Source organism: Mustela erminea, chromosome 15 (genome assembly GCF_009829155.1).
Source record: "Mustela erminea isolate mMusErm1 chromosome 15, mMusErm1.Pri, whole genome shotgun sequence".
NCBI lineage: Eukaryota > Metazoa > Chordata > Mammalia > Carnivora > Mustelidae > Mustela > Mustela erminea.
This window is the reverse complement of record NC_045628.1, coordinates 56319154-56596102: the sequence shown is the minus strand read 5'-3', so window position 1 is coordinate 56596102 and position 276949 is coordinate 56319154. Positions and strand designations below refer to the sequence as shown.

General features: G+C 40.9%; 4 protein-coding genes and 3 non-coding genes across 11 annotated transcripts; 4 read left to right on the top strand and 3 right to left on the bottom strand.

Annotated features, from left to right (window-relative positions):
• The first annotated feature begins 50503 nt into the window (after nt 1-50503).
• On the top strand, nt 50504-54352 carry TPT1 (tumor protein, translationally-controlled 1). Of its 2 annotated transcripts, XR_004279144.1 has the most exons (7): nt 50504-50672; nt 50939-51012; nt 51572-51762; nt 52185-52290; nt 53063-53179; nt 53862-53926; nt 54139-54352. XR_004279144.1 is itself a non-coding variant. In XM_032314798.1 (6 exons), the coding sequence occupies exons 1-6, from the start codon at nt 50645-50647 to the stop codon at nt 54139-54141; spliced, it is 519 nt and encodes a 172-aa protein (XP_032170689.1). In that variant the 5' UTR covers nt 50507-50644; the 3' UTR covers nt 54142-54352. The 2 variants fall into 2 exon arrangements, 1 of the variants encoding a protein (XP_032170689.1); XM_032314798.1 differs by lacking the exon at nt 53862-53926 and having other exon boundaries at nt 50507-50672.
• Nucleotides 53939-54069, top strand: LOC116574654. Its single transcript, XR_004279424.1, has one exon. It is a non-coding gene; the product is annotated as a small nucleolar RNA SNORA31 (small nucleolar RNA).
• An 879-nt stretch (nt 54353-55231) lies between the features above and the next one.
• On the top strand, nt 55232-55362 carry LOC116574655. Its single transcript, XR_004279425.1, has one exon. It is a non-coding gene; the product is annotated as a small nucleolar RNA SNORA31 (small nucleolar RNA).
• A 16612-nt stretch (nt 55363-71974) lies between these two features.
• On the bottom strand, nt 71975-72964 carry LOC116574007. Of its 2 annotated transcripts, none has more exons than XM_032314487.1 (2): nt 72249-72964; nt 71975-72059 (listed from the first exon to the last, which is right to left on the bottom strand). In XM_032314487.1, exon 1 carries the CDS (start codon nt 72956-72958, stop codon nt 72344-72346), a length of 615 nt encoding a protein of 204 aa, XP_032170378.1. In that variant the 5' UTR covers nt 72959-72964; the 3' UTR covers nt 71975-72059; nt 72249-72343. The 2 variants fall into 2 exon arrangements, with proteins under 2 accessions (XP_032170378.1, XP_032170379.1); XM_032314488.1 differs by having other exon boundaries at nt 71976-72059; nt 72344-72964.
• A 20567-nt stretch (nt 72965-93531) lies between these two features.
• Nucleotides 93532-249528, bottom strand: GTF2F2 (general transcription factor IIF subunit 2). The gene is made up of 8 exons (XM_032314486.1): nt 249308-249528; nt 236416-236489; nt 223188-223206; nt 221307-221451; nt 161956-162037; nt 126697-126796; nt 112395-112538; nt 93532-96366 (listed from the first exon to the last, which is right to left on the bottom strand). Exons 1-8 carry the CDS (start codon nt 249371-249373, stop codon nt 96247-96249), a joined length of 750 nt encoding a protein of 249 aa, XP_032170377.1. The 5' UTR covers nt 249374-249528; the 3' UTR covers nt 93532-96246.
• On the top strand, nt 140763-178452 carry KCTD4 (potassium channel tetramerization domain containing 4). Of its 3 annotated transcripts, none has more exons than XM_032314483.1 (3): nt 140763-141061; nt 167098-167167; nt 176842-178452. In XM_032314483.1, the coding sequence occupies exon 3, from the start codon at nt 177027-177029 to the stop codon at nt 177804-177806; it is 780 nt and encodes a 259-aa protein (XP_032170374.1). In that variant the 5' UTR covers nt 140763-141061; nt 167098-167167; nt 176842-177026; the 3' UTR covers nt 177807-178452. The 3 variants fall into 3 exon arrangements, with proteins under 3 accessions (XP_032170374.1, XP_032170376.1, XP_032170375.1); XM_032314484.1 differs by lacking the exon at nt 140763-141061 and adding an exon at nt 172210-172373 and having other exon boundaries at nt 166985-167167; XM_032314485.1 differs by lacking the exon at nt 167098-167167.
• Nucleotides 218673-218810, bottom strand: LOC116574688. Its single transcript, XR_004279441.1, has one exon. It is a non-coding gene; the product is annotated as a U4 spliceosomal RNA (small nuclear RNA).
• Nucleotides 249529-276949: the final 27421 nt, after the last annotated feature.

Here is a 276949-nt window from a genome sequence, read left to right as displayed (position 1 = left end):
GAGTTTGAAGGTGACAGAGGTGTGTGGCAAAAAATGGAGGTTGCCTGGAGGAGCGGAGAGTGGCCCCCCGCTGACACCAACAAGGAAGTGGGATCCTCAGTCCTGCCGCCACCAGAAGCACCTTGATTTTGCCCCGTGATACCCTGAGGAGAGAACTTAGCCACCATGTCAGGCTTCTGATGGACACGGTTATGAGCTAATAAGTAGGTGTTGCTTTCAGTTAAATGTCTAGAAATATATCAGGCAGCCACAGAAAACGAATAGATATGACATGCAGGTGTAGTGAATAAACTTTTGCATGTATTGTGTTAACTGGAGGAGACAGAGCTCCAAGGTAAACTTCTGAGAGAATCGCTGGGTCAAAGAGTAAACACGTATGTACAGAACCTGCATTTATTGTTTCAAAGAGCCCCAGCAGCGATCTTGACATTCATGGGTTTATTCGGGCCAAAGAGGCATCAATTCCATTTACAAATGAGGGAATGAGACTCCCAGAGGTAACTGGCCTATGCCAGGGCCCAGAGCTACCAGCCTTTCTTTCCCTTTTCCTGTTTCTCCAGCAGCCCCAGGCTTGGGCTCACACAGTCTTTTTTTAACTCTCCAACTTGAACTCTACATGAATCCTTGGAGTTTTGTTCACACACGGTTTTGTTATTGATACAATTGGGACATGCTTCGGGTATCACCCGAATCCTGACTTAAAATCAAATGCAGTCCCCAGCCTGTGGGGGAAAGTCATTGAAATGCTTCTGTTCCTAGGGCAGAGAAAGAAGTGCATGACTTTTGCTACACACACGTGCATCTCACCATGTCTAGTACCTCCAGATTCACAACTGTATGGCATCTGAATACAAAGTTACCAGACTTCTCCCTTCCTAGTGATCTCTATAGCTGAAACTCCACTGTTACCCTACGCCCCATCAGCCTCTATTGATACACATCTAATCCTTAGAAACACACACAAAGCATCTGGTAATTTATATTTAATATTTAGTGGTACACAATTCCCAACCTTCCAAGAATTCTATTGTCAAGTAAACTAAATTTTTTAAAACTTTGGAGTCCCTGTCAAATAGATGGTAGTATTTTCAGCTTCCATCAAGAAAATGCACACTGGGGGCGCCTGGGTGGCTCAGTGGTTTGGGCTGCTGCCTTCGGCTGGGGTCATGATCTCAGGGTCCTGGGATCGAGCCCCGCATCGGGCTCTCTGCTCCGCAGGAAGCCTGCTTCCCTCTTTCTCTCTCTCTCTCTCTGCCTGCCTCTCTGCCTACTTGTGATCTCTGTCTGTCAAATAAATAAATAAAATCTTTAAAAAAAAAAAAAAAGAAAGAAAATGCACACTGAATCTGAGGACCCTCCAAATAATCATGGGTCCCCCAAAGTGTCTTGATCCACAGGTTGGAAATCACTACTGGATTACTGGAGAGCAGTAACTTGGTTACATCATTATGATTAGTTTAAAAACAAGTATACGGTGTTGACAATACTGACTCCATCTTTGGCCCTCCATCTTGTTCATGTCCGTGTGATGACCTCCCTTGGGGCTTCATGTTCTAGATCCACTGGAGGTTAATGTATGCCCTGACTAGAATGTGGAAAGACTTCTTCTGGTCTTCCCTAGAGTTGTTTAGATAACTAATAGAGATGATATAACTCACCCCCCCCATCCCCACATCATGCACAAATAGTACCACGAGGTCTGTTTAATGCTAATTATCAGTTTAGGTGTATGCAGACCCCCTGACTTCATCACAATGCCCTCTGTACATTCCCTTGCTCTACACAATCTGTAGATAACGGTCTGGACTTGGTGGAGAACATCTGCACAGTGTCTGGATTGTCATCCCCCTGATGTCCCCATCAGTAAGTTACCCTGAATAAAACTCTTATGTAAATTGTATGGAGTTGCTTGCTTTGTTATTCAATCGCAAAATGCCTTCTCAGTTCTGAGGCTACTTTATTGCCCCTCCTCCACCCTCTAAAAACAAGAATAGCAAAAACAGAAGTGGTAAGCCTCAAAAAAAATCTACTGACTACTCAGTGCACAACTAACTTTTCTTCTGCTCTTTGCCTTCACTTCCCCTTACCAGCTCTTCGTGGACAGTGTTTTTCTCTCTACAGTAAACACACCCACAGGGCAGTGTGGAAACGGAGACCTAGGTTCTACTCAGTCCCGGCCACAACTTTATTAGCTCTCTGCCGTTGATTAATCAGTAACATCTCTAAGTCTTTATTTGCCAAATGGAAACAATCCCTACCTGCAGACCATTAAATGAGGTGAAGGGTGCCCAGATGCACTTTGTAAAATGTTAAGTGCTCTAGAAATATATTCTAAATGCATCTAGCTATGTCACTTACCAGCTTACAACTCTTCTCGGCTCCCCAGAGTCTTCAGGATTAAGGACAAAACCCTCAGCCTGGCACAGAGGCCCCTCACTGTGTGACCCTCACGGCTCCGCAGTCCAGGAATCTGGTTCCTCCTTCTCCTCACCTGTTTGCCTGCCTCCCAACCAGTCATCTTAAGTAGCTGGACTTTTATCCTTATTTCCAATTAGGACTTTTATTAGCACACTGGGTTTGTCGCTGTTCAGAGCAGTAAAGTGCTCGGGAGCCAGCAGGGCACTCCATGAGGGGACTGTCCCAGTCCCCATGAAGAGCCGGGCAGGAGGGTCCATCCCCCACCCACATCGTGTTTCTCTTCATCTTGGCAATTGTGTTTGCATTGTGCCCTAATGAGAACCAAATGCTGTAGAATCATCTGGAATTTAACAAATGTGTGTGCAACGACACTGAATAATAAGAATGGCACTGAGACATTGTTCTGTGGCCCTAGATCTTGTCAGGAAAGAGTCTCCTGGTTTCTTCTGCATGCTTGGCACCAAACCAAACCACTTTTAGGGAGAGCCTTCGGTGGTTGGCGGCAGGGGGGTGTTGTGGGGGAGGCGGAGAGGAGGAGGAGAAGGAAGAGGGGGAGGTTGTATCTGAGACTCTTATTACCTCCCCACCCGTCTTTGCAAAGAGAAGCAGTAATGCTCCTCCCAACAAGAACACCAGGACCGGCAAACATTACCAGCTGGGACACTGGGAATGAGCCAGTACAACTCTTTATCATTTTATCTTTTTTTTTAAGATTTTATTCATTTATTTGACAGAGATCTCAAGTAAGCAGAGAGGCAGGCAGAGAGATAGGGGGAAGCAGGCTCCCCGGCTGAGCAGAGAGCCCGATGCGGGGCTCGATCCCAGGACCCTGGGATCACGATCTGAGCCAAAGGCAGAGGCTTGAACCCACTAAGCCACCCAGGCTCCCCTTTTATCGTTATATCTTATGCCAGTGGTTCTCATCCAGATTCTGTCACCTCGGGGGACACTCGGCAATGTCTGGAGACATTTCCGGTTGTTACAACTGCACAGTTGTGACTGGCATCTATTGGGTAGGGACCAAGGATGCTGCCAAACTTCCTACAATGCCCAGGCAACTTTTTGTTGCCCTCCAGCAACAAAAAGTCATCAAAATGCAATAGCGCTGAGGTTTAAGAAATTCCGTTTTGTAGGACTGTGCTTTGGCATAGGTTTTTCTTGGTCACAGGAGCTTTTCTGAGAACACATTTGTGGGGTTCGTTTACATGGGGGGTATTTGTATGAGACCCTTGCTGCTCCCCAAACACACCAGGGCTCCCTTTCACTGCTGGGAACTCGTATGAGCTAAACTCTTCCCCTTGCTTATTCCCTCTTCTCCTTCCTGCCTCAGCTTGGGGGTCATCTCCTCCAGGAAATCTCTCCTAATCCCTCCTTTCTCTAAGAGGCCGCTGTGATGGGCAAAACAATGACCCCCAAAAAAGGTCTATGTCCTAATCCCTGGAATCTGTGAACACGTTAAGTTACACAGTAGAGGAGAATTAGATTACAGGTAGAATTAATGTTACTAACCAGCTGACTCTTAGATGAGGGCTTCTTGGATTATTCAGAAGGCCCAGTGTAATCACTGGAGTCCTTATTCGTGGAAAAAGGAGGCAGAAAAGTCAGAGAAGGAGATAGACTGTGAAGACAGTTTGGAGGGATTTGATATAAGAACTCAACCTTCCATTGTTGGCTTTGAGATGAAAGGAGCTGGGAAAGTCACAGAAACGGATCCTCTCCCAGAGCCTCCAGAAAGGAGCGCCACCCTGCCCAACATCTTATTTTGGCACAGTGAGTCCCATCTCAGACTTCCGACCTCTAGAGCTACAAGCTAATAAATGTGTGCTGCTTTAGGTCCCCGAGTCTGTGGTCCTTTGTTCTAGAAGCTAGAGGACACTATTGCACCTTCCTGACTCCCTGGCTGCCCCATCTCCGTGCTATCCTAACTGGGTCTACACCGAATTTCTCTCACACAAGCCCCTAGTTCTCCGCTGGCAGCCCCACATCTCAGGCAAGCCCTTGCCTGGGTCTCCCTGGGGCATGCTCCTAGGAACCTGACCTTCACTTCCTGCGGTCTCCCTATAAACATTCAGGAATAGGTTGAGTTTTCACCACCCCCTTCTGTTAATTTGCGCCTGTTGAGCTGATGGGCAGCGTGGTCACACAGGAGGGGGAAAAGTAAAGGTACACCTGCTCCCTCCCGCCACCAGCAATATGGCTGACAGGGCTCCTCCTGGCTAACTCCTCGCCCTCCACAGAGAGTGCCTGAAGATCTGGCATCTTATTAGTGAGAACTGAAAGAGTTACGTATCTTCTTTATCATTCTCAGTGCCCTTAAAAGTAAAATCAATGCCATGCTTTCCTCAGAGCATTTTTGGAGTAATAAGGAAATAAATGAAATAATGAATATGGTGCCAGTGTATGGTTCAGCATATACTGAGCATTGCTATCGCCACTGTCCTTAGTGTCATCACAATCGCCATTGGTCTGAACATTCTCTTGCAGCTTATACACACAAAAGGCTCCCTGCCTTTAGGTAAAACCAGTATTGCTGGATAGTTAAGAGTCTAAAAGTGCAGGGCGCCTGGGTGGCTCAGTGGGTTAAGCCGCTGCCTTCGGCTCAGGTCATGATCTCAGGGTCCTGCGATCGAGTCCCGCATTGGGCTCTCTGCTCAGCAGGGAGCCTGCTTCCTCCTCTCTCTCTCTGCCTACCTCTGCCTACTTGTAATCTCTCTCTGTCAAATAAATAAATAAAATCTTTAAAAAAAAAAAAAGAGTCTAAAAGTGCAGACTTTTAACATTTCCTAGTGGCTTTGTCCTGAGGCTTCTACTCAGTACTTTCAACGAACTTTTATTGAGTAATACAGTTTCAAAACTACAGTAGGAACATGGGATGATTGGCTGGCTCAATCAGGAGAGCAGGCGACTCTTAATCTCAGGATTGTCGGTTCAAGCCCCAGGTTGGGTGTAGAGATTACCTTTTTTAAAAAAATTAAAAATACAATAGGAACAGAAACCAAAATAACAACTCACTTGCTATGATGGCTAGTTATATCTATGCGACACTAAGAAAATTAACCCAATTCGACATGTTAAAAAAAAAAAATCAAGCTGAGCTTTGATTGGAATTGTCTGTATTTTTTTATAGTCATTCATTTGACCAAATACTTTACCTCTAATTTTCTGGGTTGCCTTCATGTAGACCTTGCCTAAGAAAATGACCAGATTTAAGTTTATCTGAAACAAAATTTAAAAAGGTAAATTACAATTCCAACAAATGGAGGGGCACCTGGGTGGCACAGTCATTTAAGGGTCTGACTCTTGGTTTTGGCTCAGGTTGTGACCTCAGAGTCCTGAGATTGAGTCCCACCTCAGGCTTGGCACTGAGCGTTGAGTTCCCTCTTCCTCTCCCTCTGCCCCTCCCCCCTTAAAATAAATAAATCAATCTTTAAAACAAAACAAAACAAAACAAACTCCACCAGATGGAATAGTGGCTTTTTCCATGAAAAAGAATTTGGGACAAGTGATCTGGGACACCTAATGCTGAGAGGCACAAGTATAAAAGGAACTAAACAGGTGGCTTCTGCGGGATAATTTTAGCCAGAGCACTTTGCAGCCTGCTTCTTAGGAGTGTAAGGGAGGTCAGCACCGTGGCCTGTGGCTCCAGAAATGCCCTAGAATGTTCAAGTACATTCTCAAAGTAACTGGGGAGAGCAAAGCCAGGGCCAATCCTGTTCCTACAGTTGAAAAGTTATACAGCCCTCTCTGAGGGCTGTGTTCTCAGTTCTTACAACTTGCGCTCAGGGCAGACTGTCAGGCTCCAGTTTTGCCTCCGATAGAGTGCCCATGAACTTGGCACAAGGACTCTAAACACCCCCATTATCATCCCGGTATTTGAAGGGTCAGGGCAGCAGGCGAGGCCTGAGGCTGCCCATGCCTAGTTCTGACAGGACCATAGTCATTTATGTCCGTAGCTTTCAAACTTGTTAAACTATAACCTACATGAGGAAACACATTTTACCTCACGACCCAGTACACACACACACACACACACACACACACACACACACACACACACAACTAAAGCAAACATTCCAGGAGAAAATGCTTCCTACGAGCACCGTGTACTCTGATATTTATTCCTCTGTTCTCTCTCATTTGTTGTTGTCATAGGCCCCCAAATTGAAACACATCAGTTTAAAAAACACTGGTGTTAAAAGTCAAATCTGAGCTATCCTGTAATTGGAGGGACCTGTGCAGCTCTCCCCTTTATCCTTGTACAGTTAGAGGGGGTAGGAGGTCAGGAGAGAGGCAGGCAATGCCCTCAGAGTCTCTGGTCTCGTAGAATGGCCATACCTGCCCGCCTCCTTGATGGGCCTGTTGTGAAGATCCAGCAAGCTGATTCTGTGTCTGTGCCAAGGAGGGGGAAAGGGCTCTGCTGTAAAACTTGTTGTTAAGGTTGAATAGTGGCCTGACCCGCTGATAATTCATCCTGAGGCCTTAATTAGGAAAATTCCTCTCCCAGTGAGTGAATGGGAGGAGAGGCTCTATTTTCATGTAGGAACCAAGCCACCCACGGCCTTGTACCCGACTCAGTTTGGTCATCATTTGTTTGCTTTTGTGTGAACTTAAGTGCTATCTAAACCACCATAAAATGATTAAACAATAAATCCTCAGCCAACAAGCTTCTCACTGTGTCTTCTGCAGCTGAGGGACATTTGAGAGAGGGCAGGCAGCTTTCTGAGAACTGGGAGAGCTGTCTCATAACACTAGTCAGGAGGGTGTCTTCTTATGTGAACTCTATAGCTCCTGGGGTCAGTCTTTCTTTTCACCACAGAGGACCGGCTCATCCTGACACTCACACACACTTGTTCAAAAACAGGTCATTTGGGTCTGGACAGAGGCGACAGTTACACAGTCACACAGCATTACAATGGTCGGTAAACTCATGAGCTGAAGACAACCTCAAATGAGTCCATCTGAGGTGAATTTTACCTCAGTTTCTAAAAAACAGAAACAAAACCAAAAAAAAAAAGAAAAAAAAAAAAGAACAATATATAGGAACACATACCACCCAAATAATGAAAATGTAGGGGTTTGGGGTTTTTTATTCTACTTTTCTGGCATTCTGGACCAGCAAAGCAAAAAATCTTCAGGGCTTTAACTTTGAGTAAATGAGAGAATTCTTGATAAAGAGCAAAACAGCTCACACCACCCCCTCCCCCAAATAGGCAGTTTGACACCGCGCAGCAGATGGCCTAGAAAGAGGGATCCAGGAGTGGACCCTGTTTCATGACTTCATCTGTTGCCTCAGGGAGCCTACCTCACCCATTCTCCCGGCCCTTCTGAATGTATTCAGGTGTGACCAAGAGTCGCAGTCCATGACCCATCACCCTGCTCACACTTATAGGCCAAGGAAGCCATTGCTAGGCCAGCCAGAGGCCTGAGGTGGCTGTTGGCTAGCACCCTGACCCACAGCGGCACCTCCAGCGGACAGGGAAGGCCATCCAACAGATGTCCCCTCAGAACATTTGTTATAAGATACAAAGAGAAAGTCTGCCAGTTAAGGCAGGAGCCACAGGTTTAGAGACAAAAGATCTGAGTCGCAGAATCCACAAGTGTCCAATTCTGAAGAGCCACCTACTGGGTACCGTTGTGACAGTGTCCCCAGAGCTGGAGCACTGATCACAGTCCAGACTGTCCCACATGGCCTGACCACAAAGGTCAGAGCACGTGGCCTCAGACAACCTCCTGTCTCCTTTCTTTCTTTCTGCAGCCTTATAATTAGCCCTCCTAATTGTGGGAGAACCAGAGCAGGTGTCTGTGTCATGAAACCGAGAAGAATCTAATTCATATGCAAGTGTCACAAGGGGAGCCATCAAATGGATTCTGACTACTCCTTGCTTCCCTAAAGGAGGACTGGTAACTCCTCTTCCACTATTGGTAGGGTGGCTTATGCCTAAACCTCTTCTGCTTTGCTGGCCTCCACTACCCAGATGAGAAAGCCAGATACTTCTTGCCCAGTCCCTCTGCAGCAAAGCATGACCACATGACCAGTTCTGGTCAATGAGACAAAGGGGGAACTCGTGGGGGCCAGGAGAGTTACCTCTGGGTAGCTTTTATTTCTATGTAAAAGGGCCAGGGCCAGGAGTAGTGGCCACTGGCCCTGCCCCTTCCCATCCTCATACCTATAGTACAGAGAGGGGTGCCCAGAGCTGTGACAGTCATCTTACCATCACAAACCAGCCAGTGTAACAAAAGCCCCCCATGCTAAGAAGGACGGAACCAAAAGACAAAGACAGAAAGAGTCCTTAAGGCATTGTCAGGCAGCTAAACCAAGGCCAGCAGCTTCCTGCCTCTAGACCTCCTTTTTCTTCTTTTCAAGATTGTATGTGTTTATGGAGAGAGAGAAAGCGTGCACCTGGGAAGTGGGAGGAGGGAGGGGCAGAGGGAGAAGCAGACTCCCACGGAGCAGCGAGCCCAATGTGGACTTGATCCCAGGACCCTGGGATGCTGACCTGAGCTGAAGGCAGACCCTTAACCGACTGAGCCACCCAGGTGCCCCCAGACTTCTTGTTCTATGAAAAAAATACCACTTCGAGTATTGTTACTTGAGGTTTTCCTAATCAACAACATTGTCCACGTAAAACAGACAACAAACTAAGGCTTACAGATCTATCATTTCCTTAAGTCGACTTTCCAGGAGGCCTCACAGTAGTCATTCCACAGTAGAATCCGGTCATTCCACCTACTTCTCATAAAATCTCCAATTTAAAAAATCACTTTGGGTTTTGTTAAGAAGAGAAACTCAAGGGCCCCAGCTCCACACGGTTCAGCGCCTGTCCTTTGCCACAGCACCTAAAAGAGAAGGGTCGGTATTGGGCCGTGCCACCTCTTACACAGACGCCGTTGCTGAACAGTTTCATGCACTAAGAATGTGAAAAACTGAGTTACATCCCCAATTAAGTGTACTACATCCCTGCTCTGTGAAGCAGTTATCGTAGAACAGAGGCAGCCCTACATAAAGTGGTTGGTTCTTGGAGAAATACACAGCCATACAGATATTAAACCTTTTCCCCCAGCGCTCAATAAATTCATGAGCTTAGGAGCCCATGCTTAGCTTACTCAACGTAACACCAGCTCCAAATCAGACACTCAGCAAATACGCGTTAACTAATGAATTCCTTGGCAGAAGGGAGAACAAGTAGCAGCCATATTTCAACCCCGTGCTTGTGTGGGGACTGATAACAATGTCCTGTTTGGGTTTCTTTTATCGCCACTGTCCTTCTCCACAGGTCAAGGCCAGTTCTCCCTTGATGGCTTGAGTCACGTGAACATGCATTCCTCTTAGAGGGGAGAAATGCCAAGAAACAACAAGCATGTTGTACTGACACCATGGAAGGGTTTTGAATTGACAGAGGTCTCTATATGACCAGGAGCCCTGTCCTTAATCTGGATTTTCCAGCAGCCTGGGGAAAATGCCACAGCCAGAGCTGTAAGGACCCACATTACCATCAACACCCTTTCACCTGCTTCCCAAAAAAGAGAAAACTAGACTTTGGCTGGGGCATATTGATCTATTCAAGAGGATGCCCTCCACACTTTGGCATGGTATCTCTCGCAAGCTGAGAAGAAAAAGTCCTACGTAAACAAACAGAATGACCCTTTCCCCAGATACGTTTCCCTTAATCAGAGTTCAAAGAAAAATTAAGGCTTAGGATGATTTGGCAAATTGGTTTGCATGTGGTATTTGTGGTCTTCTTTCCATTTAGGCTATAAAGATAAAGACCTTGATGGGATGGCCAGATGTTTTTCCAGTTGTAAATATATCCTACACAAATGCCGTGGGTGCTGAATAAGTGTTGGGTAATGTTTTTTAACTGAATTGCAATTGACATGCAATGTATTAGTTTCAGGCTTAGAGCATAATGATGTTACACTTATATACATAGTGAAATGATCACCACAGTAAGTCTAGTTACCATCCATCACTCTACAAAGTTACAATTTTTTTTCAATGTTAGGTAAATTGTAATCTGGGATTTTACAACCTGAGAATTTATAAGATTAGGCTGAGAATGATTCCTTGTCCTTCATTTCCTTCTGAGAATGCCATGATGAATGTCTCCAAGTTTGTATTTCATTACTTGCGCTCACCCACTAACAACACTTTACCTTAAAATGAACCACAGCAGCTGACTCTCCCGCAAGGACAGGAGGGAGATAAGGTGTCTGACTGCGGTGTTTCCACAGCTAACCCATGGGGATGGGGGCAGGGGTTGTAAGATGACCCTGCTAGGCAGGACAATGGAATCTCCTATGGCTAATTTTGTCCGCTGTAGTTTACAAATTTAACTTCCTTTGAAGATGCTTTTTCACTTACTTTCCTGGTGCAGGAAACTAGATTGAATTTCCAGCCGCTGGTGTGTATCCTGAGTCTTGAGTCTCGTTTCCTTTTGTGTTTAGTAGAGAATGAAACAGAACAAGAGAAAATATGCCCAGGGAAAAAACCTGATAAAATCTGTGGAGCATGGTAGTTGTAATAGAAATAACCATATTTGACTGAGTCCCACATGTGGAAAATAAATACTGTTACCTCACTTCATTCATTTGTATATTTCTGCATTCATGCAACTAACCGTCAATGATTAAGTGCCATGCTGGGTACAAGGTAGGGGAGTCTTTGCCTTTAGAGATTTATGGTCTGATGGAAGAGGGAAAAAAAAAAAAAATAACCCATCAATTACATAACAGTCTGAACAGACTTTTGGAAGGCTTGCTGGGGGAGATGACACTTGAGCTGAACAAGTTTTGAAGCAGGAGTATAGGTTCTCAGTAGAAGAGCTGAATTAAGATGGCGATAGAAGGAATGAGGAGAGTAGAGTCCAGAGAGATGAAGGAGGTAGAATCCAGAGAACCTGACTCGTCTGCCGCAGGGCTGGAGGTGACGTGGGTGAGGCAGACACCCGGCTTATACCAAAACATATCTGGTGGTGCCACTCACAGCACAGAGACTGCTGGAAAGGAGCTGGGTTAGACATTAAGGTGGTGATTCTGAGACATACCCGTTTAAAGTGTCTGAGAGCCTTCACATGGGAGTGTCTAAGAGTCAGTTTGCTCTAGGGTCTAGAGCCCCGGAAATAGGTAGGAGCTGGAAATGAACGCAGGATCACTGAAGTTCCATGAGCAGAAGGGGAGTCTGAAGATCTGGCTGTGTCTCTAGGGTCAGAGAGGGAAGCAGTGGCTAAGGACCCAACACATGGGATGCCGGCTGGGAGGCAGGACTGTAGAAGGGGTGGTGGCCGACATGTCACTTGCCAAAGGGACGAATGAGATAAACTCAGGGGTAGGGGATACTACCTCTTCTTCTGTGAAAAAAGTGAAGGACCAAAGGAGGCATGATTTGAAGAGGAAGAAAAAGACAAATTATCATGTCAGCAACATGTGGAAATTGAGATCACCTAGAATGTGGCACACGTTAGCTTAGGAGTTCAACAACATCACATTTCCACAAAGGCAAAAAGTGTGGTAGAAATCTGGGCTGGCTCTGTTACTAACAAGCCAGGTGATCTTGTGCATTCCACCATCTTGTAACAAAGAGGTAAACCTGGGTAAAGGAAGCCTAAGTTTCCTTCTTCCTTGATGAGGGGCTCCTTTAACTCAAATGGTGCTGGGCCCTCTCTCCGGTCCATTCTCAAAGGCCCCTCCTGCATCCCAGGCAGTGCAGTCATACCAGGTGTGCTAGAGGGTGCAATGAGTCTATCACAGGGGTCTCCCACCCCTAAGGAGAGCCGGAGGTCCTGGCATTCTGGTTAGAACAGGAAGTGCCGGGGCACCTGGTTGGTTCAGTCGGTTAGGTGTCTGCCTTCAGCTCAGGTCACACGTGATCCCAGGGTCCTGGGATCGAGTCCCACATTGGGCTCCTTGCTTAGCAGGATTCCTGCTTCTTCCTCTACATGCTGCTCCCTTGCTTGTACTCTCTCTCTGACAAATAAATAAATGAAATCTTAAAAAAAAAAAAAGATTTAAAAAAAAGAAAATCTCATCAGAAAAATCTTATCAGGGCCACCGCCACTCCAGAGGGTGACCGGTTGCTGGCACAAGTCCCGTGCCTGTGGGTCTGCAACACTGCAGAGGGGTCTAGCTCATGCAAAAGCACATCCATTCCCACAGTCCTTTCAGCTTTTCGTAACTGTGCCCCAAGCTCGTCCCGGACCTTTATCCCCTATGTCATGCCAGGTTCCAGCGCAACAGGGGCCTTTCCAACCAGAAAGTGAAAGTGACAGATCTCATTTTGGAGAGCTCAGAGCAGCTCTACCAAAAACTAAGCCCAGGGCGCCTGGGTGACCCAGTCAGTTAAGTGGATGACTCATTTCCACTCATGGTCATGATCTCAGGGTTGTGGGATCGAGCCTCAAGCGGGGCTCCATGCTCAGTGGGGGGTCTGCTTGAGATTCTCTCCCTCTCTCTGTCCCTCTGCCTCTCCCCCCCTCAAATAAATAAATAAATCTTTAAAAAAGATTAAGCCTCTTAACAATTTCCTTTTATGTCAGCTGTCGAAGGGAACCACATCCAGCTGATAGCTTTGGAAGAAATAATTCCGATGATTTAGTCACAGCCCCATAAATCTCTCCTGGATTTTGGTGTCTCTGTTTACACCATCATTTTGTCTTTCCTCTCTTGAGTTAGAATTGAAACCCAGGTCCTCTAAGAAGCCTGACTAAGTGACTTGTTCACTGCCACACCCCAGTTGCCTGGATGTCGCACCTTAGAAATAAATGACTCTGACCTCATAAAAGGTTCTTTTGATGTTATTACTTCACTAATTAATAGCATTAACAATCAACCTATCTTGGTATTTGTCTTGTATTATGCAACTTTTCACAAGTATATACCTTATCTTCCAAATCTAGTATTAATATTGTGTCTTTATGCTTCTCGTTAGCATCAGTGCACACAATATTGTGTACATAATGGCTGCTTGGTAGGCGTTTGAGTGAGAATCCAGAGTTTCGCCAAAGGGCTTCCTTCCCCTCGATTCCCTCTGGGCTCATCCTTATTCTGTACCTGTTTACCCTCTGACTCTACACACTGCATTCTAGTACAATTTCTCCTCTCCAGAAAAACCCAGAACGGTCAAGAGAAAACAGCAAGATTCATGGAGGGCAATTAAATGGAGTTAAGTTCCCTGGGAAAACATTCCAAATGACTGAAGAAAACATGCTGAGAATAATTCTTCTAAGCCAAAAAAGTCCTGAGGCCAAATAACTACTTTGTACTGTGAACTGAATCATGAGGCACTATTAACTGGGAAGTGACCTTGACAGAGGACATAGTTAAGAGCTGAAAATGGCAGTAAAATGCAAAAGCTACAGTGGGACTCATCTAATCAAGCTATTCTTTTTTTTTTTTTTTTAAGATTTTATTGATTGACTGATGAGAGACAGAGAGAGAGAGAGAGGCAGAGGGAGACAGGGCTGGATTCCAGGACCCTGAGAACATGACCTGAGCTGAAGGCAGACATTTAACCGACTGAGCCATCCAGATGTCCCAGAGCATACATTTTTTAAAAGATTTTTATTTATTTATTTGACAAAGAGAGACAGAGATCACACGAAGGCAGGAAGGCAGGCAGAGAGCTGGGGGGGAAACAGGCTCCCCATTGAGCAGAGAGCCGGACGTGGGGCTCGATCCCAGAACCCTGAGACCATGACCTGAACGGGAGGCAGAGGCCTAACCCACAGAGTCACCCAGGCACTCCCCAGAGCATATACTTTTAAAGGCAGGAGATCAAGAATACAAACACTATAGCGAGGGAAAATATTACTCGGAGGAGGGTTTTACAGGACAGCTCGGATTCACAGCATTCACCATCCTCTCTTTTACGTGTGGTCTTTGTGAGCTACTTTAGAATCAAGTTGGGTAAAAGTCTTGGTCAGTGTGGGCTGCTATCACAAAACACCACAGACTGGGTGGCTTACAACAGAAATTCATTTCTCCCAGTTCTGGAGGCTAGAAGAAGTCCAAGGTCAGGGGACTGGCAAAGCCATCTTCCGGCTGAGTCCTCACATGGCAGAAAGAGGGCAAGACAGCTCTGTGGGGCCCCATTTATAAGGGCACTCATCTTATTCACGAGGCCTCCATCGTCACGCCCCGATCACCTCCCAAATGCCTGCCCAGATGACCTCATCTATACTCTGTATCCCAGTGAGTAGGGCTTTCAAAACAGAAAGCCTGCCCATCTCCCTCTCCTTCATGGTTCCCTGCTGCCTTCAGAACAAAGTCCAAATGCCTGGGTATGACACCCAAAGCCTTTGTTCATCCAGCTCTTTGCTTCAGCCCCTCATTTCCATGCCAAGGCGTACTGAGCTTTGGCTCTGGTAAAGGTGAAGAAGTTTGCCCTTGTGCAGTTCCTATGCCTCTCCGTCTTGGTGCTCAGTGCTTCTGCTTTGTTTTGCTAACAACCTGTGGTAGATTATTTGCAAAAACTGCCCCAGTCATTCCCCTCTCAACATGTATTTCCCCTGTGAAATACCCTTGCAGTGTCTCTTATCAAGCATTGGCATCTATTTCCATAACCACTGAAGCTGAGCTGGCCTGTGATTTGCTTTGACCATTAGAATGTTCTGGAAGTACACTGTGTGGTTTCTGAGCCTAAAACTCAAGAGACCTCCAGCTTACGTTCACCCTCTTGGATACTTACCCAGCCACTGTGTGAACCTAAACTTCACTTCTGGTTGTAAATGAAACACCACAACGCTGAGTCTTTGGGGTATGATTTCCTAAGCTGTCTTTGGGGAACTAGGCAGAATAAACTAGAAGTTCAGGGCATTACACCCCCACCCTGGATGAACCTCAACCAGTTGGAAAGGAGAAACAAGAGGGAGCCAGACAGGTAAGCCCTCCCTCCTTTCTGTTTCCGGGACTACTCTGAGGTACGGCCCCTCTCTGGAACCTTCTACATGAGCCAATATGCCATTGAAGAGTGTCTTTACTGCTCACTGCAATAGCCTATCTCAGAGCAAATCTGGGCATCTTTCCTTGCTTCCTGTCCCTTTTCTTTCACCCTCCTTGCCCAGGCTTGCACACCTGAAGAAGGAGTGAGCATCCTAACCTTTCTCTCAGGTTCTGGTTTCTAGAAGATAAGGCTATGGCAGCAGCCAAGGTGCACAGATCACAGCTAGGAAGCTCATTCCTCATTCAGATGCTCTGGGCAAGAAGCCAAGACTTCCCAGCAAGCACAGGTCCTCATTTCCTGTTGCTTCTGTAACAAGTCATCGCCAACTTAGTGACTTAGAGCAACACAAAAGTCTATGAATGTTCATTAGGTCTTAAGTTTGAAATCAGTTTCACTGAGCCAGAACCGAGTTGTTTGCAAGGCTGGTGCCTCTTACAGGCTCTGAGAGCTGACTTTGTTTGCCTGCCTTTCTCAGCTTCTAGTGGTAGCCTCTGCTCTCTGGCCTACGGCCCCTCCTACCTCTTCAAAGCCTGTTACTCTCATCTCTGCTTCCATGTCACATCACCTTCAAATCTCCTTGGCCTCCCTCTTACAAGGACCCTGTGGGCATGCCCAGATAATCCAGGATAACTGTCCATCTCAGGACCTTTAATCACAACGGAAAAATCTCTTTTGCCATATAAGTTACCATCCCAAGTTCTGGGAATTCAGACCTGGATATCTGTGGGGGCCATGACTCAGCCTAGTGCAGCACGAGTCCCTCTGCCCCCATAAATTCACCCCAGAGTGTGACAAAACAGTTACCTCGCAGAGTCCTCAGGACTTAATTTCTACCAAAGTTTCAGGCCCTCATTTCATTTTTAAATGATAGGCCAAGTGTATAACATAATTCATCATTAATTTGGACAGATATTCTAGCTCATTTTCTCACTGCTTAAATAAAGGATGCCTTTGAGAGTTTAACTGCATTTGGTTGTCACAGCATTAAATAGACACTTGGCAATTACCTGAATAATTTGGCCAGTTTGGATGTCAGATGCCCCTAATTTCATCTGGATAGGTGTTCAATCTCTCCTTCCCTTTGTGCTGGCTAGACCCAACTGGGTTCTGAGGCAATAACTTCCCATGGTTCCTAAGGAGAAACTGGAGCTTAATGCATCAACTGATACCATACTTTATCTCCCTCGTTGCCTGTTTCTTTTTTTTTTTTTTAAGATTTTTTATTTATTTATTTGACAGAGAGAGATCACAAGTAGATGGAGAGGCAGGCAGAGAGAGAGAGAGAGAGGGAAGCAGGCTCCCTGCTGAGCAGAGAGCCAGATGCGGGACTCGATCCCAGGACCCTAAGATCATGACCCAAGCTAAAGGCAGCAGCTTAACCCACTGAGACACCCAGGCGCCCCATCTTGTTTCTATGACTTACAGGAAACTGACTAGGCCCCAAGACAAGAAATGGGTGCAGGTGAGCAGATCACCCAATTGTTCATGTCTCATTTTCTTAATGCTTTATTTCTTAACGCTTTATTCCCATAAAATCTTATTCTTGGTGTAAACCAATTTAAATATGTAGAATGGGGACAAGTTGTGATGACAGCCTAGTTTTAAGACTGTGTTTTAAAAAAGTACATTCTTTCAGATAGATGATGTGTTTGTCCATTCTGCCAATAAATACTAATTTCATTGATATGCCAGAAACTCTACTGGGCACAGTGCTAGAAGCAAGGAGCAAATCCGAGTCTCCACCGTCTTAGACCTTCCACTGTGCTTAGAGGGGGCAGACAATAAACACACACACAAGTACACAATGTCAGGTGAGACATCTTATAAAGAAAAATGAAACAGGGCCAAGAGAAAGAGAGTATCGGGCACCATGTCAGATGGGGAGGTCATGTCTGAGAAGAGACTTGATGAAACGAGACGACAAACTCTACACACCTGACGTAAATGCAGAGGGAACAATCCACGTAAGAACCTGAGACACGGGAGCAGGAAAGGCAGTGGTCTTGAGGCCAGTGTTACTGGCTTGCGGAACAGCATGGGCTCCCGGGTGGCTGGAAATGGAGTCATGGCAGATGTTTGAATGTTTGTGTCCCTAAATTTATATGTTGAAATCACATTCCCCAGCATGATGGTATTAGGAGATAGGGCCTTTGGAAGGCTTTAGGAATGGGACATGAAAAGAAAAGAAACTCCAAACAAATGCAACATTGTGTGTCAAACATACTCAAATTAAAAAAAAAAAAAAAATTTTTTTTAATGGAAAAAAAAAAGAAAAAAGAAAGAAGTTAAAAGAACACCAGAAATTTTCCTTGCCCCTTCTGCTATGTTAAGACACAGTGAGAAGACATTTTTGAACCAGTATGTGGTCTCTCCACAGACCCTGAACCTGCTGGGACCTTGTCTCATACTCCCCAGCCTCTAGAACTGTAAGCAATAAGTTTCTCAGTAAAGAAGTTTGCCCTCACCAACGCAGATGGGCATGATCTAAACCACTGAGGGCCCGAAGAGAGCAAAAAGGCAGAGGGAGGGTGAATTTGTCCTCTTGCTTGAGCTCAGACATCCACTCTCTCCTGCTCTCAGACATTAATGTTTCTGGTTTCTGGCCTTTAGACAGGGACTGAATTATAGTGGCCTTCCTGGGTCTCCAGCTTATAGAAGACAGACTGTAGATCTCCTCACCCTCCATAATGGCGTGAGCCAATTCCAATAATCAATGTCCTTTTATGTATATCTACATATACACCCTATTGGTTCTGCTTCTCCGGAGAACCCTGACTCATGCATCCATATATGACTAACACTACTTCGATCTTCTAGACGCCTTTCCATCTGACTGCCTCTGATCTAATAGTAGGCTTCGAGGTTCCTCTCTGCCCTTTTGGTCTCTGGATGGGAAATTATATCATTGATCCTAAACTACCACTTTCAGAATTAAGTGTCACGCACATGTCTGGCTACAGAAAAATAACATAGAACTCACTTTGGATCCTACAGTTTAAGGCCTGAAATTGAGGTGGGTTTTTACATTTTTAGAATGCCATGACTGAATATGGTAACTTTTGTATGTTCACGTTGAACAGGGAGAAAAGAAATTAGAACTGAATTTCTGAGCCTCATTTATCACTTTTAAATTTACCTCACATTGCACATTGAGTGAATCAAGAGGAGCATTCTAGCCAATATATTTGCCATGACTATTTCAGAGATACCCCGATATCCAACAGTGAGTCTCCAAACATGAGAAGACACAACCCAAGTTTACCTCTGAGAGAAGGGAAAGGGAGTTCCCACACAATGAGCATCATACCCATCTCTTCCCTCTTGGGCACATTTGGCTTGGTCGGTCCAATCTCCCTGAGCTGGTAGGTACCAGAGCTGTCTTTGGGCCACTGTTTCTCTGTGACAGTCTCTGCTGGCCTGCAGTCTTCTTTTCAGATTTATTCCTGACCTTGCTGGCGGGGGGCAATCTGGGCCCAGCGCAAGCACCCTTGGGCGTAGGATCCCTCAAGGCCAGAGAAGCAGAAGGAGAGCTTCAAGCACAAGGGTTGGGTTTCCTCAGCAGCCACAAGTTAAAAGCATCACTTCTATTTTTGTTTGGTATGTCTGTGAAACTGGATTTGTGACAAGAGCTGATAAAAACAAAATAACGGAACAATTAATCATCCATACCGATTGTTATATATAGACTCCCAGACTGCCAAATATGCATTAAGAGAACAAGTACAGCCAACGTAAGAGCAAATTATAAAATGTAGTATGTCCCTGGGAGATGGCCTGCTGTCCTGTGATGGACTGAATGTTTGTGTCTCCCCACAATTCATATGTTGAAGCTCTAATCCACAGTGTGATGGTATTTGGGGCTGGGGCCTTTGGAAGGTAACTAGGTCATGAAAGTAGTGCCCTCTTTCAAATTTTTTAAGAGGGCCCAGACAGCCTGTGCTTTCCAGTCAATACGGAAGCAGTTTTTGTTGTTCTCATTGGGGATGAATAAAATGACAATTTTTCACCTCCTTGTCTAACTTCCACCCCAGGCCTTGGCACAAGTTTCCCGGAAGTGGGCTGGGGGCTCAGGGTCCAGAGTTCAACATATGAACAACATAGCTACGTCACACTCAAAATGGCATCTTCCAGGTGACATCCACCCAGGGTCTGGTCTGTACCAGTGCACCCAGGCCTCTACCCTTTGTGTGAGCTTCCCACCCATGCAGCAGACTACCGAAGATGCTTTCCTTAGCCCCACATTTGCCTGAAGAACTTCCACTGGCACCTCTTGGAGTGCAGGCCCGCTGGAGAGAGATACTCTTCATTTTCTTTTCTCTGAAAATGTCTTCATTTCACTTTTATTCTGGAATGTTAGTTTGTCTGGATATAAAATTCTGGGTTGACAGGGATTTTTTTTCTTTTTTTTTCCTCAGCACTTTAAAGATATTGTTCTACCATTTCCTGGTCTCTGTGGTTTCAATGAGAAGTCAGAGAACTTTGGAATTATTGTTTTCCTGTGTGTAAAGTGACATTTTGCTCTGGGTGCTTTCAGAATTTTTGTGTTTGTTTCTTCACAGTTTGACTCTCATGGCATGGTTTACTCTGTATTTATTCTGTTTCACTGATCTTCTGGTATCTACAAATGGCTTTCACCAAATGTGGGAAATTTTCAACCATTATTTCAAATATTTTTTTCTGTTCCATTTTCTCCTCTTTTTTGGGATTTCTATCACCGTATATAGCCATATGTCCTCAAGATAGGAGTCCTAGAACAGGAAACTCCCCTTAATGCCAAACCCCCCTTCTGAGTATTGACTCCTACAGAGCCTTCCTGCTTTTGACCATACTCAGCACCTCCAGGTGGTTTTCCTGGCCCCCAGGGTTTGGAGTTGTAGTCTGTGGGAGGAATCCTTGGCTATTCCCAGAAGTGGACCCTGTTCAGGATGTTTAGAGGAAGTCACTTAATAGCCCTTGTTTACTACCCCCGGTGCCCATCTGACCTCCCAGGAAGTTTAGCCAATCAGTGGGAAAACAGAATTTCTCAACCTAAAAAGTCCAATCCCAGCAATGGTCATTCAGAAAAGGATTCCTTCTGTTATTCTCATATAAACATGATTTTAAAAATTAATGAAGCAGGGTACTTGGGTGGCTCAGTGGGTTAAGCCTCTGCCTTTGGCTCAGGTCATGATCTCAGGTCCTGGGATCAAGCCCCACATCGGGATCTCTGCTCAGCAGGGAGCCTGCTTCCTCCTCTCTCTCTGCCTGCCTCTCTGCCTACTTGTGATCTCTCTCTGTCAAATAAATAAATAAAAGTTTTTTAAAAATTAATGAAATGGTTTTTAAAATAGTCCAGTCCTGACTTCATCCATTCTAAATCAAAAGGATTATGATCCCAGAGGAATCATAAAAGACCTGGGTGAGGCCTAGTTCTTCCACACCCCAGCTGTGTGACCTTGACAGGTAACATACCATCTCTAAGCCAGCTGCATACCAGGAGACCATAGTGCCCATTCCACCCTATCTCAGAGGCTGATTCTGAAGATCAAATGAGGTAACACATGGGAACATTATTATAGACTATGTCTGACATGATTATTCTATTGTGATTCCCTGAATTTCCAAGACTGACTTCTAATCCCTGGGCAATGGCTCATAGAGGGGCTTGTGTAAATGTGTGAACAAATGGTGTAGATCTGATCACATTCTTCTGTAGGCAGTGCCTAAAGAGCAAGGTGAGGGAAATGACCCCTCAGGCAAGTCCCAAAGAGAACAGGGCCAGCTTTTTCCTTTTTGGAAACATAAAGCTGAGGTCATTTATTTGTAAACTCCAGATAAAATACAATCCTTTTGGCAAGTATTACTAGCTATGCTGCTGAGCATACCCCTGCCCCTCCAGCAGCCCCTTGGGAAGCCTTGGAGGGGAAGCAGGAGCCCAGAGACCACTGACCAGGAAACTGGATGGTGCCCTTAATAAACATGGAGGAGAAAGGAACTCTGCTTACACTATGAGAGCCATTCACACAAAAGGAAACTGGCTTTAATTTTGATCAGAGTAAGGACCTGAGAATTAGGGAGAATATGAGAGCCCCACTGAGCCCAGCTGAGCTAGGAGAGGCTGATGGGAGAGATGGTGGGGTGGGTGACACCCAGGGAAGGCAGACGTGGGCTGGCAGGGAGGTAAGCCACAGGTACAAACAAAAGCAGGAAAACTAGAGGCAAGGTCTGGAAGGAAATGAGACCAAACCCACCATTCAATTGGTCTAGTGCCTTATCTATGCAATGAATGAAATACACCCACCTCTTAAAGTTGTGCAACTATTTTCCAAATGTTCCCCCTTTCTTCTCCCCCAAAGTCCTCCCTGCCTCCATGACATTTTGCCTAAGAGAAGGGAAAAGTGGCTATTGGTTTTAAGGTAAGTCACAGGGTAGGAGCTGGATGGGCAGGCTGGCTAAGCCTGGAAATGCCTTCTTCCCCTTCTCCAGATGTGTCCCTCCAGCGGTTGCCATGATTTGTCCCTCCTTCCACATCTTTGAACACCTCCTGGGAGAGGCCTTTCTGGACCCCAGGCCTCAGGTCCCCTGTGGGCCAGTCACTTACTATCACGGTGCCCTGTTTTTCTCAAAGCCCTGGATGTGATCTGAAGTTATCTTGTTGACTTGTGTGTTGTTGGTCTGCCATTCTCAGCAGAACACAGGCTGCATGGGAGCCTGTTTGCTCCCATGGCCTGTTTGCCCATTGCAGCATCCATGGGATCTGGAATCCTTTGAAGTTTTGACAAATAATTTGATGAATGAATGAACAGGATAAACAGGATTACAGGTGATGGTGTGCCTAAGCACTTGAAGCACGCCCACCAGCTTCATGACAGTAGTTACTGGTAACAATATTGTCATCTTTTTCTGCTTTTGTTGCAAGTCTGTTTTGTTGGATAAGGCAGTAATAATGACCACGAAATGGTAGTGGAGGAAGCACTGAGTTTTCAAGAAAAGCACCCTTCTTTTTTCTAGAGGACAAGGGCAAGACCCAAATAGATTCACTACTAACCTTCCAGAGAGCACTGAGTGCTGGAGAGAGCACAGGCCCATGGCTTTGTGCTCATCAGCTGTACGACCTTGGGAAGCCTCGACCTCTCTGAACCTGTTTTCCCACCTGAGAAATAAAGGGGATTGACCAGTTGCTGTCTACAAACCCTTTCTAACTAGAACCCTCCCTCATCTCCTTATACTGTTCTTTTTAGTGCCTGCTGGAAGAAAAGTGAATGAACTAAAGACAGGCAGAAGCAGAGAGTCCAGAACTAAATGTTGTTGATTTTCAAACGGTTGGATTGGACAGTCTCCTTTCTAGGGAGAGAGGAGGAGACCCAGAAGTCTCAGAACACCTATGCCTTTGATTCAGCTTAGAGACTACCTTGTTTTGAACACTTACTAGTAGCTGCTTTACACCAGATGTCTTTTCATCTCTAAAACAACCTTACAGGGCGCCTGGGTGGCTCAGTGGGTTGAGGCCTCTGCCTTCCACTCGGGTCATGATCTCAGGGTCTTGGGATCAAGTCCCGTATGGGGCTTTCTGCTCAGCGGGGAGCCTGCTTCCTCCTCTCTCTCTGCCTGCCTCTCTGTCCACTTGTGATCTCTCTCTGTCAAAAAAAAAAAAAAAAAAAAAAAGAAAGAAAGAAAAGAAGAAAAAAGAAAAAAATCTTAACAAACAAAAACCAATCTTACAAGGTAGGCATTGCCGGTCCATCCTACGAGGGGAGCGGGATGCTCCCAGAGGTCACACAGCTAAAAACAACAAGCTTGGGAGGGAGAACCAGGTTTCTCTTCTCACTCGTTCAGCTTCCCGAGTTGGTGGGTGTTCCACCAACGGGTCCCAAATCGCTTGATCATGAAAATCAGCGAGAACAGCCTCAAGGGGGGGGGGGGGGGTCGTACTAAACCAGAATTTTCAGGGGTACTGCCGAGAAATCTGTGTTTTTCAAAAGCTCTCCATGTGCCACTGATACAGCCAGGCTAGGAAACCACTGCGCTCTAATGGGCCATGAAGCCACGGAGCTGTTGGAAATTGTCCCAGGAACGAGCCAACACTTCCCAGGGCTCTCATTTAGAACGCCATTCCACGCTCCCCGCGCCCCTCCCCGCCGGGCTGCGCCTGCGCCCGCGGCAGCTGTGGCTCCGCAGCGCCCTCTGCTGGACACGTGGCCAAACCTTAACTGCAAAGAACTTTCTCCGAGGGGAGGTATAGGGGTGTCAAGCGGCGCTCCCCAACCCTTTTGTAATATCAAAAAAAATGTGATTCAACAGCCTACTGTACTGTACTAATAATACCCGCTGACTGAGAAAATACATACTGATCATATGCTATTAATGGACAGATGGATTAAGAATTTGCTGTTAATTAGAATAGAACTGGGGCGGGAGGAACATAGGGTTTATTCAGTTTGGGGCACGAATAGGTCAAGAGTTGCTTCCCTAGGAGTTACCCAGACTTTCTTTATTCACGTACTCGGGCATTTCTTTCCAACAAGTATTCATTGAGTAATAAATACTACTAAACACCAAGCATTCTTCTAGCACAGAACAAGACAAAAAGCCCTCTCTTCAGGGAGTTTCGAGTCTAGTGATGGAGACAAGAATTAAATAAATAGATAAATACCTACTTACACTTGGCGATGAATCCTATGAAGGAAAAGAACAAGGTCTGGGTGCCTGGCTGGCTCAGTCCCGCCCAGTCTGCGACTCTTGATCTGGGGGGTTGAGTTCAGGCTCCAGGCTGGGTATTAAGATTACTTCAAATAAAATCTTTTAAAAAAGAGAGAAAGAAAGAAAGAACAGAACAGAACAGAACTAGGTTTTGAGAGCCCTATTTTGGGAAGGAAGGTCAAGGAAGGCCTCTCTCTGGAGCTGACTTGAAGCTGAGATCTGACATTTGAGCTATAATGAGCCGAGCTGTGCAGGGAGGGGTTTCCAGGTAGTGTGCGGAGGTCTTATTTAAGGTGCTCAAAGGAAGCAGGAGCACGTGAATAAGGGTCTTGTGAAGTGAAATAAGGCTGAAGGTGGGGCCCAATGGACACAGGGGAGAAGAGGACAGATTTAATACAGAAGGGACAGGACGGGGGACCGATCAGGTGCAGGGTTTGTGAGAGGAAGCTGTGTGAAAGATGGCACCTGAACTCAGGAAACTGGCTATGGGCCACTGACTGGGACGGAGGTGGGAGCAAATGTAGGAGAGTGAGTATGGTTGGGTTTTGCATACGTTCAGTTTGGGATGCTGGTGATGCATCTAAGTGAAAAATCAAGCGGACTGTTGGAGGCTCCCAGGCATCTCAAACAGTGTGTGTGTGACAGCAAACTGCTGGTTTACCTATTTCTGAAATTCAGAGGAGACACCTAGGTTAGAAATGGAAATGTGTTGTTTTTAGCATAATAGGCCCTAGAAATAGAGGGCGCTGCCTAGGGAGGGAAGGGTTCCAAGGACCAAGCTGTCTGGAACTTGGGCATTTGGAGATTGGATCTGGAAAGAGAGGAAGCTGGAAGGAGGGAGCCAGTCAGTGATTGAGAAGAGCCAAAAAGGAAGGAAGAAACGACAAAACAAAACCAGCCTAGGACTGCCCTCACAGTGTCCTCTGAAAAAGGAAGGGACACCTCCTTCCTGTTTCCTTACATGTGGGGTCGATTTGGCCCAGACCCAGAGGCAGCCAGCAGCTGAGTGTAGGGAGCCCATAGGCTTGGGTAAGTCCACGCATCAGTCTACATTAGGTCACAGTAGGTACACCCTGAAACAGTACCAGTGTCACTTTCCCTGTAACTCCTCAGTCTCCTGTTGGGCTCACAGAGCGACACAGAGCCCGGGACAGGGTGTCACGTCAGGAGCAGATGCCTACAGACCACTGGAAGACGGATCTCACCTTGAGGCTGGGCAGGGCTCAGGCATTACTAGTCAAATTCCCGTTGTCATTTCCTGTGGGGTTTTTTTTTTTTTTCCATCTTTCTCTGCCGCTGCCCATGATTTCAGCCACTTCTCTTTCTACTTTATTATCTTCACCCAGAAAGCATTATGATCTTAGCAATCATTTTGTCCCCATAATCTCATAATCATAGTCTAATCCTTAATTAATATGGTGATAAAATTGTCTCTTTTCCATCCCTTTTGGGTGCTGAGAATGGCTGTATACATGCTGAAGAGGTTCTTGTCTCTAGCAGGAAGAAAGGCCAAATCAGTCTTCACCCTGAGCTCTCAGCCTGTACAGGAAACACAATTATGCACTGAGTGCTCTCCAGCTTCTAGCCTGTCTGCCCGGAAATAGGGGTAACTAAGAGTCATTGGGGAAGCTCTATGATTTTTCTTTTAATTTGTCATTTTCTTAATCACGGAAGTGTATTTTACTGTAGAGTTGGGCTTCTCAAATTTTAATGAGCCCATGAATCACCTGGGGACTTTGCTAAATAAACTGCAGCTTCTGATTTGGGAAGTCTGGTGGGGAGGGAGATGCTGCCTTTCTAACAAGCTCCCACGTGATGCTGAGTGCTGGCAAATGGACCACATTTGAGTCTCAAGGATCTGCCAAGTAAACAACTAAAAAATAGGAAAACACAAATGAACTGGGAATGTGTCTCCTTGGATGAGACCTTCTGCTTCCCCTTCATGCCCCCCCACAGCCACCCCCTCTCCTCCCCCCACCCCCCCACCCTTGGTGCTGAAATAGCGCAGGGCCCCCAGCTCCCTCCTCAACATTCCTCAGAGAACCTAGAGAGGCCAGGAGCCCCTGGGGAGGCAGGAGGCTGTTTGGAAGGTGGCTACAGGGTGGGGAGAGGGTGGCCAGGGAAGGCATCTGGTCCTGCCATTGACCCTCCCCTGACACTGCCTGAGAGGTCAGAAGTTTGGCCTCTTCACCAACTGAGGGGACTCCGGGATCCTCAGGGTCAAGAGGAAAGTCAGTGAAGAGCAAGAAGGGGCATAAACAAGCAGGACTGACCAGACCCAGCGACTCAAGTCCCCCCACTTCCTTTCCCAGGCCCAAAGCAAGGCTTGAGGACTAGATTCCAAGGGATGCCTCCTCCTAAGACTGCCAGCACTCGGTGTGGGTGGGGGTGTTAGGGAGAGCCTTGACCTTGACTCAGGAGTGAGAAACCCTGGTTCTCAGAGCCTGGGGAACCCCCCCCAATCCCGCCACAGCAGGGCATGTGTGCCATCATTTATCTCCTCATCCTCACCCTGCTGGAATCCCCGAACAAAAATGAGAAACCACACCAAAGATTCAAGTGGAGAGCTTAGAATGAAACACAGTGGGCCAGAAAGAGATCCCCATGGGATCGGGGGGAAACTGACATGGCCGAGGACAGAATGGGTGAAAATGAAAGACCAACTTGTGAACACGCTGCAGAAGGAAAAAGGAAAGGATGAAGGTCTTGAAAATAGAGAAGAACAGTTAGGTACAACAGAGGACAGAAACAGAAGTCTCAGGAAACAGGAGGCCTACCAAGAAAATAACTGGAGGGGATTTTTTGTTTGTTTGTTTGAAGAAACCACTGAGATGATTTTCGCACAGAGATGTGGAATCTCAGACTGAGACCCATAGAGGCCAAAAGGGAGAGAAGGAACACCTGACACCTGCATATTCCACTGAATTCTAGAATATCAAACACAAGGAGAAATTCCTAAAAGTTTTCAGAGAAAGCAGACCATTAACAAAAGAGCTGCTTTCAAAGCAAGCATGACGGAGTATCCTTACACACGTATGTGTGTGTGCTCACACACATTCTCCAGAAGCCGACAGACCCTAGATTATGGCAGAAGAAGGGCCACATCCTTACACACTAAAAACTCTTTTTCTTAATCACTCTTAAGGTTAGCCTCCTGAGAGGGGTTGGCCCTCATCTCCTTGAACTTGGAGAGCATCAGTCTACAGATGTCAGATGTCTGACGCTCAGACAAGGGTCCCAGTGATGGATTCCCACAGCTGGGAGCTGGGTCTCAGCTGTTCGGGTCAGTGCCCCAAGAGAGGAGTTGCCTCTGGCAACTGGAACCCATAGGGAGGGCTTAGGACTGAATCTCTTGGGAGAGCCCCAGCTGCTGGTGGCCAGGGGCCACATTTGTCCCTCCCCTGACTCCCAGCCACTGCTAACTGTGGTGGGGGTGGGAAGGATGGAAAACAGAGTAAGTAAGGCCGCTCCCCTCCTGAACATGGGAAGGTTAAGCTAGCTGACTGCTTTGAGCTCAGCTCACAGTTCTATGGAGATGGGACAAGCTGAGAGCACACCGACAGCTGAGAGTGAACCATGGGACAGGGAGAGCACATGGGTGGTGGGAAGAGCAGCAAGGGTAGAGTTGCTACAGTCTGCAGGGGTGGGCAGCAGGAGCACCCCAGCTTCTGACTCTGCTTCATTCATTCATTCATTCATCAGGAGGGAGGTTTCCCTATCACACCTTTCAGTTGGGGACCACTCTAGGTTCTGGAAATGCAGTGCAAAACCAACGAGTCAGGGACTTTCCCTCTTGAAGCTCCGCTTCCAGGGGGAGCCAAAGAAGGGGTGAAAACACATGCAAACGGGTGCGGGTGCGGGTGCGGTCACGGTCACGACAGGCTGTCTGAACAGAGCAGGGAGCAGGCTCAGTGGAGGGGGTGGTCTGGCAGGCCTCTCGGAATGGGGAGCATGTGCACTGTGACCCGGGGGTGAGAAGCAGCCCCGGGAAGGACTGCAGACAGAAGGGCCAGCAGAAGCCATGGTTTGTGGGGGGAATAAGAACGTGGTGTGTTTGGCAAAGAGAGAGGAAGCAATGAGGCAGCGGGAGGACCAGGCGGAGGAGAGATGAGGAAAAACACCCACTTGTCTAAGTGATGGTGAATTCAAGAAGATCCAATACCAAGAGCGGTTTGGAGAGAAAGAGCAGATCACTGACACAGAGGTAAGATTGGAGAGGTTGGCCAGAGCCCCATCAGAAGGGATTCATGAGGCCACCGGAGGAAGCTGGCTTTTATTCTAAATGAGGTGTGAACCATTCGAAGGATTTTTTTTTAAAGATTTTATTTATTTATTTGGCAGAGAGACAGCAAGAATGGGAAAATAAGCAGGGGGAGCAGGAGAGGGAGAAGCTAGCTTCCCACTGAGCTTGGAGCCCTACGCGGGGCTCAATTCCAGGACCTCTAGATCATGACCTGAGTTGAAGGCGGACACTTAAATGACTGAGCCACCCAGGCCACCCAAAGGAATTTATTTTTTTGAGTTTACATTCAACTCTCAATTCAGTGGGGAGTCACTTGGAAAGCTGTGAGTAGAGACGTGACTTGGTCACACTCTGATCTATTAATGAGCAGCAGCTACCACAGAGTGCCTGACACTGGCCAGCAGCAGTGATGGACGTGATAGACGGCGGAGGAGGAGCGGCCGCGGAACCGGACGTGCTCCGTGACTGCTGGGCCTGCAGGGAGCACTGGGGACCTCGCCCCTGGCAGCCCAGGCAGTGCGCACACAGAAGAGGATGGCTTTGAGATATGCGTCCCAGGCATAAGCAGCAGGACATGCTGAAGCTCCAATATGGAGGCAAGAGAGAGAGGCCATCCAAGGATGACTCGTCATTGAGGGGGGACTGAGATAGGGAAGTTGGGGGGGGTGCCCGTTTTAGACCATCCTGTGCTGCTTATTTGTGGTATCATTTCTCATCAAGGGGCAATTATCTTCTGGAGGGCTGGCTGGGCCACTTGCTATCCCATTAAGCCTCCAGCCACACTCTTTGGTGAATCCATAAAGAAAAACTTGGCTGACAAAAAAGATTGTTTGTAGATGCCTCGGTGGCTCAGTGGGTTAAGCACCTGCCCTTGGCTCAGGTCACAATCCCAGGGTCCTGGGCTCGAGCCCTGCATCGGGCTCCCTGCTCAGTGGGGAGTCTAGTTTTCCCTCTGCCTGTTGCTTTCTCACTCTTTTTCTCTTTCTCTCTCTGACAAATAAGTAAATGAAATCTTAAAAAAAAAAAAAAAGGATTGTTTGCTGTTGTAATTGTAGAATTATTCATCCCTTTGGTCTTTTTTTTTTAATTACTAGTCTTATAATAAGAAAACCTCAAAAAACATAAAGTGGGGCAAATTTATTTCAGCAGCTAACATTTTACCATGCCTCCTTCTGATGTGCCTGTGGGATGACTTAGTTGTTTATTAATCAGGAGACTCGGGGCACGTGGGTGGCTCAGTGGGTTAAGCCTCTGCCTTCGGTTCAGGTCGTGATCTCAGGGTCCTGGGATCACGCCCCGCATGGGGCTCTCTGCTGGCCAGGGAGCCTGCTTCCCCCTCTCTGCCTCTCTGCCTACTTGTGATCTCTCTCTCAAATAAATAAACAAAATCTTTATTAATCAGGAGACTCACAGCAGAGATGAGCAGGGAATCTTCTAGGCCACAGCTTCCAGCTTGGCCATCACACCAGCTGATGGCCACCCAGCCTGCCAAGTTACACCTTTCCTGACCTACAGTGAGCCTTTGTGTGCCCATTTCCACCTCCATGGGACGTACCCATGGAAATACCAAGACTGCACAGAGGATGAAGAGGACTTTGGTTCATTTTTAACAACCAAATCTGAAAAGTGCCAGGCAGGGAAAGCCAGAGGCTTTCCATCCATCTGTCAGCAGCTAGAACTGTGGGGCTCTTTAGTGTTGCTAATGAGCAGAGCCTTCTACTCCCACCATGGCCCAGAGCCTGGCTGGAAGTCAGGCCTGTGTACCGCAGTTGTCAGCTTGGCCTTCCATGGGAGCCAACACAACTTCCAAGCGGCGTGATTCAGAGCTCCACATTTAGTGAGACTCCGGTAGACTCGGTAACAGTCCGAGAGAGGGCACCTTGCTCTCTTTCGTGAGCATCCCACCGATCACAGGAAGACACGGGCTTCTGGCAAATGTATCGGCACAGGAATTCTAAACATAGGAGTGAGTCATGGTTAAGATAGTCCGTAAACATTTAATGTTGTGTGCAGAATGTGTGGGTATGTGCACTTTTCTGGGGAAAAAGATCTATATCTTGAATCAGATTCTCACAGCGGGCCAGGATCTAAAATACCATGAACCATGAAAGGAATATGTCCTAGTCTACTTGGCTGTTCTAACAAAACTCCTGTAGACCAGAAGGCTTATATAACATTTCTTTCTCACAGTTCTAGTGGCTGGGAAGTCTAAGATCAAGGCACTGGCAGGTTTGGTGTCTGGTGATGGTCAACTTTGTGGTTCAGAAATGGTCTTCTTCTGGCTGGGTCCTCTCCTGGAAAAAGGGGAAATGTCTCTTTTGAAGATCTCCTTCATGAGGACACTAATCTCATTCACCCTTATGACCTAATCATTTCCCAAAGACCCCACCACACTGAGGGTTAGGACTTCAACATGAGAAGTTTCAACACAAACATGGAGTGTACAACAGAATCAATTCCCAAGTAGTATGACATGGGGCTCATTTAACGGAACACCAGGCATTTCCTGAGTGAGTCGATTCTCTTCTACCTGCCCCTTAATTGAGTATCTGTTCCCCCAAAGGAGCACATCATTTTGGGGATACACTTGGCCACTAATTCAGGAGTCAAGGACATATATCACATGTTTACAGTTTGCACATTAAGCCCCTTTCACCAGCCCTGAGAAGCCTAACACTCACATGGCACACCAAGACAGAGGTCCTCTCCAGAATGTCCCCGGTCATCTGGCCGAGGGCCCTGGAGCATTAAGTCAGACATTTTGATAATAAGACATGTCACAGATAACACTGGTAGAGAAAACCAAATGAGATACTGTGAGAAATTAAAACCTGTACCTTAGATTCAACCGAGTAAACCCCATAAACGCATGAACTGAAAAGCTTTTCGATATACCCTTCAACAAACAGCCAAACTATGTGTGAATGTGTGTGAGAATGTGTGTGTATCCCCTTCATTCAAGTCAATAAGGAGGATTCTGGGAAAATGGCCACGGGGGTAAGGTAGTTTTTAAATGTCTCTGAATTCCCAATTGAAAAAATAAAGCAACTACAACAAAGTCAAAGTCTTATGGATGACACTTACGACAAAATTAGGAGTCAGAAATCTCCATGATGATCAAAATAGAGGCAGATAGGAGCAAACCTTGGCCAGCTCTCAGACTGTAAGGTTTTGACGTCTGTGCAGGAGAAGGCAGAGGGTGCTGGTGGGTTGACAGACCTGAGAACAGTGACCAACAGGTACTCACAGGGAAGCATGGCAATGGGGAGAGGCTCTGCCGTGCCAAGGGTGAGGGAATGCCAGGAGTCTGCAGTAAGCTTGAAGAAGCTGGATAGCCTAGCTCCTGTGAACTCTAGGAATGAGGAACAAAAGAAATAGAAAGGCCACATAGAGGTAGGGGAGGAGAGGGGTGCCTGGGTGGCTGTGTGGCTTAAGCATCTGCCTTTGGCTCAGATCTTGAATCCAGGGTCTCGGGATCTAGCCCCTTATCAGACAGGGAGCCTGCTTCTTCCTCTCCTGCTGCTTGAGCTCTCTCTCTCTGTTAAATAAATTTTCTTTTAAAGTGGGGGAGGGGAGCAGAGCCAGGAAACCCCAGAGAGGAAGTTGCCTACATATTTGAATCCTATCCAAAAACACCAGAAGAGGGAACTCTGTGAGGACAGCCAAGCCACTCTAGAGCACACCTCGTTCCAAAGGCTCAGGGAAACTAATGTTCACACAATAACAGACAACAGCAAAGCACCGAGGTAAGATTCAATACACTATTTGATGATACCAAACTTAGAAAAATTTTATGGGGCGCCAGGGTGGCTCAGTGGGTTAAAGCCTCTGCCTTCAGCTCAGGTCATGAACCCAGGGTCTTGGGATTGAGTCCCGCATCGGGCTCTCTGCTCAGTGGGGAGCCTGCTTCCTCCTCTCTCTCTCTCTCTGCCTGCCTCTTGTGACCTCTCTCTCTGTATCAAATAAATAAAATCTTAAAAATATATATGTATATAAATTTTAAAAAGAGCAACAGCCAGACCATATGGACCCCCATATGGAATGAGAGCATTTAACCCCATGATGGTCTTACCGAAGGGATTGAGTCTTCTTAAGCCCCTGAATTTAGGAAGACAACTTTGTGGGAAATACAGAGGCCAGAGGAACATGAACCACACAAAATCCAGACCATGAGAAGCAGGACAAATGATGTGAATTCTCCAACAGATGAACCTGAGGGGAAGAACTGAAAGGAACCACATGGACCAGAAATAAACTTAGAAGACCAATCAGATTTTTCAAAAAGCCAACACTAAATTCTTATATCTATGGATGCTATTTGGCTTAAAACCTGTAAAAAGGAGGAAGTGATCAGTATAGAATCAGGAGAGTATTTACTTTAGGGAAAGGGTAGACTTGAGATGGGATAGCACTCATTTGAGGGCTACAGAATGGCGATCCTGAATATGTAGTATACCATATATATAGAATACCGTATACGGTACGTATATGTACAACACCATATATGTAAAATACCATAATTCTACTATATGTGTAGATAAAATTAACCATTTTAGACATTTTTAAGCACATAATTCAGTAGCATTAAGCGCATTCACAACATTGTACAACCATCACCACTATCTATTTCCAGAATTTTTGTAACATCCCAAGCAGAAACCCTGGTATCTACCATTTCTTTTTTTTTTTTTTAAGATTTATTTATTTATTTATTTATTTGTCAGAGAGAGAGAGAGAATGAGCACAAGTAGGCAGAGTGGCAGGCAGAGGGATAGAGAGAAGCAGACTCCCCACTGAGCAAGGAGCCTGATGCAAGACTCGATCCCAGGACCCTGGGATCATGACCTGAGGTGAAGGCAGTGGCTTAACCGGCTGAGCCACCCAGTGTCCCATCTACCATTTCTTTTTAAAAATGTAAAAATTTCTAAAAAGACACTTTCTTGCATCCATGGTTTGGTTACCCGGGGTAGGGTTCATATGCAAAGGCCAGATAAAGGCTTGATGGGGATGGGGCATGAGGGGCAGCTTTTGGGGTGGCCCCAGCCTGTTTTGTTTCTTGTCCTGGGAAGCGATGACAAGCGCGTTTGCAGGGCTCTGAGATCACTATGAAAGTCAAGGGAGAAAGAGTAGGAGATGGGAGGGCCAGGCAAAAGAAGGAAGGAAATCTGCTACCACAAAAAAGTACATACAATATGATGACCTTTATGCATTTCCTCAAATGAATTACATGTGGTTCTCTACACCTAGAAATAAATAAAAAGGGAGCATGTCCCTCTGTTAGGTGGATTTAGGCATAGGCCTACTTATGGGCAGATGGGTATATAAAATAACTTCTTAGAAGTCCTTCTGGGAGCAAGACAGGCTTCTGGGGTGCTGGTCATGATCTGATTATAGATCTGGGTATGGTTGCATGCGTGTGACCAGTTTGTGAAAAATTATTGGGCTGTACGCTCACAATATGTGCATTTTTCAGTATGTATGTTTTCCTAGAATCTTTTCTAAAAGACAAAAAAAAAGAAACGGAACTTTTTCTTATAGTCCTAAGATCCTACTTTAGGGAAATACCCAATCCTCATTCAGGTTGTTAGAAGAATGCATTCCAACATGTAGAACTAGATTTGTAGTCCTAGCTACTTATTGATTCCCCACAAAAATGAAGTTAGACCTGACTCATCCCCCTGCTTGTTCTTGACTGAAAGAGGGAAGCCTATACCTCTGGTCACTGGGCCTAGGAATGGCTTAGTGGCACCCACATCTTGGTCCACCCCTACAGGACCCAAGCAAAGCTGGGGCAGCTGATGGCCGAGTCTGACACCAGTGAATGGGTCCAAGATGGAAGTTGAAATATATCTCACCACTGGCAGACTCTAAGAAATGGAGGGAGGATGAGGAGGGGAGAAGGAAGAGAATCTAAATAAAAGTGTTTCTACCTCATGCCCACTGTAATACCGATCTTAGAGCTATAGGCTACAATATTGCTACAAAGCATAGATCACCCTGTGTTTTATAACAGAGGGACATGAAAACTAGCCCTTGAATGGGATTTCCCCTAAAATTCTCTGGTCCCATTAGCTCTGAGATTCTAGATTCTCTTGAAGAAATAATTACCTAATGGAATTTGCTGTAACTACCGTCCTTGATTCCTATAGACTAGGAAGTGTGCCTGGAAGGAAGTGGTAATTCTTGTTCCCTGAAAACATTGATGAGTAGTCATTTGAGCTCGTTGGCCAGAAAATTCTTTGGAAATACCAAGTCCCTGAAAATTCATTCCTTAAACAAATGACTTGTAAGAAGATGATGTCCCCTTACTGTGAAAAACTGACTGCTGTTTTTCCACAACTATGAAGAATTATTCTACCACAAAGTTCTAGACTCAATGTTCTGGGAAATCATTCTACTGAAGGAGAGGACGGTACTGGCAATTGAAGGGAGAAAGACATAAAAATATATAGGACTCAAGGTACCTCAGAGCTTGTCACTTTACAAATGAGTTTCCCAGAATTTCTTTTTGGATGACTTGCGCTTTTCTATATGTATATTAGTCAATAAAGCAAAAACAGTGGGTGATCCCAGATGCAAATTCACTCACAAAAGCAGGGAGGGAGCCAGCATTTGATGAATGCATAGAGTAAGTCAGGCAGTGTGGTAGTCACTGGGTTTTTTCGTTTGTTTTATTTTGGTAAAGTATACATAACAGAAAATTTGCCACCCTCCACCATCCATCTCCAGAACTTTGAGTCATCCTAAATGGAAATTCCATACCCACTACACAAGAATGAGGCAGAAGGGCACCTTTACCGTGCACTTCAGAGACCCTAGCAGGGTCACGTCGATAAGTGTTAGCAATTCTAGGTCACTGCTTAAAGACAGTTATTAAAAGTAGTCTACAAGTTATAAAACTTACCTTGGGGGGGGTGCCCGGGTGGCTCTGTGGTTAGTTAAAGCCTCTGCCTTCAGCTCAGGTCATGATCTCAGGGTCCTGGGATGGAGCCCCACATGTTGGGGGGGGGGGTCTCTGCTCAGCAGGGAGCCCACTTTCCCCCACCTGCCTCTCTGCCTACTTGTGATTTCTCTCTCTGTCAAGTAAATAAATAAAATCTTTTAAAAAAAGAAAAAAAAACTTGCTTTGGGTATTATCTTCAGAAACTTTTGTTATCCTTTAAGGAAATGACTTGATATTTTGATTGACTTATCTGAGATGCCACCTGCAACGTTCCCATCTTCCCCTGGGCAAGGTTTATTGCTCTATTGCAATTTGCATATTTAATTACACACCTGGACCACTTTCCTTCCGGGGGAAGGACTCTGCCCCTTTCATGTTGTATGTCTAGCAGCTGCTAGTCAGCCTGGCACATATTAATTGTTCCACACGCATGTGCTGAATGAATGAATACAAAATTAATACTACTCAATTCTTACCAAAAGCTCAGGCGCAAATAAACTTTTTTTCCCTTTTGGGAAAGAACTGCCTCTCGGAAAATAATGCATGGCCATGTCATAGAAGTGAGAGACCTTGAAGGCAAGAAAGAGAGATGGTTATGCTGCCTCGGTATGACAAAACAAGTAATTTGGTTTTTTTTTTTTCTCCTGAAGAGGGTGGGGAGCAGATCCAGTAAGGGAGAAAAGAGAACAGCCAGTGAGGGGCGCTTGGGTGGCTCAGTGGGTTCAAGCCTTTGCCTTTGGCTCAGGACACGATATCAGGGTCTAGGGGCACCTGCGTGGCTCAGTGTGTTAAAGCCTCTGCCCTCAGCTCAGGTCATGATCTCAGGGTCCTGGGATCGAGCCCCATAGAGCCCCCGCAGAGCCCCGCATCAGGCTCTCTGCTCAGCGGGGAACTTCCTCCCTTTAAAAAAAAAAGAGAGAGAGAGAGAAAGCGAGCAGCCAGTGAGCAGGTGGGAGATGGGGGATCGTACAAAGTCGTGGCTGGTAGTTAAGTGTACTTTAAGAACAGGGACACCCAGACATCACCCCGTGATGTAATATGCTCTCTTCCTTCCCATGTATTGTCTGTGACTTATATAAACACCAACAGAAATCTTGGAGAGGGTTTTGATTTTCTCAGAAGGTATGTACCAACCTCTTCTAGATTTCATGGGGACAGGAGAGCCCAGCTGACATCAGTGTTGCAGAAACCTACTTGTGCTAGATCGCTTGAGCAGTGTTCTAGCCATTCCAGATCATAATAAAATAATTTTATCTTTGGATGGGTCCTGACCTTGGAAAACTGTAAGGCAGGATCTCTTCGTTCTGCCTGCCACTAGAATTATTTTTACTTTTATTATTTTTTTAAGATTTTATTTATTTATTTGACAGAGATCACAAGTAGGCAGAGAGGCAGGCAGAGAGAGGGGGGGTGAAGCAGGCTCCCTGCTGAGCAGAGAGCCTGGATGTGGGGCTAGATCCCAGGACCCTGGGATCATGACCTGAGCTGAAGGCAGAGGCTTTAACCCACTGAGCCACCCAGGCGCCCCTAGAATTATTTTTATTGAGTTGAATTTGAAGATGAGGCCTACACTGAAGGAGATCATAAAAAATAAGGCACAGGGAGCCCATTGCTGGATTTACTGTAGGGCTACTTACTGATGAGGGCTTGTGTGTCTCATCACCAGACACTAATTAAAGTTTTCTCTCGGAAAAAAAAACACAGAAATGATGGCGAATCTTAGAACTAATTCTATTCTTTCTTCTCTTCAGTTGTGAAAATCTCCTGACTAAATTACGGTCCCACCTCTAAGGACTGTGCAGGACCAGACATACCCAGGTCGATACCATCCCGACCCCTGGCTTCATACTCTCATTCTCATTTTCAGTTTTTACCTATGGCCTCATTGATTTTTGAAGGTGCTACAGAGACCTCCATAAGTTGCTACCAGTAATTTTTGAAGCAAGGCAAAGTGGAAAGAAAAGAAATTCACATACTCTCCAAATTATGTTCTGTCTAGTTCCCACCCCGTCTTGCATCTGCACTTGAATGAGTGGAAAGCAGAAGATAAGCCATCTTCCTCCTACAGCCGGACGGCTGGCTTGGCCCATCCCTCTCGATTCCTCCCTTGAAAGTACTGGCTGCCATTTCTAGCAAAGTTATTTATAGGTCAGTTTTTTGAATCAAAATCAAGCTCGCTCTTTCTCTCTCTTTCTCTCTCACACACACACATATGCTCTGTACCTATTAAGTGATCAGAAAACTCACTGCCTCCCAGCCACACAATCTAAAGACAGAACTCCCTTAGCTCTTCTCAGGTATAACATGCTTCTTATTTCTTTAGGGCATTTCCTTATAAATTGTCTATATATGACAGAAATATTTCCCCCATTCTCTACTCGAGTCACTATAATACCATGTTAGGTATCTGCGAGAAAAAGAGCTCTAGAAACTAAACGTGAACTTGCACGTGAAACATCATTGGGGTAGGTTACAAGGCAAGCGATAATGGCACTAATGTTCCCCTTGACCACACTTTCCCTTTGCGCCCCTGCCGTCCAGAGTTAGCCGCTGTTACCAGGCTGATGCAATCCTTCTAGATTGTTGTCTATGCTTTTGCAAATATACACATGTATCCATAACAGTATACTGCTTTTAGTATGTGTGTCTGTGTTAAATGGATGGTATGTTTTATGTGTTACACTGTTCTACAACTAGCTTTTTTTCACTTAAGGATATGTCTTAGAGCCCATTTCCTACTCTGAGGGAAGAGCTTTTGTCTATGTTAACTTACGTCAACAGACTGTTCTAGTCACTAGTGGCTGGTCTTCCATCTTTACTTTTCAGTCACCAGCACTGCCAAAGACCTAAGTTGAAGGCCTTTATGGATATTCAGAAAATCTGAATATACAAGGAGAACTATCTCATAGGCTGCTAGGCTGAGATACGGTGCTAAACTCACCATTTACCTCAGTAGCAAGTTCATTCCTTTACTTTTTGACTGGCTGTCCACCACCACTGTTCCAGGCACTGGGGATTCAGCTGTGATTCATCTCTACTTCTCTGGTGCTTACAGAAGATATAATAATAAGGAAAATAAATAGTATTTTTGGACGCCTGGCTGGTGCAGTCGGTTAAGCGTCTGACTCTTGTTTCAGCTCAGGTCTGATCTCCAGGTTGTGAGATCGAGCTCCGCCTCAGGCTCTGACCTCAGTGAGGAGTCAGCTTTGTGTTCTTCCTCCCTCTGCCCTGCCCCCACCACTCTCTCTCAAATAAATAAATCTTTTATTTATTTATTTATTTTTTTGTCAGAGAGAGAGAGAGTACAAGCAGGAGGAGCAGCCGGCAGAAGGAAGCAGGCTCTCCGCTGAGCAAGGAGCCTGATATGGGACTCCATCCCAGGACCCCAGGATTATGACCTGAGCTGAAGGCAGTTGCTTAACTGACTGTGTCACCCAGGTGTTTTAATGAATACATTTTTAAAAAAGAAAAGAAAAAGAAGAAATAATATGTTGGTTGCCAACAAGTGCCACAGAGAAAAATTTAGGGAGAAAAGAATAGGAATTTCCAAGAGGAGACCAGTGACCGCGATTTTAAACATGGTGGCTGTAGAGAAGGTAACCATCTGAGCCAAATTACACCTTTAATTTGTTCGGACAGGAGCTTCTTTTTCAGAGAGAGAGAAAAGGCTCAAATGAGGGATTTTTAGCAGCACTTTTCCCATCATTTAGCCCTCCCCTTGCTGGCTCACCTTCTAAAACTTGACTGTTAAGCAATGTTCTTGAAAGAGGGGTCTGGAAGATCTCACTTCTGCCGGCCTGCAGACAGCACACCAGAAAACAATTTGGCTGTTTTCTCTTTCCAGCTTCCTTTAACAGGCACCTGCGCTTCTAAAAGGTATCAAATTGCAGGGTACCTGGCTGGCGCAGTCCTTGGAGTATGCGTGCAACTGACTCTTGATCTCAGGGTCATGAGTTTGGGCCCCAGCCGAATGGAGAGATTGCTTAAAATAAGTAACAGCATCCAATGGCTTCTCTTGCCTTCTATTTTGAAAAATCCTCTTCTTGTTAATCCCTTAAAACAGAGATTCTCGGGGAGCCTGGTGGCTCAGTCAGTTGAGCATCCCACTCTTGGTTTCAGCTCAGGTCATGGTCTCAGGGTGGTGGGATTGAGCCCCACAATGGGCTCTGTGCTCAGCAGGGAGTCTGCTTGAGATTCTCTCCCTCTACCCCTCCCCACCCCACATGCACACTCTCTCTCTCTCAAATAAATAAATAAATGTTAAAAAAAAAAAAAAAAAAGCCAGATTCTCAATCTTGGCTGCATATTGGCATGGTCTGGAAAGTTTTAACAGTTTCTGCTGCCTATGTCCCACCCAAGGGGTCCTAGTTTCTTTGATCAGGAGTATGCCGGAGCATTAGGATTTTTAAAAAGTTTTCCAAGTGATTCTAATGCACTGCCAGAGATAAGAACCACTGTCTTACACGCCACTGGCCCTAGTGATAACGTGTTCAACAAATGACCACAGGTTTCCAACTGAAGGCTAGCTCAGCCAGAACTAAGACTGCTGGGGGGATCCTGTAACTAGCCAGATGTTGCTACTGCTAATTTCTCCTTACTTCCTTACACATAACTTCACACTTTGCCAGGCTTTTTGAATATATTATCTTTTTGGAAATCTGTGTTGTCATCCTTATCTCCTAAGGTCTTTATAATTTCTTGAGTGATAGAATCATCTGGCATAGAGCTTCGAAGTCCCTTAGAATTGCCTGGGTGGGGGCGCCTGGGTGGGTCAGTGGGTGAAGCAACAAACTCTTGGTTTCAGCTTAGGTCATGATCTTGAGGTCCTGGGTTTGAGCTACAAGTTAGGCTCCCAGCTCCATGCAGAGTCTGTTTCAGATTCTCTCTCCCTCCTCCTCCCCTCTCCCAGCTCATTCACCCACACACTCTCTAAAATAAATAAGTAAAAATAAAATATTAAAAAAAAAAAATGAGGGATGTCTGGGTGGCTCAGTCGGTTAAGTATCTGCCTTTGGCTCAGGTCTTGATCCCAGGGTCCTGGAATTGAGTCCTACATCGGGCTCCCTGCTCAGTGGGGAGCCTGCTTCTCCCTCTGCCTGCCACTCCCTCTGCTTGTGCGTGTGCGCTCTCTCTTTGACAAATAAATAAATAAAATCTTAAAAAAAAAAAAAAAGAAAAAATAATTTCCTGGGTGATTAGGAATGTCTTCTGAGCTAATGAGGCAACTCTTGGTGGGCTCCTGGAGAGCTTCAGCATGGAAGCTGGTCATCAGAAAGACCAAGTTGTGATTAACCATGGAATTTTCAGCCCCACACCTCATCATCCAGGGAAGAAAAGTGGGAGAGACTGAGTTAATAATTGATCATGTCTACATTATGAAGCCTCCATAAAAATCCCACAAGTACAAGGGTTTGAGAGCTTCTGAGTAAGTGAAGGCATTTATGATGTGCTGGGAGAGTGACATAACCCCAAATCCATACGGACAGAAGGGTCTGCATGTGGGGCCCTCCAGATCTTACTTCTATGGATCTCTTCAACTCACTGTTCATTTGAATCCTTTAAAAATATCCTTCATCCAGTCAGAATGGCTAAAATCAACAAGTCAGGAAATGACAGATGCTGGCGGGGATGCAGAGAAATGGGAACCCTCCTACACTGTTGGTGGAAATGCAAGCTGGTGCAACCACTCTGGAAAACAGCATGGAGATTCCTCAAAATGTTGAAAATAGAACTGCCCTATGACCCAGCAATTGCACTACTGGGTATTTACCCTAAAGATACAAACGTAGTGATCCGAAGGGGCACGTGCACCCGAATGTTTATAGCAGCAATGTCCACAATAGCCAAACTATGGAAAGAACCTAGAAGTCCATCCACAGATGAATGGATAAAGAAGATGTGGTATATATACACAATGGAATACTATGCAGCCATCAAAAGAAATGAAATCTTGCCATTTGTGACAACATGGATGGAACTAGAGCGTATCATGCTTAGCGAAATAAGTCAAGCAGAGAAAGACAACTATCATATGATCGCCCTGATATGAGGAAGTGGTGATACAATATGGGGGCTTAAGGGGGTAGGAGAAGAATAAATGAAACAAGATGGGATTGGGAGGGAGACAAACCATAAGTGACTCTTAATCTCACAAAACAAACCGAGGGTTGCTGGGGGGAGGGGGGTTGGGAGAAGGGGGTGGGGTTATGGACATTGGGGAGGGTATGTGCTTTGGTGAGTGCTGTGAAGTGTGTAAACCTGGCGATTCACAGACCTGTACCTCTGGGGATAAAAATATATGTTTATAAAAAATTAAAAATTAAAAAAATATATATCATTCATAATAAATCAGTAATAGTAAGTGAACTGTTTCCCTGGGTTCTGTGAGCTGTTCCAGCAAATGTTTAAACCTAAGAAGGGGGTGCTGTGAGAACCTCCAATTTATAGCCATGTCAGACAGAAGTGGGGGGTAACCTGCAGACCTACTACTTGTGATTGGTGTCTAAAGGGTTGGGGCGTAGTGTTGTGGGACAGAGCCCTCAGCCTGCGGGCTCTGAGCAGTTAGTGTCAGAATTGAACTGAATTGTAGGCCCTGTGGTTGGTGTTGGAGAATTGCCTTGCTGTGTGGGGAATCTGGTGGCAGAAGTATTGTGTGTGATAGTCCGTTTTTCCCTAGGCACTGTCACAGAGCAAGGTTAGTTGGAAGTATATTTCCCTATCAACATAGAAATATTTGTTTCAAATCTAATTCTCATCATATTGGGACAGTTTTTGAAAATGGCAGCAAGCTCTGCACCTACACTAAAGATCTACAAGGGGCGCCTGGAGAGTTCAGTTGGTTAAGTGTCTGTCTTCAAATCAGGTCATGATCTCAGGGTCCTGGGCTGGAGCCACGCAGCCTGTGCCCTGCTCAGTGGGGGGAGGGGGGGTTTGCTTCTCCCTCTCCCTCTCTCTCTCTCTCTCCCTGCTCTCTCCCTCTCTTAATAAATAAATAAATAAAATCTTTGAAAAATAAAAAAAATAAAAGATATGCAATACAGGGTAGGACAAAAGTGGGTCAAAAATTATTTTTTATGTTCACATACATATTTATATTCCTATAGATATATTTATATTATTTATATGATGTGTATAGGGATATATGTGATCTATTTATATTTTATTTTTAGAATTATGTATATATTTCAGATATTTTAAATATATATTTTATATTTATATTTACCTCATATATATTCCTATGCCCCTTTCTATAAAGATTTATTTATTTTAGAGAGAGAGAGCAAGAGAGCAGGAGCAGGAGGAGGGGCAGAGAAAGAGGGAGAGGAGAGAGAATCTCAGGCGGGCACCCTCCCTCCACCACCCCTGCCCCACCCCCACGGAGCTCAGAGCCCAGCTTAGGTTTGATGCCAGGACTATGAGAACACGACCTGAGCCGAAATCCCTAGTGCGTTGTTCAACCCACTGAACAGCTCAGGCGCCCCTCCATTTCTATAATTTTGGTTCTTGCACTCCTGAACAAATGTTTACATAACTGATGTTTTAAATAGAATGAAAACTTTGCTCTAAAAGCAGTAATAAGTTACTGTGAACTAGTGTGCCCTATGAGATCTGAAAAGAAATTCCTTCCTTTTCCATAGTTAACATTCCAGTGACCCCTGCTAAGGGTAGCACAATAACTGTTGCCATACCAACAGCTTAATGAAGAAGTCTGCCATTGTTTTCTTCCCTGTTTGTCCTCAACTATGTGATAAATTTCAAAGATGAATTAGAGCAATTAAATTCAGCCTCCAAAGAGTACCACTGGTTATAAAACTAAAACTAAAAATCTTTCTAATTCCTATATTCACTTTAACCCCAAAACTATGCCCACTATAATCACTATGAATAATTTATGAAACTTTGGAAAAATTTTTATACAGACATAAAGAGATGTACATTCTTTTCCTAAAAGGAATACTGATTCTATCCACAGGACTCTATTCGCTCCATTCTCATAACAAAATTCAATTAACTTTAGGCTTTATATTTCAAATTCTAAATTTTCTTTGATATTCTGAAATTGCATTCAGTTCCTACTATAAGCTAATTTCCATGACTGTTATGGGGAATGGTAGGAAGCTGGGCAAGATGCACCAGCAAAGGTGAAGTCACTTAGAAAAGAAGAATAAGCCGCCAATAGATCAGCGATCTGGAAGGGAGAAAAAACATGTATGGAGGGGCGCCCGGGTGGCTCAGTGGGTTAAAGCCTCTGCCTTTGGCTCAGATCATGATCTCAGGGTCCTGGGATTGAGCCCAGCATTGGGCTCTCTGCTTGGCGGAGGGTCTGCTTCCCCCTCTCTCTGCCTGTCTCTCTGCCTACTTGTGATCTCTATCTGTCAAATAAATAAATAGAATCTTTAAAAAAAGAAAAAAAGGGTATACTTCCCAGCCACTCTGGGAGCTAAAGGCACTGTGATTAGGTTCTGCCAATAAGATAAAAGAAGTAACAGGCATGACTGCTAGTGCCTGTCCTCTGATTTCTGCTTATCCCTTCCTTACTGGGATGTGAACATGGATGGTGTGGTTACTGGAGTGGGTGTTAGTGGGGAGGGTGGATGGAACTCTGGATGTCCACAAATAGACCTCAATGTGATCAGTTGTATTTTTTCATTCATTAAAAAAAAAAGAAAACTCTAAGTAAATATGAAAAATGTTAGCAGTTATTTATTGTGATTGGTGGGTATCTAAATATTTTAAAAATGTTTATTTTGCAATGTTTTTTCCAATGTTTTAGATCTATGATTTAAAAATAAATTCCAACATTCATCAGTTGGAATATTTATAATATATGTATTTTTAAAGTAGGTTCCATGCCGAATGGGGGACTTGCACTTATGACCCTGAGATCAAGAGATTCATGCTCTGGCTGAGCCAGCCAGACATCCTGGAATATTTATAAGAATTTTTATTTTTTATTATTTATTTATTTCTTTGTCAGATTGAGAGAGAGAGAGAGAGAGAGCGCACAAGCAGAGGGAATAGTGGGCAGAAGGAGAAGCAAGCTCCCTGCTGAGCAAGGAGCCCAATGTGGGACTCAATCCCAGGATGCCAGGATCATGACAGACACTTATCTGACTGAGCCACCCAGGCGTTCCTATTTATAATAATTTTTCTATTTATAATAATTTTAAATAACATTCATCTAAATGTCATTTAATGATATAGGAAAATAATCATGATAAAGGAAAAAAATACTTGAACAGTTTTCCAGTACTAAGAACTGGAGAGCTGGAGTTGCCCACCAAGTCTAAGAATGATTAAAAGTAGTTCCAATCAAGAAATCTTCAAATTGGCTTATTTATAGATCTTTCAGAGCAGGCTTAAAATAAAACAGTAACTTATGCTTAAACTTATGCATCTGATGGAGAAGTCACTTAAACATTAGGATTCTTTCCACCCCATTTTTTGCTTTTTAACATAGGCAATACATTTATTTATTTATTTATTTATTTTTAAGTTAGCTCTGTGTTAGGCTTGAACTCATAATCCCAGAGATCAAGAGCTGTATGCTCTACTGACTGAGCAGACAGGTGCTCCTCCCTCTACCTTGCTTGTTAAAAAATTTACGAACATTGATGAGAAAATGGACGTCAAGACTAGTTATCTGTGGTTTTCTCTATGGTTTATAAGAGCTCTATTATGTGTATTACAATTTTTTAAATCAGAAAAGAAGCCCTAGGTTTCAAAGTTAAAAGAAATATTCAAATATCTAAAAATATCTTAAATTCTAATGTTATTTTTACATTCATCAAGGACATTCCTAGAAGTTATATTGGTTATGTTGCTTGGTTGCACTTAAGAGAAAGGGAACTCTCGCTCTCAGCTAGACTAGATAGTGCCAGCCCCTGGTCTGGGACCCCCTAGCCAGGCCTTGGTATTTTGTTGCCCATAAGCAAACTCATAGAACATTAACATCAGATAAAGATACTTTGTGACAAAAACATGAACCTTGTCCAAAAGGGCTACAGAGTCAAAAGTAGATACTGACCAAATCTTGGGGCACATTATCCATTGCAATCGACCAGTTCATGCTGCCAAGAAATATATTTAAAGAGAAAATTTGCCTAAGTCAATGACTTTCAAACCTTTTTGAACTAGATCCACATGAAGAAATATATCTTATGTTGGGATCTGGTACATACATACATGTGTAAATCTAAAACATAAGTTTCATGAAACAATATTTACCTTTACTACATGTGATTCCATTTTTTTATTGTTTCATTTTTAATTATTTACTTAGTTGTTTTTCAGTTCTCAGTTTGAAAAGCACTCTTGTACCAGGTCTTGTATATATGTTGAAACCTATTAACTGAGATGGGATTTGGCTTAATTTAATGAAGAGAAATGAGAACTTTTTCCATCCATTCATTTATCAACAATTACTGAGTCCGGCCCTGTTCTGACTCCTGAGGTACAGCAATTAACAAAGTCCCCCTCTCATAGGGCACTGAATAGTCAAATTTAAACGAATTAAAATGAAATAGAAGTATATACTCAGTTCCATTGCCATACTAGCCACATTTCAGGTACGCCATAGCCACTTGTGGCCTAGTGGCTACGGTATTAGAGCAGATACAGAACATTACCATGATCAAAGTAAGCTCTTTTGAACAGCTCTGCTCTAAAGGAAGAATTTGCCCTGTAACTTGACTATAGTAATTGTTAGCAGAGTGTGAAAAGTCTGGGTAAAAGGAGCAAGGGAATTCACTAACAGACAATGAAGGGATACAGACCACACACCAGGAATATCCAGCTGGACTGGTTCATTCCTAAATCACCTTCTGTCACCACTGTCACCATCATAAACCTCATTCTAACCTCCCAGCCCAATTCCCTCTTAAGTAAACTACATTTTCTGCAACCTGTCTACACTATATATAAGCAACTAGGAATTCTCATTCTGCATTAATGGTATTCTTGTTTTACAAATCAGTCTCATATGAGTTTGGAAAATACTAATCAGTTTCCCTGAACCTGACCCCCAGTGAGTAAAAGTAAAAAATGTCTAAGCTGAGAACCAGACCCTTGGCACTATGAGTACAGCAAGGACTACTAGCTGCCTGTATTCTTCCTAAAGAAAATCCTGATTTTACTTAGGGTGGCAATGAACCATGACCTGGAAGACAATTTTGCGGCCTTTACTGTAACTAGATGCATCCATGTAATTGTTCAGTGGGATTGTAGCCAGAGCTACAAGAGCACCTGGCTCTGGGGGTTCCAAACAGTCCAGATTCCGCCATTCACCGCAGACAAAATCCAAAGGCAGAGAGACGTGTGGTGGGGAGACAAGGAATTTCAGTGAGGCTGGTACCGGGAAGACAGAAGACTATGGTCTCAGAGGTGTCCAAAGTGCTGCACATACTTCCAGGTATATATAAGCAAAATGTGGGGCAAAGGTGGGTGGGTAAGGGCACGTGGGCAGTGAAGGTCAAATCTATTACTGTGTTGGAGTCAGTCAAGGGTGGTGTCTTGCTGGCTCAGGGCAGTCCTTATTGCTTGAGGGGGTAGTTTTGATTGCTCTCTTGGGATGCTTTGCCTTCAGGCTCTTCTGCCTGAGCCGAGACAAGCTGGGAAGGAGAACGCAACTAGAAAAGTCTGAGGTCAAATGAAGTGTACCAAGTCCTCTTTTAGGACTTCTAGAATTTCTGGAACATTCCTCTTCTGTCCTTCCCCTTTTCTTGCAGCCTGCGAGTTGGATGTGATGGTTAGAGTTCCAGCCTCTATTGCAGACCATGTAAGTGGTGAAGAAAGGAAAATCCTAGGTCCCTGATGCCCATGAAGCTACCATGAGTGTGGACTGCATATCCCTGAATTTCATTTATATGAGAGAACAAAAGAAACTGTATGTGTTTAAGCTATTGCAGTCAATCCCAAAGTGATAAAAGGGGGAATCTTCTGAGGTGCTTTTCTCATGTGAGGACTTGTGTGCAGAGGCCAAAAGACATCGTTTTTGAGACCTCTTTAATTGCAAGAGATACCAAGTAATATTCAGCTGTGAAATTTAGGACAATCTTAGATTTTGTTAGAAATCACAGAATAAAATCATTTAAATAAATAAAATGTTATAAAAATTTCAGGGGTGCCTCGGTGACTCAGTTAAGCATCCAACTTTTGATCTCAGTTGTCTTCATCTCAAGATTATGAGTTCAATTCCTGTGTTGGGTTCCACCCTGGGTGTCGAGACTTCAAGTGATGCCAAAGTAAAAGCAAATTAGCTAGGTAAAGCCCAAATCCTTCCAATTTCAGTGGCTTGCAATTAGGCAATAATTTTCCTTATTTGCATTGCTGGTGTTCTAAGTAGGTATTAAGATACAGCACATACTTTTAAAAAATATATTTATTTATTTGTGTATTTAATTAGTTTTTGAGCAAGTAAATGATAGAAGTTTATTAAGGGAAGATACAGAAAAAGCTCTCAAGAGTGAGATGGGTCCCAACAGGATTTCCCTGGCACAGTTTTATTTATTTTAAAATTTCTTTAAGATTTTATTCATCTGGGGCGCCTGGGTGGCTCAGTGGGTTAAGCCGCTGCCTTCGGCTCAGGTCATGATCTCAGGATCCTGGGATCGAGCCCCGCATCGGGCTCTCTGCTCAGCGGGGAGCTTGCTTCCTTTCCTCTCTCTCTCTGCCTGCCTCTCTGCCTACTTGTGATCTCCGTCTGTCAAATAAATAAATAAATAAATAAAAGATTTTATTCATCTATTTGAGAGAGAGAGACAAAAAGCAAAAGCAGGGGGAAACAGTGGGGGGGGGGGGTGGGTGGGAAGCAGAATCCCTGCTGAGCAGGGAGCCCAGGATTTCAGCACCCTGGGATCATGACCTGTGCCAAAGGCAGACACTTAACCAACTGAGCCACCCAGACGCGTCCCCCAACCCCCACACAAATTTTTTAGATGACAGGTGGAGCTTACAAAATATCCTTAAGCTCAAATCAGCTTTTCCTTAGTTTTTTTTTTTTTTTAGGATTTCTAGTTTCTGAATTACTGTAAGCTATCAAAGAAACCCAAGATAGGAATCTCATGGCAAGTTAAATTTTTTCAATGAACAATCAGTGTTGTGATTAAACAGAAAGTCTTTAATACAACACATATCCACTAAATCCCTGAATATTTCCAAATAATATAATTAGAAGACCAATGAAATAGTTTCAGGAATTTTTGCAAATTAATAAAATTTTGGGAAAAAAGTAGTAAGATTTGGAAAGAATTACACATCCAAATTCAACCAATATTTATTATCAACCTACTGAGGACAACAAGCATTTTTTTCATTGTCTTATTTAATAACCCCCAAACCTTTTAACTCACAGAAGCTCCATGTTATGCTTAGGCTCAGAGAGGCTGGCTTTCCCAAGGTTGCAGGACCAGTAACAGAGAAAGCCAAGATTTCAACCTAAGCTCCTTTGACTCTAACTCAGTACTTGTTTTTTTCACTGTAGCTTTTATAAAACCTGAAAAATGTTTTTTTTTTTTTAAGGTTTTATTTATTTATTTGACAGACAGAGATCTCAAATAGGCAGAGAGGCAGGCAGAGAGAGAAGGGGAAGCAGGATCCCCGCTGAGCAGAGAGCCCGATGCAGGGCTCAATCCCAGGACCCCAGGACCCCAAGACCCCGAGATCGTGACCAGAGCAGAAGGCAGAGACTTAACCCACTGAACCACCCAGGCACCCTTGAAAAAAAATGTTTTTAATTGAACATAAAACTGGAGAAGAGTGGAGGGAGCAGTTTAGGGATATGGTATCAGTAAATGGAAATCTTTCTAAAAAATTTGAAAATGTTAAAGCTAAGGAAGAGAATTGAAGATCTGCCTGGGATAACCTGTCCCACTCATATATTCCAGAAATAACCAAGAGGTTTGAGAGATCCTTCACAGACATTCTGTCAGAAGATGTCCATTTGTTTTCAAATTCCCTTCATGCCATTTTTTAGCTTACTCCCAGTCACGGGGAGGGGGGTGGTCCTCTGGGGTGTACAGTGCAGCCCCCGAACACATCTTATTCCCTGGCTCTTTTCCATTTTGACTTCTCCATCATCTCAATGCAGTTTTGTGCTCTCCTCTTTCGTGAGTTGCTCTTACTGTGCAGAATGCTTCATTATTGGACTGGAAGGGGGGAATGCTGGATGTATTATAATTGCCTGATTCTTTGATTTCCTAGAACAAAACTGTGTGAGGATAGGACTGCATTTAACTTGTTTACGATTGCGAGATCCGTGCAAAACCCGGTGCTAGGGACCCCGCAGAGCATAAAAATACTCGTACAATGTAACAAGCTCTCCGGTTTCACACAAAAAGGCAAACTGTTTGTTTCCTTGAGTGTTTGTTTTGGACCCAGTAACTGGGTCTGAAGTCCACATAACATTTGAGCAGGTAGGAAGCTCCCTATTGTTGTTTAACTCTCTAGCACTTAGGATATAATTTCAATGTCATCTTAAAGTGACAGTATCTTTTTTTTTTTTGGTCAAACAGAGGCCATAATTCAAGTGCAAAACAGAAAAGGAAGTTCTTAGGATGTCTGCCTGAGGAATCGCCAAGCTCTATACGGAACCCAACAGGAGATGGAAAAGCTGTGCAAACTCTAGGGACACCTTACCTCCTCCCCACAGACCTTGCGCCCCCCACGACTAGTCCCAGAGGGCGGCGCGACAACCGTCCCGGGACTCTGCTCTGCCCCACGAACGCGTCCGAAAACTACAGCTGCGGCAGCGCCTGGGCCAAACGCCGCCAAGTTCTCCGAGGCCTCCTGAGAACCCAGAGCGAGGCCAAAAGCACAGTCCCCTACCCTCATCCTGGTGGACAGCCTCGACGTCTCCCCAGGCCCCGACCCTCCGTAAACGCGGAGTCCTCTACAGCAGTTGACATTTTTGTTCCCAGAAAGGGGTGGGAGCTGCGCGAGGCGAGGCGCACGGCGGAAGCCTGAAGAGATTTCATCGGAGCCCCACCCAGGCCCAGCACCTCCCAAGGCAGCCCGGCAGGGTGCGGAGGGACGGGAAGTCAGCCCCGCTTCCCCCACCCTCCGCACTAGGGCCCAGAGAACCCCTTTCTCTCCGTCTCCCAGCTGCCACCCCACCGCGAGCACCGCGGAACACAGCGTTGTGCCCCCGGGCCAAGTCCCCGGATGCTCGCCTCCCCTCACCAGCCCGCGCCGTGGCTCCACCTCCCGCGGCTCTGCGTGCCACGTCACCGCTTGCGGCGCTTCCGGAGGCGCAGCGGGCGATGACGTAGGGGGACGTGCCCTCTATATGAGGTTGGGGAGCGGCTGAGTCGGCCTTTTCCGCCCGCTCCCCCCTCCCCCCGAGTGCCGCTCCGGCTGCACCGCGCTCGCTCAGAGCTCCCGGCTCTTGCTAAGGTAGTGCCGCCGTCGTCTCTCTTCAGCCGTCGTCATGATCATCTACCGGGACCTCATCAGCCGTGAGTCGTGACTGCACTACCCCTACTGCCGCGCGCAGGGGACGCGGGTGGGGGCGGGGAAGAAGGACGCCGCCGCTGTCGTGGGCCTAGGGGACGCTGGCGGCCCTTCCGGGAGCGAGGAGGGGTCGGTGCCTGGGGCGCGCCTCAGGGTCTCGAGCGCCCGGGGAGGAGCGGGGGCCGCGTGCGCCCGGCCCGCGCGGGAAATGGCGGCGCCGGTTCCAGACCTCCGGGCGCACCGTGACGGGCGGGTCTGTGTCCCCGAGCAGATGATGAGATGTTCTCCGACATCTACAAGATCCGGGAGATCGCGGACGGGCTGTGTCTGGAGGTGGAGGGGAAGGTGAGTCGGTCGGGCCGCGCGGCGCGGGGGAGGCAAGGCCGGGCAGGCTCGGGTTTCCGCCGCTCCCCCGCCCGAAGTTGTGCAATCCTCTCCGCTGCCTCCTGGCGGAGGAGACGCTCTTTCCGGGCTCGGGTTTTTCTAAAAAAGTGGAGGCGGAGCTGAGCCTGGAAATAGGTCCGCCGCCTTGGCGCCCATCCTCCTCCCGGGCCGCCCAGGACAGGTAGCCTCGGGTTAGGGAGCCCCAAGCCTCTCAGCGTTTGCTCTGCACGTACTTGTGCATCAGCCCAAAAGCCCACACAGAACTTCTGCTTGGGGTATATGATCCCGTTTTCTTTTTGGTCAAAAAAGAATTCTTACTGAGTTACGTACGAGGTACCAGGACTTTCAGACGGCTTCAGTCTTTTTCTCCATGGCAATGTTTTAGTGCTTCTTGGCAAAAGTCAAAAGTTTTTGGTGGGAGGATGATGGATATGTGAACTGCTGGTAACAGATTTGGGGATTCTTTAAGCTAAGGTCAAAACGTCTGAAGCCGAACTTTTTTTTCTTCTTCTTCATGCAGATGGTCAGTAGGACAGAGGGTAACATTGATGATTCGCTCATTGGTGGAAATGCCTCCGCTGAAGGCCCGGAGGGCGAAGGTACCGAAAGCACAGTCATCACTGGTGTTGATATTGTCATGAACCATCACTTGCAGGAAACCAGCTTCACAAAAGAAGCCTACAAGAAGTACATCAAAGATTATATGAAATCGTAAGTGCTACTTGGCGCAGCCCACCTACTGCCTGGAGTCCTGTGGGATTCAGGGATAAGCTCACTTGGAGGAAACTTAGCAGGTGTACTTGTGAAAAGCCTTAATCTTTTCTGTTGTGAGCTCACAAGGATAGTTGGTTTTCTACAAATTAATGTGAACATATTGTGACATGAAGTGTGGTGTTAGTATTTTGGATGTGTGCTTTGGGAGTAACATGAAATCCAAAATTGTAAACAGTCTTGAAACTTGGATCCTGTGAGCTCTTAGTTTCTGGATTGTGGCATATTAATCTGGCCCAGTGACTGCTAGTTGCCCTTTTCAGAGCTTGTTTGTTTTAGTTTGGATTTTTTTTACTGGGGGAAAAAAAAGATCATTCTGCTGAGAACTGAGTACTTAACCTATTAATAAAATACTGTTTTAGCATCAAAGGCAAACTTGAAGAACAGAGGCCAGAAAGAGTAAAGCCTTTTATGACAGGGGCTGCAGAACAAATCAAGCACATCCTTGCTAATTTCAAAAACTACCAGGTAAATACCATAAATGTTTGTCTCAAAGAACTGTGCATCTTTAGCTGCCAGAGCAACAAATTACTTGACTTAGTGATGTAACCTGGCTGTCTTCTGGATCTCTTGAGCAGTTTAAATACTTCATAGATTCAATTCCAGTAGTCTAGGCTGTGGAAAGTAGCCTTCCCTGCCCCCAGGTGTGTTTCTAGATCTTGTATGCTTGATTCCAGAGTCCCATCCATACTCCCTTCCCAGAGGACATTTTTCATTTCTCCCTGTCTAGAAATGCTTGTTGATCACTTCTGGGGTCTTCCAGTCTTCTTTTTATTTCCAACTCCAGTGTCTCATTGGCACTAAGCTTTCTACACTTCTCTGTTGGGAAGCTCAGTGACTTTCCCTTAACCTCTATAGGAGTAAAGAAAAAACTCATTACAGCCTGGCTCTTTGCTTTTTCAGCTTTCACACGTCCTCTGGCCATATAACTTTATCCCTGTAATGTGTTGTCTCGTATGTTCCCTATGCTTGATGATGTAAGCAGAGTTTGGAATGGCATATATGTGGGGTTGTGTTTCCAGAAAGTCTAAAAGTGTTCTGAAATGCCCTGTGCTTTGGTCAGTTGTTAAGTGTTATCATTTGGTGAACAGAAGTTTGATTAGGATTTTTTTTTCCACCCGGTGAAAATTTCTTAAATTACGGTGTTTTGAATCCTCCTTTGATTGTTTTACTGTAGTTTGTTTTGATACAATTTGTATATAATGGTCTAATTCTGGGTATTTGTTGTTTGCTTCCTAAGTTCTTTATTGGTGAAAACATGAATCCAGATGGCATGGTTGCTCTGCTGGACTACCGTGAGGATGGTGTGACCCCATATATGATTTTCTTTAAGGATGGTTTAGAGATGGAGAAATGTGTAAGTATAAGGACGTGGGTTGAAAGCAGTGATGTAAAAATGGAGACCTTTTTGGTGTGAGCCCTTGTTCCCTGCCCCTGGGATAGTTAGAATGGGTTTTCTAGCAGTCTTTGTAAAATGTAGGTCTAGCTCTTGCTCTTGTTCCTTTTGGGAGTCTAATAGGGTTGTGTTTCACATGTAAAAGGTTTTTACAACACAGAAAAGGACTTAGAATTTTTATTTACAGAAAGCTTTTCTTGTAGCTGGCTCAAATCCGTAAGCTGGAGATCAGAAACAACACCGTTTGATCTCCCCCCGTAGAAATGGCCCTTCTCTTCATATTCTGCCATGCATGCATGAGTGGCATATGTGTGCATGAAATCTTTTTCATTTTGGTCATTGAAAGCCTTGATGTTACCAGCTTTTAGTAAATAAAGTTAGAGCTGGCTGCTTACCCAATATGCCCAATCCTTCAGTAAAATTAAATGAATGTCTACTATGCAAGGAATTATTGGGAGGCAATACAGGAATGAAAGCATTCATTATCCCAGCATTCAGAGGCTTCCATATAAATTAGCAATAAGATCAACTTTAGGCTACACTAAGTAAGATTAGGGACAACGGTGGTCAGAAATGTCTTAGGATGGTACAGATCATTTGTTACGGCAGTTATTCCAGGAATATCTGTGGTTTTTCTTGGTAGAACAAAAAGTGAGTGGGACTTGATGCAGAATGAGATTTCTAGAAAACCGTGCTACCCCTGTGTTGGTAAGGATGGTTGTGCATCCACTGATAGACCTTGAACAATTGGCTGTTGTTCTTTTGGTTTGCACTAGGATGCGAGAGAAAAAAATCCCTGCGCTTTCTGTCTGTCTCCTGTGGCAGCCCAGATTGAATAGGGGAAAACATCTGCACCGTAGAAATGTTAAATATATTCATACTGGATAAATGTGTTAATACAGCCTTTCTTGTTTTTATAGTAATGCATCTGGCCATTACTTTGGATGTATCACCTGTTGTCGTAACTGGCTGCTGCTCTTCATCCACACAACACCAGGACTTAGACAAATGGGACTGATGTCATCTTGAGCTCTTCATTTATTTTGACCCTGATTTATTTGGAGCGGAGGCATTGTTTTTAAGAGAAAAACATGTCATGTAGGTTGTCTAAAAATAAAATTGCATTTAAACTCATTTGGGAGAATGCCTCTTAGTTTAACTCCTATTTAAATCCATCCTGTGTAGTGTCCTGGAGAAGCTAGAGCCTGGTTGTAGACTACTGCTAGAAAGCATAAGACTGCCTGCAGATAACTTCTACAGTGAGAACTACTTCTGGGACTGGAATATAAAAAACAAGAACCCAAAGTCTTAATTCTGAGTTCCAGTAAAGGGAAAGACCATGCTCATAGCTGGGCCAACATTCTGAAGTGGATTCCTTACACATTTCATCACCTACAAACGGAAGTAGTTAACTCTGGAGGAGATCACCAAAAGAATAAAAAGAGACTAATAACAGTTTGGAAGCAAAGTGTGTGATCTTATTTATCATAAGTCAAGTAGAGCCAAGTTCTAGAGAAACCTAGAAGTCTACTGGAGTGCTTATGTCAAACTCCCTGGAATGGGGTTGGCACACTGGTTGGTCCTGCCACCTATTTTTGTGACTCTAAGTTGGTACTTAGATTTTTAAATGGTTGGAAGGAAATAGGTGGTGGGATGTGAAAAAGATGAAACCTAAATTTGTGTCCAGGTTTATTGAACACTGCCATGCTCATGTGTTTTGTGTATTGACTGGCTCTTAACTGTTAAGAGCAGAGTGTGACAGATCCTAAGACCTAACAAATCTAAAACAACCATGTGACCCCTCACAAGAAAGGTTTGCCAGCCCCTGCTTTAAAAGGTGAAGCTCTGGTTGGAATGTGAGCTAGCCCGTGGGCTGAGGAAAATGCTGTTGTGTCCTATTGTATGGAAAGGGTTGTGGGTATCGAAGAATAAGGAAAATGCATCCATTTGACAGACCTGGAGCAGTTTTGTCTGCTGCTAAGGTTTCCACTAGAGATGCAAGAAAAAAGGAAAATGCATCCATTTGACAGACCTGGAGCAGTTTTGTCTGCTGCTAAGGTTTCCACTAGAGATGCAAGAAAAAAATCCTCGCGCTTTCTGTCTGTCTCATTGTGGCAGTCAAGGTTGAATGGGGGAGTACAGGCTAAAAGGAGGGAAATTTCTGCAACTCAAGTAAACCTTGTCAACAATGAGGATCTGGTTTACTCCAAAGTCTAAAATTGGAGTTCATGGAAAGTGTTGGAAAAGAATTTCCCAGACCTTTGCCTTTTGATTAATTTCACTTTGAAAAACGTAAGGGTTAAAAGTAAATGCAAGCCAGTGACTCAGCTGGTCCTTTGACGCTTGAACCCAGGGCGAATCCAGTGACTTAGCCATCTGGAATTTGCCCCGGGGGTTTCAGAGTTCACAATGTGATTCAGAACCTGAGACACATTAAGGTTGATAGTGCCCCCTGGTGATGATTGGAAGCAAACCCAAATACTGGAAACCAGTCCTAAAGCTGGTGGCGGTTTTAAGCATCCTGACCTGACACTACAATAGAAAAGCTCCAGTTAATGATCTAGGCCACTTGGCCCTCCAAAACATTAGTGGGGAAAGAGGTTTTGGGCAGTGGTCAGTGCTATGAACTTGACCACCTGATTGTGTGCGAGGTCTTGTACCATCTAGGCTGAAATCAGGACACTGATTTCAGTGAGCTAGCTGTGGAAAAGACGAAAAAGGCGCAGAGGCTTTGTAGGAAGTGAAGAGTCCAGGTCAGTCCAGCCTAGGAATGCTTATTTTCAGTCTTCATAGTTATTCCCAGTTAAGAGTCTGGTTAAGATACTTTGTGCAAGAGTAACAGGTGATGTGAACTTTGTGGGCATGTCATTTTATGTCCTTGTGAGTGCTGAGCTTGAGAAAAGTTTTCTTGGTGCCCTTAAAGCCCTAGGCTTTGTTAAACGAGTTTGGAGAAAATTGTAAAAGGACTTTGATGGGGTTGTCTGGGAAGGCCTTTAAAATGTGATTTGAGTAGGAAAGCAAATAAATAGGCTGTGCGGGTTATCTGGGGGCAGAACAGTTCAGGCAAAGAAGAGCAAATGCAGAGTCTGAAGTGGAGTGTGTTCGCACGTTCTGGTGACAAGGTGGCTGGTTTGCTGAACCCTAAATGACAAAGGGTTAAGGCATAGAAGAGAAAATCCAGGAAAAGCAGAAACCAAGGCCTGCAGGAAGGTCATAAAAGGGTTTTGAGCTGAAGGGTGACATGATCTGACCTAATGAACTAGGTGAGCACTTGACCATTTTACTTGGGAGGAGAGGTCTAAAGATTTTAAAGACTACTGGGAAAATCTCAGTGCATGACATTGAAGTCAAAACACTGGGTGAGATCACCTAGAAAGGACAGACTTAGCCCTGTGATCTAAAACTTGGGATGCTCAGCATAATGAACTGGCAAAGTGATTCAGAGGAGCTGTCCCTGTAGTAGCAAGATCGCAGGAGTGGTCTGAAAGTCAAGTGGACAGTGTTTCAGGGCTACCTGTTGCAAACTAGCCAAGATGAGGACCAAGAAGGTGAACTTGACAAGTGTGTGTGTGAATAGTAAGGGAAGAAAGCCTGACTGAGATGGGCTCAAAGGAAGAGCTACAGGCAGCATACTGCCTGTGAAATGTCAGTCCAGTTGACCCCTGAACAACGTGGCTTTGAACTAAACTTTAAACATGGATTTTTTTTTTACAGTACTCTAAGTATTTTACAGTATTTCTTTAGCTTTATTGTAAGACTACAGTATACAACATACAAAGTATGTGTTAATATGCTGTCCGAGAGGCTTCTGGTCAACAGTGGCTATTAAAGTGGGGAGTAGAAAGTTACATACAGATTTTTCTACTGTGGGGAGTTTGCAGATAAAGTTAAAAATCATAACGATGGTAGTTTCTGTTTATCCCACTGAATTCCTCCGAGTTCACCCCTTAGTGCAGCAATGGTGTGTCTGATCATAATGTTGTTGGCAGTCCAAAGCAGCGTTTTTTGTTTTGTTTTGTTTTTTGGTTTTTGTGGGGCATATTTTTCTACTGGAACATTCTAATACACATTCTGAGAGCGTGTAGATTGTGGATTTGTAGTATTACACATGGTTTCCTCTAACAGCCTGGTAACTGGCATACAAGATTCCTCCCCACACTGGACCATGAGAATTTCTGAGTGGATGTGGTTTGAACAGGAGTCCATACAATTAAGTAGGAAAATGTCAGCTATGTGCCTAGGGGAAGAGTCTTCAAAGTAATGACTTGTTCAGTGAGGTTTCCTTCAATTACTGATGCCTCTCCTCCACCTCCAGGATACATCTGACATCTCTTGTTCATATACACTCAGTACCAGCTAGCGGTGAAGCAGGAAGCATGGGGATGGGGCAATACCTTCCAGAGTGCTCTTGCATGAATGTGTCACAGTTTGAGGTGAAGAAATGAGACTTCAGGCATCAGGTGACTCATGAGAGGGGTCCTCTTTGGGGGGAGGACACAGACCACAGTTGGTTAGCCAAGAGTGCAAGAGCACTGTTGTACTGAAGGGTTACTAGACATCCAGTCCCGAGTTTCCAACAGTTTGATGCCGGAAGTCTAGTTTCATACTTGTTGATTTTCTTATGTAAACACAGCAGGTAGGTTCTAGTTTCTTTTGCTACTTGCACATGACCTCACCTAGAGCATAGGACAGTAAAATCGCTCTACCGAGTGGTAGAGAGCTGGTAAATAGAGAAAGGTGTTTTGAGGACAAGTATTCAAAACAGCTATGTATGTGCCCCCCTCCCTTAAGGTTTATTTACTTGACAGTGATGAGGGAACACAGCAGGGAGAGTGGGAGAGGGAGAAACAGGCTTCCTACAGAATAGGGTGCCCTCTGTCGGGCTCCATCCCAGGGATCATGACTTGAGCCGAAGGCGGATGCTTAACGACTGAGCCACCCAAGGGCCCTTTTCCTTTTTCTTAAGGACTAATTTAGATGTTTTCCCTCAAGAACTGCTAATTTCTCCTTGAGGTCAAATAGCCAAACTGATCGTCAGCCTTGGGGGTGGGGGATCGGCAAGTGAAAGGAGGAAGATTGCTACGCACGGACACCTCTTCTGACCACCTTGAGGTGGGATAATGCGTGTCAACAGATGGCAAGTAAAACACTGGAAGCTGGGGCGCCTGGGTGGCTCAGTGGGTTAAGCCTCTGCCTTCCGCTCAGGGCATGATCTCGGGGTCCTGGGATCGAGCCCTACATCGGGCTCTCTACTCAGCGGGGGGCCTGCCCCCCCTTTCTCTCTGCCTGCTTGTGATCTCTGTCAAATAAATAAATAAAATTAAAAAAAAAAACTGGAAGCTAAGTAAACGCCCGTTGGGGGGCTGCAGTCCGTGTTTCTCCCCATCACTTTCCTAGCATTCCATCCTTCCGAAGTGTCCCCTGTCGAGTCAGCAATTCACATGGATGGGTTTTGTCAGGTGGAACACAGGCTGGGTGTCGCTACCCTTGGTGACTGCCATCATACCAGCAGGATGGTAAATACCAACTGCCGGCATCTATTAAAAGCAAAAGTGACTAAGCTTTTGAAAACTGGTTAAGTAATGTGCAAACTGTTCCACTCTGCGCTACAGAAGAGGAAGGCTGGGTGTGAATGTGAGAGCAGCTGATTTTAGCATCCCAAGAGCAATGTGGAGGCTTCGTTTTCTAAGGCAGTTACTAAACCCTCTGGTTTATGGGGTTGTGAGAGTTGTGCAAGACTGCCGACTACTGCATAGCTTTCCCTATCCCTAACCTGTGGTTTTGCGGAGTAGTTTCTAGCCCTGGGGGTTGCCTGTATCGAAGTCCCTTCCTACACCTGCATTTAATCTGGAAGCCCTAACCAGCCCCAGTGCTTTCCCTGGATAGCCTGTGGCTCGCTCTGACAACCAGGTCTGCTCAAAGCCATCTGGTCCAAATCAGCAGCCTTTTCTAGCCATGCCATCGAAACCCACACCCCCACCACCCAACCCCCTTTGCTTCTGTTCTCCATGGTGCTTCCCACCATCTAACGTGATAAGATTTTACTAGCTTACTGGTTTATCATCTGTGTCTGTGCCACCCAAGCTCCTAAAGGGCTTACCTCTGACGCTCAGTGATGTATCCTGAATGTTCAGAACGGGGCCTGGCCCTTAGCACGTAGGTGCTCGAGGTGTACGGGTCACAGGCTTAAAGGAATGGCGGGATTCCTAAACACACTACTCAGTTTACCCTGGATATACTTTTTTGAAAACATTTCATATCCTAGTCTAAAGCACTGAATTTAGGGATTAGGGTGAGAACATTGGCCCCTTGCCCTACCTCATTCCTGCCAGGCTATTTTTACTCTCCCAAGACACATTCTGGATATTTGCTGTTTTCCTATTTTTTTAAATCCTTATTTCTAAATAACTTGCCCCAAATATTCTTGTTTTTTTCAGTTTCAGAGTTTAGAAATTACCATCTGACTTTCTCTATGGAGATGATTATGCTATCTTGGTGCTGGTAACTCCCATCTCCTCTCCCCTGAGCCCTGTCACTTCTCTTTCGGTAACGTCCCATATAGTTACCTTCCAGTTTAAGCTAATCACTATGGTATGGCTTTGTATTTTTTCCAAATTGAACTGTACAGTTTACAATTTCTATTTTTGATTGTTTTACATTTTTTGCTGGAGTTCACTCATTCCCTACTGCTTAGTTTTCTAGGTGCTCATTAATTCATCCCCTAAACTCTGTAGAAGATACAACAATTCTCCTAATTCCAACGTGGGGAAGTTCCCCCACACCAAGCAGCTGGTTCTACAATTTAACTCAGATCTGACACTATCTCCCCGGAGACAGCATCAGAGTCCATAGCTGAAGGAATCTGTCCTACTGGACTGCCCCCCTCAGATAGCAACCACATGTCCACGTTACCTGTTCTTTCAGAAATCGGAGATTCCCATGCCCCCTCCTCAGGTTGGATTAATTTGCTAGTGTGGCTCATGGACCTCAGGAAAACATTTTACTCGCTAGATGACCAGTTTTCCATGAAAGGAGAGGACTCAGGGACAGCCAGATGGAAGAGATGCACAGGGCAAGGTATGGGGAGGGGGTACAGAGCTCCTGTACCCTCTCCAAGCTTGTCACCCTCCCAGCATGTAGATGTATTCCCAACCTAGAAGCTCTCTGAACCCTGTCCTTTTGAGTTTTTATAGAGGCTACAATTCCTAGGCATGCTTGATTCAATCATTGGCCATTGGTGATTGGCCAGACTCAATCTCCAGTCCCTCTGCTCCAGGAAGGAGTAGGGTAAGACTGAAAGTTCTAACCCTTTAATCACACCTTTGGCTCCACTGGCAATCGGCCTTTACCCTTTGCGGCTTTCCAAGAGTCACCTCAAAACGCAAGACACCTTTTATTGCTGTCATCACAGGAAATCCCAGAGATTTTAGGAGCCCTGCCAGAAACAGGGAAAAAGACCAAATATATGTGTCTTACAAATCACAACATTGCAAAATGTAAATTTTCTTTCAAAACTTCAAGTGTGGGACGCCTGGGTGGCTCAGTTGGTTAAGCAGCTGCCTTCGGCTCGGGTCATGATCCCGGCGTCCTGGGATCGAGTCCCACATCGGGCTCCTTGCTCGGCAGGGAGCCTGCTTCTCCCTCTGCCTCTGCCTGTCATTCTGTCTGCCTGTGCTCTCTCTCTCTCTCTCTCTCTGATAAATAAATAAAATCTTTAAAAAAAAAAAAAAAAAACTTCAAGTGTTCCAGGAATCTATTGGACAGACTTTCAATTTTCTTGAAGCGCTTCCTCACAGACGCCTTCGCCATCTTGTGGCCCTCTGGTCACATGGAGCTTCTCTCCTCAGTCTGGAATTCCCTTCACCACTTAACTAAATCCCAAATTTCTGTCTTGGTAGAGCAGCTCTCTAATAGCTTACTGAGAAGATAAATTTTTTTTTTGAGACTTTGCTTGCATGAAATATCCTTATTTTCCTTTTGCACATGTTTGATAATTTGGCTAAGTATGGACTTCTAGATTAAGAATAATTACCCGTCAAATTTAGACATCCAAAAATCCATTCTCTCCTAGCTTCCACTTGATTTTTTTTTTTTTCCCACTTGCTATTGGGAAGTTTGTCAGTTCTTTGCATGGTGACGTTTTTGTTTTTGTTTTTGTTTTTTCCCTTTCTGTAAGTTTTTAGAATCTTCTTTGTTTCTGATGTTCTGAGTTCATAATGCTGTTCTTTGCTATTGTGTCTTTAAACATTTCCTGTGAGACACTTGGTGAGTCATTTCAACTTGGAAACGTGGTTTTCATTTCTTGGAAATTTTCTTGAAATGTCTGTATACACATATACACACTTATGTGTTTTCCTTCCATCTTCTCAGTTCTGACTTTCTGGATTTCCCGTTAATCAGATGTTGGGTCTTGGGGGCTTGCTTCTCAGGGGTGATCTTCAGTGTAATCTGGGCACCACGTAGCTGTTGCTGCCACCAGGGAGGCCTGTTCACACACAAGAGGTCAGGAGGCCAAAGCACACCTGCAGCTCCTGTCAGCTCCCCTCTGTTCCTGTTTCATGGCTGGAAGGTGAACAGCCCACCTTGCTAGCCTATGGCCGTGTGTTGAGGCCCTGCCAGTAACCCTGGGGAGAGCCGTCATGGAAAAATAGTGCACACAGAAACTTCTGGGGTTAGGAAAATCCGAATACTTTCCTTCTGTTTGTACCCCCATTTTATAGGTGGAAACATTTTTATATAATTTGTTTCATTTAATGTGCTCCCAATCCTGGGAGTTTCCTTGGCTGCCCCCCTGGGCTCTGTCCAGGTGGAGACCTGCAGAGTCATCATGAGCCCCCAAGTAGGTACTGTGCTCCTTCCATTTAAAAGACAATTTTTGGTATGTTTCTATCCCTATTTCTTGATGTGTCTCCCTCGTCACAGCAGGCTGTGTACGGCTGGGTCAGGCAAGGAGGCCCAGAAGGAGCTTGTATGTTATTCTGTAACAGCATGGTGCGTTGTTAGGTTCGAAGCCCAACTCTGTCACCCACCCCATATGGGAGTTATTACACAGGGACATTTCCCTCTAGTGTCTTGTAATATTAGACTTTTACTTTTCTTTTTTAGACGTCTTTACAACATTTCCCTTATGTGTAAATAACTTCTTTTAAAAATGTGAAAGTAGGGGCACCTGGGTGGCTCACCGGGTTAAGCCTCTGCCTTCGGCTGAGGTCATGATCTCAGGGTCCTGGGATCAAGCCCTGCATCGGGCTTTCTGCTCAAGGAGGAGCCTGCTTCCCCCCGCTCTCTGCCTGCCTCTCTGCCTACTTGTGATCTCTGTCAAATAAATAAATAAAATATTTAAAAAAAAAAAAAGATAGTAATTTGTTCTTTAGAGATCACCCCTCACCCGCCGCTACCTCCACCACCGGTCAGGATTTGGGTGATGGCATCACCCTAATGGAGTTTAATACATCCTGTCCCTGGAGTGGTGGTACTTCGATCATTGCTCTTTGACTAGATTCAGGTTTGATTTTTTTCACAAGACCATTTTGTAGGTGCTATTGTGTTCTTCCATCAGGAGGTACTTAACACCTGATTGTCTCTTTTTTTTTGTGATCTTACCAATTGTTGATACTCAATTCCTAGACAGAAGTGAATATTTCGTGATGGAATTTCAGATATGCAAACGGGTCAATTGGAGGAGGGCTATTTTGGGGTTCAGAGAACCAGGATATCTTATCATCCTTTGAATAACACCTCACATCACCTAAAGTGAGTTCTTAGTCTGTTTTCAAATAAAGCTGTTGCAAAGGAGCTACTGTAACCACCATTAGCTTTCTTCTCTCCAAGTAATTTACCTATTCCCTTTTCTCAAACACATATACTCTGGCCTTTCCCTGCTTTACAAATTATGTTCCTTAATTCAACAGACATTTACTGAGTGCCTACCCAATGCAAAGAACTGAACAGGCCCTGAGGAGGGGGGGGAGCCTCCAAACTGAACCCTGCCATCAAGGACACTTAGGATCTAGTAGAGGAGACAAGCTCTAAGATGAAAAGAAGGGTGTAGCTCTGTGAGCTTTCCAGGCAGGTGTAGTCACTTCTAATAGAGAGGAAGAAAGAGGCCTTTGTGAAGTTAGTGCTTGAACCCAGCTAAGGTAGATGGAATGATCTCGAAAGGGCTGTTCCAAGCTATAGGATTAACCTGAAGAAAGGTGCCAAAGCAGATCTTGGAACACGTCTGAGAAAAAGAAAGTGATTCTGTTTGGCTCCAAGGTGGGTAGGAGGAATGGTAGGAAACTGAAATAGTGAGAAAAATGGGTGTGGAGTTCAACACTGACCTATTGTACAGCCCAGTCATTCCACGCCTAGGTATCTACCCAAGAGAAATGAAACTTATGTCCATTCACAGGCCAACACACAAATGTTCACAGTAGCCTTATCCACAGTGACCCCAAACTAGAAACAACAGTAGGGTCCAAGTCGAGCACCACACTGCAGTTATAAAGGAAAAAAATTCCAGATATGTCCACAGCGTGGACGAATTTCAGAATCGTTACAATGAATGAGAGGAAAATGCAAAACGAATCTCTAGTGGCAGAAGCAGTGTGAATTTGGTGGTGGAACTGGGGCCAAACGGACTACAAAGGGACACAAGGCATCTCTTTGAAGTAACAGAGACGCTTTGTATCCTGGTTGTGGTTTCAAGGGTATACACATCCATCAACCTTCATCAAATTGTACACCCTAAAAGGATTCCGTTCCTTGTGTATAAATTATATCTCAGTAAAATTTGGTGTTTTAAAAGTACATTTGGGGCACACCGTGAAGGTTTTTGAAAGACAGGCTAAGGCATGTTGTAGGATTTTGAAAAGAAGGGGTGAACCGCTTGGATCACAGTGTTCAGTATTCAAAACTAGGTCACATTCAGGCCAGTACTGCCTGGAGCGCAGTTACTCAACCTCTGGTCCACAGCCTGGGGGAGCAACTGCGAGTTAATAAAAGATAAACCAAAGCATAGAAAGAGACATTTTGGAGTCTATTTGAGCAAGAAATGACTTGACTTGGGCACTGCCAAACTGGAAGTGGTTGGGAGCATTCCACCATCGGGAGCTCAGGGAAAGACGTTTCTATGGCAAGGTGGAAGCGAAGCAAGGAAATTATTTGATTGGCTGTAGCTTCGGAGTTTTCAGGGAAAGCCTCGGCGGTTGTTCGTGATTGGTTAGCTTTAGGTTTTGGTTTCCTAGCCTGGAGGCCTGGACAGGTGGTGGGTTTCACTTCGCTCACATCGGCTGCTAAGGTATTAGAGCCTACTTGGTCTACGGGCCACATTGTTTAGCTAACTTAAAAGGATTTAAAAACCTTTAAAGGCAGTTTAACAGTAATTTTGTTTGTTGTGTATACAAATATAATTTAAAATCCAATAAACAAGAGTTTAGAACTGTAGTATGTATATTTTGGGGTTTCTTTTCTGTGATATGTGGTTTGTAATAGGAAACAGATGTTTTTAAAAAGCGGGGAAGTAGTGGGGGCGCGTGGCACCTGGCTGGCTTGGTCGGAAGAGTATGTGACTCTTGATCTCTTGACTCTGTTCGATCCCCATGTTGGGTGTAGAGATTACTTAAATAAAACATAAAAAAAAGAGGGGCGCCTGGGTGGCTCAGTGGGTTAAAGCCTCTGCCTTCCGCTCAGGTCATGATCCCAGGGTCTTGGGATTGATCCCCGCATCCGGCTCTCTGCTCAGCAGGAAGCCTGCTTCCTCCTCTCTGCCTGCCTCTCTGCCTACTTGTGATCTCTGTCAAATGAATAAATACAATCTTAAAAAAAAAAAACTTAAAAAAAGAATAGATATTTTTGTCTTTATCCTGGGTTCCCAGCACGTAACACTTTAAACCTTTATAATTTCCTAACCGATAAGAATTATAAGGGCCTCTTTTGTTCCCAGCTCTTGAACTAGCTCTAGAAGATAAAATGAAATGTGTTTTTTGTATTTAACTAGTCCCTTTCAACCATATCTGATTTATGTTAACAGAGTGACTTTTGGAAAGTCCCACAGTATAGGGGCGGGTTGCCAAGGGACTCAATCACATGATTAAAGGTTTGGAAGGTTCAGTCCCATAACCCTCTGGGAGGGGCAAGGGGCTGGAGGTTGAGTTCAGTTACCAATGGTCAGTGATTTAGTTAATGAGGCTTATGTAATGAAGCTTCTAGGTTCAGAGAGCTTCCGGGTTGGGAACACATCTATGTGCTGGGAGGGTGACAAGCTGGGAGAGGGCGCGGGAGCTCTGTAAACCCTCCCCATACCTTGCCCTGTGCATCTCTTCCATCTGGCTGTTCCTGAGTCCTCTCCTTTCATGGCAAACTGGTCATCTAGTAAGTAAAATGTTTTCCTGAGGTCCATGAGCTGCTCTAGCAAATTAATCAAACCGGAGGAGGGGGCGTGGGAATCTCCAAAGTCTAGAAGCACAGGTAGCCCGGACAGTGATCGGCGTCTGAAGTAGGAGGGAGGGGGCAGTCCTGTAGGACTATTCCTTCAACTGTGGTCTCTGATGTCTCCACGGAGATCGTGTCAGAATTGGGTTAAATTGTAGGACACGCAGCTGGCGTCACAGACTTGCTTGGCGATTAGAAAAACCTACCCACATTTGGTGACTTTAAGGGTCAGAAGTGAAGAGTATATGAAATGAAACATGGGAGTGTTTTTCCTTTAGATTTCCTAGTTCCCTTCTCTAGTAATTCATGTTTATTGTAGTTTACAAAAGTTGCCAGTCCACAACAGATTGAAATTAAAAGAAAATCATCCCTTTACTATAGATAGTTAGGGCAGAACTGCACCAGAGTCAGAACAATACGAGGCAAGATTTTCCTCTGATAGTTTTGGTGAGATTATTGGGAAAAAGAGCAGACACATGCACTAATTAAAAGTTGGCTATTACCCACGTCAGGCTCCCCCTGCTCTTTGGGGAGACTGCTCCTCCCTCTGCCTGCCACTCCACCTGTTTGTGCTCTCTGTCAAATAAATAAATAAATAAATAAATCATTAAAAAAAAAAAGTTGGCTATTAAGAAACTCGTGGTTGCCCAGGCACAGAGGTATGAAAGGAGCGTGAGCAACCATGGTAAGCAGGATTTAGAGTGGCAGTTTGATGACAGTACTATTGGTTTCAGACTTCTAGAGTGCTCCCAGAACCTTGTACTGTATTCTGATTTAAGTTCAGGCTGCTATTAAATAAAAAAAAAAAACAAAATAATGGGGGGGGTGCAGTGCAGGGGGAAATGGAAGCTTTCTTCTTAGGCTAACCTGTAATCTGGGAGCTGATAGCTACTTCCACATTTTTTTTTTAAAGGATTTTATTTATTTGACAAACAGAGATCACAAGTATGCAGAGTACTACTTATATTATAATAATTATAATAAAATATATAATTATATTATAATAGTACTATTATATTAGTATTTAGGTACCTCAAATAACTGTCTTTTTAAAACAAACTGAAAGAAAAAAGAAAGAGGTGAACTATAGATGAAGAGATGAAAAAGATCAGCTCATTGCAATTTATGGACCTTATTTAGGTCCTGATTGAAAGTAATTGTAAGAAAAAATGATGACATAGATGATATAATGGAATTTTTCTTTTTTGAGTCCTAATCTTTCAGAGAACATTACAGAGCAGGGGAGAAATGGATGGTGATAATGATAAACCCAGATCGGCAATGAGCTGGTAGGTAATTCCTGAGGCTGGGGATGGGTGCCATAAAGTTTCATCGTATTATTGAATTTTCCATAATCAAAAATTAAAAAAATAAAAAGGACTCCTTTTGTGTCAAATTTTGGGGCTTCAAAAGGCCTTTTTAAAAAGGTAAGCCTTCCCAGTAGGTTGCCACATTAACAAATGATACATCATTAACATTTTACCCTTGATGGTTTCTGGTAGCTGACATGAAATGTTCACCTTCCTCAACCCAGCCTTCCCTGGCTTGTCCCACACTGAACCGCATACACTGAGCCCTCAACATACCTTCCACTTTCCTGCATCCATCCCCTTGTGTTTGTCTCCTGGAATGCTTCCTCTTCCATCCTCTACTTGGCCAAACCCCCATCTTGAAAGATCTAGATCAATGTCATTTTCCCAGAGTGCCCACTTATCTTCCTTAGTCAGAACACATCATTGCACCCCTAGATACACACCGGAGTGCTGTGATGAAACCGCTGTTTCCAAGCACTCAGCACATTGTGTTTAATTGTAATGGAGAATTCTGGGTTCATCTCCAATTTGAATCAAGATGGACGTTTTTGGTGGATTAACTATTTTGGCTCATCTATTCTACCAATTCTAATCCCAGTCAGGGTGGGACAACCTTCATGGAGAGGCCCCTGTAAGCCAGAGGTAGTAAGCCGGTTGGACTCAGGTGTGATGTTTGGCACAGCAGCGAATTCAGATAGCTACAGATACTGATGGGTCACAGGTCTGAGGGGAGCAGGCTGCAGAGAGACTCTGGCAAAATGGAGAGCAGGTGTCCTGTAGACTTCCAGTAGACCGTGGTCCCTAGGGAATGTGGGTCCAATATTGTCAGGTCTTCTGGTTTATCAAGAACATTTAGGAATCTTCTTTTGCATATAGGCTCCTTCCAAGTCCCACATTTAAAAAAAAATTTTATTTCAAAGTAATCTCTGTACCCAATATGGGGCTCGAACTTACAACCCTGAAATCAAGAGTTATACGCTCTACGGACTGAGCCAGCCATGTGCTCCCCAAAGTACAACTGTTACCCTGAAATCAAGAGTTATACGCTCTACGGACTGAGCCAGCCATGTGCTCCCCAAAGTACAACTGTTTTTATAAAATTTGCAAAAATAAGATATTGTATCTTATCAGTTCAGACTGCTGTCTCTTTCCACTTTGATTTCCTTTCTGTCACTCATCTTCTAAAATTGGGTGGCACTGGAGTGACTATAGACATTTGTAGAATCCAAGCACCATAGAAAGAAGCCGACTCCGCGGTACATACAGTGTGTGTTTAGTGGGATGCTGGCATAAGAATAACTTCCAGAAGTTCTTCTACCACCCACTGCATGATTCATCTGGAATGGTGATGTGTGATTTAAAGATGAAAAGTCAGAGGTGATATGCTAGAACCTTTGAGTGCCCAACATTAGAATATGTAGGTGGTGGAAAAGAAACAAGGTATAAAATTAATGGAGCCAGAATCTAGTCTGTGGAAAAGTTATCCACTTCTTAGATGAATAAAACTCTTTATAAAATTATGTTACAAAGCCATTTTGTGCCAATCCTGGCATGAGAGTCCAGCACTGACAGATCTTTTGCTTTTTTAAGAGTTATCAGATGGCCCATATATTTTTGTAAATATCTGCAGATGAAGAGGTGGCCAATAAAAAAATATATATATATATGTGTGTATATATACATATATATATATGTATACACACACACACACACACATATAGCAACAAAATATACTGGGAAAATACTGAAATTGGTAGGCAATTAGTAAAAATATGTTATTTTTCTGACTGTTAGCTTTTAAATTTTTTTATTGTTTAAAAGATGTTATTTATTTAGAGAGAGAGAGAGCGTTCATGAAAGTGGGGAGAGGACACAGGGAGAGGGAGAGAGAATCTCAAGCAGACTCTGCTGAGACCAGAGCCCACATGGAGCCTGAGGCAGAAGTGGATCCCATGACCCTGATATCATGACCTGAGCCAAAATCAAGAGTCAGATATTTAACCAACTGTACCACCCAGGTGCCTCTGTCAGCTCTTAAAAATGAGAATATTTTAAATTTATTTTTTCATTCTAAATCATGGGTTTTTAGCTTTTTTTCCCCCTATGGCTCTCTGTGGCAGTCTGGTGAAGCCTATGAACCTCTTCCCAAAATAATGTTTTTAACACCCAAAGAACAAATAATCCAATCAAGAAATGCGCAGAAGACATGAACAGACATTTCTGCAAAGAAGACATCCAGATGGCCAACAGACACATGAAAAAGTGCTCACCATCACTTGCCATCAGGGAAATACAAATCAAAACCACAATGAGATACCACCTCACACCTGTCAGAATGGCTAAAATTAACAAGTCAGGAAATGACAGATGCTGGCAAGGATGAGGCTACTGTTGGTGGGAATGCTAGCTGGTGCAACCACTCTGGAAAGCAGCATGGAGGTTCCTCAAAAAGTTGAAAATAGAGCTACCCTATGACCCAGCAATTGCTCTACTAGGTATTTATCCTAAAGATCCAAATGTAGTAGTCTAAAGGGGCACATGCATCCCAATGTTTATAGGAGCAATGTCCACAATAGCCAGACTATGGAAAGCCCCTAGATGTCCATTGACAGATGAATGGATAAAGAAAGATGTGAGAGATTTTATATATATATATAAAATATTTATATTATGTATTTATTTATAAATTTATTAAATTTATATTTAATATTACAATATTAATATATAATATATAATTTATATAACATATAACATAGTATATATGTTATATAATATATAATATATAAATTTATATTATAAATTTATTTATAAATTTATAGATTTATATTATATATTTATATAAATATAAATATTTATATATACATATATATTTATATATATATACACACCAAGCCATCAAAAATGAAATTTTGCCATTTGCAATGACATGGATGGAACTAGAGGGTATTAGGTTAAGTGAAATAAGTCAATCAGAGAAAGATGATTATCATATGATCTCACTGATACGTGAAATTTAAGAAACAAGACGGGATCATAGGGATAGAGAGGAAAAAATGAAACAAGATGAAACCAGAGAGGGAGACAAACCGTAAGAGACTTTTTTTTTTAATCTTTTTTTTTTTTAAAGATTTTATTTATTTATTTGACAGACATCACAAGTAGGCAGAGAGGCAGGCAGAGAGAGAGGAAGGGAAGCAGGCTCCCCGCTAAGCAGAGAGCCCGATGTGGGGCTCGATGCGGGGCTCGATGCGGGGCTCGATGCGGGGCTCGATCCTAGGACCATGAGATCATGACCTTAGCTGAAGGTAGAGGCTTTAACCCACTGAACCACCCAGGCGCCCCAATAAGAGACTCTTAATCTCAGGAAACAAACTGAGGGTGGCTGGAGGGGAGGGAGTGGGGGGGAATACGGTGGCTGGTTGATGGACAGTGGGAGGGTAAGTGCTATGGTGAGTGCTGTGAATTGTCTAAGACTGATGAATCACAGACCTGTACCCTGAAACAAATAATATGTTAATGATAAAAAATAAAAAATAATGTTCTTAAGTGTATAAAGTAGGTATGGTTACAAAGGACCACTGAAATATAGTTTCCACAATATTAAAGAAACAAATTTATAATATAGTCATATTTGTTTTAGTGCATTAAATAAGAGTATTCACTGGCAGGCCTAATAACTGCTGAAATATTAAAGTAATGATGAGTGTGAAGGATATTCTCAGCTGCCTGTACAACATTATCGTATGGGCCTCCTCAGTGACAAAGTCATAGGTATTGTTCTTACCATTGTGGTGCATTGCCTGTGTTTATAATTGAAAAAAAAAAAAACTAATTTTCAGTTAGAGGTTAATGAAAATAAAGATGTATTTTTTTTCTACCCAAGTGCATACCTCCTGGATTTTACCCATAGGAGGTAGGAAGGGGTGTTCATGAACCCCACGGTAAGAACTCCTTAAAATATTCACTATAGTAACTTTGGAGTCATAATTTCCTTAAATAGGGCCTCTGCAATTGTATCAGCTTTAGGCCCTATAAAATAAAAAAATAAAAATTGTTGATTTCCTTAAATAGGGTCTCTGCAATTGTGTCAGATTTAGGCCCTATAAAACCTGGATCTTTCTTCAAAATACACTCAGGCAATGATCACTAGGCCCATCTTCACAATGAGCAGGGGCTGGGTGGGGAGAATGGCGGGGGGGTGGGCGGGTAAGCTGCTGTCATCTTCCACAGGTCACTTTCCACCCATGGGCAGAGGGCTCGGCCCTGGGCCTGGTCCGTTGGGTACTCAGCCCTCCCGCCTTCACCACCTTGGACCCTGCATGTCACTGGTCTGTCACCCCTCCCACAGCTTCCCCTCTCCCCAGGTGGTCCCCTCCCCCTGTGATGTCATCTCTACCACCCCTCTCCCTCACGCATCCCACACACACTCCTGGTTTCCTGCCTGCTCTTCCCCTGGATCCCCACATGGCTTACACTCATTTCTCTACGTCTCCACTGCCCTGTCAGAAAGGAAGGTCTTTCCTAACCAGCCATTTAACTGCATAACTGAGGAACCCTGCTGGAAGCATTATCCCCTCCTGACGGGTTAGGGTTACACATTTACCTGCTGCTACACCCCCTCAGCGAGCCCATTAGAGTGGCAGTTCCATGAAAACAGGGACATGTTTTTCCCCCCCAGTTTTAGTGTCTAGAATGCTCTCCAGTGGGCACTTCATAAATACTTGCTGAATAAATTAGAAAACAAGAACTCGATCAGAAAGGACGATGGGCTTAAAATCTAACAAGAGTGTGGACATGAAGCGAAATTTTGTCTGGAAAGATGAAAAGCCAGGAAAAGGCCTGACATTCACATTTCTGCAAAGTGGATGTTCTTCCCCAGTCTCTGACTTTTGAAATAAGAGTAAAAGGCCCCAAGGACCCTTTGCTGGCCCATGGGTGCTTGCCCCTAGGAGGGGCACATTTCGAGACCTTTATGCGGAAAGAACCATCATAATGCTGATATGTAAAGGTGTTTACCTGTCTGCTTTTGGTGCAGCGCCACGTCTTCTGGAAACATTCAGTGGCCATGGACACTCCTTTGGAGTGACTAGTGGTTTGGACCCCCGCAGCTCATCCTAGGGAAACAATCAGAGAGCGCTGCTGAGAAGCACACCCGCGGCCCCAGAGAGGAGGACAGACGTGAGTGCCGCAGCGCCCCAGCCGGACACCCAGGACCCGCGCCCGCGCCCCCGCCCCCGGCCTCTGTCGCGGCCCGGTGCGTCGCGCGGCCGCCCTCGCCGTCCCGGGACCCCGGCCCGTGCCACCTCTGCCCGCCGTGGAGAGCGCAGGGACCGGCTGCGGGAGCAGGTGCCCGGCGGGATCGGGCTTTTCCCGGGAGCTGAGACGGCGCCAGGCTCGCCTAGTCTTGGAAGGTCAGGAGCGCGAGGCCGCCGGCGACGGGGACGGGGACGGGGACGCGGCAGGAGTCCCGGGGGATCGCCGCACGCTCCGCGCGGTTGCTTTTAACCAGAGGCGCCTCCATCTCTCCAGCCTCTCCCCATCTGCCTTCTCCTTGCAGAATGCACTCGAACTGCCCGAATACAACAACAAACCCCAGCAACTCAGCGGCACGACCCATCTCCTCCTCCCCCCGAGTCCCGTATTCTGGGCACTGTGACGAGAGCCGCATTTCCTGATGACACAGCGCCGGGCATGGCGGTTGCAGCGACTGGGGGAGCCGGGCGGCGGCTCGCCTTAGCTCGGGGGAGTGAGGGCGAAGCCCAGCACTCAGCGGGCTCGCAGGACCCTTGAAGGGCCTGGCCTCTGGCCTCTCGGGGCCACCGCGGGTGGGCGGTGTCGCCTGGAGGGGGCGCCGGCTGCGCGGCTGGGACTGCGCGCGGTGAAGTGTCCGCGTGCCCGCCTGGGGAGCGGTCCAGGGAAGGAAACAGCGGGTCAGAACCCAGGAGGAGTATCTTTTTGCTCTGGTGACCTTTCCCTCGGAACCAGGACTAAGCAGACATCCGTTGAGGCTCATTGCTTAGCAACATCAAGGGTTAATAAAAATGCAGAATAAAAGGCAGGTGGTACAAAAGTACGTGGATTCTGCTGCATCTCATTACTGAAATGCTTGATGGCTAAGTGCGGGGGAGCGGGGAGAGGTAGCTTTGCTTCTAATAGGTTTCTGCAGAAAGACACCAAACATTCCCTTGGGAGTGAATGGAAATGATGCCGCAGGTACATTAAGTTCAGCCTAATTCTGTTATTAATTCATGCGGCAAGCATTCTAAGGTGGCCAAAATGGTTAGCATGAGTTTTTTTTTTTTTTAAGGTTTTATTTATTTATTTGACAGAGATAACAAGTAGGCAGAGAGGCAGGCAGAGGTGCGGGGGCGGGGGCGTAGAGGGGGTGGCGGAACCAGGCTCCCCACCAAGCCAGAGAGCCCAAGATCCTGGGATCATGACCTGAGCCGAAGGCAGAGGCCTTAACCCACTGAGCCACCCAGGCGGCCCAGCATGAGGTTTTATGAGTTTATTCTTTCTGAAGAGAGTAAGTACCATTGTGCAAAGTTCATGTGCATCACCATGGAATTCGGTTTATAGAAAGCTCTTCATACTCACATCTACTATCACCCTTTCATTTCTTTGTGACTATTTTGCCTCCTCTATTCCTGCCTTTTCCTGCCTAACCCAAAGAAAGGCAAAGGCAGGTGAAATGATGGCATGGTGGGGGTGCAGAGTGGGAAGGTAAGCAAACCGATAGTATCTGAAATCTTGCCCCAGGGTCTTCTGGAACCCACACAAATTAAAATACAAGAGCCGCTGAGTCAGTCATTGTTGTTCTAGCTCTCCAGAAAAATTGAACAAACTTTGCAAGCGCTTCTCCAAGACTTGTCAGGAGAATTAGACTGGGTGGGGAGACAGTTATGATTTTATCAAAATTTGTACAACCAATAACCATCACCCATTAGTTGCACCACTAAGGTACATATACATGAGGGAAAGAATGAAAAATATCGGAGACAGGTTTAAAAAAGGTAAGTAGGTAAAATTTTTATTTTTGGAAATCACACTGCCCAGCTGCTGCAACCAAAGTATATGTACAGAAAAGGGACTTCACTACATTAAACTCCTATATAGCCAATGTACTTAAAGGGCCCAGTAATGTTTGTGTGGTGTAATTCCTGAGAAAGACACCAGAGGGCGCCCAAGTTTTGCTTCCTACAAAACTCCAAGTTGTTCAAGACTCAGTAAGAGCCCAACTGTTTCAACATCGCCTTCGTGGAAAGTGATGTGGGATGCAGGGCTGGTAACTCTAGGCCCACTGTGTGAACTGGAAAATGTGTGGGCTAAGGCCCTCTACTGGATTAGAAAGTCTTGGACCTTGTTTTCTGTTGTGGTTTGCTGCTGAGGGAGAGGAAGTCGCTTCCCTCTCTCTCAACCTGTCTGCCTCCAAGGGGTCTTAAGTGATGGTGATCAACAGTAGTCCCTGGAAAAGTGTAATTACAGGCTAATGAATAGGTAGGTATGAATGGCAGGAGACTGTACGTCCGCAAAAGAGTGACCTCAGCTCTGTATAATCAAAAGAACTTTGTCATATGTTCTCAAAGTTGAAAGTTCTGAGTAAGTACTGGGATTCCTTTTATTTTCAAATACCTCTCTGAATCTCCTTAGTCTTGTTTACTGTGACTCACTGTATTAAATATTTATTGCTGTGTTACAAATAACACCCAAACGTAGTGCTTTAAAACAACAATACACACTTATTACCTTGCAGCTTCTATAGGTTAAGAATTGGGGTGTGACTCAGCTAGGTAGTTTAAGCTTGGGGCCTCTTTCATGAAGTTGTCCAATGTTGGGTTGCTGGGTCTGCAATCATCTGAGTCTGGCTGGGCTGGAGGAGCCACTTCTAAGAAGCTCATTCGTGGTAGGAAGCCCCAATTCCTCATCCTATGGCTCATCATAGGGCTGTTTGGGTATCCCCATGACAGGGGGCTGGTTTTCCCCAGAGTCAGAGATCCAACAGACAAAATTTAGAAACTACAATATCTTTTATGACCTAGCTTTGGAATTCATACTCCATCGTTCCCTCAACATCCTAATGGTTACATAGGTTACACAGGCCAACCATATTGAATGTGGGAGGGGACAGACTACCTAAGGGTGGGAATATCAGGAGGTACCGAATCAGGGTCTCTGCTCAGCTGGGAGCCTGCCTCCCACCCCTCTGCCCGCCTCTCTGCCTACTTATGATCTCTCTCTGTCAAATAAATAAATAAAATCTTAAAAAAAAAAAAAAAAGGAGGTACAGATCATCCAAGATTCCCTTGGAGGGTGTCTATCACTTGACTTGTTTTCAGGATGCACATTTGAGGGGAACGTGGGTGGCTGTGTCAGTTAAGCATTTGCTTTCAGCTCAGGTCATGATCTTAGGGTCCTGGGATAGAGTCCCTGCTCCTCCTCCTTTTTTTTTTTTTTTTTTTTTTTTTTTTTTTTGTGATTTCTATGAGTTCTTAACATTTTTTTTCTTTTTTTTATTATTTATTTTCAGCATAACAGTATTCATTATTTTTGCACCACACCCAGTGCTCCATGCAATCATGCCCTCTATAATACCCACCACCTGGTACCCTGACCTCCGACCCCCCGCCCCTTCAAAACCCTCAGATTGTTTTTCAGAGTCCATAGTCTCTCATGGTTCACCTCCCCTTCCAGTTTCCCTCAACTCCCTTCTCCTCTCTAACTCCCCATGACCTCCATGCTATGTGTTATGCTCCACTTGCTCTGCCCCCTGCTCATGCTCTCTTTCTCAAATAAATAAGAATCTTAAAAAAAAAAAGCACATTTAAATATCATTTCAAATGTATATTTTACCTTGTTTAATGTTACTGAAAATGTATACTTGAACCACTTTTTAATTGTATACCAGAAAATTTATTTTCCTGTGAGTACAAAGGCCTCCCTCTTCCACAGGTCAGAAAATAGTTTCTGAAGAGGTGTGTGCTGGGGATGTGTGTTTCCTGTCTTTAACAATATATGCACGATGCCTCACAATTATAAAAACTAGGGCACCTGGGTGGCTCAGTGGGTTAAAGCCTCTGCCTCCGGCTCAGGTCATGATCCCAGGGTCCTGGGATGGAGGCCTGCATCTGGCTCTCTGCTCAGCCGGGAGCCTGCTTCCCTTCCTCTCTCTCTGCCTGCCTCTCTGCCTACTTGTGATCTCTGTCAAATAAATTAAAAAAAAAAATTATAAAAACTGATGTGTTAGGGAGAAGTTTTGCACTTTCTGGCTGGCACGTTCTCATTTCTTTCTGCATTCAGACTTTCTAGCAAATGAGACATTATACTAATATAATTCAAGTCATTCAGGGAGTTATTGGATCACTTTGCTTCATGATTAACAATCCCAAGACTTTTTTTGGTATGACCTGACACTAGCCATTCCTGAATGGTACCTGGAATCATTCTTTTTTTTTTTTAAAGATTTTATTTATTTATTTGTCAGAGAGAGAGAGAGTGAGAGCAAGCACAGGCAGACAGAGTGGAAGGCAGAGGCAGAGGGAGAAGCAGGCTCCCCGCGGAGCAAGGAGCCCGATGTGGGACTCGATCCCAGGACGCCGGGATCATGACCTGAGCCGAAGGCAGCTGCTTAACCAACTGAGCCACCCAGGCGTCCCTGGAATCATTCTTATGTTCTTTCCCCCACCCCCAAATAAGGGCTCTAAAGCAGAGAGGTTGTAAGCAACCTCAGAGTTGGAGAATGGCTGAGGACTTACAGTTTCAACTCACAGTGACCCTGGATGCCATTAAAAAGTTAAGAGGAGAATGACTCATGCAGCAGAGAGCTACCATTTCTGTCAAAAGCAGAGACTGAGCCCGGGCATCAGGTAGCTGTGGCACTGATCGTCACATGATACAGATGCTGCGACAGTTCCTACAGAGGGTCTCTTGGCTTCAGAAACATAGTTGTGTGCAATGCCTTTTGCAATGACCTGTAGGGGGAAAGAGCCTGAAAAGGTCATCTAAGAGCTTTTATTTGTGTCAAGAAAGTCAAGCTTTTAACAAAGCTCCAGGGAATCCAGTTGCTTCTTCTGCGGACGAAGAATAGGGCTGAGTGGGGTGTTTGGGTGGCTCAGTTGGTTAAGCAACTGCCTTCGACTCAGATCATGATCCCAGAGTCCTGGGATCAAGCCCCACATCAAGTGGAAAACCTACGTCTCCTTGTCCATCTGCCTGCCACTCCTCCTATTTGTGCTCTCTCTCTGTCAAATAAATAAATAAAATCTTAAAAAAAAAAAAGAAGAATAGGGTTGAATAAAAGCTAAAAGCAAAGGACCTTTTCAATACTAAGTCCCTACAGTTTCTATATAGAGCCCTGCTGGCTCAGTCCGTAGAGCATGTGACTCTTCATCTCCTGGCTGTGGGTTCAAGCCCCCATGCTGGGTGTTGAGTTTACTTAAAAAAAGAAAAAAAAGACTAGTAACAAAGGTCCTTCTGTGGGGGTTGGGAGGAAGCCTTTGTACCCATTTTACTGGATCTTCTAGGACAGTTTATCATAATGGTTTGGAGCATATGGCTTTTGGAGTTAGAGAGACCTGAGTTTAAATCCTCCTGTCACTTTTCATGCCTGTGTGACCTGGGGCACTTTATTTAATCTCTTTAATGAATTGTTTCAATTCATTCCTCTGGAATACAGGGATAATTGTATTTTATTTACATTCCTGGGTACTTGTGAGATGACCGATCGATTGGTCAATTGATCTAAAACATAACATGACATTACATAGGATTTTTCTCTTTAAAAAAACTGAATAAACTCTGGGGAAAAATTAGGGCAGTGACAATATGTGATGTCCCAAATTTAGGTCCTCCACATGGTGGCATTTCAGGATCCTAGAACCGTGGCCAGGTTCCCACCTGCTCACCACAAAGCAAAGTCTGTTGGTTGACAAGCGCTGGCCACACATAGAGCTCCTAATCAAACGTGCAATTCCCTTATTTAAAAAATTCTAACAAACAGACACGAATCATCGAGAAAGCCTTCAGCACAAAAGAGAGATAATTCACAATAAACAGAAACCAGGAAAAATTTAGGGGACAAGAGAACAAACAGTACCCCCTAATCAATATCCTCAGAGAAGAGAAATTCAAAGGTAGAGCATCCATAAATGATGCCATGAAATAAAAAAAAAGATCAAAGACCGGAGCTTTTGGAGATGGAATCATTTTAATTAAAAATCTTCTTAATTGGGGGTGCCTGGCTGGCTCAGTTGGTAGAGCATGTGACTCTTGATCTCGGGGTTTTGAATTCAAGCCCTGTCTTGGACCTAGAGCTTATTTAAAAAGAAAATTTTTAAATGTTCTTAATTGAAGGATTGGAAAATAAATATGGGGCAATTTTCCAGAATAAAGTTTATTATAAGGCAAAATGAAAAATTGGAAGAAAAGATAAGACACTTAAAGAATCAATCTAGGAACCAATCTCTGATCGATAGTAGCTCAAAAAGAACAGAGAAAAAGGAGGAGAGGAAATCTTGAAAGAAATATAACAAATAATTTCCCTGGGATGAAGGGATATCTTCAGACTGAATGTAATATGGAGTGTTAAGCCCTGGAAATGTAAAAAGCTAGGACACTTCCGGTATTTTCACAATTACATATCAGATATGATGACGTGTCCTAGCATGGGTCACACTTAGAAGAATGTCAGAACACTGAAGAAAAATGAAAAGCTCCAATAAAGAAAAATATTAATATTAGTCCCAGGAAGTATATACCAGGAATTCTTCAAAGCACTGTTCTCGTAAATCATTGAATCATTAACAACAGCCCTGGTGAGTAGGTGTTATCATCATTCCTACTTCACAGACAAGGAAACTGAAGTCACAGAACCAGCAAATGGCAACAGAGCCGGGTTGGAAACTCAGGCAGTCTGTGACGAGAGCTTATACACAGTGCCTTCAAACACTTCACCCACAAGGAAGGGGGTGCAGAATTCTCCAGCAATACTGGATGTTAAAATAAAATGGCTCAATGCCTCAGTATCTCTGGAGAAGATTATTTTGCCCTGGAATTCTATCCCCAGCCAAATTATCAATGAATTATGAGGGAGAAAAAAAGATCTTTTCAGGCATTTCAGATGGAGAACACTATTTCCTATATAACTTTTCTTAGGAAGTTATTTGAGGGTGCCTGGGTGGCTCAGTTGGTTAAGTGTATGCCTTGGGCTCAGGTCATGGTCTTAGGGTCCTGGGATCGAGTCCTACATCAGGCTCCCTGCTTAGCTGGGAGTCTGCTTCTCCCTCTCCCTCTGCCCTTCCCCCCTGCTCATGCTCTCTTTCTCTCAAATAAACACATAAAATCTTTAAAAAAAAAAAAAAAGGATGTTATTTGAGGAAGTAATCCTCAAAAAGAAAGGAGAAAACAAAAACAAAACAGAGTAGTAAGAGAACTCCCAGAATGACAGACTTGTAATCCAGTTTAAAACAAGATGACTGAAGTTTCCAGAGGGGAAAGAGGAACTCTTATAGAATTGCTAGCATTATTGAGAACTTGAGTGTATGTATAGAGAGCTATGAGCAGCTGTCAAATGTAGGTATGCCTAGATAAATATATAAATTAAGGTATGGCTAGGTAAAGAAACAGAGAGGAAGAAAAAAGGTATATTTAAACAGGAGGGACACCTGGCTGGCTTAGTCAGTAGAGTGTGTGACTCTTTTTTTTTTTTTTTTTAAGATTTTATATATTTATTTGACACAGAGAGAGATAGGGAGAGAGGGAACACAAGCATGGGGAGTGGGACAGGGAAAAGCAAGCTCCCTATTGAGCAAGAAGCCTGGATCCTGGGACCCAAGGGCTCGATCCCAGGACCCTGGGATCATGACCTGAGCCAAAGGTAGATGCTTAATGACTGAGCCACCCAGGCACCGAGTGTGGGGTTCTTGATCTTGGGGTTGTGAATCTGAGCCCCATGTTGGGTGTGGAGACTACTTTAAGATTTTTAAAAATCTTTAAAAACAAACTCACTCCAGGAAAACAAAAGGCTCTCGAAGAAAGTCATAGTCTAGATGAAAAGAGACTGGAAAGGAGGAGGTAGACATGGCACAGGCACTGGTTTTGTTTTTCATCCTAAGTCCTCTGTGCTGTTTGATATGTTAGCCACAGACCTGGGGCTTTGATGTCAATATTTATCTCTATATGTAGGTATAATCTTTGTAAGGAGTTCAGCGTTCATAGTTGAATGGGCTGAAATAGGGAGAGGCCTATTTCTTCATGTAGGAGTTGATTCTACAGCAAGATTCTGAAGCAAAACAGAAATACGTCACCAAGACTAGGAAGACTTTGAGCACATTTACACTCTGAGAAGAAAACTTACAAAGTGGAAATCTGAGCTTCAATCATTAGAAATAAACCTGTTCAGGTATCAGGAAAAAAAAAATCTTTAAAGGCAGAGAAAGTTCTCTGCATGTGTATTTGAAACAAAGGTGGGCGCACAGGGGGTTGAAGGGCTGGAGATCCCTCTTGTTTATGGAAACCTGGCTCTTGATGAGTTTTCATGGATTTGCACACTGCATACACACCACCTCCCGAAGTGGGAATGGGACCAGGGTGGACTTCAGGTCTGGACACACCGAGACTGCCACGGCCTGGCCCTCATAGAGAGGCCGGCCGCTCCCTCAAGGCTGGGGCCCCCTAACCAGATGGGGTCGCACAGAGCACAGGGATCTGTGGGCAAGGATGCTCAGGGCAGCTCTGTGTATAAAGTAAAGCAGAAGAACACAAAACCCAAGCCCGGAACACCCTGCATGTATGTTAGTAGTGGAACATTTCTGTAAAATTATGGTACATCCATATCCTAAGTCCTATGAAGCTGTTAAAGGGAGGAGCCTGGGCTGGATCCATTGATGCCCTTAACAAGCATGCACCGAGTGTCTCTTGTGTGCCAAGCACTGTGCTAGATGGAGAGTCAGACACTAATTCCAAATCCAACTGGGCAGCAGGAGCAGCAGACACATGACCACCACACAGGGCACACCACTCCCCATCAGCTCCCCACCTCCTGCACCCCCACTGACAAGTCAGGCCAGGCCGTCTGAGCTTCCGGAGCAGTTCCCACCACACACTCCCTCCCAAGGGTCCGGGGGCCTTACCAGCGCCCCCGCATCCCTGCGTGGTTGCTGTAGCACCTTTCTCGAAAGAAGAAACTCAAAATTATCAGCAAGAAGGATTCTCACAAGTCCCCTTAAAGCCCGCTTGCTGCAGAGCAACACCGCTGGGCACGGGGCTCCTAAAGCTTGGAGACTGGAGAAAGACGACAAAAGGGACACGATAATCATCAACGAGGTCTGCAGGTGTTGTAAAGTCAGTAGTCGGATGGAGTCAGTCTCAGAATGTGGAGTTCTCTGGGGCAGGAGCTTAGTTCCTGATTGAAAAGCCTTCAATAAATTAGAACATCGCGGAATGAGAGCTCGAGAAATGGGCCTCCAGGCCACAGCGTCACACCGGTGCACTCTTAGTCCTTATATTTGGGTCCACCAGGCAGATCCATTCCTTTTTTTTTGGCTTCAGCCAGGTTGAGTTTCTGTCATTTGCAAGGTCCTTTCTCCGAGGACCCTCAGGCACCAAATAACATTTGCGTCTTATTTTACAGATTATAGTGTTTTACATTGACGATAAACAATGCGAGGCAGGCGTTTTGGTCTCACCCTCTGTCAGGAAGAAGAAATGAAAATGCAAAGAAACAGAGGTTGTCCCCAGACAAGCTGACGCCTGAGCCCACGTTCCTGCCGCAGAGCCTCTGCCCCTTCCAATCAGACTCCCTTCCTCCGCCGGGGGAGCTTCAAGTCACCCCGAAGTCTGAGAATGGGTGTGGTTCACGTTGTTGAGACACGATATGTGGAAGAAGTGTGATTAGTAGGAGGTAGTTTTTGGCAATCATTCATTTGAATACTTCCCTTGTCTGATTTCTTTAGGTCCTAATTTCTTTCAAATTCTAGACAATGGGGCCTGAAGAAATTTTGCCAGACCTCGGACTTCCCTTCATGCAAGTCGTCCAAAGCCTTCACATTGGCTTTGGACCACGTGCATGGTCCGTGGTGGCTAACTTCTCAGCTCAGTGCATCCCTCCCTTCCTCCTCTCCTTTCTCCTTCCCTGCTCTGAGGAAGGGACAGGCTCTTCAACCACTATCAAGTAAGTCTCTCTGCAGCCAAGCGAGGGGACAGGGCCAGGAGAACTGGCTCACATCGCTGCAGGTTTGCCAGAGCTTCCAAATCTCCTTTGTTGGGTCCTCGACAAATACGCTTAAAAGGACAGTCCCCCAGGCGGACCCCACCACTCACTCTCAACTGTTTAATGCTACTTCTCAGCCGCGCGAGCTCGGAGGTCAGCCCCAGTGTGTCTAGCCAGAATGCTAGAATTGCTATTCAGCCCAATTTCAATTAACTTGGCAAGGGAGCCTTCATGAGCTGTGGCACCCCACCCTCTCGAAGCCCAAAAGGAGAGCGTATGTGGGTGTCGTCTCCACTCCGGTAGATGACAGAGTTGTGAGCTCATGTTATCTGAGGATGCAAGGCCACAAATAGTTGTTTTCAAAATAAGGTTTATTCATTGAAGAAATCTAGGACAAGTTCTCCTATCAAGATGGCTCAAGGTCCAATAAACTAACTGTTGTACCGAAAGAAAAATGTGGCCAGACTCCTGTTCCCTGACAAGGTAAGGGTCTTGAACTGGTTCAGAGAGGTCTACGTCTTGTGGGTCAGGAAAGCTAATTAAGGCACAAACCCGGTCGGAACTCTGAGGTTCCCACACCTTCTACTTTACACCACTCTGTACCCCAAAGGACGCAGGACTCAAGGGTGCAACTGAGTGTCTGTCTTCCGGGGAGCGGCCATGGAGAGGCATTTTCTCCAACAGTTCTGAGCGCTCTTACCTCCTTGGCTGTAGGAGGCAGACCTCTCAGGGCAAGGAGATCAGCAGTAGACACTGGAAGAGAAGAAACTGAGGGACTTAAAATCCAAAGGGACTGGGCTGATGTTGTGCAGGGCAAGTTTATGCACACTGGGGTGACAAGTGCTTGCTTCCTCCTCTCATTGTTTACACCAGGACATGCACCCCAAGGATTGGAACCTCATCAGGAAAACCAGCAGGAGGTGGGGGATCTAGAGCTGGCTGGCTGGGCAAGGGGAGGACAGCACTGCTTGCCTGCTCTGGGACCCTGGGGGGGTGAGAGACCTGGTCTTGGGTCTGATCCTACAGTCCTAAAACAGTTCAAGGGCTCTAGGGCCAACCAATATTTACCTTTGTTTTTGCCCAAACTGGAGTTACTATTTGGTCTGTTTGATAAAAACAACTGCCATTATTCAATACTGGTTTTCCTCTGTCCTCAGCTTTTCATCCCTGTTAACAGCTTTTGGCCCTCTCCCGTGAAAGAGTTAGCGAGGAAAGACGAGAAATGCAGGCTGCTTTTCTCGTTCAGTGACCGCAGCTCTGGAAACACCATCAACAAGAAACGTTTATTGAACATGCACTATGTGGTAGACGCTGAGCCACTTCACGAACGCTTCTCACCTAACCTTTCAGTGCCTGTTGGGAAACCATATCCTCATCTTTCAGGCTTCGGGGGATGGCAGGGAGGCCTCACGAGGTGTCTGGTCCCACTGTCAGCGTGGACTCCTTCTCGGGTTCTGAGGGTGGGCTGTGGGGCGTGATGCGTGATGGGTAGATACCACTGTGTGCCAGGAAAAGCTTGGAACCTTCCTACACGCTGTTCCCAGCCAGGGAAACACCACCACCCTCTTTCACTATTTTTGCGGGTAAAAATTTTGACAAGTGCCATTGTTTCCAGACCTGGTTGGTCGTCAGAAATACCTTGGAGCTTCAGAGGTGCCTGGATGGCTCGGTGGGTTAAGCAGTTGACTCTTGATTTCAGCTCAGATCATGGTCCTGAGATCGAGCCCTGCATCAGTCTCCCTGCTAAGCAAGCCTGCTTCTCCCTCTCCCTGCCGCTCCCCCTGCTTATACTCTCTCTCACATAAATAGTATCTTAAAAAAAAAAGAACTTGGAGCTTTATAAAAATATAGAGCTAGGTCTCCCTCCCAAGGGATATGTTGCAGTTCTCCCAGGTAGCTTCCAGCAATCTGTATTTTACCACGCTCCCCACCCACACAATCTCCTTGACTCTGATGACTAGGTAGGTTTGAGAATCCTGGGGCTGAAGAGAGGTTGGGGCACTGGGAGTGAGTGAATGCTGGCCCCAGCTCAGCCACTATTAGGCTGTGGAGTGTGAATGTTTACTTTTCTTTTTTTTAAAAAAAGATTTTATTTATTTATTTGACACAGAGAGATCACAGGTGGGCAGAGAGGCAGGCCGAGAGAGAGGAGGAAGCAGGCTCCCTGCAGAACAGAGAGCCCGATGCTGGGATCCATCCCAGGAACCTGGGATCATGGGACCTGAGCCGAAGGCAGAGGGTTTAACCCACTGAGCCACGCAGGCACCCCGAACGTCTACTTTTCTGTGCCTTGATTTCTGTCTGTAGAATGGGGATGGCATTGAGATGCTTTTTCCAGTGCTCACTAGCAACGTGGACATACGAGCATCACCTCAACCTTCTCAGAACTAGAGATCAAACCTTCCTAAATTGTGGCTGATAGCATGTGTAAAATGGTAAATTCATGTTGTTCTCGCTGCAGTGTGGATCCTTTCCCCTTATTACACACCCAGTAGAGGAGACCTTGGCATAGCAGGGTTTGGGTATAAGGATGCTGTTTTTTTCCTTCTATAGGTTCAGTATTCTATCTTTCCATAGGAATCCTAGGAATTTTAGAACTGGAAGGGATTTTTCCTCCTGATTTTCACCATTACCTTGAACTCCCTTGGTGGGGCTTTTCCCCGGTGCTCTATTTCAGTTGTGGAACTCAAGGCACAGAATCTTACAAAAATAAAATGAGGGGCGCCTGGGTGGCTCGGTCAGTGAAGCATCTGCCTTCAGCTCAGGTCGTGATCCGGGGGTCCTGGCACCAAGCCCCATGTTGGGCTCCCTGCTCAGTGGGGAGTCTGCTTCTCCCTCTCACTCTGCCCTTTCCCCTCTTCCCCAGTTCATGCTTGCTGTCTCTTGTGCTCTAATAAATAAAATCTTAAAAAAAAGTAACAATGAAATGATGACCGCTGGGTTCTTAGAGTCTCAAATGTGCATTGGTAAGGAACTGACCCCGTGGAGGATGCTATGGCTGCTTTCTGGAGTGCTCAGCTAAACATCAGCCCTTCCATTGGAACCCTCTGTCCCTGCAACAATGGCTGATGGCTGCCATTCGTGCTTCTCCCCATTGATCAGATTAGGGATGGATGCCTGACCAAAAGGCAGCCATCAGGTTTTTCTGGGATATCTGGAGACAGGACCCAGAATTAGAGTCAGTCAGCTGTGAGAGAAGCTGAGGTGGAAAGTCATGTCAAACTGATGCCAGAGGTGGCACTGTGTTAAGACAGACCAAACCCATGCTGAAGGGGACCGTGACCTTGAGAAGCCAGGGAAGCCAACCTGCAGACAACAGGAGGGAGTAGATGCACAGAGGCAGGCCATCAGCAAGGACCATGTGGCCTCTGAGAGAGGAAGGGAAGAAGGGCCAGTCCCTGGGAGGGCTGTCCTTTCTGCCTTTGAGCAGATGTAAGTGGCCTTCACCTTGTTATCACCAAAAGAGCCTTTAGTAGGAGGTAGCTGGGTAAGAACCAGGTGACAGACTAGGATTTCCGGGGGCAGGCAAGAGCGTGTGTAGAAGCAGGTGGGCCTGCAGCAGGGGGCAGGTGATGCTGGGGAGCCACCGAGTGAATGGTCTTCCCCCAGAACACACACGCCTGTCTAGTGCCTGTTAGCCTCTCCACAGCGGGATGCTTACAAGTACAACTCAGCGTGTGTGTTGTAGCTGAGTCTGTGCCAGGTACAGAAGCTGCAAGTGATGAGAGATAAGAGTAAAGCAAACCCCTCTCCAGTCTTGAGATATGGGGAGAACAGACAGTCATGACCGGCCAGGCCCATGACTTAGAGTCATAGAATCTTAAAACCAGAAAGGATATTACGGTTCATCCTTGCCAACCTCTCATCTAGTACAGACACTCTCTTGTCTGCTGACCAGCCTCTCTGCAGCCACCAACAAATTTCTCCACCCCAAATTACTGGTGACAGCAACTGCCTACAGAGACCTGGCAAAAGGAAGTACTAGGTGTGATGGAGAATGTGGAACCAAGTTGTCACATGCTGACTCGGACCTTTCTAACATACATGATGCCCTTGCCAGTTGACATACTCCATTTTTTTATGAGGAAATCAACCAACCTGGCCCAACTGAGGGCTTATTTATTTATTAAGTAATCTCTACCCCCAACATGGGGCTTGAAATCACCCCGAGATCAAGAGCAGCCGGGCACCCCAACTGATGGTGTTCTGTTTTTAAAAAATTTATTTATTTATTTGACACAGAGAGACAGCGAGACAGGGAACACAAGCAGGGGGAGTAGGAGAGGGAGAAGCAGTCTTCCTGCACCCCTGTTTTGTTTTAATGTGATCTGAAATAATCCCGTTTTCCTTTTTTGTCTTTTCTCGGTTGACTACTTGGTATCCATCTGCAACTGCACGCAACTTGACATCCAGAGGCTAATGTCCTTTCATTTCAGCACACTGAGCCTGCAGAGTAGGGTTTGTGGGCTTACAGGTGAGTCTCTGTGTAGGTGGTTAGCAGAACGTGGTCTCAGCAATGACTGGTGCGTTGTTTCATTTGACAATGCTGTCTGAAGGTGATTAAGAATTTTATTTTCGAATAGGATATAAAGGCTTGGTGAATAATGACTCCCTAACTCCAGAAGCTACCACTGAAGGTCCATCTGCCCGAGTTCAGTGCAAGGCTGGCCTGCGCCCAGCACAGCACACAGCAGGGGAAGGGCATACTCACTCTCCTCTCCAAGACTCTTCATCCAAGGGCAGGAGACTTGACACAAGCAATGTTGTGGGGCCAAGAACATTAGCAAAAGTGGACTTGAGTTCTAGCCACAGGTCCACTCTGACACAGTGAAGAACTCACCTTGGTTTTATCGGCTTTGAAATATACATCTCTTACTTCCCTATTTACGGTAGGAAATTACCGTTCAAGCTTGCTTTCTCAAACATTTAGCAAATGTTCTTCCCCGCTGGCAGGACTGAAGGTGTTTTCTAACACTAGTACCCAGGGGGTCGAACTGGAGCATTTTGTATCCTTGGAGTGGCCTTGAGTTAACTTCTAAAAGGCATGCTCTCCCTCTGGGCCTGATTTTCACACATACCTATTATATATGATCTATATTTCACATATATATTATAAACATTCGAATCATTAACACTGTCCTTATAAAAATATACACTTAAAGAGAAATCCCCCCTTGTCCCGCGCCTGTCCCTAGGCTCCTCCCCGGAGGCAGTGCTTTTAAAAGACTGGTGTGTTTCTTGATGTTTTCCTGTGTTTATCCTTGTATGTGCTCATGTGGAAATATATATTTTGCGGGGCGCCCAGCAAGGACTCCTGATTGCAAGGTTGTGAGTCAAGCCCCATATTGGGTATGGAGCCTTTCCAAAAAATGAATCTTATTTTTATTAATATAAATAGGACCTTACTATTAACACTTTTGGAAGCTGCTTTTTATACTTAATGAAACCTTTCCAGTCAACATATTCATCTAATTTTTAACTGTTGCAGACATTGTATAATACAGACAAGTCATAGTTTATTTATTTTTTCCCTGTTGGACATTTGTTTCCAGTGTTCTATTTATTTTTTAAGCTAGGCTTATCGATGTATATTTTATATGAAGTTACCCTTTTTTTTCTTTAAAGATTTTATTTATTTGAGATAGAGAGCAAGTGAGCACCAACTGGAAAGAGGGAGAAAATCTTCAAGCAGACTCCCTGCTGAGTATGAAGCCTGACTCGGGGCTTGATCTTATGACTGTGAAATCATGACCTAAAATCAAGTTGGCTGCTTAACCATCTGAGTCACCGAGGTGCCCCAAAGTCACCTTTTTAAATGTGCAAGTTTCAAAACACACACACACACACACACACACACTCACTCCTGTAACCACCAGGAGTCAGGACTGCCATCATCCAAAACGTTGCCTTGTGTCTGTGGTCAATCCCTCCACATACTCTCAACCCCAGGCAAACACTGACCGTGTTTTTATCCCTCTAGTTCTGCCATTTCTGTAATGTCCCGTGGATGGAAGCACACAGATGCAGCCCTAGGAGTCTGGCTTCTGTCACTTGGCACAGGGCAGAGGCGATTCATCCAAATGACCGAGGTGGCAGGTCCTCCATGTTCGTGGCCGAGGAGTGTTCCTGTGCCGAGCTGCACCGCCGTTTATCTGCTCACAAGCCGGTGGACATTGCAGGGTGGGGGTGGGGGCGGGCGGTGGTGGTTTCAGTTTTAGGTTATTAGGATGAAAGCTAATATAGACATCTGTGTACAGGTTTTTGTGTGCACATAGGATTTCCATTTCTCTGGGGGGAAATGCCCATGAGTGATATTGCTGGGTTGTACGGTGGTTATGTTTAAATTTACAAAAAACTGCCCAACTGGTTTTCAAGGTGCCTGTATGATTCTGCATTCCCGTGGGCAATGTGAGAACATTCTGGTGGTTGTGTGTGCTCATCAGCACTTAGCGCTGTCAGGTCCCAGAAACCGTGGCCGTTCTGATAGGTATACAACATTGTCTTATGGTTTTGTTTGCATTTTTCTCAGTCAGTGATGTTGAGTAGCTTTTCATGTGCTTATGTGACCATGCATATCTTCTTGATGAGATGTACATGTACAATTACTGCCTATTTTTTAATTGGCTTATTGTTGTTATTGAACTTTGAGAGATCTTTACACCATCTAGATGCAAGACCTTAGTGCCTTGTATTTTCTCTTCTGTAGGATTTTTAAAGGCTCCATTTCAACATCACTGATGAGAGATCACTATTTCTGAAGTGCTTTCAATAGTTTCATGGTGCCCTGGTATCTCTTTGGAGAGCCACACTTTGACAAATAATTTTATTATTTAAACTGCAATATATTTGATATCTAACATCCTCTTAGGTATACAACATGTTGATTCGATGTGTTAATAAATTGTGAGATGACTGTCATTGTAGCAACAGTTAGCCCCTCTCACATCACAGAATTATTTTATTTTCTGTGGAGATTTAGTTTCTTAGCAAATGTGATGACTATAATACTGTCTGCATTCACTACACTATGCATTAACTCTAGGACTTATTACTACTTGCAAGTTTGTACCCTTAAACATTTCTTCTACTCCACCCCAACCCAGGGACCACCATTTTACTCTCTGCTTTTATGAATTTGACTTGATTCCACGTAAAAGTGAATGCCATGTTTGAGACTATTTGTCTTTGGAGCGCCTGGGTGACTCAGTGGGTTAGAGCCTCTGCCTTCGGCTCAGGTCATGGTCCCAGGGTCCTGGGATTGAGCCCTGCGTCGGGCTCTCTGCTCAGTGGGGAGCCTGCTTCCCTTCCTCTCTCTGCCTGCCTCTCTGTCTACTTGTGATCTCTGTCTGTCAAATAAATAAGTATTTAAAAAAAGAAAGAAAAGAAAGACTATTCATCTTTCTCTGACTTATCTCAGCATACACCTTAAAGGTCAATATGTGGCAAGATTTTCTTCTTTTTCATGGTTGCATAATATTCCTTAAGAGTTTTGTCTCTCCCTCCCTCCCTCTCACACACACACACACACACCTCACATCTTCTTTATCCATTTATCTATTGATGGGTACTTGGGTCGTTCCATTATCTTAGCTATTGTAAATAATACTGCAAGAAAATGGGCACACATACACCTCTTTGATAGTCTGTTTTCATTTCCTTTGGGTACCCATAAGTGGAATAAGTAGTGGAATAAGTAGATCTACTTTTTAATTTTTTGAGAAACCTCCATATTGTTTTCCGTAGTGACTGAAACAATTATGTTCCACCAATTACGTATGAGGGTTCCCTTTTCTCCACAGCCTTGCCAATGCCTGTTATCTCTTGTCTTCTTGAGTTTAGCCATTCTAACAGGTGTGAGGTGGTATGTCATTGCCGATTTGATTTGCATTTCCCTGATGATTCATGATATTCCGTATCTTTTAAGTACCTGCTGGCCATTTGGAGGTGGTCTTCCAGCTGTTCCAGATTTTTCACCTGCAAATGGTACTGCCGACCAGTGGCCAGTTAGTCATCACCAACTGAGGAGAAAGATACTGAATGCCCTCTTCAGCCTCAGCTCCCAGCTAGGTCTTCTAGTCTAGCTAGGAGTTACTGGGCCTCTATTAGTAAAGTGCATCTGACCTCATTTAGCTCCTGCTCCGTATTTATCTTTATTTGTTAAGAGTCTGCAGTGGTGGAAGGATAAAGGATTGGGACTTCAAACCTCTAACATGTAATTCACTAAGGTTGGTTTCCACTGTCACTTCAATTGGATTATATTAAAGAAATGTGTTCAGGGATGAATCAAAGTGGAAAAGCATGCTGCAAAGAAGGGAGCAACTAGGTTATTCGCATCATTTTGAACTTGTGCGTATGACTGAAGGAGGCTGGTCCTGCCTAGCTGTTCATCTGTTCCACCTGGTCCCAGGCAGCAATGACCTGCCCTCCACATTCTTCTATCAGACCAAACTAGATGTGACCTGTCAAGCCACACTCTGGTACTACACCAAGCTGTGTCTGGGAGGACACTGCAGGTGTGTGTGGGATCTTACTCCAACCACCCTGCTAAGTGATACCCATGCACTTGTTCTCCCTGTACTTCCTGCCCTCTGAATCATGAACTCCTAGACCCCTGTTCGAAATCCACTGCAGGGGCAGCTTGAGGAATGCTTTCCTGACTCCCCGAAGATGTAGTTAATCACTTCGTTCTCTGTGCCACTTCCGTATTTTATGCATTTAGTATATGATAAAGTACTTTCTACATGGCACACAGTGTTCTAAGTGCTTTACGTATATTGACTTTTTTTTTTTTTTTTTTTTTTGGAACTACTTATGTTCCCTATGCCCTGACAGCAGCAGCAGGATGGCAGTCAGCTGTGCAACAGAGAGGGCTGGCAATTCTCCCGCACCACAGCACCACCAAGAGTCCCACCCAAGCATCAAAAGACAGCGCTGATAGAGGGACTCGCTCAGCTTTCACCAGTTCTGTGAGGTAGATACTTTCAATGCATCTGCTTCACAGAGGAAACAAAGAGACACACAAAGCAAACAACCTGTTCTGAGTGAGCTGCTTTGAATCCAAGTAGCTCTTAAAACATTCTGTGTTTCTATTGCTGCACTTGATACACTATGTTGGCTGGTTGTTGGCTTCCAAGTCCTCTTCAACCCTAGGAGTTTCTGGAAGCAAGGGCCTGGTCGTACTGAGCTCTGTATTCCACGACTTAGCAGTTCCAAACCGATGGGACTTCCTTTGCGCTTATGAGGCCACAGCAGAGGCCCTCAGCTGTGACCAGCCAAATCACCAACTTTCTCATATGCCTGGCTGGCTAGAATCTAAGTAAATCAAGTACACTGGCCATCTGCAGTCATTCCTGGGCAATATCTCCTCTGAATCTAGAGCCATGAAAAAGGAACACCATTCCATAAAAACTCCAGAACCTCAACAAAAATTGGAAACTAATCTCCAAAGGCAAAAAAAACCTCAGGCAGAACCCAGAATTAATTCTTTTTGGAATCAAGAAAAGACATTAGTGAGAAGTCAAACACAAAAGAGTTATAGGTCAATCACACCTCAATAATATTAATAACAATAATATTCAAACAACAAAAAACCAAATGGAGACTCTGGGCAGGTGAATTACAGCTAAGGGCATTCAGCAGCACTGGACCCAGAAAAATACACTTAATACAGGTAATAGTAACAAGAGCCGGCACTGCCAAGTGCTTTTCTGGGATTTGAATCTGGCTCTGCCCACGACCACCCTGGTTATGACCTTGGTTAGGTTCTTCAGCCTTTTAGTACCTGATGTTCCACATCTATAAAAGGCAAAAAGAGACCCATGTTTTAGTATTGTGAGGATTAGATGAGTAACAGGAGTCAAATGCTTTTAGCACAGTGCCTGATACACAGCAAGGATCCAATGAACAAAAGCTATTTTTCTTCCTGCATATTTAGTAACACAGGCAGAGAACTGCTGGCATGTAAGGCACACTATTACAAATACCCATCACACTTTGCTCCTGGTGCCTGGCACCCAGGGGCCATTTGGTGGGTTTTCACAGAATGAATGAATGAATGGCCCAAGTGCTTCCCAGGCTTTTGTTCAAGGAGAGAAAACCAGAATGGCAATCAGAAATAAGGCTAACAAGTCACAAGGACTAGGCCAGTGAACACTTCAATTTAGCATTCTATTAACGAGATCAATGTGTTACAGACATCCACTGTACGTGTTCGTAATAATGATCCTTAGGCATTGTATAAAGCCTCTTGTGTTTTAGGAATTTTTCAGTGGTTAAATTAGATTCAAAGAAGTTAAAATTAAGTATACATTACTGCATTCAAATGCTTTAGAATTGGAAATCCATGCAAAGCATGAACGGCAACAATGAATTAACTGGTATATTCTGATTGATTGCAACACTCAGTTCACACTTCACTACCCACACAGTGTTGTATCCGTCTACATTGTCTATTTCCCACTAGACTGTGAACGCCTCTTATGTCTAGCACTTTAGTACCCACAGTGCCTGGGACAGAACTGTGGTCAGTAAATACCTGACAATAACCTGCCGCTGGCACCATGACCACACCACATTATGGCGTTCAGTCCAGCAACATGTTCTTTCGGTGTACTTCCATTTCCACAAGACAACAGAAACCTCCTATCTTAAGATTTTTAAATATAAACTGCAACATTTAAAAATATGGTACACTTTAAGAAAATTATTCTTTAAAACCCTAAGATTTAAGACTAACTGATCTGACAGAAGATAGTTTAAACTGGAAGCTAAAGCATCTGAAATGTCCCTTTTTAATTCAGATGATTTCTAACAAAGTCAGATAAAAGCTGCTGATTTTCTTGTAAGAATCCATTAAAGGCTTATACTGCTGTCAGATTTACACAGTACTATTGTACTATGGATGGTGGTAGTTGCTCAAAGACTAAGAAGTGGGAAGAAGAAAAGATAGAAGTAGGTGAAGGAAAGGAAGATTAAGAAGCAATCTCTGACTGATCCTCCTAATAAAAATATTAGACTCAGGAACCTACTCTGGACTCATGTCAGAAAGAAAACTGAGCTGAAAAGAAAACCAGCTTATCGCCTCCTGGACTCTGACACAAACACTAGGGAAAATGGCCAATGTACTGGGACGAAAGGTGGGTGCCCAGCCCAGCAAGTAAAGGCCGACTATAAGGCAGCGCCCCTTTAGCCCAGTGCCCCAGCCTCCTACCACATTCCAAAGGCTCCTTAACTCTTACGGAGGTCGAAGTAAGGCCACTCTAAAGCTGTGCACCCTTCCTGGGTATCTGAAGAAGAGCAGAGATGAAAACTGTAGGAAGGGGATCTTGACTTTAAAGTAGGAAGCTGAGTTTTCATCTGTCATGGGGAGGTTTGGGTGTTTGTATTAGAGATGCCAGAGACAAACTCCCTCGCTCTCACGTCTTCTGGGGTCTGCACCATTTTCCTGGAGGGAGGATTTGTTGGGGGTGGGGGGGATGGGGCGTCAGGGGAAGGTTTCTGGAAAAGTACACTCTGGTATTCACTTGGCCCACAGGTAGAATTTCCCCCAAAGGCGATCAGGTCTCATGACAGTGTGTTGGGCAGGAAATGGTTCTATAAAATGGTCATTATCTACCTCTCACAGCTATTTTTGAAGATTAAATGCAATACTTTAGAGCATTTAACACACTGCCAGGCACATAAGGGCCTGATAAGTGTTAACTCTTATTTCACAGATAAGTACCAACAAGGATGAAAATAAGCTCCAAAGAAAATTTGTTCACAGACCATTAGGAATAACTCCAACTCTGCTGAACTCCTTAAGGGCTGCTTATGATACAACAGAGCAAAAACGGTTTTCTTTTTTAAGATCTATCATTTTAGAAGTTACTGTGGCAACATGTAATTTCAAATCTTTCCAATGCCCAGCAACCGTAATATATTTATTACCATTTGTTGGTTAAAACATCCCTTAAGTGAGTGTAACTAGCAGAGTTTAACTAAATCACCTATGAAACATGGCCCTCCTGTGTGCTTAGGATGTGACATCTTACCAGATGTGCATCTCTCTTACTAGCTTTCCTCTCTCAATCTCACAGTGGTTATAAGGGCTGAGGACTCCTACTTCCTGATAGTTGGCTGTCGAAAGCGTGTTTATAGAGCAAGCGAGTTCTGAAATAAAAAAATAAAAGAAGCCAGAGAGAGTCTCCTTCATTACCAGTAGCCGTATTTTAGTATTAAATAAGAAAGCAATTTCAAAAAATCTAATCAGGAGTGGTACCAGTCTACAGCCTAGATTAGCTATGCCACTGAACAAGTAACAAGTGTTTAAATGACTCAAGCAGATACTGTCAGGTGTGATGAGGTAAAAGATACCTAAAATAAGCTGAAGAAACCAGACCTGGCAGAAATAGCAGAGCAGAGCTTCTGAGGAGACACAGCCCTGCCCGGAAGCTCTGCCAGCAGCTACACAGTTCAATCTGGCAGGCACGGTCACCTTAAAAACTAAAGACAGAAGGAGAGGACACAGAGGTCTGTTGCAGGGCAGGGCCAAACGTCAAAAAAAGACAAGGTCTGCGGGGGGAGATATATGCTATGAACCAAGCACATGACAGGTTTCCAGAATTCTCAGTTCTATACTGATTGGTCACACCATTATCCATCTGCTCCCTGACACTAAGTCTCTGTCAGAAACAAAGGTAAGGGGGATACATTTGGTTCCTGCACCAGAACAACATTGAATACCACTCTCCCTCATCAGAATTACAGTTTACAGTGGGAATGCAAAGGCAGACATTTTCTCAAAGCAGTTGTACTCAGCCTCTGCATGATGGTGTTCCCTGCTGAAAATCGAGTAATACAGAAAAATATTTATCTCAAAGGATAGGTTCCTCTTTGACTGGCTTTAGTTATGTAACAGTTTCTTAAATTTCTGGCATTCGTTCCTTATTGGTTGGGCGCATACAGAAGCAGCTGACAAAATGAACAAAAGAAAAGCAACTTTTCCTTGTGTTTAATTTGTTACACTTGATCTTAGCCAAAAGGCCAAGAAGCAATTAACTTGTTAAAAGCTTCCTTTGTTTGCTCTCATGGTCTTGTTTGTGGGTAGGTTTGTTTTTGTGCCTGCCTAATACATATCGGCCTCACCCCTACAAGCCTCCCTTAGTTTGTCAACATCATTCTTCAGGCGACAATCAGTATCTGCCAGCTGAGTATGAAGCAAAATTCTGGAACAAAATCAGTTTCTGAGAAGCTTATAATCTGGATGGGAGAGACAGATCTTGAATTACTGGGAAAATATTTAATTTCTGATTCTTTTAAAAACAAAATAAAAGAGGGGCGCCAGGTTGGTTTAGTTGGTAGACCACGTGACTCTTGATTGTGGGGTAATGAGTCCAAGTCCCTTGCTGGATGTAGAGATTACTTAAACAAATCAATCTTTTAAAAAATATATAAAAGCAAATAAAAGATATATTCATTGGCCAAGATTTTCCCCATTTCTCATGTCACTAACAGGAGGGTTAAATATGCAAGCTAATAATGAAAACTGCTATCTTAGGTACAAACATAAATGCCCTCTTCTTTATTAATGGGTGTGAATATGAAACATGATCTCCTGTAAAAATAAATAAATAAAGAGAGCTTTGTTCTTTGACAATTTCAGAATAAGGAACTTTGGTTTTTTATTCCCTTTAAGTCTTTCTGTATTTGACCGCTTTTTTCAGGTTTTGCCATTCACTTCCGCTTTGTATCACCTCAGATCCTCAGAGAAAACAAGGACAGAGTCCTCATCTAGAAAACATTTCCTAGTTTGACATTTTAAAAGTCAATATTTAAAACGAAAAACCTTCTTAACCCCCCCAGCCCCTCACCCCCTTCTGAATAATCTAGGTTTAATACAAGCCTATAAATAAATTTTTTTCCTCAAAAAAAAAGAAAAAAAAAAAACCACCTTGAGTAACTTTACAAGAATTACTGTTTAAAAAATTTACCTAGGGAAATTAAAGTTCCAGTCATTTCACCCCTACAACAGACGGTACTCAAGTATCTGAGTCTTGGCAGTGCTTCCTCAGCGCACCACCCTTTAGTTGTTCTGCCGGCATGCTGGCAAAGTCTTCTTAATCACTCTTCTCTTCTCCTTGATAATGTCTATACTCTGGCTTCAGCTCCCATGTGTTTTTGTGGGTCCCTTTTACATTCTGAACGCCAATTTCTTTCAAGATTTCCTTTAGGTACCCCTAAAAACAAAGACAATCCAAGATGAGACTTTGAAGGTGAAACAAAATTTAAAATAAAACCATACACCAAACCCCACTCACAAGTAATACAAATTATGATCTTGAAAGCTCAACAAGATTTCTCTATAAAGATGTTCAACAAACTGTCTCTTGGTTCTACACATGTAGTACATACTGTGTTAAAGATACATTCACTTGCATTAAAGGGATTGGATGTGTGGAATGCCAATGACCTGAGAGCTTGAAAAAACAAACAAACCCAAAAACGTTCCGATGAAAATACACTAGAAAGTTACTGGTGCTCACTGTTTACTAAGATGACATAGTATATACCACGTGTAATCTTCCCTTGTGTTCAGTGGCTTCATTCAGTTCACAGTTGGACAGGGTTATTCTTGGACTGGAACCAGTCATTTCAGAAGAAGGAGCACATATACAAAAATAACAAATATTTTGGGGATGATAATATTCTAGAAAGCAAGCACATGACAGGCATTCAGAATTCTCAATTCTTTTTTTTTTTTTTTAAATATTTTATTTATTTATTTGACAGAGATCACAAGTAGGCAGAGAGGCAGGCAGAGAGAGAGAGGAGGAAGCAGGCTCCCTGCTGAGCAGAGAGCCCAATGTGGGACTCGATCCTAGGACCCTGAGATCATGACCTGAGCCGAAGGCAGCAGCTTAACCCACTGAGCCACCCAGGTGCCCCAGAATTCTCAATTCTAAGGTGACTTTTCAAATTTGCTATCAGGCCACTTGTTTTTCCTGTGTAAGAAAGAAGATTATCCTTCATCTTTAGTATTGTTTTGATCTTAGCCAAGCTTGCCAAGACAGGGTAAGGAACAAGAAGTGATAATAAGCCATGGTAAAAGCCATGGGGTGTGCGGTTTTCTCATGCTTGGCTCCTCCAGAGGAAAGAGGTAAGCTCTGTTTTATGAACTCTGTTTTATGTAATTTTAGGTCCTCAAAATCAATACACATTAACCAAATGATTACTATATTCAGGGAAATGATGGCCATGATAAATATAGTAGCAAACCCTACCTTTACTTGGCAATGTCCAAGGCCAAAAAGCATTCCACTGCAAATTGACCAATTAAATAATAGTAATGCTTTCTTGGCAATAGAGATAAAAGTTAATTATTTTTAAGTGTTTTTTGGGGCTCCTGGGTGGCTTAGTCAGTTAAGTGTCTGTCTTCAGCTCAGGTCATGATCTTGGGGTCTTGGGGTCTTGGGATCAAGCCCCACATCCTCGTGGTTGGGCTCCCTGCTCAGTGGGGAGTCCGGTTCTCGCTCTACCTTTGCCCCTCCCCTCTGCTTGTGCTTGCATGCATGCATGCACGCTCTCTCTCTCTCTCTGGCACTCTTTTTCAAATGAATAAATAAAATCTTTAAAAAGTGTTTTTTCCCCGGGGGTGCCTGGGTGGCTCAGTGGGTTAAAGCCTCTGCCTTCGGCTCAGGTCATGGTCCCAGGGTCCTGGGATCGAGCCCTGCATCGGGCTCTCAGCTTGGCGGGGAGTCTGCTTCCTTCTCACTCTCTGCCTGCCTCTCTGCCTACTTGCAATCTCTGTCAAACAAATAAATAAAATCTTTAAAAATAAAAAAAGTGTTTTTTCCCCATGCAGAACCAATCCAGTAATGTTTTGTGTATATGCTTCACAGAACCAGTTACAGTACTAGTGACTCACCCTGCTGACAGAGGAGGTAATATTTTTTACTTACTGAAATGAGGTACTGACTAGAAAAATGGCTGAGAAGCTCTTACAGAGATAATGTTTAAGGCAGTGCCCTTCTTGGGGCTGACTACTTGTCCCAGATCCTCATGGGAGACTTGTTAAATAAACCTCTCATCTTAGGCCTAGTGAATCAAAATCTCTGGGGCCAGGCCTGGGAATCTGCATTTTCACAAGCCTCTAGGAGACTTTGATTTAACTACACTAAAGTTCCACGGCATCTGCTTTAATGGCTCACCCAGACCTAATACTCTAGGATCTAGAGTCCTCGAAGTTTAAGTGCTGGGGATTCTGTATTAACAAACCCAATCACATACCACCTTACACTGACTGGCACTGTAATGCTCTACTGTTTGGATCCTTTCATTTAGGGGCCGGATGTCACCTGGAAACAAGAGCTGATTAACACTGGAACCACATGGCCCTGGATGGCTTAGTGGGAATACAGGTGTGGCCTCCCCATTCCAGCAGCCAGGGCCCAGCAGGTGGCAGCAATGAATCAAATGAGGCCTGGGTTTCCCAGAAAGAAGCCTGCTTGTCTCCCACACTTTCTGCAGTTGCCTTCACTAAGGGATCGGTGCCAATGAGTAAGCATAAAGGCTCGAGCCAGCCAGGTGATATGCACAGCTGCTTTCTGCTGCTTCAAATGACATTTTTAAAACGGGACACTGTTCATAAGCTACTTTCTCATTAAGCAGTATTCATAAAGGGAAAATGATGTGCTGGACACAAAGGATTTTCAGTTTAGATGCCAAGAATGACATCTTTGTAAAATTCCAAAGGACGATTTATTGGGAGGCAGGCTACAAACCTGGACACAAACAATCAAACAATTGGCCGCACTGCTCTCGGTCAAAACTGAAAAGAGCAATCGCTGGGAGCACTATGGCCGGGAGCCAGCAGCTCTCTGGACTACAAGTGTAGTGTGAACATTCAGAAGCCAGACACAGACGTGAAAAGCCTCAAAAGGGTTAAACACAAAATAGTAAAGTTTCAAGTGTACAAATACAGTTGCTTTCATGTGTAGTCCACACTCATTTTGTTAAATTAGTATAAAGTTACGGGGTATTTTGTTTTCTTAATGAAAAGTCACGCCCTATTTCCTTTTCAACAGTAAGAACAGAATGAGATAGTCTGTCAGGTAACGAGTTGGGATTAGGGTCACAGTATCTACCCATGTACAGAATTCTTTTTCTGGTGGAAGGTGGGGGAAGAGGACATTTCTGGGGTTTGAGAATGTTCCAAATTGCAACCTAAAGTCATTTTACTCTAACCAAATGAATCAATTTGGCACAACCCATTAGTAAAGAAAGTAACAGTAACAAGCCAGTTACTGTAACAGGCCACAAAAGTCCCTGAAGGAAAGACACAGGTAGGGAACAGTGAGATCATGTCATTCCACTGTTGAGAGAAATTTTTTTAGATTTAATTTATTTATTTGAGAGAGAGAGCGCGCACATGCACAAGTGGCAGTAAGGGCAGAGGGAGAAGGAGAGGGAGAAGGAGACTCCCTGCTGAGCAGGGAGCCTGACAGAGGGTTCGTGGTTCCCAAGACCCTGGGATCGTGACCTGAGCCAAAGGCAGATGCTTAATCTGTTGAAAACTTTTTAATAACTTCCCCTTTGGTCTAGAGGTTAACTTTCATACTTCTTCACGGGCATCCATTCAGGCCTGCTTTTTCCCTTTGGCCTCTTCTAAGAATTCCCTGAAGACATGCTTGTCATTTCTGTGTCTACATGCTTCCTATTTTCTCCATATGCCATTCCCCTTCCCTGTCATGCTTATCCCCTTTCGTCAGATCTGAACTCATCCTTGAAGACTGCATGAATGTCCCTTTCTCAGACCAACTTTCCCTAACAGTAACACATCTTAGATTTACATTTCACACTGGATGTTCTTCAGTGATAGCCCTCATACTACACTGTACCCCTTGACCCACATGCCTCTCTCCCATCAAGCCATGCGCTTCTACGGCAGTGGATGCCTGCACATCACAGAGTCTCAGTGCATTTACACTGAACAAACAAGGTATGCTTAAGAGCAAACAAGGGAACTAAGAGGATTTAGTGGGGGAGTTGTTTGAGGTAAGATCACTTAGAAGGTCCACAGGACGAAACTATGCTAAATCTAGTTCTGCTCATTTTTAGAACTCAGGCTCTAATTAACTTATAGGGCAATGAGAAATACGAGTTGACTGATTAAATTGTATTACCTGATTCGGGATGACATTTGTGACTAAAAATCTGTATTATAGTGGTAAAATATTGCTGGGAACAAAGTCATCTGAGAGGGAAATTTTAAAGATTCTAACAGGATTGAAGATCAACTGACAATCTAACTTTCCTTTAATAAAAAATTCATACATTTACACAAATATTTATTTTAGAACCTACTATGGGCCAGCTGGAGTGGTAACACAGTCAGTCTTCAACATCAAGAATTTACAGTTTAAAAGTACAGTGCGTGAGTGGGGAGGCAAAGGCACAGAAGCAGGCAGTCACAAACTAAAGTGCAGAAATAAGGACACATATGCAGGATATCCTGGAGCACTGAGACAGGGCACTTAACCCAGCCGGAGCCATGATCTTTGGTTTTGAGGATGTATATTTGATCCTTTGAATTGAATGGCAATTCCGTGCAGATATCAGGAGATACTAGCTCTTCTTCTCTCATACTAAACAACGATTTTCCAGTTTCATCTTTTGCCTGACCACCTGCATTTTAAACAAAGGATTCTAGAACTTGGCAGATCACCTTTATGTGACACATGACCGGAGAGATTTCTCATTACTGCTCTGTGCTGTGCTGCAGAACAATATCAGAAATAATAAACTGGCTCAGGTCCAGCAACCCTTTGTCAAAGGTATGTGTGGGAGAGTATTTACAGCAAGTCTGAATTGCAGAGAAAAAAGGGATAGAACATTAAAGCTTCTTTGGAAGGAAAAGACAAAGCAAACACTGGACCAAAGAGGTCAAGTGATCAGGATGTGATTTGCGTACTTGTGGGTCAAGATGACACTGTGGTGGCCCAAAAGCCAGAAACGCACAAATTCCTATTTTTCCCCCCAAATCACGACAATCCTATGTAGGGTCACAAGGGACAGTAGCCTACTATCTGCAGTCTTTCTCATTTCCCTCCCTCCCTCCTTCCCTCCACCCCCACCATTTCTTGTATCATCTTTTCCTCTACTGCTCTGCCAACCAATCCCCAAACCAGGAATTTCAGTTAAGTGTTACATATATAATAACAAGGTAACTATATCTAAATTCCTAGAAATTGGCCCAAAACATGTATCTTTAACAAAGAGCTGATCACCAACTATTAATGCTTTAAGTGAATAAATAATATAACCCAGGGCACCTGGGTGGCTCAGTGGGTTAAGCCTCTGCCTTCGGCTCAGGTCATGATCTCGGGGTCCTGGGATCAAGCTCCGCATCGGGCTCTCTGCTCAGTGGGGAGCCTGTTTACCGCCCGCCCCCTACCCTGCCTGCCTCTCTGCCTACTTATGTTCTCCCTCTGTCAAATAAATAAACTCTTTTTAAAAAATAAATAAATAATATGACCCTATTAGACGTCTAGTCACAAAATCGCATCAGAAAGGCTGGACTGAATAGACAATATGCAAACTATAACAAAGATGGCACTGGTTAATGCCAGTCACTAAAGGGAAGTCATCATATGCTTTTTATAAAATGATCCAACAAGGCAAGAGGGGCATTATCAGTTCTGTGTAAATCCAAAGTACCATTTCAAATGATTTGTGTGATTAAAACAGAATACTTACTGATAAAGATGCTAGTGGCTCCAAGGCACAAGTCTTTCATTAAAAAAACAAACTACACATTAGGCATAAGCTGTTAACAAAGGCAACATATGTTTTCACTCCTTTACGTAGAGTAAACTGCTAACAGGATAGGGAAGGGGACACTGGAGATTCTCTGGGACACGGGCCATGTCAGTATTTTTATCCTCTTTTCCTTCTGGTTTCACCCCCACTTTCCTACTAGACCCCACCCCTTGTCTTCCTCTCAGCTCACACAGGCTGCATTCCTCCTCTGTAAAAAAAGCAGAGATGATGTGCAAGGAAGTGGTCAAGCCACAAGCCCTATCTTATGGCTTAATCCAAATTCTGGAAAAGCAATTTATTATTGCATGAATATCTGTGTGCTGGTATATCACCTTATTCTTATTAACACTTCATCTGCCTAGCACTGGCAAATGATTCCTATGTTTGCATATATCAAATGAACAAAGTTTACCTCCTATGGGCCAAAACTTTTAACTATTTGCTTTCTAAACTGTACTTTTTTAGGGTACCTGGGTGGCTCAGTTGGTTAAGCATCTGCCTTCAGCTCAGATCATGATCCCAGGTCCCAGATAGAGTCCTGCATCAGGCACCTGCTGGGCAGAGAGTCTGCTTCTCCCTCTGCCCCTCCCACCCCTGCTCAGGATCTCTCTCTCTCTCATGGTCTCTCAAATAAATACATAAAATCCTTAAAAAAACCCAAACAAACCTGTATTTGTTTATTTGTATGCTAAACATAACTTAACCCTGGAATACTGCAAGATATTCCAAGGCTGATATATGGCTTTTAACTGGGAAAAGTGTATACATATATAGACCATGTTGAAACTGTTATTAGGAAAATACAATCAGAAATATCCAAAATGTAATGAAGTAGCAAAAATTAAAACTCCTTTTGAAATTTAAATATGTGGAATTTAAGAAATAAAACAGATGAGCACAGGGGAAGGGAAGGAAAAATAAAATAAGACAAAAACAGGGAGGCAAACCATAAGACTTTTAATTATAGGGAACAAACAGGGTTGCTGGAGGGCAGGTGGGTGGGGGGATGGGGTAACTGGGTGATGGGCATTACTCAGTCACTGGGTACCCATCACTGAAGTAATGAGCACCCAGTGTTGTATGCAACCGATGAATCACTAAACCTCTACCTCTGAAACTAATACTACAGTACATGTCAACTAAACTGCATTTATTTATTTATTTATTTATTTAAAGATTTTATTTATTTATTTGACAGAGATTACAAGTAGGCAGAGAGGCAGGCAGAGAGAGTGAGAGGGAAGCAGGCTCCCTGCCGAGCAGAGAGCCAATGCGGGACTCGATCCCAGGACCTTGAGATCATGACCTGAGCCAAAGGCAGCGGCTTAAACCACTGAGCCACCCAGGTGCCCTAAACTGCATTTAAATAAAAAATAAAATAGAAAAAGCAAAAATAAAAATTTAAATATGAATTATTGCATTTAGAACCATGGCAACTATCTATTAGTGCATTTGGTGTGAAGTATAGTTTCAAATGTACAAAAAATAAGAAAATCTCAATTGGCATACTTATTAGTCTATTTGAACACATTGCTAGAAATTAAATGGCAAGCAAAGAGACTATAGGTATATATTTTACCAACAGAGAATTTTCTGTAAATCAGCTAGCACTCCCAATACCGAACTATTATTCATCCTTAAAATATCTGGACTAGAGAGTAAAGTTTTACCTTATGACAACAGTAGATAAAAGTTTTTGCTAAGGATTAAAAAAGGACTGATGACAATCTGGCACTTAGTTCCTCAGGTTAAACAGAGTTATGAAGTGACTCAGCAATTCCACTAGATAGGGAGGAGATCTACGTAGCTCATAACAACAAATTAAGATAACAGCATTTTTAAGTTCATCAGAGAAAGACAATTATCATATGACCTCACTAATACGTGGAATTTGAGAAACAAGGCAGAGGATCATAGGGGAAGAAAGGAAAAAATGAAACAAGACAAATTAGAGAGGGAGACCAACCATAAGAGACTCCTAATCTCAAGAAACAAACTGAGGGTTGCTGAAGTAGAAGGAGTGGGGGGATTGGTTGGCTGGGTGGTGGACACTGGGGAGAGTATGTGATGTGGTCAGTGCTGTGTTGTGTAAGACTGGTGAATCACCTGTACCCCCGGAACAAATAATACATTATATGCTAATAATAAAAAGAAAAGATTTTTGGGGAACTGGAAACTAAATTCCATAATAAAGTTCGTATAGACTACGACATTAAAAAAAAAAACAAAAAACCACCATTTTTTATTACCAAATTACGATGGTAACATTTCCAATAAACAGTGGCTAGCTCAAAAAAACCCAACAAAACAAAACAACACAAAAACCACAGTGGCCAGCTCTTTGTATCAGTCCATATGTACTGGAAAATATGATGGAATTAAAATATCTGTCTTGGGACATTCTAGAAGGAATGCCTCTGTAACGCTGCAATACAGAATCGCCACTGCAAGGTTTTCTGTCAACAGGCTTATCCTCTGGTATCAATTCTGTGAGATAGAGAAACTGGGAAGCTGTAAACACTTTAATCCATATAGTCATGCCTTCTCTAGTGCTGAGACCAAAGAAAATGATCTCTTTCCTGAGATAATTTCCATAAGGATGGCAAGCCTAAAAACAAGTCCTTCTAAATGGTTCAGGGACTAAAGAAAGAAATCAGAAGGCAGTTAATAAGCTCAAAACTTAACGTTAACCTTTGTTGAAATCAAATGGCAAGGGAAGGATAGGGAAGATTTTATAAGTAATGACATTTTCCAGATTAAATATAAATTTTGTGGCTTACTGCTTAATTAAAAACTTCGGGGCTCCTGGGTGGCTCAGTCAGTTAAGTATCTGATCACAGGGTCCTGGGGATTGGCCCACTTAAGGCTCCATGTTCTGCAGGGAGTTTGTTTTTCCCTCTCTCTCTGCCCTTCCCCCTGCTCCTGTTCTCTCTTTTTCAAATAAATAAATAAAATCTTAAAAAGAGATCCTATGTAAACTTTGTATATAAATAAATGCCCAATTTTCTTTAATGGGTGCTTATGTTAAATATTCCTTTTATCTACATAATATTTCATGTAAAATCTGGACTCCATTGGTTATATTGGTAAATTCATCTCAAATTTTACCACATTCAGAAATATGGTAAAAAAAGGTAAAATATAAAAGTTAAAGGAGAAAATGTTACTATCCTATAATAAACTTGGTAGCAAATCTGTAAGTATTAAAATTTCATTTGTTTAGATTTCATGCATTTATATTCAATACAATTCAAATAGTTAATTTATTTTAGTATGACATTTCATATTCTAAAGCTTAACAATAAATCAGGTTCTACATCACTAATTAGCAAATAATTACTTTTTAAAACAGAAGTCTCACAAAAGGCTGTCAGTAATATGTTCTATTAAGAAATTGGTGGTCTTTTTTAAAAAAAAAAAAAAGAAAAGAAATTGGTGGTCTTTTTTTACTAGTATCATTTAAAAATAAAAACTTCCATTATAGGAAAAATGAGCTAAAAGGGGTTATGTGAACAGAAAGGAAATTATAAAGATTTCAGAAAAAAAAAGAAGTAAAAAAAGGAAAGTGTATGTCAGAATAAAACATTATATTAAAAATACCACTTACTGGGGCACCTGGGTGGCTCAATGGGTTAAAGCCTGGGGTCAAGCCCTGTATCAGGCTCCCTGCTCGGTGGGAAGCCTGCTTCCCCCTTTCTATCTGCCTGCCTCTCTGCCTACTTGTGATCTCTGTCTGCCAAATAAATAAATAAAATCTTTGTTTAAAAAAAAAAAAACCCACTTATATTCAGTAGTAAATTTGGGAATAAATTTCAAACATTAAAAATACCTATTTTTATTTTGGATTAGGAACTGAATGAGCTAAGATAAAGCTTAGATACCATTCTCTATGTACCTGGCTTATTAGATCAATGATCATGATTCTTTTTTTCGTTTGTTTTTAATTTAAAGATTTTACTTTCTTATTTGAGAGAGAGAGTGAGCGAGCAAGTGAGCATGATGAGCAGGGGGAAGGGCAGGTGGGTAGGGAGAGGGAGAATCTCAAGCAGATTCTGTACTGAGCACGGAGTCCAACTTGGGGCTCAATATCACGATCCTGAGATTGCGACCTGAGCCAAAATCAAGAATCAGATATTTAACTGGCTGAGCCACCCAGGCACCCCAGTGATGATTCTTAATGAGAAAGCCTGCTGAGAGAGATATTAGTTTTTTGTTGTTTTATTTTCCCATTAAAAAGGGGTTCCTATTGTTAGAAAAGTATTTTCCTTGCTTGTCTACATAGACATGCACATGTCTGAATACAGAAGAGGCAATGTGGTAAGATCATCTCCCTCGACTGAAGTCAGCACAAGTGGGGTCAAGTTACTATGCAACACCTTCTCTGGGTTTACAAGCCTAGATAATCTCTAAGATCACTTTTGCCTTAAGATCCTGAGTCAGATATACTCACGCACACACAGAGATACATGTATATATGTATATAATTTAAATGATACATATATATAATTTGTAATATATATGTCATGAAGAGGAAACAGGAATACAGTTGTCTGGCTTGATCGATTTGGGGAATGGTGGTGTCACTTACTGAAATGGGGAAGTCGGGCAGAAGTCTTTGGAAGGGAATAGAAACCAGAGTTCTATTTAAATAACAACAGACTAGCTAGCACTGACTACGTGCTAACTCCATACCAGGCGACATGGCACAGAGCGGAGGTAGGTACACTGACAGAGTACTTCTAGCCCCATCCTGTTGGTTCAGGAATGGGCATACCAACCCCTTTCAGGTCAATTAAAATCTTCACTGGGGCTTTTATTAAAATCATCAGGACAAATATTCTCTTTCTGCTTAGGAGTTGCTAGCTGTAGGGTGTTCGAAGAGGTCATTTTGGCTACCAAATGGCAAGATCCCGCTAAGAGTAAAGACCACACACAAGAAAGAATAGTGCAGAGAGATGTGGAAAGAAGGAAGGGACAGTTCCAACTAAACAATATTAGTAGCTGCGGCTAGTTATAGCTAAAGCTAGATACATTCCTGAACCCTGAACCTTCTAGCTACACGGAGCCAATAAATTCTTTTTTTTAAGAGAGAGACGAGACAGAGGGGGGAGGGAGGAAGGCCTGGGGCCGGGGAGAGAGTCTCAAGTGGCTCCATGTCCAGCACAGAGCCTGATGTGGGGCTTAATCTTATGACCCCGAGATCATGACCTGAGCAGAAATCAAGAGTCGGACACTACCCAGGCACCCCACAATAAATTTTAGTTTTGTTTAAACTAGTTTGAGTTGAATTTCCAGTCTCTGCAACTCAAAGAGTCTCAGCCAATTCACAGATCTGTAATAACACATACTTGAGGGTCTGTGTGTTTTAAAAGTAAGCTCTACACCCAAAATAGGGCTTGAATTCACGACTCCAAGATCAAGAGTCACATGCTCCACCAAATGAGCCGGCCACGCGCCCCTATAACAGAATATACTTATAAATAAAATTGTTTCTTGACAGGAGAAATATTCAGTAGGTCAAACTGTCTAGCTATTTTATCCTTTAAAGAAGCCTATCTTCTTTCATCTTACTGAAGCCAAATTTTGCTTCGATTACTTCTATTCATGCCTTATATTTAAGTCTATCTGGAAACAAATTCTGAGGATGAGGTTAACACTGCCTTATTGCTGCAATGGCTTTGTTTACTTAAAGCCCACTTTGTGCAAATAAATCTGCCTACTGAGCACTATTTAGTGCCGAGGAACTTGAAGTATGGGCACTAATTGCTTCAAAGTCGAAATCATCCAAATCTTTGCCTGGTTTCTCCTGTTGATTTGAACTTACTTTAATAAAAAGCACACAAATTGCTCAATTACATATTTGAATTATGCCATGGTCTGTGGGACCACATGACTGGGGATTGTTGATTTAGAAGGGATCATCAATAATTAAATATACACTTCCCTGGATTGTGCCTGAAAGTTGGGTGGACACAGCACAAGGAAATTAGGGGTTCACTTATAACCAGGGCTAATTTTCAATGATACATTTAGCAGAAAGATGTGGTTCAAGGAACACTGGAAATGGATGCTATGCTAGAAAACAGGGTGTCAGGGCTCAAAGCAGTCTTGGCAGTTTGGTGTTTCTAAGGGAGCAATTAGATAAAGTTGCAAATGATTTAAATTTTGAAGGAAATGCTGTGTATGCTTCTATTTTACAGATAAAATATAAATACTAGACATAACAAATTCAAGGTGAAAGATCAAAGACTGCAGGGAAAAAATAATAGGCTTCTTCTGGTATTTCACATTAAGGAGGGCTTAAAAGCTCAAATTTAAACCATATAAAATACCCCTTTAAATGGTATCATGTTTCTGACTTTATATCAGTTATCAGAGCTTGGCCTTTTAAAATCAGCTTATTTACCCTTAATGAGTAACTAACTCCTTGATTGTTTATGAAGGTCAGATACTGACCACTGAGAGAAAAAGTCTGTCCACAAGGGCAGTTTTTCTGATCAGTAATAATTCCGCTTATAGAAATAAAGATTTTTAGGAAGAATATAGAAAAGAAGGAACTGGAAAAACATGAATAATACCTCAGATTCACTCAGGATGTTGTAAAAAATGACATTCTAAAGGTGCTTGGGTGGCTTAGTCAGTTAAGCGTCTGCCTTTGGCTAAGGGTGCAGGGTCCTGGGATAGAGTCCCACATAGGGCTCCTTGCTCAGTGGGGAGTCTGCTTCTCCCTCTGTCCCTTCCCCTGCTCTTGCTCTCACTCTCTGTAATAAATAAAATCTTTAAAAAAACAAATGACATTGTAAAGGTCAGAAAGCAGATGGTAACTTAAGAATATAGTAGTCATGTCAATGACAAAGAGGGTGTGTTAAAGGGATAGACTTCATGGTTAGAAATCCATTATCAGGGTTGCCTGGGTGGCTCAGTGGGTTAAAGCCTCTGCCTTCGGCTCAGGTCATGATCCCAAGGTCCGGGGATTGAGCCCCGCATCGGGCTCTCTGCTCTGCAGGGAGCTTGCTTCCTCCTCTCTCTCTGCCTGCCTCTCTGCCTATTTGTGATCTCTCTCTGTCAAGTAAATGAATAAAATCTTAAAAACAAAAAAATAAAACAAAAAAAAAACACTTAAAAAAAAAAAAAAAAGAAATCCATTATCAAAGGAGGCACTGGGGACCAACAGAAAATGAGAGAAAGTCATTAACTGCATATACTAAAGAAGTGTTGAATACAAGCAAGATCTCTTTGTTTTCTCTTTTACAAGGGGGCTCAAAAATTTGTTTGTATTGAACATTAAAATGTATTTAAATACCCTGTCCAGGACTACTTGTCTAAATGACAGAGCTGGGACATGAACCGAGATCCCATTACTCCAAACCCACTGCTCTTTCCATCATACCAAGCAGCCCCTTCCCTGGATCTTCATGCTCTCTTCTCCTTCATTCTCCTGGTGTTGCTCAGATTAAAATCAAATTAGGAAGGGTATACCAATGATCACGAATACAGACTTATTTATGTCCTGTGAACATTTTAAAGGGGATAGTTACCTACATGGAGGAGAGCTGGCTTTGGGCCACTTTCTAGGTGAGATTTGCCAATTCAATTCAAAATCAAGAGGGAGGTGGAGAGGAGATGAAATAGGAGAGGGAGAGAATCACACATTTAGGATTGGAAGGGAACACAATTATTCAGTCCAACTTCCTCAATTTTGGGAATAGAAGGGACTTTCTCAGATCCCAGTGGGGTAGGTAAATGGCAGAACTGAATCCATGCTGACCACTTCCTGGCTGCTCCTCTGGGGAGAGAGAACTGTAACCCTGTCACATTCCATACTTCCTTGAGACTGGCTCTCTGTCCCCCCTCTCCTGCCATAAATGACAGGAGGCCCACGGAATTCATCCGAATAAAACATGGTAGTCCTTGGATACTGAGGATGGGGCCACTGCCTTTTTTTCAAATCAATTCCTCTAAAATTTTTTTAAGATTTTTTTTTTTATTTATTTGACAGACAGAGATTACAAGTAGGCAGAGAAGCAGGCAGAGAGAGAAGAAGGGAAGCAGGCCCCGTGCTGAGCAGAGAGCCTGATGTGGGACTCGATCCCAGGACCCCGAGATCATGACCTGAGTCGAAGGCAGCGGCTTAACCCACTGAGCCACCCAGGCGCCCAATTCCTCTAATATTTACTGAATTTCTACTATGTTTATATTATAGGGCATATAAAAATTTAAGGATATGACTAACATACAACTCTTTCTTCAAGAACCTTATGCTTGCTGAGGCACTTCAGTCTCTAAACAATAGGACTATTATAAAATAATTTAGTTTCTAGGTTAGTGGCTCACAAGCCCCTTGAGGTTCCCAGGCCCTCTATGAGAATCTGATATTAACTATGGATCTGCTCCCCAGAAAAACCTACATATTTTTGTACCTATTCAGGAAGATTACTGGATCTCGTAAAACCCAACTACTGATCATGAGTTAAGAAGCTCTATTCTGAGAGCCTCACTGTGTACCTCTACACAAAAATTCTCTGAAAAACCAAAGCTGAGAGAAATACTAATTATCCCTTTGCTTTGATGCAAAATGAATAAACTTTAAAAACTACATGCCGCTCCATGTTAAGAAACTGGAAAGTAAAGAAACTGCTTTCTCCAATATCATCTGAATGTCCCTTCTACAAAGACTTGTGTTCTCATATCTAATTTTTGTGTGTACATTATTACATAAGAATATATTATTTGCATTCAGTTTCTGAATATATATATGTATATAAATTCAGTTTCTCACATATCAAGTTTACATTCACAAGGATAAACTTGATTAAAAGCAGAAAAAAACAGGCTTATCTAATGAATTACTCTATTTCAATTTTTTTAATTAAATTTTTTTTACCTAGTTTGAAATGCTGTTTCTAAGGCTTTGATCCTGAAGAGAATAAGTGATTAAGAGGAGCTGATAATACTGCAGCATGAGCACTTGGCTCCTCTCTACTGAAAAAACTATTTAGATCTTTTGGAATTTAATTTCTTAATAAAAAAGTATAATAGTAACAAAATTCCTACAGAAGTGGGAAACTGTACAATCAATACTGAGGTGTCATAAATCATTTCTTAAAGCTTTGAATAAATCAGAATAAACATACAGCAAGCTCTTCAATACACTGTTATTTGTTATGTTATAATGTTTTTAAAAACTGGCTCTCGTTACATATTCTTAAGGAAATAAATGGACTGACATACTGACAAAATGATAAAGAAAACTAGGTAAAAGGACAGAAAAGAAAAGAGGTTCCATTTAATTTTTTTTTTAAAGATTTTATTTATTTGACAGAGAGAGATCACAAGTAGGCAGAGAGGCAGGCAGAGAGAGAGAGAGGAGGAAGCAGACTCCCCGCCGAGCAGAGAGCCCGATGCAGGACTCGATCCCAGGACCCTGAGATCATGACCTGAGCCGAAGGCAGCGGCTTAACCCACTGAGCCACCCAAGTGCCCCTCCATTTAATTTTTTTAAAAACTTGTAAATAAATACTGTTATAATTCAATTTGCTGCTTTGCTAATGTTAGGTTAAGAAAGTCACATAGAAGGAAATGTGACTTGGAGATTGGAGAAAAGAGATTTGGATTTCTTATTTGTTACTAGTTTTTTTGTATTTTATTTTATTTTTTTAAAAGATTTTATTTATTTATTTGACAGAGCAAGAGACAGCGAGAGAGGGAATACAAGCAGAGGGAGTTGGAGAGGGAGAAGCAGGCTTCCTGCTGAGCAGGGAACCCCATGTGGGGCCTGATCCCAGGACCCCCGGATCACAACCTGAGCCACCCAGGCACCCCTTGTTACCAGTATTTTAAATAGATTAGAAATAACAAATTGTTAGCAAATAAGCACAAAAGTCTGGAGCAGGAAAAAAATTGATTATTTATAGAACAAACATAAAATCTAAAACATCAGTTTATTCAATTTTTCCTTGAAAATGTAGAACAGGCCAACCCAACCACAACCTCAACAAGTACTGTGGGGCAGTATAGCTCAAGTTTAAAGGGACCTCATGCTAGTGCTAGGTTAATTCTGATTAAAAAGAGAAAAATCCATTAAAGAAGAGCCCATTTCATTACATGACAGGGATAAACACCTTCATCATGACAGATCTGTATGGCTCTTAAAAGAATATGGTTCTTTTAGGGGGCACATTTGCAAACAAATGAAGAAGCTGAGTCTTTTTTTTTTTTTTTGGAGAGACCTAGGGGAACAAAAGAAAGATGAGAAAGGATATATAACAAAGACTTCAGGTTCAACGCCAATGTGGAATATTAAGACATCTTTTCTGAGTGTTGAAAATAAACCCTGACGTTAGCAAAGGTACATGTGAGCTACATCACATATGATACCCTTCTCTTCAATAACATCATCTAAATAAAGCAAGACATACTGAAGGGATCAGCGTGAGCAAACACATACCACAGGCTGTTTTGTGATGTCCACCAAGTCCTTAAGATTATAATACTGATGTTTCTCAAATGCCGAAAATAGCATGTCCAAAACGTGTTGTTTATCAGCTCGAGCCCGTTTTCCATCTTCTTTCTTTTTCCTCTCATATTCAATCTAGGTGCAAACAGAAAAATAAAGGCATCAATCCAACATGCTCACTCTGAAATAAATACCCTGCCGAGCAGGGAGCACGATGTGGGACTCGATCCCGAGACTCCGGGATCATGACCTGAGGCAAAGGTAGTTGCTTAACCAACTGAGCCACCCAGGGACCCCCCTTCATTCTTTTCTAAGGCTTTATTAATGTCTTCATTTGCTCCCAAATAGCCTTTGTTTGCCAAATTAGAACAATTCAGTGTGGCTACTGAGTCAGAAAGTCCAACTTGCAGTTTCTTTTGTTTTTGATTATCTCAAATACAGTAAAATAGCTTCTCTGACAGATGCAGTTTGGTAAGTGACATCTTTCAAAATTGAAGTTTTTCAGGACAGACAGGGAATTAAAAGGCAGACTGGTTACAGAAGAGGTTCTCTAGGAAGTGCAAAGTTTGAGAAGCACTGGTAAAAGGAAAAGAACGTGGACAGTGAGGCCTTTTCTCTTCCCAGCTCTGTGTGACCTTGAGCTTGTTTCTTCTCCTATAACATGAAGTAAACTTACCAACAGGAAAGGGTGAATTTATACTCAGTACTCAGGCACAAGCAAACTGTTTTTCCAAAAATCTCCGTTTTACCTTAAAAATTCGTGTGAACTCTAAATTCACCTATATAATATACCTTTATTTGTAATACAAAAATAAAATCTCTCATTCAAATACAAATGACACTCTAGGAGCAAGTGGTATGTTTGTCCTGTAGTTTTGTGTACCTCTATGTACCCCAATTTGAAAGCAATGGCACTAAAAGAAAGTATAAATTCTCTCCTACAGAGAGATCTGATCCAGGGATTGGATCACTTGAAAAAAATATTACATTTTATTAGCTGGCCTACTGAATGGGAGAAGATATTTGCAAATTATATATTCAATAAGGAGTTAATACCCAAAACCTATACAGAACTTTTACAACTTAACACTAAAACTCTCCACCCAAATCTGATTAAAAAATGGGAAGGGGACCTGAGTAGACATTATTCTAAGAACAAACACAAGGCCAACAAACACAAGAAAAGATGATCAACATCACCGGTCATCAGAGAAATACAAACAAAACCCACAATGAGGTATCACCTTATACCTGTCAGAATGGTTAAAATCAAAGACGCAAGAAATAACAAGTGTTGGCAGGGATGCAGAGAAAAGGGAACTCTCAGGCATTGTTGGTGGGAATGTCAATTACTGTGTCAATTACTACAAATACTGTGAAAAAAGGCATGGAGGTTCCTCAAAAATTAAAAAATAGAAATACCATATGATCCAGTAATTCCACTACTGGTTATTTACCCAAAGAAACTGAAAACACTAAATTAAAAAAATGCATCTCTATGTTTATTGCAGAATTATTTACAATAGCCAAGATATGGAAGCAACTTAAGAGACCATCAGTAGACAAATGGTTAAGAAAATGTGGTGTGCATGCGCAAGCACAAATGGAATATTATGCAGCCATTAAAAGGATGAGATTGTGCCATTTGCAACAACACAGATGGACCTTGAAGGCATTACGCTGAGTGAAAAAAATCAGACTGAGAAAGACAAATACCATATGATTCCACTCATGTGGAATTTAAAAAACAAATGAGTAAACAAAAAGAATCAGACCTATAAATACAGGAGAGCAAAATGATGGCTGCCAGAGGGAAGAGGGGTGAGAAGAGGGGCAAGATGGGCCAAGGAATGGTGGAAGGCTTTCAGTTATGGAATAAGTCATGGGAATAAAAGGTACAGCACAGGGACCACAGGCAATGATACTGCAGTAGCACTGTATGATGACAGAGGGTAGCTGCCTTTGTGGTGAGCTGAGCACAGCATAATGTACTGAGAAGGTGAATCGCTAGGCTGTGCACCCAAAACTGATGTAACATTGTGTGTCAACTGTACTCAAACAGAACACTTTTTAAAAAAACTTACTCTTCACTGCACACATGCAACTTATATTCACTCCCTTCAGTTGGTTTAGTTTTTAACTTTTAAAGAAACACTTCATTTTGATAAAGCACATTAGAGGAAATACATATCAACGGCAGCAGCCCACTTAATACATAAGGCATCCGAAGGCTGGATGAAAGCTGCCGGAGAACAATCTCCTGTGCATCAGAGGGAATTAACTATAATCTAGGGACTAGTTTCAAAAATTAAAAAAATGAAATTCATTTCAAAATCTACAACTAAATTACTGAATAAATTCCAGCCTGATATAGCAGGCTTACTCTCTATATTTTAACAACAGAGATTTGTTATAAAAGAGATAAAATTTAGTTTCAAACTAAAAATGTATCTTACACATAATCAGACACTTTCAAATTAATGGCACAAGTCACAGGCAACAGTGAGTATCCTTCAATGAAGTAAAATTAGGAGATAGGGAAAAAGAACCAACTTGTCTTGATTTTTTGATATGTGCATTTTGGGAGTAAAACTCAAAATCCATTAATCTCAACAGGTTAAGCATGGACTGTGTGCTTGGACTGCGCTAAGATACAGGTGAAATAAGATGGTCTCTTTCAAAAGATATCCCTTTCTTAGGGCTCATATATTAAAATATACAGAGAGGGCCTTGCACATTTTAAAAATAGCAATAGCAGAGAGCACAGAGCCACCTCTGGATGCTGTGAAAGGTGCTGTGACAAAGGGCTGATAAAGGGCTGTGTTGCTGGGGAGGAATGTGGCTGGACTCAAGATTTTCTGGGTGGCAAGCACATGAAAGAAACAACTATGGACAGCTACAGGGAATTTGTCAGAGAAGAGCAGAGTGACTAGAAGAGTTAGAAGTAAGACCAGAGAAAAGAAGGACCAGAGCAACCCAGGAACAAGGAGAAAATCCAAGTCCTCCCAATGTGGGGAAGATGGAAAAACAGACAAAAACATGCATGTAAAATACAAAGGCAAGAGCAGAGTGGCTGTCCCGATTCAGTGAGAAAGGAGGCTGAAGAGATAGCAAAGACTAAAAGGGATGGACTTGAGATTTGTTCAAGAATTTTCTCTCTCAGGGTACCTGGGTGGCTCAGTTGGTTAAAGCCTCTGCCTTCGGCTCCGGTCATGATCCCAGGGTCCTGGGATTGAGCCCCACATCGGACTCTCTGCGTAGCAGGAGCCTGCTTCCCCCCTTACCCTGCCTACTTTGATCTCTGTCAAATAAATAAATAAAATCTTAAAAACAAAACAAAACAAAACAGAAAACTAGAAGTGGAGTGCCTGGCTGGCTCAGTTGGTAGTGTGTGTGACCCTTGATCTCAGGATCATGAGTTCAAGCCCCATGTCAGGTGTGGAACCTGAAAGAAAGAAAGAAAGAAAGAAAGAAAGAAAGAAAGAAAGAAAGAAAGGAAGAAAGGAAGGAAGGAAGAAAAGGATGGAGGGAGGGAGAGACGGAGGAAGGAAGGGAGAGAGGGAAAGTAAAGGACAGAAGCAAGAGAACAGCTACATCAGGAAGGGAGAAAGTAAGCATGACAGGCCAGGACAAAACCCACAAATCCAAGCAGGAGGGTCTTTGGATTAGATACAGAAATATCATGGAATGCCTTAAGGCATTAATATTTTAAGCCCTGCTTTGCTGACCAATCTCTAAAATATATAGTTTTACTGTTTACAATTATACTTAGTTTGCATCCTGAAACTTCCTTCCACTGTTGCACCTCATTAGAGGAGTTTTCAGTTTTGCATTAAGATGAACAATCCAGAAAAGGTGACTGCTAAAAAACAGAGAAATAGAAAAGTCTGGACTACGAGATGAAGTTGATATAATCTTTTCCTCTAGTCAGGTGTGTGGTAAGAAAAATAAAGGGAGACAGAATCAGATTAAGGAAAGGTGAAGAAAGCCTATAGTAGTCCCAGAGGCTTAAGTGAGATATGGGACAGAGGCCACCAGTCCTTGAGAAAAATAATACAAAGGAAGTGAGGACCTCGCAGAGGTCCAAGGTTAGGCTTTTGTAGTCAGCATGAGGCCACAGTTGCACGATATTCTGTGTGTCTTCCCATCCCAGTTTTAATTTATGCTGAGAGAAGGAGGAAGAGTTAAATGCAGGAACCTGGAGAGAAGCGCTGGTATACTCAGCTTCCACCCTTGGTAGACTCTTCCTTGTGCGAAATGCCTGGAGAAGCTAAGAAGATTAATAGGAAAAATGTTTTCAAATATAGACGATCTCCAACTTCCAATGGTTCGATTTCGAATTTTTCAGCTTTATGATGGTGCGAAAGCAACATGCATGCAGTAGAAACCGTAATTTGGTTTTTGAATCTGGATCCCTTCCCGGGCTAACAATCTGCTGTACAACCCTCTCCCGCGGGGCTGCGCAGTGGCCGCCAACTGTAGCCTCCCGGTCAGCCGTGCTATCACCCAGCAACAACCCAGACACGGAAACCCATTCCGCTTTACTTTCACAACAGTACTCAATAAATTACAGGACACTGCATTACGAAATGGGGCTTGGTGTCAGACGATATGGCCCAAATGCAGGCTAATGTAAATGCTCTTAACCACATTTCAGATAGGCTGGTTTAAGCTATGGTGTTTTGGTAGGGTAGGTGTATTAAACGCATTTTTGACCTACGATATTTTCAATTTTGACTGAAACCCCACCAAAAACAGGCAGATCTATAAAGAAATCTGTTAATGAAGCCAGATGGCCCACTTCAGAGGGGGCATACCCTCTAACTAGCCAGGGGAAAGAAAAGCCTTCTAAGTGTTTGTTACCAAGTTGTCCCAACCCCAGAACCACATGCCAGATCCGAGAGGGCCTGAATCAAAGGTAAGAATTTAGAATAAGCTGGAAAGGAACTTTGCTTCAATCTCAAAATTACTGTATTCAACATTGGTGCTTCCTTAATTTTGGGGGGAAAGCTGACTAGAAATGTTCTGTGTTAACTGTGTCTGTTGATGGCTCAATTCCTGGGGGACAGTGCAACCTAACTTTACTTTTAATTAGTGGAATAAAAACACTTAAAAAGTATAATCTGAAAACCCAGGCATATAAAACAATAACAGCAACGATAAACTGGCAATATTATTCCTTATAAGAGAAACTAAAGTACTAGAAATTAAATCCTATTATTTACATAAAAACAAAAGGCAAATGGCAAAATTAAATGTCCTCAGGGCCCATACTATAGGGATAAACTATAGAAAATACTTTTTTTTAAAAAATTAATTAATTAATTAAACATATAATGTATTATTTGCTTCTGGGGTACAGGTCTTTGAATCATCAGTCAAAAGATTGTTCTAAAACAAAATTTTTTAATAGTACAGCATTAGTTAAATCTTTTTTGATAATGTCCAGGGCAGACTCATAATCTAAATTCTGCTCTGTAGTAGCAAGTAGTTCCAGTGGATATATGTATAATTAAAATTATGTATACACACATACATATGAATATATGCATAACCATTTAAAAATGGTAATTAAATTATTAATGACTAACTCTATACTCAGGACAAAACTAAGGTCCTGAGGTAGCTTTTCTTTTTAAAACTAAACAGTACAGAAATGGTCATCTTAATACTGTACTTAAAATTTGTACTGCTGATAAAATACATTCTACAAATAAAGTACAAATGATGAACTAGTTCATGAAGGAGAAGACTACAGTGTTATGATAATGTTAATGCTTCTCTTTTTAGCTCTTTTCCCCTTGGCATTTTGTTTTGTACTGCTGTACCAGCATGGTAGGGAAATGATGCTACTCAGAACAGTCACACATCCAACTTGTTAGCAGCCACCACAAAATATTAGTAGGATCGTCACTGGACTAGAAATAGCTATTACGTGAATTTTAATTACCGCTATTTTATCTGCCCTAGTGATCATAGATCAACTGCATAATGAGCTGCGCAGAAATAATTGTCAATTCAGAAAGGACTTTAAATTTGGTTTCCAATTAAAAATTTTACAATCCAAAAAAAAAAAAAATCTATCACACACAATAATTTTTCTTTCACAACAGAAAACAAATTATTCAAGACTAAAATGCAACTAAATGTTGAAATCCATTGCGGCATGGTATATAGAGAGTCAACCATCATTACGGAAACCTTAATCACTGACTAAAATTATAAAAGCCGCCCACCGCCAATTAAAATATTGTAATACAGATGTCTGTAAATTTCTAGATTGTTGTTTGCAGAAATACTTTGCGTTGTCAAGGCAGTTCTTGTGGAAGCTTTTAACTTTTGAAGGGAGCATGACAGCCTTGAATATCATGGTTTGCATTTCAATTCTTACAAAAGATCCTCCTCACCCTTAATGCTTCTATGACTGCCTAGTGTGTTGCCATCTTTGGGGAGGAAATTAATTCTTAAAGAGTCTCTGAGTTCATGGTGTGCAAATTCAAATGGACAAAGCACCTAGCATACTCCTACTAATACTAGGTAAATACTACTGAAAAGCCTTTATGATACAGTGCTGTAGGCATCTATGATAACCTTGAGTCAAATTCCAAATCTATACCTAACTAAAAAACAAAAACAAAAACCACACCACTAAAAAAACAAACCCAATAACCTTAGTTCTGAAGACCAACAAAGTTGGCTGCCACACTGGAGAAAAGAGAGTGTGGATTAAAAAAAGATTTCTCTCTAGTTCCTGGAGATTTACCTCAAGATTTTATGTTATCATTCAACTCCCTCCAACAATAATTTTCTAGTTAAACTCTTCTAATTCCCTATCACGTTCTGACCAAGAGTTCCTGCCAGGAAAAAGAAGGGAAAGAGAAATTTTTTTAAAAGCTAGGTAACAGAGAGGATGATAAAGATAAGAAAATATTAATTCTTTTTAAAAACCTTATGTTTGGTGGAAAGAGACTTTCTGGTCTCCTCTCAGGTATCATTTTTGCCACTACCCAATAAGATGGCAAACAGACAGACCTAGGAAGTTTCCATCTCTGAGTCAGTGGCTGCGTGCTACAATTACCCAGGGAACTTGAAAAATTTTAAAAATACTTGGCCTTCACAGTAGATCAATTAAAATCAAACTCTCGAGGTTATTATTTTTTTTAAAAAAAGCTTCTCAGAGAATATATTCATAAATGACACTACAAAGGGCTGATATCCAAGGTCTATAAAGAACTCCTCAAATTCAACACACACAAAACAGATCATCACATCAAAATATGGGCAGAAGACATGAAGAGACCCTTCTCCAAAGAAGATAAGCAAATGGCCAACAGACACATGAAAAAATGTTCATTATCATTAGCCATCAGGGAGGTTCAAATTGAAACCACACTGAGATACCACCTTACACCAGTTAGAATGGCCACAATTAAGACAGTAAACAACGTGTGTTGGAGAGGATGTGGAGAAAGGGGAACCCTCTTACACTGTTGGTGGGAATGCAAGTTGGTGCAGCCACTTTGGAAAACAGTGTGGAGATTCCTCAAGAAATTAAAAATAGAGCTTCCCTATGACCTAAAATTGCACTCCTGGGTATTTACCCCAAAGATACAGATGTAGTGAAAAGAAGGGCCATCTGTACCCCAAGGTTCATAGCAGCAATGGCCATACTCACCAAACTGTGGAAAGAGCCAAGATGCCCTTCAACAGATGAATGGATACAGAAGATATGGTCCATATATACAATGGAGTATTATGCCTCCAACTTTTTATCAACATGACTAGAGGAGATTATGTTGAGTGAAATAAGTCAAGCAGAGAGTGTCAATTAACATATGCTTTCACTTACTTGTGGAGCATAAGGAATACATGGAGGACATGGGGAGATGGAGAGAAGTGAGTTGGGGGAAATCGGAAGGGGAGATGAACCATGAGAGACTGCGGACTCTGAGAAACAAACTGGGGGTTTTGGAGGGGAGTGGGGTGGGGGGTTGGATGAGCCTGGTGGTGGGTATTAAGGAGGCATGTATTGCATGGAGCACTGGGTGTGGTGCATAAACAATGAATCTTGGAACACTGAAAGAAAAGAATAAAATAAAATTACCCAAAAGAAAAAAGAAAGTTTCCAGGATATTTGATATTCAGATTTATTATGCTCCAAGTTAAATCTTTCTGATTAGAAGGCTTATTCTTATTAAAGACAAGCGTAGGATAAGGATATACAGAGTGAATGATTTTTTGCAACTTCAACCAGAATTTTTAAATATTTTAAACCAGGATTTTTTTTTTTTAAGATTTTATTTATTTACTTGAGAGAGAGACAGTGAGAGAGAGCATGAACAAGGAGAAGGTCAGAGAGAGAAGCAGACACCCCATGGAGCTGGGAGCCCGATGCGGGACTCGATCCCGGGACTCCAGGATCATGACCTGGGCCGAAGGCAGTCGTCCAACCAACTGAGCCACCCAGGTGTCCCTTAAACCAGGATTTTTATTTGTGTTATATGATTAGTAATTAAAAGTAATATGGGGGGAAAAAAAAGCTTCTCAAGGGATTCTAGTGTATAGCTAGCACTGGCAAACACATCTAGGTAACAGAAGACAGAATTCCTGATGAGTAAAGTCCTAAGAGCATAAACTACTACATAAGAGAATGCTGTGAAATTTACATATGCTGGATGATGTCCACAAAGCCAACAAAACCACAGAGAGAAGCAAGCACCTTTACTTGCAATCAGAGTTGGAAGGAGCTGCAAGGAATCTTACACATCTGCTAACTCTATGTATATCAATTTGTAAACTGTAAAAAGGTACTTCTATATTAACATGCACGGGTATTTTAAAGCACACACAAACAAAAATTTAAAGAGATGGAATAAAAAATAAAACACTATTTTAAGATTAAGTTTTAATTTGTCCAATTACAAAATACATTTTGGTTTTGTTGTCAAAATACAGCAATTTGCTTTACATTCTGGATGCTCGGTTTTTGTTTTTGCTTTTTTTCTAAAGATTTTATTTGTTTGACAGACAGAGATCACAAGTAGGCAGAGAGGCAGGCAGAGAGAGAGAGAGAGAGAGAGAGAGAGAGGAGGAAGCAGGCTCCCCGCTGAGCAGAGAGCCCGATGTGGGGTTCCATCCAGGACCCTCGGATCATGACCTGAGCTGAAGGAAGAGGCTTTAACCCACTGAGCCACCCAGGCGCCCCTGGATGCTTGATTTTTAAGTGGATTGCCAACTGGAGTAGCTTTGTACCAGCAACAGCTAATGCGACCTAAGGTCCAACACACAAAAAGGTTAAGGGTCACTACATCAGTTATCTTCAGTAAGCCTTTAGCTCCAGGCCCTGGTGGGGACCTAAAGGCTACATTTCCAGAAGTCCCTTCCTAGCAGGTTTCCAGCTGGAGTTCTGGCAAAGGGAGAATGAAAGGAGGAGGAAGAGAGATTTTTTCTTTTTGTGTGCATTCTGTATACCTCCTGTGGCAGCAGCTTCCTTATCTCCGGTAACCAACCCCCTTCTCCAGACCTTCCATTTTTGTATTTGCAAAGCATCTGTAACCAATTCCCTATGTTAAATCCCTTTCTGCTTGAAAATCTGGAGTTGTTTTTGTTTCCACAATAGACATTAACTGAATTATCACTAAAGACAGGGGATGACTGAGATTGCTAATTTCCTTTGGAATGGCCAAGAGTACTTGTTACATCAGATTACATCATCACTGTTTCCACCTCACACAATGACTGATAAAGAGACCATTTTAGAATAAAAGTACCAGTTTTTCTACTTTCTTGTTCACATATATTTGCTTTATTAATATATTAATTATCTTTATAGTTTCTTTGTAGGAACCTTTAAAACCATTTGTTCCTTTTTGAAGACTGAATTTAGCTAATAATAGTTACTATACTCTATAAACCTCTGAATTTGGCAGGAAACCTAAAAAGCTGAAGGCAAATGAAAACGTGAGGCACTGGAAATACCAATGTCAATCCACCAATGTTGCAAAATTTCTACTCTTCTGCTGAAAATGGCCGACTAGCACAGGGGCTGCATAAGGATGCTAGGGTCAATCCACACAGTATTTCTAAAGCTCAATTTCCTTCTTTTATTACATGAAAAACAAGGTAAATACAAGTTCCAATATTTCCCCCCTCAATCAATAGCTCACCTGTAAATCCTACTTTGACAACCTATTATTTCCCAAAGTTTGTTTTTACCACTACAAAAGATGGGGGAAGGGGAATTTAATGTTCAAATGTTTGCAAAATATATGATTAAACAAATTCCAAGGTCCCCAATTTCTATATATTAAAGTGTCCATTTTGAAGAGGACACAATCAGAATCTATAAGTTCTTTTAACACTTAATCTTTTTACACAACTCCTTTTTTCAAGAAGACTCTCACTAAATTAGTGTTTCTTTCTTTCTTTCTAAAAAGATTTTATTTATTTATTTATTTATTTATTTATTTATTTGAGGGAGAGAGAGAGAGAAGCAGACTCTCCACTGAGAAGGGAGACTGACCCAGGGCTCAATCCCAGGACCCCAGGACCATGACCTGAGCTGAAGGCAGACACTTAACCGACTAAGCCACCCAGGCACCCCAAGATTAGTGTTTCAAAACTTACTTTGGAAAATGCTGGCCTACATGAACCAGTAGTTTCTGAAATATAATGAAGACTCAAGGCAGAAGAAAACCACTTAATGAAACCTAACCAGTCATATCCCATAGGTAAGGCAAGGTTTTTCAGGGCCAAGCTTTCAAGGAGGGAACATTCTAAAATATAATACTAATCATGTGTTCTTTTTGGTCCAATAAATGCTTTCTGAATGGCAAGGTATGGTAGTATTACATCTCAGATAGTCTGTGAACTAAAGAGATAAATCTGAATATAATGCTTAGAAGAGCTCCATGTACAAAGTGGGGGTTCAAATATTATGAGATGATTACATATATATTCTACATGCAGTTGACCCTTGAACAAGACAGGTCTGCGCTATGTGGACTTTTTAAGTTTACTGTCCCAGCATGTTTTTTTTTTTCAGTAAACACAATACTTTAAATGTGTTTTCTCTTTCCTTGTAGGAGAGAGTTATTTTCGTAATAATGCTTTTATTTCTAGCTTACTTTATTGTAAGAATATAGTATATAATATATATAACATTCAAAATATGTTAATTGACTGTTTATATTACCAGGAAGGCTTCCAATAAGTTAAGTTTTGGGGGAGTCAAAAGTTATACATGGATTTAACTCTGTGTGTGTGTGTGTAAGGGGGTGGGGGGTGGGGAGGGCATCAGTGATCCTAACCTCCACATTGTTCAAGGGTCAACTGTGTATGTAAGTTTATCTATGAGCCATAGGTGGGTGGGAAAGGTTTAGGGAGTAAATGCAAGGTGGGTTTTTCTGATCAAATGCAGGGATATAGTTTTATAAATATATATGCCGTTTTCTAGCCCTTCTTTCAATTTTTGTAGAAAATTTTTTCCTTACATTTACCCTGAAAATTGTATTCAAAGAACCTCAACAGTTATGATGAAATACCAGGCTTCATGTTTATGTATTTCACCTGGTAAAACTCTGAAAACATTTCAACATCATATTGGATTTACAATTTTATAGAACATCTTGATTATGTAACCTCTAAGTCATTCTTGTTGAATTATGTTGATGTTTCTCAATCTTTTAAAAAATCAAAGCCTCCTTCTGATAAAAGTAACAAAAGCTTTATACTCTTTCTATACTATAATACTGAATATGTTTTGAAAGCTGTGTAGGTGCCTCCATTCATTCTGATACACTACCATGGTGGAAAAAATTCATGAAATGTTCAAATAGTGCCACATGATAGATTATAGTCAATCTTTATTTTTATATAAGCAAAATCTTTCCAAAGATTACTATATGGCTCATTGCTAATAACTACATTAGTATAATGACTCACTAGTGCAATGACAACTTTAATAAAGGTTGATACCATGAACTGCCACTTAATGTTAAGTCTTTGAAGCGGATGATGTAGCGTTACATCCTAATATGGAGTTCAGAATACAACATATTCAAACTTACTTTAGCAGTAGAAAGAAAATATAAAAACATCCTAAAAATACGAAATCTGGAATCTATCTTCTACACCTGCCAACTGGATATAGTGCCAATAACAGTAAGAATATGAACTTACTAGCAAAGTACCAGCTTTGCTTGACTCAAGATAGATTTTCTTTTTGCCTCATCAATGGTGGTAGGAGCTCATGATGGCCCGGTACTAACTCTTTCCCAGCTTCCTTACTTTTCTTATTCCATCAAAAAGGCTTTATTTACTGTCCACTGTAACAACTTGACAATACAACTCACTGTGATGATCCCAACAATTCAAAAAGACTTTATAAGGTAGAAAATTAGGATAAAATCATTCTAACTCCTCTATCATCCAAAAATAATGACCATTAAAGTATTTAATCTTAATTTTGGACATTTGTTTCCAATCTTTGCTTGTCTTAAATAACAGAGAGAAACACTACTGTATATCTATCTACCTTTGGGCCCTGTCTTTCTATGATACATTCTTAGATACAAGACTGCTGGGTCAAAGATATATTCTTTATAGTGCTTTGGACACAAATTACCAAACTCCTCTCCAGAAAGGCTGTATCTCTTTATAGTTTATGGGAAGTATGGCCTTTCTTGTCCTTACTGTGATAAAGCAGCAGCCAAAAAGATAGACTTGGATTATCTGACACTTATTCAGCCTGTCTTCTTCTTAAGTTTACGTTTCCCCTGAAAGCATAACCAGAGACTGTAAACCGAAAGCCTGGCTGGATGCAAATGAACTTTAATTTGCTTAATTTACTCCACATAGCACAGCAATTTAAAAAATATTGTTTTTAAGAAGGGGCATGCACACTCCAGTTCACCATAGTCCTTACCATTTTACCTTCTTAAATTTCAGCACTCTGCTCACTGAGGAGGACTGCTTGGCTCTGTAGGCATTTGCTATTTCTCATGTAAAATAACCTTAAGAAACTCAAATTTCATAAAGTGGTCTGACAAATACTAAACTGTGACACCTAAATCGAGATACTTAAGGCCAGTCTTAAAAAGGGATTGTTTCTTCCTAAACACTGTATCGGGTAGAATGTTAAGCAACAAAGTAGGACATAAGATATCAACTGTTAATTGTTACTTGACTTGACTCAGGTTTCACTGTATTTTCAGAAAATCATCACATTCTTCCTTACATTATAGGTATTTCAAGACCCCAAATCCTTAGCCCCTTCAGTACTTCTAATGACCTGCAGCAGCATAGCACAGTGTTGACTAAGAGCGTGGCTCCTAAACCAGACTACCTGGGTTCAACACCTGAATTGGTTAATCACTGGCTGTGCGACCTCAAGTAAGCTAACCTCTCAGGGTCTTAGTTAATTCATCTGTAAAATGAGGATAGTAATGGTAGCTACTTCATAGGTTAAGTGTGAAGACTAAACGCATCATATGAAGCACTCAGTGCACAGCACATAACGTATATAATATGTGTGTATTGTATATTATAATATATATAGTATATGTAAGATATACTTCAATTAAAAATGGTTTAAAAATATATACAGGCAATTCTCACTTTGCATGATAATGTGAGACCATAAAAATGCCCGTGGAAGTTGAAACTATGCAAAGCAATCTTGATAATCCATGGGAAAGGGGCGCCTGGGTGGCTCAGTCATTAAGCGTTTGCCTTCAGCTCAGGTCATGATCCCAGGGTCCTGGGATCGAGGCCCACATTGGGGTCTCTGCTCTGCGGGGAACCTGCTTCTCCCTCTCCCGCTCCCTCTGCTTGTATTCCCTCTCTCACTGTCTCTCTGTCAAATAAGTAAAGTCTTTAAAAAAAAATCAGTGGGAAAAATTACTACTGTTCCAGACTTATAAAATTTCTTGTCAATACATTAAAAATTCCCAGTTATATAGGTATGGAAAAATGAAAAACATATTAAAACTAATATTTATTAAGGACATCGTAATTTAAAACATTAAAAACACTGAAAAATGAAGTGTTTGATTTCTTTGAAAAATTTATCAAGAGTAGCTTAAACAACAGTTGCCTTCTTCCCATTGTTTAACTTAGGATACAGAGTGAACATCTTCTACCACGCGTGGTAAATCATCATATTCCTTACCCAGTCTAGATAACTCAATGACTTAATAGCAGGTGTGTGACTAAAGTCCTTTTAAAACCTTAGAGTCTACAAAACAGAAAAGAATAAAAATGTAACAGAATGAATAACGACATGAAGACTTACATTATACTGATGATTAGCAACAGGTTTATAATTGGTTGTCACAACTTTGTCCAGTTGTTGTGATAGCCTTACAGGTTTGGAAGATTCTTCTATTTGCAATCTGAAAAACAGAAGGCATTATTAACAAACTTACTCATTTATTAGAGTGAAACCCGAAATGTTATTGCTATAAATCTTCTTACTCAATATTTAACATATAAAAAGTAACCCCCAAAGCTGTATCAACTTTAATATAATACTTTATGAATTTTCTTAAATTATATGGTATAAAACTAATCAAGTCATTACAAAATTCCAATCACTTGATAAGAGATAAAGATAAATAGATAATACGCTGACACTCATGTCTAATGGTTGCTTTACTGGACAGCACAGATACAGAACATTTCAAGCATCGAAGAAAGTTCTATCGGACAGCACTGGTATAAAACTATTGCAGACCTCCATCTAAACTGAAATATAACTCAAAATACCACCTCTGGGGAAAAGCCATAAACATATTACTTTAAATTCTTTTACTAGAACAGGAACTAAAAAGAATTTTCATTTAAAATTCCTTTAAAAAGCATAACTAGCACAACTTGCAGTATAAAAACTACTTTTTTTTAAAAATTCATTTGAGAAAGAGAAAACTTGAGTGAGGACAGGAGCAGTGGGGAGGGTCACCGTGCGAGGGAGAAGCAGACTCCCCGCTGACCAGGGAGCCTAACGTGGGGCTCGATCCCAGCAGACATTTAACCAACTGAGCCACCCAGGTGCCCCCAGAAAGTACCTATTTTTATAACATTCTTATTTTATTCCTTGCATGAAGCTAATTATCTATTTCCTTCTGCCTATTTTTAGGTATGTAACACTGAATTACTCAGAAGAATTTAGATACATAGTAATTGCTTTTTTAAATGTAAAAGTTATAAATACTGTAAGTTTTGGTTTTGCTGTGATCCCCAAATTCAGTATAGTCATTTCTAATTTGAAATAATATTTCAAATGTTAAATATTAAATTATTAATAAATTAAATATTAAATAAATATTTAAATTCTTCTATTTCTAAATCTGTATCTCTCATTTCAATACATAAAATGATTATTTTATAAAGCATAAGAATAGTACTCTAGAAATGCCTTTGGAAACTTACTGTATTGGTAACCATAAATCATATAATGTTACTTTGCTTTTCATGAGCCAAATACACTTTCTGTGAACCACAAAGAAAGTACTAGCAAGAGATCTAGAAGGCAGATGTCCAACCCAAAGACAGACTTGGACTTATACTCCTTCAGTGGCCTCTTAACTGTTCTTGGATGAAGCACAAGGTCCTTCATATGACTTTTTGTCACTCTGCTTATGTCTCTAGTCCCTGCTTATGTCTCTAGCTTTAGTGACATTCTCCCATATTTGCTTCAGACCACAGCTGTGCCATGACCAGATTTTAGCAGAAGCCTCCTGCTGGCAATTACTCAGCAAGTGTTTACTGGGTGCCTATCTCTGCCAGGCACCGGAACAGAGGCTGGGAAGGCAGCAATAAAGAAAAGACTTACTTGAGTGGAAGACAAACATTAAACAAATGTTTATCTATAACTAATTAACTGCAGAACTCAAAAGGAGCAGGGGGTTGGTATGATAACGACTGACTGACTGCATGCTGCTAGGAAGTAAACACGAACCCTGGTGTGTGCACTTCAGGGTAGCTGGAGCAGGGCTGCCCAAGCTTTTAAGAGGTGGGGCGAAAAGGTCAAGTGGAAATGACTCCTCCAAGCTGAGAAGACACCACCAAGTGACTAAGAAAGAAACAAGTGAGTGAAGACAGGTGTAGGAATGTTTACAGAGGGTTAGAAGTAAGTATGTCTAACTCCCTGAAAGGGGTGTGGGGGGGGGGGGAAATAATCAAGTGGCAGTCTGTTTCTAAACACCTCTTTGTGTTCTCATCTTAGCTTTATCCCCTACCGGAATCAGTTCTCAGGGATCTGGCCTCTCTAAATGGTAATCTATCTGTTATGCTTCCACTAAATTATCTTCCCTGTTTCAATCATTGCACTCCATAATTTGATCTTATGAGACATTCAAGGAGGGAGGCATGTACTAGCTCCTTCCTCCCACATTAAACAATTGTTCCCATTACTTCACAATTTGAAAATTCCTTGGGGTTTTTGTTTGTTTAGGTAAGTGTGTCTTTATAAGTGGTAACTTATTCTTGTCATACTCTTGCACTTGAATTCATTCGCAGGCACTGCATCCTGATTCAAGTTCAGGTGGCATACACTCACTTCCTTTCAATTCTAGTGCAACAGCTCTAAAAGCCAATGCTGTCATCCGTAGTGTCATGCCATTTTTAGCCTCAAAGTATCTCATCTTTTAAATTTAGAAAGGAAAACACTGAATTAACTTTTTAAAAATAAAGAGCTCATATAAAAACTTAACCTTCGTATTATGTATTTGAAATATCAACTTCAAGGGTTTTAACTAAAAGAAGTTATCTTATGATTCAAAACTCAAAATGTTAATCTAGGGGCTGAAAATCATGACATCTATAAAGAACTAAATCTTAAAATACTTTAATAAACCTTGAATAGTTTTTTTAAAAAAATTTTATTTATTTGACAGAGATCACAAGTAGGCAGAGAGGCAGGCAGAAAGAGGGGGGGGAAGCAGGCTCCCTGCTGAGAAAAGGGCTCAATCCCAGGACCCTGAGATCATGACCTGAGCCAAAGGCAGAGGCTTAACCCACTGAGCCACCCAGGGGCCCCAACCTTGAATAGTTTAAAATAGGTTAGCAGGGATCTTTACCTAACAAATAAATTCATTTAACATTATCTCACAAAGTGTCAGAACAATTTGCAACTCTACTTCACCACTGAACCATGTACTTAATTAAACATCACTGACCTCAACATGCCTTCAAAGTCAAAATGAGTTTTTTCTGGCTTTGCACAAAATAATAAAATTTGGAAATATCTGGTCCGTAAAGCTGAAGAGCAAAGAACATATAGAGGTTGTAGGCAGGACTGAGAGGAAACTAAGTTTCACTGTCCTAACCATTTAAAAAAAAAAAAAAAGGTCCTTTTCAGAAAAAATTTTAAATATTGTGTTATTTTCAAGAAACTGTAACACCAAAATCATATCCTCTGATTTTTAGGTGCAGCCAGACCTTGTTTTACCTTTGTTTTATAAACCATTAAAAAAAAAAAAAACTTATGGGATGCCTAGGTGGCTCAGTCCGTTAAGCTTCTGCCTTCAGCTCAGGTCATGATCCCTGAGTCCTGGGACTGAGCCTTGCATTAGGCTCTCTGCTCAGTGGGGAGCCTGCTTCTCCCTCTGCCTGCCTCTCCCTTTGCTTGTGCTCTCTCTCTCTCTGACAAATAAATAAATAAAATCTTTTAAAAAAATACTTAGCGCTAATTACTACTATCACTTCAGGACAATTCAGAATATACTTCCATCTTAGAAAGCTAGAACAATTACTAGTGTTTCTGGAATTATTATCTCAAGAGCCAATTTTATCTCTTACTTCCTCCCAGCAAAGAAAAAGCTCAAAGGCTACATGACCTAACAGCTAAAATCCTAACAAAACAATAGCTGTAACAAATTTATACAGACATTTAAAAGAGTACTTACTATGTGCCGAAAACTGTGTTAAAAGCTTTACTTATATTATCTCAATCTCACTTTTTCCTTACAGTAAGCAAAAAGTGAACTAGAACTCGGACTTTTTTTTCTTTTACCCCAAGTTTCAAACAGTTAACCTATTAAGTCCCTAACAACATATGGTCTCTTCTATATAGTCTCCTAAAAGGCCACATGGCAGAATAAAACCGCTAATTAAAATCTCATTCATATAAAAAGTTTTTAAAAATTCAAAAGTTCAAAATAAGTAATTCTCCTTAACACTCATCAACTTGCCTACAATTAGCCCAATTATACACATACATACAGAAGGGCACATTTTCTTTTTCAACACCTAAAAAAAGATTCCTATTAAGTTAATGTCACGAGTCATTAGGCTACAATCATGGTTCAAAATCACTTAAAGATCTTCTTCATTATACTTAATTAAGATTTACATACTATACTGGGAATTCAATTTTTAAATTATTTAGAATATTTCAGAAATACAAAATCCATGTAAAAAAAATAGTAGCATAAGCATCTCCAAAATACTTTAAAGGATGAACACTGGTAAAATCTAAAAAAATGGGAAAAAGTCAAATTCTATTGCTTTAAAGATACTAGACTGCAGAAGGGAAGTCTACAAATTTTAGTCAGTAGACCCTCCATTCACCTCCTTGGTAAGTGTAGTACATCCCATGTAAAAGCAATTCAATAAATATTTGTTAAGCAAATGAACAAATGATACCACTATTGGACAATTAGATCACAAAGGAAAAGGGCAAAACCCATATTAAGAAATCCCGCATTAATGCCTGATTTTATACTTGCGGACTATTTGCTTAAGCAAAAAACCCTAAGTAACACTGCCTTGACTAATCTGGTTATCAGTGATAGAATTAAACAACTACAAAAAACCCCCCACTAAACTACAAATGTTTCCACCAGCAACTGCCAATGTAGGAGTCATCTGTGTTATAGCTGCATGTGATTGCAATTTATGCTCTTCTTAAAATGACAGGTTTCACAAAAGAACGTGTATATTCTCAAGATTTTGATTTCATTTTTAAAAGGGAAAGTAAAGCAGTGAAAGAGGTAAAGAGTGCGTCCAAGGGGGAGAAGGAGGCTGACGTTCTGCAGGGTGAGACAAAGGTAGGTCTCAAGGCAAGGAGAAGCAGGAACAGCAGTAAAGCAATGGAACTGCCTATGAGCAAGAGCACGTATACTTGGCCCAGAGTCAGGTTAACAAAAGAGGAGTTTCAGAAGTAAGTCCAGCGTGGGGGCAGGCAGAGAGAAGGCTGGGACAATGGCCAAGATGCCCGTGGAGCCAATTCACTAATACGAAAGGCTCTGGTGACATCCCGTTTTAACACAGTCCACTTATTGGAAGTTTCAATATTCTGAGAACAGGACAAAGAGAGCTTCTTGGAGAAACTGTAACAGCTGCACATGTTAATCTATTAGAACATGCATCCGAGTGGCAATGAAGAAACTGCACAGCTTGCAATTAATGAGTAAAGGAATTATATCCTTATCTGGCAGGGCTTCTGGAAGGTTTAAAGACAGCAAATTTGAAATTAAGTAATTTAAGTGTCTCTTACAAATATTTATTAGTATTTGTAAGCCTCGTGAAAACAGGAACTTGCTCATATCCCTAGCGCCTAGAATAGGCATGCAGTATAAATGTGTTGTATAAACGAAAAATAAAAGATGAGAAGAAAAATTTTAGGCTGCATTCAATCAGAGATGGCAATCTGACTGTCAAATCATAACTGTGGCAATATATGCTAACATTTAGATTTGGCATTTGAGAAGAGAGACTGTAAAATATATTAAGATTTAATTTTCACTCTGGAGGGAACACTCAACATATCTACTTACACTGCGTAATATAGTAGCCACTAGCAATATGCAATTATTTAAATTAATTTAAACTAAAACTTAGCTCCTTAGGCACACCAAACACATTTTAAGTGCCCAACAGGCACATATGGCTAATGTCAACATATAGGACAACACAGATAAAGAGCACTTCTATCACTGCAGGAAGTCACTGCAGAATGACACACCCAAATATCTATAGGAGCTTGTCAAGTAAAGTAGAAGTCCCAGCCAGAGATGGGGGCTGTGGTGAACTGGAAATAGAGCACACGCTCCATCCCAAGTGGGCAATAAGACCTTAGTTAGCATGCACTTGATGGTTAGTCTGTAGGAATACAAGCACAGTATTACCAGATCTTCTAATTACTCAAGAATATGCAGAGTCAGATTTTTGTGTGAAAGTATTTATTTAAACACTGCCAACCAATTCAATTTTTATAAAGGGCAAACCTTCCCCCTGCCCCGCACCCACCCCCAGCTCCCAGCAAAACAAAAATAACCTCTTAGTACCAAAAAACATACTAGCTGTACCACGTCACTTGTTTGCAGCCCTCTGACCTCTAGATCCCAGGCGTTTTGTTTGCTTTTAGTTTTAAGCAAAGCAGCAGCAAAGAATTAAGAATTAGTACTAGAAGCAGGAAAGTCATAACACAAGTGTGTAATAACTATTTGCATCAAGACTCTAGTTTTGGGCTCCTGGGCGGCTCCATTGCTTAAGCGACTGCCTTCAGTTCAGGTCATGATCCTGGAGTCCCAGGATCGAGTCCCACATCCGGCTACCTGCTTAGCAGGGTGTCTTCTTCTCCCTCTGACCTTCTCCCCTCTCATTCTCTCTCTCTCTCACATACAAATAAGTAAAATCTTAAAAAAAAAAAAAAAAAAAAAAGACTCTAGTTTTGTTAAAAGACCAGTAATTCCCTCCAACTTCAATCCCGTGTTCCTATTCTAAGGAGAATCCCTGAGCTCCTGGATAGGCGCAGCTAGACTGTTCTCATGGGAGTGCATTCCAGCTAGTAATCAGACTAAAAATCAAAAGATATCTCCTAAGCAATATAGAAATTAGTTTTTGGCTCTTTAGAAAACTAGCAATTTCATATGATTCAACCTAACAGCTCCCACTAAACGAAAAGACTTAACACTGAGTTGAGTCTTCTACATGAGAACAGAACTCAAATCGCTAATTAAGCCCTAGCATAATGGTGACTTGCCCATGATCAATACTGTTTGTCGGAAGCAGGGAGAGGGGGAGAGACTCAAGATTCCTTATCCAGTGCTCTTCACTTATACCATAATTACATCTTAAATATAATGAAATAATCCAGATGTCTCAAGTTGGTAAGCATATATATACATATGTGTGTGTGTGTATATATATATATAAAATCCCAATTTAAAATATTTATAGTTATATGCGAAAATATACTATGTCCCAAAATATGTCCATTACATTAGCTAGCAAGGTATCCAAAAGGGGCCTACACTCAGCAAGGGAATGATTCACACTTGGACTCTGTTTTCTCCTAGATTCTTGATAGGAACAACAGCCCTGAGAAGTTCTGGGAATGTGTTGATTAAGGTAAAATAAATGACACTTAGTGTAATGAAGACATTTTGTAAGGGTCTTGTTCTTGTTTTTTTAATTACTGCCTAAATTCTATTTTTCACTGAAACGCTGTACGACTGTCAACATATTAGCAAATTTTCACTTCTCCAGGAAGACTCTGTCACCAGCATTTTATCGAGTATCCATCTCCACTAGCTAACCAACACAAAATCCCCACTCAACAGTCCAAAATATAAATATCTTGCCTCCTGCCAAAACCTCGTCATTATCTTATCATTTTATCTTATATTCTTTCCTTATGTAATATATTTATTATCTTGAACTTGAAGGCAAGTGCGTTCAGTGGGTATCTTTACCCAAAGCAGTGGCATTACTTCTAGGTCACCAGGGCTCTGGCTGTGCGCAACTACAAAAGACACCCACACTGGACGAAGAGGGCCAGGAGGACAGCACACACAACTAGCTCTCATTCGTCTGGAAAACTACAGGATGTCCATGGTATGCAGTGCCTAAAGGTTTTGTTGAAATAATTACCAATTTTGGTCACCTGCAAGGTAGCCATTATAATTTTTTTTTTCGTTAGTCCAAGTCAGGGATGTTTTCTTATACCATCTCAAGACAGCAAATTTCTTTTCACCTTGGAAAATTTGGATTGCAGTTTAAGTGTGTGTGTGATGGGGAAGGGAAAGGAGGAGAGGGGGAGGCAGAAAGGAAAGGGGGCAGAAAGAAGGATGGCATTTACTGGAAGAAATCCTTTGCTGCTTATGCTCTTCCTATTAATCAGATACTCTAGTCATTATTTTAGTACAGGCAAAGAATAGAAATACATGAGAAGAAAAAAAGGTTACCCAATCAGGGACCATTTATTACTTCTCAATACATGACCAGCAAGCTATTCTTCCTATGCTAGAAATGAAATTATCCTAAACTCCAATGGATGATGAGTGACAAAAACATTTAAATTTCATTCTTTAAGAAGCTTTCATTTTATTTTCCTTCTCCAAATTCCAATCACAGTAAAAAGCCTAAATAACCTGGTATAGTTCCAAGGGGTGTGGGCGAAAACTCATCTATCAATAGGACCACTAATATTTGTAACTTCAATATTCAAAAGAGCAAAAAAGAACTATCTATTGTATTCAGGTTTATGCCAATATTTTGTACTAAAAAAATCAGAGATTAAAAGCAAACCTATGGCATACTGCGAGACTCTGAAAAATGCTTATTCTAGAAAGAATTTACCATACCATGCCTGATATGATGGGGTCTCAAACAAGACGGTTTTAAGCTCCTGGCCTACCACCAGGTATGATTTTGGACAAGTTAGTCAATCTCTTTAACGCCTGGTACCCTCAAGGGAAAAACTGAAGATTTTAACAACTGAAATAGGGAGATGATCTTTATAAAACACTGTCCCTTAGCTTGTATTCAGTACACTGTAGCTATTATAATTATTGTTATTACCCAAGTAGCCACACTGAACAGAAATGTATAGGAGTCATTTGAAAACAACTCTTAATAATTATCTGGTTTACCTAATAGATTCTGAAATCAAGACTTATGGAATCTGTGTTTATCCTTTATTCTAACAGGGGATATTTGACTACATCAGATTAAAAGCACTTTTTCTGATCTCCTCTGATGTTTTCAAGGAAAGAAAATTTCTTCCTAAATGCCATTCAACAGCAGGTAAAACATGTAATTCACAGAAGTGCTAATTATAACTAATTATAACAACCACAGCACCAGAAGACATATAAAAATATGGCAGCTTAGAGCTTATAGTTTTGGATGACTGTACACCTGATCTTAAAAATGGACTGAATTATTAGATGTAGTCAAATATTTTTCTTTTTTTTAATATATTTTATTTATTTATTTGACAGAGAGAGATCACAAGTAGGCAGAGAGGCAGGCAGAGAGAGAGGAGGAAGCAAGCTCCCTGCTGAACAGAGAGCCCGATGTGAGGCTCGATCCCAGGACCCTAAGATCATGACCTGAACCGAAGGCAGAGGCTTTAACCCACTGAGCCACCCAGGCGCCCCTAGATGTAGTCAAATATTTTTCAATTTAATCTTCAGGGCACTCAAATCAATGTCTCATATATGACTTTCAACCAGTAGTGACTAGAACATGTATCTAAGTTTCACAAAAGTAGAAAACTACATTTGAGCAGAACATCTCTTTAAGTTATACATAACTCATAGCCATTTTTAAACAGTCTCAAACTTTAATCTTTTCCTGCCTTACTCATATTAAGTATGATGCAAAGAGGTTTTCTAATTTTCTTCCCAGAGGACAGGGCCACCTGCAGAAAAACTACACGGTGGGTACAACTGAATGGAATAATGATTTTATTCCTCTCCTTCCTTTATTATCAGTGTCTACTTTACTTTGGCTAGTGTCCTTTTTTTTTTTTTTTTAAACCTCCCTGACCTTTTTAGTTGATTTTCTCTCGATTTTCTATCTAGCTCTGGATTATTTCATATACATTATCTTACCTCAATGACCAAATAGGTTAATGTCTCAGGGTACATGAAACAATAACCCTTAGGCCTCTTTCCACCATGGACTCTCTAAGGATTAGTTTAGATTTTGTATCCTAAAGGATTCTTTGCCCAGCACTTAACTACACTGACCCTCCTGAACTTTTGCGTATGTGGTGGGTTAATCTAGTGCTTAGAAATCCTCTTGACACCACCATTTTACTCAAGCAACTCAGGTTTCACCATCCATTTCTTCTCTTCTCCCAGATTATTTTCATAAATAGAAAGTGAGTTTTGCCTAAGTACTAATTCTAGAGGCTCGTGCAGCTTAAACTCTCCCACCCAGCTAAGTAATGGGCTCTAGCCTTCTGCTTCCTTGCAGATTCCCCACGTACAGGAGTCCACGGACTCCCACAGTGACGTATGACTCAGAGGCATGAGTGGATGAGAGAATTGCAGGCCAAGCAGTCACTGTGGCAGTTCAGTGTAATGTACTGGGACAGCCACGCCCCTGAATATTCTTGAATCACATCATACAGATCTTGATTGAAAATACTTAAAAATATTTAATCAATACGACGTGAAAGCTTTTTCTTTCCATTAAGACTGAAATGTATTAATTAATTTAAGGCTGCAATTTGATTTTAAGACACAGGTTTTACCTTTGCAGATAAAATTCTTCCAAAACTTAAAAATATTGCTAGAAATTACCATTAATAACATTAACTCAGTTTCACAACAGAAACACTAATGCTTATATGTTCACCATTTTGAGACAGTGCCGACAGTAATTATTACACTAAGATTTTCTGTTTTCACAATTTTATCTGTTCATGTTGCCAGTACTCTAGATAGATCTTCAACTCCAACTACTTTTTTGGAAGCTCCCAAAACTGTTTATCCATTGACTGTAAATAGGTTTCTGATTTGCTATTATTTGGTAGGGAATTATGCAACACTAGCATAAAGTTACCTGGCCATCATGCAAGTTTTCTTTTACATAAAGCCTATAGATAGATTGATTAAGAACTGAATATATCATTTTGAATATAGTACAAATTCTTTTCCTTGCTATTAGTAGAGTGAAGAAGGCATTACATAAATGTTTTAATCTGGATTTTTCTAAATATATAAAATACTATCCGGTTCAATTCAAACCTAGGATTTTTTAATAGCTGGTCTCAGTACAAAGACAACAAACTTGGCATACAGGGAAAAAGGGTTTCTAAACAACATGGGGGTGAAAATAGTCCTGATGCTTTAGGGACTTAGTCTCTCTGTGTTATTTTATTTGCACTGTTAGCTCTACTTGAAAGTAGCTTCATCTTTTAGTCATTCATTTTATAGCCTGTAATTCCTACAAAATGTTACGGATATCAGACTATTCTTCATGGAGTTCTGGTTAGTCACAGAATGACTACTATTATAGGCCCAAAACAAATGTATCAAAATGTTTTCCGCATCATGAACATGCATGGATGGGACAAATTATTAGAAAGGCTACTTGACCATGATGCATATTTAAAAATGATGGACAAAATTCACTTCATTATGCTAAGCTCTTGATATGACAATCTGGGTCATTTATCTTTGTAAATGTCACTTTGGTAGACATCTTTGATAAGGGCAAACACCAGTAAGATGAGGATAAGGAGGAATACCAGTAAGAAAGCATAAACTTCTGTGTAATTTTTTTTTTTCAGTTGTGGTAATGGTTTTATATCAAGCTGACTCAGTTCCCTCTAGTATTGCTAGCTGAAAGCTAGCTGTGTCCATGCAACAGTCCAAGGCAACGACACTATGACTTCGGTCTCTTAGCATTATCAATTCAACAACTATGGAACAAATGAAAAACTAGATATGTATGTATGTATGTATATGTACATATATATTTGGATGAACATATTCTAAAACACACCCGTGTTATGTTTCTCCCAGTTCAATATTTAGAGCCAAGAATGAAATTAATAGGATCTGAGCTTGCTGTATTTTTATACAGATCAAAATGAGAATATGGATGACTAAAGGGAAGTGGGTGTCTGTGGGTTTAATTCCTACATGAGGTAAGGGTTAAAATATGGAGTATGTTTGATAAAAGCAATTTAGATGTGAAATGAACTTGGTGGTTTAAATGAGCCTTTACACATTTTATAACAGATGGTACAGCAACAGTCTTTATATCATTTAAGATTAGATATGATTCTTAAAACTGTGAACTCTATCACCATGAACAGGCTACACTATCTTCTCCAAATAAAGTATATTATAGAATGTGTATTTTCTGCAAGGTACATGTTCACATTATATGAAATCTGAAGGAGACACATTTTAAAAATGAAAATAAATTTATATAACTGTTACTTTAAGTAGTGACTAAAGGAACTTAAAGTGAGTGTGCAGAAGGGGAAATGAATGAGGTAATGTAGTTCAAAGAGGCTGACCTAACAGAAATTAGCCAATAAAAGACTGAAAAAATCACTATGACAAGAAGTACTTTTCAATTTTCATATTTATTAAATTATAATTTAAAGGCATATAGCCAGAATTCTTTAAAATAGTTTAAAGCTAAGCACCCAATATTATCAAGCAGCCCCAACTGCTAACCTTCTGATCGATTTCTTTGAACCTAAAAATATTTAGGCTAGGGATTAAATAAGCTGCTTATGGGGATAGAAGCAATGTTTCTCTAGCCAGCCACTGCAATATATACTGCAAGTATGAATCATTCTTCCAAATTAAAATTTCTATGATCCTATGACTACGTGATGGGTGCCAACAGAATACACCAGTGGGATCAAACAACTTCCACTCAGCAAATTTAAAAATTCCATTCTGCAAAATTCCAGTTGCCTCTGAGTAGAAATCAGAATTATTAGCAGCGTATCATGTCAAACTGTAGGAAGCTACCCAGGCGTACACTAACCAAGACACTGTTGCTATGGTGACTAAGCAAATATAGCAAATGGCTACTTCATTAGTGACTCCATGAAAGTATAAATGCTGGAATAATGGATGGGAAATGTCTGACAGTGTGTGGCCACCAACATGTGCTGAGAGTCAGAGAGAATTTTTTAAAAGATAAAGTGAATTTCATTATGCTGTTTTAGCAACCTTCGAAAAATTAAGAAGAGAGATTCTGGTGCTAATTAAAACCAAATCAAGCCAGGAGGAAAAATCTACAGAAGGAGTGGTAAGGCTCGAGGGAGAGTGCTCCATTTTGGACCAGCTGCTGTGATACTGATATTGATATTATAGATTGCAAGTCATTCAGACTGTCCTTTAGGGACAGCAAAGAGAGAAGGAAGGACTCCCTATCGATTCACTGCTTCAGACTCTCCACTGTGAATGGGGTTTCAGGCCATATGGTCTCACGTTCTCTTCAAGAGGATGACTAAAGGGGTTGAAAGAAGAATTCTGCACATGCTTCATCTCTGAAGAATTCAAACTACATTCAAGAATGATAATGAAAGCTGGAAATAAACTTCTGTGGTACAGTGACAAAAGATCAATGCTAGAATTAGACTTCTCTCAAAGAAGTTAAATTTATCTAACACTCCATATACTCTTGCTCCAACCTCATAAAAACAAAGCCTAGAAACTAAAAAAACCAAAAAAAACCAAAATGCTGTCTTTTCCTCTACATTTACACTGCCACTAAGAACTTGTAGCTGATGCAAACCATATAGGAACTAACCAAAGATATGCTTATATTTTAGTTTCTACTTAATGCTGCTATATAAATACTATGTTAAATCATTAGTTATAAAAATGTCAGTTATGTTATTGTTATGGCACATAATTACATTATATAAATGATGCTAGTTACATTATGACTTTTTGATGACACAACAGTAAAGCCCTAGTTCAAAGTAAAGTAGTGTAATTACAAGGCACATAGCTAGTTACATATAGCATAGTGTTATGGAGGAGTTATGGCAGTTCAAGATGCTCAAGTCCACTGGCAGTACTAGCTCCCCATAGTTGTTTTTGTGTTTTTTTTTTTGTTTTTTTTTTTTTTTTTTTGGCAAAACTACCATTGTAAGAAAAAAAGACTAGCAGTACACAAAACTGGCTGACTTCTATTAAATATTAAATGTCATGCTTGTTTTTGTCCTTGTTTTCATCAGTATAAGCATCAGAGTGTTAAAAGCCATACTTACTAAGCACCTCAATTCATCCTCCCAAATTTGTTCAGATCTTCTAATCCTCATTACTTGGGCCCACTCTGACTTCCTGTCTGAATGGCTTGCTCATCAGCATTGCTTAAGACACACAAATTCTTACTGGAATTAGCTCTCCTACCATACCCAAGGACCCAATCACATACACATTGCTATTATTAAACTTTTTACTCCAATTTCTTCTGTATCTGTCTTACCTTGCTCATCAAATTGAAAGTTGTTTGTTTGGAGGGCGGGTGGCCTGTATCCCACACACCTTTCTCTGTACAGTTCAGAACAGTACCCAATTAGGTGTTGTATTTCTAAAATTCCAAACATTCCATACATCACCATGGTTGTCCTTCTGACCAGGTTCCTTTCCACCAACAGCTCTCCAATACCTTCTCCCCTTCAACATTCTGATGTTAACACATAAATCTCTTTCTCACCCCTCCTTCATTCTTCCTCACACTGTATTCATAAACGGTATCTCCAACTTCTGCTAAATATGTGTGCTTACACTATCTTCTCACCAGCCACCTTCCAACTTCAACAAAAGCCTCTATTTCAAAGTGGTATCACATCTCCACCACCTCGCAACTGACTGTCAGAGGCAAGTATCCTATGAGTGCCTGCTCTTGATTAACGGAGAAGACAAACATACAGAGAGGTAAGTAACAGTGTACAGTAAAAGCCAGAGTCAAGTACATGGGGACCCACAGGGCAACTGCCTGGAGGAGTAAGGAAAGGCTTTTTCCAGGGATGTGAAGGTCCAGCTAGGAGTTTGTTGTACAAAGTGGGACAGTATGAGGGGCAGAAAAGAAGGTGGCAAATTCCAAGAACGGAGAGGGTGGAGGAGGAAGGGAAGTGGGGAGGAGGGAGAAGGAGGGAAGAAGAGGGGTAATACGGGAGGGGGAGCGGGAGGGGAGAAGAGGTGAAAAATACGTGGTAAAAAGATGGTTAGGTCAGGCTACAGAAGCTCTCTTATGCCAAACTAAGCTATGAGTCAGTTGTCAAAACTGGGGAACTATGGGAAAGGGCTCACTTTAAAATGAAAATTAACTCTGACCACAAAAAGGAGAATGAACCAGGGTAAGGAGAGACTGGTCTCAGGGACAACAATAAACAAGGGATGAAGAGAAGCTACATGATACCAGGTACCAGTGAGAGAAGGGCAGAATGGTATGTGCATACGGTAAGTGTGCCTATGATGCTGAATTCCAGAGGGTTCTGGAGACCTAATACAAGCTAGGCCCAGAACGAGGTACCGTGAAAGAAACCAACATGAAAGAGCTACAAGCTGGTGGAGAGGGCAATACAAATAACGGAACATAAGAGCCTCTTGAACTTCTAAGGATTCTTCACCATTCCTGGAATATGCCACCTTCTTTTCTATCCTTCACTCCCAGTGTGCATGGCAAACTCCTCTCTGGGCCTTCACCTTCCAAGCAAAGCAGCCCCTTACTCCCTATGTGTTTGCTCTATTTCCCTCATCTTTCACTCGCCTCTCTCTCTGGCGGCTCTTACTGGACTACAGTCCTCCCACAGCCACCCAAAGCCAGTGCTGCAAGCGCCACATTCGACAAGGAAAATAATCAGTATGTTACTCAATTACAGTCCATTGAAGACATTCAGAGTATCTATTACCTGTCAGGTACTATGTTAGCTACGGATCTATACTCCTTTAAAGCCCACTAGCAAAAACTATAATAGCAATCTTTAATGAAAGTGAAAAAAAGGGCATGACTATCAGAGAGGAAACCTAACTCAAGCAAAAGTTTTGTGATACTTTAAAACAGTTTTAACTGAGGTATAACCGTTATAAAGGGAGCTGATTTCTGTCGTGTACAATTTGGTGGTTTTCACATAGGCATATGCCTGTGCAACAATTTGGTAGTTTTCACATATGCATATGCCTATGCAACATATGCATACATTCTCAAATATGCATATGCGTATTTAGAAAAACTGCCCAGCCTTACAACCTAGGCTCCTCAACGCTCAACTTTGTTTCTTCCATGGAAGAGTTTTAATAAACCCAAACTGAGTATTTTTTTTTAAGATTTTATTTATTTATTTGACAGAGAGAGACAGAGTGAGAGAGGAAACACAAGCAGGAGGAGTGGGAGAGGGAGAAGCAGGCTTCCCACAAAGCAGGGAGCCCAATGCGGGTCTCGATCCCAGGACCCTGGGATCATGACCTGAGCCAAAGGCAGATGCTTAATTGACTGAGCCACCCAGGCGCCCCTGAGTATTTTTTTTTAAAAGTTATTGTGTATCTCTGATCAATAAGCTCAGGAACTTAAGGACAGAGAAGTTTTATTTCACATTTTTAATAGAATAACAACTACGGATATGTACATTTATATAATACTCTAAATTTTATATGCTAATTAAGTACCTTTTTTTTTTAAAAATTTCATTTATTTAAGTAGGCAGAGAGGCAGGCAGGGAGAGGAAGGGGAGCAGGCTCCCTGCTGAGCAGAGAGCCTGATTTGGGGATCGATCCTAGGACCCTGGGATCATGACCTGAGCCAAAGGCAGAGGCTTTAACCCACTGAGCCACCCTGGCGTCCCAAACCAAGAAAAATTTTCAAAGGAACAATAATGCAGTTCATAATATGCTGGGCATTAACATGCACTATTAAGCCACAATAATTAAAATAGCACCTTTCGGACATAAAACTAGACCAGTGAAGTAGAAACAGACTCTAGGATGTCTAAGAATGAAGCTTATGGTAAGGTGGTACCATAAACCTCTGAAGAAGAAAGGAGTCATTGGAATAAAGTGCTCAGTAGAGGAAGGGCTCCGCCCTCTAGGATATGCTGATGGGGAAGGTGTCCAAAAGAAAGGTAGACTTAGGAGGCCACTACAGTGAAACAGTGACCAACAGTGTACTTCTAGACCTGTGGTAATAGCCATGACTTACCTCCTCAAATTTATTTTGGATTAATTAATGCAGTCACATGGTATAAAATGTGTAACGTGCAAAAGCATAGGGATTAAATACAAGTCACCCCCAGATCTCCCCTAGATCTTCCTCCCTGGAGACAACCACTGACAAGGATTTCTTGTGCATTCAAGGACATTTCATTTTGAAAGAAGCTGTTGGGAGGAAATGTTTTATCTCTGCTGTTGCTGTCAAAGATCCGTGGTCTTTGGGAGGCAGCCTGCCATAGGGCAATGTTATTCTTACGGAAAAGATTAATTTGTTGGTGGGTTATTTAAGAGATAAGAAATTACCACACTTCGATTTAATCATAGTTTCCAGTCATTTCAACTCAACATAAAGGGAACAGGTAAAAACATAAGCCAATGATTTAAAAAACGTGTTTGAGACCGTTTACAGATGAACTAGCAATCAGGTTAAAATACAGCATTACATTGCTTGGGTCCATGTATTACTTGGAAACTGTATACCTTGTTAAGGATTCCTCATCTGTGAGATCTGAATTTCTCAAAATGTGCTTGGACAACCATTACCTTAGAATCATGAGGGTGCCCATGAACAGTACTTATTTCTAGTACCAACTTAAGACCTATTGAGTCAAAAACTCTGGGGCCTTGGCCCAACATTTTTAAACGAAGTTCTCAGGTGATCTGCATACATATGTTGAAGTTTAAGAAAGATTTGGTACTACTGAAAGCCATAATCACAGAAACCCTGTCTTTCTTGTTAACTGTAAGTGTAGTGCCTAGCACAATGCCTGAAAAAGAAGGTATCCCAGAATGTATGTTGAAGGTTTAATGAATGGACATTAGGACTGACTGCAGAGTATCTTGCTACGTTGTTAACAACCAACTGATTTTTAAACTGTAAGCTTCATCCATGACAGAAATTTGAATAAAGAGCAGAGAAACAAGCTTTGGCAATCAATAGCTTAATAAGAGTTCATTTAGTTGCATGACTCAGTATCACAGCAAAGCACTTGGAAAGATGTCAGGGAATTTAATTAGCAAAACTTAATTAAATATCTGAGTTTCAGATAGATGCTTCAAGTGTATCATGTTAACAAGGACCAACTGACCCAAGGAAAAGGTCCCAAAATGAGATATTCTACTTATTTTCTATTTATTAGGTAGTGACATCTGCCCTAACCAGAACTAGGAAAGACGCAAAAAAGAACATCTCAGCAACCAAAACAGATGTCACGAGGCCAAGCATGACAGCTCTGGGCACTTGACTCATAGACAAGCCCATTAGACCTTCACTCAGAGTCTATTCAGGCTACTCTTTGCACACATTATTTATTTTAACAGAATTGTAAAACTGGTTTCCTAGCTCACAGGAAATTAAAAACACTAAATCAGAATGAAGAGAGGGGCAGCAGCAGATTGTAACACCATGAACATGACAAAATGAGAACTGTTAAGAGGGGGGTGAAAAATATATGAAAACAAGCAAATAAACTCACAAAAAAGCATAGTACTTTGTGGTCATCTGGGGAAAGGGTAAATGATGCTACTCTTTTTGACAGGATCTGAAGGTATCTACTATAGAACTCAAAACAGGTGTTCAAAAGAAAAATGAAGTTAAAGAGAAGGCTAGATTACATTCCCAACAGACTTTGTATATGAGGTATGGATGTAGGTATAATATGTAACATTATTTCAGAACGATTTTCATTCTAAAGCTAATCAAAAATTGTTTAAAGTGGGGCACCTGGGTGGCACTGTCAGTTAAGCATCTGACTCCTGACTTTGGTGCAGGTCATGATCTCAGGGTTGTGAGATTGAGTCTTGCGTCAGGCCCCATGCTCAGCACAGAGTCTGCTTGAGACTCTCTCACCCTTTTACCCCTCCCCACTACACACACACTACCCCCCCAAATAAATAAATCTTAAAAAAAAATTATTTAAAGCTACGAACTTTTAAAAAGAACCGAGTAGTAGCTATCTAGAAAATAATCGTTAGAAGCAACTCCTTCCTCTAGAGTTCCAGGAAGGAAAAAGACGCTAATGTACTTAACCAACACGAGATAATTTTCAGAACAGTATGTTCTTGAAAAAAAATAATTTCAGTTATTGGTTTGTTGGTATGATTAGCAAGATTCAGGGAACTGTACAGCATATACGCAATCATTTAGTTACCATTTAGAATCCACATGGGGACTATTTCGAGAAAAGTCATGGTGCTCTATTTTACAAATTACGTTCATCTTAAAAGATAATTTTTTTACGACAAAGGGATATCTAAAGTATGTAGTATAAAAAACAGTGCTACTGAAAGGCGCTAAAGAGAACACAAACAGAAGTATAAACTCCTTGTAATTTAAATGAACTGCAATAAAATGCCATATGGCAGTCAATGTAATTATGTGGGAAGTACTGCAAATTCTGTTAACAATAGCATTTGGCTGTACCACACCCACCCTCTCCACAATTGTTGTGTGTACCAGACAGTACTGGTAAACAACAGATTTGTAAATTAATTTTACAATATTTCATATTCATGTTCGCCTCATAAACTGTATGTGTATGACAGTGTTTCTCCTATAACAACTGAATTATTTTGGGTTGGGCGTTCACGTTTAAAAGCTAGAAGATCAAGTATAGTTCATGAAGCAGACTGAGTAATTTTTTCTTTTTGAAACTACACAGAATGCTGCATATCAAAGAAAGAATTATCTACAGTGAGCAATTCAAGGGCAGGAAAAATGCCTTACTCATCTTTTGTTCCTGAGTGTGTGGTACATAATGGGTGCTCAGTGGCTACCCAATGAATGGGTTTACACACATTTGTGAAGCTTTGGGCTGTGAAACCTTCGATATTATGGTGTAAAATACTGATGGGGGTGGGGAGAGGAACTCTGCTCTCTGCTCTCTCTATGGTATCAACATCAGCTTCAATGGGCAATAGCATCTTTAATTTGTTGTCCAAGCTACAATACAGGTAAGTATGTGTCATTTCAGAATTATGCCATTTTAAAGAGAAAATAATTTGGCATTTTAAAATTAAGCTTGGAATATTTGCAAATTAAACATAATTCAATTTTATAAGAATTCAACAAATAAAAGATGATTAGAATCTAACAAAGGAAAAATAAACCTGTCGCTCTTCAGATAAATCTCCAAAATGTAAGAGGCTAAAAGGATTACGAAAAACATTCATTCATGAAACAATTATTTATTCATCATTACCAAGTGGCAGGAACCATGCTAGGTGACAGGAATACAGTCAATGGTAATAATTAATGAATAATAAAGATAGTGCCATACAGTAGTAAGTGCTAAAAATACAATAAAGTCATGGCATGGCAAGTAACTAGGCCGTGGTGGTGGGATGGGGAGGTAGCTATACTCTTTCACCTAGGAGTGGTCAGGAGAGGCCTGTCAGAGGAGGTGACATATGACCTGAGAACTGCCTGATGGAAAGGAGAATAAGATCTAGTGAAAGACTTGTGCTTAGACTGAAAGAGGAGCCTGGAGATGGGTCTTGTTCTGAGGGACCAAGAAGAGGTCATTCTGGCTTCTGTCTAGTGAATGAGAACAGGGTACGGTGGGAGAAGAGGATGAAGAAGCTTCAGGGTCCAAGGACACAGAGTTTGGAAGGCAGACATACAGGATCTTGCACATGCTAAGTAGGGAAGCGGTATGATCTCGTCTATGCTAGTGAGGCTGTGTGAAGAATGGCCCACAGGGGGAAGCAGGGAGTCACTAGTTAGGAGGCTCTGTGATAGCAGAGCCAGTCGCAGGGGCAGGAGCAGTCTATGGTGCACTGGGCCCACACGTAGGAGGGTCTTAACTTGATCTGATGCAATGCTGTCACTTTTGAAATTCTTAACTTAATAAGGGACTGTAGAATTTTGTTTTGCAACAGTCCCTACAAATTACGTAGTTGGTCCTAAATTTAGGTCAGTGAAGAAGGCAGCTCAGACTTGTGTAGTAGCGTGTGCAGTGAAGGTCAGCGTGTGCAGTGCTGGCACCGCTGACAGAACTGGAAGATGGCCTGGCTGTGTCTTGTCATGAGAAGAGGAATCATGGATAACTCCCAGGTTGTTTATTAACCTGAGTAACTGAGTAAAAATGGGGAAGACTGGAGAAAGACCTGCATTAGAGGTGGGAAGGTGGGTAACAACCAGGAATTCAATTTCAGGTATGTGAAGCTAAGTGGCCTGTGAGACATCCAAGGGGAGCTTTCCAGTGAACTGTGGCAAATACATGGGTGTGAAGGTCCAAAGAGAGGTCTATGCTGGAAATACAAATTCCAGAGTTGTTGTGTATATATTTTTAAAAGGGGGGGGGGGGGGAATCACTTAGCAAGACAACACAGGAGGGCTAGAGTTCAAGAGATAAGTAAAAGCTACAAAGACTACAGAGGCCAGATGAAAATCAAAGAGGGTCACACTGACCAAGGGAAAATATGCTGAAGACAGAACCCTGAAGGATACCTAAGAACCTCCCTCTGAGTGACAGGCACTCCAGTGGATCATCTACCTGTTCATGACAACACTGTAACACCCTACAGTCAGCTCTCCATGTACTAAGCCTACCAGGCAGACCCACTACATTCCCTAAAACACTCCAATTGCTTTATCCCAGATTTTGATGTGCATGATCCTCCTAGAATTTCTCCCTCCTCCTCTTTATCTATTCAAAGCCTATGACTCTCTTCACTGACTTCATCAAATCAGTATTTTCTGAATCTTGGTATTTACTGCCTGTGTCAACTTCTCATATTGTATACAACAATACGCTACCCTAATTATTATTCAATACCCATCTATGATCCATTTCCCAAAACAGATAAGCTCTGGTTTCCTTTAAGTGCTACACTGCTTAGTATAATAGATGCATTAGATGCTTAATATGTATCTTAATGATTAATATATATCTGTTGAACAAGTGAGTAATAAATAACACCTTGAAGCTATGAAATATGGGGAAGTAACAGAAGTAGATAAATCAACTTGGCATGTAACAGCTTAAAAAGAAATGACTCATTGTGATCAAAGTCCTGGGCAGCCCGCCCGATAAAAGGCATAAAACCTAAGTCGTATACCTTTCATTCCTTCCTCATTCAACTAGTATTTACTGTGAGCCTACTAGGTGCCAGGTACTCTTCCAGTCATTAGAGATGCACCAGCCAAAAAAGCAGACAAAAAGTCTTGTCCTCAGGGAGCTGCAGTTTAGTGGAAATACCATTTGCTGGCATGTTTTGTTTTATATAAGCTTATTTATATATGCCCACACCTTCCTCTATTTTCCCTACAAGCCTACTGTTTTTCAGTCTGACAAGTTTTGGCCTGAACATTATCATTATTATTAATGCCATCCTTTCCGTTTTCCTCAATTATATAACGCATTATGAGAAAAGGGTTTTGGACATTCTGAGGCCTTCAAAGGGCTAAAAAAAAAATCAGTACATAGTATGTAGCAACTCTCATACTAGGACACATTGTAGAGAAGTACATCTTCAAAACAGCACAACTACTAGTGCATCAGAACTACCCAAAGCATTACAGAATTCACATAAACTTCCCAAAAGTAAAATAATGAACTCCACAGATATGTAAAATCATTGAAGATTCTCCTCTCCCCTGCAGATATACAGAGCTTTGAAATTAAATTATGCTATCAAAGTTCATTTTTAAGTTGTAGGAGCTGAAACTCGACAAAAATTCTAAAATGAAACAATGAATCCATAAAATATCTTCTACAAATCCTGAAAATGTTATCCTATTTATTTTATTTTATTTTTTTTAAGATTTTATTTTATTTTATTTATTTGACAGAGAGATCACAAGTCGGCGGAGAGTCAGGCAGAGAGAGAGAGAGAAGCAGGCTCCTGCTGAGCAAAGAGCCCGATGTGGGGCTCGATCCCAGGACACTGAGATCATGACCTGAGCCGAAGGCAGCGGCTTAATCCACTGAGCCACCCAGGCGCCCCTATCCTATTTATTTTATAATATAACAGAACCATGGTACTAACAATAGTAGTTTAAGTTGCAGGGCAATAGGATAAGGATCTTCCTCTACAAGAGAGAGGAAAAGAGAACAAACTCCCTTCCCTTTCCTACTGAAAAGCCACGTAAGCTTTTGAAAATATTAAGGCCAGAAGATGTTCCCAGTCATCTAATGTACTGAAATCAACTGAATCTGGGCTCAAATTTCAGCTTTGCCATTCACAAACTGTGAGCCCGGGCAGTTAACTTAACTCAGTTTTTTATTTGTGAAAATGCAAAGAAGATTTAAATTGAACATCTAATAGAACATGAAGCCATTTAAGAGTGGGCAGCCCACCATGCAGGCTAAGCTGTACTACCTGAAAATCAGTTCCCCTCGGCAGACTGACTAACTTTATTTATTTAGTTAGAGAGTGAGGGAGAGAGAGAGAGAAACCCAAGTAGGCTCCATGCCCAGCATAGAGCCCAACGTGGGGCTAGATCTCATGACTCTGAGATCATGACCTGAGCCCAAACTCAAGAGTTGGATGTGCTTAACCAACTGAGCCACGCAGCCGTGTGTACCCCCCCTGCCCCCACCACCCTAACCAGGAAGTCTTTAAAAATTTTTTTTAAACAATGTCTTCTCTTTCTCTACTTATATCTAGAATTCTTTCTTAAAATTCAAGTTTTCTTGGGCACCTGCATGGCTCAGTGGGTTAAAGCCTCTGCCTTCGGCTCAGGTCATGATCCCAGGGTCCTGGGATTGAGCCCTGCATCAAGCTCTCTGTTCAGCAGGGAGCCTGCTTCCCTTCCTCTCTCTGCCTGCCTCTCTGCCTGCTTGTGATCTCTGTCAAACAAATAAATAAAATCTTTAAAAAAATCTTTTTCTTTATAATATATCCCATGGCAGCTTCATTAAGAGTCTCAAGCAAGAAGGACAGTCTATATGATGTTTATAAGGAAGATCTTGTACTTTAGCAAACTGTTAAGAATATTTAAAGCATAGTCATCTCAAAGTCTAAATTAGTACTTCCTAGGAGTTAAAGACTTGATTATCATCATTCCTGCTGATTCAATTACTAAATGGTAAGTGGGACCCTGATTCCCTAACAAAGAAACATGTGCTACATTTCCTTATTCTTCAAGTGCTTCATGAAACCACAGACCAAGGGTTGAAAATTTCAGTGCCTACAAGGACCAGATAAGCAACTTAGATTGGCTTAGACAAGCCAACTAGTAAGAAAAATGGACATCTGGGCTTGCAGCAAATAAGGGAGTGCCGTTCATTCCCAGGCTGGCCCATTTTGCAGTGCACCACAGGGTCACACTGATGGAGCACATTCAAAGAGAGGATAAAGATTTGTATAATTCTTGTGACAATTTTCTGGAAAATGGCAATAATGTCTTGTTCAACGAAATATGTAAATTGCCATGATTCCCTGACAGACAAAAATAAAAAACACTGAAGGAAGAATCGCCTTTTACAAGTTTGTACAAAGACACTATATGGACTAGTGATGGTGCTAATCCTGCCTAAGGGAATTTGTCCACTTCTGTGGGTCGCATTCAGCAGCAAGTTTTAAATCCTCCCAACAAATCTTCAACAAATGCAAGCAGGCCAGATCTACCCACTCAGCCCAGGAAGCAGAGATGGTTGTCCTGGTGACAAGTCCCACCACAAACTAAAAGGACTACTCAGATTTTGTGTTTAGGGCCAACCTATACATGGTGTAATTTCAATGATTTTTCTTCCTTTCCCATAAAATAAAAAAGTGCCTACTCAAATACTTTGAACAGGTAATCTAATGGTTATTATTCACATGTGGTAATAAAAGGTTTAAAATCAAATACCCAGTTTGATGCCTATTCATTATTAAAATGTATTCAGAATTGAGAGACTAGAAAAGATCAGACTATGATAAAAAGTAGGTACCTAAAGATAGACATTACTAGGGGGAAAGGAATGATAAAAGGAGATGCCTGGATAATAAAGATAAACTTTCTCTACTTCACAGTTTTACCTAAGGTGAGCCCTGTTGATTTTCAACTGTGAGTGAACAAAGACAAATTGTGTACGAAGGTATTTTTATCCTGCAAAGCTCTGAGGCTTTGTACAAACACCACCAAATGCCAGTACTGCTTCTCAGGACTTAGAATTTAAATTTAAACATAGCTAAATGCATTTTTAAAAAAGTATTAATTCTTAAGAGAGTCACTAATCATGGTATAACAGTAAATCCGTAAACTTAAAATTTTTATTTTTGGTCATTTATGAGAATTTACTGAACATAAAGCTGTTAGAACAAAGATTAGATATATTTCCTGATCTCAAGGAGCTCACTATCTAGTAGAGATAAATAAAGTTAATAAAAAGCAAAATGTGATTAGTGGTTTATTAGAAAAAATATAGCAGGAGCTTGGTGGAGATGGTGATTATTCTGTGTGGAAAAAAATGGTTGGTGACATTTCACATTTGAACGGAATCTTAAAGGATAATAAGAAGTCTGGCAAGCAGAAAACCAGGAACAGAGCACAGCAGACAGTGGAAGAATGCACAGGATACATCTGGCAAGTGTCAAAGTGGCCAATTTTAAAACAATGCCCATTTGAGGTGGAATGGCAGCAGACTAAGAAGGGGCCAGAACCCCAAGAGAACAGGCAGAGGGGCTATGGAACTCCAAAGACAAGAGATGCTTACACTGAGGCAATACCTACTCAGAAAGTTCCTCTCCTCTTTCTTCCAGTGAAAATACCAGAGAATTTGAAAGAAGGAAATCAGATGAAAACTTTGTTGTTTAATTATGCCAACAGTTGTGGGGGGAGGTGCCTGGGTGTCTCGAGTTGGCTGAATGTCTGCCTTTGGCTCAGGTCATGATCCCAGGGGCCTGGGATTGAGCCCTGAAGCAGGCTCCCTGCTCAAGGGTGGGGAGCTGTTTCTCCTTCTCCCCACTACTCATGCTCTCTCTCTCCCTCAAATAAGAAAAATCTTTATAAAAAATAATAAAGTAAAAATTATGCCAATGTTTTAATTCTTTATATATATTCCCAATAGCTTTTACAATCATTTGGAAATCCTTCTTTCATCAGAATACTAAATCTTCAGGTGTAGTCTATAGCTCAATGCTGGGGACAACAGCTGTTAATGGCTCTTCAGAGGAAATGGAGGCATTCTTACAGGGTAATCTCCCAAAGATTTTCTTCTTCTTCTTCTTTTTTTAAAAAAGATTGTTATCAAGGACTAAGAAGTCTTCCTCCTCCAAATAACACTCCCTATGAGGAACTGTTTTAGTCTGTTAAAAAAAAAACATTCTAGGTAAAACACTTTGCCTACCTTTTTTGGGTAGTTTTACTGCAATGGTATTTCTGCACTTTTACTACAGCTATCTATTTATAATGTGCTTAAAAACTGTATTTTAATGATGACATCAGCCCCTTTCACATAATCCTTCACTTAAGGTGATAATTAAAAAGGAGCAGTACAGGGGTAAGGCTGTGAGAATAACAGCATGCTTAGGGCAAAGAAGGCCAGCTGCCTTCTTGGGTTAGCTCTTCAGAAGGACTTCCTGTTCCCTGGCGTTTAAAAAATTTTTTTGATTAAAAAAGATACACAGCTCCATATTTTAAAAATCATACATCTGGGTTCCTTAGGACAGTCAAGCTGGAGAAAGACCAAAGAACATTAGGAAAAGAGCTACAGCACTGATGATATCGAGAATGTCTAGATAAAGCATGGCTAAAGCCCACAATACCACTGGGTTTTATTTATGTGAGTCAATGAGTTTCTTCTATTTTTAAGCCTTTTATTTTTAATTTTTTAATGAAATTTTCATTTAATTAAGAAATGAATTTCTTTTAAGTCTGCACTGGCTTTTCTTTTAAGATTTTATTTACTTATTTGACAGAGAGAGGCAGCGAGAGAGGGAACACAAGCAGGGGGAATAGGAGAGGGAAAAAACAGGCTTCCTGCTGAGCAGGGAGCCCCATGCGGGGCTCCATCCCAGGACTCTGGGATCATGACCCATGCCCAAGGTGGATGCCTAGAGACTGAGCCGCCCAAGCCCCTCTGCACTGGCTTTTCTAATAGGAAATGAAAGTACCTTAACTGATACTGATAAAAATATATTAATCATTAACCTCAACATTCACCAAAAACTGTTTCAAATGAGACTACCAGAAAGCTACAATCTAATATTATATTTCCCAGGTCATGAAATTATCTTTATAGAATTCTGAGTCGCTGTTATGACCTCAAATTTTATTGAGGATTAAAAGAAAAATGGTTTTTAATAAAACTTATTTTTAGCTTATTACTGATTTTAATAAACTTCATATAAAAATTTACATGAAAACATTAACACAGCACCACTGCATGCCCAACATTGTGTGGCTACTGGGAAGCACACAGTTTATGCTCAGCCATAGCAGTTGGACCCAGTCTAGAATTCCTGGTACTGTACACATTTCCTAAGCACCAGCACTTTCATTATTTGACTCTTATCTTTTAGTTCCCATTTTAAAAAGTTAGCCTTTCAGTGTATCCAGGCTATTCATATTGACCTGACATCCCCATTTTATGTGGGATGATTTGCACTGCTGTCTTAGGGTGTCGTCTTCTCTGGTTAGTGGCTGCTTTCTTTCTCAAAAGTATCTGTTTTAAATGATAGGTTATACGATTACCTTATTTGTAATTCATCCTACATTTATTTTTTAAATATAAAGGGACACAGCTATAAGAGACTCATCCTACTATGTAAGAAAAATCATTTACAAAATAATTATTCTTTACAAAATTTACATGGAAAAGAGTCAAAACTACAAGTACTAAATATATCCACATACTTGTTGAAATGTGGAAAAAAGAAAATGCTTCAGTGTTGTTATTGCATTGAAAAAAATTTTATTTGCAGAAACTTCTTTGGGCCTGAGTCTAGTTCACCCACATGAATCACATCACCCACAAATTACATAAAGATCTACTGAGTGAAGGGGTCCTTTTCCTCTTCCCTTATAATAACACATACTAAGACATTTTTTACCATAATATGAAACATCAGGAATCCAGGCAGGTACAGCCTGGTAACCTCTCCCCAAGAAAGAAAGTGAATTACAAGTTGCTTCCTACTATCTGGTGTCTTTGCATAGAAAAAAGACTCATTTTTTTCTTCTGTAGTCTATATTCTGTTCCCAAAGAGAAAGGTTTTTCTTAGGTTTTTGATGAAAGCCCACAAACACTGAAAAAATTACAAATAAAAATTCTGAGACAAGTATTTTTAGATCAGTTGGTGACATAAACATGTAGAAGTAAAAAGTAACATATTTTCCCATTACTATGACTTTTCTATAAGAAAACACACATTAGGGTGACTGTCTTATCTTTATGTCCCTTTATATTTTAAAGAGTACAACAGGAATTAAAAGCTTGGTGAGTGTGTAATTTGTCATTTGACTATTAAAAAAGCCTCAAGGGGGCACCTGGCTGGCTAAGTTGATGCAGTGTAGAACTCTTGATTTTAGGGTTGTGAGTTCAAGCCCCATGTTGGACAAAAAAAAAGCCTCAAGATGCTTAAAGTTACTCTTAATAAAACACTAATTAAATAATTTAAAATGACTTTCAGAGAGGGAGGAGGAGGAAGGGGAAAGGGAGAAGAATAGAATCTCTAAGAGACTCTCTACAGAGCCCAACACGTAGTGCTTGTTCCCCAGAACCCCTGAAAGCAAGACCTGAGCCAAAATCAAGAGTCAGACGCTTAACTGACTGAGGGACCCAGGCATCCCATAAATTTTAATTAGTATGTCAAATATGAGTTGATATTAAATATATTTACATTCACCAACTCAAAATAAATTTCCTAATATTATTTAGATCAATTCAAATGTATATCAGGTAAAGAAAAAGTAAGAGAAGCTGTGAAATACTTTTTCCTTTTTGTGTTTTAGGTTTTCTTGGTGGCTAAATGGATGCTTGCAGGATTTTATAATGTGATGGGATTGTACAAAGGAAAATTACAGCATAGGATTAATTTCTTTCTTGTCCTGAATTTTATTGACTGATGGGTTCATATATTCCTTGCATTTACTGCAGTACTTATTTCCACCTTTAAATGAATAACAGAATCTTACAAACTAACAGAATCTTACTTATGTTTAATATGGTCTATGTTCATAACATGTGGCTAATTTATCAGCTAAAATTTAATAGCAGATAGCTACAGTACTTATTACTAAAATTAAATTCCCACTAAAGTAGCACTAATCATTCTTAAAGATTATTTTATATAAGTGTAAAATATACTTTGTAAATATATACATTATGTTGCTAACAGTGCAGTTCAGCTACTATCTGCAAATATTATATAGTAAAACCTCAATGGTTAAAGAAAAAAACACTGATTTAGGGAAATGTCTTCTCTGATAAAAAGGCTCTCTCCTCTAGTCCTCTGTAAGTGGAAAATACATTTATTTTAAAGTTATTATTTAAAGTTATATTTAATTATAACTTTATATTCTGAAAAACTTTTTGTCGTTGATGAAATGCTTCTGTATTTTTTTTATAATCACTTTCCCCCTCCCAAAGGAAGATAAGGACATATGGATGTATGTGCATGTGTGTGTGCACATATGCATGTATATATGAATTGAAAAATCAATCAGTCCAGGTTTCAAGTGCAGCTCTGAGTTAAAAAAAAAAAAAAATTAAGAAGCTGAATGCTGCGGATTCCTACATTTCTGTACCTAGTTTTGCCATTCCTTTCTATTTCAACCCCACAAATACTTCTGGGTATTTATAATTTGTAATGCACTATGCTAAGTGTTCTGAATACAAACAGGAAGGGAATAAGAGAGAGTGAGAAATAAAGAAAAATCCACAGTCCCTGTTCTTACGAAGTTCATAGTCTTGGAAAAGATGCAACAATGCACGCCTAAACAACAGAAAATGTACACATTTATATGTACCGCTAAATTGAATAGGTAAGTATGTGGGAACGTAGAAAAGGAAGTGGCAGATCCTAACTGGAGTGCAGAGTTTCGGAAGATACGAGCAAGTTTCACTGAGTAAGTAACACGTGGGTTGATTTGAAAAGCTCAGAAGGATCCTGGCATAAGTTAGATGAGGTATTCTAGGAAGAAGATGCAGCATAAAACTTAGAAGTGCCCAGCACATCCAGGATAACAATGTGTAGTGTGACACAACTAGATGATGTGTGTCAAAAGGAGAACAGCTAAAAATACAGCCAAAAAGTGAGACAAGAGCCAGATTATCCAAAAACTCAAATACCATTATACGGGACCAGGCAGTCAGAAGGAGGCCCTGAAAACCTTGGAGTGTATGTGTGAAATATCCAGGTGCCAGGTATCTTAAATACTGACCTGCCAATTCTGTTCACAAACACTTCTACTTTGATGTCACCTCCATCGGGATATCTGCCTGTCCACTGATCAAAAGCACCACTATATTTCTATTCCCGCAACTATCTGGTCAGTAAACAGACATTTTGGATAATCTGGGTGTGTGTGTGCGCGTGCATGTGTTTTCCTTCAGTTTCAAAAACTGTAAACTCCCGAACCTGAAGGAAAACACACACACACACACACACACACACACACATTACAGGGTGCCTGGGTGGCTGCGCCAACCTGGTTGGTTATGCGACTGCCTTCAGCTCAGGTCATGATCCTGGAGTCCTGGCATCGAGTCTCATCACAGGCTCCCTGCTTAGCAGGGAGTCTGCTTCTCCCTTTGACCTCTCCCCTTTCATGCTCTCTCTCTCTCTCTCAAATGAATAAATAAAATCTTAAAAAACAAACAAACAACTCTAAACTCTCTGGAGCAAGAACAGTTAACTAGTGATTTTTTAAAAATTGAGTCTTACCTCAATGATCTCATGACACATGTGAAAATGTTAAGTGATGATAAACAAAATACAGGTTGACCCTTGAATGGTGTAAGTCTGAACTGCACAGGTCCACTTATATATGGATTTTTCTTCTTTACAGTGCAGTACCATAAATGTATTTTTTCTTCCTTATGATTTTCTTAACGTTTTTTTCTCCTCTGGCTTATTTTATTGTAACAATACAGTAATAATACATATAACATACAAAATATGTGTTAACTGACTATGTTATTGGTAAGGCTTCCAGTCAAGAGCAGCTACTAGTCATGGTTTTGGGAAGTCGAAAGTGATATGCAGAGTTTCAACTGTGCAAAGGGTGGAGACCCCAACCCCTTGTTGTTCAAATGTCAGCTGTATATGAGATACAACTTACAGCTTATATTACTTTCCTATTTTGATTAATCTACCCATCATTATTCTTCTTGCAGGTTAAGTACTTTCTGCTTTTTTAAGTTTTAATGTAAACTGTCAACCAAGATTTACATTAACATGGACATAGAAACTCTATGGTCTCTCCGGTCCCTCTCCCTTCATCAGTCTGAGGATTCGTAAAATAAGTGCATCCAAGGCACAACACAAGAGCCACCACCATCAGTCTGGGCCTAGAGAAATCCTCTGTCCCATGACCACTTAAGTATGAGATGGGTTCCTAAGTCCTATCAACTCTACCTCCAAATAGCCTCAAAACTTTGTCTTTCTTTTCCCTTCTGATTAGAACCACTTTGTTTAGTCACTTAGACATTTTGTACCTGGGTTATTACATCAGCCTCTAGCTTACCTCACTGCTTTTGGTCTTACATTATGGCCAGGATGACCTATCCAAAACAGAAATCTCTTTGCTTTCCATATGGCTTCGAATTCTTCAGTGCCTCCCTAACAGCCACAGCACAGAGTCCAAATTCCTCACCAAAGCATATTAAGACTCTTTAACAGATAATTTAGCAAGAATATAAAGATTTTCAATATTTTAAACCTTATCTCCTGCCACTTATTCACTCAAAAAAATACTTACTGACCACCTACATGTCATGAACTATTTTTTTTTAAATTTTATTTGAGAAGGGGAGAGAGCATGCACAAGAGAGCGAGTGTGAGCATGAGTGGGGGAAAGGGGGTGCGTGGGAAGGGCAGAGTGAGAGGAAGAAGGAGACTCCCTGCCAGAGAGCCAGATGCAGCGTTCATCCCAGGACCCTGAAATTATGACCTGAGCCAAAGGCAGATGCTTAACCAACTGAGCCACCCAGGTGCCCCGTCATGAACTATTCTAAACATCTGGGGTTGTGTGTGTGTATAAGTGAACAAAATAGATGACTGTGTACACATGTGTCCATGCACACACATACACACCAAAGAACCAACCATGGAAGTTTAAACTATACTAGGGCAAAGCTGGCAATAAATACAAGTAAATTACATAGTATATTACGAGTGGTATGGTCTGTAAGAAAATACAAGTATAGAAAGAAGTAGGTTGGTGAAGGTAGACCTTATTGGAAAAGCAGAATCTTAGAAGAGACTTGAAAGAGGCATGGAGTGAGCCATGCAGTTATCTGCAGAAAGGATGTTCCCAGTAGGAAAGAAAATCTGGTGTAAAGGCCCTGATAAGGAAGTGCATAGAGTGCTCAGGACTGCTAGGAGCTCAGGGTAAGTAAAGGGGGAATGAGGGGAGAGAAGCTAAGGATGGGGAGAAGTGGGAAGAAGAAGAAGCATGATCACGTCGATCCCTGCAGAGAACTGGAAGGACTTGAATTTTACTCCGAGTAATGAAGGAAGCATTGTGAGTGACCAGTGAGCAGAGGAATGGCATGACTTGACAGATTCGGGAAGAACTGCTCTGACTCCTGCGCTGGCAGCAGACCAGAGTGGGCAGAGACAGAAGAAGGAATGCTGCTAGGAGGCTACTGCAGTGATCTAGGTGAGACTTCATGGCAGATCACGTGGGTGGTGAGAAACAGACTTGTAGATGTGTAGTAATCTAAAGGTACGGTCAGTAAGATTTTTCTGACACACTGGATGTGTGTGTGTGAAAGAGGATTCAAAAATGTCACCAAGATTTTTGGACTAAGAAAACGGGAGAACAGAGTTTGTACTAACTCAGATGAGAAGGACCACTGGTAGAGCAGGTTTTGGGGGAAAGCCTCGGAGAACAGTTTTTCATGTATTTAAAATGTCTAGTGGACATTCGACCAGGTTCTTGAGTATCCAAGTTTGGAGGTCAAAGCAGAGGTTTAGGGTGGAGATTCTGTTTGTTCTGCCTCAAACAATCCCACATTCCAGGCTCACAGAGTTCCCCAATGTCTTCCCCAAGTCTTTATATGAGTGCATCTTTAAAGACATGTCATGTTTCGTCTATTTTATGAAACTCACATGATTATCATCTCCTGAATCACCCTGTTTCCTTAAGTCACTTAAGTAACTGAAATATGTAATGGCTGGTCTCTTAGCACACTCAAAGGCTGAACAGTTTTTGGTAAGAAAAAAAGCAGCCATTTCATTAACACAACAGGCAACCTGCCTAATCTCACCATCAGAAATCTTTACAAACCTTTAAAGAAAATTAGGACCACAAAAAAAAGATCTTGGCTAGCAGCTCAGTAACCAGATTTTGTACTTTGCAATTTCACTGGTTATTTGAAGATGGTAAGTGTTCAAAAACACACACTGTATGATCAACTTCATAGGCTAAACACAAAGAAACACCTCCTGCCTGTGTTCCAAAGTTATTTTCAGTTATAAAAAATTTTCATTTTGTCATCCTTTTCCTTGCCCTCGGGAGGCATTTAAATGAAGAATTATTGGACAAGAAAACAGTCTTTGTTTCGTTCCTGAGAGACACACTCTAATCTAATTGAGAAAGGAGGGAAATTAAAAAGATGATGTGGCATTATAGAGGATCCAGCTCAAGCAGCCTTTTTTTTTTTTTTTAAAAAAGATCTATATATTTGTTTTAGAGAGTGAGAGCACATGCGCACGTGCAGCGGGGGAGTAGGGCAGAGAGAAAGGGAGAGAGAATCTTTAAGCAGACTCCAAGTTGGGCGGGGAGCCTGACAGGGAGCGTGATCCCAAGACCCCGAGATCACCACCTAAGCTGAAACCAAGCACTGGATGCTTAACTAACTGCACCACCCAGGTGCCCCTCAAGCAGCTACTTCCAGCTGTGAGAACCCTGCTATCCAGAGAGGCTACCGCTAGCACCCAAACAGTGTGCTCCCCATTATGAGCTCTGGATAGCTATAATCTGCTAAAATTTAAGTTCCACAAGGGCAGAGAGTTTTGCCTGTTTTGTTCACTACTCTTTCACACGGTAGTGCTGAATGAACAAACTTACAATTTTGAAGTACAGAAAGCTGAAATACATTCAATATAAAGTATAAAACAAGGGGTGCCTTGCTGGCTCAGTTAATACGGCACATGACTTTCAATCTTGGGGCTGTGAGTTCGAGCCCCACAGGAGGTGTAGAGTTACTTAAAATAAAAAAAGCCTTCATGGGGACGCCTGGGTGGCTCAGTTGGTTAAGCAGCTGCCTTCGGCTCAGGTCATGATCCCAGCGTCCTGGGATCGAGTCCCACATCGGGCTCCTTGCTCAGCAGGGAGCCTGCTTTTCCCTCTGCCTCTGCCTGCCATTCTGTCTGCCTGTGCTCGCTCTCCCCCCCCCCCCCCGCCGATAAATAAATAAAATCTTTAAAAAAAAAAAAAAAAAAAAAGCCTTCATGGTTTTAGAAAATTCCTCTCTGAAAGTCAAAAAATTAGAGTACCAAGAATTTGCAATCATTATCTTCAAATATTAATTACAAAATGTTAACCATATACAACACTGGGGGAGGGAGGATCTAATGTGAAATCTCTAACAAAGTAGTAAATTTATAAAAAGTTCTCTGTAAATCAAGAGAAAAGGATGATATTCTAGCAACTATACTTGCTTTATACTGTCTAGTATTTTAGAAACTTCATTATGCAAAAAGTATAGCCTTTAAGATAGTACAAATACATTACATGTGTTTAGAGAATCAAGATCTATAATGTTGACTAGTATAAAAAGAAGTATAAAAAGTTTCACTCCAGGTTATATTAAAAGAGTAGCTTAAAACAACCCAAATACACAGCCAGGTTCTGAAAATTCCCTTGCCAAAGAAACTCTTACTTGTTTGTTTGTTTTAATTGAAGTATAATTGACATATACCATTTCATTAGTTTCAGGTATTCAACATAATGATTTGAAATATATATATTGCAAAATGATCACAATAAGTCTAGTTAACATCATGTCACCATATTTACTTCTTGTGATGAGAATTTTTAAGATCTATTCTCTTAGCAACTTTCAAATATGCAAAACAGTAATATTAACTATAGTCACCATGCTGTACATTATAACCCCAGGACTTAATTATTATTATTATTTTTTAAAGATTTTATTTGTTTATTTGACAGACAGAGATCACAAGTAGTCAGAGAGGCAGGCAGAGAGAGGAGGAAGCAGGCTCCCTGCTGAGCAGAGAGCCTGATGTGTAGCTTGATCCCAGGCCCCTGAGATCATGACCTGAGCCGAAGGCAGAGGCTTTAACCCACTGAGCCACCCAGGTGCCCCCAGGACTTAATTATTTTATAACTAGAAGTTTGTTCTTAACGTAAAAATTAAAGTTTTAAAGTAAAACAGCCTTTGAAAAAAACACTTTCAACATAGCCACAGTTTTCATGCGGTTAAGAAGCAATCTAATATACGTATTTCAATCCCCAAAAGGAAATAGCGGGTATTATCTTAAAGTTAAAGAACACCAACCTTTTTAATCTCATGTAGTTTTCACTGGCCGCAGGTCGGCATTCAGCTCTTTGTACCACTATTCCTTCCAATGAAAGTTTGTCTTGAATGGAAAGAAAAAAAAATTAACAAATGTATTCAGAGATAACCCTGACCATTTTTAAGATTTTACCTTAACATACTAACCACAGTAATGATGATTAGAATCAAACGTAATAATACAAATCAAAGAACAAAAGGAATACTTGTAAGTTTATAGTAACATCATTGGCCAGAATAGAGAAAGACCTTACTCTTGGTGAGTAAAAAACTTAGCTTGTCAGGTTTGTTTACTGGGCTGCTGCAGCCCCTTGCCAATACAACTTTTATATATTTAACTTTTTATAAAGAGGGTGACTTACTAGGGCATAAAATCAAATTTAAAAAAATTTGAAGGGAGTGGAGACTACAACAAATTTGGCAGAGAAGTAACTTCTGAAAGCCCAGCTAGTCTAAACCACTAAAATTAAAGGTAATATGTATCTGTATGTGTGGGTGACCACACACACATGCAAATAAAATTCTAGAATACACCGTGACTAGAATAGCTAGCCTAGAAAATACTATAAACTGGGCAAGGCTAGTTGTCCAGGCTAAACACTGTCTAGGCTATACTGTGTACCATTTCTGTCTACCAGTTGCTCTTCTATTTTCCAGCAGATTTACTAACTTGGGTATGTCCAAGTTAGAGCTTTAACTGCTATGGATATTTGTCCAAACAGGGGCAATTTTTCCTACCAATAGTAAGAATTCTTAAGGTGACGCTAACACAAAATTCAAGAGAAACCAAAAAGGTAAACAACAGTTAGCACTTACTATGGGACTACTATGGACTAAACACTGGTAAATTCACCTTACAGACCTTACTAGTACACATAGATTATCCCATGACGGCACCAGCTCTCCTACTGTCCGGAAATGTACAATGGTTAGGAAGCTATGGTTCAGTCTTAATTTCATGAGAATTCATCCAGGTTTTGAGAAGAGATTCAGGAAATCCTTTGGCTCATCAGCAATGCATTTATGATTCATCTCTTCAGGGCAAATGACTTCTTGCATTCCCCTAACATTAACTGAATGCCTACTATGTAAAGGGCACCATCTAAGCATTTGGAATCAAAGATGAGTAAGACATAGTACTCTTTCCAAGAAGCACAGAGTTTCCTGGGGTGGGGGAGGAGGGCAGATAAATGGACCAAAATGTAGAGTGCAGCTTGTACCACGCCCACATGATTTACATTAGAAAATCTTCCTTATGGTGACTTTTCTTGATTTTGTCTCCAAACTCCAGGAGACTCCTTACCGTAGCCCTTAACTGTGAATGCACAGGCAACCCAATAGTTGAAGAATTCCTCAGTGCAACATATGCAACTAATCTCAAGTACAAGCTATCAGATGTCTGGAAAAAGCAATGACGAGAAGCATGCCTACCTTATATCAAAATGTTAGGAAGGAAACAAAACCATAATTATTTTGTATTAAATTTAAATGTCTAAAAATAATTTCCCCTTGTTAATCAGTTTAGTAAGACTGAGATTAAAATCTGAATTTCCCAAATCTTATATTTGAGTTTGCATTTCCACTGAAGTTGAAAATTCTACCTAGAAAAATTACTGGTATAACAATAGCAAGATCTGGGGAATTTCTATGTATAAGATATGTTAAATGCCTGAGAAAGTCCTCTATTAAAACAAAAATCAATCCTTTTAAAAAAAACTAAACAACTTAGAATACTATACCATCCCTGAAAACAATTTACTTATATATCTAGGTGTTTCACTGAATACTAAAAGAGCTATCTGTTAATACCATCTGTGAATGTTTCCCCACTTATTTAAAGTAATATCTACTTCAGGTAGATAGGCTGAATTCAATTTTTAGTTAAAGGATCTGCTGTCAATGTTCTCCATACAATACCTGAGAGAGTAAGAAGTTTTCAAAGCACCTGCCCATATCAACTTGGAAACTACTCTCATCACTATTCTCCAATCAAGGTCACTCTCACAAAGCAATAAAATTCACTTCCCCAAACCATAATTTCCTGTCCATCACATCCCCTTTTCAAATCTAAAATAGCCTTCCAATGCTTCTCAAGTGAAAGAGAAGTCTTAATCATCTGCAACGGATTTTCCCACTGACTGGTCGCTCTTAAATAACCCCACATCTCTGTTAGCTTGTTCCCTTTCTCCTTTTTTTTTTTTTTTTTTTAAAGATTTTATTTATGTATTTGACAGAGACTGCAAGTAGGCAGAGAGGCAGGCAGAGAAGGGGTGGCGGGAGCAGGCTCCCCGCTGAGCAGAGAGCCTGATGCGGGGCTCAATCCCAGGACCCTGAGATCATGACCTGAGCCAAAGGCAGAGGCTTTAACCCACTGAGCAACCCAAGTGCCACCCCCCTCCTTTTAAGTAAATTTTAAAAGCCAATTTACTTATGATAAAACCTCCTAAGCAAGATTTAAAGCCTTCACAATTTTTAAAAGCCTTATAGGAAAATGTTTCCATATTCTTTCCACTAACCATGCTTCTTTTCCTCTTCAAAACATTGCTTAAGATTTCGAGGGAAAGGTATTAAATACATTGTATTTTAAGGCATCTTGGGGCGCCTGGGCAGCTCAGTGGGTTAAAGCCTCTGCCTTCGGATCAGATCATGATCCCAGGGTCCTGGGATTAAGCCCTGCATCAGGAAACCCTGAGCCTGCTTCCCCCCCCACCCACCCCGCCCTCCCACCTGGCTCTCTGCCTACTTGTGATCTCTGTCTGTCAAATAAATAAAATCTTAAAAAAAAATAAAAAAATAAAGGCATCTGAAAGCACCCATTTGGACACCACTGCTGTTTATTACAGACCATGTTCATTAATACAGGGACCCTCACTTAAAACCACTTTGTTAGGCCAGTTTAAAAGACCATTAATACTTGAAACAGATCAGGAATAACAAAGACACATAAAGCATGGCTCCTGTCCTCAAGGAGTAGAGTCTAGTGCAGCCATTCAAATGACTTCTGTGACACAGATTCTTAAAAAGTATTGAGGGCCCCCAAAGAGCTTTTATGTGGGTTGTACCTTTTGCTATTTATCATATTAGAAACTAAAACTAAGAAATGTTTAGAAAATCGGAACTGAAAAAGGCAGAAAGCCTTGGTATTATTATGAATAGTTTTGACTTACAGGCTCCTTGAAAAGGTCTCAGGAATCCCTCTACCCAAAAGTTTCCAGATCACATTTTTGAGAGCTGCTGGTCTAGTAGGAGGTATATAAATCATTTTAATACACCAGAATCACTTTTAATAGACCTCCACTTACCCCACTTCTAGATTATCAATGTTCTCAAGTCCCCTCTTTTAAATACAGAAACAGATGCCCATAGCTTGCCCATAGTGGGTAGTTAGGTTCATCTCTAGTACTCCCACACACTTCTGCTCTAACTATATTAGAACTTGTTTATGCTAGTTTTACTGTTAGTTATTATGCAATTTGATTATATATTATATAATCCCATTAATTATAAGTATGGGGGAAGGAGATATTTCTATGAAAACCAGGTTTAGTGCTTTGGCAAGAATTAATATAAAAAGTAAGTTGCTTAAAAAAAAAAAAAACTACTGTCAAAACACTGGAGACATAACAGGAGATTAGAAGAGAAACATAAAAGTCTAGAAGGATTCTGCATTCATGTTTCAGTGTCTAAATTTTTGCTCCTTTCTAAGAAGCCAAAATTGTAAATCTAGATTATGGGTTGAATTTTCCCAAGAAAGAGAAAACAGATGTTCAATCAGCATATTATGCTGAAATCAAAGGCCTTATCCTACATGTACATTGGTGGCTATATGTACATTTGAACTCTTAAGGTAAAATGTTTAAGGCAGTAAGAATTCATATTAATATCATTTTATGATTCTCTACTTTTGAATTTACCTGACAGACTACTGGTCCTTCCCTATGGGCTGTGGGACTCCACTGCACTGCACAAAGAAGAACTTTTTAAGGGTTATAAGATAGACACACAGGTGAAACAGAAGGACACTGAAGGTGGTGGGAATAGAGTGAACAATGACTTTTGTCCCCTCCCTCTTTCTCTCTGTTGTTTGTGCCTCCTTCTGAATTTCAAACTAAGAGACCCACAGCAGAACTGGATTCTGGGAAATAGTCCAGAATCATTTCTAAATTTTCTCTCCCCCCATGCCCACCTTTTTTGCTAGATCCATTTACTTACTGGTTTCTGTTACTTGCAACCAAAAGAATCTTAATGAGTATGAACACATACCATTGGTAATAGTATTTTATTGATCTACCCTACCCTACCACCTACTTTCAGAAAAAAATTGAGAGAAAATTTTAAAGGTTAAGTATACGAAACGCATACTATAAAAAAAGAACTTAAGAGTTTCTAGTTCTGATTCTGTCACTAAACAGTGAGGTAGGTCACTTTGGTGAGGCTACTTCCCACCTCTCAGCTTCAGCATCTATGTAAAGAAGTTACTGTGGGATCTCAGATCTAGTTCCAAATCTCTTTCACTTAAAAAACTGGACTTCTCAAAACAAAAAACAAAAAACAAAACAAAAAACCCACCAAAACCTAAAACAAAACAAAAAACTGGCCTTCTCTTCCAACTGGAGATGTTTTATCATTTCATTAGTGTTTACTTTGGTTGGACTTAGATTTTCTAAAAGACTTAGATATAATTAAACTTTCTTTGAGGAGAAATTAGAAACTTTCTGGGAACAGCAATAACAACAAAATGCTGAGAAACTTCTGCTCTAAGCTAGATCTTCCTGCTCTTTATCTCAACTGAGATAGACTATGTTGAATAAAGAGAAAAATAATGGATAGGCTCTTTTTACAAGTTAAGGGCATGCCTGGCTGAAACAAGTTACAGTAATAAACAAGCTTGAAAGATGTTTATTAGCATTGGCATGTAATTAATGACAGGCAGATATGTTAGGAAGATGTTAGGCATCAGGAAGTTATAGGCATTCATTTCCACAAAGCCACTCTGGATCCAGTTCAATGTGGATGCCTTTAAGAACATGTCCAACTCCAGTTAAAACACAGATAAGTAGGCTAGGAACAAGACTTGGGACTGTTCCTTACAACTTTTGAAGCTACTCTCCTGGTTCTATTTAGATCACATCTGTCTATCATCTGGAAAAGGACTGAAGAAAAAATATTTCCACAGAGCAGGTGAATTTAAAAGGTAAACCATTTTAAATATTCCTATTAGTTTCCAATCTCTTCACTTAAAATTTTTCATGGAAGTTTTTTGCCTGTGGTTCACAGGGTAAGTAAGGCCTATCAATATAAACTACTTGGCATAATAACAAGCCAGTGAGGCAAACCTGCAACCTATTTAATTAAGGTGATCCTTATTCTACTCAAATTTGTGAACTGGTGTTCTGATCTATGTTTAACTTTCAAAAATTTTAGGAATAAATGTTCATGTTCAGATTTCGGTAAACCTACAGAGTTAGGACTTGATTATTTACCTCAAAAGTAACAAATGAGCAATCATATAAATATTCCCCAAAGTTATTTATGTAATGTTTTCATATATTATTCAAATTATAAATATGCCTAATACACTGGAAATTCCCAATTCTAACCAAATACTGAAACCATATTTTGAGGACTAGACCTAAGCTTTAGAAAACAGTTCAACCTCCTCACTCATAGTACTACTCTTCAACAGTTCCTCTATGGACTAAAGAAGGCTGTAGGTACATTCTTATACAAGGGACATCGTAATGCTGATCAAAAGTATCTGTGAATGATAAGAGTACTTGCCCAGGAGTAGGGGAAAAAAAAAACAAAACCCAAAGAACTGGTTAGTTTAAGTACAAAATCAAAGAAAGACACCTTAAGGGTACCCGGGAGGCTCAGTCTGTTAAGCCTATCCCATTCTTGACTTGGGCTCGGGTTATGATCTCAGGGTCATGAGATCGAGTCGCCTCAGGTTCTGTGCTCAGGGGGAAGTCTGCCTGAGAGACCCTCTCACCCTGACCCTTCTCTGCACCCCCACTCATGCTCTCCTTCTCTCTCTCAAATAATACATACGTAAAACTTGGAAAAAAGGATGGAAGCCTTAAAGACAAAAGAATCTGGACTGTTCTATCAGTCTACAGAAGCCATAACAGACTTCGGATCAAGGAAATAACTCAGTGAATGAGCTTCTTAAGAACAAACATTTTTGTTTTAATGTTCACAAAGCAAGTCCACAAGTTATTTATTGCTCCTCCTATAACTCAGATCACAGTCTCCTTTATGATTGTTACCATCACATATCTAATTAGCCAATATAAAAACCTCTTGAATACAGATGTGGGCATGACATTTTGATGTATAAACAGACATAATCCCTAATCTCAAAGTTGCTTTCAAGAATAAGCTGGATAAAACCCAGAAATAAAATACAGCTTTATAAAAAGTAATGCTGTGCTGTAATAATGAAAAAGGTCAGGAAAATCCTAATACCATAATATTTTATTTTAGTTAGACTGTCAACAAAGGGTGCAGTCCAGCTTTGGCTGCTGCACTTGAAATTAGGGATAATTTAAAAACAACAGCAAAAGTGATTGAAGGGATAAGAAAAACAAATCCTTCCAGGAAAGATTAAGTCTCCAAGAGAACGGACTTTCACTATAATGCTCTATTAATATTAAATAGTACCAAACACTGTGCTGGTTAAGATGAGTGATACCGGGCGCCTGGGTGGCTCAGTGGGTTAAGCCGCTGCCTTTGGCTCAGGTCATGATCTCAGGGTCCTGGGATCGAGTCCCGCATTGGGCTCTCTGCTCAGCAGGGAGCCTGCTTCCTCCTCTCTCTCTCTCTCTCTCTCTCTCTCTCTCTGCCTGCCTCTCTGCCTACTTGTGATCTCTGTCAAATAAATAAATAAAATCTTTAAAAAAAAAAAAAAAAAAGATGAGTGATACCAAGAAAGAAAAAGAGACCCTTACACTTAGAAAGACTGCAATATATAGTTGATGAATTATATGAATGAAATACTTTACAGACAATCCAATGGCACATATTTTTAAGTCAACTAACAGGATTCAAGTTTCATTACTTTCAGCTTCAGTAACTCCTGTTCTATTCACTATGTTTAATTGGTAATGCAGTGATGCCATACACTAGTTTAGTTCTTTATGCATTTCAAGATACTTTAATTGATAAGTATCCTCACAACTAAAGGGTAGAAATTACGTCCCCACCATTAAGAACTCCGATATAAGTTTCCTTTCCTGAACTCATTGATTTCCTTAATATGGTGGTTCTTCAACTCTGCTTGATCATCAGAATCACCTGAGGAGCTTTTTAGAAACTACTGGGCCCGGAAGTCAGAGATTCTATTATAACTGACTTGTGAGGAGGGCAAGAGCTGGTGGTATTTTTATGCCAGTAGATAATTCTAATATGCAGTAGCCAGAGTTTAAAACTGCTGCCCTAATATTGTTCCTCACCTCCAGGCCCCCTTTCTTCCTCTCCCTGCATCTCTATTAATTTTATTTTTTGGTGGTATGAAAGTAATAGAGCTCACAGAACTGCTCAAAGATTTATCAACACTAAGAAAGCACCAACTATAATACACATTATTTTATATGCACTAAAACAAAACATTGCCATGATTTTAAGATGTAAGATTTTAGAAATGTTAGATGTGCAGGCACCTGGGGTGGCTCAGCTGGTTAAGCAACTGCCATCAGCTCAGGCCATGATCCTGGAGTCCTGGGATCGAGTCCTGCATCAGGTTGCCTGCTTCTTGGGGATCCTGTGTTTCCCTCTGACCTTCTCCTCACTCATGCTGTCTCTCACTGTCTCTCTCTCAAACAAATAAATAGAATCTTGAAGAAGAAGAAGAAGAAGAAGAAGAAGAAGAAGAAGAAGAAGAAGAAGAAGAAGAAGAAGAAGAAGAAGAAGAAGAAGAAGAAGAAGAAGAAGAAGAAGAAGAAGAAGAAGAAGAAGAAGAAGAAGAAGAAGAAGAAGAAGAAGAAGAAGAAGAAGAAGAAGAAGAAGAAGAAGAAGAAGAAGAAGAAGAAGAAGAAGAAGAAGAAGAAGAAGAAGAAGAAGAAGAAGAAGAAGAAGAAGAAGAAGAAGAAGAAGAAGAAGAAGAAGAAGAAGAAGAAGAAGAAGAAGAAGAAGAAGAAGAAGAAGAAGAAGAAGAAGAAGAAGAAGAAGAAGAAGAAGAAGAAGAAGAAGAAGAAGAAGAAGAAGAAGAAGAAGAAGAAGAAGAAGAAGAAGAAGAAGAAGAAGAAGAAGAAGAAGAAGAAGAAGAAGAAGAAGAAGAAGAAGAAGAAGAAGAAGAAGAAGAAGAAGAAGAAGAAGAAGAAGAAGAAGAAGAAGAAGAAAAGAAGCAGAAGAAGAAGAAGAAGAAGAAGAAGAAGCAGAAGCAGAAGAAGCAGCAGAAGAAAGAAGAAGAAGAAGAAGAAGAAGAAGAAGAAGAAGAAGAAGAAGAAGAAGAAGAAGAAGAAGAAGAAGAAGAAGAAGAAGAAGAAGAAGAAGAAGAAGAAGAAGAAGAAGAAGAAGAAGAAGAAGAAGAAGAAGAAGAAGAAGAAGAAGTAGTAGTAGTAGTAGTAGTAGTAGTAGTAGTAGTAGTAGTAGTAGTGGTGGTGGTGGTGTTAGATGTGGAACATGGAAGAGTTCTCCATCCCTAATTTCCAATCTCTGTACTCTCTAAGAAACTGCATTTGCTCATATGAACTATCATATCCTGTCCTGTCCTGCTGTTCAGGCCCCACCATGCCATCTCATCAATAGAGACACAAGAAGATCTAAAGAAAAGAGGTTAACAGAAGGAATGCTGAGTTAGGTAGGGGACAGCATTTAGGAACAGAAACTAAATTTTTAGGTCATGGATTTCATTCTTTTCTTCTTCTTCTTCTTTTTCTTTTTTAAACAGATTTGTTTATTTATTTGAGAGAAAAAGTGTACACAAGTCAGAGGAAAGGGTAGAAAGAGAGAGGGACAGAATCTTCAGCAGACTTCCCACTGAACAGGAAGCCCAACATGGAGCTCTATCTCACAACTCTTTGAGATCATGACCTGAGTCAAAATCAAGTTGAATGCTTAGCTCACTGACCCACCCAGCTACCCCTGGTTATTGATTTCATAAAATATTACCTTTTCAAAGTCATGTCGCTCACTTTGAGACTGTAGACAGTGGTTATGAACATTTTACAAGTATCTTCTTCCCAAAGAGAAGGTAAAATTCCACTTGGCTAAAGAGCACTATAAAAATGAGTTCTATACAAAAACATAATTTCAGTGTTCATTCGATGGCCATTAAAGTGCTTTGTTCATCTGGTTACAATAGAATTTTCCAGTGAATAATAACGCATACGCTACACTTCAAAAAAGAGAAAATTCACTTAAAAAACCTAAATGCCTTCTGCTTACACAATTATAAAACACCGCTTTCCTTGAAACACTCCTCTTCCCAACTATATTTAAAATAGGAATTAAGGGGCGCCTGGGTGGCTCAGTGGTTTGGGCTGCTGCCTTCGGCTCGGGTCATGATCTCAGGGTCCTGGGATCGAGCCCCGCATCGGGCTCCCTGCTCCGCAGGAAGCCTGCTTCTCTCTCTCTCTCTCTCTGCCTGCCTCTCTGCCTACTTGTGATCTCTGTCTGTCAAATAAATAAATAAAATCTTAAAAATATATAAATAAATAAATAAATAAATAGGAATTAATATGATTTGTAAGTTGTTTTCAAAGTCATCTCTGTAATTAATGAAAAGCAAAGAAATGTGGGATGGAATTTTGCTTGAAGTTCTCATTTAATCTGTCTTTTTAATTTGTGCTCCTTTTAATCCATAGTGCTTTATTCTTTTCTGTACTCCTCATATGAGGCTTAAAGGTTTGCAAAGATTCCTGGGCTTCTCTGAAGACTCAGCTCAACACCACAAAACATTCTCAAAGATCTGACTAGAATCACCCATCCACATCACGTTCCTATCAGAAGTTATATCCAATGAGTCCTAGGAGGATTCATGCATTCCACACAGCTGGTTAGACCCTGTGGCCAATCAGCTCATAAGGCAGGTGAGGCAGCACTAGTGTTAGTACAATCCCAGTACCAGACAATAGCTAATGCAGATGATTTTGTATTTCAAAACTGAACTAAACTTTCGGCATTCAAATGGAATTAGATTAACATGGAAAAATCTTTGATTCTTAAAATGTTAATACATTACACTGTAATTTATTCTTATTTATATTTTCAACAAATTTTTATTTTTTCACACAGAGGCTAAAGTAAAACAGCCAGAGCTGAGTATTGAAACGAATGTTTCTCATATTAAATGCTATTAACAAGAGGCTATAAAAAAGAGGTGAGCCACACATTCAAAAAGAGACACTCAGCTTGTGAAAGCCACAGTTCAAAGCAAAGAGGAATCACAGGACATAAAAGTAAGATGGCCAAGGGTTAGCCAAATTTGGGAACATGAACAGATAAAGCTATCATCATGGAGTCAGGCAGGAGGGCATCAAATTCAAGTTAGAAAGAAAGACTCAGATCAATAAGCTTGAAAAAATGTGGCAAAGTCCAGGGAAGAGACAGAGTGCCAGATTTAAGTAAAAACTGACAGCATCCACACTAGCTGCGGTTGCTTTTACTTTCTTTCTACGGTAATAAGAACTAATCTTTTTGAAAGGCAGGCAGAACACATGGAGGTGAAATCAACCAAAAAGATCTAGTATAGATGGAGACAAAAGCACAATGTTCTTATTTTATTTATTTAATTTTTTGGAAGATTTTTTTATTTGACAGAGAGAGACAGTGAGAGAGGGAATACAAGCAGGGGGAGAGGGAGAAGCAGGCTTCCCGCTGAGCAGGGAACCCAACTGAGCCACCTAGGTGCCCCTTATTTTATTTTTTTAAAAGATTTTATTTAGAAAGACTGAGAGAGAGAAGGGTGGGTGGAGAACATGAGTGGGGCAGGGGGGGCAGGAGGCAGAGGGAGAGGGAGAAGCAGACTCCCTGCTGAGCAGGGAGCAGACATGGGGCTCGATCCCAGCACCCTGGGATTATGACCTGAGCCAAAGGCAGATGCTTAACCGACTGAGCCACCCAGGTGCGCACAATGTTCTTATTTTATTTTTTAAAAGATTTTATTCGTTTATTTGAGAGAGCGTGAGCGAGAGAGCACAAACAGGGGATGTGGGAGAGAGAGAAGCAGACTTCCAGTTGAGCAGGGAGCCCAACATGGGGCTCCATCCCAGGACTCTGAGATCATGACCTGAGCTGAAGGCAGCTGTTTAATCATAATGTTCTTATTTTAAAGGCAGCTCCTAAGACCAACCCTTTTCCTTGAAAAGGAGTGTCTGAATTTCACAGAAGAGTGATATGTTGAGCCTGGAAGCAATTATCAGGTCTTATATCTTCCAACTAAGAGAGATACCTTCTTGGTGATGTTCTACTTCCTTCCATGGCATATAAATGGAGCAAGCATATATTATGATGACATCCTGTGTCAACCATGGCAATGACAATGACCTCTTCCATCAGGAGGTGGTAGATAAGATGGAAACTCCTCCCACTGGTCTGGAATAAGTTCTGCCTAATGCAGATTAGCGTCATCATATTAGTGGAAGGTTTTGCTAGAATTTGATTAGGCACTGGGCCTAATTAACAGATAAACGTATACCAAGAATGTAACAATGGTATTGTTTAAATCCTCAGAGCTGGCTAAAGGGCTCTTTTATATGTGTGATTCCAGATGCTTAAGATAGAGGTGCTTTAACTCTAACAAAGGTCTAGGGTACTGAGTAGAAAACAGGGCCTCCCTAACTTTAAAACACACACACACACACACACACACAATCTTCTGCCTGCAAAGGAGACAAAATCCTCAAGTCTAGTGGTCAAGTGGATCTAAGTGAGCTAATCTTTGACGTGTGGGTTAAGCCTTTTGCTGAAACTGCTGAACTGATTAACTGCAGTTTCTATCTACAGCAACATGGAGACACATAATCACACCACGTTTCCCTTGGCATAGGTACTGAAGCACGATTTTTATAGTCGTAGGGCCATGGGGACCTGACTGACAATATCCAGGACGAGCTTTCCCCACCTTCCACCCACCCAAGCAGGCAAATACAATTTTAGAACAGAACAGGAAAAAGAAAACAACCTGGCTTTCCCATAAGGGGCAGGTGTACCCCAAAAGGCAGCAGTCAGTGATCAACAAGCCCCTGTAACTTCTGTAAGATACGATCATGTTACTTTAAAGGGGATAATGTGGAGTAATGGGGGTAAAGTGAGGACGACCGGGAGCCACTTTCTTTAAGACTGCAAGCTGGGGGCAACAGGACACACACAAAAAAGTGCTATGGACTCCTAACAACTAACTTCTAGTCAGGCACTAAGACAAAGCCTCCATTACACTCTTGTTGCCTGGCCATGGGGGTGGCAAACAACTCATACATGTCAGGTGTGCAGAAGCCAAGAACACCAGAGTGAAGTCTAGAGTGGGAGAAAAAAAAGCGATCAAGGGTCAGGGGCACACGCTGGTGTGGTTCAGAGTCTTCAAGGCAAGTCAGCAGAAACCCGGAACACACATCAATAGTCTTCAAAATCAGGCAGCAGGAACGAAAAGTGAGTTAGCAAGTGTAAGGCAGCCCTGGAGTGACTGACTGTAGAGGCAGCAGTCCAGCCTGCAGTAGCCCTGCCTCACCATCCCATCCTGGGAAAGCCTATCTTCTGGCAGCACTAGCTTTATTTTCCCATGACGACTTCTACAAATGGGCCAAACAGGATGTAAGGAAGGAGGCCTGTATCACATGGTATTCTACTACATCATTTGATTTAAACACACAAAACCTGGGTTCCATCACTACACTACAGTTATGTTCTATTGATTCTGATATTCATAAAATTCATTTAAAGAGGACTAGACCTATCAATGAAATGATTATGCCTTATAACATGGTACAGGGACTATAAACACATGAACTCCACACATTTCCAAGTTGTATTGAAAAAATATATTCAGTACTTCTTAAAAAACCAAATCCATAGAAAAAGATTTGATTCCGAAACAACAAAGTCAGTACACATATGAAATGGTTAGAATACAGGATGCCTGCGTGGCTCAGTCAGTTAAATGTCTGCCTTTGACTCAGGTCATGATCCCAAAGTCCTGGGATCAAGTCCCACGTCCGGCTCCTTGCTCAGTGGGGAGCTTGCTTCTCCCTCTGCCCTGTTCCCCCTGCTTGTGCTCTCTCTCTCTGTCTGACAAATAAATAAAATCTTTAAAAAAGAAACAATATAAGAGTAGACTCTTCTTAAAAGATGCAGGACTGAGAGGAAGGTTTAGTTCAAGTGCTGGCTTATCATTAGCCAACTGTAATGTTCTAGATAAAACACTAAATTTTTATTTGGTGTTTGCTCTCTAGAATGTAATTTTATTTTTGGTAAAATGAGGAGGTTGAATTTTATGGTTTCTAAGTAAAAACTCAGCTCTAAAAATGTTTATACATTAGATTTCTAGTTTAATTTCAATGGACTTTTGATAATTTCAAAGATCAATATGTTACCTGCTATAATTAAGGATATAATTTTTTATATCTGAAGAAAATCTAACATTATTTAGAGAAAATACAAGGTAAGCATTTTTAGAAGACTCTACTCCAGGATTTCCACCAACATACAGTTGAATAATTTAAAAAAAACCTTTAATGTAACAGAAGTCAATTTAATATTAAATCTAATTTAATTCTGAGAATAATGCAGTTCCTCAGAATAATTTAGCAGATAGACCAGTCAAATAATAGGGTACAGGGGAAAATGTTCACATTTCTTACCACTGGGCCTTTAAACTCTAGAAAGGAAAGCTCAGATCTCTAAAATGCTTTCGAAGGCAAGTTAGAAGGGAAGGGAAAAAAATAAACAGGGAAAAACATGACTGAAAGCTGTGCATTCCCAAGTTTAAAAAAAAAAAAAAAAAAAGCTGTCTCTAGCCCTTTCTCTTGCCTTTGGTGAACACTGGGGGGAGAAAAACCAGCAACAATTAAAAAAAAAAAAACAACCCCCTCAGTGAAATTTACCATGACACTATTTTATAGCAGGTATTCTGAATCTTTTATCTTCTGAAACACACACCCATGTGTGTGTGAACGCGTGCACAGACACATGCACGTGCACATACTCACATACACAGTTAGAGTATTTTCTATAGCAGCCCAAGTCTTTGTTCAGCACTGGAGAAGCTTTAGGGCAAAAGAAGCTTATGAATTTTCCACAGGAAATCTTAACCAAAAAGAAATGTAAATGATTACTGCAAAGCCTGTATATTTGATGTTTTTCCTTGAAAGAAAGAAAAGGGAAAAAAGAAAGAAAGGAAGAAAGAAAGAACCTTTTGTTAAACAGCTTTAAGAAAATTTCTTCTTAGTAAAAATCCCCAAATCAGAATCACATGCAAATCCAATTAAATTCATGTGCAGTATCACAAATAACAGGTTTAATATTCTCATTTGAGTCTCTAAAATTACTACACACTGTGAAATGTGTGACTTTTTCTAGGAAAAAAGATTTTATACATCTACTCCCTTTCTCTTTAGGTTTCCTATTTATGATTTACTTTGAAAGATGATATTAATTCAGTAACACATTATTCTCCAGAAGTTAACAATATTATTCAATATTAAGCTTGCCTAATTGAGCCATAACTTAAAAGACACTTAGAAATGGAAACATACTCAAACTCAGCTGGAAAATTAAACATTTTGTAATTGCTTAACTGCTAAGAGGACATTCAATTTATCTAGAGTAACTTTTATTATTCCAAAGAATATACATGAAAATCCTTAAACAACAAATTCCTTCCCCGACACAGTTAAATGCAAATTATCTTTTTTTTCCCCTGTCTTACTCCAGAAAGCTCCCGCACACATAGCTGATACGCCACCTACTGCAAAACCGAGCTGACAGCGCAGGCGATGCTGCCAGCATTTCCATTCCATCACCAGGCTGGGGCTGAATAAAGGCGTGCTTGTGTGGTAGTGTTTCTTTTTTAAAAATCTCAGAGCCAAGAAGACCAGGCTGAAATAGAATTTTCAAAAATGGAGCGTAAAATAAACAGAAGAGAAAAAGAAAAGGATTATGAAGGCAAACACAACAGCCTGGAAGATGCTGACCAAGGACAGAACTGCAAGTCCACACTGATGACCCTCAACGTTGGTGGATATTTATACATTACTCAAAAACAAACACTGACCAAGTACCCAGACACTTTCCTTGAAGGTATAGTAAATGGAAAAATACTCTGCCCATTTGATGCTGATGGTCACTATTTCATAGACAGGGATGGACTCCTCTTCAGACATGTCCTAAACTTCCTACGAAATGGAGAACTTCTACTGCCAGAAGGGTTTCGAGAAAATCAACTTCTTGCACAAGAAGCAGAATTCTTTCAGCTCAAGGGACTGGCGGAGGAAGTGAAATCCAGGTGGGAAAAAGAACAGCTAACACCCAGAGAGACTACTTTCTTGGAAATAACAGATAACCATGATCGCTCACAAGGACTGAGAATTTTCTGTAATGCTCCTGATTTCATATCAAAAATCAAATCTCGCATTGTTCTGGTGTCCAAAAGCAGGCTGGATGGATTTCCAGAGGAGTTTTCAATATCATCAAATATTATTCAATTCAAATACTTCATAAAGTCTGAAAATGGCACTCGACTTGTACTAAAGGAAGACAACACCTTTGTCTGTACCCTGGAAACTCTCAAGTTTGAGGCTATAATGATGGCCTTAAAGTGTGGCTTTAGACTGCTGACCAGCCTGGATTGTTCCAAAGGGTCAATTGTTCACAGCGATGCACTTCATTTTATCAAGTAATTACCTGTGTCATGAACAAAGGCAACAAGCATGCAGCCAGCAAGCTTCGGAAAACCACAGCATCAAAGGCATCCCAAATAATGTGTGCCGGGCCAGCTCCGTACTCAGAGCCCTGCTGCTAATCAATTACTGTGAGCTAACGGTATGTAAATTCTATCGCTAAAGATGCCCTTCTCAAGGGTGTTCCTGCTGATCAGACTCTTATACTTAAAATGAAAACAGTGATGTTCTATATATTGTAAATAAAGACTGAATGCTTTTGCTATTTGTTTACTTCTGAAGCTTTCAATGAGAATGTCTTGGGTCCTTGCACAATGAACAAGCATGTACATTATCTATCATTTAAGTAAATGATAATAAATATGTTAAGGGGCTGTAAGATTTAAAATCCTTTCTGCAAAACTACAAAGAAACTGAACTGGTAAAAATTAACTACTGAGAGCAAAGGAGATGTGCAGATGTACTAAGACAGAGCTATAGTGAAACCAAATGTAACTGTAAGAAGGTATTAAAGTTACTGATTTAATTTTAACGGCAGGCACCAAAAGCTTATTTGTAGTTCCTGTATTTCATGCTATAATTACAGCTGAATTGACATATTGCTGAACATTCCTAGAAAACTGTGTGATGCCAATAAAAATATAAAAGCACTATTAGCTTCTTTGCTTGTATTAATAATTATAATAAAAAGCTAAATGTGTCTCTTTCAAAACAGAGAGTACCACTTGATGATTTCACACAGTATTATGCATTGATGTAGTCAACTGACAGGCTGCAATAACCCTGGCTGGTCTTGCAAGTGACAAAAATCAGCAAATTCATTTCTTTGCAGGCTGAGCTCCAACAGAACATGGATAACTTAGCCTTAACAGTTTATGTGGTATCAAAATAATAAAGGAGTTCATTTTCAGAACATCCTTTGAATCTATTCATTTTTAAAGCTCAAAAATATTAAATGAGCATCATTAAACATTATTCTTACGAAAGAACTTTATTCTTTCCAATACATATTTTGATGCTAACTCTCAAATTCACTGAGTTGTGTTAATTTCTTTAATCATATGCTAAATGGGAAGTTATGTTTTTAATTAAGTTTTATATATGGCTTCTCAATGAAATAATGCAACTTAGCTCTAAATGTGAATGCATTTTCCCTCCAAAAGAGCAGCTAAATAATTTCTATGCCTCTTATTTTCTTTAGCTTCTAAGAATAAATTATATCTTAAATTTGCTCCTTTAAAATTTAACCATTAAAACAGGTAACTAAATCTTAATTTTAATAAATTTCCACAAAAGATTGCTGAAAATCACGAGTTATATAAATTAGCATATATGCCAAAAGTTTGCATACACATTAAAAACTTAGAGTAAATTAGCAGCAAAGCTAATATTCGTCCTCAGAACTCTGACTTCCACTTAATAAATCAAAGGTAATGGAAAAGTTGGCCACACATACTAAAGGAAATATTTTAAAATTATACCAAAAAGTCCCTTAAAAAATCCACTTAAAAAAAAAATCCATATCAGCCACACAATCTTCCTTTTTGTATAAAAGTTTCTAATAAAACATCAAATTATCTCTTATGTACTTTAACATGGCTTAATCAGGATTTAAAGAAACTATGAAAATAGCAAAATATAGTAAAGTCTACTTTAAAACAGTTCCCTGTAATTGAATTGTTTACATACTTCTCCAGCTTGTGAGTTGACTTTTCCTTGGCATTTGGACTTTGGTAATGAAAAAAATGAGAATGATTTAATGTCAAAGTAAGATTTTCTCTAACAAGATTTCATTACAGATAATGAAAATAGCCCTGACATATCTTTCTACAGGAGATTTCACTAAACAAATCACCTTAGAGGTAGTACAGGTTTTTGCATGAATTCATAAAAAGAGAATTTAACTGTCATAACAAATTATTACCGATAGAAACCACTACTTAAAGAAATCTGTCATTCATTTTAACGTATGTTTCCAAAAGAAATCATAACTGGATGCATTTAACACATCGTTACATTCTTGATCATAATATTCTAAAACAATTTAGTTACTGGAGGTCATTTGACTAGATCAATTACTCTTGTACAACTTTTTATAAGTATACCTTTTTAAATTCAGTTAGCTGCATTTGAATTTACATATCCAAGGGCATAAATACTATGTTTAAGTATACAGAAAATCTCATTTTCAGTTTTCCTATTTCTTAAAATATTTAGAAATGTTTTCCACCAAAAATGACTCAAGAAATCATACAAAATGACAATCGTAAGAGTGATGCTGTATTTCTGTTTGCAGTCAATGAAGAATTTCTTCCTTAAATTCTTACAGAAATTCTCATTGCTTCATAGAATAAATCACAAAGTGACTCTTTATCTTCTTTTTCAAAAGGAAAGTAACAAAAAATAGTTTACTTGCCACAAGCCAAACACACATACCCCTGCATTTGGAATTATCCCATGCAATGCTTCTAGCAGTGTCCTTAAAATATGAAAAACAAAACACAGCTGATAGTGTAGTATATTTCTAAAATGTGTATGGCTGTGTGCAGAGCAAATGAAACACTTAATGAGACTCTGCAGGTAAAAGATGACTACCATCCCAGACTGAAGCTAATAATACTAATGAGGCTTGTTTTTTTTTTTTTATTTATTTATTGGACAGACAGAGATCACAAGTAGGCAGAGAGGCAGGCAGAGAGAGAGGGGGAAGCAGGCTCCCTGCTGAGCAGAGAGCCTGATGCGGGGCTCGATCCCAGGACCCCGAGATCATGACCCAAGCAGAAGACAGAGGCTTAACCCACGGAGCCACCCAGGCGCTCCGAGGCTTGTTATTATATTTTTTTTAAAGAAATTTCATTATAGTTCAATTACTCTTTTAAAGATGATATTAAAAGGTAATGCTTCAAAAAAAAAGGGGGGGTAATGCTTATTGTTTCATTACATGCCTAATAGGACACAAGAACATACATTATCTCAATTAATCTCATAATGACCCTAAGAAAGGTACTATCATTCTTTCCTTCTTTCAGGTGAAGAAATAGAGACTTATGAGGGCTAAGGAACCTAAGATCATACAGTTATTAAGAGGTAAAATTGTAACCCAGACTCGAAACCCAGGTATACTAGCTGCAGAGCCAGCAGGAACTATGTCTGCTTTTGCCAGCCACTTACATCTCTTAACACTTAGAACCTGGTGTTCATCAAGTATGTGCTGAATACAGAGTACCAAAACCCAGGTTTGCCTCACTTGATGAACTCTCACAATGCAGGTACTCGTAAAATGTTGAGTGACAAACTAAACTAGGGGAAAGCAAATAATATTTTTAATGTCATGCGGGGTCATTTAAAGAACATGAGATGAATCACCTCACAAGAATATAGGATATTCCAAATTTGCCTACTAGTAAATCCAGATTTTCATATATCAAGTTTGAGGAAAAGGAGGTTAACTTTTTAGGACTTGTACAGTCCACAGAATGGAGATATAATGAAGAAAAAATAGAGCACACATGAGCACTGGAGTCAGACCTGGATTCAAATTCAATTAACCTCCACTAACTTGTTTACATGATGTAAGCAAAATTCTTAACTTCTTTGAACTTGAACATCCCCATAACAAAATGGAGATAATGATTAGCTGGCGGACCTTTGATGAAATGGTCCTAAATGAAATTTAGGACCTAAATGAAATTTCATTTAGACCTAAATGAAATTCTAAATTATACGTAAAGTGCCTCACACACTACAGACTTTCAATAACCACTGATTATTATCTTATCCAGTATAAAGATATCTCCATGACATAATCATGAATACCATGCACAAAAATTCACATTTACATTAATTAGGCTTTCAACTTAGATATGAACAGAATGCAGAACTTTTAACAAATGCATGCTTAATACTTTGATGAACACTATAAATATAAGAATATACTTTAAATTGCTATAGGCCAACACAGTTTTCATTTGTATTAAAAATGCGTATGATGAGTTTCCTGGGACTTTTTATATTCTATCTTCATGTATAAAATCTACAAGAACAAAATAATCGCTGCAGCTGCTTCATCAGCAGTATAAAACCAGTCAGCAGTAATATATGTGATAACACAATCTTAGAGATATCCCACCTAATAAATTCTGGTTAAATGTCTTAAACTGCAATGATGTCAGTCAAGGTTAAAATTAGAGCATCAGACTCATAATTATCTTTGCTAATAAAGCAGAGTTGTAATATGGACTATCCAAAACAGCATGCAACTTAGAAATTACTTGTATTTAGCTCTGAAATATATATGGCTACTTCCACAGCAGACTGGTCTTCCTAATCATATTTTGCTTGTTAATATTAAAATTAATTTGCTTCTGTTAACAAGCACTGAGAGAGTAGTGATAAAGGAAAGTATGCTGGGCAGAGGGATGAAATTTTAAATTTACCTAAAATAATTTATGAAGAGTTGACTGTGTTCCTACTTCTTGACCAAAATAAACAACAGGTTCAATAGTTTCTATCAAACAAAAATCACTGATATAAATCTCATAAGCTGCTATAAATAACCTTCGCTTAATTAAAAATTTCCAAAAATGCAAAAAAAAGTACAATGTTAGGGATACTTTATATAAAATGTAGAACCTCTATCTTTATTTAGATCACTGATTATTTCAGAAAAAATACTGAATTGGACATGAAAGAGTGAGGCAATTATAATGTACTTCTTTATTATAGGTCTTTAAAAAAAAAACAAAACTGTTCCCTATCATAAAATATAACTGTTAACCTAAGAGCACAACAGGTTTTTCCAAACCCAAGATTCCAGAATATTTAGGCACATTTAAAAGCAAACAGTTAGTAGTTTGTTTTGTTTTTTTTTTTTAAATCTAGTTAACTTTGGAAAATTCCTTTTTGAAAACAGGCCCAACTTTTCAAAAAGTAATTTTGATTCTTGTCCTCTAAGATGTTAGATATATTTTCTATATCATTAAAGTGTAAAACTGAATAAGTCTGATTTCTTCCTAATTTCACTCCACTGATTTTGCCTTGTTACAACAGATTTTTTTTTTTAAGATTTTATTTATTTATTTGACAGACAGAGATCACAAGTAGGCAGAGAGGCAGGCAGAGAGCGGGCGGGGCGGGGGGAGCAGGTTCCCTGCTGAGCAGAGAGCCCGATGCGGGGCTTGATCCCAGGACCCTGAGATCATGACCTGAGCCGAAGGCAGAGGCTTTAACCCACTGAGCCACCCAGGTGCCCCAACAGATTTTTTTTTTAATAACAAGATGTTTATAACCAGTTTTTAAGAACTATTGAATGATACTAACTTTAATCTCAGTAGTTCCTTGAATTTAATTACTTTTATGCAGCTGCAGAAAAAACTAGACCATTTAGCTTTTAGGAATATCATTTGATGAACTTTTAAAAAAATTTTTTTTAATTTCTTCTTATTTTTAAGTAATCTCTACATTCAATGTGGAGCTCAAACTTACAACCCCGAGATCAAGAGTCACATGCTCTTCTGAGTGAGCCAGCCAGGTGCCCCACTACTTTTTTTTTTTTTTTAAATATTAAAAATAATATGAATGCAGATACCTACGATCCTATATCCTAACAATTCTTTTTTTCTTTTAAATAGGCTCCACACCCAGTGCAGAGCCCAATAAGGGGCTAAAACTCACAACCCTGAGATAAGACCTAAGCTGAGACTGAGTTGGATGCTTAACCAAGTGAGCCACTCAGGGCCCCCTAAAAGAACTACTTTGATTTTTATGTATTTTTTCTATCTGTGTGAATGTGTGCGTATGTATGCATGTATGTGTGTATGTGTGTGTGTGTGTGTATATATATAAAAGATTTTTTTATTTGAGAGAGAGAGAGCCTGCGTGCATGTAGCTGTTAACGTGATGGGGCAGAGGGAGGGAGAGAATCTCAAGCAGACTCCCCAAGGAGCATAGAGGCCCACATAGGGTTCAATCTCATGACCCTGAGATCATGACCTGGGCTGAAATCAAGAGTCAGATGCTTAACCAACTAAGCCACCCAGGCGCCCCATATCCATGTATGTTTTTATAGAATCCCCTATAGAAAGAAAAAGGAAAGACTATATATAGCTATGTACAGGAATAATTTATTAATAAGGGTTGGGTGATTACTGGAGAGAAACATCAAACAAAAGAATCTAAAACCCACAGGTGATTAATTTATAAAACAACAGGACCAATATATAAAATCACAGGCATTTATGATACATATATGTTTACTTGTTACAATGCAGCCTTGAAAATGGGCAAGATAATGTTGAAGAATGGTTAGCAACTCCCCTTATTAGATTGGGCCAAGACTTGGCATAAGATACCAAAAGATGCCAAAGTTAACCAAAAGGGAATCCAGCCAGTACCAGTCTGGTGAGGGTTTTTTTTTTTTTTTTTAAAGATTTTATTTATTTATTTGACAGACAGAGAGATCACAAGTAGGCAGACAGACATGCAGAAGGGTGGGGGGGGGGGGGAGCAAGCTCCCCGCTGAGCAGAGAACCCGATTCGGGGCTCGATCCCAGGACCCTGAGATTATGATCTGAGCAGAAGGCAAAGGCTTAACCTCCTGAGCCACCCAGGCGCCCCAGTCTGGTGAGTTTGATGCAAGAAAAAATAACCACCAAACTGATTGCTAAAAAAGAACTAAAAATTCTTCCATGGGAACATCTAAGAAAAAGCAGAATATCTTTAGGCAACTGGGAGAGAGGGGTTTGGTGGGGTGGAGAGTGTATTTATATAAAGTAAACGAAAGAACAACTTCACAAATTTCTGAGATACAGTCAACTTTTGTACTATACCCTCTATCCCTACTTAGGGGGTAGAGGAGTAAGAGGATGGACAGAGAAAAACGTAATTCTCTTCTCCTTCCCAGTAGTATCAAACAATTAAAAAAAAATACTTAGGATTGGGACACCTGGGTGTCTCAGTCAGTTTAGCGGCTGCCTAAGGCTCAGGTCATGATCCCAGGGTGCTGGGATCTAGCCCTGCATCAGGCTCTTTGCTCAGCAGGGAGCCTGTTTCTCCCTCTGCCTGCCATTCCCCCTGCTTGTGCTCTCTCTCTGACAAATAAAATCTTAAAAAAAATAAAATACTTAGGATCAAAAAGCATCTCACATGCTCTGTTTTAGAGTACTGAGAGGAAGTGAAGAAAGAAAACTGGGAAGGAAAGGGGCGCCTGGGTGGCTCAGTGGGTTAAGCCTATGCCTTTGGCTCAGGTCATGATACCAGGGTCCTGAGATTCGAGTCCCGTATCAGGCTCTCTTCTCAGTGGGGAGCCTGCCCACCCCTCTGCCCTCTGTCTGATGCTCTGCCTACTTGTGGTCTCTCTCTGTCAAATAAATAAGTAAAATCTTAAAAAAAAAAAACAAAAAAACAACTTGGGGAGGAGAAACATAGACTGAAAAACTAAACTGGTGGAAGCTGGCAGACGGACATGCCCAATTTCTTAGGAACAGCAAGGCATGAATGAAGAGTTACATAAGGAGCTATTTCCACACAGAGAGGGGTCTGAGGCTTTAACCAGCAGGGCAGCCATTTGTTTTCTAAGTAGCTAGTATTCTTATCTTCAATATTCCAAATTAATAAGCTTGTGGTAAACTACTCAAACAACTGGACACTTTCCCCAAGAACATGTCAACAGAAGGATCAAGAAGAGCAACTGCTGCCTTTTTTTTTACACTGAAAATACTGAAGCACTGATGCTAAAGCTCACATACTTTTTCTAAAAAAAATAAATCAGATAAAAAGTGACCCAAAGGTCAATAGTGGTGAGTTCTTTTTTTTCCTCAGGTTATACAACACAAATCTGTTGCTCTTTTAAGAGCAACACTCATGCATCCACATATTAGTAAATTTATTTTATATTTAATTCTAAATATGTAGTGTTTTGTACTATACAGCTTTAAAAGATAAAATATGAAGTTATTATTGCTTAATACCTCATTTTACATAGCTATCTGAGAGACAAATTACTAATAAATACTTAGAAGTTTTAAACATGAGAATATATATGTTAGGAGTCCATTGGAAAGAAAAAGTATTTTGAAAATTGGCTAATAAGCAAAAGATATCAACTAAGATTAGTAAGAGTTAAATAGTCCCAACTACTACCTTGGAACCTGGGCATCTCTTAGCTTCTAGTCACTTATATGGACTAAATATAACCAAAGAAGATGAGGACAAATTGAGAAATGTTCTTATTTTAAAGCACTCAAGGAAAATGCCTGCTAACATAGCTCCTACCAATCTTTTATAAAACCAAAGAGAGGAATAGGACCAATGGCATTGCTTGGTCAATCTTTCTGAATTGAACACATACCTAACTAAAGCTGTTATTAATAATACCTTCTGCTTGGCTTCATATTAATGATAGATACCTTTTAAATTTTATTTTAAGTTAAACTGTAATTTAATTACCATAGCAATTCACCTTCTTAGACCCTTATTTTAAAAACATGTTTACAGTGGACATTTATTTAAAACAGTCTCTGTAGCCTAAGACTCTCACCTTTAAGTCTACTGTTCATCTCTATTCAAATTCCTAGCTCCTATTAGAAATGAAAAATATTAAAAATAAATATAAAAATAAAGGAATAAAATAAAGAAGAATAAAATGACACTAATGTTTATTAAGCTTGTGCTAGGTATTATTCTTATTGCTGTGTCTGATGTACAAACTGAAGTTTGACCAAGTATGTCTAAGGTTTCAGAGCTCCTATTGAGAGATTTTCTATTTAAAAATTTTATTTATTTATCAGACAGAGAGAGAGAGAGAGAAAGCACAAGCAGGGGGAGTGGCAGGGGCAGGCAGAGGGAGAAGTGGAGTCCCCACTGAGCAGGAGCCCAATGTGGGACTCGATCCCAGGACCCAGAGATCATGACCTGAGCAGAAGGCAGACACTTAACAGACTGAGGCACTCAGGCATCCTTCCTAATGAGAGACTGAAGAGGGTTTTAATTCAGCACTCATTTCCAGAAACTACTCTCAATTAGTACAACATAACATTGTCAGTCTAAATTCTCCCCCTAGCTTTGAAAAGTAGGAAAAATTTTTTTTCCTGAGTCTATGAAAAAGAGTGTTCACCAAACAAACTTATAACGTAAATGTGACTCAGAGGTAAGATTTTCAACTCACATGAAAATTTTTTAAGAACAGTAGAGGGGCACCTAGGTAGTTCTGGCAGTTAAGCATCTGCCTTCAACTCTGGTCATGATCCCAGGATCCTGGGATCAAGCCTCACACTGGGCTTCCTGCTCAGCTTTTTCCTATGTCCCCCACCCCGACTTGTGCACGTGCGCACTCTCTCTATATAATAAATTAAATATTTTAAGAAATAACAGAAGAAAGAAATATTTATATATGTACATAATTGATATATTTAAAACACTCTTGACGATTCATTCCAAGATTCCCCCAGAACCTCTCTGGACCAAGCTTTTATCCTCATTTCTTATTCTTAAGGAATAATAACAACTCTCTTTAAAACCATTAATAAGAAAATAAATTCCAAGCTGTCATTAATTGAAATGTGTGACCCTTTCCTTTTTGAGGCAGCTAGCAAGAAGGGAATGAGGTATGCAAAGAAATGATGTCACATCTCTTTTGTTTTTTGATGACTACATATGGCAAGGACCACTAAAGAGACTGACAATTTACCAAAACGAAAAAATATTTTTAAAGAAAAAGTCACGCTTTCCAAATCACTATATCCCTCTAAAGAAAATATTAAGATGTATGTGAAAAATCATTGAATAATTTTATTGTATAAAAAATTTATTAAAGCGGCACATTAAATTAAGAGGCCTCAACTATATAAATACACAGAAATAACAATTCAATCCATTTCACTACAAATACACAAAACTAAAAAAACCCAAAATGATCATTTTTCACATGATACAAGCCATACTGACCAAATTAAATCAGAGCTTATAATTAAGACAAAATGTACTTATTAAGAATTGTATTTCAACATCAGAGGAAATAAAGATAAGAAGCAAGGAGAGAAAAATGTGGTCCAATAAGTAAATCAATTCTTCCACCAATGTGTTTAATTAGCTTAAAAGTAAACATTCATTAATTGCCTAGAACTCCTTGAGGAATAAAACATATATAATCTATCTTCTATATATAAAATTGTAACTATGTATCTGAAAAAGACATAAAATCTTGAGTGTAAAATGGAGACAAAAATTCTACAATGAAACTGAAAAAGAAAAACTGTATTTTTTTTTTAAAGATTTTTATTTATTTGACAGACAGAGATCACAAGCAGACAGAGAGGCAGGCAGAGAAAGAGGAGGAAGCAGGCTCCCTGAGGAGCAGAGAACCCGACGCGGGGCTCGATCCCAGAACCCTAGGATCATGACCCGAGCCGAAGGCAGAGGCTTTAACCCACTGAGCCACCCAGGGGCCCTAGAAAAACTGTATTTTTAAAAAGTCATGCATGAAACCTTTTTAAAAATAAATTAGGATCTAATATGGAAATCTAGACAATATACAGACACATATAAATAAATAATTCAGGAATAAAATGGCATGGTTAGAAAACTAGAAAAAAAGCACAAAGTCTATTTACAGCTAACACTAAGGTTAAACAGCAGGGGAATTAGCTGTGGAACAGAATGTTAACCTTTAAAGCCTCAATAAAGTGAAAATGTAACTCATAAAAATTGAGAAATTACATTTTGAGGGAAATAATGTCCTAATTTTTCATAAAAGGAATTAACAAGTTTATCAAAAAGTGGGACCTGGAGTTAAAAAAACAAACATAATGACCTGAAACCCTTAATTGCTCCCCCCTCACACCCACAACCTCATTCCACAACTAAGAGGCAGCTCATGGGAACTCATATTTTTTTCAGGAAAAGAAGCATTTATTTGACACTAAACAATTCTTTCCATTTTCTTTCTTCTGTTAATTGAAGTAAATTAACCACACTTGTATTTATTCCCTATAATGGTGGCCTAAGTTATTTAGATCAAAGCTCCCACAGAAAACTATAAAAGCGGAATAAAATCTTAAAAGTATCAAAAAGACCACAAGACAATAAGTAATCACGAATCTCCAAATATAGGGAAAACAGAAATCTGTGAGGTCATGCATCAATCCAGAGAAAATGAGACACCTTGTTAAGACAATCTCCCAAAGAAAGCAGTGGGGGAAATAAACAGAACTCAAAATCCTGCACAACGTGGAAAGCGTAAGAGGAGTCTCTTACCATAAAAAATTAACATCCCAAAGGACTGTACTCCCAAGGTGAGTGAACAGGACATGGAAAAGTCCACAATAAATCGTAACTGGGATGACCACAGGTCCTAGATTTCCCAAGACAGTCTAGATTATAACACTTCTTTTTACCTCTCAAAAATGTTCCAGTTGGATGGCACGTTACATGGTCACCCTAACGATCAAACTGGTTTCAATCCTCTGGCTATCCTACCAGAAAAATGTCAAGCCTTGAATATGGTTTAAATGTGGCTGTGGTAGACTGTCTCTGAAGATGACTGCCAAAAACTCCTCCTTGTGTACATCAGGAAAATTCTCAGAGATTCAACAAGAACCAAATAGGACATCTAGAAATAACAAATACAGTAAGTAACATTTAAACCTCACTGGTTGAGATTAGACACAACAGAAGAAAACTTCAGTGAGATGAAATATAGCATAGCACAATACAGCATAAAAAGAAGAAAGCTAGAAAAATCAGAAAAGAGATATAAAAGATAGAGTGAAAAGGCTGAGCATCTATTTAAAACATTTAGTTTAATCAGAGTCTCAGAAGGAGGGGGAAAAAAAGGAACAGAGGCAACATTTAAAGGGATGGCGTCTGAAATTTTTCAACTTCACGAAAGAGCAATCAACAGATACAAGAGGCTCAATGAATCCCAGGCAGCTTACGTAAAAAGAAATCTCCACTTACATATCATATTAACACTGCAGAAATGAAATATAAAGAGAAAAATTTCAAGTAGCCACAGAGAATAAAAATATTACTTTAAAAGAAGCAACAAACTAAGCAGAATTCTCCATGACAAAACCAACTGAAGGCTGTGACTATCTTCAATGAGTTGAAGGAAAGGATTTATCAGACTAGAATTCTACACTAAGCAAAAACACAAATTACCAGTGTCAGGAATGAAGAACAAAGGCATTATTGTGAATTTTATGGACATTTTAAAAGAAAACAAGTGGAAATTCATTCTGGTAAATTTGACAATTTAGATAAAATGAAGAAAGTCAAAATTCACCAAAATGACACAAGAAGATAGAGGAAATTCAAACAGTCCTATAAATAAATCGACTTCCTGTGAACAACTGAGAAGGGTCTGACATTTTACCCAAGTTACTCAAAAACTAACAAGTTATCCTACCACAATTTCATAGATGCCTGCAGAAGATAGGAGACTCCTAGGCCGGGGGGAAAGGATTTCATTATTCACTACAAAGCAGACAACATGACTTTTACATTTGTATCCAGTTCCTTTTGTCTCTGCTATCTGCCCATGGCAGCAATCTAAAAGAGGCACAGGTAGATAGTATGTACACAGAGGATGTGTGTCACAGCTGAAGAACCCCAAGCTTAGAAAACTACCGATCTCATATGGAGGCTGCAAGCAAACCTAACAAACCTTTGCCCTGTAGAAAGACCCTATGTCTGTATTTCAAGGCTTTTTGTTACATAAACACTCTTAAAGGATAGTCTGAGATAAAAGCTGTCACAAGATGTGCAGAAATGCTATACAGGTTTGCTCCCCAACTCTATAATTTAAAAACTGCCCACAAAGAAAATTCCACTTCTAGTTAGACTAACCAGTGAATTCTGCTAATTGTTTAAGGAAGAAATATACCCGGTCTTATAAAAAATCATCTTTGTAACAAGAAAAGGATCACTTCCCCAACTCATTTTATGAGTATACTGTAACCTCGATACCAAAACTTGATAAAAACATTAGGAGAAAGGAAAATGGGCCAAGTAAATTCATGAACATAAATGTAAAAATATGAAACAAAAGATAAACAAACTGAATCTAGCAATATTAAAAGTATTACAAGTCAAAGCCAAGTTAGTTATTCCAGAAATGGAAGTTTGATTAGCAATTTTAAAAATCAACATAACTTTGCACATAAGTAAATTTTATAGTATCAATAGATCTTGAGACAGAAAAAATATCTGATAAAATTCATTATTCATTCATTCATTGGCATGCTTAGCAAATTAGGAAGAAACAGGAATTTCCCTAATCTGATGAGGATTGCCTACCCAAAACAACCAACTAACTAGAACCTACAGCAAACATAAAGATGAAATGTTAAACAGACATGACCCTATTAATATCCCCAAACAGTACAATAATGCAAGAAAAAGAAGTGAAAGGTATAGTATTTGGAAAGAAAGACACAAAACTGAGGTTTTATTTGCAGATTTTATGATTTTTTTAAGATTTAATTTATTTGAGAAAGAGACAGTGAAAGAGAGCATGAGCGAGGAGAAGGTCAGAGGGAGAAGCAGACTCCCTGTGGAGCTGGGAGCCCGATGCAGGACTCGATCCCGGGACTCTGGGATCATGACCTGAGCCAAAGGCAGTCATCCAACCAACTGAGCCACCCAGGCGTCCCGGTATGAAATTTTTTTAAATTTATAAACTAAAAAAAATTTATAAACTATTAGAATGAAAAGGCAGCTAAAGAAGGTTTAAGAGCACAAGGTCAATATTAAAATATTAAAATTCAACTGTATTTATATTCCAGAAACAAAGTGATGACAATCTTTTAAAAGAGGTACTTTAGTGTCAAAAATATCAGATATCTAGGGGCACCTGGGTGGTTCAGTGGGTTAAAGCCTCTGCCTTTGGCTCAGGTCATGATCCCAAGGTCCTGGGATCGAGTCCCACATCCGGCTCTCTGATCAGCAGGGAGCCTGCTTTCTCTCCTCTCTCTCTCCCTGCCTCTCTGCCTACTTGTGATCTCTGTCTGTCAAATAAATAAATAAAATTTAAAAAAATCAAATATCTAGAAATGATAAAAGTGTATAAGATATCCAAAGAAAAAACTATAAACTTTACTGAGAAAAACTAAAGACCTCACAAGGGCACCTGTGTGGTGGCTCAGAGTGTCTGACTTTTGGTTTCAGCTCAGGTCATGATCTGAGTCCTGAGATTAAGCCCGTGTTGGGCTCTGTGCTTATTAGGGAGCCTGCTTGAGATTCTCTTTCCCTCCCCCATGTCCCTCCCCACTGCATGCTCTCTCTAAAGTAAGTAAATAAATAAATCTTAAAAAAATTTAAAGACCTCACAAATGTTCATATACTGCAAAAGTCAATAAAAGATGCTAATTTTTCCTAAGTTGCTATACAGAACAATACAATTCCAATAAAAAATAAACCAGTCACGTGCTTATGGAAGATAAGATGATTCTAAAATTTACACAGAAATGCTGGGAGGCCAAAAATAACCAAGATACTCCTAAAGAACAGGATGGCAAGGGGCTTCCTGTTCTAGATATCAAGACTTAGTACAAGGTACAGTAAAAAAGTTGTTTGGTACAGCGCAAGGATAAGTGAATGAACTAATGGAACAGATAGGGGAATCTAAAAACAGACTTCTGCTTTAATAAATACCTATGGCAAAGGTGACAATGCATAACAGTGAGAAAAAGATAGTTGTCTAAAATGTACATGATAATCATCAATATTGAGGAAAAATAAAATTTGACTCCTATCTCACACCATACAGAAAAACCAATTCCAGGTAGACTGCAGATCAAAATGTGAAAGACAATACAAAAAAACCTTCTGGAAAATGGTACGAGAATACCTTTATGGTCTTGGGCACTGCAATGGGACACCTAAACCTCAAATCATAAAAGATTAATAAAATGGAATGTACCAAAGATAGTAACTTCTGTTCATCAAAGTCACCTTTAAGAGAATGAGAAGGTGAGTCACAGAATAAAAGACACTTGTAACCATATAACTAAGGGCTACACCCACAATTTACAAAGAACTACAACTCAAAAAGAAAAAGTCAACCCAATAAAAAAATAGGTAAGAGATCTCAACAAGCATTTCATAAAACTGGAAATCCAAATGGACAATAATGAAAAGGACTCAACTTCATTAGAAATCAGGGGAATGTCAAATCAAACCACAGTGAGAAATCACTACACATCCATTTTTAACAGTTAACCTTAAAAATAATAATTGGACTATACTACTGGAGAAGAGCTGAAACAAAAAAACTCACAGTGCTGATGAAAATATAAACTGGTATCCTTTGAAAAACAGTTTGGCAGGGGCACCTGGGTGGCTCAGTGGGTTAAAGCCTCTGCCTGTGATCTCTGTCAAATAAATAAATAAAATCTTTTTAAAAACCACAAAACCAGTTTGGCGTCACCAACTAGAAGAAAAAATAAATACGCCCTATGACCAAAGCCCACAGTTAGGAATATGCCTTTTAAAAGTCTATGAACTGGGGAAATTGTACAAAAATGTGATAGCAGCACTGGTAATGAGCCACAAATTATAAACACCTCAAATACCCACCAAAAGTAAAAATGGATAAACTATGTTAAATACACACTTTGGAATACAGAAAAAAATTTAATAAGCTACTGCTATATACAACATTAATCAGTCCTAGAAAACAGTGTTCAGTTAAAAAGCAATGCAAAAAAGAGTGCATTTTGTATAATTCTTTTTAACAATCAAAAATGAAGTAAAAAATATTGCAAAGGGCAATGGCCACGGTCGCCAAACTGTGGAAAGAACCAAGATGCCCTTCAACAGACGAATGGATAAGGAAGATGTGGTCCATATATACTATGGAGTATTATGCCTCCATCAGAAAGGATGAATACCCAACTTTTGTAGCAACATGGACGGGACTGGAAGAGATTATGCTGAGTGAAATAAGTCAAGCAGGGAGAGTCAATATCATATGGTTTCACTTATTTGTGGAGCATAACAAATAACATGTTGAGGACATGGGGAGATGGAGAGGAGAAGGGAGTTGAGGGAAATTGGAAGGGGAGGTGAACCATGAGAGACTATGGACTCTGAAAAACAACCTGAGGGTCTTGAAAGGGTGGGGGGGGGAGATTGGAGGAAAAAGGTGGTGGGTATTAGGGAGGGCACATATTGCATGGAGCACTGGGTGTGGTGCAAAAACAATGAATACTGTTACACTGAAAAGAAATAAAAAAATATATTGCAAAGGAATGAAGATTTAAATGCTAATTATGAAAGAAAAATAAAGGGATTATCATAAATGTCAATGGTAACAGTTACCTCTGTGGAGGAAGGAGTACATTATGATGGAAGACGGATAAGATACCCAGCAGCTACTGAGGGGCTGGACATGTTCCATTTCAACTGTTAGTGTTAATGTGTCTTTCCTGTATTTATGTTAGGCTCACTTTTTTAAATGTTTTTTAAATTACTTATACTTATTTTTAAAAATAGCCACTCTGGAAAATTTTGGCAGTTTCTTTTAAAATTTAACATGTAATTATCATACGACCCAGCAAATGCACTCTTGGGCATTTATCCCAGAGAAATGAAAACTTATGTTTACACAAAAATCTATACACAAATGTTCATAGCAGCTTTATTTGTACTAGCAAAAAATGGGAAACAACACAGATGTCCTTCAATGAATGACTATACTATGATTCCTCCATACCATGGAAATACTCAGTGACAGAAAGAAATGAAACTACTAATACATGCAAAACCTTAGATGAATGTCCAGGGAATTTAAGTGGAGGGGGGGAGCACTTATATAACACTTATATAGTATTTTTTTAATGATAAAATTAATAGAAATGGAAAACAGACCAATGGTTACTAGGGGTTAAGGATGGGGTGGGGGAAAGCAGGAGATGTGGCTAGGAGGAAGGTGGCATGGTTACAAAAGGCTGAAACAAGGAATCCTTGTGGGAATAGAACTGTCTGTACCTTGACAGTGGTGGCGGGTACAGGAAACCACATGTGTAAAATTGCATGGAACTAAACACATGCATGCATACACATCAGTAAGTAAAAAGTAAAACTGGGGAAATCTGAGTGTCAGTGGACCGTATGGATGTCAGCACCAGTGCAGCAGACTGTGCAGTACTATAATGGATTGTATTATAGTTTGGCAGTATGTTAGCATTAAAGAAAACTGGGTAAAGAAAACAAAGGATCTCTACATTACTTTTTACAGCTTCATATGAATCTACAATTATCTCAAAATAGAAGTTTAACCAAAGTAACTGAAGAAATAGGACACATAATTTCTCTCCCCCTATACCCTTATTTCTGGGTCTATGTAGCTCTATGATGTCTAGCTGCAATATTAACCAAATGATAATTATTTACTTCTTGGTAGTAGGAACTCAAGGTAATTTGAATGTTTCTGTACTGTTATAACTTTTTTTAACGAACATCTTTTTAAAAAAGATTTTATTTATTTATTTGTCAGAGAGAGAGAGAGCACGTGCACAAGCAGGGGAAGCAGCAGGCAGAGGGAGAAGTGGGATCCCCAGGGAGCAAGGGGACCGACATGGGACTTGATCCCAGGACCCCGCGATCACAACCTGAGCCGAAGGCAGGCGCTCAACCAACTGAGCACCCAGGCGCCCAACATCTCTCTTTTTATACAAATAACAAGTCATTACTTAATTTTTAAAAAGGCAATATAACATAAGACTTATACTCTAAAATTAGAAGACAAAAAAATTTTTTTTAAACCTAAATAAATGCAGACATCCATGTTCATGGCTTGGAAACACTATTAAGATGAGAATATCCTCCAAGTTGATCTATAGATTCAATACAATCCTTACCAAAATCCCAATTGGTCCTTTTTGCAGAAATTAACAAGCTGATCCTAAAATTCACATGGCAACTCAAAGGACCCAGAAGAGCCAAACAATCATGAAAAAGAACAAAGCTAGAGGATTCTCAACTTTTCCTATTTCAGAACTTCCTACAAAAGCTATAGTAACAAAGACTATGTGGTACCGGCATGAAGGATAGATATATGGAGTGATGGAATGGAATTCAAAGTTCATAAACAATTCCTGATCAATTTATTTTTCAACAAGAATGCCAAGACAATTAAATGGGGGAAAAGACAGTCTTTTCAACCAATAGTGCTGGGACAACTGGATATCCACATGTAAAAGAATAAAGCTGGACTTCTACTTCATACTGTATACAAAATTAACTCATAATGGAACATAACTTAGTAAGAGCTAAGACTACATAACTCGTAGAAGAAAATATAAGATAAATCTTTATCACCTTCAATTAGACAAAGCACGCTTAAATATAACAACAAAAACAAAAGAAAAAAACAGAAAAGTTGGACTTCATCAAAATTAACAGTTGTATGCTTTAAAGAGTATATACCATCAAGAAAGTAAGAAGTCAACCTCGAGAATGAGAAAATAGGTTTGCAAATCATGTATCTATCTGACAAGGGACTTATATACCTATACCATGTATCTATCTATATACCATGTATCTATCTGACAAGGGACTTGTATGTATATACATACAACTCATATAATTCAATAATAAAAAAATAAACACCCTAGCGACTAAAAAAGATATATATGAGGGGCGCCTGGGTGGCTTAGTCGTTAAGCGGCTGCCTTCGGCTCATGTCATGATCCCAGGGTCCTTGCTCAGCGGGAAGCCTGCGTCTCTCTCTCCCACTCCCCCTGCTTGTGTTCCCTCTCTTGCAGTCTCTCTATCCAATAAACAAGTAACATCTTAAAAAAAAAAAAAGATATATATGTGATGCCTGGGTGGCTCAGATGGTTAAGCGTCTGTCTTCAGCTCAGGTCATAAGCCCGTCCTAGGATTGTGTCCCACATCGGGCTTCTTGCTCAGCATGGCGCCTGCTTCTCCCTCTGCCTGCTGCTCCCCCACTTGTGTGTGTGCTCACTCACTCACACACTCTCTCTCTCCCACAAATAAAATCTTTTAAAAAAAAGTTTAAAAAAATTAAAAAGATATACAAATGACCAATAAACCTAAGAAAAGTTGTTCAGCAGCATTAGCTATCGGGGAAATGCAAATCAAACCCACTATGAGACTACTTCACTCTCAGTGGATGACTATAATAAAAAGGACAGACTGTATCAAGAGCTGGTGGAGAGGCAGAGGAAATCGGAACCCTCATATACTGCTAGTGGGACTGAAAAACTGTGCAGTTGCTGTGGAAAACAGTCTGGCAGTTTTTCAAAAGGTTTAACATGAAGTTACCATATGACCTAGCATTTTACTCCTATGCTATATGTATTCTATATATATATTCTACTATATACTCAAGAGATTTGGAAATGTAAGTTCAAAAAACAAACAAACAAAAAAACTTGTAAACAAACGCTCTTAAACAACATTGTTCTTAATAGTCCCAGAGTGGAAACAATCCAAATGCCCATCAACTCATGAATGGATAAAGAAAACATGGCATATCCATACGATGGAATATTATTCAGCAATAAAAGAAATTAAGCATGATCAATGCTAAATCATGGATGAACCCTGGAAACATGCTAAGTGAAAATGCCAGTCTCAAAAGACCAAATATGTATTGTATGATTCCACTTTGTGAATTGCCTAGAATAGTTAAATACAACCATAGAGACAGAAAGGAGATTAGTGGTTGCCTTGGTTTTGGAGACTGGAGTGAGAATAAGAGGTGACTGCCTACGTATGGCATTTCTTTTTGGATTGATAAATACGCTCTTAAAAAAGACTGTGGTGCCAGCTGCAGGTCTCTGTGAATATACTAAAAACCACTGACTTGTCCACTCTAAATGGGTAAATTGTATGGTGTATATGAATTATACTTCAATAAAGGTGTTATATAAAAAGAGTAGAATGCAAATACTCCTTTTTATTTTTAAGATCACTAAATAAAGGGCACCTCGGTGGCTCAGTGGGCTAAGCAGTTGCCTTCCACACAGGCCATGATCCCAAGGTCCTGGGATGGGGCCTGGCATCGGACTCCCTGCTCAGCAAAGAGCCTGCTTCTCCCTCTCTCTGCTGCTCTGCCTACTTGTGCTCTATCTCTCTGTCAAATAAATAAATAAATCCTGGGACACCTGGGTGGCTCAGTCCGTTAGGCGTCTGCCTTCATCTCAAGTCAAGGAGCTCAGGGTCCTGAGATCGAGCCCCGCGTAAGGCTCCCTGCTCAGCAGGGAGTCTGCCTTCTCCCTTGACTCTCTCCCCCTCTCATGCTCTCTCCTTAACAAATGAATAAAATCTTTTTAAAAATAAAAATAAAATAAATGGAGAGCCAAGCCATGAGAGATTCTTGATTTGGGGAAACAAACTGAGGGTTGTGGAAAAGGAGGTGGGTGGGGGGATGAGGTAACTGTGTGATATGATGAGCACTAGGTGTTATGTGCAACTAATGAATCACTAACACTACACCAAAAAATAATTAATGATATACTACATATTGGCTAATTGAACTTAAATTAAAAATAAATAAATACTGGGAATTATGAAAAATTCAGAAATACTATGCTGCTTAAGCAAAAATAGTTTTTATTTTGGAGCTATTTATGATTTTATACATATATTTTTTTAATTTTTTATTTTTTATAAACATATATTTTTATCCCCAGGGGTATAGGTCTGTGAATCGCCAGGTTTACACACTTCACAGCACTCACCAAAGCACATACCCTCCCCAATGTCCATAACCCCACCCTCCTTCTCCCAACCCCCCTCCCCCCAGCAACCCTCGGTTTGTTTTGTGAGATTAAGAGTCACTTATGGTTTGTCTGATTTTATACATATTTTTTAAGGGGAGAGAAAAGAGCAATCCATAAAGAGAGAGAGCAGGATCTGAGAACCATACTAACATATGCACAGATGAAGTGTTACACCTGCAATTTGCTTAAAGGAATCCAGCAGTGGACAAAGGAGGTAGGAAAAGGAATAATAATAGATAGGTATATGGAGCTTTGTATATTATTCTACTACGCTTGAAAATTTCCATTTAAAAGATTTAAACTATAACCTTAAGCACCAAACTTCAAAGAATTATAACTTTGAAGATCTAAAATATTATAAGATCAGTTTTACAAAGATATCTATATTCCACAGAAGTGGTATAATGATCAGGTGCCAGGGTGGCTCAGTCGACTGGGCATCTGACTCTTGATTTTGGCTCAGGTCATATCTCAGGACCGTGAGACCAAGCTCCGCATCAGGTTCTGTGCTGGGCGTGGAGCTGCTTAAGATCCTCTCTCCCCCACTCCCTCTGCCCCCCCACCCAATTGCTCTAGTTCTCTCTTAAAAAAAAAAAAGAAATGGTATAACAATCAATTTTCAAATAAATCTGATTTTCTAAAGAGCTTACACAGCAGTAGAATATCCTTCAAAATAACGCAGGGCACTTCATAATAGCACTTCTTAATGATTTGTATCAAATATGTATCACCTGATTAAATCTAAAGCAGATAAAATTTGTTTCTCCAGACAGGGAGACAAAACCTGAGACTCTTAATCATAAGAAACAACTGAGGGTTGCTGGAGGGAAGTGGGAGGGTGGGGTGGAGGGATGAGTTAGCTGGGTGATGGACATTGGGAGAGGGTATGTGCTTTAATGAGCACTGGGTTGGGGTTTTTTTTTCTTTTGTAGGTATAGCTAGCTTTATGATTTTTCCACATTTTTAAAAAAGATTTTATTTATTTATTTGACAGAGAGAGATCACAAGTAGGCAGAGCAGCAGGAAGAGAGAGAGGGGGAAGCAGGCTTCCCACTGAGCAGAGAGCCCGATGTGGGGCTCAATCCCAGGACCCCAAGATCATGACCTGAGCCAAAGGCAGAGGCATAACCAACTGAGCCACCCAGGCACCCCTGTTTTCCCACATTTTAAAATTTAAATTCAGTTAATTAACATATAATGTATTATTTGTTCCAGGGGTACAGGTCTGTGCTTCATCAGTCTTTTATATTATATATTATATACATAAGTGTTATATATTATATACTAGTCTTATATAAGACTGATGATCAGTCTTTTATATATTATATATATGTCTTATATAAGACTGATGAAGCACAAATCTGTACTCTTGAAACAATAGTGTATGTTAATTTAGTTTAAATAAAATTTTTTAAAAACGAAGTAAATTTCAAAAATTTACTTTGAGAAATTGTTTCTCACTATTTATAAAGCATCACTATACCCAGGTAACAATCTGAATAGTCAATTAGACAATGTATCAGTCAAGACAATAAAAAACTGGCTGCAAGTGAGAGCTAATAATTAATGTAACCGAAAAGACCTTATACAGAATTATAAACATTATTAAAGCTAATTCTTTTCACTGAAGAGTAACTGCACGGAACAATGATCACAAAATGCAAGATCCTTCACAAAAGTTATTTAAAGCAAATTCAATTTAGAATGACAAATATTCAAGAGCTGACGTATGAGAAGTACTGTGTACTCTGTGAATAAAAGTAATGGGAGAGAATAAAAAACAGTCACTAGTAGTGAATGAGACACTTGCCGGCTAGAGTGAATAAAGCTAATAGCTGTCTTTTGAAAAACACTATATCCAGAAATGATCAAAACATTCCTCATTCTTCAGTATGAGCAATAAAAGATGAAATAAATGTATATAAAATATTTATAGCTGCATGACAATTAACTTCAAAATGAAACTGAGTCTCTTAGGAGAACACGGAAGTCCAAAAAAGGTGAGTGCCTGACAAATTCCAAGGATGAAATAATTATTTTTCTCCTCTTTCCCCAAAACTTTATTCTAGTAGCACTGTCAGTCTTTGAGATGTCCCGTACCATAGTCCCTACCTCCTGAACTGTTTTAACATGCTGCCCCCCTTCAACACTCCCAGAGCAGTGTCACCAAGATTCACACACTTTCAGGAGTCACCATTTTCCTTCATCAATGCAGTGGAAAGCAGTCCTCATCAGAGCCTGACTCCCTCTCCAGTCTGTACCTACATCTAGTCCCATGTCACCGCACTCTGTGCCTCAGCCTTTACACTCCCAGCGATGGTTCCCCAAATGCACTATGCTCTCAAACCTCTGCACATGCTACCTCAGTGATCAACAGGTGTGCTTTGCTTGCTTCGGAATACTTCAGGTCTTAACGCAAATGCTAGGCTCTCAGGGAAGCTTCTGTCTCATTCAGGATAATCTGGTTGCTTCCTCTCTTGCTTCCACTGAAACCCAACCCCTCCCTACCCCCCTTTCAGTCACTTTTGAGGACAGGAACTGTGTGTCTTTGCAAAACATTGGATTCTCAGGGCATAGTGTAATAATGATCCCATAGCTGGTGGTTAAATTAAATCTGCCCAACCCACATCATGTTACCAGTTTTTCCCTCTGAGTTCTTGAGGCTCATGTGGTAGTATTACAAAAGTACTTCGTAAAACACTGTACAAATGAGGGGCTCCTGGGTGGCTCAGTGGGTTAAAGCCGCTGCCTTCAGCTCAGGTCATGATCCCAGGGTCCTGGGATTGAGCCCCACATCAGGCTCTCTGCTCGGCGGAAAGCCTTCTTCCTCCTCTCTCTCTCTGCCTGCCTCTCTCCCTTCTTGTGATCTCTGTCAAATAACTAAATAAAATCTTAAAAAAAAAATTGTACAAATGATGTTTTATTATACATTTATTTATTTTAATTTTAATTCCACAAATGATGTTTTTATAGGCTAAACTTATCTTTTAGACAGTGAATCACACTGCTTTTCACCTGAAACTATACCTGGGAAATACAAATCCTTCCAATGGTCTCTACCATTAAAATTTCTTAATTCCCTAACCAAATAAGCTATGAGGCTCCATTCCTAAAGTGGGTATGGTAACAGGAATATTAAGATTCTCAATCTGGGATTTTTTTTTCCCTCCCCTAACTTCAAATGGAAAGGAAAATCTATAGCATTCCAGTATGGTTCCTTATTATTTGCTTAATAGGTTTGTCTAGTCTTCTAAAGAAAGAACCACAGAACACATTATCATTCTGTCCTGTGTCCAAAGAGGTATAACTTGGCTTTTTACTCATCTCTTCACTTCTTTGGTATTCTTTCCAAGGCAGGAAAGACATGAACACAGAGAAAGGAAACTGGTCTGTAGTTCCATTCTCAAAGTCATTCAAATTAACTCTGCTATCTCAGAAAAGCAAATTGAACAGATTATCAGGCCGTTTTAAACCCAAAAGTTGTCAGGGATGGGGTAGGTAAGAAAAGTATATGAAACAAGTGAGTATAAATAAGACATAATGGCTACACTATTAGCCTGGCCATTTGTGGAGAATGAATGCCTTGCCTAAAATCACCAGTATGTATTAAAAAACGAAACAAAAGCAAGCCAAATAAAACAGATCTGTAGGATGGATTTACTTTCTTACCCCAGCATTATTTTAGTTGTCATAACACACACAGATTCATGATTTATACTCCTGAGTTCACCCCTAAACTTGACAATCCTTAAGTACTTTCTCTTCTACCTTTAAAATTAAACTCAAAGGAAAGAACCATGAGAGCCATGTTTTCCAAATTAAAGAACACTACATCCAGGCGAGATCAGTTTCAATAGAACAGGGTTTTCTAGACCCTGTTTCACTCTAATGACCCATTATCTTTGACTATCTTGTCCTAAAACATCTTTGCCTAGTACTTAAAACTCAACCTACAGTCTATGACTTTTTATTTTTCCAATATACTCTCCTTTTATCTGTGCAGCAAAGTCACTATCTTTAATGTAAGATTAGTAAAATGAGTTATCTTCCAATCAATATCCCAACACACACACACATCCTCTTATTCAGAAATGATCCAGGTCAAAATGCAAGTCGTCTCCTCCACTAATAATGTTGGTAAATTACTACTTAAACAGCACGCCTTCTAATTCCGTAACTTAGGCCAGTACGATCCTACTGCTAAAGTAGCAGTGTATGTACCACGAAAACCATGGGACAGATGCATCTCATGCTGCAGAGTCATTTTTAGGTTCCTAATCAAATAACACAGAGTGAGGTTCTGGGGAAATCTGAACCAAATCAGGGATAATAAAATGTAACTCTACAGTTACTGTAGTCTACAGTTAGAGTAGACCCTAATCCAAATGACTGGTGTCCTTAAAAGAAGAAACCTGGTCACACAGGAGGGGTATATGTGCACAGAGGAACAACCATGTGAACAAGCAGGAAGAGGCAGCCATCTGCACACTAAGGAGTGAGGCCTCAGAAGAAAACAAACATGATGGGACCTTGATTTTAGACTTTTAGCCTCCAGAACTATGAGAAAATAAATTTGTTGTTTAAGCCACTCAGGCTGTCCTTGTTTTATGAAACCCCCAGCAAAAGCATATAACTTGATTTAATACCTATAATTAACTTTTTGAATCAACTAAGAGATCTGGTAAACAGATTTTTAGAAAAATGTGTTTTCTTCTTGTGCTTTGCTTGATTAATAAAAATGTTACTGAAATACAACTTACATTTAAGTATCCAAGTCATAAGTTCATAAGCTCTGATGAATTTTCACAAAGTAAACACATCCCTGTAACCATCACTCAGCTCAAAATACAGAACATTGGGAGATGTGCTTTCTGAATTCATGTACTCATTAAAGACTTTGACTTTTCTATACAATCTCTTAGATATACTGAGGAACGTTATTTCCTTCCTAATAATTATTTAACTTTCAAGCTAAGTCTTACAGTGGACACAACCAGTATTATTTAGAAATACTGCAATATTAGAATACTAAACTTGGGGCACCTGGGTGGCTCCAATGGTCGTGTCTGCCTTTGGCTTGGGTCATGATCCCCGGGTCCTGGGATCGAGTCCCACATCAGGCTCTCAGCTCAACAGGAAGCCTGCTTCTCCCTCTCCCACTCCCCCTGCTTGTGTTCCCTCTCTTGCTGTATCTCTGTCAAATAAATAAATAAAATCTTTAAAAAAGAGAGAGAAATACTAAACTTAAGGTCTAACATGTTAAGAACAAGCAAAACAGAGTCATGGTCCTAGCATTTTGTTTTTTTTTATTTTTTTTTAACTTTATTTTTTCAGTGTTCCAAGATTCATTGTTTCTGTACCACACCCAGTGCTCCGTGCAATACCTGCCCTCCTTAGTACCCACCACCAGGCTCACCTGATCACCCATCCAACTCCCCTCCAAAACCCTCAGTCTGTTTCTCAGAGTCCACAGTCCTAGCATTTAAAAATTTTACTTATTTTTCTTCTTAATACAGACTATGGTTATCTTTGTGAGACAGTCTGGTAAACTTAGCATTACACAGGCTCCAATTAATTTTTCTTTCTCCCACTTAACATATTTTAATATTTTTTTCTGACAAGACTTAGAAGTACAGGCTTTGGGGGAGGCGAACGTCAGCTGAATCAGTGATGCAGTTAATTTATGTGAATTACTTTTCATGAATTTTACAGTGTTGGAACGAAATGGTTTCTCACAAATGATAGTTTTTTCAGCTAATGAGGTACTATGTATACAGAATATTTTCCCCTTGCAACTGTCTTCCAGAGTAAATTATATTCAGTGCAGAAGTTCTACTGCTTTGAAACAGTTATTTCAAAAAGCTGTAAATAAAGAATCTGCGTATATGAAAGACTGGGGGCTGAAGTGAGAAAAAGAATCAGGAATGGTATCTGAGAGCACCTTCCTGAGATCTTAAGAGTTCATGGAGGCTTTGGGGACATCCAAATGAACACAAGGGCAGGGATAAGAAGGCACATGTTTACCCAGTGAGACTGAGTTCCATTATTAGTGGGACTAATGAAAGCCTAGGGAAGGCAGCAGCAGCACAGTCAGTCACACTGGATGCTAACACAGGTGGGAAGATGACGATGGTCAATCAGAATGGCAACAGGCAGCTGACTGAGACGGCAGCAGAAACAAGCAATGATCAGGGGAGAGAAAGCAACGTAGGCAGTCACACAACCATAAAAACAACAATGTGTTCTGAAACTACATCTTGGCTTCCTCTTTTAAATCTTCCTGAATCTCAGCCTTAGAATATTTGGGTCTATTAAAGAATGCTTTGGGGCGCCTGGGTGGCTCAGTGGGTTAAGCCGCTGCCTTCGGCTCAGGTCATGATCTCGGGGTGCTGGGATCGAGTCCCGCATCAGGCTCTCTGCTCAGCAGGGAGCCTGCTTCCTCCTCTCTCTCTCTGCCTGCCTCTCTGCCTACTTGTGATCTCTCTCTGTCAAATAAATAAATAAAATCTTAAAAAAAAAATAAAGAAATAAAGAATGCTTTATGGGCAGCGATCCTAGGAATCACAGTAGGGTTTAAAACCATTTGGATACACAAGACACTCAGAAGGCCGAGGATCAAAGAACACATCAATGCTCCCACAAAAATAGTCGTGTGTTAGTGGTAAGTTGTGAAGTATGGCATTAAGTAACTTAAGAAGAATTATAAAACCACATTTGGTCCGCGACTTTTTAAAAAGCTGGTGTATATGTCAAGGTTATCTCTATAAAGACATCATTTTCACCTTCTGAGTAAAGGGAGAGCTACAGTTTATTATCTCCATCTGGTTTTAGATCCTTCCAGAACGCCCCACTTAAGGGTTTAGGGAGCTAGATATTTAGCCACCGAGTCCTGTCAGATACTGGTTGAGAGTGGTTCTCAGCATGAGTGTTAATATCCTAGCATTTCTGACCTGTCCTCCAGGAGGGCAAAATGGGAGGCAGCAGAAAGTGCACTCAGACAGAGACACAGATGTTGAGATTTAGAAGTTAGCCAGCATGCACAGAAATGGCAAGGGCAGAAAGACTACGGGCAGGCACTGAGACCATCCATGGTATTTACGCCACAATCCTTAATCTATGGGAGTCTTTCCCTAACTCGGGAAGAAAAGAAAAATCCTTCACCTAAAGGCTGCAGAAAAAGGATTGTGAAAAGGCATTTTCCTTTGCTGAACAGTACAGGCATTCCCCTCAAGACAGTGTTTATGGTACAAAACAAGTTACACAGTAAGAATAAAACTACCAAAAAAAAAAAAAAAAGAAAAGAAAAAGAAGAAGGAAAAAACCTACCAAATCCTCAGTCATTAAGGTTTCTGTAGTTATACAAAAGAAACCAAGGCTACTGGGCATCTGTGTAGCACAGTAGGTTAAGTGACCAACTGTTAGTGGTGGCTCAGGTCATGATCTCAAGGCGGTGGGATGGAACCCCACATTGGGCTCTGTGCTCAGCTTGAGCCTCTCTTCTGTCCCACCCGTTCATGTGTGTGCATGTGTGCCCACTCTCTTGCTCTCTCAAATAAATCAAGAAAGGAAATAAAAGAAAGAAACTGAAGCTGTAAACAAGCCTGCATGGTGTGCTGTTTTTCTGTATGAGTGGAGAAGGCTACAACTTCTAACCATAAAACATTCTCAAGACTGACTCTTTTACCGGGGGTAGGAGGAAAATGTGAACACAGAATGTGTCTGTAGGGGTTTCTGTTCCCTTCTTCTTTTGGAATAGCTAATGATACAGTATAAGCAAGAAACTGTGGACTGATACGTACATAGCGCTCTTAAAAAAATAATCTGCATTTCTTTCCAAACAGAGCAGTCTTTCAGAGCATGCTGGCTCTCTAGTAGTGTTTTACCTCTGCCCAGGCCACAGCTGTCCACTTCTAGCACCTGGTAAGAACATGGATGAATGAGTTTTTACTTCAGAACTTAAAAACAGAATCAATGAAACAAGATGGGATTGGGAGGGAGACAAACCATAAGTGACTCTTAATCTTACAAAACAAACTGAGGGTTGCTGGGGGGAGGGGGTTTGGGAGAAGGGGGGGGTGGGGTTATGAACATTGGGGAGGGTATGTGCTTTGGTGAGTGCTGATTCACAGACCTGTACCCCTGGGGATAAAAATACATGTTTATAAAAAATAAAAAATAAAAAGAAAAAAGAAAAAAAAAATCTACTAAGTATGGGTCATGATCCCAGGGTCCTGGGATGGAGCCCCGCATCGGGCTCTCTGCTCAGCAGACAGCCTGCTTCCTCCTCTCTCTCTCTGCCTGCCTCTCTGCCTGCTTGTGATCTCTGTCAAATAAATAAATAAAATCTTTAAAAAAAAAAAAGAATTGAACCACGTATCAGAAGGAGAGGGGATCAGGGAACATTGGAATTTGAGCATGACAGCTCCCACTGACTAGATCTACGATACTGGAATTACTGTTTTGTTTTGCAAGGTATCCTAACAGCATTCTGGTTATTTATTTTTTTAAAAGGAATCCTTATGGAAACACGTGCTGAAGAATTTTAAGACAGAATGACGTACTGTGCGAGATTTTCTTTAAAACGATGTATGGGGCTCCTGGGTGGCTCAGTCGGTTAAGCATCCAACTGGTGGTTCTGGCGCAGGTGGGAGATCAAGCCCTGCATCGGGCTCTGTGCTGAGCAAGGAGCCTGCTTAAGATTCCCTCTCCCTCCCCCCTCCCCCTTGCTTTCTTTCTCTCCTCTCTGTAAATCTATAAAATAATCAATCAATCATCCTGTGAGATACAAAGGGCAATGGCTGTGGTATAGCTGAAACAAGATTAACTATACTACTTCTCTGCTACTGGAATGCTTAAAAATTTTCCATAGTGAAAAGTTAAAGAACAAATGGGGGTGGGGGAAGGGAAAAGAAAGTTTATTTTTCTTCCCTGGTAAGCTTTCATCATCATCATCATCATAATCATCATTATTATTTTAGAGAAGAGGAAAAAGAGAGGGGAAGGGGGCAGAGGGGGAGTGAGAAAGAGAGAGAGAGAGAAAGAATCTTAAGCAGGCTCCATACCCAGCACATAGGCTGATGCTGGGCTCCATCTCACGACCCTGAGATCATGACCTGAGCTAAAATCAAGAGTCAGATGCTTAACTGACTGAGCCACCCAGGAGACCCTGTCCTGGTAAGCTTTTACCATGAAAAGCCCTACAGATAATTCTGTTCCACTAATTTACTAATATATAGGTGAGAAATCAGCCATATTTCAACTTTATATTGCTTTTTCTCTTTACTAAATATGAATCTTTTAAGCTTGAAGAATTAAATCAAGCCTGAATTAAAGTGGATGAGGTAGGAGACAAGCCATACCTTTCTAAGAGTAAGAATGTTTTTCAAGAGCAATAAAAAGCCATATGTAAATTACCATATTTTTTTGCTCTAAGAGTTTTCTTCAGTCATACTAAGTAAGAAAAATGTGCTTTTGTGACTGTAGCAAACACCCAAAACTGTTTTAAAGAAGTAATGTGACCAACAATAGCTAGTGAAAAAACATGGTGCTTAATAGTAGATATTTTTTAAAAATCCATATAAAGATAAAACCTCAAGGGTAGTCTCCTAAAAGCAAACAAATTTCTTCTGACACAATTAGAGAAGAAAAGCAGCAGGAAGAGAGAGAGAGAGAAGGAAGAGAAGAACAAAAACAATTACTAGGGAGGTAAACAAGTTGCGGTCACTCCTGTTGGCACCTTCAAAAAACCTCATTTAGGGGCGCCTGGGTGGCTCAGTGGGTTAAGCCGCTGCCTTCGGCTCAGGTCATGATCTCAGAGTCCTGGGATCGAGTCCCGCATCGGGTTCTCTGCTCAGCGGAGAGCCTGCTTCCCTCTCTCTCTCTCTGCCTGCCTCTCCATCTACTTGTGATTTCTCTCTGTCAAATAAATAAATAAAATCTTAAAAAAAAAAAAAAAAAAAAAAACCTCATTTATTTTAGGACTTTAATATCACTAATAGTTATATCAAACAGCTTGTCTGCTAAAAATAACAGCTTCTCTTATATGAGACCATGGTTTCTCATCCTTGACACTACTGACATTTTGGGCTACGTGGTTCCTCGCTGTGAGGGGCTGTCCTTGTCCTGTGCACGGTAGGATGTCTAGTGGCATTCTCGATCATTAATCAGATGCCACTAACAGTCAGCTGTGACAATCAAAAATGTCTCCAGAGCTGTCAAAGTTGTGCCCAGTTCAGAACTACTGCACTAATTATATAAAGATACACACCTAGAAAGCAGCAGTTTAAAAATATATTCATAATCTGCAGACAATGAATAGGTTAAGTCCATCAGAGAAAGACAATTATCATATGATCTTGCTGATTTAAGGAATTTGAGAAACAAGATAGGATCATAGCGGAAAGGAGGGAAAAAAATGAAACTAGAAGAAACCAGAGAGGGAAACAAACCGTAAGAGACTTTTTTTTTAAAAAAGGTTTTATTTATTTATTTGTCAGAGAGAGTGAGAGAGCACAAGCGCGCGCACAAGCAGGGGCAGCAGCAGGCAGAGGGAAAAGCAGGCTCCCCGCCGAGCAAGGAGCCCTGCCGAACTCGATCCCAGGACCCTGGGATCATGATCTAAGCCAAAGGCAGACGCTCAACCGACTAAGCCACCCAGGAGTCCCCCATAAGAGACTCTTAATTTCAGGAAACAAACTAAAGGCTGCTGGAGTCGATGGGGTGGGAGAGATAGGGTGGCTGGCGGATGGCTCTGGGAAAGAGTACATGCTATGGTGAGGGCTGTGAATTGTAGAAGACTGATGAATCACAGACTTTTAGCCCTGAAACAAATAATACATTATGTTAATAAAAAAAATAATAATTCAAAAAAAACATGCATGGGGGATGCTGGGTGGCTCAGTAGGTTAAGCACCTGCTTTCGGCTCAGGTCATGATCCCAGGGTCCTGGGATCAAGCCTCATGTCAGGCTCTCTGCTCAGTGGGGAGTCTGCTTCTCCCTCTCTCTCTGCTGGCTACTCCCCCTGCTTGTGTGTGCTCTCTCTCTCTGTCAAACAAGTAAGTAAAACATTTAAAATAAAACGTAATAAAATAAAAAGAAATAAAGTAAAATGAAATAGGGGAACCGGGTAGCTCAGTCATTAAGCGTCTGCCTTCAGCTCAGGTCATGATCCCAGGGTCCTGGGATCCCCACATTGGGCTCCCTGCTCAGTGGGAAGCTTGCTTCTTCTTCTCCCACTCCCCCTGCTTTTATTCCCTCTCTCGCTGTGTCTCTCTCTGTCAAATAAATAAACGAAATATTTTTAAAAAATAAATTAATTAAATTAAATTAAAACAAAACATGTAGACGGGCGGCTGGCTGGCTCAGTCAGTAGAGCTTGCAACTCTTGATCTCGGGGTGGTGAGCTCAAGCCTCACATTGGGTGAGGGGCTTACTTAAAAAAATAAAAATTAAAACAACAACAACAAAGAATATGAATTCCTTTTTAAAGTAATAAATCAATTTTGAAGTCTTAAGCTTCTTTTTCCCATAGGGAATTACTGTATTAGAACTATCACCAGATCAAAAGAATACAGTTTCAAGCAATAAAAGTATAAAGCCAACCAAGCAATGTGTCTTCTCTTCCTATAACAAGGGGCTACATGGCAGAGAAAAAAAAAATCAGCTACACTGCATTTTCTCAATTTTAAATTTTGATAAAAGAATACACTTATGTTCAAAGAACCAGAGACAAAAACCATGTCTGTGTGCAACAATCTTGCATGGGGTTTAAAAAAAAAAAATAATGGCAATAAAGTTATTTGAAACAGCCGAAGAAAATGACTTTCAAAAAATTAAGATAGTTTAAAACAACTAAAATGCTTTTAAATTAACATTATTTCAAGACTTAGTTTTAATACCTCAAGTACTGTAACACTGTAAAATTGATTTTACCATGTTGTAGGTTTTGTAAAGAAGCCAAAGTCTTCCTAAGATCTTAAGTATACATGAACCAAAACAAAGAACCAACTTCATAACCCGGAGGCTACAAAAAATCAAAAAGGAAAAAAGAGAAACACATTCGTACAGCGTATCAGTCTCTCCAGGTATAATATAAGTTGTTCTTCTTCTTTTTTTTTTTTAATTGTATTTATTTAATTGACAAAGAGAGACACAACAAGAGAGGGAATACAAACAGGGGGAGTGGGAGTGGGAGAAGCAGGCTTCCAGCGGAGCAGGGAGCCCAACTCGGGGCTCAATCACAGGACCCTGGGATCATGACCTGAGCCAAGGGTAGATGCTTAACGACTGAGCCACCCAGGCACCCCTCCTAAGTTCTTCTTAACAGCTTTACAAATCAGAAAATGAGCAGTGTTGAGATAAAAACTGAATTTTAGGAACAAGCAAATAAGACATACGATAAAGATAAAAACTTGAGGCTTTTTGACATTCTCCATGAAAATCACGAACAAGGATACAGGGAAGACAGGTCCAAAATAAAGTTATTTAACAGAGGTCACAACCGCAACTTCCAGTAGATTTTAGGCAACAAAATTTTTTTATTAACATATAATGTATTATTTGCCCCAGGGATTCAGGTCTGCGAATCATGAGGCTTACACATTTCACAGCACTCACCATAGCACATACCCTCCCCAATGTACATCAACCAGCACCCTAACCCCAACACCCCCCCCCAGCAACCCTCAGTTTGTTTCATGGGATTAAGAATCTCTTATGGTTTGTCTCCCTTCCGATCCCATCTTGTTTCATTTTTTTCCCTCTCTAGCCCCCACGAACCCCTGTCCTACCTCTCAAATTCCTCATATCAGAGAGATAATATGATAATTTTCTTCCTCTGATGAACTTAGCATAATACCCTCTAGTTCCATCCATGTCATTTCAAATGGCACAATTTCATGGTTTTTGATAGCTGTACAGTATTCCATTATATAAACATACCACATCTTCTTTATCCCTTCATCTGTTGATGGACATCTAGGTTCCTTCCAAAATTTGGCTAGTGTGGACACTGCTGCTATAAACATTGGGGTGCACGTGCCCCTTTGGATCACTAAATTTGTATCTTTAGGGTAAATAACCCTGTAGTGCATTTGCTGGGCCACAGGGTAGCTCTATTTTCAACTTTTTGAGGAGCCTCCACACTGTTTTTCCAGAATGGCTGCACCAGCTTGCATTTCCACCAACAGTATGGGAGGGTTCCTCTTTCTCCACATCCTCACCAATATCTGTCATTTCCTGATTTGCTAATTTTAGTCTTCTGACTGGTGTGAGGTGGTATCTCACTGTGATTCTGATTTGTATTTCCCTAATGCTGAGTGATGTTGAGCAATTTTTCATGTGTCTGCTGGCCATTTGAATGTCTTCTTTGCAGAAATGTCTGTTCATGTCCTCTGCCATTTCTTGATTGGATTATTTGTTCTTTGAGTGTTGAGTTTGATAAGCAATAAAATTAAAGCAGAATTCATGAGTAACAAAACTGGAAACTTAGGTTACTTCAACAAATTCATAGCAATGACTAAAACTGATGAAAAGCCAAATGTGTCAATATTCCTTGCATAAACTATAGATCAATTCTTCTGAAGAATAATACTATAAATATTATCTGACTCATATTCAAAATACGGACAGTGTGATTACTACAATACAGATATAGAAGAGACTACATTACCAAAATAAAAAATGTATGGGTGGCAAGGCTAACACAAAATTTAAATGTCTTCTTTTATCCTTATATTTTCCACTGATGAATTAGGTATTTTGCACATGGGACTGAATTTCTTAGGTTTCTCATTAATAATACTTTTGTTCGCATAATTTATACTAAATTCTAGGGAATTAAAAAATTCATGTAGTAAAGAAACAACAAAACAACAATAAAAAGGCTTGTCAAGATATACTCTACACTAAAAAAAAAAAAAAAAAAAACCTCCATTCAATACAAGCACTGAACTTTCCTAGTTACTACAAATTTAGATGACACTGCTTAAACTATCTCTAAAGAATTTTGTTTTCTTCTAATAAATATCTAAGTCCTGGAGATCTAATACTGTAGAGGGACCACAGACAATAAAACTCTATTGTAAACACTAAACTTGCTAAGAGATTAGATTTCAAATGTTCTCAGCACTAGAGGAAATGTTAATTAAGTGACGTGATAGAGGTTTAGCGAATGCTACAGTGGCAGTCATGCTGCAGTATAAATGTTCACTTCAACATACTGTACACTTACACTTATACATACAATGACAATACATGTCAATTATATCACAATCTTAAAAACTATCCTTTTTTCTATTTTCTCCTTTCTTTTGAAGTGATAATTTCCAAAATACATTATTATGCATCAAAAAAAAGAATTGTTTTCTTTTTTTTTTTTAATTTTATTTATTTATTTCACAGACAGAGATCACAAGTAGGCAGAGAGGCAGGCAGAGAGAGAGGGGGAAGCAGGCTCCTTGCGCAGCAGAGAGCCCAATGCGGGGCTCGATCCCAGGAACCTGGGATCCTGACCTGAGCCAAAGGCAGAGGCTTTAACCCACTGAGCCACCCCGCTGCCCCAAGAATTCTGTTTTCTTGAGTAAAATTGTTAAGATTTTTGTTGTAAGCAACGGCAGACTCTCAAATGAGTCACAATAACATACACACTGAACTCTAGAACAACGGTTACCTCTGGATAGGGAGGTGGGATGGGACGAGGAGAAAAAAAGGAATGTCAGCTGTATCTAGAACATTTTATATCCTTTAAAAAAAATATGGCAAATATAAACAGTTATGAACTATTCTCTACAGTTTATTATAGGCTTGAAATATTTCATTTTAAAAATCAGCCTTAAATAACTTGTGATTCCAAACCGTAATTTCATCCTTCAATTTTTTTCTCCGCACCTTCATCCCCAAATTATTAAATCTACAGTATGTACCAACCGTGCATTTATGCATGCATACCTGAATATGAAAAGAATACAAACATGCCTTTTACTCTCTTTCCAGCCACTGAATAAAGGAACATTTTCTGCTATTAGGTTCAACTTCAGAGAGCAGACCTGGTTCAGGTAGTTGGCAGAAATTTCAAAGCTGAACCAGCCACAAAACTTGCTGGCAGTTCAGGAAAAATACAAAGCACTAAAGTCATACATTTTTGCTTCAGTTTTTGCTCTTCCTGACAAGAATAAAATTGCCAGAAACTGGTAGGATTCCAAATGTTCAGTTCCGTGGCATAGCCATTACTCAAGAGTAAGCAAAAAATCCAGCTTCCTTACTCCTTCCACAGATTCTTTGCACATAATTCACTGGCAGAGTGGAAAGCCTGGGGGCAGACACACAAACTATAGTTATCAGACTCAGGTATCTACTTTCTCAAAAATGAATGGAATAAGGCCAACCTTTCCAAGAAACAACCAAGAGCATTTGATGCCAGTTAATAAAATTCAAACTTTCAAAACGAAAAGTACCAATTTCAAAACATGTATACTCACCCATCATAAGCTTAACAGCTATCTAAAGACTTTCTGATTAAATCAGTGATGTTAATAAATGCAAAATTTTGATATAAGGAAACATGTCAACATGTGGAAGAAGTGCATAGCTCAGTGAACCAACATTCTCCAAATGATGGACATATGATGTTACAAAATCACACGCACGTAAAAATCCATTCACAAAGTACTAGTTAAAACCTATGGATTTCTTTTCTTTCTTTCTTTCTTTTTTTTTTAAGGATTTTATTTATTTGACAGAGAGAGAAGACAGAAAGAGAGCAGGAGCACGGGGAACAGGAGGCAGAAGCAAAACCCCCTCTGTGCAGGGAGTCCGACGTGGAGCTCAATCCCAGAACCCTGGGATCATGACCTGAGCAGGAGGCAGATGCTTAACTGACTGAGCCACCCAGGCACCCCACAACCTATGGATTTCAGTGTAACAGAGTATTAAAAGTTTACTGATCTGAGTTTAAACTCTATACTGCAACAAACCTTTAAGAAACTACCCTTACAGAATTTTGGTATAGTAGCAAAAGAATACGCACAAGTATCTGAAAATTTCATTAATTACTCCTCCCTTTCCTAACTTAGTATTTGTAAGAAATCAGATTTCCTACAGATACTTCAACCAAAATTAACATACCGCTATAGACTGAATGCAGAAGTGGAGAGGAGAATCAACTTGTCTTTTAAGCCAGCTATGAATGTGAAATACATTTCCATCTACTTCTTTTTTGGAAACAGGATTATTTTCATATAAATATTATTTATGTTAACATGTAATATATAGGTGCCCTGAAACCAAAAAGTTCAAGAATAATTGCACTAAAGTGATACAAAATATTTTATAAAAAAAATAACTACAATTATGATATGTAAGGCTAAATAAAATCGGACTCCCATTGCATGGTAACTAGTAACAAGCATATGGTGCTGATCTAAGAAACAACAGAATGTAACTCATGTTTAAAGGCAGTGATAAGAAAAAAAATTCAACAACAGAAGAATCAGCTGTAGTATGAATGCTAACAACCACATACACATATATGTAAAGTTTAATCCACCTCTGCAAATCATACAGCTAAAATCCCATTCTCAACAAATGGGGGAAACATACCAAGTTAATGTTTCCCACTAACAGTCAAAAATTCAACTTTAAATAAAAATACTACCTATACTTATTCTTTATTTGCCTTTACTGCAGAATAATCCACACAAGGCAGATTATAAATTCTACAGTATTTCCAACATGATTGATAATTCAGCATCTGCAAAGAGCATTCCCACAGTTATAACAGTTTTCCTCCAATTTAAACTAATGTGTTCTAAGATAAATATGTGTTGGTATATGTTACCAAATTCAGGCTTGACAGTAAATTAGGCAGGCCACCACCAAATATATTCACACATACTTCCAATTATTTCAGCTGCTTTATTATCCCAGGAAGAGGTATTATAATGTGTACAGTGGTTAACCAAGTGTTACAGGACACACTGCTGAACTACTCTAGTTAGCAAAAAGAAAGTAAAGGAATCAATTGTGCCAAAAAATGTAATGAGAAAGAAAAAAACTGAGAAAGGAATTTAATATTCAATTTTGAACCTCAAATGTCTTAAGAAACTTTGAAGGAAGTTACTAATAAACCGTCTCACTTAAAAACCATTGCAGAATGTACCTTTAGAGTAGTTGTAATTCTTTGGGAAAAATAAACTATTTTAACACCTATGCTTTAATACACCCACCCATTATTGGCCAATCCTAGCCCAGACACAACGGTGATAAGCATAAGACATAGTAACCTACCCATAAGGTTTAATTCAGGAGTAAAATGACTAATACAAACCCTACTGTCAAGTAAGTTAAGTACAGAGCCAACTTAAAAATAAATTAAAATATTAAACTTGAAAGTCCCACCTTCAACTCAGGACTCCTGATTGCACTTTCTGCTTTTTCCCCCCAGATAACTCACCACCTTCTAGACTGCAAAAAGATTTACTCATTACATTTATTATTTGTTGCTGTTTCCTTTTACTAAAATGTAAGCACTAGGAAGGCTCACTGAAGTATTCCAAGTCTAAATAAAAGAGGTCCTGCAGACAGTAGGTACAAATATCAGTTTGCTGAATTAATGAACTGCTGCAGAGGGGTCAAAGATAATGAAAACTTAGAGCAAAACCACCACCATGGTCCATCAGTTTTAGTCCTGCCCATCTCTTCCAATATTTTCTAACTCAGTTATGGTCTCCCCACTTACCCAGATGCTCAAGCCGAAAAAGCCTAGAAACCATTCTGGGCTTCCCACTCATCCAATTCTCCCAGTTAATTCATCACCAAAAGCTGTCAAAATTACCTCTCCTGTCTTTAGAACAGTATTCTCTTTTCCACTTCCACTGCACCAGGTCAAACTTTTTAATCTCTAAACTAGACTATCAAATCCACAACTGAGCTATTTTGCTTTGATGTAACCAGGACTATTTAATAGCTTTTTAGATAGATTACGACGAAGTATGACAGGTAGGAGAAAGCAAAGTGAAGAACAGGCTATTTGGAGGCAAGAAAAATGCATTCTATCTTACCTTCTTGCCTCCTATTAAGGCATGCTTACTTCAAGGTCCAGCTCAAATATTATCTCCACATTTGAAGTCATTCCCAGTTCTTTCATTTACTCTTTTTTCTTCTTTATATACAGCTCCATTAGAGCACTTTCTGTAGTGAGTATACCAGCTGCCCAGCTGAATAGAACTCTGATTTTTTTAATTAAATATTTTTATTTATTTACTTGAGAGAATGTGAGGCAACAAAAGCAGAGGGAGAGGCAGAGAGAGAAGCAGACTCCCCACTCAGCAGGGAGCCTGACAAGCTCCATCCCAGAACCTGGGACCATGACCGGAGTACAAGGCAGATGCCCAACTCACGGAGTCCCCCAGGTATGCCAGTCTAGCCTTATTCTAACACAGGGCCCAGCATTAAAAAAAAATCTGTTACACAGATGAATGAACAATTTTAGTCTAGAATTTGCAATTATAAAGAAAACCTAAGTTTGAACAAAGATGGGGTGCAAATTACAAAGAAATCGAAGTTATTTAATTACCAATAGCAGCTAAAAATACTAAACCAAAGACCCAAGGGGAGAAAAATAAAGACCAAACACATGAAGAATTTCTCCTTAGACAAAGGCAGAAAGATAAGGATATTAGCTAATAAAAATATTTAACAGGGAAATAGATTTAGAATATTTTCATAGAGAAATGTGGACCAAAAAAGGGGCCAACCCAAAACAGTCCTTAAAAATAAAACATGTTCCCTCAGATAGGAATACTCAACTAGAAATAAATTGTGTTCATAAAACACTTATGAAATGAATGCAGATTGTATTAAGGAGATAATGTAAAAGATATCATCAGTCTCCTCAAACTCCATTCCCACAAAGATGCTCTAATATGTAGAACTGAATCATTAGAAAAAATTGGTTCAAGGAGGCCTCTCAAAAACCAGCAAAATGTGTATTACAGAAGGAATAAAGTTATTAAAATTAAACTCCTAACACATGGAACAAGTGAGGTTTTAACTCTTCTTATCAAATTCTACATTTTATAGACCCACAAACTATTAAAAAAAAAAAGTGAAGAGGGGCGCTTGGATGGCTCAGTGGGTTAAAGGCTCTGCCTTCTTCGCTCAGGTCATGATCCCAAGGGTCCTGGGATCAAGCCCTGCATCGGGCTCTCTGCTTAGCAGAGAGCCTGCTTCCTCCTCTCTCTCTCTCTCTCTCTCTCTCTCTGCCTACCTCTCTGCCTACTTGTGATCTCTGTCTGTCAAATAAATAAATAAAATATTTTTTAAAAAAAAAAGTGAAGAGCGAAGAAAAGCAATTTTTTATAAGCTGGTACAGCTCTATGCTTGAGGGAAAACATAAAAATATTTAAAATAATGCCAGCTTTATGCATATTTCATTGTAAAATAAACGGCTTTACTCACTGTAAAATGGTTCAGTTATTCACACTTTGGCCAGTTCATGATCAACCAAGCTAATACTAGAGTGTGGACTCTAAAGCTTTTTTGGGTCACCAATGAAAGCTACAGTCCTGTTCCCCAGAAAAATATGCATATTTTAGAATTTCGTAGAGAAATGTGGACCAAAAAAGGGGCCAACCCAAAACAGTCCTTAAAAATAAAACATGTTCCCTCACATAGGAATACTCCAATGTGTGTGTGTGTGTGTGTGTGTGTGTGTGTGTGTGTGTATAAATACAAAATTCAAAAGATATATCTTTAGAATTTTAAGCAGGCTCCATGCCCAGTGTGGAGCCCAGTGTGAGGCTCAAACTCATGAACATGAGATCAAGACCTGAGCTGAGACCAACAGTGGAATGCTCAACCAACTGAGCCACCCAGGCAACTCTACATCTAACATTTGAAATATGTCATGCAATTACAAGCCTCTGCTGTCTATTCATGACTCCCTAGAGATTCAAGGGACCCAGCTGTAGAACTGAGACCTTAAAGATTAGAAATGGCAACTGACACAATGCCCCTCAAGGAAATACACTATTAACAACGGCAACTCTACAGAGCTTTTTCTCAGTCATCCAAGCAATCAAAAAACACCAAACATAAAAATCTCTATTGGCTGAAGTTAATCAGATGATACACACACAAACAAGCTAAAATGCATGCACATGCCTTAAAATAAACTTGAAACCTGAAGTGTTTAATTAGCAATAATCGCACCTCGGATAAACCTCATTGGCTATGATACTGCCACTGCGCAAAGCTTAAAACCTGAAGTGTTTAAAAGTAAGATCTAATATAGAGTACCTGGTGAGCTTAGTCAGTAGAGCATGTGATACTTGATCTTGGGGTCATGAGTTCAAGCCCCACACTTGGCCTGGAGCTTACTTTAAATTATATATATGTATACATATACATATATAGATCTTTAAAAAATAAGATCTAGGGGCGCCTGGGTGGCTCAGTGGGTTAAGCCTCTACCTTCGGCTCAGGTCATGATCCCAGGGACCTGGGATCGAGTCCCGCATGGGGCTCTCTGCTCGGCAGGGAGCCTGATTCTCCTCATCTCTCTCTCTGTCTGTCTCTCTGCCTATTTGTGATCTCTCTCTCTGTCAAATAAATAAATAAAATCTTTAAAAATAAATAAATAAATAAATAAGATCTAAAATTAATAACAGTAATAGCTAATCGTTACTGAGCATTTATTATGTAGAGTGCTATTCTAAGTGTTTTATAAAATTCTTATTTAGACCTAAATATAAATAATTTTTATTCCATTTCACAAATAAGGAAATTAAAGCACAGAAAGTTACAAGGAGAGCCAAGGAACAATGACATGAAACAGAAATAACAGAAATTAAGAAAGAAAAAGCTCCTTAGGGTGGGAAGCATCTAACAGTAACTTAGATCTGCATTTGTATCACCACAGTTCGACAAAGCAAGAACATATTGTCCAAACTCCAGAAGAAGGATGACAATCTTGATCCTCTTCCATATCCCTGCCAAGATAATCCTTGTAATACCATATTCACTTTGGAGTACACTGTAACTAGAAATGTGAACACAAAATGTTCAAAAAGAGCACAATACTAACTAAAGGATTTAAAAGATTAAAATGGAAGATGAATTTTGAGAGTAACAAACCTCACCTTTGTAAACCACTATCTTTTGTATCATAATATATCATGCATTCGAAAAATGAGCAACTTAGTAAAATGTAAAAAAGCTGAAATAAGGTACCTTTCTCTGCAAGTGTAGTTCAACTTTTGTTCAAGGTTCTGCCTCCTGTTTCCTGTTTTGGTGCCATATGCCTCTTCTACTCCACAGACAACCACAAAAGTAAAGAAAACCTCACGGGTTCAATAGGTCTTGCTAAATCTTGCCAATCACAAAAAAATTTCAAAGTCTTTGGATACACCTATGCTATGCCCTGCATAACGCGGCATACAATAAATATTTCTTGAGTAGCTGAAACCTCTCCAAGAGAAAATGCATGTGTTTAACATTTTCTTCCTCCCATAATACTACATTACAAATTTGTAGCAACAGAATAATGCAATAAAACAAAATTTTTATCTTAAACCACATGATATAAAAGTTGTAATTTATCATTTGGGTATTTTTAAAAAGATTTATTTATTTTATAGAGAGAAAGAGAGCAAGAGCAAGCAAGGGGAGGGACAGGGGGAGAGAAGCCCCACCCCCACCAACCTGAGGCTCCAGTCTCAGGACTCCGAGATCACGACGTCAGCCGAAATCGGGAGTCTGATGCTCAACAACTGAGCCACCCAGGCACCCCTATAATTTACCATTTTGTTACACTCTATGTCCAAGGAGGGGGGTGGGAAAAAAAGACTGTCTTTTTGATCAGTTTATACAGCTACTTGGTAATCTAATACACTGCAAAAGATTTATCTGAACATATTCTTTTTTAAAACAGTAACATTCTTAACACTTATAATTTCTTACAGCTTTCTTTGTAATATTTAAAGAAGATACAACAAAACCACAAATCATTTTCTTTAGACAACCAATAAATTTTTTAAATTAGATATGAGAAGTTAGCTCCACTAAAGTGAGTTGCCCTGCTGCATTAATAGTAATAGTCTAAATTCAGGTAAGGTTAAGAATCAAACAACAATGAAAATAAACATAGATGTACACTGCAAAAAAGCTCCTTCTATATTTAATTCACAAATTGAAACACCTGCTCCTGATTATTGAACTGGTAAAATATCTGAGAGCACATAAAATTTATAAACTATACTTAACACAGCTTCTTGGAAGTCAAAACCAATTACAAACAGTTCATCTCTCTGCACTAAAAAGTCCCTCTTCATACTGAAACCCACAAAAGCAAAAACTCTGACTAAAATATTCCCTAATATTAAGAGATTTTTTTAAAGCACAACTTATAGTTGCTGAATATTGATTTACCAAAACAGGCAAGTATGACCTTATCTTGGCAAAACTCAGAATACTGTTTCTTCAACATCCTAGAAGACAGCTTGATGCACCACAATCTGCCATCTGCTTTGTTCTATTTCTTCATACCCCAAATGGAAACTAAACCCTCGAGTAATAGCCAAAATTTCATTAATCACAGGAAAGTACTTAGAGAAATAAAATAAATAGCATGATATGAATAGAGATAGAACAACAGGTAGAGAAGCCTTGGTAATGACCTCAAAGTCTATGTTGAGACAGAAAATCTATACAACATATACAGGAATCACATTAAATAATTCTATTCCCACTGACCTGATGAGCTCTCAGTAAAGACTGTTAATGTCTGTCCTCCAACACTTTGTAAGACAAATGGATGTTCTCTAGGAGTGCTGACTGATGCTGGTTTTCCACCAATGTCGTGAATATTTGCAAGATCCTCATTCAAAGTAAATGACACCTAACAGACACATTAACAAGAGCTTATTACAACAAGCTTAAGTATTCAAAGTATCATTCACAGAAATTCTGATTATAAAACAAATACTTTTAAAAAAACGTGTATCTCTGTTTCTAGACATTAAAACATTTCTCTAAAACTGATGAGTAAATATGTGATATATTAAGGGAAATAAAATATTAATTACTCTTAACCATGAAATTCTTGCAACATTGTTTGTTTGACTTTTTCATAATAAAATTTTGGGAAAATGTAAAAAATAAAAACCCATTTCTCTAAAACTTTATCCAAAAAACCTTTAATACTTCATCATAAAAAGAGAATCCGGGGCGTCTGGTGGTGCAGTCAAGTTAAGCAGCTAACTTTTGGTTTTGGCTTAGGTTGTGATCTCAGAGTTGTGAGAGCAAGGCCCACATCAGACTCCATGCTCACTGCAGAATCTGCTGAAGACTCTCTCTGCTCCTCTCCACCCCAAATAAAATAAATGAATCTTAAGCAGAGAAAGAGAATATATTCCCATTTGTCAGAATAATGAAACTAATCTACTATTATAAAGATAGGTGACAGCTTTCAAATGTTTTCTGTGGTTTACGGCTGAAGAAATTCTATTTCCAAACAGAAATTTTTTTTCCCTTAAGGTCTGTGAATTCAAAGGGTCGTATCTTGTTACATTTATATCCTTATGAATACATATACTTAAATATATATTTAAATATATAATAAATATAAATAAATATATAGCAAAATGCCTGGCACATAGAAGGGAAACAGTATTTGCTGAATGAGTGAATATTGTAAGAGTATTAAGAAATCAATTGTATTTAAGGGGGAGAAAAGTGAGGTATTTACTAAGAAAGCTTAAACACTCCCAAAAGCAGAGGATACATATATATTTTTTTTAGGTTTTAATGACTAGTGTAGGAGTACATGGTACTATTTCATTTTTTAATATTTTAAGAAATACAACTAAATATTTACAAAGATAATGCAATATTGAGGTTTAGAATAAAAACCACATACTAGATGTTCTTTCAAAATGATTTTTGCTATATACCAGATCTCCCCAAAGGAACATCACTTTTTTTTTTTTTTAAGATTTTATTTATTTATTTGACAGGCAGAGATCACAAGTAGGCGGAGAGGCAGGCAGAGAGAGAAGGAAGCAGGCTCCCTGCTGAGCAGAGAGCCCGAGGGGCTCAATCCCAGGACCCTGAGACCATGACCTGAGCAGAGGGCAGAAGCTTTAACCCACTGAGCCACCCAGGCGCCCCTGGGAACATCACATTTTACATCAGAAGATTTATAAACATGAAATACTAATCTCCCAACCACACAGGAAAGATTATGAACCATTTGTTAAATATTTCTCTACTATGTGATAGGTGCCACAATTACGTCCTAGACTTAATGGGTCAAAATCTAAAGCCCTGAAAAATCCAGACAAAAATGCCTCTGTCACACTGAAATAATGTTGAAGCATTACTGAAGCAACAGTAAGCCTCACAGTACCGAGATGGGATAGTTTAGGTCAAAGCAGAAAAATGCTAAGAATGAACAACCAGGAGTCCATTCATTTACACAAAAGTGGCATTTACACTGTTATGTGTTCCTCACCATCAGCAACTAGTTTGATGTGGAGTTTTCCAGAATGCAAATACCACCTTCTTTTTACTATTACTAATACATAGTAAAATAATCTTATGTTTTAAATAAAATTTTCATAGAAATAATCTCACCTCAGTCCTTCCTTGACTCCTACAAAAGAAAGGAAAAACTTTTATTTAGATTTCATGTTTTCTTCAAGTGTACACTAAAAACTAAAAAAATAACACTACATCATATTTACACAGACTAAGACACTTACATAGATCAACTAATACTTACCCTTGGCTCTCCTCAACTAACCTACTTATAATCATACAATAAAAACAAAATCACATTAATCCTATGTGTAGTTATTATGAGTTTGTATCACTTTACACTATTACAACCTGCCTAATATTTTTTTAAAAGATTTTTATTTATTTTTTTACTTATTTGACAGACAGAGATCACAAGCTTTAACTGAGCCACCCAGGTGCCCCGACAACCTGCCTAATATTTTAACCAAGCACTGATCTCTTTACAATTTCTATCTTTATTTCTACACCCTATGTAATAGTCGAATTTAAAGCCATATACTACATATCTACTATAAGCAAAGTACAGAGTCTAAGATCTCTGTCCTCATGGGGCACCTGGGTGGCTCAGTGGGTTAGGCCTCTGCCTTTGGCTCAGGTAATGATCTCAGGGTCCTGGGATCCAGCCCTGCATCCGGCTCTCTGCTCAGCGGGGAGCCTGCTTCCCTTTCTCTCTCTCTGCCTTCCACTGCCTACTTGTGATCTGTCAAATAAATAAGTAAAATCTTTAAAAAGAATTTTTTTTAAAAAAAGATCTCTGTCATCAGCCAGAAGATATAAAAATTACATCTGTAACATTTTAACTAAAGTTAAATAAGAGAGCCCCAATGTGCCAGGATCAGATAGGACACCATTTCTTCCCTTTCAAGAGTTGAGAAAAAAAACCTGAGCTAAGTCTTGAAGGGTACCGGGATTTCAATAGGCTGAGACAGGAATATCTGAAGTATCAGCTGAGCAAAGCCAGAAAGAGTCTGATCATGAAATGTAGTCACATTTGGCTGGAAGAATACACACTAAGGAATAGTGGGAGAACCTCAACGTGAGACAGGAATCCATCAGAACCCTAGAGGAGAACATAGGCAGTAACCTCTTCGATATCAGCCACAGCAACTTCTTTCAAGATATGTCTCCAAAGGCAAAAGAAACAAAAGTGAAGATGAACTTTTGGGACTTCATCAAGATCAAAAGCTTCTGCACAGCAAAGGAAACAGTCAACAAAACAAAGAGGCAACCCACGGAATGGGAGAAGATATTTGCAAATGACAGTACAGACCAAAGGTTGATATCCAGGATCTATAAAGAACTCCTCAAACTCAACACACACAAAACAGACAATCATATTAAAAAATGGGCAGAAGACATGAACAGACACTTCTCCAATGAAGACATACAAATGGCTATCAGACACATGAAAAAATGTTCATCATCACTAGCCATCAGGGAGATTCAAATTAAAACCACATTGAGATACCACCTTACACCAGTTAGAATGGCCAAAATTAACAAGACAGGAAACAACATGTGTTGGAGAGGATGTTCAAAAAGGGGAACCCTCCTACACTGTTGGTGGGAATGCAAGTTGGTGCAGCCACTTTGGAGAACAGTGTGGAGATTCCTCAAGAAATTAAAGATAGAGCTTCCCTATGACCCCACCATTGCACTATGGGGTATTTACCCCAAAGATATAGATGAGGTGAAAAGAAGAGCCATCTGTACCCCAATGTTTATAGCAGCAATGGCCACGGTCACCAAACTGTGGAAAGAACCAAGATGCCCTTCAATGGACGAATGGATAAGGAAGATGTGGTCCATATACACTATGGAGTACTATGCCTCCATCAGAAAGGATGAATACCCAACTTTTGTAGCAACATGGATGGGGACTGGAAGAGATTATGCTGAGTGAAATAAGTCAAGCAGAGAGAGTCAATTATCATATGGTTTCACTTATTTGTGGAGCATAGCAAATAGCATGAAGGACAAGGGGAGATGGAGAGGAGAAGGGAGTTGAGGGAAATTGGAAGGGGAGGTGAACCATGAGAGACTATGGACTCTGAAAAACAATCTGAGGGTTTTGAAGACGTGGGGGTGGGAGGTTGGGGGAACCAGGTGGTGGGTATTAGAGAGGGCACGGATTGCATGGAGCACTGGGTGTGGTGCAAAAACAATGAATACTGTTACGCTGAAAAAAATAAATTAATTGGGGCGCCTGGGTGGCTCAGTGGGTTAAAGCCTCTGCTTTCGGCTCAGGTCATGATCCCAGGGTCGAGCCCCACATTGGGCTCTCTGCTCAGCAGGGAGTCTGCTTCCTCCTCTCTCTCTGTCTGCCTCTCTGCCTACTTGTGATCTCTGTCTGTCAAATAAATAAATAAATATTTTTTTAAAAAATTTTTTAAAAATTAATTAATTAATTAATTTGAAAAAAAAAGCAATAGTGGGAGATAAACCAAGACGGAGAACTGAAGCTAGAACATGGGATATCTTGAGTATTATAGTACAGAGCATGAACTTTATTTCCTCAAGCAATTGAGAGCCGTATCACTTGAACAAAAGAATAAAGTACAAAACATGCTCCTAGAAACTTGAACCAGAATATATATAAAATGGATATGAACAACAGTTAGAATACTAATGTTTTTCCATCACACCAGGTCAAGTTCCAACCTGCCTTCATTCAGTGGCTCAACCACTCATTCTGTCATTAAGCGTCTACTCTACAACCATTAGGCATTTTACCAAGTGCATGGTATAGTATGAACATAGGTCTTTATCATCAAGAAGGTCCTAGTTTGGGGTGCCTGGGTGGCTCAGTCATTAAGAATCTGCCTTCAGGGGCGCCTGGGTGGCTCAGTGGTTTAAGCCGCTGCCTTCGGCTCAGGTCATGATCTCAGGGTCGTGGGATCGGGTCCCGCATCGGGCTCTCTGCTCGGCAGAGAGCCTGCTTCCCTCTCTCTCTCTCTGCCTGCCTCTCCATCTACTTGTGATTTCTCTCTGTCAAATAAATAAATAAAATCTTTAAAAAAAATAAAATAAAAAAAAATAAAAAGAATCTGCCTTCAGCTCAGGTCACGATCCCAGGGTCCTAGGATCGAGCCCTGTACTGGGCTCCCTGCTCAGTGAGAGGCCTGCTTCTCCTTCTCCGACTCCTCCTGCTTGTGTTTCCTCTTTCGCTGTGTCTCTTATCAAATAAGTAAATATTTTTTTAAAAATCTTTTTAAAAAGGTCTTAGTTTAATGAAAAAAGATCCAATACATGAACAATATAAACTGGATAATTACTTGATGACAGAGGTACAACACACTGTCATGAAAATGCAGATGGGAAAGCCAGCAAAAGATGAACAGAATGAGGGGGTGAGGTCAACAACATGGAGGCATTACAGGTTAAGAGAATCCAATTAAACACAGACATGAGAAGATCCAGCATAGTCTTCCTTTTAAGATTTTCTTCTTAAAATCTTAGGGAGGGAGAAGCAGGTTCCCTGCTGAGCAAGACACCTGATATGGACCTGATCCCAGGACCCTGGCATCATGACCTGAGCTGAAGACAGTTGCTTAGCAGACTGAGCCACCCAGGCGTCCCTAGTACATTCTTTCTAAAATCAGTGAATGGCAGGCAGGAGTCAGGTGGTAAAGAGCCTCTTAGGCCAACTAAGAAGTTCAGAATCTTAAACAGGTTTGTTTCCTGCAGGACTTCTCAGTCTTTCACATACTAAAATGCAATGTTGACTCTCTTTTCATTGGGGAAGTACCTAGAACAGAAGTGAAGAAATTCTAAGATTTCACACAAAATATGCATTTCCAGCTTCTCTCAAAAGACTGGAAGATTTGGCAGCAATGCCCTCTCCGACCCCCAATTCAGCACAACAACAATCCCTAGGACATGCACAGATAGTCAAGCAATGAATTCACTGCAGTTCTTCCCCTATCACTTCTGGACCTGGCATCTAGCAGCATTTGGTTTAACTACCTTTCCAACATAGGAGCTGCAGTCAAAACAAAGGCAAAGATGCAGAGAAGGCACCTGTAGAATGTTTACTGAATTGGAATGAGGCTGATGCAAAAACCCACATAAAAAGTAATGAAGGCTTGAGCCAGGTAATGGCAGAATGGGAGGAGGAGTGTGTGGCAGGGTATCCGAGCTGTCAGAACTGATGGAAGAGGAAATGACTGGAAATAGGCAGCAAGGGGGAAAGGACTGTTTAAAGACCATGCTGACATTTCTAGTCTGGGGGACTCAAAAAAATCACCCAGATGCAATTAGGGAACACAGGAGGGGATGACAACTTTATTTTCATGTATTTATTTATAACTTCATCTTAGCTGGAATGGTAAGAGATTGAAGAGCTCTGGATGAGTTCACTTTCCAGAATAAAAACTAGTCCTTGAAGACTTCAAGACTTATTTTTAAATGATTACATATTCTTTTGTCTTGGTATATATATGACCTTTTGTTATTCAATATTACCAATAAAATACATCCTCTTCATGATGAACTACAGTTAAAATTAAAAACATTAACACAGTAATACCTTCAGACATAAATGAAGCAAACATGTGGCCCATCCTTTCACTGAATGCCTAACGCTGTGCAGTTAGTTTCTCCTTCATTACTCTGTGTCCATTTCTCAATACTCCACAGCTACTTCTTTATACTTCAGCCCCATTCCTCTTGACTTTTTAAAAAATTAATCATTTGTCTTTCCTTTTTGTTATTTTTAAATACATCTTAGATTTGACACCAATAGGAGGAGACTTTTCACTGATCAATAAAACACCTCGTTTTCCAAGGTAAGTGAATCAACCAAATAATACCAAAACTTTTAACTGGTTCAAGATTTTTGAAAAAATTTTTATTTAAATTCAATTTAATTAACATATACTGTATTATTAGTTTCGGAGGTAGCATTCACTGATTCATAAATCGCATATAACACCCGGTGCTTATTACTTCATGTGCCCTCATTTTTTTTAAAGTTTTAAAGTTTTATTTAAGTAATTTCTACACCCAATGTGGAGCTTGAACTCACAACCCCTGAGATCAAGAGTGACGTTCTTCCAACTGAGTCACCCAGGCATCCCTGGATTTTTTGGTTTTGTTTTGAATTCCTATTCATACATCCCCTTCTTGAACAATTCAGCTCAAAATTTCACCATCAGGTGAAGCCAAGCAAGGTAGGTATCTGCAGACTGGGTTGAGCAGGGTTAAGCACAGACTAAATGAGATGAAAAACAAGTACCTGGGGCGGAAGAGGTAGCCTGAGGCAAGGTGTCAGAGCCCCGGAGGGTAAGGAGGGCATCCCCACAAAGGATGGCTCAATGAGAAGTGTGTTAGAAGGTAGCAGGGTCAGCTCATTCACATGGGAAGAAAACCTAAAGCCCGCTGCTGGGAGTCCTAGAGGGGTAAACAGGCATGTATATGAGGACAGGAGGGGATGACAGTCTGAATGCGCTGAAAAGAACATCCCTGTGGAGAACTGCAAAAGCAGCAGCCTAATAGGGGATGCCATAGCCCAAGTCAGGTGGGGAGGGCATTCACATTGGTGGGGAAGATGGGGTTCTAAACAAGTAGAACAGAGGCCCAAACAAGTAAGTGAATATGTATTAAATACAACAGGAACCAGGTTCTTCACTTTCAGAAAATTGGTACAAACAGGAAAAGGGAGAAAACTGAAAACATTCAGTGGTGTTGGACTAGAACTGGATACTGGTGTAAATTTATTATTTTCAAAATATAAAAATATACAAATTAATATAGATGTAAATGTGTATGGTACATATACTCCCTAACTCTGTCCCTGAAGGGGTCTGGCAACAACAATGAGCACTTGTAGTATCCAGATCTTAGCTTCTAAATATCATTCTCTAGAAACAACTAGGATCCATGGAAAAATATGGGACTTCAGGCTCAGACAGAAATACGTAAGATGAATCTATACCTTTTTTCTATGACAAAAAGTAAGTGTTCAAAGAATGACAAAGACAAGTCAAAAGGCCACAGGGCTTACACTATTGTAATGTACACTGAAAAAGGGTTAAGATGGTAAATTTTTATTTGTTTTTACCACAATAAAGAAAAAAAATGGACATGGGAACCAGCTTAGGAGGCGCTTCCAATGGCTACATTTGGACAATTTCAACATCAGAATAAATGATGACTGTTAACAAATTGTGACCCATTAACTAAAACAGGAATCAAGAATTCATACTAACCAAGATAAAATAAAGTGGAAAATCTAATGAGGAATGGAATATTTACATAGTCCCAAAGTACCACCTGAGGCGAAAAGAATAAATTTACAATGAAAAAGCATAAGACTCTCCTTAATCAAGTGATCAAAGTTACCACTACCAGTAATGGGACAAAATGAAAACATGCAAACCTTGCTAGAATACAGTAAGAACCCAGCTTCACCTTCACTGATATTCTTGCCAAAGATACGTAACTCCAATCTACCCATGAAGAAACATCAAACTCAAATTTCATAAAATAATGGAGAGCATTCATACAGAGTACCCAAGTCAAGGAAAGACTTCCAAATGTTCTAGATTTAAGAAAACTAAGAGACCTGACAAAAGAATACAATTCAAGATTTTGCACTGGATTCTTTTGCTATAAAACAGGATGAAGACAACTGGCAAATCTTGAATAAAGTCTAAGGATTAGGTAGTACTATTTGATTTTAATCAACTGATTTGAAGGGATATGCTATGACTATAATATGTACAAGAATACCCTTTTTGTCGTAAAAAAGAAAAAAAAGCCCTCTGTACTGTTCTTCTAACTTTTCTGTAGTTTAAAATAAAAATATTAAGGGATGCCTGGGTGGCTCAGTTCATTAAGTGTCTGCCTTTGGCTCGGGTCAGGATCCCAGGATCCTGGGATCAAGTTCCGCATCAGGCTCGATATGAGGAGCCTGCTTCTCCCTCTGCCTGCTGCTCCCCCTGCTTGTGTGCTCGCTCACTCACTCTCACACAAATAAATAAAACCTTTAAAAAAGAATAAAATTAAAGTAAAAATAAAAGTATTAAATAATTTCAAAATGGGCCCGGGTTACTTCATTAATACCTTACTAAGGATCTGAGAATATTACTAATTTTTCTCTGTAACAATGCTAAAATGAATATCCTCAATCTTTGCATCACTAACTTGTTACTTCCACAGGATAAGTTCCGTGAAAATGCCGGGTCAAGAACATGAATATGTTATTAGTTATTTCTAGCCTTCTCATTATCCCAGTCCCACTCTGCTGGATGAGTTTATCTGTGTCTTTCTATAAAGGCAGCAGCAAGAACTGAACAAACAGCACTGTGAGCTAACTAGAAAACAGTGGGATTATTATTCTTTATTTTGAGCAGTAATGTGTATGTTAGTACATGTGACTGTGTTATGTATACATATATGTATGTATGCATATATATGCTGCCAGGCTGGTCTTCAGAAAGTTCACACTGACTTACTCATCAGTACAAAATTATTCTAAATTCAGTCAATTTTATAACAGAAAAATTATATCTCATTTTTTGTCTGCATATTTTTAATGATCTTCATTGTTATGTGTGTTAAGAAATAAAGCTAGATATTAAGTCTCTGACAAAAGCTTTACTAGTACAGACTGCATGATTGTCAATAAAATAGAGCATACGGAAAGCATTTCAAAAACCGAAGTTTTCTGAGGCAGGATGGTGATGTAGAAAGAAGGTTGTTTACCTCACACCAGACAGAATGACTAAAATTAACAAGTCAGGAAAAGACAGATGTTGGTGAGGATGAGGAGAAAGGGGAACCCTCCAACACTGTTGGTGGGAATGCAAGCTGGTGCAGCCACTCTGGAAAACAGCATGGAGGTTCCTTGAAAAGTTAAAAATAGAGCTACCCCATGACCTAGCAATCACACTACTGGGTATTTACCCTAAAGATACAAATGTAGTGATCTGAAGGGGCACGTGCACCCCAATGTTTACAGCAGCAATGTCCACAACAGCCAAACTACGGAAAGAGCCTAGATGTCCATCAACAGATGAATGGATAAAGAAGATGTGGTGTGTACACACACACACACACACAAACACACACACACACACAGGAATACTATGCAGCCATCAAAAAATGAGATTTTGCCATTTGCAATGAAATGGATGGAACTAGAGGCTATTATGCTGAGCAAAATAAGTCTATCAGAGAAGGACAATTATCATAGGATCTCTCTGATATGAGGAATTTCAGAAACAAGGCAAAGGATTATGGGGGAAGAGAGGAAAAAATGAAACCAGAGCAGGAGACAAACCATAAGAGACTCTTAATCTCAGGAAACAAACTGGAATGAAAGTGAGGTGGGAGGGATCTAGTGGCAGCGTAATGGACACTGGGGAGGGTATGTGCTATGGTGAGCTCTGTAAATTGTGCAAGACTGATGTATCACTGACCCATACTCTTGAAACAAATAATACATTATATGTTAATAGAAAGAAAGAAAGAGAGAAAGAGAAAGAAAGAAAGTTAGTTGGGTTTTTTTTGTTTGTTTGTTTTGAGGTTTTGTTCTTTTATTTTTTTTGTTAGACTTTATTTATTTGAGAGAAAGAAGAGAGACAGAGAGAGAGAGGGCACAAGCAGGGGGAAGAAGGGACAGAGGAAGAGAGAGAAGCAGACTGCTTGATAAGAAGGGAGCCCGATGCGGGACTCCAACCCAGGACCCCTGAGACCATGATCTGAGCTGAAGGCAGATGCTTAACCGACTGGGTCACCCAGGTGCCCCAGAAGGCTGGTTTTAAAACCTAAACAACTTAGGGGATTGCGGATGGGGGGAAATGAAACAAGCTAAAGCAAAACTATAAGCTAACTAAAATGCAGTACACATCAGATATCCAAAGGGATAAAAGTAATCCAAGTACAATGATTTAGAAACATTACATAAACTGTAAGAAAAATGGCCCAAATGTTACCAGCTGCTAAAAAAGGCTAACTGTCCTTTTTCCAGGTATAAACAGCACCAAATTTGGGGAAAGCTGCACTCTCAGCTGCATGTTTTCTCCCCCTCCTCTGCCTCTCCCAATTTCTCTACTCCACAGCCCTATCTCTGTTGGAATGAACAACCACACGAGGTAGATCTTCCTAGCTTCTGGCCCAATGCTCAGCAAGCTGCTACTATCTTTGGGAGATGTGCTGGGGAAGGGAGGCCCATCCCCAATCCACATCAGACATAATGCAGGGCCAATGGTCTATACTGTGCAGTTTGTGGCATGACAGTAGGTGAACACTACTGACCATTTTACATGCATTGAACCCAAGAAGTATTAATACCAATTCCTTTCAACAGATGAGGAAACAGAGAGGAAAAGCAACTCACCTAAAATCGCATAACTAGTAAGCGACAAGGTCTGGACAAGTCCAGAGCTGAATGACTCCTGAGTCCATACTCATAACCAGTATGCTACCCCGGCTTTTAAAAACCTTAACTGTTTTCATGTTTTACCCAAATATACATTCTTTTGCCATATAGATAATCCATAAACTGGTTAATCTGCCTCTAAAAATCAATAGTTGATTATGTATTTCCTAGCCTTAAAAATATTTGAAGATGGGGCGCCTGGGTGGCTCAGTGGGTTAAGCCTCTGCCTTTGGCTCAAGTCATGATCTCAGGGTCGTGGGATTGAGGCCCACATCAGGCTCTCTGCTATGCAGGGAGCTTGCTTCCCCTGCCCCCGTCTGCCTCTTTGCCTACTTGTGATCTCTCTCTCTGTCAAATAAATAAATAAAATCTTAAAAAAAAAAAAAAGAGCGGGCTAAATCTTGCTTAAAAAAAAAAAAAAAACTGAAGATGGTTTTACCTGGTATGCCTTAAGGCTTCTCTCAACAGCCATAGTACCTTCAAATACTCCTTACAGGGCACTGAGCTTTTTAGTTTTCTCTTTATCCTAGTCTCACTCTACTAAAGGGACTAGGATGCTAAGCAAAATAAGTCCATCAGTACATCAAATAAGTTATGAACTTATTTGTCTATAGCACAGCATAGACTTATTTGTCTTTAAGTATAGCACTAAGAACTGAACATAATGTTTGCACCATACAGGAACTGGGAAAGAAAAGAGTGGGATTATCATCCCACTTCATTCTAAGCAACAAACATCTATTAATGGAATCTTTTGTTTATAGCCACATAACTCTGATGACTCATATTTAGCTTGAAATCAAATAAAATCTTGATAACCTCATCACATGGACTGAAAAGCCATTCCTTATCATCCTACACTTGCTTAATAGTGAATTTAGTAAGTCAGTAAAAGGAATGAAAACTGGGGCGCCTGCTGATTCAGTCAGAAGAGCATGTAACTCTTGATCTCAGGGTTGTGAGTTTGACCACCATGTTGGGTGTAGAGATTAGTAAAATGAATAAGCTTTAAAAAAAAAAAAAAAAAGGAATGAAAACTGAAAGAATTAATAGCACAAACAAGATAGCAAGCCAGGAGACCTACTATGGAATATGCTGTTTTTAAGCATTTCCATTGCAATCTTAGGGTACTAGTTATTATGAATCTGTTCTCATCATTAAAAGGATCTAGATCTGTAAGACAAGACTGGTTATGTATCATGTTAGAAGTCCAATGCACTATCCATTGTGCTACAGAGCCTTATCATGTTAGGTAGAAAATCTGCTAGATCTTTTACCTTAACATAAAGAATACATGCACACCTGACAACATTAAATGCAAACAGCTTACTGTCACAATCAGGATACTCTAGAGCGTGAAAGAGGGGACACGAGTAATAACTGCACAGGGAAATATGTAAAGGGGGCCTGTCCAGGCAAACCTAAGGGGCTGGCCACCCAATATCAGATGCAACTGTGTAAACCATCTGCTTCAAATAAGGAAGAAAAAGAGCTTGAAATTTTCTACCCAGCAAAGGCTGATGAAGAAAGATTCTGTGGCATACCCACGGCTGCTTATTTAGCATGCTGTCTTCGTTCTACTCTAGGGATCAAAAGGCTTGCAGGTTTCCCTGAACCTCAGCTTTTACCCTATTCCCCATGCTAGCCCTGTCTTCCCACACCAAAAAAGAAAAAAAAAAAAAAAAAAGATTTCACAGTCCTCAACTAGGTATTTCCCTCATACAGAGATTTTGAGGAATGCAATGTTTACGGCAGAAAAAGGACAACATCTGAGTTTACCACGCATTTAAACAAACCCTAAGCTATTTCCTTTGTCTCATAAATACTCTATGGTTAGTGAGGCATTATTTTCCACATTTTACAAACAAGAAAGCTAAGGCTTAGAGAGCAAAGGCCAAAGAACTTTCAAGAGCCACTTAGGACTAGAACCCAGGTCTGGAGTTCTAGTCTAGTTACTACATAAAACCACATGGTCCATCACTTAAATGCGTTCTTCCTGTAGTCTGCCTTTTTTCAGTGATGTACATAGCTGAGATTTTATCTTGATAGTGACTCCCATTTTCAGTAAAACCAATTATAAGGAATTCTGAATCCACAAGAGAAAAAGTATTAATTATCTGCATTAAAAAAGAAAAAAGATCACAGATTTAAAAGTATGCAAAGTGTGCATTCCTTTTTTCTTTCAATAAAAGTATGACAACTCACAAGAAAATGTGATTTATCTACAACTTACCAGAAATTGGTTTATTTTAAAAGTTAAATATACTAATAAATGGCAACCATTTCCATATTATCTCACTGGATTCACAAAAAAGGCCTCCAAAATAGGCAACTTTGGGGATAAGGAACCTAAAATTCAAAAGATGAAGTGACCTGTACAAAATCTCACTGATAGTAAGTGACAGAGCTGGAATGGAAACCTTCTGGAGTTTTCTTACCACTCAAAGTCCTGAATTCAAACCTGGTACTGCTATTCAACATGTAGTCATTTCCTGAGAGGATAAGATATTACTTGTCCCCACCTAACTTCAGAACTTTGGATATAAAAGCATGACTGTTTCCAATCAATATTTTGTTCAAACAAAATGAAGAGTTAAAAGATATGTCAGAACAAAGGTAAGTAAGAAAGAAAAAAGAATTAGAAAGAAAATCCTGGGGTCAGATAACATGTAGAGACTCAGAAGATGAGAAGGAGCCAGCAAAAGACTGAGAAAGAACAGCCTACTAGGGAAGATAATCAAGAGAGTAGGGTCCCAGAAGTGAAATGAAAAAGGGTTTGAGGAAAGGAATGATTACTATGTCAAAGTCTGTTGAAGGACAATTAGGAAAGCTGGTAGATGACTCAGATTTAGGAATGTGGATGTGCCAGACTGCAAAAAAGGACTAGAAATCCTTTGCAGTGACTCCCACCAAGAGTGGGGTCTATTGCATCCTGCTTGAATCTGGGCTTGGCTGCATGAGTTGCATCCTTAGTAGGACTTGGCAACCATGAGCACACTTTCACCATCATGCGAACGAGCATGCTGGAAATGAAACATACACGGCCCCTGCCCCAGCTGATAGCAAGCCAACTACTAGATACATGAGTGAGGCCATTCTAACCAGGAAGACCAGTCAGGTCAGCCCCAAACGGAACTTCCCCACAGAAAAATAAACAAATAAAATGGTTTTTGTTCTAAGCCACTAAATTTTGGGCTGCTGTTACGAAACAAAAGTTAACTTATAAAGAGGAAGACAGTGATGACAAATTAGAGCTATTTCAATGGAGTAGCATGCGTGAAAATTTGATTACAGCTGGGTTAAGAACGAATGGACAGAGTGGAATGTATCTGGCTGATACCAAGTGAGCTTTGGAGGCTTCCTTTCCTAACAAGACCATTTTTTCAACCAGGAAACTACACCATTACACTGCTTACCACGTGTTCCCTATGCTTTTCCAACGCATCTACAGGTAGGCATGGTGGGACAATGACAAAAACCTTTCTAATAAAGCACTTAATGGGGTGCATCCAGTTACACCCAACCCCAGCATACCTCTTCAGAAGATGTGGAGATGATGGAGGGATGAAGGAACTACATACTGTGCTGCTTCACGGCCAATAAACCTAACTTTATATTTACACCGATCACTAGAGGGTGTGTGTGTGTGTGTGTGTGTGTGTGTGTGTGTGTCTGTGCATGCACACATATCTATATGCATATGCACAAACATGCATGTGCACACATAACTCCTTAGAGTGCACCTAACCATCTCTTGACATGTCTTAGCATGCTCATTACTTCTCCTTTTCCAGGGACATTCTCTATCCAAAAAAGAACTGTTATTACACTTTAAAGGACCTACAAAAATTTCAAAAAACAGCTTTTTAAGATGTCAAAAATACAGAAATAACTTACTTGGCAATCCGCAGTTTCCCAACTTCACCTCTTCCAGGGGCTTTAGCCCATTGCTGTGACAAATATTTAGGAACCTAAAAAAAATAAATAAAACACTAGTAAGACTATGCTTTAGATGCTAACAAACTTCTTAAACATAAAATGATATACTGCTTCTATTTTACTTCCTGTCTATAGTAAGTATCTGATCATTGAGTATCAGCCTTCCATTATATATTTTGCACTATAAGGGATACTAAGAAATCATTTTAAATTTCAAAGATCTTAAAGTCAATCAAGCTGGTGACCCAATATTAACACTAGTCAAATACCTTAACAAAGCGTTAACTTATGTTCCCAAACAAGTCCAGTGAAAGTTCAGACATGAGAAAGGCTACTAGAAGAGGTTTCTCAGAGGAGTAGAATACTCTAACATATTATTTAGAGATACCACAAAGTTTAAGAAGATTTCAAAGTCAAGTTTTACTGTAAGACAATAACTCTGACCAATGATAAAAGATCTGCTGAAATAAATGATTAAATATCATAGCTAACATTTATGTAGTACTACTTTCCTGACACTGTTATGAGTTTCCATGTATTTACACATTTAATCCTCACATCTCTATGAGGTAGGTACTGTTTATTACCTCATTTTACAGATTATGAATCTGGGATACCCGGGGATTATATAAATTAGCCAAGATTATATAATGTGTAAATGATGGAACCAGGCAATCTGGGTAACTAGATATGTATAACCAGAAGGATTTTAATTTCCCAAAAGGTTAAGAGACTACATGCTGAATCTTTCTTCTAAGAGGCAGTCTGAACTGTGGAATCAGCACACACCTTCAATGTTAGCCTATTGTGAGGAATGAGATACTGCATACAAAGCAGGAAGCATAAAACCTCACATATGGCAAGTACTCAATGAGTGTCATGTGTCACTACTATTTCCCCCAGCAATCTTGCAATGATAACACGAACATCAGTGCAGAACTAAGACAGAGCTTCCAAAGCTGGAAAGAAAAAAAAAATTCTATTTACCAGATTTCATTTGCAAAAAGAACCACTTGATTATCAGTCAAATGGCACTGCTTTGTTTAGATATAGTAAAAAATCACGAATAAAAGGTTTAAAGGAAAATTCTAATGGTGTTTCTTCAATTATGTATGCATACTTTACACCAAAATTACTGAACATTAGTCATATTCCCTAATAAAGCCCCTAGGAGAAATATGGTGTCTTTTCTTCATCATATTCCAAGTAACTGGTTCAAATGGGTCCTCTACACATATAGACACCACAAGACTTTCTCCCTGTCAGTAGTGGTATCCCTTCCGTAATTCGTATTTCAAGCAATCACACTAACCACTAACTTCCTGGCTCTCTCCTCAGTACTTCAACAGTTTTTCCATCCCTTCAAATCACTGACTCTAACATCTCTGCACTTTTCCCTAGCTCTGTATGTCTCGTCTTCACATCAGTCATTCCCTTGCTCCTACCTCCATCATGCTGGCCCGGCAGAACCTTAATCCCGATTAAAGCAAATCTCTACTGGTACTTAATTAATTGGTGTGATTTGATTGTTTTACTTCTCCACACTGTACCTGAGCAGCTGCAGAAAAATTCACAATGATGCTAACTAGTCTCACTTGAAATATATGGCTACTAACATCAAGTAAGCCCTTCAAGATTCTTGGCAATTGAACTCCATCTCCCTAAACAATCTATTCTACCGCTACAGCTAAATCACAAGTTCTCTTCACTTCTCAAGCCAACAGTAGCATCCCTCCCTCCCTTCTCTTTCTGTGCTGATAACCTAACTTATCTAGGGAACAAGGATTAAGAGAACCTCTACAGCTACCATGTAGCCACAGCTGAGGCCTTTTACTCTGACTTCCTCTAAAAACAATAGATGAACAATGGTCAGTCCCTTCACTGTGCACTGAATTTCTTCCCCTGTAGTCTAACCAAGGACATCTTTTCTTCAATCCTATCATTTTTCTCCTCTTATCTACTTAATCATTCCCCCATCAGAATGATGACCATGATGATGACCACCAACACTACCGTGTTCACTACATGCGGCAGGAACACTCTTAAAATGGCTCCCAATGATCCTCACCTCCTGATATTCACAGCATTGTGTAATCACCTCTTCTTGAGAAGGAGATCTGTGACTTGCTCCTCATCAATACAACATGGCAAAGGTGATGGGATGTTACTCCCCTTCTCCTATGGCTATGATTCATTTGTTTATTTTTATTTTTTGGCTACAAAATTTGTCCAATGGCTTCCACACCCAACATGTGGCATGAACTTACAACTGTGAGATCAAGAGTCACATGCTCTACTGACTGAGACAGCCAGGTACCCCATTTTCTTTTTTTTTTTTTTTTAAGATTTATTTCTTTATTTATTTGAGAGAGAGAGAGGAGAGCATGCGTGCACAAAGATGGAGAGGGAGAGGGAGAAGCAGACTGCCTGCTGAGCAGGGAGCCCGATGTGGGTGGGGTTCCATCCAAGGACCCTGGGATCATAACCCGACCCAAAGGCAGACACTTAACATACTGAGCCACCCAGGTGCCCCATCTTTTCTTTTTTTTTTTTTTAAAGTTTTTATTTTCATTACCCAGTGCTCATCACACAACATGTGCACTCCTTAATCCCCATCACCTATTTCACCCATTCCCCCCATTCACCTCCCCTCTGGTAACCATCAGTTTGTTCTCTATAGATAAAAGTCTGTTTCTGGGTTTATTTCTCTTCCCCCACCTTTGTTCACTTGTTTTGTTTTGTTTTAATTCCACATATGACTGATATCATAAGGTATTTGTCTTTCTCTGACTTATTTCACTTAGCACTAACACTCTAGTTCTGTCCATGTTGCCGTAAATGGCAAGATATCATTCTTTTTTATGGCTAAATAATATTCCCGTGTGGTGTGTGTGTGTGTGTGTGTGTGTGTTCACACACCACATCTTCTTTATCCATTCATCAACTGATAGACATTTGGGCTGTTTCCGTATCTTGGCTAGTATAAATAATGCTACTACAAACATGGGGTGCATATATCCCTCTGAATTAGTGTTTTTTCATTGTTTGGGTAAATACCCAGTAGTGTGATTCCTGGATCAAAGGGTAGCTCTACTTTCAACTTTCTGAGGAACCACCATGCTGTTTTCTTTCCATAGTGGCTGCACGAGTCTGCCTTCCCACCAACAGTGCAAGAGGGTTCCTTTTCTCCACATGGGATGTTACTTCTGTGATTAGGTTACATAAGACAGAAACTTGTACCTTGTTTCTCTTGTTTTTTCAGTCTGCACACTTTGATGAAGTGAGCTGTCATGCTGGGGAGGCCCAGGTGGCAAGAAACTAAGGACAGGCTCCAGTAAGTAGGCAGGTAGGAAGCCTAGGCCCTGGGTCCAATAACCTTGAGGAACTGCAATCGGCCAACCCCACACGCTTGGAAACATTCTCTCCCTACTCACAACTTCATATGAGAATTCAGCCCTGGCTGACACCTTAACTGTAACCTGTGAGAGACTCTGAAGCAGGAGACCCCATTAAGCCATGTCAGGGCTCCTGATCCACCAAAACCATGAAATAATAAATGTATGTTGTTTTAAGCCTCTAAGTCTGTGGTTATATAGGAAGAGATAACTAATACATTAAGTGACAAGCACTCTTCCAATGTTTTAAATGTATTAACCACTTTATCTTCACACAATCTTGTTATTTCCTCCAGTTTGCAAATGAGTAAACTGAGGCACATGAAAATTAGCAAATTTGCCCAAGGTTACACACCTAGTAAGAGCAGAGTCTATAACTCTTTACACACACTGTCCCATTTTTCCACCTCTCTTTTCAGCAAAGCTTTTTTTTTAAGATTTTTTTTTTTTATTTACTTATTGACAAAAATCACAAGTAGGCAGAGAGGCAGAGAGAGGGGAAGCAGGCTTTCTGCTGAGCGGAGAGCCTAATGTGGGGCTCAATCCCAGGACCCTAAGATCATGACATGAGCGGAAGGCAGAGGTTTAACCCACTGAGCCACCCAGGTGCCCCTCAGCAAAGCTTTTTGAAAGCTGTCCCTGCTGCCTGACTACAGTTCCTCTTCTGCCATTTTGTTTTACTCTAGACAGGGCTTCCTCTCTACTACTCCACTAAAAATGATGACCTAGTTACCAAGTATCTCCACACTGCCAAGCCAATGTACAGTCTCATCTTCCATACCTATCAACAATATTTGAGAACTGTTTGCTTCTCCTTCAAACACTTCCTTCACTTGGCTTCAAGTTACCACAATCTCTCTTGATTTTCCTCATAGTTCTCTGGATTCTCCTTTATGGTCCCCACACATCTAGATGCTCACCTTCCCAGCCTCTCACCTGCAGAGGGTTCTGGTTTCAGTCTTCAGACCTCTTCTCTCCTCTACCTGCACTCAATCTTATGTACTCTCATCCAGCCTCATGACTTTAAATACTGTATAATAACAACTCCCAAATTTAGAGCAAGTCCCCTTAAAATTTACAGCAACTCCCCTTAAGTTCCAACTTATATAACTAATTGCCTACTTAAGCTCTCCATCTGAATATTCAGTGGACATTTAAAACTTAAAATATCCATACCAAAACTCTAATTTCTCCCTCATAACCTGTTCCTCCCACAATTTTCCATAGCTCAGTAAAAGTCAACTCCATTTTTCCAGGTACTCAGTCTGAAACTTTGTGCAGTTACCCTGAATAGCTACTTTTATCTCAATTCCACATCCAACCATCTGATATATCCTATGAGCAACAACTTCAAATTATAGCAGGACTCCACCCCTTCTCACCCATTCCAGGGTTACCATCCTAGCCCAACCCACCATCATCTTTTGTATAATTGTAATAGCCTCCAGATTTCCTAACTTCCACTCTTGTCCACGTCCAGTTTATTCTCAAGAGAGCAGCCAGAGTCATCATCGTAAAACAGAAGTCAACTAATACTATTCTGCTCAAAGCCTTTCGATTTACTTCATAGACATCTACATAGTGCTTACTACAAGCCAGGTACTTTTCTGATCACTTTATAGACGTTACTTCACTTAATCCTCTTAACAACTCTATTATTATCTCAGTTTTTTAAAGGTTTTATTTATTTGAGAGAGGAAGAGAAAATCTAAAACAGACTCCGCACTGTGTACAGAGCCCAATGCAGGGCTGGATCCCACAACCAGGAGATTGTGATTGAGCCAAAACCAAGAGACAGATGCTCAACAGAGTCACCCAGGCTTCCCTACTATTACCCCATTTTTGCAGATTAAAAAAAATGAGACCAAAAAGTTATTTCCCTAAGGTCTCACAATTACTAGTGATGAAGCCAGGATTCTAACGTAGGCAGTCCAGCTCCATAATCACCACGCCATGTTGCTGCTCTAGGACTACTCCCTCTCCAGGTCACTCTGAGTAAAAATTCTATGATGTCTTACGTGTTTCAAGCCCCCTGCTAGCCCATGGCCTCATCTCCTACTACTTTCTCTCACTCATTTGACTCTGAGAACATTCCCAGCACCTCATATCTGAGGGCCTTTGAATTGCTGTTACTTCTCTCTGGAATACTCTTCGCCCCAGATATCTGGAACGCATGCCCCCATAATATCCTTTAGGTCTCTGATCACACACCACCTTATCAGTGAGGCCCTTCCCCCATCCTAATTAAGAGAGCATCCCCAGGGCGCCTGGGTGGCTCAGCTGGTTAAGAGACTGAGTTTGGCTCAGGTCATGATTCCAGGGTCTTGGGATTGAGCTCTGCATCAGGCTCCCTGCTCAGTAGGGAGCCTGCTTCTCCCTCTCCCTCTGCTGCTCTGTCAAATAAATAAATAAAATCTTTTTTAAAAAAATAAAAATAAAACAGCATCCCCAGCTACTTACTACACATTTGACCTGATTCATGTTTCTTCAGAGCACTTACCATGGGCTATAAATATGTTAGTTTACTGTCTATCCTCCTTCCCCATTAGAATGTGAGCTGCAAAAGGCAGGTTTTTTTGTCTGTTTTGTTTACTGCCATATCCCTAGCCCATCTAGAATAGCCTGGCACATAGCAGGAGCAGCTATTTTAATGACTGGATACTGAGGAAACATTAGCTAATGTTAATGTAATAACAATGATGACATTATTGGGATACATCCAGGATACAGAATTTAATTTTAATAAACCTCACTGCATTCCCAGAGAAAAACCTTATTTCAGAGACCTACCTCAAGGGGGAAGGAAGAAAATGCCAAGAGTGGAGAGCATCATTTTCCAGTCTGCCTCTATCCACTTACTGCTAGTTCCTGGAGATGCTATTAAGATAAGGGAGAGACAAGAATATTCTGGACCACTGAACTCTTGAGAAGATCACACTTCTTCACTACATTAAGCAAGTCAAAAGAGTCTCTGATCAAACTACTAGAGATGACAATTAAAGCCATCAAACAACCAGAAGTTCAAAGTGAAGTCTACACTAAAACAAATTTAATAATCAAATTCACTACAATAAGTTGTACCTAACACAAGCAACTGAAAACTTACCAAAAAAAAGACTATGCTCTAGAAGTTAATTGATATAAATAAGTTTGGAACTCATACTGCATTATCATCATTATAATAAACTTGTAAATTCCCAGGGAAGCCTACCAGCTTATTTAATTCAAAAGGTTGCCAAAATGCTATACTCTTTCAATGAAAAACTGAATACATTTAGGACAGTATGTCAATCATATACATATAACTCTCTATACCAAAAGCTTATGGAAGTGAGTTTCCCAGAAGTTCCAGCCCATTAGCATTAAGTCTGAAAAAAGGGAGGGAAATGAGGAAGAAAAACTAATAGCATTTATGGTCCCAAGCCTCCAAAATACTATTTTGAATGACTGATATTTTTAATTGAAATGTTTTCTTTTATTTTTTAATCAAGTTGTATATACTTAAGGTATACAACAAGATGATCTGATATACATAGTGAAATAGCTTGACTGTAGTAACTGTGTATCTCCTCACATAATTACTTTTTATAAGAACACCTGAATTCTACTCTTAGTAAAATTTCCCAAAACACTCATGTGAACACGTCACTTGTGAGATATGTGTTGTTTCCACTGTCTCCATATTCATTAAAGAAGATCAGATGGATACAAGATATTAGGTACAACAGGGGATGTCTTCTCAGATTTCCAAAGACAGTAACAGAAAATGACTCACTTAAGCATTACTTTCGCAGGGAAACTTCCCTTGACCCTCTAGACTAGGTCAAATTCATTATCCACACTGACAGAAGACTATTCCTGGCTTCAGTGTCCAGAGAGATAAGTCTGTAACTGCTTTCATTAGAACTAATATTTAATGGATGCCTATCTCCTGTGGTAAACTATAAATCCCAGTTCACAGAGACAGGGCCATGTCTGTTTCGACTCAGCGTAACATACTCAGAGCCTGGCACAATGACTGGCAATCACTGAAAGCTTGTGGGATGAATCAGTCCACACACCCATTCATACACGGCAGGCAGAGCAGTAAGGTCAACCATGACTCTGAAGCTAAGGTGCTAAGATGATATGTATAGATGTTACTCCCCTGAACTTCTTGTGCTAACTTTGCTTCAGCAAATATCTAGTTCCGTAACTACTAGTCTCCAAATCCTGTTTCTCCCAGAATACAAGCACATTAAGGGCACTGTAATGGACACTGTGATGTGACATCCATGTCCCCCTTTAGGACTGAAGGCCTTTTTCTCCCAGCTGCTGGGAGTGTGGCCACAGAGAGCCCTTTGCTGTTAGCCCCTCTTTGGCATTGACTTAGCTGAAGAGAGGTGATGTGGGAACTGGCTCCTTCCTTCCCTCTTTTTTTTTTTTTAAGATTTTATTTATTTATTTGAGAGAGAGAGAAAGAGAGAGAGATCACAAGTAGGCAGAGAGGCAGGGAGAGAGAGGGGGAAACAGGCTCCCTGCTGAGCAGAGAGCCTGATGCCGGGCTGGATCCCAGGGCCCTGAGATCGTGATCTCAGCCAAAGGCAGGGGCTCAACCTACTGAGCCACCCAGGCGCCCCTTTTCTTTTTTCTTCTGGACAAGATCACACTCTTTCTAGGGCAAACCACATACAATGACAGGTCAACATAGGGTATACCTCACCCCAAATCAGGACACCTGGAAGACTCCCTGTGGAATCATCCTCAGCTTTCCGTGAGACTGCATCATACCCACTTACCAATCCTGTTTAAGTCTTCTTCCTTCCACAGGCGATGATCCCAGGAACACTCCCTAATAATCTAAACCTAATCATCTCAGAATCAGCTTCCTGGGAAGCCTTGTCTGTGACACGGAGCTTTTATTCCCATGTGTTCTTGAAGATCACCACACGGAACTGACGAGATCCAAGGTCACAAAAATGAAGTCCCCAGGAGCGCCTGAGTAGCTCAGTCGGTTAACATCTGCCTTCCACTCATGTCATCTCAGGGTCCTGAGGCTGAGTCCCGCATTGGGCTCCCTGCTCATCAGAGTCTACTTCTCCCTCTCCCTCTCCCTCGACCCCTCCCTCTCACATGTGCTTTCTCTCTCTCTCAAAGAAACAAAGGCGGCAATGAAGTCCTCCCACACCTCTATTCCCCAGGGAGATAACTCATGAAAGAGACCTAAGCTGGTAAAAAGACATTTCCTACTCTTGGCATGAGCTATGTAGCCAAACAGACCTAAATTTGAAACACTGTTCCTTACTTGGCTAAGATAACCTCCCCAAGCCTCAATTTCATCATCTGGAAAATGCAGATATTTAGTATCTACTTCATAGGTTTGCTTTGTATAAAATACTTGGTACATATGAAAACTAAGTTCCTTTTTTGTCTTTCTTGATCCTTTCCTCCAATAAGCATTAGTCAAAATGCCTAGAAGAGGAAAGCTGACTGAGTTAGAAACAACTTTCTGGGGGCTAGAAAGCTGCTGCTTAGACCTATTCAGGCCTTCTTAATACCTCCACTTGGGGATGCCTGGGTGACTCAGTCAGTTAAGTGTGTGCCTTCAGCTCAGGTCATGATCCCAGAGTCCTGGGATAGAGTCCCCTATCAGGCTCCCTGCTCAGCCGGGAGCCTGCTTCTCCCTCTGCCCTTCCCCCTGCTCGTGTTCTCTCTTTCTCTCTCTCTCAAATAAATAAATAAAATCTTAAAAAACAAACAAACAAACAAACAAACAAAAAACCTCCACTATTCTTTCCCCAAAAGGAGGTAGCATTTGTTATAATTCAAGCCTCACTATACTACTCATTACTTACAAAAATCCCACCACTCCTAATAACCTTCCTAACTTTATCTCCTCCTCTTCCCCATCATGTATGTACCTTACCCTCCAGCCAGCCGTAACAAGATGATTTTTCCAGAAGTCTAAATAATGGGAGCCATACAACAGAACTATGCTAAAATATTTTTAAATATTCTACAATTTTTAAACCATGATTTGTTATAAACTGGGTAGTAATAGTGTGACTAGTTGGCAATGTAAAGTGGCATAGACTGAGCAACAGAATAGGTAATGCAAACTGTTAAGTACTAGCTCTGTAACAAGGTTAAAAACTGTGACTTTACATTTTAGCACATGGTACCCATCATAAAGTTAAATCCAACCACGTCTATTACCTATCAAAACTTATTTGAGGGCACCTGGATGGCTCAGTGAGTTAAGCCTCTGCCTTCGCCTCAGGTCATGATCTCAAGGTCCTGGGATCGAGCCCCTAATCGGGATCTCTGCTCAGCGGGGCGCCTGCTTTTCCCTCTGCCTCTGCCTACTTGTGATCTGTCAAATAAATAAATAATTTTTTTTTAAAGCTTATTTGGATCATCAACCTCTTATAGATTTAAGATACTCAAAACCTCAGAAACGGCATTTTATTAAGCCAGAACAGTACAGGATATTCCAAGATAGAATCTTCTATATTTGCTTTTTTCTGAATCCTCTAGTTCTCCCCAGCCCTTCTGGGAAGTTTTTTCCTAACTAATCAACTCCATAAGATCTTCTTAAATGTCAGCTTCTCTATGAAATCTTCCCTGTTCCAGCCAGAAAAACAACTAGTTTCCCGCTCAAATGCTCAGCGATCTTACATGTATATTATACCTTACTGTATTTCTGTTTTATACTTTCTAGTGATGGAATTAATACAATATGTACAAGATGGCCCATAAACTTTGAGATTCTTTAAGAAGAAATTTACATATATTTACAGCAAATGATCCTCAAAGAACAGAACTCAAAGTATTATTTATAATGAGAAATTTGGGGTGTTCTGGGGGCGGTCTCCTTTTTAAATTTTTTTTATTTAAAGATTTATTTATCTATTTATTTGACAGAGAGACAAGACAGCAAAAGCCAGGGGAGCCGCAGGCAGAGGGACAATGCAGGCTCCCCACTGAGCAAGGAGCCTGACATGGGCTCGATTCCAGGATTTGGATCATGACCTGAGCCAAAGGCATATGCTTATCCGACTGAGCCACCCAGGTAGCTCCTACACTGGGAAAGACGAACAGATAGAGAAAAGTTGTGAAATCAGTACGTAATTCAAAAATTCTGCCTGTATAAGAACAAAGACATACTTTCTAATATATTATAGCTTAATATCATGCAAAGAAAGCCAAAAATTGACTATTACAATTTGATGTCCTATAATTTGTTCCTATAATTCAGAGATGAAAATCCAATTATGCTCCCGTATGGGCATGAAAATCACACTGGATACTAAGTCCACTTCAAATGAAGCAAGTTCAAGTTACCTGACAGCTATGCAAATCAAACCCCATAGTCTACTGGGTCTCTAATGAAGCAGAAACAGAAGTTGTCAAATAAGTAAAGAACAGGAATGGACTTTAGGGCAGAAAGTATTTGCTAGCAATTCTTGTCATCTTTCAGAGATAAATTTGTCAAAGAACAAGAACTGGCAAGAACATCCTTTCAAACCCTGGAAAGATCTATCTGTGAGCATGTGCTTTTTTTGTTGTTGTTCTTTCTGATAATACTTAAGATTAGAAAAAGAAGATATACTCTATGCCAAGGCTGGTAAGAAGAAACAGTGATAATGTAAACAGTAAATAGTCTAACAACTACCTTTACAAAACGAGAACAAGTCATCGGCTTTAGTTCTTTTCAAAGAGATAAAATGTCTTCAAATACCCACACATGAGAGAACACTAAAAATTTTAACTTCATTTTATTTTTTGATTTCATTTTAGGTTATATTCTTTCACACTCTCACATAGTCACCAAATCCTGACAACTTTCCCTGAAAAAGTTTCCCTAACCCCCTCCCCGCCAGACTTCATTATCACATCCTATGATACCGTGATAATTTTCCAGTTTTGACTCTGGTTATCTTCCTCTCTAGCTTTTTTTCCCCCCTTGAATTATTTGCATCCTTGCCTTACTCAAAACCCTCACTTGATGCAGACTAAAGTTAAGACATCACCATTTCATAATATGATAATATTAGTATATGGTCCCAAACTTTTTTTTACACAAACCCTCTGCTCTAAGCATAATAATCTCCTTTGTTTTCCAGGATACACCATGTTAATATGCATTTTCAGTCTTCCATTTCTTTTCCACTCTCCATAATATACTATGCTAATGCCTCTGTCCACCCACCCAACTGTGTACGGCATACAATATTTACTGAGCATTTATTGTGCTTCAAGAATTAATGCATCATCTCAAGTTCCACCACTTTTTCAAGCTCTTTCAATCTGCAAAGGAATTCTCCTTAATGATTCTCCTCCACTTGGCACGCAATAGAAGAAATGCCTTAGGAGAAATTTACCCCAGCGTGTTAGGTCATACTGATACAGCCTTGAGAAGTCAAATGAGTGCCAGAGAGTAAAGCTGGGGTTGAAGAATAATAAATAAGAGGTCATTCATTCATTCCATATCTGGTGACCAATTATCACGTGTCAAACACAATTCTGGTTGGGACAGGCAAGGATCCCATTCTCACAGAATGTGAGTGCACCCACACTAGAAAGAAGGAGGTAACCAACACTAAACACATGAACATACAATCACTTTAGACTGAAGCAAGTGCTTTGAAAATATAATACAAGTTTGAGATGACAGCAACTGATCATAAGGGACCTTTTTTAGAAAGGTGGACAGAAAGCGCCCCCCAGATTTAACTAATGAGAACTCAGCCATGTGATAAGTGAAAAATAAATAAATAAATAAACCAAAGGTCCTAGTTCAAAGACTGACATAATCACATTCTGAACATAAATATGTCTCATGAAACTCCCCTAAGAGACAACACTCCTTGATATGAAAAAGTAGAACACAAAATACTGTGCTCACTCAGGGCTAATCAAGATTGCTGCCTTTCCAAAAAAACACTCTAAAAAGAACACTCCAGTTCAATGGCCTCTCCTTCCGCGAGTTCAGAGCTCTCTCAGCTATCCTGAGAACTCCAATAAGAGCCATCAACCTAAAAGAACACGTTAAGGGTACAGAGGGACCCGTTCTACTTTCTGGCCGAGAAGATTGTACAGATAGCAGATACTCAACTTCCTTATATAGACTCACGACTGAAATCACTTTCACCAAAAGGAGACACAGAAATATTCTTCAATCTGGGGTAAAGTACACCACTCAAGTCGGAGAACATGAGCACTGGACCCCAGAAAAACCACACATGGTGGGCAAAGAAATCCGTTCCAGGCAGGTTCGGACTCTTCATTGTCTCAAAGACTGCGTCCCTCAACTAACTGCCTCACCTGCAAATTAGTCTGCACGACTCCTGCCTCTGAAGATATGTGTAGCTCTCACGAGACAGCCATAGAGAACTTTAAAAGGCTTACGGAGTGGGAGTCTCAAGTCACTACTTTAAGTAAAAGGAGCGCAAGCCGGAGCCGCGCGAACACACCTTGACCAGCCACACTCCGGTGTTCTGTTTGGCGCCGGTCAGATCGAGTTCCCCACGTTCCGCCATGGATCTGTTGCGGGTGGAGGCGAGCAGACCGGAGCAGCTGCCCGGGAGCTAGGCGCCTGCGGTGCAAAGGACCGAAGAACAGTGTGTGCCTCTGCCAGAGGCGGAATAGGAAGAAACCGCGTCCACCCGCCAAGCTACAGGGAATTCCCGGAAAGAGAAACACGCCGCTGGGAGGCGGGAACTGCGCCTGCGCGCTGCCACCGCTGGGACGGCACGCCGGGCGGGACAAACGTCCTTGTTCAGCACTTGCATGAGTGGGCGTGGTTATTGTAGGTGGTTGTCTCTGAGTGATCAAGACATAGGGTAGGATGAAAACAAAATGTCCACAATACATTTAAAGACCAGGTCAGCATAAGTGAAGACAGGCAGCGTCAAAACAGAAAAATGGGGTTCAAAGACACAAAAGCTGTCAGAATGTGTCCAACCCTGGCCAAGAGAGAAGCAACATTTTTGAGGACAGGGTGGGAATAATAAAAAGAGTAAGTGAATTTTAGCACACATGGGCGCCGGGATCAGTGTAGCCCTGGCAATACTAAAAACATGCTGTTTGTATACTGGGGGGGGGGGGGGGAGGTGGGGGGAGTTGTCTCAGGTGACAAGCTATCCTGAGCACTTCCAATTAAACAAGCAGAGCACACTCCTTTCAGACTCCAAAACACAAACGCGGAGTCCATATAATTAGATCAAGGACAGTAGAGCTGTAAGACAAACCTGATTGTTAAATTCCCCCGGCTTAAACAGTTTCCTCTTTGTCTTCTTGCCTCTAGCATTAAACTCAATTTTCTCTTCGAAGTCCCTCTCAATATGATCCCTGCCGCTCAATCTACACATGGAACCATACGGAACTGTCAGACCACCCTCAAACACATCGGGATCTTCGCCCTCAATTATTTCAGAGCCTCTGCACACTGGATGCCCTTTACTCATAGATGGATGCCATATTCTCCCCTTACTCTCCTTCTCACCCCTGTCCTCTGATTGGCAAATTCCTACTTGCGTTTCAAGACTTAGGAAATGTCACTTCCTAGGAAACCTTTTATTAAATTCCCCAGAGGAAGTTGGTTTTTCTTCACAACACAGTATGATACTTATCACCCAGCGCTACTATATACATGTTTACATGCTGCCTTTGCTTTCTAGGTGGAAACAGTGTTTTATTCATTTTGTATCCACAACAGCTAGCACAGTACTTGACACCTTGTCAGATTTCAATGGGCTTTAGCTGAATGAACATTTGCTGAAAGAGAAACAAAGAGCAAAATGTAAGAATGGTATTGAATCAAACATCACTACGATGCACGATGCACGTAATCCAGGAAAATCCATGCCTGTGCAGCATAGAGCCAGAAAAAGTTGTCAGGTTTCTGTGATCAGCTGAGAAAACTAATAGGAAAGATGGGAGACCAGGCATGGGTTGAAAAGGAGGGTTACATTCTTGGGTCACAGCTTACAAAAAGGCCTTAAAACATATAAAGCACCCTAGTAATGAACTTTAAAGGATTAAGGGTGCCTGGGAGGCTCAGTCGGTTAAGTGTCTGCCTTTGGCTCAGATCGTGATTCCAGGGTCCTGGGATCTAGCCCTGCACTGGGTTTGCTGCTCTGCAGGGAGTCTCCTTCTCCCTCTGCCTCTCCCCCAACCCAGCTTGTGCTTTCTCTTGCGCACGCACGCTCTCTCTCTCGAATAAATTTTTTAAAAAAGAAAAAAGACCTTTGATCTTTGGTCATGGGAACACTTAAAATGAGTGTGGGTGTGTGTATACATGGAATGAGAGAGAACAAATGGGTAAAGAAGAAATGGCTAGAGAAGAAAAAGAAAAGGGCAAGTTTTACTTGTATAAATTATAAAACTGGGGCACCTGGGTGACTCAGTCAGTTAGTTAAATGTCGGTCTTGGGACCGACCCCGCTCAGCTGGAAGTCAGCTTCTCCCTCTTCCACTACCCCTCCTTCTACTTGTGCTCTCCAAGTCTCTCTCTCAAATAAGTAAAATCTTCAAAAAAAAAAGACAAAAAAAAAAAAGTAGTTCTTTTGAAGTATAGTGCAGTTCTCCTGGGTCCATACTTTGCACCTCATCCTTGGGATCTGCTGGAACTTGAATCTAGTTATAGGTCTAGGAGCAACGAGAGGTGGTGAACGATGAGTCCTGAGAATTAGCATTGCAGGGAAAGACAACTGCCTTATGGGAAGCTATCACAATGTCTTCCTTAATCTTCTCAGAGGAGGTTAGGGGTTATAGGGGACAACATCACTGGAGGTGGGGAAGCTGCTTCTATGTGGGGGTGGGAAGGTCACTTCCACTGGCAAAGAAGATTCCTCAGAATCTAGGGCTTCAGCTTTCCCAGCTCCATCCTCATCCGGGTCTTCCCACATATCCCCATTCCAAACACACAGGATCCCATTCTTTCTGAATCAATGCCCTCATTTAAATATACCCTTTGCGTCTGGGAGTTCAACCTGTGTGGTTAATTCAGCCAGTCCCAGAATGAATATCTGTGTTTGATTTCTAGCTTTCTCAGCCCCGCAGCTACAGGAGATAAAGGTCATTATTTTCTTTATCTTTTATGGGTTTAGCTTTCTGGTCCTGAATGCAAGCTTGAGCTGGGAGTTCAAATCCCTGAGCTTGTCTTTTTCTTTCACCGCTCTGTTCCGCAACATTAGGAGCAACCAGCCAATTTCATTGAATTTGTTAGTTTCCCAAAAATGTTTGAGCGTACCATATAGAGAGTCACCCAGGTCCTTGCTTCTTATAAGTGGTCAATTAGGCATAGTTGATGCCGGTATTCTGTGTATCTCTAGAGCCCAGTCACACAATGGACTCTCAGTGTTCTCTTACTACTCTATAGAGTCTTTAGCATCTTTAAATCCAATTAGAGAGCAATTCCAGGAGCACCTGGGTGGCTCAGTCAGTTAAGCATCTGCCTTTGGCTCAGGTCATGATCCCAGGGTCTAGGGATCAAGTCCCTCACTGGGCTCCCTGCTCACGTGGAACCTGCTTCTCCCTCTCCCACCTCGCTTGTGTTCCTGTTCTGGTCTCGTTCTCTCTGTCAAATAACTAAATAAATAAAAGGGTAGAGCAAGGCAGTTATTAGCAAAAGAAAAAAAGAATTGTTCCTGGCCAGCTGCTTCCCTTAAGGAGAAGGGCAGGAGGCCTTATTAGGTGGATCACCTGATCTTACTTTGTGAGAGGGCTCACGTGACAGATGACTCCATAGGTGCCAACCAAATAATCCCTGACTGAACAGTTAAAATTACATTTCTGAGGGGGGTTGAAACTGTAATTAGGTTACATACTCAGTTCCAGTTTAAGAACTTGGCCTGGCAAAGTGACTCCTTCTTGGGCTTGAGATTTAATTAAAATTAGAGAGAGAGACAAGGATAGAGACCTACTAGAAGAACTTGACTCATGTGATTATGGAGACTGAAAGTTAGTTCTAAGACCTGCAGGTGGTAAACTGGAGGCCAGGAGAGCCTATGGCACACTTCAGTCTGAGGCCCAACCCCTGAGAGGCAAGAGAACTAATGGTCTAAGTTCTAGTGTGAGTCTAAAGTTCCAGCTTGAAGACCGGCAGAAAAAGGGAATTCTCTTCTACTAAACTTTTTTTTTTTTAAATTTAGGCTTTCAGTGGATTGGATTAGGCTCCACCCACAGGAGAGGACAGTCTATTTTATAAAGTCTACTGATTCAAATGTTAATCTATTCATTAACACCTGACAGACACACCCAGAATAATGTTTGACCAAGTATCTAGGCAACCACAGACTCAGTCAAGTTGACAGATAAAACTGATCATTCAGACAAACAGGGTTCAGTGCCCAAAAACAGAACTTCAAAGTTTTCTACTCTCCCAGATGATTGACTAAGTCATGTTCTTATTAAATCTTTTAAGGTACAAATGCAAACCAAGGAGGGAGGGCTTAAGAACGAACTGCCGGCTACCTACTGAGCCAGCACGGTGCTCCTAAACCCCATCTCTAAATTCTCCCTGTGCTTCCCTTCACCTCCTCAGTTCTTTCACAGAATACCCATCTTGCCTGGGAGATTCCTTGTTTCCCCAGTTATGCACAATATAAAAGAAATACCCCAGGGGGCACCTGGGTGGCAGTGGGTTAAATCCTTCAGCTCAGGTCATGATCACAGCATCCTGGGATCGAACCCGCATGAGGCTCTCTGCTCAGTGGGGAGCCTGCTTCCCCCTCTCTCTGTCTCTGCCTGCCTCTCTGCCTACTTGTGATCTCTATCTGTCAAATAAATAAATAAATATTAATCTAAAAAAAAATAACCCCGAAAGAGTTTCCATATTGTTGAACATGAGCTTTGAAGTCAAACACATTTTCAAGTCATTGTTTTGTTGCCTAGTCGCCTGTTTATTTTATCATCTCTACACCTATTTTCCTGGCTTATAAAATGGGGTGATTATACCTACCTCATAGAGTTCTTATATGACTAGATGAGAAGACAAATCAAAAGGATTTAACACTATAACGGAGACTATTCGGTAACTGCACTAATATATTGGGTCAAATAATTGAAAGGAAGCACAAAAAGAATGTACTGTAGCGGTGGTATGCTAGTAAATGTTTCACAGCTGACTTCTAACCTCCAGAAAAAGCCCTGGTTTGTTGTGTTTGCCTGATTTGTAGTGCAGAGTTGGATGAAATGCAGAGTAGCATGCCACTGTATAGTACTCACCATATGGATCTATGAGATGTAAATAAGCTCAAGGGCACAGATAATAGTAAAATTGTTCAGAAGTGATGAGTTTGGGGTTGTTAGCTTGGTGTTTAACGTATTCAGTCGTTTAGTGCTTTGGAAAAAGGTAGTGGCATCTGCAATCCTAGGGGGAGAAGGTCCTGTGTGTTAGTGTCTGTGGAACTGAGAGGATGCCCATGGACAGAGCTCAGCAGTTGAGTGGGGAGGCAGTTGGAGGGGGAATGGGGGGATAAGGCAATGCAAGACCCTGGACGCCTTGTTTAAATCAAATATAAACTTGCAGAAAAGTTTGTTTGTTTAGATTTTATTTATTTATTAGAGAGAGAGAGAGAGCTGGGGAGGAGTAAAAGGGGAGGGAAAAAGAATCTCAAGCCCATTCCGTGCTGAGCGTGGAGCCCAACACGGGTCTAGATCTCACCACACTGAGATCATGACCTGAGCCAAAACCAAGAGTCGGGAGCTCAACCAACTGACCCACCCGGGCATCCCAAACTTGCAGGAAAATTTTAAAGCTTGAATACAGAATAGTCAGATTGACATTTTTTAAGGTTTGTATTTTTAAAATAATCTCTATAGCCATCACAGGGCTCAAACTCACAACCTTGAGATCAAGAGTTGCACGTTTTCCTGACTAAGCCAGCCAGGACCCCTTAGATTTACATGTTTACAAAGATTCCTCTAACTGCTATGGAAAAAAATGGATTGGAAGGGGCCAGAATGGAAACCAGGAGCCTAGTCAGACATTATTGCACTAATCCAAGTGAAGAGGAGAGTTGTTTGGATTAGGAAGGTGACGACAGAGATGAAGAGAAGTAGATGAATAGGACACATATTGATATATTCAAGAGGTAGAACTGATGGGCCTTTGTGATTCCTTGCTGTGTAGCAGGATAGACCATGTGACCAGTGATAACTCAGTACCAGGACACAAAGTACACAAGTGAGCACGCACGGAACATTGTTCCTTCTGGGAGTTCAGACAAGACTCTGGGTGCATTTTGTCCGACAGATGACATAATTCAGTTGAATTGCTTGTGTTAAGTGCCTCATGTATGATGTAACATATGGGGGCTGTGGCCTACAAGAAACCCTCATTCTCAGTAAGTCAATTTAATTGTCTGTTAGGGATCACTCTGGCACTCAAGTGCTAAATAAAGCATGAGAAAATTTAATTTGTCATTGCTCCAATGAAATCCAATTTGTCTTCATATAGATTTACCAAGACTTTGGTATCATACTTTATATATTAAATAAAGTTGTGGTTAAGATACAGCGCTGAAATACTTGGTCAGAGTACTCAGACAAAAATCGCAAATAACAGTAAGTCCTAAAACACCATATTAAACAGATGGACCCTCACTGGTGTTCAGATTTCAAAGCGAGAGAAGCCACATGTGCTGAATATCAATGAGGAATTATGTCCACATTCCTGCTAAGAGCAAAACCTAGGGGCTTCCATATTGATGCATCAGACTTCCTACCCTCAGCACATAAACATTACGGGTAGGGTTTTCACAGGCAGGGGTTGGTGACAATTTTATCTAAAGAAAGTACATGGCTCCCTCATCAATGGGTGGAGTGGAGACAGTTCAGCTTAAGGCTTCTTTCTGTGAGGAGAGCTCTAGCTTCTTTGCCAGCGTAATTTTTAGTTCTCCCCCATGTAAAAGGCTGAGTTGACTTTGTTCCATGAAGTAGCTGGGGGCCAAGGATTCTTCCATCTTACTATTTCACTATTTCTGGGGTGTTGACCTTTTCTACACATGGTGGACCACAATGTCTGCCTGTTCTAACCAACAGGAAAAGGGAAAGGGGGAAAAAGATTATATATCATTTCAACCAGAGCTTAAAAATATTTTTTCGGGACACCTGGGTGGCTCAGTTGGTTAAGCAGCTGCCTTCGGCTCAGGTCATGATCCCAGCATCCTGGGATCGAGTCCCACATCGGGCTCCTTGCTCGGCAGGGAGCCTGCTTCTCCCTCTGCCTCTGCCTGCCATTCTGTCTGCCTGTGCTCACTCTCTCTCCCTCTCTCTGGCAAATAAATAAAATCTTTAAAAAATATATATATATTTTTTCTCATAGCTACGTTATTCACAATAGCTAAAAGGTGGGAGCAATGGAAGTGTCCATGGGAGGAAGACAGGATAAACAAATACACAAATACACACACACACACACACCCCACAATGGAATATTAGACAGCTTTAAAAAAAGGAAGGAAATTCTGTCATATGCTACAACATGGATGAACCTTGAGGACATTATGGCAAGGAAGATAAGCCAGTCACAAAAGGGCAAATATGTGCAATTCCTTTATATGAAGTATTTGACGTCATAAAACATGGTAGAAAAAAAAGGTAAAATGGTGGTTGCCGGGAGTGAAAGGAGGAGGGAATGATGAGTTACTATTTAATGAGTACAGAGTATCTATTTTGCAAGGTGAAATAATTCTGGAGCTGGATGATGATAGCTGACAATAACGTGAATGAACTTAATGTCACTGAAATGTGCACTTGAAAATGGTTAAGATGGTAAATTTTGTGTCATAGGTATTCTACTGCAATTTTTTAAAAGATTTTCTTTATTGGGGTGCCTGGGTGGTTCAGTGGGTTAAAGATTTTATTTATTTATTTGTCAGAGACAGAGAGAGGGAGAGCACAAGCAGGGGGAGCAGGAAAGGGAGAAGCAGACTCCCTGCTGAGCAAGAAGCCCAGTGAGGGGCTCCATCCCAGGACCCTAGCTGTGATCATGGCCTCAGCTAAAGACAGATGCCTAACCGACTGACCCATCCAGGCATCCCTTTACTGCAGGGTATTTTTGTTTGTTTGTTTTGTTTTTGCTTTTTAAGATTTTATTTATTGGGAGCCTGGGTGGTTCAGTTGGTTATACATCAGCTTTTGGTTCAGGTCATGATCCCAGGGTCTTGGAATCGAGTCCTACATGGGGTTCCCTGCTCAGCAGGAAGCCTGCTTCTCCCTCTCCCACTCCCCCTGCTTGTGTTCCGTCTCTCACTGTCTCTCTCTATCTGCCAAATAAATAAATAATCTTAATTAATTAATTAATTTGGCAGAGAGAGAGAGAGAGAACAAGCTCAAACAGGGGGTGCAGCAGGCAGAGAGAGAAGCAGGCTCCCCGCTCATCAGAAAGCCCTGCTCAACAGAGAGCGTGCTTCTCCCTCTCCCTCTGCCTGTGTCCCTCCCTGCTTGTGCTCAATCTCTCTCTATTTCTGAGTATCTCAGGGAGAGCAGCTTGTAATCCACCTGCAATTCTCTGATATCCAGGCTATCTCCTCTTCGTCCCTCAAGCCCAAAGCCATAGTTCTTTTTTATTTTCCTCACAACATCCATTGATCACCCATCAGGAAGAGCCTGCATGGCCCATTAAAACTGGAGCCCCCAGATTTGCAACTGACTGATTGTCTAATTGTTTTTACTCCTAGAGATAACGGATTTCTACAGTGTTTGCCTGTCAAGTATCCAGAGAGAAAGGTGCCATCTTTCTTCCGTGATTGTTAAACTAAGAGAATTAAGTGCCAAGTAAACCTGTTCAGTGAGCACACAGTTTCAGCTCTGTGTGGGGATAAATAAGACTGGGTCTTTGCTCTGTGACTAGCTGACCCATGTGGACACATCTCTATAATTCCTCCGGACTAGTAAATAAGCTAGACTTCAGAGGACAGAACTGATCAAGATGGAATGACTTCTGAGAGGAAACAATGGTTGGTGATATTTCTGCTCCATTGTTACCTGTTTTTCTGGCTTCGAGGCTCAGATTTAACTGTGGCTGGGGAGAAAACCCTTAGCTGTTACTTTTCATTGTATATGCTTTTATTCCTATGTACCCCCTCATTACTAAGATAATCAGAATTTTTCATATTGCCTGAATCTAAAAAGTATTATGTAAATCACACTTTAAAATCGATTTTATTTTATTGATTCTTTTACAATTCTTCCCAGCTTTCAGAAACCTTGAGCAACGAATGCCTTGTGGTGAAAGGGATGTTAATTGCTTTCCCTGGGGTCAAGCAGCCTCTTTGTAAATCATGAATCCAATAGCTGTTAAGAACCCAGAGGAAGAATTGACTGTTAGTATTACAAGAGTTATAATTGGGCATTTTTTATTTAATTCTAATGTGAATTTGTTTTTGATAGATTTTTCTCTTCTTCTGACATCTTATAAATGAAGCAATTACTGCAAATCTTTTGACTCAGCATCTTCATTATGTTGGTTCACTCTATGAGGCTTTATTCCAAGAATCTCTTCCCTCAATGACTAAAGCCCCTCTCTCTCTCTTTTCAGCATAAAGTGTGGGTCAAGGAGGATTTACAAAGTGCGCTTAACAGTGCTGATTTTCTATATGAGTTGTGGTGGTGGGATTGGCAGGTGGTGGGAAGAGGAATGCTAGGATAAAAATTCCTCTCCATATCCAGACAGATGTAACCAATATCTCTTGTGCAAGGAGGCAGACTGAAGCCAATATGTTTCACCTGCTATGGTACTATTTGAATCTTGATGAACTTTCTATGTGATATTTAAATTCCACCAGGCAAGAAAAATTAAAACTATAATGCATACATTGAGAAAATACCTGAACAAGGGTGTGAGTTACTGCCTATCTTCTTAGACATCTCCCACTGGTGCCATTGGCTGTAACTCTGGGGGTGGTTTTAGAATCTTTCTTTCCTTCTTTATCTCTTTTTCTTTCTCATATTCCAATTCTTTGATACTGTTTCCTTCAAAATCTTCAAAATGCTAAGCCCAGTACCCCTCTCCTCCACGTAGGACACAGGCTACACTTACTGACTCACTTCAAACAAATAGAATGTGGTTATATGATTACCATGGCTAGTGCATAACAAGAATAGCTTTCCACCTGTTTCTCCCTCCCTCCCTCTTCCTCCCCCTCCTCCTCTCTCTCTCTCTCTCTCTCTCTCTCACACACACACACACACACACACACACACACACACACACACACATTATTTTGTTCAGGCTATTCAATAGGGAAAGCACCCTAAATCTGAGATCAGAGTGTCTCAGCAGGATGGTTTTTATCCTAGACTTTTATAGGGAGGGATAATGAGTTACAGATTTAGAGTTTGGGTTTCTTGCCAGCAGAAGAAGTCTCAGTCAGTTATCTGAAGAGGAAAAGTTTTTCTATGGTGAGCTGGTAAACAGGGGGACAAAGCCATTCTAATTTTAGGGAATCAAACATGAGACAGAGAATGGGAACTTGAAGGATTGTGTTGGAGGGTCTGGCTTGTCAGCAAGCTCAGGAAACACGGGGAAGGTCTACGTTTGTGCTTGTAGCTCACTTATTCTGGGCAGAGCTAAGCACCATGCCCCATTCCGCAGCAGGCCGGTGACAATGTCCTTGGGTAGAGATGTTCGTGTATCAAGAGGCATAGGTGAGCAGTACCAAGCAGTCAGCTACTGAGGGAGCCCCCTTGGAAACAGTGCCTCCTGCCTCAGTCAAGCACTGAGATGGTTTCAGCCTTCTTTGAATCCTCCAGCTGAGGTCCCAGACACCATAAAGCAGAGGCAGGAGGCCATAGATAACTAATCCAGGCTCCTCTTCTCAACGTGCAGGCATATTAGTGTCTGCAAAAACACCCTTCAGCTTCATGCTCCTTCAAAATCTCTTCTCAACCCTCAAAAGGTGAATGGGATAGCATCTGGGAAAAGAAGCTTGCCTCCTTCGGGCACCTGGGTGGCTCAGTGGGTTGGGCCTCTGCCTTCGGCTCAGGTCATGGTCTCAGGGTCTTGGGATCGAGCCCTGCATCGGGCTCTCTACTCGGCAGGGAGCCTGCTTCTCCCTCTCTCTCTGCTTACCTCTCTGCCTCCTTGTGGTCTCTCTGTCTGTCAAATCAATAAATAAAACTAAAAAAAAAAAAAAGAAGAAGAAGAAGAAGAAGCTTGCCTTCTTGAGTCCTATGCACCTTGAGAAACAAAATCAGCCATAATTTTGTCATATACGTAAAAAATGACATCTTCATGAATGGAGGCAGATGAAAAGCTCTCCTTTTAACCATGCCCTTAGCAACTAGATAAGTCCATTTACTTAATATCCAGTCCCCCCAAATACTCATTTGTAATGCAACCGGGTCAATTATTTTTTTAATAAAGATTTTTATTTATTTATCAGAGAGAGAGAGGGGGAGAGAGCGAGCACAGGCAGACAGAATGGCAGGCAGAGGCAGAGGGAGAAGCAGGCTCCCTGCTGAGCAAGGAGCCCGATGTGGGACTCGATCCCAGGACGCTGGGATCATGACCTGAGCCGAAGGCAGCTGCTTAACCAACTGAGCCACCCAGGCGTCCCCAACCGGGTCAATTATAACACAATCCAGTTTTTGCATTGCCAGTCTAAGGAATAAAACAAAACAGCTGCTACTGCAGGAAAATTCAGTGGTGTATGTTTTAAGATGGACATACCAATGGGAAGTTTGAAATTGAGGGTTTAGAATCTTGCTATTCAAAGTGTTCCTCCAAAGAGCAATATCACATCAGTTCAGAGTTTTGTTAGAAATGCGGAACTTGGGGACGGACGCCTGGCTCGTTCAGTTGGTAGAGCAGTTTCAAGCCCCATGTTGCAGAATCACTTAGATATAAAATCTTAAAAAAAAAAATGTAGAATTTAGATCTCTACCCTAGACCTACTGAATCAGAGTTTGCACTTGAACAACATCTCCAGGTGATTCATATGCACATGAAACTTTGAGAATGGGGGTGATTAATTCATACCTTCAGTTATTCAATAAAGAGTTCTTGAATATTCATTGCACTGGGAACAGAGCAGTGAACAAGGCAGATCAGACACTTTAAATTCCCTTCCAGCTCTCAAGTTTTGTATTTTTTATACATAATTCCTTGACAGGTAGAATTATTGTTCTCTGGCTTTTTGCTGCCATTACACGATAGTAGTTACAGATTCATTCAACTTTTGATTGGAAGGCAGGTGCCAGAGGAAGGGGGGGCGCAGAATTGCCTTAAGATCAGAATTTCACTTACCTAAAATGGGAGAAGTATGTGCACATACATTAAAACATCCACTCACACTGCTCACACTGACAGCTCGGTACAAATTGCCTGCATAAAGATTCCAGGGTTCTCTGACTTGACTTTCAAAATTGCTCCACAACACCCTGGGAAATTGCACAGTATTTTGGAAACAGCAAGATTCTGACAGCCTGTCAAACACCCACTATTGTGTCTTCCAATGTTGCATCTCTAACAATACCCCACAGGGCATGCTAGAAAAAGTGGCAGAGGTTCATCTAAAATGATATTTGCCACCAGCCATGGAGCTGGAAAGATTTTTATCTCTTCAATTCCATTAATAAGGGGGCGCCTGGTTATCTCAGTCGGTTAAGTGTCTGCCTTCAGCTCAGGTCCTGATCAAAGCATCCTGGGATCAAGCCCCACCTTGCATGGGACTTCCTGCTCTCCCTGCTCAGTGGGGAGTCTGCTTCTCCCTCCCTCTTTGCCCCTCCCCCCCATGCATGATCTCTCTCTTGCTCACTCTCTCAAATAAATAAATTAATAAATAAATGTTTTAAAAAGTTTTCATTGATAGGAACTTAGGCAGGACAAGGGAAAATAAAATAACATATCAAAGGAAAAGAAAGATGAAAGAGAGAAGTACTGGATACCATGGGAACTAACCTCCTGTTCCTTTCAGTGGTCCCAGGTGACTCAGGCTGCCTGCCTTTGGTCTAGCTCCTTCCTTTAGCAGCCAGTAAAGAAAGAGCTACAGCTATTATTTTTAAATGTCATTTCGTTTCCCTCAGAGGTCAGATTTCCGAAGCAACTCTTTTTAAAGGTTGAAGGAAAAAATTGATTTGTGAGACAAGATACCTTGTCAACTTTATAAAATTGCTCTTTTTTGGACCCTCGCAAATAGTATTCCTCCTATTACACATATTAGAAACAGGGTACTACGCTGCTGTAACAGCTTTCGTCCTGTAAATTTCCATAAATGTGATTAAATAATGTAGCTCCCCTGATTTGTTGGTGGAGAAATTGTGTCAGACAAATTATGCCACAGTGTATAGTACTTTTAAGTCTTAATGAGGGTCTGATACATAGAAATATCAAGAACACATTGATAAATATTTATTAAATAAATACATGAAATTGAGTTCGGAAAGACAACAGAGAATGTAATTGAGACCCCATCTGTCAAAGACTCAGCAGTTGGTTATAGGACCAGACACCACCTGCTACCTCAGCAAGGCTATTTTCATGAAAAGAGATAACATTGATTTATATCCTTTAGCTTCAGTTTGATGGTAGGGCTGCTCAATATGATGGTCTTTGGGGGAGGCAAGACTGTTAACAGCAATGCCGGGTGAGGCAAGCGTATAATGGCCAAGTGGCTATGTCACTGGAAAAATCCTCCCAAACCAAACATTCACATAATGAGCTTGGTTTGTGAGTTTAGAATTTTAATGAAGAGAAGGCAGTGTTTGAAGCCCTAAAGAGTGTGTGTGTGTGTGTGTGTGTGTGTGTGTGTGTATAAGCAACGGCTTCTGGAGCGTACTTTACAAAAGTACATGCTTCAAAGGAGCTAACCGAATGTTTTATGTTCACTACATGCTCATTAGTAACGGCTCTCATTTCTCCCATTTACTTTTCTTACTGATCTTAAGGATGCAATTAAAATCCCAGTGACTCGTGGTTTCTGTTAGAGAAATAAACAGCACCTGACCCCATGTGATCTGCAGCGTGAATAGAGATCAGGATTTCATCTTCCAGCAACTCATGGTTGCTAAGGAGACTATTGGCATCTCTATGTCCTAGGTGCCATATTGCTTGGAAAGAATTACAGCAGTTTCGCCTGTTACTTTCCCGGAGGGGGAAAAAACCCTGAAAACTCGTTACGGGAGCCAACATTTTAAGATTCTGCTGGTCTCTTTAATGTTTTGAGTGCCTTTGGCCTTGGAGTGTAACCTGTGAACGTGTTGGCATCTAAATGAATATACGCTCAGAAATGACAGGGCAGCTTTGTTACAGATAATAGCACAAGTGGGGCACCCGGGTGGATCAATGCAATAAGTGTCCCTATCTTGCTTTTGGCTCAGGTCATGATCTTGGGGTCATGAGATCTGGCTGCATAGGGCTCTGTGCTCAGCATTGAGTCTGCTGGTCCCTCTTCCTCCCCTGCTTAGCCCCCTTCTCTCAAATAAATAAATAAAATCTTAAAAAAAAAAAAAAAAGAAAGAAAGAAAGAAAAAGGAAATAGCATGAGTAGTTAGGCTGTGGGTACCAAATTCTCTGATCTGGTATGCGACAAAGGCTTGTTTTGTAGTTTCTCTTTCTTTCTTCCTTTCTTTTCCTGAGCTACTCACCCTGCTAAAGGTCAGAGTCAGGAAACCACACTTATATTCCAGCCTTGTTTCTAACATAGAGCCCAGGCAAGTATACTCTCTGACCCTCAGTTTCCTTATCCTGAAAGCAGGAAAATAGTGATACCTCACCATGTTGTTCATGAGGACTAGAGGAGATAATGGGAACATGTGGTCAAAAGCTGCTTGTAGGGTGCCTGGGTGGCTCAGCTGGTTAAGTGTCTGCCTTCAGCTCAGGTCATGATCCCAGAGTCGGGTGATCGAGTCCTGTGTCAGGTTTCTTGCTCAGCGGGGAGCCTGCTTTTCCCTCTGCCTGCTGCTCCCCCTAATTATGCACCCCCCCCACCTCTCTCTCTGGCAAGTAAATTTTTAAAAGCTTTAAAAAAAAAAAAGCTACTTGTAAATTGCAAAGCAGTTCTAAGTTAATGTTCCACAGGAAGGCCCTCCCCACCTCCCCCGCCAGCTTGAGGAGTTTCCCTGCCATCTTGTCTATTGAGGAATCTTGAGGAAGGAAGCAGGATGAGTAGAGCAACAACAACCTCAGCCAGTTCTGTGGTGAGCTCTGAGGCTAGAATTGCCCCTCAGGATTGTCCCAAATAGGGCTGCTATGGTCAGTCCTTCTTTCCCCTCTGTTATGGGCTGAATATTGTGTCCTCCCCAAATTCGTATGTTGAAGCCAAACTGCCAGCCTATGGGGTTTGGAGTTGAGGCCTTTGGCAGGTAACCAGGATTAGATGTCATCATGAGGGTGGACCCCACGATGGGATTAGTGTGTCCTTATAACAGGGAGACAAGACCACAGCTCTCTCTTTCCTACCCCTGTAAGGATACGACGAGAAGTCAGTCGTGCACAACTCAAGATCAGAGCTCTCCCTGAGAACCTGACCGTGGTGGCCCACTGATCTTGGACTTCCAACTTCCAAAAGTGTGAGAAAATAAATGTGTGTTGTATAAGCCTCTCAGTCTATGGCCTTTGTCATAACGGTCCAGGATAAGACCCCCTTCATCAGTCATTTATTGGATCTGGGTTCCCCAAGAAGGACATGCCATTTCTCTATGCAGCTCCGGTAGTTCTGGAAGAATTGATGAGCTGAAGGCTATCTCTGGTAGCACATCTCGGTGAAATCACAATCATTGTTATGACCCTTCACTCTTCCTAAATGAGAAACCTCACTCTGTCCAGCTATGCCATGTCAGGTGAAAAAACAAGCTCATTACTGACATGTTTCATTTGTTCACCTCTTCTTGGCACCATTCCTCACCCTTTTGCACAAATCTCTGTAAACAGTGGTTCTTAATCACCTTTTCATCTGCAGTACATCCAGGGATACAACACATGTCTATTAGTGATAGTAGCTTTCTGCACCTGTGATTTTCCACAGTTTTCATCTGCAGTACATCCAGGGATACAACACATGTCTATTGGTGATGGTGGCTTTCTGCACCTGTGATTTTCCACAGGTGGGAATGCTGGGATGATGGGCTCATTCTTCCTTTCAAGGCAACATATTAGGATCTTTTTTTTTTTTTTTTTTTTTTTTTGGTGGGCAACAAAGCAAGGTTTATTGAGGGATAATAAAGCAAAGTTTATTGAGCGATAGTACAAAGCTCCTGAAGAGGGAGGGTACCCGGGAAGGTTGTCAGCAACATAATAGGATCTTAAAACAAATTGCTAATCGCCTCCATTCCATGTGGAGTTTAACTCTTATTTTAGGTCTTACGGTAACTCACTATTACTCTTACATAACAAAAACAAATAGATTTAAGCAGATGAGAATGATAAGATTTGCAATTTAGAAAGATTTCTTTTCTTTTTTTTTTTTAAATTTTATATATTTATCAGAGAGCGAGAGAACACGCTCCAGAGCACACAAGCAGGGGAAGCAGCAGGCAGAGGGAGAAGCAGGCTCTCTGCTGAGCAAGAAGCCTGCTGTCGGACTCAATCCCAGGACCCAGGGATCATGATGTGAGCCAAAGGCAGATGCTTCACCGTCTGAGCTACCCAGGCATACCACAATTTAGAAAGGTTTCTAGGGGTGGCTTAGTCTGTTAACTGTCTGCCTTCAGCTCAGGTCATGATACCAGGGTCCTGGGATGCAGCCCCACATTGGGCTACTTATTCAGCAGAGAGCCTGCTTCTCCCTTTCCTTTTGCCTGCAGCTTCCCCTACTTGTTCAGATTATCCAGCAAAATAAATATGAAATAGCACATACTGGAAACAGAAGACCATTGCTTTCAACATTCTGTATAGACATAATTTTCAATGCAGAGCTCTATTCCTAGCCAAATTACCGATAACATTTGATGACGAAATAAAAAACATTCCAGCCATATAAAGTCTCAGAAAGGAGACTGCCAGTGGCAGTCAGCTGAATGTCTGACTCTTGATTTTGGCTCAGGTCATGACCTCAGGGTAGTGAGATCAAACCGCAAGTGGGGCTCCATGCTCAATGCAAAGTCTGCTTGGGATTCTCTCTCTCCCTCCTTCTGCCTCTCCCCAGCTCATACAAGCTCTTTAAATAAATAAATAAATAAGAAAATAAATAAATAAATAAGGTCTTTAAAAAAACGGGGGGAAACTGCCATGCACATTTTCTCAGAAAGCCTAGTAGTATACCAATAAGAAGAAACCCAAGAGATCAGTTTAGAAGGGACCCGATACAGGAGAGAAGGTGTTGAAAGTCACACAATGACCACTCTACGTGTGGCTTGAGACTAGTTCATATTGGAGCAGGAGGATGAAGGGCTGCTAGAGGGAATAATCTGAGAGAAAGCTCACTCTCATCCTCTGAATTTCTGCAAAGTCCTTTGTTCTATGCACTTTCCCAACAGTATATTCCTAGACTCTTCTGTAGGGTCACCTTGACCCACTGCAACAAGTCCCACAGAAGACTACTGTATCACAACTTATGCCCTTGCTGCATGTATATTGATGGAACTTCAGAAGAGCTAACATAGGAGGAGGCAAGCAAGGTGCTCAGGGCTCGAAATTTAAGGAAGCACTAAGTCTCAAATGCAAGTGGAGCCCCCCATTGCTTCCCAACATTTAGATCCCTATAGGTAGATGTCTGACTGTCTACCACTCCCACATCTGTCTCACTGTCTTCTGTCTGTCTTCACTCCCTCTTTCTCATGTTACCCTTCTATAATGGGCTGATGCATAATGGCAGGCAAACGGGTTTCCTTTAAGAATTTATATAATTTTTTGTGTTTAATTAAGTTTAGGCCATGGTTTTAGTTTATTTGCTTGAAGCTCCGTTAGAGATTTCTTCACATTGTATGAGGCCACATTTTAATTTTAAAATAGAATACCAACTTTGCCACCTCAAAATTTCACAAGCAAAAAACCCTCCAACATCACATGGAACATGACAGTCGTTTGTGATACATGAATAATAAAGAATAGAAAAAGTATGAAGAAGAGAAGAAAGTGGGTGGTGAAAACACATTTTGTTCTCATGAGTCCAATGAATTGTACTTTCCCCTAAAATATTTCTACTTCCAATATTTAAGGGCAAAATTTTCTCAAGTAATTGTTTGAAGCTGAAAGTGCATGCTAAAATATTAGGAACAGAAGAGCACGAATCCCTACTACAGTCATAATTCTACTTCTAAAAATATGCAGCCAGGTTATCCAAACAGTGCACAGAGTTTCAGTTTGTAAGACTATTCATTATCATGTTCTACTGCTCTTCAAGACCAGGAGTCACAAATAAGTCCATTGTGATTAGAGAAGGAGAGCATTACACTATAGTGGTAATATCCCATCCATCAAAGACCTTTGGCAGAGCTAGAAAGAAACAGTCTTACTTATTTTCCAACCATAGTTCAAAGCAATCTAACCATAGTCAATTTAATATTCCTCATGTGCAGTATCATGACCATGAGAGCAACCCAGAGCCTTAGAATGTTCTGGGCTTTGGTAACTTTCAGGTGGGCCACTAAAATGTAAAACAATAATTTAAACATTTTGTGAATATTTCAGATTGATTCTTATGTCTAAGAAGTCCATCCTATGCTGGTAATATTTAGCTTTGGTTTTGCCTTTGTCAAAGTATTTATTTTAACATTTGGTCACTAAGCATTCAGCCAATTGGTGTATCTGCTCACTCTGTTAAGCATATGTTTTCCTATGTATTAATATGGTTTTCCCTCCCCTGTCCTGCCCTATTTCCTCTCCTGCCACCAGTTTTCCTTATTGCTTTATAAATGTGTTGGTTTGGGTTAAGTTTTAATTTAGCCCTCAGGTTCCAGGATATGAATAGGGGATGTGATTAAACTAGAAGAGGAATAAAAATCCTCTAGAGACAGAGGCAGGGAGTCATGGAGTTTTGGGTTTCCCACTTGGGGGAGAAGGAGAGAGATTTAGGTTATGCGGGTATTTTGTTGTTGGGAAATTGAAGTATGAGACGTTTCAGAGGTTAAGTAGCTACAGTTGTACTTTGCACACCCATCCCAATCACCTGCTGCTATGGCTGTCTATACCACAAGCCTGGAAACCAAACACCATATTCCCAAAATCCTTTACAAGTAGGATATAGCTATATTTTAGGCTTCCTGAATTAGATGAACACAAACTTAATGCTGACTTGGAATGAAGACGATGGAGAGAGAGACAGTCTAGGAGTCATGTTTTAGCTGGTTTGAAGGATGGTCAAGGCAGTATAGTCAGACAGCAGCTGTGCTTGTGGCTTCCTGAGTCTACTCCTTCCTCGTCACTACAGGAAGAGCAGCCATCTTGGCAGACCTTCTTTGGTTAGTGTGGTTTTGGTTTCTGGGCCTAGGATTTGAGTTTTTGGGGTTAGATTTTGTTTTTTTCCCCCTCTCTCAATAGTTCTGTGAGCTCTCTATATGCCTCAATAAATCTGTTTGTACTTAAACTAACTAGAGAAAATTCTATTATCAACTATTTCAGAAGTTGACAGTTCAATTTTTGTCTTGTGATGTGGTAGGCCCTGTACCCACATTACCGAATTTAATCACCACAAGACCAAGAGCTTAAGTACTATTATTTATATCTACTACCAGATGAGGAAGCAACTTTTCTGATCTTTTCAGAAGGTAGAGAAGGAAAATTGGGGTAACTTTTATCATAGGAAGTTGCAGGAATAGTACAAAGAACTCTTAGTACGCTTCACCCATCTTACCACATTTGCTTTATCTTTTATCGTTCCCTGTCTTTCTTTCTCTTCCCCTCCCCTGTCTCTCCACACACATACCGTAATCTCTTTTCTTCTGATCCACTTTAAAGTAACCTGCAGACATGGTGCCCTTTCCATGCCCCTCAATGTGTATTTTCTAATAACAATGACATTTACTTACACAAGTGCAGTACAATGATCAAAGTTGGAAATCTAACACTGATACCATACTATCCTCTCATCTACAGACTTTTTATTTTGCTTATTGTTCCAATAACGTTTTTTATAGCAAAACTAAAAGAAAAATCTTTTTTTGTCCAGATGCAATTCAGACTCAAAAGTTGCATTTAGTTGTCAAACCAATTTAGTCTCCCTTAATAGTTCCTCAGTCTGTCTTTGTCTTCTACAATCTTAACATTTTTGAAGTATACAAGCCAGTTATTTTTAAAATGTCAATCTGGGATTATTTTTTTTTTTAAAGATTGTATTTTTTTATTTGAGAGAGAGAGAGAATGAGTGGGAGGGACAGAAGGAGAAGGGGAGAGAGAGAGAGAGAATCTCAAGCAGACTTCACACTGAAAGCAGAACCCAATGCAGGGTGAGCTCATGACCTGAGCTAAAACCAAGAGTCAGAGACTTACCTGACTCTGAGCTAATAAATCTGTTAGTCTGGATTTATTTAAATGTTTCTTGAAATATATACGTTACATGAATGTTGCAAAGAACTCAAACTGAGAAGTATATAAAGTAAAAGGTAAAATTTACCTCTTCTCTAATCCCTTCACCATAAATAACAATTGTTAACATTTGAGTTTTAGAACTTCAAAATATTGCCTAAAAATAATTGCTTGTGGGGTGCCTGACTGGCTCAGTGAGTATAGTACGTGACTCTTGATCTTGGGGTTGTGAGTTCAAGCCCCATGTTGGGCCCAGAGCTTACTCAAAGAAAAAAAAAAGAAAAAGAAGAAAAATAGTTTCTTTGTTTATTTCGGTATGCATTGCTTTAAAGTTTAAGAACATTTTCCTATGTGACTGAAATAACATCAGCGCCTTAAAATTAAAAATAATTTCTTTATTCATCTGACAAAGAGAGCGTGAGTGCATAGGCCTGGGGACCAGTATAGGGAGGGAAAAGCAGACTTCCCACTGAGCAGGGAGCCCAATGTGGGGCTTGATCCCAGGACCCTGGGATCATGACCTGAGCCAAAGGCAGAGGCTTAACCAACTGAGCCACCCACGTACCCCCTAAAATAATTTCTTAACATTATTAACACCTAGTCTGCATTCAGTTTCTCCTAATTGTTACAGATATGCCCTTTACAGTTAATTTGTCCATAACCAAGATTCAACCTAGAACTAGACATTTGTTACTAGTTGTTATATGTCTCATAACTTTCTTTATCTTGAGCAGTCCATAGTGTTGGATGATAAGAAACAGTGTGGTAAGAAAACACCACTCTTTAATATTGTCCTTGGAAGAAGAAGAAATAGTTGGCTCAAGTTCCAAAGGCCCCGAGGTCATTCTTCGGTCAGCTATAAGAGCCCTCACCTCTGTAGACCAGGACAGATGACTCCAAACCTGACTGTTCAGGGAGATCGCTCTAGCCAGGCTCTAGCCAAGGCACTAGGCTTTGATTTTTTCTTTTGCGATGCAAATAAAAAAACACTAGTCCCAAGGGTTTGTAAGAAAAAGTACTTTATTGATCAAATATAAAGTGTTAAATACAAATATGCTTGTCATTAAAAAAAATTATATCTAAAGCAAATAGGAGGGACATCTGGGTGTCTCAGTCAGTTAGGCACCTGCCTTCAGCTCTCGTCATGATCCCAGGATCCAGAGATTGAGCCCCCAATAGGCTCCTTGCTCAGAAGGGAGGCTGCTTCTCCCTCTTCCCTGCTGCTCCCCCTGCTTGTGCTCTCTCACTCACGCTCTCACTCTGTCTCAAATAAATAAATAAGTAAAATCTTTCAAAAATTAAAAAAAAAATAAAGCAAACAGGAAAACTCAAGTCATAGGAATTAAATAATGAATATTCAACTCAAAGGAAAAAAGTCTGAAGTTTGAAGATATTTGTTTCTTTGGATTTATTTTTCCATTTTTTTTCTTTCAATGTTTCATTTTTTATTTATATCACAGTGGCAGCAAGTGAGAGTTCATTAGACCAGATATATTAATGGGACATAATGAAATGACACTCCATTTATAGACCTGAGTGTAGGGCAAGTGAATTTACAGCCTTGACCCAGGAGAACAAACAGTGAGCAATGTTTCATAAACATTCTTTCATGTCCACAAAATGCTCTGGCTGTTACTTCCAAAGGAGAGTTCAATTTGGGGCTTATTCCACGACTTTATTATTTTCTGTTACCTCACATGTGCTGGGCCCCTGGGGGAAGGAATCCTTATCATTCCTTTGGTTGTAAGCATGTTAAAAAGCCTAAACATGGAACACATTTAACAATGACTTATGGACATATGTACCGAGGTGAATAGTGTCCCTTTAATCATATTCACATAGAACCTCAGAATATGACCTAGTTTGGAAATCAGGTCTTGGAAGACCTAATTACTCAAATTAAAGTGAGGTCATCTGAATTATGGGGATTATGGATTTTGATAATCTAATGACTGGTGTCCTTATAAGAAAAGAGAAATTTGAAAAAAAAAAAAAAAAGAAGAAGAAAGAAAAGAGAAACTTGGACACAGACCCATCGGGAGAGCACCATGTGATGATGGAGGCCAAAACTGTATCCCTGTGTCTTTGTCTTCCAGTCAAGCAACTAGCAGAAGCTGGGAGGGCCCAAGGAAGGTTCCTCCAGAGACAGCATGTCCTGCTGATGCGTTGATTTTGGTCTTCTGGCCTCCAGAACTGTGACAGAACAAATTTCCATTGTTGTAAGCATCTGAGTTTGTGGTAATTTGCTACATGGCCCCAGGATCCTAGGGCAACATTGTAGTGTCATGTGTAACTGAGCTTTGGGAAACTGACTCATTCTAACCAAAATGCACCAACTGTTTAAAAACTCAGATTTCAGAGGACTGACCTGCAATGGGAAACAGATGACAGAGTAATAGGCATCCCCTCAGGGAGCACCAATCTGGTGTGTGGGCCAAGGAGAGACTAATATTTATAAGCATCTGATATGTTTCAGGTTCCATACGGGCCACAACGATCAGTTACAACCATGATCAGGGGGCTCTGTGGACAGATATGGCGTGGGAGCCAGAGAATTGAGGACATCAGATTGCTCAAGGAAGACGAATCTGGGGGAAGGATGTAGAGGAATGATAGGAATTAACAAAGCGAAAGGGACATGGGAAGATGCAGGTACAACAGCCTTACATTTCCAAGGAACCGAAAGAAGGATCATGTGCCTTGGGGTGGGGGTGGGTTGTACAGGCTGAGGCAGGAGAGAAAGTGAGGGGTGACTCATGTAAGAGGCTCCTGGATGGTGTTCAGGTTTGTGTCTTTCTTCTAAGGCAGTGGGGGAGGAGGGGCAAGTTTTCCGCTACAGAGGGATGTCATCATTAGATCGACATTTTTGGAAAAGCTCACTCTGGCTGCAATGAAGGTACAGATTGGAGGGAAGGGCTTTGATGCTCACAGAGGGTCTGGGGATTAGGAATGAACACATCACACCTCAGCAGACACCCTATGAGAATCCACAAGCGCCAGCAGGAAGCCAGGCCCCTTTCCCCTGCTCCCTGTGCCAGGAGGCCTCCCCGAACATACCCTTCCTCATAGACCCAGACTCAGGCCTCTCTCTCTTGGAGAGAAGTAGGCCTGAGTAGTTGCCTGAGTTATCCAAGCAGAGAAAGAGGAACTAAAATGGTTACAGAGGTCATGGGGTTGGGTTTAAATCATGCTTTAGGATTATGTTTTCACCCTTGTTATCCCAAACACTGAGAATTCGTAAGAAGAGATCCATCATGGGGTACAATGGAATAACATTCTGTTTATACACCTGAGCACAGAGAGAGGGAATTCACAAGCCTGACAAGTGAAGAGAAAACAAACGCCCAACAGTGTGCCTTACACCATCCTTTCAGGTTAGATCACATACATGAAAGGCATTCTTTGTCACAGACGACGCACCCCTTGTCTTTGTTCTGTCATTCATCTATTTTCTTTTCTTTAATGGGAGTATAGCTGACATACAATGTTACGTGAGTTTCAGGTGGATAGTGTGGTGATGAGATGCGCCTATTCAACACCGTGGACAGTAGTGCTGTGCTGTATATTTAATTATTTTCTTATTTATTTATTTAAGATTTTATTTATTTGAGAGATAGTGTGACCGAGCAGGAAAGAACATGACCAGAGGCAGAGGGAGAAGCAGGCTCCCCCCTGAGCAAGGAGTCTGTCCAGGGGCTCGATCCCAGGACCCTAGGATCATGACCTGAGCCAAAAGCAGACGCTTAACCAACTGAGCCACCCAGGCATCCCTATTTTCTTACTTATTTGGTACAGAATCTCTCTCTGGTATTTTGCTACTATACCAGCATCTTGGACATTTATCCAAGTACACTTCTGAGAGATTTTTCTGTGGCACTGAGTCTTAGGAGGAGGATTTCCAGGTCTAAGAGAAAGCATATTTAAACACTAATAGATTCTGGCAAGCTCCCTAAGAGATTGTTCTGATACCATAATTCTATCAACAGGAGGCTATGGCTTAATCACACTCATTTCTGTGTGGGTGAGATATTCATAGTTTCACACAGGTTATCTTATTTTTTCTTTCTTTCTTTTTTTTTTCCTGATTGTAAGAGTTACATATGTTTCAGGAGACGGAGAAAACGTCTTTCACTTGACGTAGGAAGATAGCGCTGCGGGTGTTTGAATCCCATACACAGATGGCTGCTTTGGATGGGAGGTGATTTTCACCTGGGATGTTCAGGTGAGTAAGTCCCCAGAGAGGAGGGCCTTCTGGTTTTGCTGAACTTGCATTTCAGAAGAAGCCCTGACTTGGAACTGAACCTTCTGCACTACAGAGGGGGAGAATTTGAAGTTGGCGGGTGGGATGGGGACGCGGAGAGGAAGGCTCCAGAAATCAGTGAAAATAACCTGGAGAGGGGGAAGGACGGGGAGGTAAACTCTAGACACAGTCCACGCAGAAAGGGCTTTTGGAAGGGAATGTACCATTTCCTAGAGTTCATAAAACTCCATTCTCTTTGTGTTAATTGTGCCTCAGAATATGTATTTAACCTCTTATTAGAGATGTTGTGAGTCAATTAGTTCTGGCCTTTCTCCCAGGCAGGCTGCTGTGCGGCTGTCATGAGTTGTTTCAACACGGTGAGGAGAAGCCAGAAAGCCCGTTTCTGGCGGCAAGAACGGAAGAAGGTGAGGGAAGATGGCCCTGACGGAGAAAAAGCACACCAAAGCCTTCCTCTAGGGACTGTTGTAGGTAACAAAGTGAAGTCGGCTTTTACCTTCATTTCAACACCCGTGCGAAGGCACAGATGGGTGGCTCCTCCAGTTAAGCGTCTGCCTTGGGCTTGGGTCGCGATCCTGGAGTCCTGGCATCGAGGCCTGCTTCGGGCTCCCTGCTTGGCGGGGAACCTGTTTCCCCCTCTGCTCTGCTGACTTGGGCTCTCTCTCTGACAAATGAATAAAATCTTAAGAAAAAAAAACCCCACAAAAACATGTAAAGCTGCATCCCAAGAGTTTATTCACACTTCTGGAAAGTGGTCTGGGAGTCCTTGCAGACAGGCCTCGAAGGGTCTAGGTGTCATGTTGAAGAGAAGACCAAGGATGGTTGGGTGTCACCAGACAATGAAACAAGAGCAATAGGAGAAATGACAGGGGGACTGCGACAGCCACTGCAGGCAAAGGGAGAACCTGGCCTGGCCTGGGGGTAGGGGGTGGGAATGGGGTGGGTGTGTCTTTCACAGAAAGCAAAACCCATGAGCTAAGTCTGAAGGGTAGGGCTCCACAAAGACCTGAATGTGGACGGGGGCGGGGGGCAGGGGGCGGGAGGAGGGGTGTCTGTTTCCTAGGTTGAGGTTGCAAGGGACCACCAACTGGGTGGCTTTCAACAACAGAAATTTATTCCCTCACGGTGCTGGAGGCCAGGACACTGAAATCAAAGCGTTGGCAGGGCCACACCCATTCTGGAGGTGCGGGGGAGATGCCCTTCCTTGCTTCTCCCACCTTTGGACTATGGCAGGCTGCCTTCGCCTGTGTCCGGTCATTGTAATCTCTGCTTCTATTTTCTGTGGCCTTCTCTTTGGCTGCTTTTAACGACACTTGTCAGCAGACGTAGGCCCCATGCGGATAGCACAGCATGATCTCCTCTCAAGGTATTTAAGTCAATTATATTGGCAAAGACTCTCTTTATAAATCAGATAGCAGGGCTGTCTGGGTGGCTCAGTGGGTTAAGTGTCTGCCTTCGTCTCAGGTCACGGTCCCAGAATCCTGGGATCACCCCCCCCATCCAGCCTCCTGCTCAGTGGGGAGTCTGCTTCTCCCTCTCCCTCTGCCTGTCCTCCCTGGTTTGTGCTCTCTCGCTCGCTTGCTCACTCTCTCTCTCAAATAAGTTAAATTTTTAAAAATTCAAATAACATTCACAGATTCCTGGGGTTAGGATGTGGATGTATCTTTTTGGGGGGTCACCGCTCAGCCCACTGAGAGGGTGCCTGGGAGAGAACAGACTTCTTAATGGAGGCCCTTTGATGGCACCTCCAGCAACTTTGACACATTATTCTTCTGCCCTCAAGGTGGCATTAATTGGTTTCATTCCCACAGATGAAAGGTTTGCCAGGAGTCCAAGCTTTTTGTATAGGCACTGCCTTCTTTTCAGTTTTAATCAAGTTGGATGCTGGAAGGACATCATAGGATAGAGTAGTTGTTGGAAGCAGGTTGAGGGGATCAGACAAACAGGCTCTCTGTTTCCAAATGTGTGTATTTCATAAATAAAAGCTTCTTTTGGACAATCCAGCTATGTTCTGGAAGCCCCGTCCCCATTTCGTCTAGCTTTAGGTAAGTAGCAGTTGGAAGGTGTATTTGTGTGAAATGTAAAAATGTCCTCTCTGAGATTTGATTTCATGTTTACCCATGACTAGCAGCTGCTTGCAAAAGTTGTTCACCTTTGAGTAAATTACAAATTTGCCTCTGAGCACATAAATATCCTGAAGCTTTATTTTATTGTGTCTCTCAGGAGAAGGGAGCAGGATAGAATGAGCTGGATATTCATAAGGCTGCAGATAATTTGCTTTGAATGCTCTCGGTAGACTGAAGAACCAGGATGAGGAGGAGAAACGCTTGAATTTCAATGCAAGTTGTCAACATGAAGTGAATAACAACGGTGCCAGCCCCAAGATCAATGCATTCATATCTCTTTTATTGTCTCATTGTAATTAAAGCCTAAAGTGGATTATGAAAACATACAAACAAACATCTTCCACCTTGGATTTATGCCTGGCATGCTTGAGGTTATGTGTGGTGGGATGTGATTGCCTATGCATTATGCATTTTTACTATAATGGAGGGATTTTAATATATAATATGGAGTTTCCATGAGGCAAAATTGTAAGTCTGTCAACACAAAGGCAGATGAAAGAGTATTGCTTATTAAAGATCACAAATAGAATAGAAAAAAATGAGAGGCAGGGAAGAAAATAAGCTATTGTGGGCCAGACACAGTGTAGGTGTAGAATATTTGCTGCACAAAGGTACATAGTGAAGGGCTGAATGGGAAGCAGATGAAAAGAGGAGCCAAGAGACGCCTGGGTGGCTCAGTCAGTTAAGCACCTGCCTTCGGCTCAGGTCATGATCCCTGAGTCCTGGGATCAAGCCCTGCTTGGGGCTCCCTGCTCAGCAGGGAGTCTGCTTCTCCCTCTCTCTCTGCCTATTTGTGATCCCTCTCTCTCTGCCTACCCCTCTGCCTACTTGTGCACGCTCTCTGACAAATAAAATCTTGAAAAAAAAAAAAAAGAAAAAAGAAGATTAATCTGTTGCTGCTTTCCCACAAAATTCTTTTTTTTTTTTTTTTAAAGATTTTATTATTTACCTGAGAGAGAGAGAGAGCATGAGCAGGGGAGGGGCAGAAGGAGAAATAAACTTTCCACTGAGCAGGGATCTTGACTCCAGCAGAAAGCAGACACTCAACTGACTGAGCCACCAGGAGCCCCGCCCCTTTTTTTTTTAAGTTTATGTATTTAAGTAATCTCTATACCCAGCATGGGGCTTGAACTCAAGACCCTCAGATCAAGAGTTGCATGCTCTTCCAAGTGAACCAGTCAGGCGCCCCACAAATTCTTTACTTGCATAAAACATCATCACTGCTGGAGCGCCGGGGTGGCTCAGATGGTTGGGTGTCTGCCTTCCGCTCAGGTCGTGATCTCTGGGTCCTGGGATCCAGCCCCATGTCTGTCAGGCTCCCA

What these genes read in the sequence shown, in the direction of transcription:
- GTF2F2 (XM_032314486.1), bottom strand. Translation starts at nt 249,373, where the DNA reads ATGGCGGAACGTGGGGAACTCGATCTGACCGGCGCCAAACAGAACACC. An exon ending in CTTTACTGAGAGCTCATCAG is followed by an intron (nt 162,038 to 221,306) that starts GTCAGTGGGAAT and finishes TTTCCATTCAAG; the next exon opens with ACAAACTTTCATTGGAAGGA. An exon ending in ACATCACAAAACAGCCTGTG is followed by an intron (nt 96,367 to 112,394) that starts GTATGTGTTTGC and finishes CTTTGTTTTTAG; the next exon opens with GGGTACCTAAAGGAAATCTT.
- LOC116574007 (XM_032314487.1), bottom strand. Translation starts at nt 72,958, where the DNA reads ATGAGCCTCAACGGATGTCTGCTTAGTCCTGGTTCCGAGGGAAAGGTC.
- TPT1 (XM_032314798.1), top strand. Translation starts at nt 50,645, where the DNA reads ATGATCATCTACCGGGACCTCATCAGCC. An exon ending in ATCAAAGATTATATGAAATC is followed by an intron (nt 51,763 to 52,184) that starts GTAAGTGCTACT and finishes ATACTGTTTTAG; the next exon opens with CATCAAAGGCAAACTTGAAG. An exon ending in CTAATTTCAAAAACTACCAG is followed by an intron (nt 52,291 to 53,062) that starts GTAAATACCATA and finishes TTGCTTCCTAAG; the next exon opens with TTCTTTATTGGTGAAAACAT.
- KCTD4 (XM_032314485.1), top strand. Translation starts at nt 177,027, where the DNA reads ATGGAGCGTAAAATAAACAGAAGAGAAAAAGAAAAGGATTATGAAGGC.